At 32.8% G+C, this 234,882-nt stretch overlaps 1 protein-coding gene across 2 annotated transcripts; it reads right to left on the bottom strand.

Annotated features, from left to right (window-relative positions):
• Positions 1-16,730: 16,730 nt before the first annotated feature.
• On the bottom strand, positions 16,731-222,610 carry LOC114329556 (QRFP-like peptide receptor). Of its 2 annotated transcripts, none has more exons than XM_028278701.2 (7): positions 222,504-222,610; positions 127,242-127,526; positions 58,373-58,494; positions 43,784-43,907; positions 31,259-31,461; positions 25,174-25,452; positions 16,731-19,927 (listed from the first exon to the last, which is right to left on the bottom strand). In XM_028278701.2, the coding sequence occupies exons 2-7, from the start codon at positions 127,500-127,502 to the stop codon at positions 19,744-19,746; spliced, it is 1,173 nt and encodes a 390-aa protein (XP_028134502.1). In that variant the 5' UTR covers positions 127,503-127,526; positions 222,504-222,610; the 3' UTR covers positions 16,731-19,743. The 2 variants fall into 2 exon arrangements, with proteins under 2 accessions (XP_028134502.1, XP_028134504.1); XM_028278703.2 differs by lacking the exon at positions 222,504-222,610 and adding an exon at positions 197,485-197,690.
• Positions 222,611-234,882: the final 12,272 nt, after the last annotated feature.

The following is a 234,882-nucleotide window of genomic DNA, read 5'->3' as shown; positions in this document are numbered from 1 at the left end:
ATTATGGACAAAAAGGTCTCTTCCGATTTTTCTCTCAAATTGATTGTATAAAATTGATTTAAAATTTGAAAAGTGGCCATATTCAACGCTTAATAACTCGGTTAAAAATTTTTATTATGAAAGTCAGAAACTGACCAAATCAAAGTTTAAAGCCCCCCTACAAGATCCTGAAGAAATTTTTGTCAATGTTTTTTTACAAAGCTGTTATTTTTAATTACTAACAATGAGCGATAAGCGCTATTGAGACGGCCATCTATTATGGTGTGTCTCTCTCGGGAGGAGAGAGATGCACCATTATGTATCATGTCTCATAATATGACCGAGGTATTGAAGTTTCCGTTTCTTAATTATGAAAGAGATTTCTTTTTGTTTTCCCATTCGGTGCAATAGCTCTACTTGGTGGTGTGGATCGTCCAGGATATTTTGAGGATACGTCGGTACCCCCATATTTCGAATGCCTCTAGCTTCTTCATTAATGTTTCCGTTGTTGTCCAGGCCTCTACGCCGTACAGCAAGACTGGAAATACATAGTATCTTAGCAGCCGTAGTTTTAATGGGAGAGATAACGAGCGATCCACAATTATTGGGATCAAAGCTAGCCGTGCAAAAAATTACGTGTCTTGTTTTAATCTGAATTTATATCATTGGTTTATCAATTAATTTTGATTAACATTATTAAACATAAAAAATCAGTCAAAACCTTTAACACAGAACTTTAATCAAAAATAAAAAGAATTAACAAAATTATAAGTAACAATAATACAACGGCGGATCCAGCAACCTTGCAAGGAGGGGGCAATGAAATAAAAATTTTCTCGTCACTCGCGTACGCAGGATTCTTCTTCGGTATAGGCTGTTACTTTATTTTTCTTCATGCACCATGTCCTTTCAGAACGTTGGTTACTATCATAGCTATCTTAATTTTATTCACTGCCACCCTAAATCAGCCACGAAGTGCTTTTTCGTCCTGGACTGCGTTTTCCTTCTATTTTCACTTGCATAATATTTTGTAGCAACCTATATCTGAAACTTCTCATTACATGTCCAAAATACTCCACTTTTCTCTTGTTGATGCTTTCTATAATCTCAGTAGTCTTGCTGAGACGTTCTAGTATTGTGGAGTTTCGAATCTTTTCGAACCCAAGATACTTTTAAAATTCTTCTATAGAACCACATTTCGAAAGCCTCAAGGAGATTTAGGTAAGTAGATCGATTTTATTCACAGTCCAAGACTCGATACCATACAGTAAGACCGAGAACACGTACTTTGGAGAAGGAATTCTGTTTTATGTTTCATTCCGTTATTCAGTTATCAACAAGACACAAAACCCACTATTTATTTTCAATTGTAATTTTCTCTTTCTTAAAAAAAGGCGACACCAGACGAAGTCTCAAGGAGGGGGCAATTGACCCCATTGACCCCCCTTGGATCCGCGCCTGCAATAATAAATAAAATCAAACAAGATGCCACCACCAACATCTCCACATAACCTAACTTTTCTTGTTAAGTTGACGTACACTGCAAAGTTGACGTAAACTGGAAAGTATATCTGAATTAAGAATAGACATGCACTGCATAGCTATCTCTGTCGTTCAGAGCCACCTATGGTGACAATAATTTTGGATCACACGTTATGTCGCAATGGTTGAAAATATTTCTCATGTTGTTAAATGTTGCTCTGGTTTTTTAACTCTAAATCGTATTTCGGTTTGATCCCATTTCGAGTTGACGACTGTTTTTAAGTATACATATGAGTCAACGTGTTGAATTAATTGTTTTTTTATTTTCAATTGTCTGACAGGTTTTTGAGTTTTGGTCACCGGCATCCATTTTGTTTTATTATGTTGAGGTTAAGACCTCTTTCTTCACTCGCTCTTTGTACCCTGTCCGTAAGATGTTGCAGTTCAACAATACTGCTGGCAAGTACGACTGTATCGTCCGCATATCAGATATTATTTGTCAATTTTCCATTGATTTGTATGCCTCCGTTTACTTTATCCAGTGCTTTTTTTTTAAATTGTTGGGAGTAAATATTGAAAAGGAGAGGGGAGAGAACACATCCCTGTCGCGCACCTTTTCTGATCTCAATGCTCTCTGTGAACTAATTGCCAACTTTTACCCTAGTTGCCTGATTCCAGTAGAGAATGTTTCCAGTCACAATTCGGATGTTCTTATCATAAATTGTCTTATCATAAAAAAAATGTTTTTGAGAATTTCAATTAGTTGGTCATGTCTTACATTGTCAGAGGCCTTCGAGTAATCTAAAAACAACATGTAGACATCCTTGGTCATATCTCTACACCTCTGCACTAATTCTTGCAGGCAAAACACTGCCCCCCTTATACAGGATGGTTCATCTTATTCGCCCCGGTCTCTGTACGGAAAACCACTTGATATTTTAAAAAAATTTCTTCACCGAAATATACAGGGCCTTTAATACTACAATCTAAAAATAATGTGAATTATACAGGTTGCTCCAAAAAAGATGGTATATCAAAGTTATATTTTTTCTTATGGAATGCTCTATATCTGATAACATTATTGAATTGTCCTTAAAAAATAAGCTATACTTTCATAAGGTTCCCTATACCTAAATACAGGATGTTTTGATTTATTTGGATTTTTATAAAAATGTAAGGTTCTAGAAAAAATTAATATCTACGAATCTAAGAATCAGTAACACATTCTTTCTTGGATCATAATAATAGACTATTTACCATACCTAAACAGATGCTTATTGCAACCAAATTTCTTACAGGGTGGTCAAAATATGAGATTGTTCTTTCAACAAATTCAAGCTGTAATAACTTACTTATTTTAAATGGAACACCCTGTATATTACTAGTCCATCGCTTAGAAAATTTACTTAGCTTTCAATTTGTATTAGGGTTTCCTATACCTATCTTATTACAGGGTGGTCAAAATATTAGATTGTTCTATTAACAAATTCAAGCTGTAATAACTTACTTATTTTAAATGGAACACCCTGTATCTTACTAGGCTATCGCGTAGAAAATGTTCTTAGCTTTCAATTCTTATTAGGGTTTCCTATACCTATCTCCCTCCATTTTTTAAATATTTAAAGATTTCCTAATTTGTAAGCTTTAAAAATTAGAATTGAAGATATTGTCAACAAGGCATCGTACAATGTCGGAGGACGTTTTGAACCCGAATTTATAATATATAAAAATTAGAATTAAGTACCTATGTCATGCTTATGTACAACACATCACCAACACCGGCAACATAGATACTTCATTTCAACATTCACATTTTTATGTTTAATCACAAAGAGTGTTCTTATTTTAAATGACATACTCGATATTCTATTCTTTATAATGGAAGATATTTAAAATCTCTTTAATTCCATTTAAACATTCTCAATACACATGTTATTCTGTAAATATAAATTCCCATGTTATTCTGTAAATACCCTTTTTTAGGTTCAATAGGCTCGTTTTCGACAAAGTAGCCATTGCATTTAATTGTTTGTAATTGCGATTCAAAGATTCAAACAAAAAGTGGTGTTCTTAAATTTACTTAATAACCGTTGGGTAAGATATGGAAAATACTTATACGTAATGAAATATAATTTAAATATCTTCCAGAATACGGCATCTAATATAGGGTACCTATGCAGTTTAAAATAAACATATTATTCAATGTCACATGTAGGCCAAGTTCAACTAAAATAATACAACACTCTGTGTGATTACATGATAACAATGAAAATTTTATTAATGACAGTATCTTGTCTAAGTATATTGCCGGTGTTGATGATGTGTTGTACATAACCACGACATAGGTACTTATGTAATTCTAATTTTTAAAGCTTACAAATTAGGAAATCTTTAAATATTTAAAAAATGAAGGGAGATAGGTATAGGAAACACTAATAAGAACTGAAAGCTAAGTAAATTTTCTAAGCGATAGACTAGTAAGATATAGGGTGTTCCATTTAAAATAAGTAAGTTATTACAGCTTGAATTTGTTAATAGAACAATCTAATATTTTGACCACCCTGTAAAAAGATAAGTATAGGAAACCCTAATACAAATTGAAAGCTAAGTAAATCTTCTACGCGATAGACTAGTAAGATACAGGGTGTTCCATTTAAAATAAGTAACTTATTACAGCTTGAATTTGTTAATAGAACAATCTCATATTTTGACCACCCTGTAAGAAATTGTCGTGCAATAGGCATCTGTTAAGGTATGATAAATAGTCTATTATTAAGATCTAAGAAAGAATTTGTTACTGATTCTTAGATTCGTAGATATTTATTTTTTTTCTAAAACCTTACATTTTTATAAAAATCGAAATATATCAAAACACCCTGTATTTAGGTATAGGGAACCCTTATGAAAGTATAGCTTATTTTTTAAGGTCAATTCAATAATGTCATCAGATATAGGGCATTCCATAAGAAAAAATATAACTTTGATATACCACTCTTTTTTGGAGCACCCTGTGTAATTCACATTATTTTTAGATTGTAGTATTAAAGGCCCTGTATATTTCTGTGAAGAAATTTTTTTAAAATATCAAGTAGTTTTCCGTACAGAGACCGAGGCGAATAGGATGAACCACCCTGTATATACCAAATTTTTGTAGATTCTGTTATACATTCTGTTATATGATTTTGGTGATATGATTAATTAGACTCATGCAGTCTATGTTGGTCACACAATTTACTGTTTGGTTTGTTAGGTATGGCTACGAAGGTTGATTGTAACCAATTTTTGCGGAATTCTGCCGTCGTATATGTTATTAAAAAGAATGGTTAACGTTTCTAGGAATGAATTGTCCGTTTCGCATAAGAGTTTTAGCACTTCAGCATAAATATTGCCAGATCCTGGAGATTTGTTGTTTTTGAGGGCCCGTACCTATTGCTTTTCTACCTCTGAATTAAGACTGGAAGGACTGTTTTCTGTCATTTCAATTGAGTATTCATTAGGGCGGTCTGAAGCAAAGAGGCTTTCAACATATTGCTGCCATGTTTCTAGAATCTTTGTTGGTTCTGAGATCAAAATTTCTTTTATCTTGTTGTGTTTGTATAAGTAAGCAATACGACACTAAAAGACATAAGGATTCAAACGAAGAAGACTTATTTTAAAAAATATTTGGTTGGTGTTTTTTATTCTTGCTACAAATAAAACAGACCATTGTGTGGTAGATTTATATATTATAACAATTTTTATAAAAATATGTCCGACATATATTACGAATAAGTTTTCCACAAATATTTAGTGGACACAAACACACATTGAAATAATAAATATACATATATCACAGTTAACACTTGTAGGAAACATTTATAACAGGCGGTGATCAAATTATTAAAGCTCTCAGACAAAATTAACATTCTAAATATTCTGCCGTTGCTCTACTAAATTTTAAACTTTTTTTCATCAAGAGCATGTCTTTACAATTATTGCAGTACTTTCTTATGTATATAAAAAATGTTTATTTAATAAATAAACATTGCTTTTCGCTTAAATTATATGTCAAACAGCCACGAACCTGCCTTTTGGCAGATTGAACATTTAATTTAAGAGATAAGCAATGTTTATTTGTTAAATAAACATTTTTTTTCTGTTTTCCTTTCCAACAGCAGTAAAATGTAGTTTGAGTTAAATTCATTACATAAATTCTTCTTTTTGCGCCAATAAATTTAATTCAAAAAATATTTTTTGGTTACCCTGTATAAACAATGATCTTAATGTTTATATTACTGAATAGGGAATTGAATAACCTTTCAAATGACATACCACACGACCCCTATTCCCATTAAAAAGATCAGATCACAATCACGCCCAAATGTATAACGCCAGTATATGGCATACCTATACATAATTTAAAAATAAAAATCGACCTGTCTCGGGATTTTTCTCCAAAGTGTCTTACTCTCGAAAAAATTAATTCATTTCATAATTTTGAACCTCTCTGTATAATAAATAAAGGTATGAACCTCTATAACAAAAATTTGAAACATATTTATCTAAGAATAAGAAACTAGAAAGTCATATAAAGACCTTCAAAACGGCGTTTTAAAATGTTTCTATCATTATTTTTGGCTTAGAAAATTATAAAATAAGTCAGAAATTTTCAGTTTTTCATAAAATGTTTAATAACTTTTTTTAAAATGAACCTAGAACCTCCGTATCGCATAAAATTTTTGGTCTTGTGGTGCTCAAAATATGCTCAAACTTCAAAGCGATCGGTCAGATAGTTTAGAAGGTATTTTATTTATTCCAAATTAATTTTTTTTGCATCAATAAAGTAAGAAAATAATGAAGTTACCGTAATTCTACAAGTAACTTATGAAAGGTATATTCTATCAATACTGTTAAAAAAATGAAGGAAACCAATTTTAAATATTGCAAAATTATTTTGTAAAACATGTCGATTTTTAGCTTATAAAAATTTAGAATAACTTTTTAACCATTGCCCGCAAGACAAATATTTTTTCCACCTACCTGTACTGAAAGTATACTTTTTCGGACCTGATTGTAGGGAGCAAAGTTGTACTTTTCCTCCCTAGGGAGGAAAATATTTTTCCTCCCTAGGGAGGAAAAGTAAAAGTGACGTCATGGTATTCCATTCATGAAATATAACTTATTGACGCCCTGTACAATACCTATTTTCTATTACGTAAGTATCTACACATTTTAACCTTTATTTAAAAACACTCTGTGTTTTGCAGAATGGTAAAAAACAGTAAATTGTTATGTTTACATTAATAATTTGACTTATATTTGACAGTTGACAGTTATATTGTAACTACTTGTTAGTTTTAGTTCTAATAAATTTTGTTGGTTAGTTACATAAATAAATTAAGTAAAAATGAAAAAATGACTTGTTATTTGAGGAAGGTGGAAAAACCATATGTATAACATGGGAGTAAAGAGCCTTTTCCTCCCTTGAATGATTACTGCCCTCCGCTACGCGTCGGGCAATAAACTTCATTCTCGGGAGGAAAAGTAGCACCTTCCTCCCTTGTTATACAAATAGCTATTTCATACATATTTGGAAAGCTTACATTTTTTCACAAACGTTCTCTGCCACGTTGGTCCCAGGGGACCAACACCATTATTGCCTTAATGGGCCACGTTGAAGCCACGTTAATAGAAGTACATACATATAACTTATTGCATGCGTACAAAGTACATACACATTCTTTTTATATACAGAGATATATAATTTTTTACAGGGTTTGAAAATTTAAGTTTAATACGATTTTGTATTACATTTATCATCTATAAAAATTTAGATATAAAACATATCAAATATTATTTAGTTATTAAAATATTCAAGGTTTCAAGGTTAATAATTGTTTGCTGTTGTTTCTCAACTTCATAGCTTTTTTCATATTCTTTAAATGCGGTGTTCTTTAAATTTATGCCAATGAAAAATATTAGAACCTACGAGTATAAACTTCTTTTTGGAATATATCATATAAAGCCTGTATACTTACTTATACATAATTTACAAAAAATCGCTATTTAACATAGAGTAACGACAGATTTTTAAAAATCTTTCCCCAAAATTTTGGTATGTACCTAGAAAATGATTCATTAACGAAGTAGCTAAAGAATTGTTCATCTAATGAAATCATCGTTTTATAGTATTTACTTCTGCTCTTTCAGTTTATTGTTGTTCTGAAGCTATTTTCTTGTGGCATTTTTATAATCAAGTATATTCAAATGGGAAATAAGCCACAATTTTACCTAAAAATTATTTTATTAACGTTTCGACGCCCAAATCGGGTGTCGTTGTCAAAATACAAAATAATACTAAATAAATAAAAATGTTGTTGCTTAGTAAAAAATTCTTCTAATAATTTATTTAATCTGACTCATTTATATCGGCAATTCAGACACGTATTATACATTTTAAAGTAGACCACTTTAAAATGATATTGCCAATATTGATGAGTTGCATTCCTGGGACGACTTTACTAAAAGATAGTTCATTCGATTACATGAAATCAATCCCAACTCAAGAATATCCGCCACAAAAAATCATAGCATGTGATCTGTCTTTAAAAAGACAACCAAATGCAACGGTGGCACTGAAATTCTCGCGTTAGAGATTCCATAGTAAATCACGAGGGAAAACCAGGAAAAACTTCGTGATACTATCCCGACATCGTAAGTATTTGGGTTTACATTTAGTTTACTCTCAAAACTAATACCAAATTCTGACTTGATATTTTAAATTTTAAATATGTACTAACTCGATATGTTACTGATTTACTAATTGTGGTATTTTCTTTCTATTGACTTCCTCCTTTAACATGGGTAACCACATCCTACTGCATTCTACCGAGGAATTTGCGACACAATTGGTTTCATTTAGCATAATTAGAGCCGCTTCTTTGATTTTTCTCTTTTTACTATCTGCTTCTTTTAGGACTATACTTGAATCTCTCCACTGAACTCTATGTTCATTATCCCATGCGTGTTGACATATTTGAGATCTATCAAATTCTCTATTTTTTATATAAGACTGATGTTCATTTATTCTAACGTCTAATGGTCTTGACGTTTCACCTATATAAAATTGCTCGCATTCACAAGGTATTTTATAAATACAATTCTTTGTTCTTTCTTGTTCACTGTTAGGTTTAGTTTTAGATAGAATAGATCTCAATGTGTTTGTTGTTTTGAATGATGTTGATATGCTGAATTTATTTCCTATTGTTTTAAGTTTCTCGGATAGTCCTTTTACATATGGTATTGATATTTTCCTCGTATTATTTCTTGTAAATGTTGTAGGATCCCGTTCTAAGTTGTTCTGTTCCATTCGATCCAATCTTGACAATTCCTTATTTATAAACGATATGGGATAATCATTTTTTAATAAAACAGATGTTAACAATCGTTTTTCTTCTAAAAATGAATTTTCGTTAGAACAAGTAATTTTGGCTCTATCATATAAGGATTTAATGATTCCCTTTTTAACGTTGATGTTATGATTTGATTTGTAATTGAGATATCTGTTGGTGTGTGTTGGTTTTCTATACACTTGAGTCTCATATCCAGTATCCTTCTTTGAGACCAAAACATCGAGGAAAGGTAGGGTGTTATTGTATTCCTTTTCCATTGTAAACTTTATTGTCTCTTCTTGATCGTTTATAATATTCAGGAACGTATCCAACAATTCCGATCTATGAGGCCATATGGAAAACACATCATCTACATATCTCCACCATACTGTGGGTTTTAAATTTTGTTTAGAAATGATATTAGTTTCGAAATCCTCCATAAATATATTAGCCAATAATGGAGATAAAGAAGAGCCCATTGCGAGACCAAAATTTTGTTTATAGAATTCATTATTTAGTTGAAAATAGGTATTATTAGTACATAATGTCAATAACTCCATTATAGCTGATACATTTAGTCTTGTCCTAGTTGCTAATGTATTATCATTTTCTAATTTCGTTTTGATTATGTTTAAAGTTTTATCTAATGGCACATTTGTAAATAAACTGTTTATGTCAAAACTTACTAAAATATTATTTGGATTAAATTCAATATTTGATAATTTGTTTAAAAAATGTTGTGTATTTTTTATAAATGTGTCATTATTATTTGCAAATGGTTTTATAATATTTAATAAAAATTTTGATAGTTCACTACAAGGAGAATTGATGGTACTACAAATAGGTCTAAGTGGAATATTTACTTTGTGAATTTTCGGTACTCCATAAAAATGTGGTGTCTTACTGTAATGAGGTGTCATTAATTTTCTTTGATAGTACGTTAGGTCATTTTTAAATTTGAATAAAGTTCTATAGATTTTGTTTTCCAGTGTCTTCGTTGGATCCTTCGTTAATTTGGTATAAGGTCCATTTGTAATTAGATCTGTAATTTTGTCCTCATATTGTACTTTATCCATTATTACAGTTGCATTTCCTTTATCCGCTGGTAGAATTGTTATGGAGTCATCATTTTTTAAAGTTTTAAAGCTTTCATTTCCTCTTTGCTGATGTTCTGTTCAATTTTATTAGATTTTTCCAATTCAAGTTTGCATAGTACCCTATATTGTTCTTTTTCATGAGTTGGTAAACACTGGGATATTTTTTCCACTGCGCTAATTATGTCTAATTTTGGAATAGATGGATGAGTGACAGCATAGTTTAAACCTTTTGACAATACCAAATTTTCCGTTGCATTTAAATGTCTATTTGATAGATTGACAACTGTCGCTAATATGTCATTATTTCTATTTAGGTTATCAAAAGTATGTATACCGTAAAACGGGGTTACTTTGCACTGAGCAGGGTAACTTTGCACCGAACGTGTAAAAGTATATTTTTTGTAAATATACGCTCAATTTTCTTTAGATGTTTGTACTACCTTTAGAACACATAGGCAACATCGCAATACATCAGTAAGACGCGCGCGATTGTCCCTGCGGTCGTTAGTTATTCATCAGTAACGATTCGAATATCAACCTTAAAAATTTATTATTTTCTGGCTTTGCAAAATCATACAGTACAGACAGTCACAGCGGTCAAAAATTGGTAAGTACACATCTAATGATATATACCATAACCGATTGCGATTTTTAGTTGTTAAAATAACGGTTTTAAACGAGGATAGCAATAACAAAAAAAACATTGTTAACATGTGCACTTAAGACGTGAAATTGGGTATACTTTGCACCGCCAACTTGCAAGTGGTGCAAAGTATCCCCAGGAGTAAAAGTTAAATAGAAAAATTGTTTTAGGAAATGCCCAGACATTATAAAAGGAAACTGGGATCTCGCAAATATGCAGACTACACAGAAGAAGATCTGAAGGCATGTTTGTCAGCCATAAAAGATGGCATGAGCACAAGAGTTGCAGCTGAAACCTTTAAAATCCCAAGGAGAACTATATTTTATAAATTAAAAGGAGTACACGCTGGAAAACCAGGATACCCAACAATATTCTCGTACGAAGAGGAAAAGTGCTTCGTACAATGTATTCAGCGCCTTAGTGATGTTGGTTTTCCTGTTACTGGGATGGAATTGCGGCAAATAATAAAGAGGTATTTAAATTGCCAAGGAAAAAATATTACTCGCTTTAAGGATAATACTCCAGGTATCGATTGGGTCAAATCATTTTTAAGTCGCCATAAGGACCTTACTGCAAGGATAGCCTCAAACATTAAACGAAGCAGAGCAGCACTCAATGCAGACCAAATGACTGAATACATTGAAAATTTAAGACAAACTATAACTGGTGTGGAGCCAGATGCTATTTTTAATTATGATGAGACTAACTTAACAGATGATACCGGAAAAAAAAGGTATTAACTAAACGTGGGGTTAAATATCCTGAACGAATTTGTAACTCTTCAAAAAGTAGCATTTCTCTTATGATGTGTGGAAATGCAGCTGGTGAGCTACTACCTCCTTATGTGGTGTACAAATCCAAGAATTTGTGGGACACCGGGACTGAAAATGGCCCCTCTGGTAAACGTTATGCAAATACTGCCTCTGGTTGGTTCGAATCACAGACATTTGCAAATTGGTTTAACACCATTCTATTGCCTAGGCTTAAAAAAATTCAGGGAAAGAAGGTCCTTTTTATTAGACAATTTGTCTTCTCATATTAATGTCCTGGATTTGTGTCGAAAACACAACATTCATTTTATATATTTGCCTCCGAATAGGACCCCCGTTACACAACCGTTAGATGTTGCATTATTTGCTCCAATGAAAAAGGCCTGGAGGGAAATTTTATCTCAATATAAGGAAACTCATGTAGGCAGTAGATCAAATGTACTTGAGAAACAGCATTTTCCAACGCTTTACGGTCATTAATCGAAAAAATACAAAAGAATGGCGATCAGATATTAAAGTCCGGTTAAGAAATGCGGTATCGTTCCTTGTGATGCAACACCACTCTTGGAGCGGTTAAAAACAACTAAGCGATCTAATGTGATAACTGATAGTGATTCAACAAATAATAAATCAAGTTCGTCGGATATCGAAAACACTTTCATTCAGTATTTAGAAGATAAAAGAAAGGAAGCCACAAAGTTTAAGACACAAGGGAAGAAAAAGAAAATAACTGTTCCGGCAGGACAAAGTATTGCCCATTCTGAAATTAGTTTAAAAGATCTAACTGAAGCATCTACTTCCACACCTCATAAAGCTGTTGAGCCAGAAATCGTAGATGATTCAGAGGAGAACAATGTTTTGGACGACCACTTTCCAGTAGGCAGGGATTCATCAGACGATGAAATAAATGAGGTGCAAGAGATGGAAGAAGAAAGCGAATTTAATGAAAAACTCGCCATTGGTGCCATAAAACCTCCCAAAAAAATTTCCAGACGAGGATTGTACATTGTTCCAGAATGCGACAAATTGTGGTGGGATTAGTTTCAAACTTCGTATTTTCACTATTGCCGTTATAATAAAGTTTATTCATTTAAAATGTAGCAATGTTTTTCCTTTTATGCTTCTTTCATAAATGTAGGTAGATTTAAATTTAAAAAATTGGCCACTGAATATTTTTTTGCATTTAATTGGTGCAAAGTTTAAAATCCGGTAGGATTACTATGCACCAGTAAGCATATTGTAGCCAAATATTATTAAAATATCGAGTGGTGCAAAGTATGACTCTTCTAGGGTATACTTTGCACCACTAATAAAACTAGGTTTTTCTTTTAATTATGCAATATACCTAAAAAATAGCTAAATTAAAAGCTATATTACGACCTGTTCAATAGATGTATATAATAAAAAGTTCAGATCTTCTTTCAAGTAACTTTATATCCACTCTAAGAAAAAAAAATAATAATAAATGGTGCAAAGTAACCCCGTTTTACGGTACTATTTTGTTCTAAAAGAATATTAAATTTATTTAAATGTATATTTCTTTGTTTCTGATATGAATTTTGATAAATTATGTGTAAACTAAAAATAATTCGATCAAAATCAGAATTTGATATCATTCCGTAAAGCAAATCTTCAATACTTACGATGTCTTGTTCAATAAAAAATAAATTTGATCTATGAAATTGTAACCTTTCCCGGATCATTGACACACTGGCTCTATGTAAAATATTTTGGAGTCTTCTGCTTGAGTATGCTGGTCGTAACCTCAAGCCTTTTGGTATTAAATTGTTGTCTCTACATCGTCTTAAAAATTTAATTGAATTTTGACAGTGTGCCAATTTCTCGTACAAAGTTTCCAATCTCCTAAAATTTTGACAAACGCTAGGCCCATACCGGTTTCTTAATGTTGTTCTGAAGCTATTTTCTTGTGGCATTTTTATCGGAATGGGACGTTTCATCGCCGCCGGTTCATCGCCGCCGTTTCGATGCCGCCGGTTCATCGCCAGTCCATTTCATCGCCGGCCGTTTCATCGCCGGCCGTTTCATCGCCAGTTAGTCAGTTGATCTTGTATTATGGGAGATGATACGAAACGACGTTAAATTAGTTCAAAACTTATGACAAATAAATAGATAAAAAATATTATTATATTAATTTACTGTTCTATTTCTACTTCCCCTAAATTTGATACTAAACAATATTTAATTTGTAGTGTTAAATTATATTTTATATTATAAAAGTTTAAAAGTGTATTAAAAGATTAAGTATGGCAACGGGAATGGTCGTATCTCGCATTTCATAAAATTCCTAATTAATACTAAAAATAAATAATAAATGTAACTGTCGAAAATTGGTCGAAAATTCGGAAATATATCAGTTAGCGATTAACTGACTGGCGATGAACCGGCGGCATCGAAACGGCCGGCGATGAATCGGCCGGCGATGAACTGGCGGCATCGAAACGGCGGAGATGAACTGGCGGCGATGAAACGTCCTAGACCCCATTTTTATAATCAAGTATATTCAAATGGGAAATAAGCCACAATTTTACCTAAAAATGATTTTATTAACGTTTCGACGCCCAAGTCGGGTGTCGTCAAAATACAAAATAATACTAAATAAACAAAAATGTTGTTGCTTAGTAAAAAATTCTTCTAATAATTTATTTAATCTGACTCAGTTATATCGGCAATTCAGACACGTATTATACATTTTAAAGTAGACGACTTTAAAATGATATTGCCAATATTGATGAGTTGCGTTCCTGGGACGACTTTACTAAAAGATAGTTCATTCGATTACATGAAATCAATCCCAACTCAAGAATATCCGCCACAAAAAATCATAGCATGTGATCTGTCTTTAAAAAGACAACCAAATGCAACGGTGGCACTGAAATTCTCGCGTTAGAGATTCCATAGTAAATCACGAGGGAAAAAAAAACATAAACTTTCAGTTTATGTTTCACCTTTGTCGGTTAAGGTGGAACCGAAGTACCTATTTATACGGAATATTTTTTGTGAGTTTTTGTTTTACTCAATTAAAGTGTACTGATATAAAATATGTATTAGAGCCTTCTTTAGTGGGTTGTTATGTGCGATTTAATGTACGGTTTAATGTGCGGTAGTATGTAATAAATAGTAACAAATGCCGATCAACTGCAGAACATGGTACTGCTACAAGTTCGTCCGTGTTCTACACTTCGTAGGGAAGAGATTCTACAAGCGATTTGGTAACTTGCTTTGGTTTATTAATTTTTAATTAATTACCACTGTTTCCTATATAGATTATGCTATTCCCTAAGCGTCTATTGATTGGTTGTACATTGTATAGTACCTACAGGGCCCAGACTAATATATCCACGATATATCTTTTAAACGAATAGAGATTTTCAAATGGGACAAAAACTGATCTATTCCATTTCTCATATATTGTAATATGGCGTTGAAAAATGATCCCCTAAATATTCACCCCTTTTTTTTATAATTTTGGATGTGGGCTTCCATCGTCTATTCAACAAATTAAAAATAAATTGCGTTCGTAAGTAATCAAGAAAATATCAGTTAACTTTTTATTTTTATTAAATTAATCAAGACAGTCATAAAGCTTAAACGAACAATAAAATTAAATGTAATAAAAACAATTGAATCAAAAAAACAAAAAAAAATACCAATTGACTAATTAATATTATGTAAATTAGATGTTCGAATTGAAGTCGCCCTGCTGGGACACACATTTTGAATCGTGCCTGAAGATTTCGAAGATTTTCGGCTTTTCTCATTTTCACAAAAATGTTTTGATTGAAGAAAAAACTTCAGTTAGAAAAATGTCTCTATTATACTATGATACGTGCTTCTACGAACTCCGTTTTGTTAAATTTTTGGTACCAATTTCATTTTTTGAAAAGACTTTTTTCTTTTCAAAATTTGGGCTTCTTATGGGCATATATTATTATCTACCAAATGAAGATCTTCTCCATAAATCAGTATCATATCAAAATTATCAATAAAGCGTATCGAAATGTTATACACAATTATAACACGTAGGTATAATAATTATCACTGGTCTAATACTTTTATTCCAAACGTCAAGAATAATAATAATTGTTGATCTGACAGGTCAAATCATGGTAATCTGGATTAAGGGCAATATCCAAGACGTAAAATAACCGCAAAAAGTTTTCAAATATTGTGACTTTAATACAATAAGCATCAAAATTAACACACCACCTTAAAAATGGGAAATATTTGATGTCTCGTATTTCCTAAACCTGTTGTCCGATTTGAGTGATTTTTAAGGATCGTTTAAACACAGCGATAAATCAAACAACTTATCAAGGTCAATCGAGTTGTTGCAACTTATCATTGTGTGTAAACGGTGCATCGCACAACTTATCAAAGTTGGAGTTGGGTTGAAGCTGGTATCGCATTGAATCGCAGCGTCTAAACAGCGTTTCAACTTGTCATCACAACTAGTTGCTGTGACTTGTCGTTGTGTTTAAACGACGCTTTATACATAGTATATTATAGCTTTATTCTTCAAGAATATCGATGTAATAATATAATTGCTAAGCAGGTAAGTGTCATTGTATACCGGGTGTAACAATGATAGTGTGTTTTTTCCTCAAAGTTTGGAACACTTTGTGGAATATTCTAGCGTATATAAAATATTGAAATTGAAACTCAACTGTAGCCTTAGTCTTTCTTAACATTTTGATCTTTGATTAATTCGCTTATGTTAGATAATAAAAAAGTTAGGTACTTTAACAACTAGCAATGTTATTCATCAATACAGGGTGTTCCTAAATAAGTGCGACAAACTTTAAGGAGTAATTTTGCATGAAAAAATAATGACCGTTTGCTTTATAAACATATGTCCGCAAATGCTTTGTTTCCGAGATACGGAATTTTTTCTTACAAACTGACGATTTTTTTATTGCTCTAAAACTGGTTGAGATATGCAAATGAAGTTTGGTAGGTTTTAAGAGGTAGTTATTGCGCATTTTTTGACATACAATTAAGAATTTTATATTCACCATTGGCGTGCATACGGGATGTATCTAAAATGTTTATACCCGTATGCACACCAATGGTGAATATAAAATTCTTAATTGTACGTCAAAAAATGCGCAATAACTACCTCTTAACATCTACCAAATTTCATTTGCATGTCTCAACCAGTTTTAGAGCAATAAAAAAATCGTCAGTTTGTAAGAAAAAATTTAACATCCCGTATCTCGGAAACAAAGCATTTGTGGACATATGTTTATAAAGCAAACGGTCTTTATTTTTTCATGCAGAATTACTCCTTAAAGTTTGTCGCACTTATTTAGAAACACCCTGTATTAATGATCAACATGGCTATTTGTTAAAGTACCTAACTTTTTTATTATCTAACATAAGCGAATTAATCAAACAGCAAAATGTTAAGAAAGCCTAAGGCTACAGTTAATTGACGCAAAAAGAAGAATGTACGTAATTTATTTAATCCAAAATACATTTTACTGCTGTCGGAAAGCATAAAAAATGTATATTTGAGAAATAAACATTGCTTTTCGCCTAAATTCAATATTCAGGCTACCACCCACCTACCTCTTGGAAGTTTGAACATTGAATTTAAGCGAAAAGAAATGATTATTTGTGAAATAGCCATTTTTTTCTGTTTTCTGACAGCAGTAAAATGTATTTTGAATTAAATTAATTACATACATTCTTCTTTTTGTCTCAATGAATTTAATTAAAAACAATTTTTTTCAACACCTGGTATAAATAATTATATTAGTGTTTATATTGTTGAATTTAGAGTTGAATAACCTTTCAAATGAGCCCATACGGCCCCTATTCTCATTAAAAATAAATCATCGAATACTTCATCACGCCTAAATGGATGACGTCACTAATAAGATATATATTATGTCAAAAAATCATAATTTAAAATTAAAAATCGACTTGTTTCAGGATTTTTCCTTAAAGTCGCCGGCTTACGAAATAACGAATTTATTCCTTTCATTTGTACCATACTGTACCTACCTATTAATCATAAATATTAACGTTTTACAATAAAAATTACTAAATTTAATTAATAAATATTGTTGTAAAAAAAATTTAATTTGGGATAAATAAATAAAATAACGATTAAGCTATTTGACCGATCGCTTTGACATTTTGAGCGTATGTATTTTAAACACCATAATAAGATCTAAAATTACATGCAATATGAAGGTTCTAATTTTGTTTTTAAAAAAGTTATTAACATTTATGGTAAACCGAAATATCTGACATAAGTTTCTTACTTTCTAATTTTGTTTCAAATGTTTCACTTTTTTCTGATAATCGAAAAAAGCAAAAATTTACGGTTTTTGACCTTAATTTGTTAATAACTAATTAAAACAAAACATCGACTGCAGAAAACATATGTTTTTGTTATAGGCAAAATAACGCAAAAGATGGAAAACATAATAAGTTGTGAGATAAAAAGAGATGAAACAGTAGAGGTGGGAAATTTAGCGATAGAAACCTATAAATTTACTTTATATTGGAACAGATTTATATTGATTGACTCCTATAAATTGACCTATAAATTTACTTTATATTGATTGTTCCCCACCTTTAGATGTATCGGACGAGTTTGGCAACTACCACTCTGATAGTGACAGTTTTAGTTGACATACTCCTCTGATACGTCTAAAGATAGGAAACAATCAATATAATGTAAATTTATATTTCTCTATCGCTAAATTTCCTACCTCTACTAGTTTCATCTCTTTTTATCTCACAACTTAATATGTTTTCCATCTTTTGCGTTATTTTGCCAGTTATTAGCGCGCTCATCACTGTATATTAACACATTGAGTGCCACGCTTTAACTGGGGTACTACTCTCAGAGGCCATTGACATCCACGGCCATGAAAGTTAGTCATACGTGTATATCAAAAATGAGCGACGTGGCCCCTGGCAAAATACCTGTGTCTCTCATATATGAGCGACGTGGCACACAATGTGTTAAATATCAAGGTATATCACCTTGGAATTGTCCTGTTATCTGATCTAGCACCTACTAATACTATCGGTTTACAGCGTTCTCCGACGCCTTCCGACTCCTAACTGCCATTCTTCTTTATTTAACCATAGACCTGGAGGGATTTCTCTTTCCTCTAATTCTTTTTCAATTCCCTCCCTCCAGCTTCTTCTCAGACTTCCTTTTTTCCTTCTCCCTTGTGGTGTCCACACCAGAATCTGTTTAGGGATTCTCTGTACATGGCCGTACCATATTAGTTATTTTGTTTTTATGTCATCAATTATTATATGTGTGTCTCCCATTATTCCTTGTATTCTCTCATTTGGTATCCGATCTCATCTTGATTTGCCTGCTGCTCTTCTCTAGAAGTCCATTTCTGTTACTAGTAACATATTCTCTGTTCTTTGTTTTGATGGCCAAACTTCACTGCCATATGTGATTACACTTTTAAGTATGGTATTGTATATGAGCTGTTTGCTCGTTTTAGATATTGTTCGATCCCACAGAATGCCATTCATCATGGATATGGCTTTCCTCTCTTGTCTGTTTCTGTCTTTTATAGCAGCATCGAGTGTTCCATCTTGAGTTACCTTCATGCCCGGTACTTGTATTCATCACAGTGTTTAATTTCTATCTCATCGTCTAATGTAATGGGACTGCTTTGTCCCTCCAATGCACATGGCTTCAGTTTTCTTAATGTTGACTTCGAGGCCCCATTTGTTATATTCTTCTATTAGTTTCCTCATCATGTAATTTAAGTCAGTGTCATGATCCTGAGCAATCAGAATTAGGTTTTCAGCGAAACATAAAGTGTATAGTGTTGTCTCGTCATTGAGAGGGATTTCCATGTCATTACATTTTTTTCCACAGCTTCAGTGCTTGTTCCAGATAAATTTTGAAAAGGGTAGGCGAAATACAGCAACCCTGCTTCAATCCTTTCGTGACCTTAAATCCCTCAGACATCCTTGATCCAGTTTTAATTTTTGCACTCGTTCCATTATATACAGACTTTGGACTGCTTTGATAAGACCATGTTTAATGTTGGATTGCTGTAGGGTTGACCATAATTTGCTGAGGGGAACATTGTCATATGTTTTAGCACCAAAGATAATAAATTAATAAGAAATAAGCACCGAGCTCTGATGAAATTCTACTTATACATGAAATTCATCAGTCTTCTATTCCTATCTAATTGAAAAGAGTTTGATCAGCAATACGTATTTCATTCAAGACAACGAAAATCACATTTAAAAAAACATAAACTTTAGAAATTGTGACTTCTCATTTGTATCATTTTATCAATATCTAATAATTTGATCACCTACTGTACAATTTAATATTTGGTACTGCTGGAACATATAGCATGTTAAACAGTAGTCCCTATTAGTCACTTCAGCGAAGTAGTTCGTGTAACAACACTTTTCATTGATCCTCTGGCCGACATGTGCCGAAGGCTGTAGCTGCTGGTTCTTTCGTGCATTCTTCTTCTTTCATACTTTAAGCACAAGGCTTGGACAAAACTTTCTCTGAAACTCTTCGACATGAATCCGTAAATAATGGGATTGATGCAACTGTAACAAAAAACAGAGGCAGTAAGAGAGAAAGTAGGAAACCACAATAGGGAACTTGCATAAATTTTTAAATATTAAAATAATATTAAAAAACATAAGGTAAGATGATCTTAAAACGCTTGCATGCAAAAAAACAAATATTTTTAACCCATACGTTTATTACGAGGCTTTGAAAATGCTATGAAATTCAAATTTCTTAGTAGGCGCTTGAACGTCCATCTATTGGTCTGACGTCATGGACCACAAGTAAGCGGGCTACGCTACACTCGACAAAAACGCGATTACAAAAACACCTTACAAAGGCACACAAACACCATCCTAAAAGTGCAGTAGAAAGAACGACATTACCACGGAATCTAGGAGGAAGAGGACTTATGGATATAGGTGAGCAATTAGATAAACAAATTGCTAATTTAAGAACTTATTTTCAGATGTAAGCTGAGATATCTACTCTACATCACGCTATTTGCGCAGTAGATGTCACAACACCGACTAAACTGAGGGAACCAGAAATGCGTATAAACCACCTCACTAAAGACGAAAAAATGCGCACCTGGATGGGTAAACCTCTGCACGGGCGACATCCTAATGAGGTCAGCCAAAACTATGTCGACAATACAGCGTCGAACTATTGGTTGACATCAAGAAATATGTTCAGGATCAGGTTATACCAACCAGAAATTACCTGAAAAATATCATCAAAGACCCTCAAGTTCAAAACCACAGATGCCGATATGGATGTCAAGCCCAAGAAACCATCCAACACCTTACAGGGGGCTGCCAGGCATTTGCTGCAACTGAATACAAGGAACAGCATGACGCAGTGGGAAAAATCCTTCATCAAGAGATAGCCATCAAGCTGGAACTTCTCCAAACGGACCATCTCCTGTATTATCAATACGTCCCTGAGAGTATGCTTGAGGATGGCAACTACAAGCTATACTGGGACCGCATTGTGCTCACAGACCAAACAGTCGCACATAATAGACCAGATCTCGTACTAGTTAATAAATTAACAAGACAAACAACACTAATTGATGTGGCGATACCTAACAATAATAATCTACGTAGTAAATTTACTGAAAAGATCGCCAAGTACAGAGATCTGGAAATTCAAATACGAAGACAATGGAGAATGCAAAGTACCCAGACGATACCGATTATTATGTCTACTACTGGAGTCATTCCGAAGACCCTCCTTGAAAGCATAAAAAAGCTGGGTCTGGTATATATATATATATATATATATATATATATATATATATATTATACATTATATATATTATACATACATATTATACATATATATATATATATATATATATATATATATATAATGGATTTCTACGGCTGTCGCCGCCTCTCCATACCCAGCTTCCAATTTTTTCTATCGTAACATATATCTTCATCTAATTGCCTCGAATCCATTGCCTCCTGAATATTGTCCCTCCAGCTTCTCCGTGGTCGTCCTCTTCTTCTTCCCTCCGGTGGGACCCACTCTAATATTTTTCTCGGCCAGCGAGTCTCATTCATTCTTTGAACGTGACCGAACCATGTCAGCTGTCTCTTTCAATATCGTCTATTATAGTTTTTTCCACCTTCATACGTTCTCTAATTGTTTCATTTCTTACATGTTGTAATTTCGAAACCTGACAACTTCTCCTCAAAAAGTCCATTTCTGTACTAAGTAGCTTCCTTTTATTTCTTGCACTTATGTCCCAAACTTCTGCACCGTAGATTGTAGCGCTCTTCATTATACTTTCATATATTCTTCTCTTTGTTTCCTTCCTGATATCTTTGTCCCATAAAATTGAATTGAGGGAACTAGTGATGCTTCTACCTTTATTGATCCTGTGTTGTATTTCATCTTCACTATTTCCTCTTTGTTAAATATAGCTCCCAAATATTTGCATTGTTTCACACCAACAATATGTCCTTGTTCCAATGGTAGGTTTTCAATGTCTTCGTTTCCCACTATGAGGTATTCTGACATCCATATTTATTACTAATCCTGCCTGTTGGTAATGCTCATTTAGCTTCCGTATCATATAGCTTAAGTCATCTTGATCTTAGGCTATAACAACTTGGTCGTCCGCAAAGTATAATGTAAATAGGGAGTCGTCCCCCACTTTCAGTCCATCGGTTTTACTGCTTTTGTCCACCTCTGTAAGGATTGGTCAAGGTATATTTTAAAGAGAGTGGGAGATAGCCAACATCCTTGTCGGAGGCCTTTTGAAGTATTAAATGCCTCAGTGAAATTTTTGCCGTTTTTGATTCTGGTGTTAGTGGTCTCATACAACATTCTAGTTGCTTGTATGAGTTTTCCATCGATACCGATGTCTTTCATTGAATTCCATAGTTCTATTATGGGGACACTATCATAGGCTTTTTCTAGGTCGATAAGAGCGATGTGGGTTTCCTGATTTCTTTGTATTCTTTTTTCTAGTGCTATTTTTAAAGTGAAGAGATTGTCTACCGTTGAACGTCCCGCACGAAAACCAGCTTGTTCTTCATCTTGCTTTCCTTGAATTTCTTGTTCTATTTCATTTCTTAATAGCCTGGAGTACAATCTTCCAATGGTGCTGATGACTGCGATTCCCCTATAATTTTTGGGGTTATTTTTAGGTTCTTTCTTATGTATGGGAGTAATATGTGATGTTAGCCATTCATCTGGTACTTTTTCTCCATTCAGGCATCTTTCGAAAAGATTTTTAAGCATATCCCATAGTTTGGGTGGTCCATATTTTATTAATTCAGAATTAATCCCTCCAGCTCCGGGTGCTTTCCGGGAATTCATAGTTTTAATAGCTTCTTCCACTTTGGTTTTATCTAGTTCTATTTCGAGTTCACTCTGTATGTCATTCTCTTTTTCTTGTATTCTTGTTATGTATTGTGGTCGTTTTTCTACCAATAATTCCTTAAAATGTTGTTCCCACTCGGCATCAGATATACTCTTACTTGTGTGCCCACCTTTATGTGATATTCTGACATTCTTTATCATCTTCCATGCTTCTGAACTCCTAGTTCCTCCTAATTGCTGATCTATGTATTCACATTTTTTGATCCAGGTTGCGTTTTTCTTTTAATCACTTCTCTTTTTACTTCTCTATTTAGGTCCCTGTATTGTTGTTGAATCTCAACGTTTTCCTGATTTTGTAGACGTTGTAGGTGAAGTTGTTTTTTCTTCTCTATTTTCTTCTCGATATCTTTATCCCACCATTCAGGTTTTTTCCGTTTTCTAAGTTTCCTAATGCTTCTTGTGCTGCTTGTTTTATGCATGTTTTTATGTGATTATATTCTTCTTCGGTTGTTCTTTGTTCTTGATTTAGTTTCTGTTCAAGTCTGTTACGGTACAGATATTGTGTACTTTCATGTTGTAAGCTGTTAATATTATATTTTTCTCAGTGGCGTAACAAACTCCGTCGGGGCCCCCATGCAGAATTGGAAATGGGGGCCCCTTTAAAAAATTACTAAATGCGACATGTGTTACAAATACCTATATGTCGTTACAGCCCAGTAAATGAACGTAAAATATAGCAATACCGTGTAATTTTTCAGTGTAACCACCGAAGTGGTCAACTCAAGACTTTTCGAGTTATTTATGAGTAAAAATGTTTATTGTTCAACAAACAAAACACGTTTTTAGGCCATTTTTCGCAAATAGTTCAAAGAGTAAGTATTTGATCGAAAAGAATATTGTTAGCAAAAATGTAGCTTATAAAAAATTGCAACAAAAATGAAGTTTATCGACCCAGTGAAAGAAAAATTGTAGCTAATGAAAAGTTTTTCTTATACGTCAAATTCCAAGTCGAATATTTTAACGTGAAATAACCAAAATATGAAATACTTTTCGTGGAAAACTCATTACAACTTTTTTAAAGTGTTTAAAAGAAAACTTTATTTTTATTTTGTTACAAAAGTTTCTAGCATCAAACCTAAGCCAGTTACCCTCAAAATACTGTTAATCCCATTTTTTGGTAAAAGAATTGTGAAAATCTCCCCCTAATTTAGCACCCCAAATGAAACTATTCATTATCGCTTTACAAATTACTTAACTTTTTTATATAATCTGTAAATTTCACAGGTTCAAAGTGCTTATTTTTGAAAGGGTTCTAGTTTTTTAACAAATTCAAAACATCACGTTTTTTGCCCCCGAAAATATGTTTTTAGCATTTTTTGGCCATCTTAAACAAAAAAGATCTTTTTTCTCAAAAGTTTTCGAGTTTTAAGCGATTTAAAATTATTATTTTTGAGGTTGTCAAGTGCCCAAATTGAAGTTGAAACATTCAATTTCAAGATTCTGATGAGTAATCGGGTCATATTTTAATTTAGACCGTTGTTTTAATTGCTAATTATGCGCGTCCTCTCGACCCTTAATTCCCACGGCGGCGCGTCGCACTATGTGGTGCGTATCGCGTTATATTTATGATTGGCGTATTTAATCAGCACATTGGCAATAATTAATTGAATAAATAAATAAATTATTTAAGAAAACTATGTTCATAATATATAAAATTTTAATAAATCTCAAGTATTTGTTGGGAATTTTTCGCGCATTATAATTATAAGTTCGTATAATATGCATACATGCGACAGAGACGCATCATAAAGTTACGACGCCCGACGATTAACAATTAAAAACAACGGTGTATATTGACATAAGCTGCGATTAATCGTTAGAATCTTTTCAACACTCATAATAATTTACACATGAGCCTTTTGAAGCCTAGAAAATGCGTATGCGTATTTTCGCATTTTTCACATTTTAAATCGCCTATAACTCGATACCCGAAAACTATTAACTTTTGAGAGACGAGAGACCTTTTTTTGTTTTTTTGTTTAAAATCACCCAAAAAAACCTAAATCATACATTTTTTTGGGGCAAAAAGATAATTTTGAATTTATTTAAAAAAATATGTTTCCTATTTAAAAAAATGTACAACCTGTCAGCAGTCTGGAATGGGTGTAGTGCAACTTATTTTCATTAGGGAGTTGAGATTCATCTATTAGCTGAGATATGTACCGATTTTTAATAAAGCACACTTGAAAAAGCGGCTCGCACATATTTATAAGTTGAGCCAAACATAGTACCTACACAATTGCAAAACACTATATTCTGAATTTAATCGCGGTCCGCACAAAACTAGCCTACGGTCCGGATGCGGACCGCGGTCTGCTAATTGGTGACCCCTGATATAGAGCATGAGCAGTAATTTAAAAGAGCTAATGTAAATTATATATCGCACCTGTTAAAGTATGCCATTAAGGAGAAAGCATTTGACATATATTTTAAAGTTCCAAACTTCATAAACGGTAGGACTCCATAGGCTGTCAGAACATTATCGATCAACATGGGAGTCCAGCAGATTGCAAAAAGCACTACCACTGTTACCAACATGCAGATTACTTGTTTCACCATAGTAGTGTCATCTCTGGCGTTTTTGGCTCGTTTGACTGAGTTCATGTGGAGAGTTTCGATCAATTTGGCGTTTTGGCATATATGTTTTTCGGACGTACGGTTTAATCTGAAAGATATACATAAAAATATACAGGGTGGGCCAGTGAAAACAGTTCACCTCGATATTTGGCAGTATTTATTAGATTTTAAGAAAATGAGGAGATAGGTCGATGTTTGTTCTAAAGGGGATACATTTTTACGATACATACATCTGTCATTTGTCAACTCCCTTCCTTCTACTTCCCCACCCCTTGTTTTTAAATAGGGAATATACCATGTGCGGCACATCATTAGAAAGGCATTTACGTGGAGTATTCAGACATAATGATTGTTCACGAGTTTTTTTTTCGATATTTGCACCGTTTTTGCAAAAATAATCTTAATTCATTTAAAGTAGGAGACCGAGGTTGGTTGTTACAAATTTGGCTAAAAGAATAATATAACAAAAACTATTTTTAAGAAATGTATTTCAAATAAATCAAACAAAAGTTTAACACTTCTTTTACTTATTAAAGAACTGAAATAAAACTTAAACACTATTGAGTTAGACAAAAAGTGTAAAATATATGCTGACGACAAACGTAACAACCAACCCCAAAAGCATGGTTTGTAAAAAATGCTGAATAATTTTAACAAAACTATATTTATTGAGCAACTATATAATAAAAAAGAAACATAATATACTGATGCATTTACACGTCACAAGAATATTTAATATCATTATGTATTACCAAAGATATTAATACTTACTTTGGCACATTAAATTTTATTCGGAGGCATGAAAACACATAACCACACTCTACGGGATTATACGATGGACTGGCGCTGTATCGTTTGGATATATTATAGGTAACAGACATGCGCGAAATTCTTCAGACTTGTTATGGAGTCAACGACTATTCGTAAGTAATAAAAGCGTCTGTAACAACCTTCCCCTGTAACAACCTTCCCCTGTAACAACCAACCCCGGTCTGCCCTACAACACCTCTTAAAAATGAAACGTAACGCCTATGGTTTCCTAATATGTCATTTTTTCTGTCATATCAAAAAATGGATTAAAACAATTACTGCAAAAACAATAAATTAATTGTAATGTAAAGAAACTTAAATAAATTAGAAGTTATGATACATTAAACAATTTACTTAAATTAATATTGAATTAATTAATTAGATGTTCAAAATGGTGTCCATGACAGAAAAATTATATATTAGCAAACCATAGGCGTTACGTTATATTTGTAAGAGGTGTTGTATTTAAATGAACTAAGACTTTTTTTGCGCAGATGGTGCAAATATCGAAAAAAATCGTGGACAATCGTAATGTTTGAATACTCCATGTAAATGTGTTTCTAATGATGTGCTACACATGGTATATTCTCTATTTAAAAACAAGGGGTTGGGGAAGTGGAAGGGAAGGCGTTGACAAATGATAGATGTACCTATGTATCGTAAAAATGTGCCCCCCGCTAGAACAAAAATCGACATGTTTCCTTATTTCCTTAAAATCTAATAAATACTACCAAATATCGAAGTCGACTGTTTTCATTGGCCCACCAAATTAGATGGTTGTAGGATAACTATGATAACTCTTATATGTATATATTCTTTAGTGAGGTCTCTTTTTTGCCTTGCTCTATTCATTTGTTCATTCCACTGTAATCTAGGAGGTCCTATTTTCCTCCTTCGCACATGTCCATACCAGAGTAATATTCGTTTTCCTATTTCATCATGTAGTTTCTCCTTCACATTCATTAGTTCTCCAATTCGTTCATTTCTCACTTTGTCCATTTGTGTTAATCTGAAGCTTCTTATAGCCCGATCAAGGAATCCAAAATTTTACGAAAACCTCCAAATAATAAAGGAAGGATGAAAATTTGGGAATAGGTAGTTGAAATTGTCTATTATTATATAAGAAAAAGTTTACAATTCTACATCCCCTCCATTTTACAAAAATTGGAAAATACGGGGTGAAAAATTTTTTCTCTGGGGTGAAAAAATATACGTTCAAAATAAGTCTGGAATTGGATAAAATGACTAATTCTAAGTAACTTTTGCTCTATAGAGTTTTTTTACTTCGAGTATAAGTCAATACTTTTCGAGTTATTTGCGAGTGAATGTGATCATTTTAAACCAAAAAAAAAAAAATGTTTGTGGACGGTTTTTCGGAGATAACTCAAAAAGTAAGTATTTTAGCGAAAAAAATATTCTTAGTAAAAATATATAGCTTATAAAAAAAATTGAAAAAAAAAAAAACGGTGTACGCGTGAGGTCTGCAGACCCAGTATAAGCAGAGTTGTAGCTAATGAAAAGTAGGTTCTTCTTCGTCAAATGCCAAATCGAATATTTCAATGTGAAATAACCAAAAAAACGGAGCACATTTCGGGGAAAATTCATTACAACTTTTTTAAAGTGTTTAAAAAAAGGTTTATTTTTGTTTTTTTTTAAACTTCTAAGATTAAAAGTAAGTGAGTTATGCTCAAAATATTTTTGGTCCTTTTATTTTTTGGTAAAAAAATGGCGAAAATCATCCCTTAATTAGCTTCTCAAATAAAATTAATCGTTACGGCTTTACAAGTTACTTTACTTATGTATTGTTTATAAATATTATCTATAAGTTTCATTGGTTCAAAGTGCTCAGTTTTGAAAAAAATCGTAATTGTTTATGGAATTCACTTAAAAACAATTAGGAATACCAAAAATCTCAAAAAGTAATAAAATGTACGTTTTGCTTTTCTGAATATTTTTGATTTTTTGTTTTCTTGTTAGACAAAAATTGGTCATACTATGGCTGTTCAAAATTTGCCTAAACTCGTGATTAGTTACTCGTTTAAGCCATTTTAACTACAACTTTTTCAAAACGAAGCACTTTGAACTGATGAAACTTACAGATCATATAAATAATACATAGACAAAGTAACTTGTGAAGTGGTAATGTTAAAATTTATATGTGATGCTAATTAGAGGGTGATTTTCGCGATTTTTTTACCAAAAAATAAAAGGGACCAACAATATTTTGAGCATAACCCACTTACTTTTAATGTTAGAAGTTTTTTTTAAACAAAAATAAACCTTTTTTTAAACACTTTAAAAAAGTGTTTAAAAAGTTTTTCGCTAAAATACTTTCTTTTTGAGTTATCTTCGAAAAACCGTCCAAAAACATGTTTTATTTTGTTAAACATGAACATATTCACTCGCAAATAACTCGAAAAGTATTGACTTAGTGAAAAAACTCTATAGAAGAAAAGTTGTTTAGAATTAGTCATTTTATCCAATTCAGGTCTTATTTTGAATGTATTTTTTTCATCTTCGAGAGGGGGGTTTTCCCCTCCATTTTTGTAAAATGGAGGGCATGTAAAATTGTAAACTTTTTCTTATATAATAATAGACAATTTCAACTACATATTCCCAAATTTTCATCCTTCCTTTATTTTTTTTGGGGTCAGATTGTTCTTTGATCGGGCTAATATCCAAAACATCATTTCCATTGCATTTATTTTGTATTCCATTCTTTCATTTGTTACCCACCTCTCTGAGCCATACAGTGAGCAGCTTTCTCCTATGGTCTTAAAGATTTTATGTTTAGTTTTTCTTGTAATGTCTTCTCCAAGTCGTCTGCGATGTTTACAATGACCATTTATTGCGTTTTATCATAATTCATTTTCAAACCCCAGCTCCTAAACGCTTCTTCTAGCTTTTTTATCATGTAGACGATGTTGTCTTTGTCTTCTGCTAAAATTATTTGATCACTGGCAAAAAAAGGCTATGGATATATTTGCCATTAATTTTTACTCTCCTCTGTTCTCATTTCTTGTTCCAGTTTTTTAGTGTTTCATCTATATAAAATTTAAATAAGGTTGGTGACAGGTGACAGGCAGCATCCTTGTCGAAATCTTTTATCGAATTTAAACGGTTCCGAGTAGTATTCATCGTGTTCGTAAAGTGATTTGATTGCATTTATGTAGGTCTTATCTACTCCGTGATTTTCCATTGCTTTTCACAGGTTGTTAAGTGTGACACTATCATAGGCCTTTTGGAGGTCCACGAATACAATGTGCAATTCAGCGTTGAATACTAGTGTTTTTAAGATATTTTATAGAAAATATATTATCCATTTATTTACTTAAGCACATTTCTTATTTAAGTTGGGAGAGTATATGTAGATATCTTTTTTTCTTTTAATGACTCTGAGTAATATTTTACCTATTCGTTCATTTGTATTGCTTCTATCTTTATCCTTTCAGGGGTACCTATTCTCTCTGAAGTTTCTCAACGTTTTCTATGGCTCCTTTGTTTTTGAGCTTCCCATTAAGCTATCTATATCTTTGCCAAAATTCAATTTTTATTTCATAAGCCTGCCTTCTGCATTATCTTCTGTTTTCTTGATCTCCTGTGGTCAGCCACTTTAGTTAAGCTTTCTTTTTTACCTTATATGGTTGTCTATGTTTGCTTTCCACCAATATGGTTTTTTGTTTTTATAATAATTTATCTGGTCATTTTAACTTTCAGTGGCTTCTTTTATTGCTACATAGCTGAATTTGGGTTTCATATTGTTATTTCGTTCTTCATTTGTTGTTCCTTGTATGTCTTTCATTTTTGACGGCAGATTGAATCTATAAAGAATCGAGCTCGACCCGTAGTTTAGTTTTACCTGTAGAGGCCCTTTTTGATTTTATGTTTTCACCCTCATTCAATTTTCTTTTTATTAAACTATTGTGATCGTTATTTCTTATGTGTATTCTTGATCTCAACAAATGATGGTCTCATCCACAGGTGGCTCCTCTATATACCCTCGTTTTTTCGACGTAAATCATTGACTTGTCTAACAATTACACAGTCTATCATTGATTTTTGATTGATAACTGGATTTGTATATGTGGACTTATGTATCTCTTTATATTATGTAAAGAAACCATTACGTATTCTTAACGAATATGGGTCACATTATGTTAATCAATCTCGTTCCATTCTCATTAAAGATACTTTCTTTATGGGGCCTGCTATTTTGTTATTATCCTTTTTTCCAGTTCTTGCATAAAAGTTTGCTTTTAAAATAAAAATAAATAATAAATAAAAAAACTATCTTCAAGTATTCACCAATTGTCTCACCGATGATGGTTGTTTTCTCTGAAGTATAGGGTGTTTTTCTTGAACATATATAATCCGCATACAATGAGGCTTCTATTTTTACTGGCTGTAATCTTTGATATCCTATTATTGTCCGTATTTAGTTGGTTCTTTCTGTAGTATTTATAATCAATTCGTTCATGACTGTTATGAATAGTAGCTGGCTAAGACTGTCTCCTTGTTTGATACTTCTATCCCAATTGAATTCTTCACATCTTTTTACTGCTATCTGCACGTCCTTTTACTACTCTGTAAATACTTTCAATTATTTCTATTAGTGTAATTGGTACTTCCATTTTCTCAAGCATTGCCATATAATTTTGTTTTCCACAGAGTCGATCTTAGAGCACTTAGATCTATGTATGCCAGAATGAGCTTTTCCCCCTAGTTAATACTTCTTTCTGTCTGGTCTAAACGCTGTTTGTTCTTCTTCCACATCTTTTTTACCTCTTGTCTTAGCCTCTTCTCTACTATTTTCAAGTATATTTTAAAACATACCGAACACAAAAATATTGATCTATAATTTTCGCAGTTGATGTGTTCTCCCTTTTTATATCTTTTCCCCTACAGCTTTAACTGTTTTTATGTTTGATACTTCTTGTATTATTTTTTTCTCTACTTATTTGCTCTATTTCTTTGTTCTCATCTAAACCCTTTTGAAGTGAGCCCTCTTTCTACTTTTGCCAACAAATAGTCAATATGGACTCACACCAACAACTCTTTTATCAGTTCAACAATGTTTTACTTACTCTCCAGTCATAGCAGACCTCCTTTCCATTACTTTGGAAATTTCCCAACAAATAAGTCCATATGAGAAGGCCATTATGAAAAACGGGACCACCAGTATGAGGACGAACATGTATAATTCGTGGAACTTATGCATTTCCGGGTTGTCGTTCCATCCTCTAACACAGTAATTGGACTCATTTCGTTTCCCAACTGGTAAATGGTTCTAAAATAAATTAATCTGTTAGTTAAAACCTGCAAAAGAAAAATGGATAAAAGATCAATGTAAAGAGATCGAACACTTAAATTAAAAACACGATAACTTCCATTTTCGTTCCAAACTCAAGGAATTCACAGGAACTATTTTATGACATCAAATAACCTCCTACATTAAATAAAGAAAACGACGAAGGTCCTCCAATAAGGAAGTCCAAACTGGAATATGCTCTACGTCAAGTAAAAAGCAACAACAAATCTGCAGGAAGAGATGAAATACCAGCTGAGCTACTGAAATTAATCAACGAGGAAAACTTAGACCTTTTCCTTGGCCTATATAATAATATTTACAGTACAGAAGTGATCCCTAAAAGATGGCTGGAACCCGTTTTCATATTACTGTCAAAAAAGAAGAACGCCAAATTATGCCAGGACTTCCGCCTTATAAGTCACTAAATTAATTCTGAAGCTTTTCTTGCGAATCATACAGAGCATTATATATACAGGGTGGTGAATCGGAAAACGGGCCATAGGAAACTCAATGTAAAATTTTAATATGTTGAATTCCTGCTTCCCTAATTATGTTACATGAAAAGTCATGAGAAGTTATTTGTAGAGGATTGAAATCTGTATTAAAAACAGAAGTTACAATTGTTCTACGATTTAAACACATTCCAAAATTTTGAAAAATATAATGTATTTACTGCAGTAGGTATGTGTGGGCATGTTAGGCCACACGTTACTATTTAACTGACAGTGAGCACACTATTGACTGAAGAAAATATTTTTATTATTAATACTTTCTCCTTAACTGAGGGTATCTGATCAACTTTATCGTGTTTTAAACAATAAATGATAAAATAAATAAAGAAATTGACAGTTCAAATTGTTAATATAATAAATTCATTGTCACCGAATGCAATCTTATACACATTATTGCACTGTGTGTGGCGTAACTTTGGCGTATTTCTCTGAAAATTGTATTATATTTTTACAAAATTTTGAATAATTATTGTTCGTAGAACAATATTAACAGTTGTTTTCAATACAGATTTCAATTCTCTACAAATAGTTTCTTATGACTTTTGATGTAAAATAATTAGGGAAGCAGGAATCCAACAGTTTAGAATTTTACGTTGAGTTTCCTATGGTCCGTGTTCCTATTCACCACCCGGTATAGAAGATGTGACGAGGTCACAGGTCAAGAACAATTTGCCGTCAGGAAAGTTATGGGGACACAAGAAGCAATATTCTGTCTTCAAACTCTGGTACAAAGGTGCAAAGATCAACAATCAGATCTTTGTGTCTTTATAGTTTTTTAAAAGGCGTTCGCCCGGATACAGCACAGCATCTTTATAGAAAGATTAAACGACACCGCAATCGACAAAAGAGATTCTAAAATTATAGAAGCTATTTATGTTGTAGATCGTTAAAAACCTCCTTCCTGTCCTTTTTCTAGTAAGAAGAAGAGAACTGTAGATGAATTTGTATTTTTGTAGTAATCTAATATAATCGTAGGAAATAAAGGATAAATATGAAAGCAGCCTCTTTTATTAATTAGACTAGTTGATGATTGAAGTAAACAAAAATTTATTGGAATCACACAGAAATCATAAAGACCAATGGTAACACGTCAAGGCCAATTGAAATACAACGAGATTTTAGACAAGGTTTTATTCTATCACCGATACTGTTTATTATCTACGCGGAGGTAATATTTGTGAACGCTTTATCGCACTCTTCAGAAAGTATCAGTATAAATGAAGAAAGAGTAATAATATCCGTTATCTAGATGACAGTATTTTAGTAGCTAACTCGGACCATAGTCTCCAGATACAGTATAGGGTCACTGAGAGTTGTGAAAAATGGGACTGAAGATCAATACTGCGAAAATCAAAGTTATGAAAATATCGAAGAACAAAAATTTACCCTTTCCAATATATGTAAATCACCAACAGGTTGAATACGTAGACCAATACCAATATCCTAGCTGCTGGTTCAAAAATCAATTTGATTATTGAAAAGCTTATTTTGTACCAGTAGCATTAAAATCAGTCTTAGGTGTCGTTTTCTGCATTGCTATATATGGTCAATACGATATGGAACAGAGTCCACGGAATATTTGTACAGAAAAAGAATATAAGAGAAGATTGCTACGAATGGAATATTAGAAAACGATAACATCGAGGAAACTGGGAGAAACTCAAAGGTAACATAATTAACGCAGCAACAGAATCACTTGGAGAAAGGAAAGTAACGAATACTAACATATTAAAAAAGAAAACCACATAGTTTGTAGAGGAAGTGAAGATAAAATGTGAAGAAAAGAAGAAGACCAATACAGAACAAAACAAACACAATAGGCATAATAAAGCCCTCAACTGAACCTTGGTGTGAGATAGACCTAAATCGCCAGCTGTTTGTGAAGCTAAATCGTTTACGCATAGGGCATAGCAGACTTACTCACAGCTACCTAATCTCCAAGTCAAATCGCCCTATTTGTGACCTGTGTAATTGCGACATCAATGTAACACATATATTAATAGAGTGTCCTAAATATCTTAATGAAAGACAAAAACACTCCATACCTCTCAATATAAAAGCAGTCTTAGGATCACACTGTAAGCTTACACATTTGTTTAATTATTTGAAAGACATTAATGTTTTAAGCAAACTATAACCACTGTTAACATTTTATAATTCTTAATTTGTAAATTATATTGTTACCTAAATGTGAACTTATGTAATAGTCAAAATGTTATTAGATTTAAGTAACCATGTATTAATGACAGTACAGCTAATAACCCAAAGTGGTTGATGCTGATAATAAAATAAAAAAAAAAAAGAAAAGATTGCTAAGAATGGAATATTAGAAAACGATAATATCGAGGAAACTGGGAAGGACTCAAAGGTAACATAATTAACGCAGCAACAGAATCACTTGGAGAGAGGAAAGTAACATACTAACATATTAAAAAAGAAAACCACATAGTTTGTAGAGGAAGTGAAGATAAAATGTGAAGAAAAGAAGAAGACCAATACAGAACAAAACAAACACAATAGGCATGCAACCACTATAAAGCAATAAGAAACGAAACAAATATTTTCGTCAGATAAATAAAAAGGGAAGACTGGGAGAGCTTCTTAAAACAAATGGAACACGCAGAGGCGTAGCTACCGCTGTATCAATTAAACGGGGCCCCCGACATTCAGGGGCCCCAGCACGGCATGTCGAAACAAAATTCCATTAAAAAAATTGAACAAAATATTCTACAATTATTTCACTATTAAAACGTTTTGAAACAGTGTATATTGTTTGGATATCGACATTTTCGTGTAATGGATTCTTTATCTATATATTATAAACTATATTTATGTACAGGTACCTATCTATTTTCTGCCTCTAGCCGTTCTATAACAACAAAGCTTTTTTGTTTTCAAGCTACTTTATATTGTCTATTCACCGTTGGCTGTGTGTGAGACATTGTATAATGTATAATGCCAAATTGCAATATTTATAATCGCTTTACCAATATTTAAAACATTGAAACACTGTATTGTTTGCGTATATTTTGGTGTAATCTGTTCTTTATCTATAAATTGTATTTAGGTATATCTATTTGCCGGTCGCTCGCCGTTAACGAACAGAGCTTCTTTTTTTACGCTCATTTTGTCATTTTCAATGTGGATTCACCCTTGGCTTGAAAAAACTGAATCTGTTTTAAAACAATGAGTCTCAACAATTCAAACCTATTTTTCGACTTTGGTTTATTAGAGTTTATTAGGTTTATTATTATTGTCTATCTTTGGGTGTTGTACGGAAAACTTATTAGTTCACAAGGTTGTATTAGTGGAGCCCAAGCAGGGATTTTTACAGTTACTCGAGCGCGTAAGATTATCATATGGAGAGAAACCTTGTACCCTGTAAATGTACCCCTACCATATATTAGATCTTAACACAGGGGAGTTTGTTAAGGGGGCCCGAAAAAAAAAATCTATACTTAAAAAAAGTCGAAATCGTCAGATTAAGGTAAGGTAAGTTAAGTACCGGGTGTCCCAATAAGAATGGCTCTCGGCCATATCTCAGGAACCGTTTATAGTAGAGCTTTGAAATAAAAATTTTTATAACAAAAGTTGCCTCAGGAAAAGCCTGGAAATTATTTTCATAATTGTGGGACCACCGCTAGAGGGCGTAATTGAATATCAAAAATTAAAAAATCTAAATTTTACAAAATTTTTCTAATGAAGGGGCACTGGAAATCCGATCGTCGTATTCTTCATAAAATTCTACGCATATTTGATTTGACAAGTTTAGGTCTACCTTTGAAAATAAGAGGTGGGGGTGAGTGGGAACCTTGTTATGAAAAACTGGCTGTGAGTCCGGTTCTGCTTAATCAAATTTTGCAAACTTGGTCTTGTTGAAGACAGATCTTTTTCGTCAATGTAAAAGTTATGATTTCGAACCAACTTACTGAGTAATATGCCAGCTAGAAGGCGTTATTTATTTTTTTTCAGAAATCAAGTGTTCCTTGGAAAATATTAAATATAAACATGCATTTTTAATACCATATTACAAAATTAAACAAAATTAGCAACAGAATAGCGACAACCGCATGTTAATACCTTTTTTCTATCTCGAGATATCTTACAAAACGTATAAATTTAAAAACATAACTGTTACTGTCACCGGTAAACGAAATTCATTAAAAGTAGTGTGCTATGGAAACAACAAAGAAACATTTTCCAGCTGTCAACGTATATTAGGTCTTTTCAACGCTTCTCATTTGTTTCGAGCCTCGTTCATATCTCGTATATTAATATTATACACGGATTATACGGCATATGACAGAGGCTCGAAACAAATGAGAAGCGTTGAAAAGCCCTATTACAAAGAAATAAAAACAACTATTTAGTGATGACATAAACGTTCAAATTTTTGCCCATCATTTTCGTTGCAAACATTTACTCTTTCAAGAGTAGATTGAACAGCAGTCTCAATTTCTGCTCTCGATATGCTTTGAATGGCGTTTAGTATTCTCTGGATAATGTATTCTAGAGTAGTGTATGATGGGCAACAATTTGAATATTTAGGTCGTCACTAAGTAGTTCTTTTTGTTCTTTGTTATATTTAATTTTAATAGTATTGTTTCTCTTTATATTATTGTTTTAATTAATTATATTTTTATACGTTGACATCTGGAAAATGTTATTTTGTTTTTTCCACAGCACACTACTTTTCATTAACTTAGTTTACCGGTGATAGTAACAGTTATGTATAAAATTTACACGTTTCTCGAGATATCTTGATATAGAAAAAAGATATCGACATGCGGTTTTCGCTATTCTATTGCTAATTTAATCTTATTTTATAAAGTATGATTAAAAATGCATACTTGTATTTAATATTTTCCAAAGAAAACTAGATTTCTGAAAAAAATTAAATAACGCCTCCCAGCTGGCTTATTACTTATTAGGATGATTCAAAATTATCACGCTTACATTGAAGAAAAAGATCTGTCTTCAAAAAGACTCAGTTTTCAAAATTTGATTTAGCAGAACCGGACTTACAGCCATTTTTTCATAACAAGGTTCCCACTCACCCCCACCTCTTATTTGCAAAGGTAGAGTTAAACTTGTTAAATCAATGTTGTTCTGAAGCTATTTCCTTGTGGCATTTTTATAATTACGTATTTTTTATGGGAAATAAGCCACAATTTTACTAAAAAATGAATTTATTAACGTTTCGAAGCCCAAATCGGGTTTCGTTGTCAAAATACAAAATACTATTAAAATAAAACAAACATGTTGTTGCTAAGTAAAAAAATTCTTCTAATAATTTATTTAATCTGACTCATTTATATTGGCAATTCAGACGTATTATATACAAATATAAATGTAAGACCAAATACTTACGATGTCGGGATAGTATCACGAGGTTTTTTCCTGGTTTTCCCTCGTGATTTACTATGGAATCTCTAACGCGAGAATTTTACTGTCATCGTTGCATTTGGTTGTCTTTTTAAAGACAGATCACATGCTATGATTTTTTTTTGCGACGGATATTCTTGAGTTGGGATTAATTTCATGTAATCGAATGAACTATCTTTTAGTAAAGTCGTCCCAGGAACGCAACTCATAAATATTGGCGATATCATTTTAAAGTCTTCTACTTTAAAATGTATAATATACGTCTGAATTGCCAATATAAATGAGTCAGATTAAATAAATTATTAGAAGAATTTTTTTACTTAGCAACAACATGTTTGTTTTATTTTAATAGTATTTTGTATTTTGACAACGAAACCCGATTTGGGCTTCGAAACGTTAATAAATTCATTTTTTAGTAAAATTGTGGCTTATTTCCCATAAAAAATACGTAATTGTTAAATCAAATATGCGCATAATTTGATGAAGAATACAATAATCGGATTTCCAGTGCCCCTTCATTAGGAAAATTTTGTAAAATTTAGATTTTTTTATTTTTGATATTCAATTACGCCCTCTAGCGGTGGACCCACAATTATGAAAATAATTTCCAGGCTTTTCCTGAGGCAAGTTTTGTTATAAAATTTTTTATTTCAAAGCTCTACTATAAACGGTTCCTGAGATATGGCCTAGAGCCATTCTTATTGGGACACCCGGTACATGCAGAACAGTGTATATTTAAAAAATCTGACGGTTTGAGCGGGGTGCAAGAAAATGGGGTGAGTCACAAAGTTTCACAAGAAACAAGCGAATACTGTTTAATATTTTTCAAAAATCCATCGAATGATACTAAACACGACCCGCCACGGAGAAGGGTGGGAGGTACATTTAAAATTTTAAATAGGAACCCCGCGATATTTCGCGAAATGAGCATCAGATCAAAAAACTGCAAAATACTAGTATTTCATATTTTTGAAAAATCTATCGAATGACACCAAATACGACTCCCCACAGAGTTGGGGTGAGGGATTACTTTAAAATCTTATATAGAAGCCCCCATTTTTTTATTGCAGATTTGAATTCTTTACGTAAAAATAAGAAACTTTTATTCGAGACATGTTTTTGAATTATGGATAGATGGCGCTATAATCGGAAAAAATTGTTGGAAATGGAAAATTAAATTAACAAATAGAAAGTCCCCACTTAAATGAAAAATTTTACTTAATTTTCTTTGGTTTTAGGACCTAATCTTCACAACCCAATAGGTCGCCATAACGCTCGAGTAACTGCAAATTTAGCATACTTTCCTCCCCTATATTATGCAATTTGTAATTTATTTAAATTTTGCAATATACAGGGTGTTTCATTAATACTTGGAAATAATTAAACTGTAGATTCCTGGGCTCAAAATATTGAGATTTAACCCAAATCACCTAGTTCGAAAATGTTTCCTAAAGGAGCTAGAGCTCTTTGAAAAAGGCATCTTGTAATTAGTTTTTTTTAAATACCTCCAGAACGCTTCTATTTAGAGAGCGAAAACTGGTACACCTATTTATCTTCCAGAGATAAATCGACTCCATAAATTGCGAATTTCTAGTACCTGTTCTACCAATTCTATTCTATACAAGCGTTTTTGCTTCTTTTGTTGAACATTTTTTTAACACTATGCCATATCAGTGGTGGAAAAGGGCCCCCACGACAAACTTTGATATGGGGCCCCTGTGGGGCTAGCTACGCCACTGGAACACGACATACCAAACACAAAAAAATATAGAAAATGATTAGAGGACAAAGAAAAGGAATGAACATACTAATAAAAACCTACCTCATTCAGAATAAAACATGGACCGACTACTTTAGATCTGGGTAAGAAACAGAAGAGAAGAATGGAACGACCACATAAGCGGAATGACAACAAAAATACAGTAGTAAACACGGCGAGAGACGGTTCCCCAATAGAAAGGCGATCAGTGGGAAGACCACGAAAACGATGGAATGACAAGTTACTGGAGGCACAATGAAAAAATAGAGCCATATAAAAATAAACATTTCTTTTCGCTTAAATTAAATCACAAACAGCCTCCCACCTACATCTTGGCAGTTTAAACATTAAATTTAAGCGAAAAGCAATGTGTATTTGCCAAATAAACATTTTTTTCAATTTTCTGACAGCAATAGAATGTATTTTGAGTTAAATAAATTATATACATTCTTCTTTTTACGTCAATTAATTTAACTCAAAAATTATTTTTTGGCCACCCTGTATAAATAATGTTATTAATGTTTATATTACTGAATAGAGAATTGAACACCCTTTCAAATGAGTTACCACATGACCCCTATTTCCATTTAAAAAATCATCGATTACGTCATCACGCCTAGATGGATCACGTCACGAGTACGAAATATATTAAAAAAATTGTAATTTAAAAATAAAAATCAACCTGTTTCGGCATTTCCTTAAACTCTAATAACTACTGCCAAATATCGAGGTGGACTCTTTTCTTTGGCCCATCCTGTATAAATCCCTATATGTACCTATACATATATAAATTATTTATTTAAATTAAAATATGAAACGACTTATTTTTTAAGCTCTCTGAATAAATGGTTTTAAAATAAATTTGGAAACAAATTTTTTTATACTTTACAAGAAAAATTATTAATAATTATTATCCACATATTTATATATACCGGGTGTCCACTTATATTTTCCCCCATTTGAACGGCCTATAACTTCTAAACTGCTCAAGATAGAAATATGCGGTTTTCGCTGATATCTTTAATTTTAGTAAAAGTTTTGCTTGAATGGATTGAATTTTTTATATCGCTTTCAAATACGAAAAAAAAATGGCGGCTTTTTGATAAAAAACGTTGTTGACTTTTTTTTAATGGAACATCCAATATATTTTTTTGTAAATTGAAAAAAAGGTCATTCACCTGTCCAGCGATATAATGTTTTTCAAAATCGGTGGTCAACTCACTGAGTAATTAATTTTTAAAATGAGAGGTGCAACGTGGATATCACATACCTAAATAACATAACTAAGCAAATTGATATTATGTTATGTGATTTCCACATTGCATCTCTCATTTTAAAAATTAATTGCTCACTCATTTGACAACCGATTTTAAAAATTTTTATATCACTGGATAGGTAAATGACCGTTTTTTCAAGTTACAAAAAAATATACTGGGTGTTTTATTAATAAAAAAAGTCAACAACGTTTTTTTTTTCAAAAATCCGCCATTTTTTATTTAAAAGCGATACAAAAAAATGATCATTTACCTAAAAACTTGAAAAAACGGTCATTTACCTATCCAGCGATATAAATTTTTTTAAAATCGGTTGGCAAATTAGTGAGCAATTAATTTTTAAAATGAGAGATGCAATGTGGAAATCACATAACAATAGGTTTGTTCTAGCATCAGTTTCAAACGGTTTGAAACCATCAGCGAATAGTAGACCAGCGCGTGTAGAGGGGATAGCACTGGTGACTGTATTACGTTCTCTCACTGACCAACTGTTTGCTGACGGTTTCTGACTAGTGTGACTGTTTGCTAGAACAAACCTATTATCAATTTGCTTAGTTATGTTTTTTAGGTATGTGATATCCACGTTGCTAACGCGGCACGTCTAATTTTAAAAATTAATTACTCAGTGATTTGACAACCGATTTTGTAAAACTTTATATCGCTGGATAGGTGAATGACCTTTCTTTCAATTTACAAAAAATATACTGGGTGTTCCATTAAAAAAAAGTCAACAATATTTTTTCAAAAATCCGCCATTTTTTTTCGTATTTGAAAGCGATATAAAAAATTCAATCCATTCAGGTAAAACTTTTACTAAAATAAAACATTTCAGCGAAAACCGCATATTTCTGTCTTGGGCCGTTTAGAAGTTATAGGCAGTTAAAATGGGGGAAAATATAAGTGGACACTCAGTATAATATACATTCATCAATAATATTTAAATTACGAAAAAATAATGAAATTCAACTTTTTTATGGAAAATTTAATGTAATTGATTTTTCCGGGATTTTTTCAATTTGAAGTTTTATTCTAAAAAAAAACGAAGCTAGGACAGTCGTCGGTATTTTACTAGTACCATCACTTTAACGGGTTATTAAATAATGGAAATATGATTTTAAGAAAAAAATTGCCATCACTTATTTATTAAGCGCATATTAAGATTAACACACATATTCAATACAACAGCTGAGAAATACAATATGAAAATATCAGCAGAAAAAACCAATTGTATGACAACATCTAAATACCCACTACGATGTAAAATCGAAATTGATGGGAAAATAATAAAGCAGGAAGCAAGGTTTCGATAATAATATCTGGGAATATATATAACCAGTTACGGAGATGTTGAAGAGGAAGTACGACAACAAAGCTTAAAAGAAAGTAAAGCGGCAGGATCTCTTAATGACACAATCTGGAAGAACACACACCTAAGACAAGACACAAAAGCAAGAATCTATAAAGCAGCAATTATACCTATATTGACATACATGGCGGAGACAAGACCTGACACTTCTAAAACGAGACGACTACTAGAAACAACAGAGATGAAAATACTTCGACGAATATTAGGGAAAAGTCTGTTGGATAGGGAGAGAAACGAAAACATAAAAAGATCATGCAATGTAGGAGACATAAATGGATGGGTGACAAAACGGAAACAGGAGTGGAACGAATACATTAGTAGAATGACAGAGGATAGTACGAGTAGCACGAGATAAGTCACCAAATGGACGAAGAAGTATTGGCAGACTAAGAAAAAGATGGTGCGATAATTTAAACAATTTAGAAGGCTAATATTGAAGAAGAAACAGGCTTTAAAGCCTACATACAAGAAGGAAGAAGAAGCAAATTAAAGAACTTTTTGAGATTTACAACTATTATAGGACCGTTTTTCTCTAAAATGTATACGAATCTTTCTGTAAGGGGCCGTCCATTAATCACGTGATGTTTTTTTTGGCATTTTTTAACCCCCCTCTCCCTTGGTGATACATGGTGAGGTTTAAAACTAACCCCCCACCCCCTATATCACGTGTATTTTTTAGTATCTACAAAAATTCTTCCTTTGTATATTTTTGTTTCCCGTTAAGCGTTAACCCACAATTCATTAAATTCTTTTTGAGCGATACCAGGATTTTTTCCTTTCTTATACTCTGTAAATAGTTCTTTATACATATCACCTAGCTTAGACATTGTGATGAAAAAAGTACGAAGTTAAAAACAGTTTAAACGAATGTATTCAGTGACAAAACAACGGAATAAAACTGACAGGATTTTGAGAATTTCCAATTCATCAGATAGTAGGTAAAACACATGTAAAGACTAAAGGCTCATAAATAAAAAGTCGGAGAGGGCGACAGAGTCCCGGTCAGTATTCGTTTTTAGTGGAAACATATGCTACATTCACAACAAAACGATTTGAAATGGGTCGCTTCTTATCATAACATTCAACATAATTTGGGTGGAACCAATTTGCTGGGTTGTGTATATTATGAAAGAGAAATGGATTTTTTAAATATTAGTCACAGCAATGCCGATTTCGATTTTTGTACGCATTTGACGAAAAAATAAATACACGTGATATATTACTACACCCCCCCTACCTCCTTGTGATGTTTCGTGATTTTTTATGGACCCCTCCCCCCTTTCGAGCATCACGTGATTAATGGTCTAAGCAAAAATATTTTTTTCACTTTTTATGATTGTTCAAAAAATATAAAGTAAAATCAGCTATACGTATTTAAGGATATGTCATCAGTCATCAGCTATCCTTCTTATAGCTCTTAGAACTTTCAAAAACCTGTACCATACAATTTTTTCAGCTGTTTTTTCTTTCTGACCTAATGGTGACATCATGCCTCTTTCGCTGGTGTCGTGGTTCTCCATCCTTTTCGTTCTTGAGCCAGAAACTTTGTGTAAAGTGTAAACTATGGCTAATAAGTAAGAGGCTTTCATCTTCTTCGTGGCCATTTCTCAATGATTTTACTCTCAAGGATAAATTTTTCTAGGCTCCTCTATTCTCCTTACAGTGTACCCAAAATAACTGAGGTAGGATCGATTTACTAAAGGAACTAAACAAATACAAAATTAAAACCGAAAGGAAGAATAGGCAACTAATGCTCAAAACATGGAATTAAGAAGCAGATACAGAGAAGAGGTGTGGTATGTCACTCATTCATGTTAAAATGGGAGAGCACATATTTTATATTTTAGGACACATTTTACCATTGTGAGCGTCTAAGTCATAGGAGGAAAAGCCAAAGAAGACAAGGTAGTAAGGTAGTACCCGGTTATGGGATTGATATTGGTAGGACTCTCATCCAAAAAATAAAATCACTAAGAATAATGCTAATTCCTGATCTATAACTTACCTGTGCCTTCAGCGTAGGTGCTCCGAGAAATATGGCCAAAATCCAGATTACTAAGATAATTTTTTTCGCTTGACTAATAGTGCAAACGTACTTGGCTTTCATGGGATGTACAATTGCATAATACCTACAAGAAATAAAAAGAAAAATTCTTTAAAAATATACACATGTTCCCGTTTATGCGAAATTGCAATTCTGCAATATCGGTTGTGACCTGATAACCTTTAAGGTTCAAATTCTTCTGGTAAAGTATGAATGAAAATATCTGCAGTTGTTGCTAACTAGCTAATCAGTTGTTTGTTTTTACGGATTTTTTTTTTATTTAGTAAAACTCTAGCTGAAATCTTATGATTATTACTATCTGATCATTACTACGATCAATAACCAAGTTAGTTTTATCTTAATTTAATACTGCAGGAAACTTATCTAAGGGCATATTCATTAATAATAGTTTAGGCTATAGTATACAGGGTGTAACAAAAATACAGGTCATAAATTTAATTACATATTCTGAGACCAAAAATAGTTTGATTCAACCTAACTTACCTTAGTACAAATGTGCATATAAAAAAAGTTACAACCCTTTGAAGTTACAAAATGAAAATCGATTTTTTACTATATATCGAAAACTATTACAGATTTTCTATTGAAAATGGACATGTGGTATTCTTATGGCAGTAGCATCTTAAGAAAAAATTATAGTGAAATTTGGACACCCATAAAAATTTTATGGGGGTTTTGTTCCTTTAAACCCCCCAAACTTTTGTGTACGTTCCAATTAAATTATTATTGTAGTACCATTAATTAAACAAATGTTTTTAAAACTTTTTTGGCTCTTAGTACTTTTTCGAAAAGTCAGTTTTTATCGAGATATTTTGAATATTTGTCATATCCACCAAATTTTTGTATATGGTTAAGTACGATTATGGAGACTTGGTAATAATATGAAAATTTACATATTATGTATGATTTACACTTTTAGGTATATTTTGAACCATATTAAAAAAGAAGCCACATCTCGATAAAAGGTGCCTTCTGGAAAAAATACAAAGAGGCAAAAAAGTTTTAAAAACACTGTGTTTAACTAATGGTACCGCAGTAATATTTTAATGGGAACGTACACAAACATTTGGGGGGTTTAAAAGAACAAAACCCCCATAAAATTTTTATGTAAACATATTAAAAATAAGCCTCAACTCGTAAAAAACTACCTTATCGAAAAAATACTAAGAGGCAAAAAGTTTTAAGAATATTGAATTTAACTAATGGTACCACAAAAATAATTTAATTGGGACGTACACAAAAGTTATAAAATTTTTATGGGGTGCATAAATTTCACTATAATTTTTCTTTAAGATGTTCCTGCCATAAGAATGCCACGTGTCCACCTGCCATAAGAATGCCACGTGTCCATTTTCATTAAAAAATCTCTAACAGTTTTTGATATATTCGAAAAAATCGATTTTTATTTTGTAACTTCAAAGGGCTGTAACTTTTTTTATGTGCATATTTGTACTAAGGTAAGTTAGGTCCATTCGAACTATTTTTGGTCCCAGAATATGTGATTTAATTTATGACCTGTATTTTTGTTACACCCTGTATAATCACACTATAATACTAATAACGTGTATACTTTAGCCGCACTGCTCTGCTTTTCTCACTTACCGCACTTTATCACTATACCGCACTTATTTAAGGACTTGTCCATATGCGGGCGGTTTGCCAACGTCGACTGCGCGGTTTATCTGTCCTCCCCCCTGTTTTTTTTTGGTATTAGGGTGAAACTTCAAAGGCGGCATTAGGGTGCCTCCCGCATATGGACAAGCCCTAGGTCTTCTTGTCTGATTAGCGTTGTTTAGAAGTTTGATGGCCTCGACTCGACATTCGTATGGTTGAAGAGCCTTTGTTTATGACTCTCGGCAATAACTTACTTATTGTCTGGCTAACCTTATACATCTGAAGGTTTCGATGAAGATCACAGTTTCTGAAGTACCAGGAAGCATGGACAATGCTTATTAACACTTTATTCTATCGTTGCATAATTTGGACGTTGCTTTCTTTTGTACAGACCCATAGCTGTATCCCATATGTCCATATCGGTTTAAGGACTTGCTTATACAGGGTGTCCCGAAAAGATTGGTCATAAATTATACCACACATTCTGGGGTCAAAAACAGTTCGATTGAACCTATCTTACCTTAGTACAAATGTGCTGATAAAAAAAGTTACAGCCTTTGAAGCAACAAAATGAAAATCGATTTTTTTCAATATATCGAAAAATATTAGAGATTTTTTATTGAAAATGGACATGTGGCATTCTTATGGCAGGAATATCTTAAAACAAAATTATAGTGAAATTTGTCCAGCCCATAAAAATTTTATGGGGGTTTTGTTCCCTTAACCCCCCAAACTTGAACCCTCAATGAATTCATTATTGTGGTACCATTAGTTAGACACAACGTTTTTAAAACTTTTTTGTCTCTTATTATTTTTCGATAAGCCAGTTTTTATCGAGATGCGGCTTGTTTTTTAATATGTTTACATAAATATTTTATGGGGGTTTTGTTCCTTTAAACCCCCCAAATGTTTGTGTACGTTCCAACTAAACTATTATTGTGGTACCATTAGTTAAACACAGTGTTTTTAAAACTTTTTTGCCTCTTAGGCTTTTTTTGATAAGTCACCTTTTATCGAGATGTGACTTCTTTTTCAAAATATACCTAAAAATGTAAATTATAAATAAATTTTCAGATTATTAACAGGTCTCCATAATCGTACTTAACCATAACAAATATGTGGTGGATTCGACAAATAATATTCAAAATATCTCGATAAACACTGGCTTATCGAAAAAGTACTAAGAGGCAAAAAAAGTTTTAAAAATATTGTGTTTAACTAATGGTGCCACAATACAATTTAATTGGAATGTACACAAAAGTTTCGGGGATTTAAGGGAACAAAACCCCCAAAAAATTTTTATGGGGTACACAAATTTCACTTTAATTTTTTTTACGATGTTACTGCCATAAGAATTCCACATGTCCATTTTCAATAAAAACCTCTAAGAGTTTTCGATATATGAAAAAAAAATCGATTTTCATTTTGTAACTTCAAAGGGCTGTAACTTTTTTTGTGTGCACTATTGTATATAGGTAAGTGAGGTTCAATCAACCTATTTTTGATCCCAGAAGCTGTGGTATAATTTATGACCAATCTTTTCGGGACACCCTGTATAATAAAAATTTGTTGTAAGTAGACAAAGTTGATTTTTTTCATTAACCAGTACATCTTTCTGAACTTTATTTCTAATTCTTCTTTTTTTTTCTTAATATGCGCTTTCCAACGTAGCTTGGAATCTAACGTCATACCCAAATATTTTACCATATTTGCATAAGGTAAGTATTTGGTTTCTATAGTCGGTTCGCTAAACTCAGACACAACTGGCTAGTGATTTTAGTACGTATTTTTTTTTGCTTTTGGCCAATTTTGACAAAATTGGCAAAATTACTAACTATTTAGTAATTATTAACTATTTATTAATTATTTTTTTGGCCAATTTTACCAAATTGACAAAATTACTTACTAAAATCACTAGCCAGTCGCGTCTAAGTTTAACGAACCGACTTTATTTATACTGACTAAAATATGTTGTTCTCTTTTGTTAGTAAAAGTGACATGAACAGGTTTTGTTTCGTTCAATTTGATATGCCATCGCCTGGCCCAAATGTTAATTTGTTCTCAATCAATTCACAACTGGCAGCGATCATCGTCTTTTAAGAGCAAAGATTGTTTTTAAACTGACCAAAACCCGTAGAAACAGGCCACAAAATTTTAATCAGGTAGATCAAACTAAAACCCGACAGAAGGGAGATGAGTACAGAGAAGTCTTATGAGAAGAATTTGTAGAATATTATCAACAAGAAAATACCGACATGAACACAATTAATAGAGAAAGGCAACGAAAGCTCTTCAAAGCAGGCCTGACTGTGGCAAAGAAAACGAAAAATAAAGAAGACAAAATTGGAACAAAACGGTTGATGGAAAAGAGACGCCTATTTTTAAGCGAAGGAAAGCGAAACACCGACGGTTTCAAAGAATTGAATAAACAAATAAAGAAGGGAGTAAAGGAAGCCTTAAGGATCTACAATGAAAACAAGGTAGAAAAAAATATAGAAAAGAACCGAGGCCTAAAATGCTTAAGACCAAACATAGGAAGGAAAGCCTCTAATAATCTCATTAAAAGATAAAGATGGAAAAGAAACAAGAGAAAAGAACAAAATCCTAAAAGTTACACAAACATTTTTCCGTGATTTATATTCCTCAAACAAAGACGCAGATAACACTGCAAAGGAAAATCTTAAGAAAAAGATAATAAATGTCAACTCAGAAGTACTCCCTAATATAGAATCCTTTGAAATAAAACAAGCTATGGCACAACTAAAGAACAATAAGGCTCCTGGCCCAGATTGAATACTTGCCGATACATTGGTTTCGTTGATTATGAAAAGACATTCGACTCCATAGAACTTTGGACAATAGAAAGAGCTATGAACAACTGCAGGATAGATTCTCGATACAGAATGCTCATACATAATATTTATAAGAAAGCTAAAATGAAAATACAAATAGATGAGAAAACCAAAGCTATACCAATCAACAGAGGAGTTCGCCAGGGAGACGTTAGTCAGTGTTCAAAGACATTAACTGGGTAGATAAAGGAATAAATGTTAATGGAAGAAAACTGAGTCATTTCAGATATGCTGACGACATTGTAATATTCGCTACAAGTTTCAAAGAATTACAGACCATGATGACGCAACTATTTCAAGCTTCAGAAAAAGTAGGTCTTAAGATGAACTTGGAAAAAACAAAAGTAATGACGAATACACCGAACATTACAAAAATAACGTCGAACGACATAGATTTAGAAACAGTAAGCGAATACATCTACCTGTGACAGATAATGAAAGTTAACAAAGAAAATCAAACTGCCGAAATTAGGTACTAACTAGAAGAATAAGGTTAGCGTGGTCAGGATTTGGAAAACTGAGTTGGATCTTGAAAAACACTAAAATAGAACAATATTTGAGAACCAGAGTTTACGATCCGTGTATCCTCCCTATACTTACGTATGGTTCACAGACGTGGACACTCACCAAGGCCAATATGGATAAAATAGTAAAGGCACAGAGAGCGATGGAAAGATCAATGCTCGGGGTGAGGCTCATAGACAAAAAAACAAGTGCATGGATTAGAAGTAAAACCAAAGTAAAAGACGCAGGATAACATGCTGCCAAATTAAAATGGAGCTTCGCAGGACACAATGCCCGACTGAGGGATAAAAGATGGAATCACGAACTACAACAATGGAGACCGTGGTTAGGAAGAAGAAGTAGAGGAAGGCCACAAATGAGATGGGTCGATGACATAAAGAAGTTTGGAGGACACAACTGGAAACAGGTGGCGCAAAATAGACAACAGTGGATTGAATTGGGGGAGGCCTATGTCCAAAGTTGGATTACTGAGGGCTGAAGAAGAAAATGCATGTGTGGTCTGCAAATGTCGCAATTGTGTTAGGTTCTAATGTTGGATATAGTTGGTATAGACCAGATATAACACTGGTCTCAGGACACTTCCTTATGAAACTCCAGTTTTAACTTGTCGTAATTCTGAGTATGCTTCCTCATTTTTAACTCGAAAGAATCTATCTGAAATACGTGATTCTAGTAGTTGAGAATATTGTTTTGGTAAGTAGCATCTCATTTTATGATTTACTCCGTCATGCCACACTTTGTCAAAAGCCTTTACATCGCTTTGTCACTTTGCATCAAGAAAACTTGCAGTACAAATTTTTCTTTTTCTAGAACTTTTTCTATTATTCTATGCAACTGATCTATGGTTGAGTGGCTTTCACTAAACCCAAACTGATGTTTAGGAATTAGATTTTTTCCTCTATAATCGGTTTTAGTCTCTTCAAGAGTAATTTTTCATATAATTTCGACATGGCAAGCAACAGTGAAATATCCCTATATGAAGAAGCTTTTTGTGGAGGTTTTCCTGGTTTTAATGATATTATGATTTCTGTCACCTTCCATATCTTTGGTACGTACCTCAGTCTAAAGGAAATATTTGTACCTAAGTACACTCACCGGCAAATTAACTGCCCATATTGTATTTCTTTCAATTTGCTGAAATTGTCAATCGTGGACTACATGCTATAAAAGATACGGTGAATATTACCTTTGAGGAAGAGGAAACAATAAAATTATCGAAAAAAGTCGTTTATTAAGGAATGCTTAGCAAAAATCCAATGTTTCAAAAACTTCGAAGAAAATTCAAACAAACATAATTCTGAAAATCATGGTCTAATTAAAAAAAAATGAGTATTAATAATGGGTGTTGCCACCTCTGGACCCTTAGGACTTCTTGAAACCGGTTCGGCAATCCATTTATGATTTCCTGAATATCCGATTGGAGAATATTGTACCATTCTCTACCCGAGCTGTCTTGAGCTCTACGAAGGATGTGGGGGTGAACTACAGTACGGGGGTGCTATCAGAAGATTTCGGGAGACAGGTTCATACACCCGCAGGCCTGATCAAGTCCGACATCAATGGACTACAATTTGAGATGGCCGCTTCATTGTCAGCAACGTGTTGAGAAATCGCTTTTGTACCGCTCCTGAAGCTCGTACGTGTCTTTTTGAGGTGAGAAATGATAGCGTGAGTGAAAGTACCATTGGAAGAAGACCAGCAGAAAGAAATTTTGGGTTTCCGTCTAGTTCGCGCCCCCACAGCTGTTCCCACAACACCGTAGAGCTATACTTGGTTTTCTGCGAGAATATGCTGAGTAGACTGTGATGGAATGGAATAACATAGTGTTCTCAGATGATAGCGGAATAGCCCTAAGAGCTCCAATTAGGGTTGAAAACTTTACCTTTCAGTTGCCAGATGACGCTAGTCACCTACTACATACACGTCAGTTGCAATGTGGGGATAAACTTTCATGGTTGGGTCACTTCGAGCAGAGAGCAGCAGGCCTACGCCTCTCCGATGATGACTCCAATAAGAGTCGAAAATCGTCGATTCAGAGTGCTGGACTGCGCTCCCTGTTCTAAGTGAAAAATATTATTGTTTTGCCTTCGCATTGCAACTAAATAAAAATGGTATACTTATTTATTTTATATTAGTATTACTCCTATAGAGTAACTAGGTCCATTTTCCGTTGGAACTTTACTAAACTGCAGACGGGGGTTGTGAATTGCAACTTTTTAGAATTCCCTCTCGTCTTCACTGTCTGCAGGAGCCATCTGGCTTGCAAATTTTAGAAGCTATGGAGGTGTTACCAGGCAAATGGACCAATAAGTTTTCAATTTAAAAATCTTTTAGTAATATTTTTAATATTTTTCAATATTATTAATGTTGCTGTTAGGATTGAAAACTTTACCTTTTAAAAAAATAGAATTGCATAATACCTACAAGAAACAAAAAAGAAAAATATTATAAAAATATACACGAGGCTCACATTTGTGCGAAATTGCCATTTGCAGTTCTAAATATGTGATGTATGTGACTTGATAACCTTTAAGGTTCATTTTTTTCTGGTAAAGTATGAATGAAAATATCTGAAATTGTTGCTAACTAGGTAATCAATGGTTTGTTTTTACGTTAAATATGATGACTTTAATTGAATTAAGATATGCGTTAGAATGTTTGTCAATATTAAATCTATTTTTGCCGATTTCGAATAATAAGTGTGCTATTTATGAAAGTTCGTTTAACCTTTGATAACGAGCGATCCATAATTATTATTTTCATCAAAGCTATCCCAGCAAAAAATTACATGTCTTGTTTTAATCTGAATTTGTATCATTGGTTTATAAATTAATTTTGATTAACATTGTAAAAAACTATTTTTAATGGGAAATAAGCCACAATTTAACTAAAAAATGATTTTATTAACGTTTCGACGTCCAAATCGGATGCCGTTGTCAAAACACAAAAAATATTAATAAATTAAACAAAAATGTTGTTGCTTAGTAAAACATTCTTCTAATAATTTATTTAATCTGACTCATTTATATCGGCAATTCAGACATATATTATACATTTTAAAGTAGAAGATTTTAAAATGATATTGCCAATATTTATGAGTTGCATTCCTGGGACGACTTTACTGAAAGATAGTTCATTCGATTACATGAAATCAACCCCAACTCAAGAATATCCGTCACAAAAAGAGGATTTTTGTAATTGCCCTTTTTTCGAGCAGGGGAATCTTTGTTCCTTTAAAGTGAATCCTTTAGCATCGACCTAGTGTCATATTACTTTTAAAATTTATTATTATCAACATGTAACTTAAAGGTTTTATTAACCAATATGTGGGCTTGTTTCAACCACTAATAGAATGTTTCACCACTGGAACTGGATCGAAAACGTTCTGAAGGATTGTAATCCATTTGGATGCATTTTAAGTTTTTTAAATAAATCATACCATCATACTTTCGAAGTTTCTTACTTCTTTGTAAGTTTTTTTGTTTTTTTTTTTAAATTATAATTTTATTGGTTTGTATTTTGTATTTTTTTCGTTTATTGACGATCTTTTTGACTTTATCCATGATTAAATTCAATAACATAGGGTTTCTCTGTCTTATTCCATTCCTGTAGCTATAGTCTATAGGTTCTGTAAGTTGACCTTGGATTCTGACTTCCATGTTATTATTTTGACATCATCATTCTCTTTTCCTTATCCCTATGCGGAGTCGGCTTCCCTAATTGAATTTCTACACACAATTCTATCTTGGGTCATATCAATATTAATCCCCTTTACCAACATGTCCTGCCTAATCGTCTCCCCCCAGGTCTTCTTTGGTGTTCCTCTCATACTCCTTCCAGGAACCTGCACTTCAGCAATTCTTCGTATTGGGTGATTAACGTCTCGACGTTGACCATGGCCAAACCATCTCAACTTATGCTCTTTCATTTTGGCATCAATTGGTGCCACACCTAGACTTCCCCTAATATACTCATTTTTAATTTTATTCTTTCTTGTCACTCCACTCATCCATATAAGCATTCTCATTTCCGCCACATGCATTCGTTGTTCCTCTTTCTTTTTTACTGCCCAGTTCCGTACATCATAGCCGGTCTTATGGCTGTTTTATAGAATTTTCCTTCAGCTTCATTGAAAATTTTCGGTCACACAACACACCACTCGCTCACTTCCACTTCATCTTATTATTATTTTATTAATTATTATTTATTATCTTATTATTTTGATAAATATTTAATAATAATAGTCTCCCGTTTTATACCGCTGACGCGGCTTTGGGATTATAGCAGGGTAGTCTGCTATATCTAGGGCCTACGGTATACAAGGAAGGTAACAGGGCCAGTGCTACGCTTCAACCGCCTATTATTACCCCTGGTTTTACTCAAGGTACTCATTTTATTCAGGCTAAGTGGACCTGGGGCCTATAGACATTTTAAAAATGTCTAGTTTTTCTTGCCGGCGCTAGGATTTGAACCCTGGTCTACCAGAACGCGAACTAAGCATACTACCGCCTGAGCTACGCCGGCCCTCGGCGTAAATAAATAAATATTTAGGAAATTGTTTTAATATCCAGCGGGGTCTATTTATTATACCAGAGGTGTATTACATATTACATATTTAAGTCTCACTCAACCAAATGCCGTCTTCAAGTCGAGCACACATAGGAATGCGGGTCTATCTCCATTCTTCTGGTATTTTTTTGTGTCAATATTGTTATTTAATGTTATCAGTTGATCCGTTTTTGCCACTCCACCATATCTCCGTCCTCGATACAGAAGCCGTCCTAGATACAGAAGAAGTTGATTTTTGTCTCATATCTGATACACATTTCACGAAACAATCTTTTATAAAGTTTAGAGGATACGGGGTATACCACACTATACATCCTGACAATGCAGCAAAAGAAGGCAGCGCACTAATAATAAAAGATAACATTGAACATTATGAGGAGCTAAAATATGAAACAGAACACATACAACCAACTACGGTATGTGTCAAACTCAAAACTAATTGCGAAGTTAATGTAAGCTCAATTTATAGCGACCCCAGACATTCCATTAAAAAAGAACAATATTTATGTAGAATATTTGAAAAGTTTGCGAAAAAGATATATCATTTGAGGTGAGTTTAATGTAATGCAAAGCACACCCAATGGGGATCAAGATTAACAACAACTAAAGGAAAAGAGTTACTGGCAGCCATAAAAGAACAGAAATGTGAAGTAATACCAACAGGTAGACCGACTTATTGGCCAACAGATACAAACAAAATACCGGACTTAATTGATTTATTTGTTATTCAAAATATTTCATCCAATTATGTAGATATTAATGAAGGTTGGGATATGAATTCAGATCATTCACCCATAATACTTACTGTGAGTGACACGATTATCAGAAAGGATTGTAACCCAATACTAAAAAATAAACTAACAGACTGGGAAAGTTTTAGATCAATCCTTGAAGATAGAATTGAATTAACAGTACCATTAAAAAAACCTGAACAACTAGATGAGGAAGTTGAGTTGCTTGTACAAAATATACAAAAATCAACATGGGAAAGTACTCCTACTATAAGATCAAACGTCAAAGGAAACAACTATCCGAAAGAAATGAAAAAGTTAATTAAAGAGAAAAGAAAACTTAGAAGGAAGTGGCAACAAACCAGAGCACCCCAAGATAAAACAAATTTAAACAATGCTAGTCAAAAACTTAAAAGAGAGATTCAAAATATAAAAAATGAGTCAATCAGTTATTACCTGAGAGAGTTGACGGATGATAGCAGCACGGAGTACTCTCTATGGAAAGTAACAAAAAGCCTAAAAAAACCAGTAACCCATTCTCCACCCATTAAACTAGAAGACGGCAGCTGGGCTAAAAGTAATGAGGAAAAGGCAGAGAGATTTGCCACATATTTAGAAAATACATTAAAATCGCATGATGACCAAAATAATGATCAAATATCGATAGAGCCTAATCAGACAGAGGAGAGAATCAGACCAACATCCCCGAAGGAAGTAGCTAATGAAATAAAAGACAATATAAATCCTAAGAAGGCACCAGGATATGATCTAATTACTGGAGAATTACTAAAAAACCTGCCTCTTAAAGCCATAGTCAAATTGACCAACATCATCAATGTTGCATTTAGATTGAGATATGTTCCGAATTTATGGAAAATAGCTGAGGTTATAATGATATCAAAACCAAAAAAATCACCAAATGAAGTGGCTTCATATAGACCATTATCACTTTTACCAGTGATGTCGAAGCTTTTTGAGAAACTTCTGCTAAAAAGAATGAAACCAATAATAGAAGAGAAAAAAAAATGATTTCAAACCACCAATTTGGCTTCAGAAATAAGCATTCTAATATACGATTGATCAGGTACACAGAATTACTAACATAATTGAGAAATCATTAGAAGAAAAGAAAGTCTGTTCTACAATCTTTTAGACGTAGCTCAGGCCTTCGACAAAGTATGGCATGAAGGTTTAGTCTACAAACTCAAAATTCTTATGCCTAAACAATATTCAGAAATTTTACAATTATATATATCTGACAGATATTTCAGAATTAAGCAAGAAGACGTGTACACTGATCTAAAAGAAATCAGAGCAGGAGTCCCTCAAGGAAGCGTATTAGGTCCTGTTCTCTACCTGTTATACACATTCGATATACGGATATACCTGAAATGGAAAATGATACTATAGCCACATTTGCAGATGACACCGCTATCTTAGCAGTAGGTGATACCAGCGAAGAAGCAGCAGAAAAATTACAGTTGGCAATAAATAAAATACACAACTGGACTAAAAAATGGAAAATCAAATTAAATGAATCTAAATCTATTCATGTCAATTTTACAAATAAAAAAGTCGAAAACATTCCAATTAGAATAAATGATGCCCAAATACCATATACATCTTCTGCAAAATATTTAGGTATCACACTTGATGCAAGGCTTCGCTGGAAAGTCCACATTAAAAAGAAAAGGGAAGAATTAGGTATCCGTTACAAAAAAATGTATTGGCTGATGGGAAGAAACTCTGCATTGTCCACATATAACAACATACTTCTATACAAACAAATACTTAGACCAGTATGGATGTATGGTTGCCAACTCTGGGGCTGTGCCAATTCAAGTAATATCCAGATTATCCAGAGATTCCAGAATAAAGTATTAAGGAACATAGTTGATGCTCCTTGGTATATCCGAAATGTCGACCTCCACAAGGATCTTGAGATGGAAGATGTAGACAAAGTTATCAAGAAGATGGCAGGTAGTCACGAACAACGGCTCCATAGTCATGTAAACATCGAGGCCATCCAGCTCCTCGATAATACTGGGTTAGAAAGAAGACTCAAACAAAGAAAACCATTTGAGTTAGTGTAAAGTGTTAGTGTAAAAGCAGAGCATAATGTTGTATTGTGTGTTAGTTTTAGTTAAAAAATGCATACTTGTTAAAAAAATAAGAGGACACCATAGGGTTAAGATCTTAATATTTTGTATCATTTAGCAATTTAAGTTAAAGAAGAACTGATAATTGGTCAACTGATGACCAGATTTCAGTAGTCTAAACACACCTTGTGTTTAATAAAAAAATTTAGTATCCTAAATATTCCTAGAACAAATATTAAAACCATGGAAAAGGAAATATGAAGGGATGGGAATACCAATCCGGGACAACTTCTTGTACATATTAAATTTTGCCGCTATCTTAGCAGACAGAAAAGATCGAATACTTAATAACAGAACTAGAACCAGTGAGAAAATTGGAAATGGACGATGATAAGAAAATTAACAGCACTGAAAAATTAAATACTTAGGATTCATATTCACAAAAAATGGAACCACCGAGCAAGAAATATCCAACATATTAGCACAGACAAGAACATGTATTAAACAAATAAACGAGGTACTGTGGGATAGACAGATTACCAGAAATATAAAGAAGAGAATATAATATAACACCTTGGTACGTAGTGTAATGACCTATGGAGCAAAGAATTGGTAATAAACAAACGAAACAGGTCCAAAATTACAGCAATTGAAATGGAGTTCATGAGAAGAAGCTGCAGAGTGACAAGAATAGATCGCATTACAAATAAGGAGATAAAACGAATAATGGCAGTAGAACAAGACATCCTCAGCTACATCGAAGAAAAACGTTTAATTTGGTATGGACATGTGAGAAGAGCAGATCGTACAAGGTGGATATCAAAGATTTCGGATTGGAGCCCAATAGGAAAGAGAAGAAGAGGTAGACCCCGATGATCATGGAAGGATAAAGTGGACGAGGCTATTGAAAGACGAGACCTTAGAGACGGAGAATGGCCGAACAGAAACGACTTGAGACGTTGGCTGAAAGAAGGAAGCTCAAGCTTGTCAAGCTCGGCTCGAGTCCATCCATAAGAGGCATGTACTGCCTTATGTACATGTAGGCTATAGAGAACTTTTCTGGAAGATTTATTTTGTTCAAATGTTGAATGGGTTGCATATGTGAGTTAATTTCAAATGAAGTAAAGAAACACAGACTTACTCACAATCATTTAATTTACTTCGACGACCGGTTTCGATCTCTACAATATACAGATCATCTTCAGGTCGGCGTTACAAGTGATTAAATGCTACAATTAAAGAAAGCCAGAGTAAGAAATTGTCTGGTTGTATCAAAATGCAAATATAAACCAAAAATTTTGAAAAGTATGTAACTGTTGACATTTCAGAAAAACAAACTGATACATACGTATACACACATATGAGAAACAGGTACTCATAGGCACGCATACGCATATGATGTATGTGGTTTATGACTATTTGTAAAATTAAGTTATATTTTTAAAATTTTCAAAAAATTTCTAAAAAATTCTTAAAAACCCTTATAATTTTGATCTACTTACATGTTGTTACAAGGGATGCTTTGTAAGTTCATCGATGACATGTTTAAACGTCCAGATTATGCTAATAGGATAGCTAGGTGAGGGACTGGGTAAACGGACATGCTTCGCAGGTCAAAACACAGTAAATTGAAAAATTTTCAAAAAATTTCTAAAAAATTCTTAAAAACCCTTATAATTTTGATCTACTTACATGTTGTTACAAGGGATGCTTTGTAAGTTCATCGATGACATGTTTAAACGTCCAGATTATGCTAATAGGATAGCTAGGTGAGGGACTGGGTAAACGGACATGCTTCGCAGGTCAAAACACAGTGAATTGGAATGTATAATGAAGGCAGATGTGTGATGTGAAACAGAGACAGATGTATTAGTAATGAGAAAGACGACGTTCGGTTGGGAATGTTAATAAATGCAGCTAAGGTGTAAATTGACTTATTGTTAGCACTTGTACGATTGTAAAGGTCTTTGCTCTTAGGTGTTTTTTGAGCTATGGGCAAATGTCGAAGTAAGGAAAAAGACAAATACAAACAAGACAAATTTGTCTGTGTTTCTTTACTTCATTTATTTTGTTATTTTTTTTTTCGTAATTAATTACTTAATTTTAATTAACTTAAAAAGCTTTATTCTAATTGCTTACCTTTCTATACTAATTGCGGTTAATGTCAATACAGAACATATGGCAGAAACATACTGCATGTAGTGAATGCCTTTACATACAACTGCTCCCATTTCCCACGTGTACGAAAACAATTTGGCAACCTAAACAAAAGAAATGTTAATATAAAAAAGCTATAAATCAACTGCTAATAGTGATACAATAGGTTACATAGATTATAGTCTGCTTCAGAGTTCTTGATGTCTATAAAGCATCATATCATACGAAATAAACATCATACGAACACCGGAATAAATATAATTTTAAATACAGCACCTAGAGCCCTGCAACTTTTTGCATTATGTTCAGGATGATGTCAGGAAAAAAGTCTACTGTAGAAAAATGGGTGGAAATGCATAATTGCATTTTAAAGAGCATAACATGTATCCAAAAGTGCATAAACACGTCAAAATAAGTATATTAAGGCAGTGCCGGTTTATCCACTGGGCGCTTGGCCCGGGCCCCAGAGGGGCCCGGAGGGGCCCGTTCCTTTTAGTTATAAAAAATAAAGTCGCTAAATAATTTACATTCCGAAAAAAAAATCTCATACGCAGATACGCCAATACACTGCAAACGCATTTGTTCTATTGTTACATCTTTTCACGCCTATACACACACAGTGCCGTAGCCTAGCCCCACAGGGGCCCCGTGTCAGTGTTTGTGGCACTTTTCCAAAAACTACAGAAAGTTGTCAGATTTCGCCATGTCATGAATTAAAACTACCCAGGTAGTGGGTAAAAACTGTGTAGGTTATTAATCAATGGCCATGTCCAAACAAACAAACAGCCATTTTTTGAGGTTGAAGTTATCTGACAAATTTTAAGATTTGGCAGTGACAGTGACAGTATGTAAATAATAAGTATTTATCCTTCAAAATATAATAAATTAAATATAATTAAACTCATATTCATTCTATCACACCTCATCAAAAGCTTTTTACAAGAACATAGTCAGCGATTTTGACATGGCTTAGAGCCAGACTACATCAAGATCCCCTATAAATCGTGCTGGTAATTGCCTTGCAGCGAGACCAAAAACAAAAAGAAGAAGAAGAAGAAAGTACATTGCTCAATTTTCTACAAAATACTCTTTAAGATTCGTATCAGTTTTTTTTGGAACCAGCTGTACATATTAAGGTCAGAATTTGGTATTAGTTTTGAGAGTTTACTGAAGTAAGACCTAATACTTACGATGTAGGAATAGTATCACGAGGTTTTTTCCTGGTTTTCCCTCGTGATTTACTATGGAATCTCTAGAGCGAGAATTTTACTGTCACCATTGCATGTGGTTGTCTTTTTAAAAACATTTCACATTTATGATTTTTTTGTGACGGATATTCTTGAGTTGCGGTTGATTTCATGTAATCGAATGAACTATCTTTCAATAAAGTCGTCCCAGGAACGTAACTCATAAATATTTATGAGTTGTATGATCTTGATATTGATATTGCCAATATATATCTGAATTGCCGATATAAATGAGTCAGATTAAATAAATTATTAGAAGAATTTTTTTTTACTAGGCAACAACATTTTTGTTTAATTCATTAATATTATTCTGCATGCTGACACCGTAGACTTCAGATGGTACGGTTTTTTGACCTTACCATGATCAAATATTCGTTTTATATAATGTAATTTTTCGTGTGAAAGTCCTTTGTGCTTGTAATAGTTATTTTTAACTTTTCCGACCTCAGAAACAACAGCAAAATTTAGCATTTTTCAACAGTCAGACAAGGTTTTTTTTCCATCAATTTAAAAAACTGCATAAGAAAATAGAAGTATTTTATATCGTACATAGGATCCATCTCTTTTCATAGTGGTATTTTGAACCATTTGACCATAGCTCTGAAGATGGCTTTATAAGCCGAAAGCGCTCAGCTAGGAATTATTTAATTTACACACTTCAAAAGTACACTTCTTCCTATTTACCTGTCTTATCATATTTACTTTGTATTAGGACATGATCTACCTGATTTTTTAGTTTTTCCATAGGAGAAGTCCATGTTATCTTATGAATGTCTGTATGATCAAAACTTGTGCTAGCTATTTTCATTTTCTTCTCTGTATAGCAAATTCGATTAACTTTTTCCCATTTTCATTTAACTCGTATTATGTAAACTTCATCCCCATGTTATTCTTCTATACATTTCTTAATGAATAACTCGTAATTTTTCAAAAAGTACCTTATTGGTTTCAACTACATCCGTACGGCAATGGTTTATAGTTTATAGCCTTGACGGTAACCCTTAGCCTCTATTTGAAGATTTGCATTTGTAATGAGCTGTCAGTTGCAAACAAATAGACTTTAATGATTTTTTTTATTATATCGCAAATTATCGAGGCGAATTTAGAATTGTAAACCATAATTAATTATTTAATTTCCGATACGACTCTTTCTTGAGTTGCTTATCTCGCTAAAATTGTAATTAACTTTTGTACATGGCGTATAATTTTAATAAAAATATATTTACAGAATTAATCATACATTTTATCTCTCACTACGGTTCCAGTCGAATTCTGTTGAGTTATGTTCAATTAGCAGCTGAAGCAATTAAATGATGTGTATCCAGTGATAAGTAATACTGTCATCAACTAAATAAAACCAGAAAGAACAATAATTATATTTATCTAAGTGGCAGTTTACATCAAATTTACCTTTATTCCTTTATTCTCCATGTTTCGGATCCGTATACCAATGTGCTCTTAATCATGGTGTTGTATATTCGCATTTTTCTTCTGTTTCCCTATCTCGGTACTCCACAAAACTCCGTTCAATGATTTAATTATCGTTCTTGCTTTATTTATTCTGCTCTTAATTTCTGCATCGTCAGTACCTTCCTTGTTGAAATTAATGCCCAAATACTTATATTTATCACAGCTAGTTATTTTCTGATTATTGTCCAATATCATATCAGTTGAATCCTCACCTAGGCATAAATATTGTGTTTTTTCTACATTCATCTGCAATCCCCATTTTTCGTATTCTTCCTTTAATTTGCGAGTCATATATTCCAAATCTTCTTTATCGTTTGTACATATTATCTGATCGTCTGCAAACTGAAGGGTGTACAGGCAGGTGTTGTCGTCGATTTGGATGCCCATTCCACTGCATTTGCTTTTCCATATTGCAAGGGATTTGGCGATATAAATCTTAAACAGACTCGGTGATATGCAACATCCTTGTCGTAGACCTTTGTTGACTGTAAACAAATCTGTTATTTTGTTTCCTAATTTAACTGCAGATTTCATGTCACTGTATAAATTTTGGACAGCTTTTATGAGAGTAAAGTTAATGTTGGAGTTTTGCAGTACTTCCCATAGTTTCAGTATCGGTATATTGTCATATGCTTTTTGTAAATCTATAAAAACTAGGTGTATTGGCCTATTCCGTTCTAATTTTTTTTCGATGATTTGTTTTAACGAAAATACATTATCCGTACAGGACCTTACAGCTCTAAACCCGCATTGCTCTTCTTCTTCGTATCCTGAGTATTCTTGTTCAATCAGTTCTCTTAAAATTGTTGTATATACTCTGCTTATTGTATTTGTTACTGATATTCCGCGATAATTGCTACATTTTAGTTTATTGCCCTTTTTATGAATCGATGATATATAAGCTATTTTCCAGTCACTGGGTACATTTTCGCCAGTGATGTACTTTGTAAATACATATGCCAGAGATTCGAAAAGTTTTTTAGTTCCATTTTTCAGTAGTTCGGCATTGATTCCACCTGGACCAGGAGATCTTCCATTTTTTAGTTGGTTAATTGCATTTTTAACTGCTACACTGTTTATGTTTATTTCTTCCCCTACAATTTGTATTTCCATCTCTGTTGGTTGTGAGTATTCGGGCCTTTGTTCAGTTAATAAGTCCTTATAATGCTGAACCCATTTATCTGTTGGTATTAATTGTAGTTTGTCGTTGCGTGTTTCGTTATTCTTGATCTTGTTCAGAAATTTCCATGATTCACTGCATTTTCGTCCTCCTATGTGTGCTTCGATTTCTTGGCACTTTCGATCCCAGGTCTCTCTCTTACTTTGAATGATTTTATGTCTTGATTCTCTTTTCTTTTCTCTATATCTGTTGTAGTCTTCATCATTTTTTGTGTTAAGCCATTTTTGGTATAGTATCTTTTTTTCCTTGACTAGTCTCTCTGTCTCTGAATTCCACCAGTATTTGTTACTTTTTCTAATTTCTCTGATACCAAGGGCTTCCTTTGCAGCTGCTTTTATGCTGTATACTATATTATTATAAACCTCTTCTGTTGTTAGATTATTCGGGCTTAGTATGTAATTGTCGAGTCTCGTTTGATAGAGATATTTAACACTTTCATGTAATAGGCTCTCTAAGTTATATTTCTCGTCTGTTATATTTGATGTATTTTTGTCTGCATCCGGGATTGTTTTCGTCTTCGTTATTGTGTGTCTTATCGGGAAGAATATTTTAGCTTTTAGGAAATGATGATCTGATATGTTACATATTCCTCTGCATACTCGTATATCTTCAACTTTCAATAAGGTTTGTTGTTTTAGTATTGCGTAGTCAATAATTATTGATCTTAAATTTCTTGTCGGCTGTGTCCATGTATACTTATGTACCTCTTTGTGGTTAAAATAGCCGTTGTTAATTCTTAACTGAAGTTGGTCGCATAAGTCTATAAGTCTTTCGCCATTGTCGTTGACTATTTCTTCACGAAAAGGTCCTATTATGTTGTTGTTTTCCATTTTTCCCGTTCGACTATTGATGTCTCCTAATATAATTATTTCTCTAGTGTCACCAATTTTCGATATCTCTTGATGTAACGTTTGAAAGAATATTTCTTTTTCACTGACGACACTATCATTTGACATACCGTATACTGCAAAAACAGTGAGTATATGATGCAAGATGTTTATGTTTACTCGTATGATATTTTCATTTATTGCATCCCAATCTGTTATTTGATTCTTTAATGTCTTTCTAATTAATACCGATACACCTCTACTTGCATGTTTATCTTTTGTGACACCACTGTAAAGATGAAGGTAACTGCCAATTATTTCGATACCGTTTCCTTTCTTCTTTGTTTCAGTTAGTGACACTATTTCTAACTTGTGTTTATCAATTTCGTGTACTATTTCTGTTAGTTTTCCTCTGCAACCTTGCGTATTGATAGTTCCAAAATTCATCATCCTTTTTCTATGCCGTTGTCTTAAGTATATAAGAAGTATTATCTGCCTTAATTCATGGCTTATCAATTCCGATTTAAAAATTTATGTTACATTTACATGATTTACATTTTGTAAATCGTTTTAGCAAAAAAAGTGTTCAATACATTAAAATACGTTATTTTATGTTAAAATATGTTATCTTTTTCACAAATTAATACCTAGTCAAGATATTTCAAGATTTCTTGATTTCTTGACAAGAAATCTTGGTATTGACAAATAATTTCTTGTCTTGTCTTGAAATCAAGACAAGATCAAGACAAGATCTTGAAATTTTCAAGAACTTGGCGACCACTACCCTGGACTAATAATACTTAAATTAGATTTGCCACAAGAAAACAGTTTCAGAACCTTGCAGAAAGAAGTAATCTTCATATTTATAGGTACTTTTGAACGACGCATTGTATATGGTTATTCGATATATCCCATGTAAATGTAGAATAAATCGAACTACCGAAGAAAATCCTAATGGTATCAAGGGCGGATCCAGGACCGATTTTCGGGAGGGGCCATGAACTGTTTTTGGAAAGAGGTACCGGAGGTACGGGGGTAATTTTTTTAAATTAGGGTTACAATGGTAAGTATTAAGGCACTTTTCACACACTTTTACCGTGTGTGAGAAGTGCCTCAAAATTCACCATTCCTGCCGTAGTACCGATTCCTACACATTTCTTCGGATCCAAGTGCAGTTCTTTCACCAAATTTAATACTGTTTTTTCCAATGCTTCTTCTGTCTGGCATTGTTCTTTCCCTCTTTCTTGATTTTCACTAATTATTATTTTTAGATTCTCATATAAGCGTCAATGAACTTGACAAAGTCTTCACGAATGTTGTTATTGTGCATGTATCTCAAATTTAGAGAAAGCTATTCCACGTGGGATACGTCGGTCGTTTCGTCAAATATGACAGACAGAGTAATAATTTGCACTTTGAACCTGATTCATTATTTGCTCAATTATTTCTTCACCACAACATTAATTGATTTTTGACTGGTGCTACTAAGGTATGTTGCTCAGGAAGATGCTGTGGATAGGTGTTATTTAAGAGTCTTATCTCCTGATGCGATTTCAAACCTTAAAATTCCCCTTATTGCTAGGTCCAGCATCTTCGTCCAGAAGCAGCATCACGATGGTCTCTTAGAGGAATACTTTGTCGACCTAAGATAAGAACACTATAGACCCTACTATTGGTAGTACTTAGTCTTTCTTTATTTTTTTTTGTATCTGTTTAGACCTCTGAGAGTCTATCTGGTTAATGACTGACTTTTGAGGGTTGCGATAACTTTGTAGAAAATCCAGCTGAACCTGAACGCACTCCTTGGGGTATGATGTTTTTTCGTGGGTTTGTATTTGCTCATGAGTTTGGTGAAAGATGTTAAAGGTTTCGTGAAAAGGGTTTGGGCTGTCATCCCTTTATTGTGACCATATTTTTCATTTGAAAAATAAAATGAAATACTTGTAAAACAATTCCTTTTGACTGTGCGAAAATACTAACCAACTCCTTTGTTCTAAGAGCTAGTGACCCAAGTAACGCTTCATTTCTTTTTTATTCTTTGTGTATATAGAATATTGAAATTGATACGATTTTGATGGCTATCAAAGTCGTTCGAACAATTGGCACTTTGTAAAATTATCAACATTTTGATTTATAAAACATCCTATGTCATTCGTGAAGCTTCTGTTACTGTCTTTGTTCAATTCTAGTCCAGAAAACATATTTATCCCCTGTTTTGTACATATATATGTGTTTGAAATTAAAAACATTTGAACTGCAAATATTTAAATTTATATTTTTTTTAATTCTCGGAGGGGGCCATGGCCCCCATGGCCCCCTCCCTGGATCCGCTCTTGAATGGTATTAGGTTTTCATAGTTTTTGAATAACCTACAAATGTTCCTATAAATCTCTTAACGTCTAATACATATCGAACACAGCCATTTTCAATACGTTACCTTGAAACTAAAGTGTTCTCCGTAGTGCTGATACATTTCAATATAATATATTTTATCTTGAAATAAATTTTTCAGAAAAGCTCGCAATGTAAATATCAACAAAGGAAATATTTACTTTCGTTTCGAAGCGTTGCGTTGCAACGAAATATGGAAATTTATTATACAAAGTCTTGAGAAAACCTAGAAAATTTACTTGATCAAAAAAGTCAACCCCGGACAATTTTATATTCAACAAAAACGCCTTGAATTTTTTGTTTAATTTGATTATCTGCAATAGGCAGAACAATTACCAAATAGCCGAATAAAATAAAATAAAATCAACATGTAATTCCGTACAGGTTGGAATAAATTTTTTATTAAAGTTCAGGTCAAGACAAAAGATATTTTCAAGAAAGTATATGATTCACATGAGGGGATCATTGTTTAAATAATTAAAAATTTGTAATTTTTGCACAAAATTTACTTTTTTAACTATTACGGCCATTCTTGTTTTTATCAAGGATATTACAATTTTTTTCTGCAAAGACGAATAAACAGTCTTTTATATGAGACTTACTAAACTAAATTTGACCCGTAATTTATTTAAATAATTTTAAATCAAAATTGAACAACAAATTTCCAAAAAAATATTATTTGCAATATAAATAAGCACTATAAAATATTTTGTTTGGCAGAAAAAGTTGCGCTATGATATCACTAAAAATTGACAAAAAAATTGGTTGATAAATATTAAGTAGTTTATGAGAGATATGATTTGTTTATAAAAATTTACCATTTTTTCAATTGCAAAAACGAGGTTGTTGCCGATAGAGTATACAAGTTTTTAAGGTCTCATCTTTTTTTGCTTTAGTGTATGTTTTAGATAAATGTATTGACAAATTAAAATTTTAATTAAACACCCCTTCAAAATGGCGTTTGAAAATTGGTGTAATTTGTTTAAAACTTGTTTTTTTTAATAACATCACCGGGATTAAAAATTTTGAAATTTTTTTTCGATATTCGTGTTTCTGGTAGTTTTTGACTCACTTACAAAAGAAAAAAACATCTAGATCCATTTTTTGCCGAGATAGCTTTTCCAAGTTTAAAAATTCATAATTTGTTTATTTATTAATATTAACAATTTAAAGTTCGTGAGTACATCTATCAACCCTACTACTTAACAATGTCATTTATACATAGAATTAAAATTTTAGAATATTTAAAAAAAATAATGATTTTCGTAGCGACCTTAACTGAAAACTTTTTGCATGAACAGTGGTGCAGTAGTACTTTGCAATATCTTGTGTTAATAATGGACCAATTTCAATGTTTTTTTTTTAGTTTATGGTAACTTATAAAAATAGTAACATCTAAATGACATTTTTAACAATAAATATTCGTCAATTTGTTATAAACATTTTTTTTCATTTTTTTTTCTCTAGATGTGATAAATAAAAATTGACACAAAAGATTTTTTTTAAAAAAGATAACAAAATAATACTGAATTAGCATTAAAAATTTGTTAAAGACTTTTGCTTTGTACAATATTATAGTATACAGTGAGCACGTAATGGTTGGAATAAATTCATTTTCTCGAGAATGAACGATTTTGGAAAAAAATCCCGAATTAGATCAATTTTTCTCTTTAAATTGCGACTTTTTGGCATATATATCATACTAGTGACGTCACCCATCTGTGCGTGATGACGTCATCGATGATTTTTTAAATGAGAATAGGTGTCGTGTGATAGCTCATTTGAAAGGTAATTTACATCTCTATTCAGTAGTATAAAAATTACCATAATTATTTATATACGGGTTTCAAAAAAATTAAATTAAATTAATTTATTGACATAAAAAGAGGAATATATGTAATTTATTTAATTCGAAATACATTTTACTGCTCTCAGAAAACAGAAAAAATGTTTATTTAACAAATAAATATTGTTTTTTGCTTAAATTCAATACTAATGCAGCCACCAACCTACCTCTTGACAGTTTGAACATTTAATTTAAGCGAAAAGCGATGATTATTTTTCAAATAAATATTTTTTTCTGTTTTCTGAGAGCAGTAAAATGTATTTTGAATTAAATAAATTACATACATTCTTCTTTTTATGTCAATAAATTTAATGCAAAATTTTTTTTTGGACACTCTGTATAAATATTTATGTTAATGGTTATACTACTGAATAGAGGATTGAATTACCTTTCAAATGAGCTATCACACGAACCCCATTCTCATTTAAAAAAATCATCGATGACGTCATCACGCCCATATGGGTGACGTCACTAGTATGATATATATGCCAAAAAGTCGTAGTTTAAAAATAAAAATTGACCTGTTTCGGGATTTTTTTTCCAAAATTGTCCATTCTCGAGAAAATGAATTAATTCCAACGTTTACGTGCTCACTGTATATGTATTTTACATTTAATTTTATAATCTTTTTTTATTCACTTATATGCATATATTTATATAGAGGTTGTCCTCCATTTCTTTATATATTATATTTTGTATTCACATTATCTTTGCGAGATTTTGCCAATGATTTGTACAAAGAAAAAAGTTTTTATGATTCTTTAAGAAAAATTTACTATTTTGTTAAATTTTTAAAATAAAAATTTGTTTTAATACTCTTTTGTGATTATCTTTGGTGCCAAGTTTTGTTTCACATATAACAAAATCTAGAGAAAATATCACGATCACAATACTAGAGAAAAATATTGTTTATAACTAATTATTGATTATTTATGGTAAAAAGGGTGATGCAGATGCTATTATTTTTATATGCTACCCCAAATTAAAAGAAAACATTGAAATTGGCCCATTATTAACAGAGATATTGGAAACTACTCCCCCGCCAATTTTCAGACAAAAAGTTTTCATTTAATGTGCTACGAAAATCATCATTTTTCAAAATATTCTACAAGTTTGATTATGTGTATAAATGACATTGTTAAATAGTAAGGTTAATAGATGTAGTCACGTACATACTTTTAAATATTCAATATTGATAAATCAACAAATTATGAAAATTAAACTGGGAAAAGCTATCCCGGCCAAAAATGCTTCCAGAAAATTTTTATGCTTTTGTGGATATGTCAAAAATTACCAAGAATACAAATATCGAAAAATAATTTCAAGATTTTTAATCCCGGCGATGTTATTAAAAAAAATATGTTTTAAACAAATTACACCAATTTTCAAACGCCATTTTGGAAGGGTGTCTAATTGAAACTTTGATTTGTCAATACATTTATCGAAAATATACATAAAAGCAAAACAAATGAGACCTTAAAAACTTGTATACTCTATCGGCAACAACCGCGTTTTTGCAATTGAAAAAATGGTAATTTTTTATAAACAAATTAAATATCTCATAAACTACTCAATATTTATCGACCAATTTTTTGTCAATTTATAGTGATATTATAGCTCAACTCTTTCTGTGAAGCCAAATATTTTATAGTGCTTATTTATATTGCAAATAATATTTTTTTGGAAATTTGTTTTTCAATTTTGATTTAAAATTATTTAAATAAATTACGGGTCAAATTTAATTTAGTAAGTCTCATATAAAAGACTATTTATTCATCTTTGCAGAAAAAAATTGTAAAATCCTTAATAAAAACACGAATTACCGCAGCAGGTAAAAAAGTAAATTTTGTGCAAAAATTACCCATTTTTAATTATTTAAACAATGATCCCCTCATAAGAATCATATACTTTCTTGAAAATATCTTTTGTCAAGACCTAAACTTTGATAAAAAATGTATTCCAACCTGTACGGAATTACATTTTGATTTACATGTAGTGTAATTTTATTTGATCGGTCTAAAAAGAATGGTCGTAAACTAGAGTCAATTAATATCTGCTCAAACGCAGTGTCAGTGCGGTTGTCGGCTAAATCTTTACCGACATGATCAAGCATCTTGACAACTTCCAAAATTTTAATAATATCGCTCGTTTAAAGTTTTGCTGATTATATTAACCATTAACCTTTTCTAAAATACTGTACCATGTCACGACAGAACAGATAAACTTCTTTATGACAAAATTAAAGAACAAAAGTTCTTTAATTTTGTCATGAATGAGCTTGCAACGTTTCTTGTGTCATTGTCGTATTTGTTGTCAAAAATTGAGTATAATACATCGTAAATTTTCCCCATATTAAAACGAATAAACCCCATATTAAGCGATTCTCCCATCGCGTATTTGAAAGCGGTTTTAATGTAAAGGTGGGTGTCTTAGTACCCTTTCAGACTAAGACACTGATGTCTGACACCGGTACTTATTCATTATGACATTCCACCGTATTGTTGAAAATTACAAATAATCCGAAAAGGAATAATTTTTAGAAAAATTACCAAGAGAGAAACTACCAAAAGGGCTAAGCGTAATTGTTAGCAAAATCTATGCATAGCTCTAGAAAATGATGTATGGGGAGGAGCATACAGAATCACCATAAAAACTTTGAGGTCAGAAACCCCGTACAGCCTCTGTTCACAAAAAAGGAATGAAATAACGAACATACTTTTTCCCACAAAGCCCCGTCAAACATTGGCCCAAGTCAACGTTACTATTCGACCCGACGACTTCTCGGCAGAAGAAATAGCAGTAGCAGCAAGTAATATAAAAGTAGGTCAAGCAGCTTGTCCAGATGGTGTGCCCCCAGATGCGATTAAGATCATCATAGGAAAATATCCGGAAATGATCAGGAGGATTTTCAACAATCTCCTCCACAGGCAAGACTTTCCCGACTAGATTAAACAGGTCAGATATAGCCAACTCATATAGGCCAATCTGCCTGTTGGATTGCCTGATAAAATTCTATGAATATCTAATAAAGAATCGCGTGGTGGAGGATCTGCAAAGAAACATAAGTATTTCTGATAGACAGTAAGGATTTAGAAGATCCAGATCCACAATAGATGCGGTAAAGGCAACAACTGACACCGTCAAAGAGACGAGGAAAAGATGGGCCGTCCTCGTGATGTTCGATGTGAAAAATGCATTTAATTCAGCCAATTGGGGTCACATCATCAAAGTTTTGGAAAAGTCAAGAGTGTAAGAGTATTTAGTAAATATAATTAAGAACTACCTTAATGAAAGGTATGTCCAGGTGGCGAAGCCTAAAGACCTGCAAACCACAGCAGGAGTACGGCAAGGATCCGTACTGGGACCAATATTATGGAATGTTCTGTATATATGAAAATTACCTATGGAAGTAAAGTCAAAGCTATTGCGTATGCAGATGTTCTAGCGCTGCTGATTCAGACTGAAATGAACTGGGACTTAGAAGACTTAGTGAATAAAAGTTGTAGGGAAGTATATGAGAACAAGATCTCGAATTGGCTACACATAAAACAGAAATTGTGATTTTAAAAGGCCCAAGAAAACGACCCAATCTAACTTTCATGGTAGGTAATACAAGAATAGAGCCGACAAATTGTGCTAAATACTTCCCACATAACAATGATGTTCGTATCATGTTCTAAGCATATCCTACCAACATTCGTCGAAGTATATCCTTTTTAGTATATGCGTAGTACAAGCATAGCATGTACCATTAAAAACATTCTAAATTTCATGTTCTTTGCATGTGCTTCAAAGAATATTCTTGCACCGAATATACTGAGCACATTCGTGTACGTAGTATCTCGGAATGTTCGTAAAAGTTTATTCTTAGAATATACCTTAATCGAATATTCTTAGTATATGCAAAAGTATATGCTTATAGTCTGTTCGCTAAACTCAGACGCAACTTTCTTGATGTTTTAGTCGGTAATTTTGCTAATTTTTAATAAAATTGGCAAAAAATAATTACTAAATAGTTAATACTCATTAAATAGTTAGTAATTTCGCCAATTTTTGCAAAATTGGCAAAAAACAAAAAAATTATCGACTAAAATATGTAGCCAGTTGCGTCTGAGTTTAGCGAACAGACTATAACACATACTTGTATATACTTTTAAAATATCTTAAAAATAATATACTGTATGTACCTATAGGAAGAAGAATAATGTTAGCCTATAGGTTATCAACTTCATTAAGAATAATTAATAAAGTTTACTTATTTTGGTAGGTACTACTGAACTATCTAATTCATTTTTTAAACCGTTTTAATAGTATGGTAAAAAAGTTTAAAACTTAATTCTATTGAAGAAAAATGAGAAATTCTCGTTTCGTTTTCAACTGAAATGAATATAATATACCATGAGTATTTTTAGGTATAATTTTATTTTTAACTACATTACATTCAGGTAAATGTCCACAACCAAACAACGTGAAACGGGAATCCGGAAACGGCCATTCATTGTCATTCTGACCCTTGCATTTTGCATTGCATATTATACCTGCACAGCGGAAGGGGGTAAGTAACAAATAACAAGGGCAAAATATGAAAATAGTGTCCAGTACAGTTAGTTAGGCATTTGTGTCTACGCTGTTAGGACGAATCGAAGACGAAGTATTTCTAGCTACAAGGATTAAAACATTTTTAAGAAAATACATAAATAACTTTTTTATTTTGTTTGCCGGCAGCGTGAAGATAATAAATTCATATTGGTACTTCAATATTTCCTAAATACCTAGTAAGTAAAAGTATGTATATAGATGCCTATAAATTTTAGTAATTTACATACATATTATATATATTTGGCTATTATATATTATATAAGCAGCATTTTTATTTTGATGTGCACATAATAACTAAATATATTACTTATATTTTATATATACCTATACTTACCCATATAATATTTATTATACATAGGTATTTTATACTTACTTTTTACGTAATATTGTAGAATATGTTAATATAATATACTAGTAGAACCTAGGATGAGATTGGGTGATGTTGAAAACATACTTCTGAGAAATATAATATTCTTCCCATATACTAAAAATATGTGCGATAGTACATTCTAAGTATATACATAGAAGGTATATAGCACTTCCTTGGAATATTCTTCCCATATACTAAAAATAAGTGCGATAGTACATTCTAAGTATATAACTAGAAGGTATATAGCACTTACTTGGAATATTCTTCCCATATACTAAAAATATGTGCGATAGTACATTCTAAGCATATAAATAGAAGGTTTATAGCACCTCCTTAGAACCTTCTAAAAAGTATGTCCTTGGTATATACTGAAAAGAAGTGCGGTAGTACATTCTAAGTATATACATAGAACGTTTAAGTACTGTAATGTAGTATATACTCAGTATCTACTTTGCACATTCGCAATTGTAATTACGCATATTCTAAGTATATACTTTTTCTGAAAAGTATGTTTTATGAATCTACTAAGAACATGAAATTGTTATGTGGGTTGGGCATACACCTGGATACAGGTCTTAGATAGACCAAACATCTGAGTAAAATAGTCCAGAAAGCAGAAGGAAGGACTAATGCATTATCAAAGATCATACCAAACATCGGCGGACCAAGCAGTCATAAAAGAAGAATGTACCTCCAGGTAGTGCATTCTACTCTTCTGTATGGTGCCCCCATATGGTACGAAGTTTTGAGAATGACAAAGTATAAAAACATGTTAGAAAAATCGTAAAGAAAACCCCTCTTAAGACTAACAAGTGCGTACCTGACTACCTCGGCGATTGCCCTTCAGGCCATATCAGGTACGCTTGATCCTGGCAATATGCAAATTTGTTAAAAGGAGTCCTTTTTGAGTAAGATTGTGCAAAACATCCGAATCAGAATATTTTTGCGCAGTATTTTTCCTAGCGGATGCGCAGTGGCTTTCTGGACTATAGGGGGAAATGCATGAGGGTAAATTCTTCCTCTCTGAATCCAACACACGCCTTAATTGGACACGGCTAGGTACGTAGAATATTAACCACCTGCTCAAAAAAAAAAATGTAAAGGTGGGTGTCTAGTAGCCTTTCAGATTAAGACACTGGTGTCTGACACCGGTACTTATTCATTATGACATTCCACCGTAATGTTAGAAAATTGCAAATAACTCGAAAAGGAAGCATTTTTAGAAAAATTACCAAGAGAGAAAAAGTATTATTTCAATGAGATACGCCTAAAATATTCATTTGAGGCGATTTAGGAAATTCTTTTTGGTGTATTAGTTATTTGTTAACTTTTAAAAAAAATACATTTGAACTTTGATAAATATATAAAATCGAATAAAAAAGTTTGGTGCGGTAGAAATAAAAAAATTAGTCGGTTTATGCTCTGTTTAAGGGGCAAACAGCTCGTCTACAATGTTTGTGAGGCGAACAAAAGAATGAACTGGACTTTGTGTAGTTTATCTGTTTTTACCATTTAAGCATGGGTTAATTTAATTGCTAAAGATTTGCTCAATGTGCATCAAAGAGTAATGAACACGATGAAATCACGATTCGTCGTGTTCATTCAAACGGGTACACAATAAAAATAATATTTTTAGCGTTTAATATTTCCTACATTAATTTAATTAATATTGAATTTAATTAATATTGAATGATTTAAGCAGTAATTAAAAAAAATGCAAAATGTTAAATAAATCAAATAGGGCTAACTGAGACAAAAAAAAAGAGAATGGTTAATTTATAATTTCAAATAAACTCAGTTTTTTGCTTTGTCTTCTGTCAAATATTAGGAAAATACAGCCGACTTCAAGACAAATTAAGCAGTTATCTTCAAAGCCATGTTTATATTCCATGTTCTAATCATTCTCTCAATTTAGTAATCAATTTTGAAAGCAAATTTTGCTTAGAAGCTGATACTTATTTTGGTATGGTACGTTTTTTAAAATTCTACCCACCGATGGGCCTTATAGTTCATTCACTCACGGTAAAATATTGCACAACCTCCGGATTTTAAAGAACCTTTGGAATTGAAAGAAGAGCTTGGATTGACATGAAATTTGGCATACGCATAGCTAACATGTCAAAGAAAAAAGTGATATTGTGCCGATGTGTGTTTTTGCTCCAAGGTTGAGTCCACCTTCTCGGGGGTGAAAAAATATACTGTCAAAATACGTCCGGAAGTGGATAAATACACTAATGCTAATCAACTTTTGTTCAATAGAGTTTTTCATCAAGTCAATACATTTCGAGTTATTTGCAAGTGAATATGTTCATTTTTCAACAAAAAAAAACACGTTTTTAGACGGTTTTTCGCAAATAACTCAAAATGTAAGTAAGTATTTTATCGAAAAAAATATTCTTAGCAAAAAAATAGATTTTAAAAAATTGAAAAAATGGTGTATGTGTGCAGTCTGTAGATCCAGTAGAAGCAGAGTTGTAGCTTATGAAAAGTAGGTTCTTATTCGTCAAATTCCAAATCGAATATTTCAACGTAAAATAATCAAAAAATGAAGCACTTTTCATGGAAAACTCACCATAACTTTTTTAAATGTTTAATTATTATTCTTGTTTTTTAAAGAAGTTTCTAGCATAAAAAGTAAGCAAGATATGCTCAGAATAAAATTGATCCCTTTTTTGGGTAAAAAAACTGGTGAAAATAACTTCCTAATTAGCATCCCAAATGAAATTAATCCTTACACCGCTTCACAAGCTACTTTACTTATGTATTGATTATTGCTCTGAAAGTTTTATCGGTATAAAGTGCTTATTTATAAAAGGGCTGTAGTAGAAAGGTCTTGAACAAGTCACTAATCATGAGTGTATGTATTTTTCTTTATTTAGCTTAATGCGTCGACAACTAATGGTCATTGGCATGGTACAGTGGATTTTTCCAATCAGGTACCTAGTGTAGTGTTTAGTGTGTGTGTTTAGTAAATGTCTTATTACTTAGCAAAGTCGACGTCATTGTTTTTGCAAAGAGACGGTAATTGTGTCCGTACGTCTGCGGTCCCTCTGGTAAGTACCGATCCCACAAGGATAGAGACTATTTTCATTTATTAATTTTTAATAAATGAAAAATTCTCTACTCAGGGTATGCAAATTTTGATCATTCATATCTTAATTAATTTTTATCTTCCAAAAAAAGCAAACATCTGAAATATTCAGAAAAGCAAAACCTACATTTTTTTACTCTTTAAGATTTTTGATATCACTAATAATTTTTAAGTTATTTTGAAAAGAAAGACATTTTTTCAAAATTTCAAAAAATTTGTTTTACTTCAAGTAATTCAAATTAAGTAAGTCAAATTCAAGTATTTTGAAATATAACTACTGTTATATAAGTACCGGTGAAACTTAAAGATCATATAAATAATATATAAGTAAAATCTAGGGTGTGATTTTCAAGATTTTTTTGCCAAAAAAAGAAATAAACATTATTTTGAGCTTTACTTCCTTAATTTTGATACTAGAAACTAAAAAAAACAAAAATAAAGCTTTTTTAACACTTTAAAAAAGTTGTGATGAGTTTTCACCGAAAAGTGCTTCATTTTTTGGTTATTTACGTTGAAATATTTGATTTGGAATTTGTCGAATAAGAATCTACTTTTTATTAACTCCAGCTCTGCTTATACTGGGTCTACATACTTCATACATACCTACACCATTTTTTTTTACTTTTATATGCGCTATATTTTTCCTAAGAATATTTTTCGATAAAATACTTAATTTTGGAGTTATTTGCCAAAAACTGTCTAGAAACGTGTTTTTTTTTGTTGAAAAATGAACATATTCACTCGCAAATAACTCAAAAAGTATAACTCTATAGAACAAAAGTTACTTAGAATTAATCAGTTTATCCATTTCCGCACTTATTTTGAATGTATGTTTTTTCACCCCGAAGTCGGAGGGGTGGCACTCATACCCAGGGCAAAATCAGATATCGGCACAATATCAACAATATCCCTTTTTTTCTTTGGCATATTAGCTATGGACTATTAGTGAGAAATTGTTGCGAAATGTCGGTTAAAAGACTTGTATACTAGATGGTCAGCTAGATTTGATGCTGTTAAAGCAGTACAAATGTTATATAGGAAAATGAATAAGTAAAATAGCTCTTTTAATCATTATGTGGTACAACACTTTAGTTAGTGCTGCTAGTAAACATTAAAAGATCCGACTATAAATTTATCAGATACAGTTATTTTACTTAAATCCTTAGCAAAGTAATAGAAGTAAAAAAAGAAAAATGAGCTTTTTTACATTGTCGTAATTTGTTTTTGGAGTAACTAATTCCAAAACAACATAGATATCTGTAAATTTGTCTTAAGTAAATGGTCGCTATAAAGGGGCCTACTTCTTATGGCCACCTAGGGCCTCATGATGTCTTAAACCAGGGGTCGGCAAACTGCGGCCCGCGGGCCGCATGCGGCCATTTGCGACTTTTTGTGCGACCCGCTGTGCGGGCTGTGTCTTGTCGCCATTACTGTTTAATGCATACTCAGAAGAAATATTCAAAAAAGCATTAGAAGATGAAGTAGCAGGCATAAAAATAAATGGCCTACCCATATGTGAAATTAGATACGCCGATGACACAATACTAATAGCAGAAACTATTACAGATCTACAAAGGATTTTAAATAAGGTTGTTGCAACAAGTGAAGAATTTGGTTTGTCACTAAACATAAAGAAAACGAAATACATGGTTATATCAAAGAAAAATATTAGAAACATCAATCTACACGTAAATAATAACACGATAGAACGAGTTCAGAATTATAACTATATAGGGACGAACATTAGTGAAACAAACGATTATACCAAAGAAATCCGAATTAGAATAGAAAAGGCTAGAAGTGCATTCACTAATATGAAACAAATATTGTGTAGTAGAGACCTCAGCATAGATCTTAGAAAGCGAGTACTAAAATGTTATGTATTTTCTGTTCTTTTGTATGGTGTGGAGACATGGACTCCCAATAAACAATGCCTCAATAGATTGGAGGCATTTAAGATGTGGACGTATCGAAGAATGCTGAGAATCTCCTGGACAGACAGAATAACCAATGAGGAAGTACTAAGGAGAATACAGAACAGCAGGGAGATACTGGATTCCATCAAAATAAGAAAACTTCAATACTTGGGTCATATAACACGTGGTGACAGATATGAACTCCTAAAATTAATTATGCAGGGAAAGATTCAAGGAAGGCGCAGCATAGGTAGAAGAAAAATGTCCTGGCTGAGAAATCTCAGAGAATGGTTTGGATGCAGCTCAACTGAACTCTTTCGGGCTGTAGTGTCGAAAGTAAGAATAGCAATGATGATTGCCAACCTTCGTCGCGGAGATTGCACGTAAAGAAGAAGTGCGACCCGCCAAAGCACTAATACAATTTTAGGAAAAATCAACAAATTTATGAAAAATAATAAATTAGAAATAGAACAAAACAGAAACACAACAGACGATTAAGGACAGAAGTTGCATGGACCGAAATTCACCAGAATATAAGAAACTTAATAAGGCAATAAGAAAAAGACAAGACATCAGGGACAACAACACCGAACAAATCGAAAATATTATAGAGAAAAACAAGAGCTTGAAAGTGTTAAAAACTCTAAATAGTAGTAAAGACCGACAACAAATACACCAGAAAAAAGATAAAATTGGAATCACTAAAACGACAAAAATAAGATAATAAAAAATATTGTTGAAGATTACTATTTATACATAATTATACTCAGTCAGCGTAGCAAAACCAGAAAACCACGGTTTGGAAATATTAAATGTAGGATCTGAAATACTACCAAAATTACTAACGAGGAAGTTATAAATGTCTTCTTAAAACAGATGAAAAATTAATATACAGAGTGAGTTTTATGTATGTAACGTCTCAATTATCTTAGAAACTTTGGTGTGTAAAGGACTTGTGATACGGGCGATATTATGGTGCTATTAACATTATTGTCAGATCTTCCGTTTTTCTGAAAATCTAATGAATTTTTTTATTTCAAATGGGACACCCTGTATATTTTTTGCGTTTTGAAGTTCTTAAAAAAGACTGATTATTTTTTATGGAATATTCCCTATACCTAAATGTGTCAAATTCGGAGTTATTGCTACATTTATTTAACAAAAATTTTCTTTAAAATTCTTCTATAAAGTTATAAACAATTTAATACTGAAAACAACGATAAATGCCGATTTTCATTGCTCAAAAACATAAATAAAAAACATTTTTGAAATCACGAAGACCCTAAATTAAATTTGAAGCCTTCTTCTATCAGCTCCCCCCCCCCCCATGAGAATTTTTGACATGTTTTATTCTAAAATATTATTTTTTAAGAAGAGTGTAAATGAACTGCTTATGAGAGAACGGGCGGTCATGCTGCATTAACAATTAAAAAACAATCTTTTAAAATGAAATACGACCAAACTGCGTATAAGGTTTTAACTTGAATTTAGGTTGTAATTACAAAAGTAAATACTATTTTTTACTTGGGATTTTGAGCCTTGATAACCGTCATTTTTCGTTTTTTCAGTATAAAATTGTTTATAACTAAAATACATAGCTTTAGGTATAACTAAAATACATTTATAACAAAGAACCTAAAATAATGTTTTATCGGGCCGAGAAAATTGATTTTTATAACTTGTTTTAAATTTTTTGTTAAAAAAATATAGCAATAACGACGAAATTATGGCATTTAGGTATATGGAATATTACATAAAAATAATCAGCATTTCTTAAGGACATCAAAAAAAAGAGAATTGGGTAAAAAAGAGAAAGATAGAAAGGAATGGATATCAGATGAAACTTGGAATCTTATCGAGGAAAGAAAACAACGAAAAAAGATATCTTGCAAGCAAGAACTGTAGAAGACAGAACGAACCGACAACAAGAATATAAAACACTAAATAAAGCAGTTAAAAGAAATGCAAGAAGAGACAAAAGAAGGTGGGCTGAAGAGCTGGCAAAACAAGCAGAAACAGCTGCACAACACAACAGGACTAGAGAGCTTACCAAATTACTAGACGATTAACAAAAAATGGGCCCAACTGTTCGAACATTGTAAGATCCAAGACAGGTGAATTACTTACTACAACGGATTACCAAGTAGAGAGATGGAAAGAGCACTTTCAGGAGATGCTAGGCACGCCCAGGGATAACGCAGATGAAATTGTTGAACACCCTCAGAATATAGACTTGCATATATCTTGCGAGTCCCCTTCCAAAACGGAGATAATAACAGCTATCAAATCTCTGAGAAATAACAGGTCCCCGGGAATCGATAACATTGCTGCCGAACTTCTTAAAACTGACCCGCATCTAACCGCTGAACTTTTGCTCCCCATAGTCCGAGAGGTGTGGGAAACAAACCGCATTCCAGCGGGCTCGAAAAAAGGTAGCATTATTAAGCTTCCAAAAAAGGGCAACCTCACACTGTGCAAAAATTGGAGAGGAATAACCTTGCTTACCGTCATAAATAAAATTTTTACAACCATCGTACATAAAAGATTAACAAACAAGGTTGAATTTCGAGCAAATCAAGCAGGTTTTAGACCAGAATCTTCCTGCACAGATCACATTAATACTGTGAGGGTAATAATGGAACAATCGGTTGAATGGAACACACCTCTATACATGGTTTTTGTTGATTTCGAACGTGCCTTTGACAGCCTATCTCATGCTGCTATATGGAAAATTTTAGAGCTAAGAAACATTCCACATAAAATAATTTCGATTATAAAGTCACTGTACACTGAGGCGACGTGCACCGTGACACACAATGGGATCAACAGTGACGAATTTGACGTACTTACTGGAGTCAGACAGGGATGTGTGCTTTCTCCGTTTCTGTTTAACATAGCTCTAGACTATGTTCTCTCCAAACTAGACTTCGACACAAAAGGGATACAATGGACGTTAACCACACGCCTAAGTGATCTGGAAAACGCCGACGATATCTGCCTGTTAGGACAAAGGTTCCAGGATGTGGTCGACCAATTGGAAACACTATCCACTGAGGCCAATAAAATAGGTTTAAAAATCAATATTAGTAAAACCAAATCCATGAGAATAAACGCAAGGAACAACACGCTATTTAATATTGCCAACATGCAGATTGAAAATGTGGAAAACTTCACGTACCTTGGAAGTGTCACAACAGAAAGCGGAGGTACAGAAAACGATATTCGTATGAGGATACGAAAAGCTCAACAAGCATTCAGCATGCTTAACCCTGTTTGGAGGTCTGGGGAATATACTACAAGGACAAAGATCCGAATATTCCAGTCAAATGTTATATCTGTTCTACTCTATGGATGTGAAACCTGGAAAGTGACAAAATCCCTTACAGACAAATTGCAGGTCTTTGTTAACAAATGTCTACGAAGAATTGTCCGTATTTTCTGTCCAAACACCATCAGAAACGAAGATCTGCTACACCTGACCCAACAAAAGAGGGTAGAAAATGAAATAAAATCCAGAAAGTGGGGGTGGATAGGTCACACACTCCGAAAAGATAGTTCCAGTATTGCAAAAACTGCCCTAGAGTGGAATCTCCAAGGAAAAAGAAAAAGAGGTCGCCCAGCACAAACTTGGAGAAGATCCATCATGGACGAGATAAGAAGTCAAGGAAAGTCTTGGAATGAGGTGAAAGCCCTAGCGCAAAATAGAACCCGATGGCGCGTTTTCACTGAAGCTGTATGCTCCACTTAGGAGTTCAAGAATATATATATATATATATATATATATATATATATAAGGATATATATATTGTTATATTTCTATTTGATATAAAAATTAAAATTTGATAATTATAAACAAAATTCACTTTAATATAAAATATTTTTAATTTTCTCAACCTCGGGCATATAAATTTAGAACAACCTGTATACAACAAATTGTTATATTTAATTTTAAGAAGTGATTAGAATAAGCGTACGAAACTCGGAACAATGTGCTTAGATAAACAAAGTGAATGACGCGTACCATTATCGTTCTTCTCGGAAGGTCGATCATTAGCCTATGCTAAATAAAACTCAGTGAAATAGATGATAGTTCATTATCGTTTTTCGCGGAAGGTTTCGATCATTAGCCTATGCTAAATAAGACTCATTTGAAAGAGAGAATAGGTCATTAAAATTTGTAAATAGTTAGAAAGTATTTTAGAATGGGAATTAAATATTTTCTTTGGAAATCCATTAAGCATATTTAGAAAGTTTAAAAATTGGTTTTGAGGAATACTGCGAATGAGAGTTGGTGGTGGAAGGTTGATTTGTGAATCTGGAAGGGATATTTAGAAAGTAGGGGAATGAATGAAAAATAGAAGGCAGAATGTTTTGAGCTGTCGAGAAGTGAAGTCGAGTAGTAGACGGTAGTGTACGGAGAGTGAGAAAGCCGGTGTAGTTCCGTGAGTGTGGAGTATCTATCGTGGAACGAGAAGTAGGCCAGGTCGAGAGTAAAAGAACCTCCTTGAGCCAAGAGTGTCCCGGTAGCTGATAGCAGTTTCGAAAAAGGTAGAACACAGCATCACAACAGAAGCAGGAACGAGAACTATTCGAGCTAGTTTTACAAAGGAGAACATTACTGGAAGCCAGGACGAGGTTTGATCGCAGCCAAGGATAGCAGGAAACGGGTCTTGTGTAAGGACATTTTCAGTTCACCAGGAAAAGGTCAGTCTCATTTGTTTGGACATGAATGTATGGGTTTTTCGTATTAAATTCCACATAAAAAATTGAATAACATAATCAATAATATCAGAAAAGCTTCATCAAACTTAAATAGAGTTGTGCTAATAACTCCTAATAGTTAAATGTTAATAAAAACTTTCAATTGAAAACTAAAAGGAAATAAGATTCCCATTTGTAAATGTTATGTTTAAGAATAATAAGAAATAGCAAATATTAAGCATTGATTGCCTTTTAAATAAAATAAAAAATATTTTGATTATAATTGTAACCCATATATGTGTATTTTTTTTACTCTTTTCTTTTCTATCCCGATTAGGAACCATTAAGAAATATTTGAAGCCACGAAAGTAAGTAATTAATTTATAATTCGCCCTGAGATTGAAAACATATTGATATGTGATCTGGTTAATTAATTAGATTAGTATTAATCATCACATCATCCAGCCTCAAAAGTCCACTGCTGAACATAGGCCTCCTCCCCTCGTTTCCAACCCCATCTATCCTGCGCCGCCCTCATCCAGTTTTTATTTACCTTTCTTAAGTCGTCAGTCCATCTTGTAGGCGGTCGACCGACGCTTCTCTTGTCTTCTCTTGGCCTCCATTCCAATAACCTCTTCGTCCATCGCCCATCTGTCATTCTGGCTACGTGTCCTGCCCATCTCCACTTCAACCTGGCTATCCTCTCGATGACGTCAGTCACCTTTGTTCTTCTCCTGATTTCTTCGTTTCTGATTTTGTCTCGCAGAGTTATTCCTAACATTGACCGCTCCATTCTTCTCTGCGTGACTCTTAGTTTGGTAGCCGAGGCTTTAGTTAAGGTAAGTGTTTCTGATCCGTACGTCAAGACTGGGAGGACGCACTGATCGAATACCTTTCTCTTTAGACATGTGGGTAACTCACTTTTAAAAGTTTCTCTCAGTTTTCCAAATGCTGCCCACCCAAGACCGATTCTTCTCTTCAGCTCATGAGTCTGGTTATCCCTGCCAATCGTAATTTCATGTCCCAGGTATTTATATCTATCTACGAGTTCTATTTCCTTCCCACCAATACTGATGTTCTGGTTGGGTACCAAATTTGTCATTATTTTTGTTTTTGAGATGTTTATATTTAAACCAACATTTTCTGTAGTATTTCTTAGTATTAATACATTGATTAAATTAAGTGACATATAAGAATATTATCTCATATCAATAATCAAGATCACATCAACTGTCGTCCAACGTGGAAAGCATTGTAAAGTATTTCTAGTGGCAAATTTGAAGGATAGAAAGAGTAAAGCCGGTATTTGAAAATTTATATGCCTGTGGTAAAAAGTGAGATACTTACATTTGATAACATAAAATTTTAGCTCTCTTTAGGTACAAATTTTACATAACTGATTTAATATTTTATTTTTACGATATTTACATTTGATATATTTATTGACAATTTATAATATTTGGGTAAAAAAAAAGTCGTATTGGTAACATACTAGTAAAATTTCATATTTGGCGGGGATAATACTTCTTGAAAACAAATGTCTGTGACAAGAAGCCAAAGCAAGGACAACAAAAAACAAAAAGAACATTCAGACCAAGAAGATATTTTAGACACGACAATCATGGCATCAGAACAGCAAGAATTATCAGGAATAGATAAACTATTACAACTGATGCAACTCCAGTCACAAAAACTGGATGACAATCAAAGAGAAACAAAACAAGCAATGGATGAAGCAAAAAGGACAATGGATAAAAATCAGGAAGAAACATCAAAGAAAATGGAAGAAACACAACAAGTAATGAAAGAAAATCAGGAGGAAACAAAACAAGCCATAGAAGAAAACAACAGAAATATAGAGAGTATTAAGAAGGAAATGGTTAAAAAAATAGAAGAGATTGCAGAAAAGAGCGAGAAACAGGAGTTAGAGATTAAAGAAATCAAAATCAAAATAAAGGAGATAACGAATTGCCAGCAAAAGGAACTAGAAAATTTGGAAAATAAGTTGGAAAATGCTATCCAAGTAGACAGAGAAGAAGTGGAAAAAAGAATCACAGAAATAGAAAAACAAGTCACCGAAAATAGGACGCAACAGAATGTCGGAGAAAGAAGAGAAATGGTTATACATAGCACAGATGACGTGAAGATAAGGTTTGGCGGGGATGTAAGAAGATTATACCCAGTGCCGTTCATAAAGAGCCTGAAAAAGAAAATACAGCACATCGGAAATTTCGAAACAGCAAAAGAAACTATCAGAAACCATCTCAAATATGAAGCAAGCCTATGGTTCGATAGTAAAGAAGAAGAATTCGGCAATTGGCAACAATTTGAACAAAAATTTTTGAATTATTTCTGGGGAAAAGTCCAACAATTGGAAATTAACAAGGAATTGCAAAATGGGAAATACAATGATAGGATGGGTGTATCAGAAAGGACATATGCATTACAAATTTACTATAACGCAAAACATTTACAATATAATTACTCATCGGAACAATTAGTCGAACTGATTGCAAGACATTTCGAAGAAACGCTGGAAGACCATATCACATTGCAAAACTACAAAGACATAGATAGTTTATGCCAATTCCTACAAATAAGAGAATTACGTGTAAGAGAAAGAAAATCAAGAAGGTCGCGAGAAGATTACAGGCCCCGAGAAACACAAGATTACAGAGGTAGAAATCAAAATAGGAGGGACTATACAAGACGAGATTTTAATCCCAGAAGGGAAAACGAAAATAGAGACAACGGAAGAGGAAATTATGAACAAAGAAATAGGCAATGGAATGAGGACAGAAATCGAGAATACCAGAATAGAAACACCACACGCTCAAATCAAGAAAACAGAAATAATGGTATACAAAATGAACAGGGATATCGAGAAAACCGAAACAGATCCGACAGACCAAGAGAAAATAGAAGAGAAGTAAATAATACCCAGACAGATGGATATGACGGAGAGAGACATTATGACGAAAATATAAACAACGATGAGCAACCGGCGTTTTTTCACGACGGCGCTCACTAAAAACCAAAAATCAAACAGGAATCTTTTGTAACCCCAAGGAGTTTATTAAATTGGCAAGAAACAACGAAAAGAAAAATGGAGTTAATTTAAAATTTGTGGATGGATTTATCAACGAGAAACCAATTAAAATTATGATAGACACTGGATCTGAAATAACATTGGTCAACAGAAAACTAATAGAAGAAGTTAACTTAACAAATTTAATTTACAAAATACCTAGGGTAAATTTAGTGGGCGCAAACAAACGGACATTGGCAACTATAAATGAAGGCATACGAGTAATGGTACGACTGGGTAAGAAGATGTATGCACTACAATGTGTAATAATGCCAAACATGTCACATGACATGATAGTAGGAGTTGACGAATTGGCAGAAAAACATGTAGTGATAGATTTTAAAAATAATACGATGAATCTAACAGAAGAAAAAGAAGAAGAACAGGACAAGGAACAGGAGAAACAAAATACGGACGAATCAGGTAAAGAACAAACAGTGGAAATGAATTTGGCAACGAAGCAAGGACAAAGAAGAAAAGGGAGAAAAAGTCAGAAAAAGACAAAAGAAAATGAAACCTGTGGCTCCTCAAAAGAAGAGTTGAGCCCAGAAGAAGAAAATTTGAGAGTATCAGAAACAAAGGAAACCTGGGATTCCTCAAAAGAAGAGACGAGCTCAGGAGAAGAAGAAATAAAGCAAAAAAATGAAAGCGAAAAAGATATGATCGAAACAGTGGCATTTGAAGAGGAGGCATATGAAAACAAGGATGCAGAATACACGATAAAAGTATGTGAAAAATCTGAGGAAAAAGACAGAAGATTAATATGGGAAAAAGGGAAAGACAACATAATAGCCGACACTCTAACACAGGATGAGGACACTGAAAATAAGGAAACAATTACTCTACAGGTGGGACTAATTAGAGTAATACAAGAAGAAGGGCTATAAGACGTAGATTAAAGTAAGGAAATATACAGGGAGTTGGTTTTGCCTCGAGAAAATTTATTTAAAAATGCAGATAAATTTTATCGAATACAAGGCGGGGATTTGTTATATTTCTATTTGATATAAAAATTAAAATTTGATAATTATAAACAAAATTCACTTTAATATAAAATATTTTTAATTTTCTCAACCTCGGGCATATAAATTTAGAACAACCTGTATACAACAAATTGTTATATTTAATTTTAAGAAGTGATTAGAATAAGCGTACGAAACTCGGAACAATGTGCTTAGATAAACAAAGTGAATGACGCGTACCATTATCGTTCTTCTCGGAAGGTCGATCATTAGCCTATGCTAAATAAAACTCAGTGAAATAGATGATAGTTCATTATCGTTTTTCGCGGAAGGTTTCGATCATTAGCCTATGCTAAATAAGACTCATTTGAAAGAGAGAATAGGTCATTAAAATTTGTAAATAGTTAGAAAGTATTTTAGAATGGGAATTAAATATTTTCTTTGGAAATCCATTAAGCATATTTAGAAAGTTTAAAAATTGGTTTTGAGGAATACTGCGAATGAGAGTTGGTGGTGGAAGGTTGATTTGTGAATCTGGAAGGGATATTTAGAAAGTAGGGGAATGAATGAAAAATAGAAGGCAGAATGTTTTGAGCTGTCGAGAAGTGAAGTCGAGTAGTAGACGGTAGTGTACGGAGAGTGAGAAAGCCGGTGTAGTTCCGTGAGTGTGGAGTATCTATCGTGGAACGAGAAGTAGGCCAGGTCGAGAGTAAAAGAACCTCCTTGAGCCAAGAGTGTCCCGGTAGCTGATAGCAGTTTCGAAAAAGGTAGAACACAGCATCACAACAGAAGCAGGAACGAGAACTATTCGAGCTAGTTTTACAAAGGAGAACATTACTGGAAGCCAGGACGAGGTTTGATCGCAGCCAAGGATAGCAGGAAACGGGTCTTGTGTGAGGACATTTTCAGTTCACCAGGAAAAGGTCAGTCTCATTTGTTTGGACATGAATGTATGGGTTTTTCGTATTAAATTCCACATAAAAAATTGAATAACATAATCAATAATATCAGAAAAGCTTCATCAAACTTAAATAGAGTTGTGCTAATAACTCCTAATAGTTAAATGTTAATAAAAACTTTCGATTGAAAACTAAAAGGAAATAAGATTCCCATTTGTAAATGTTATGTTTAAGAATAATAAGAAATAGCAAATATTAAGCATTGATTGCCTTTTAAATAAAATAAAAAATATTTTGATTATAATTGTAACCCATATATGTGTATTTTTTTTACTCTTTTCTTTTCTATCCCGATTAGGAACCATTAAGAAATATTTGAAGCCACGAAAGTAAGTAATTAATTTATAATTCGCCCTGAGATTGAAAACATATTGATATGTGATCTGGTTAATTAATTAGATTAGTATTAATACATTGATTAAATTAAGTGACATATAAGAATATTATCTCATATCAATAATCAAGATCACATCAATATATATATATATATATATTAATTAAACGAAAAGATTTCTCTGGTATACAGAAGAAATCTTTTCCGTAGCGGACGCGAAAATGTAAATTTCAAAGTCTTCATAAAAGACGATGAACGACAAAAGACACCTCTTTGTGTCACAGATTTGTCTACAAAGCCACGTTATTCGCTACACATTCGTCAATAACGGAGAAGAACCGTGATATGAAAGGAAACGGCAATTGCATTTTATTTCACTTCGACCACCACCGATATTCTACACGACGTGTTTCGAGCTCATGTCAAGCTCTCGTCAGGAATATCTAGGTGGATGGTCGAGGTGTAAGAAAATGCTTTTGGCCTTTCTGGTAATAATAAAATAACCAGACTTCAGTACACTTGGTACGACATCTATATTAATTAAACGAAAAGATTTCTCTGGTATACAGAAGAAATCTTTTCCGTAGCGGACGCGAAAATGTAAATTTCAAAGTCTTCATAAAAGACGATGAACGACAAAAGACACCTCTTTGTGTCACAGATTTGTCTACAAAGCCACGTTATTCGCTACACATTCGTCAATAACGGAGAAGAACCGTGATATGAAAGGAAACGGCAATTGCATTTTATTTCACTTCGACCACCACCGATATTCTACACGACGTGTTTCGAGCTCATGTCAAGCTCTCGTCAGGAATATCTAGGTGGATGGTCGAGGTGTAAGAAAATGCTTTTGGCCTTTCTGGTAATAATAAAATAACCAGACTTCAGTACACTTGGTACGACATCTATATTAATTAAACGAAAAGATTTCTCTGGTATACAGAAGAAATCTTTTCCGTAGCGGACGCGAAAATGTAAATTTCAAAGTCTTCATAAAAGACGATGAACGACAAAAGACACCTCTTTGTGTCACAGATTTGTCTACAAAGCCACGTTATTCGCTACACATTCGTCAATAACGGAGAAGAACCGTGATATGAAAGGAAACGGCAATTGCATTTTATTTCACTTCGACCACCACCGATATTCTACACGACGTGTTTCGAGCTCATGTCAAGCTCTCGTCAGGAATATCTAGGTGGATGGTCGAGGTGTAAGAAAATGCTTTTGGCCTTTCTGGTAATAATAAAATAACCAGACTTCAGTACACTTGGTACGACATCTATATTAATTAAACGAAAAGATTTCTCTGGTATACAGAAGAAATCTTTTCCGTAGCGGACGCGAAAATGTAAATTTCAAAGTCTTCATAAAAGACGATGAACGACAAAAGACACCTCTTTGTGTCACAGATTTGTCTACAAAGCCACGTTATTCGCTACACATTCGTCAATAACGGAGAAGAACCGTGATATGAAAGGAAACGGCAATTGCATTTTATTTCACTTCGACCACCACCGATATTCTACACGACGTGTTTCGAGCTCATGTCAAGCTCTCGTCAGGAATATCTAGGTGGATGGTCGAGGTGTAAGAAAATGCTTTTGGCCTTTCTGGTAATAATAAAATAACCAGACTTCAGTACACTTGGTACGACATCTATATTAATTAAACGAAAAGATTTCTCTGGTATACAGAAGAAATCTTTTCCGTAGCGGACGCGAAAATGTAAATTTCAAAGTCTTCATAAAAGACGATGAACGACAAAAGACACCTCTTTGTGTCACAGATTTGTCTACAAAGCCACGTTATTCGCTACACATTCGTCAATAACGGAGAAGAACCGTGATATGAAAGGAAACGGCAATTGCATTTTATTTCACTTCGACCACCACCGATATTCTACACGACGTGTTTCGAGCTCATGTCAAGCTCTCGTCAGGAATATCTAGGTGGATGGTCGAGGTGTAAGAAAATGCTTTTGGCCTTTCTGGTAATAATAAAATAACCAGACTTCAGTACACTTGGTACGACATCTATATTAATTAAACGAAAAGATTTCTCTGGTATACAGAAGAAATCTTTTCCGTAGCGGACGCGAAAATGTAAATTTCAAAGTCTTCATAAAAGACGATGAACGACAAAAGACACCTCTTTGTGTCACAGATTTGTCTACAAAGCCACGTTATTCGCTACACATTCGTCAATAACGGAGAAGAACCGTGATATGAAAGGAAACGGCAATTGCATTTTATTTCACTTCGACCACCACCGATATTCTACACGACGTGTTTCGAGCTCATGTCAAGCTCTCGTCAGGAATATCTAGGTGGATGGTCGAGGTGTAAGAAAATGCTTTTGGCCTTTCTGGTAATAATAAAATAACCAGACTTCAGTACACTTGGTACGACATCTATATTAATTAAACGAAAAGATTTCTCTGGTATACAGAAGAAATCTTTTCCGTAGCGGACGCGAAAATGTAAATTTCAAAGTCTTCATAAAAGACGATGAACGACAAAAGACACCTCTTTGTGTCACAGATTTGTCTACAAAGCCACGTTATTCGCTACACATTCGTCAATAACGGAGAAGAACCGTGATATGAAAGGAAACGGCAATTGCATTTTATTTCACTTCGACCACCACCGATATTCTACACGACGTGTTTCGAGCTCATGTCAAGCTCTCGTCAGGAATATCTAGGTGGATGGTCGAGGTGTAAGAAAATGCTTTTGGCCTTTCTGGTAATAATAAAATAACCAGACTTCAGTACACTTGGTACGACATCTATATTAATTAAACGAAAAGATTTCTCTGGTATACAGAAGAAATCTTTTCCGTAGCGGACGCGAAAATGTAAATTTCAAAGTCTTCATAAAAGACGATGAACGACAAAAGACACCTCTTTGTGTCACAGATTTGTCTACAAAGCCACGTTATTCGCTACACATTCGTCAATAACGGAGAAGAACCGTGATATGAAAGGAAACGGCAATTGCATTTTATTTCACTTCGACCACCACCGATATTCTACACGACGTGTTTCGAGCTCATGTCAAGCTCTCGTCAGGAATATCTAGGTGGATGGTCGAGGTGTAAGAAAATGCTTTTGGCCTTTCTGGTAATAATAAAATAACCAGACTTCAGTACACTTGGTACGACATCTATATTAATTAAACGAAAAGATTTCTCTGGTATACAGAAGAAATCTTTTCCGTAGCGGACGCGAAAATGTAAATTTCAAAGTCTTCATAAAAGACGATGAACGACAAAAGACACCTCTTTGTGTCACAGATTTGTCTACAAAGCCACGTTATTCGCTACACATTCGTCAATAACGGAGAAGAACCGTGATATGAAAGGAAACGGCAATTGCATTTTATTTCACTTCGACCACCACCGATATTCTACACGACGTGTTTCGAGCTCATGTCAAGCTCTCGTCAGGAATATCTAGGTGGATGGTCGAGGTGTAAGAAAATGCTTTTGGCCTTTCTGGTAATAATAAAATAACCAGACTTCAGTACACTTGGTACGACATCTATATTAATTAAACGAAAAGATTTCTCTGGTATACAGAAGAAATCTTTTCCGTAGCGGACGCGAAAATGTAAATTTCAAAGTCTTCATAAAAGACGATGAACGACAAAAGACACCTCTTTGTGTCACAGATTTGTCTACAAAGCCACGTTATTCGCTACACATTCGTCAATAACGGAGAAGAACCGTGATATGAAAGGAAACGGCAATTGCATTTTATTTCACTTCGACCACCACCGATATTCTACACGACGTGTTTCGAGCTCATGTCAAGCTCTCGTCAGGAATATCTAGGTGGATGGTCGAGGTGTAAGAAAATGCTTTTGGCCTTTCTGGTAATAATAAAATAACCAGACTTCAGTACACTTGGTACGACATCTATATTAATTAAACGAAAAGATTTCTCTGGTATACAGAAGAAATCTTTTCCGTAGCGGACGCGAAAATGTAAATTTCAAAGTCTTCATAAAAGACGATGAACGACAAAAGACACCTCTTTGTGTCACAGATTTGTCTACAAAGCCACGTTATTCGCTACACATTCGTCAATAACGGAGAAGAACCGTGATATGAAAGGAAACGGCAATTGCATTTTATTTCACTTCGACCACCACCGATATTCTACACGACGTGTTTCGAGCTCATGTCAAGCTCTCGTCAGGAATATCTAGGTGGATGGTCGAGGTGTAAGAAAATGCTTTTGGCCTTTCTGGTAATAATAAAATAACCAGACTTCAGTACACTTGGTACGACATCTATATTAATTAAACGAAAAGATTTCTCTGGTATACAGAAGAAATCTTTTCCGTAGCGGACGCGAAAATGTAAATTTCAAAGTCTTCATAAATCGTCTTTTATGAAGACTTTGAAATTTACATTTTCGCGTCCGCTACGGAAAAGATTTCTTCTGTATACCAGAGAAATCTTTTCGTTTAATTAATATAGATGTCGTACCAAGTGTACTGAAGTCTGGTTATTTTATTATTACCAGAAAGGCCAAAAGCATTTTCTTACACCTCGACCATCCACCTAGATATTCCTGACGAGAGCTTGACATGAGCTCGAAACACGTCGTGTAGAATATCGGTGGTGGTCGAAGTGAAATAAAATGCAATTGCCGTTTCCTTTCATATCACGGTTCTTCTCCGTTATTGACGAATGTGTAGCGAATAACGTGGCTTTGTAGACAAATCTGTGACACAAAGAGGTGTCTTTTGTCGTTCATCGTCTTTTATGAAGACTTTGAAATTTACATTTTCGCGTCCGCTACGGAAAAGATTTCTTCTGTATACCAGAGAAATCTTTTCGTTTAATTAATATAGATGTCGTACCAAGTGTACTGAAGTCTGGTTATTTTATTATTACCAGAAAGGCCAAAAGCATTTTCTTACACCTCGACCATCCACCTAGATATTCCTGACGAGAGCTTGACATGAGCTCGAAACACGTCGTGTAGAATATCGGTGGTGGTCGAAGTGAAATAAAATGCAATTGCCGTTTCCTTTCATATATATATATATATATATATATATATATATATATATATATATATATATATATATATATATATATATATATATATATATATTCAACCTCTCATCTTTACCGATGAGCCCACGGAGGTTGAAGAGGGCGAAACACATTTCTAAGAACTGGTGTTTGGATCTTTGATTCTATTCGAAAAATTTTTCCCAGCCAGAAATAGTGGATGTGTGAGTTATTCGTAAGGGGATTTTTCCACATTCTCTATTTCATTTGTTTGATTTCGTACGAGTGGTCATTAAACCAGTACCTGTGGATCTTTTGATCACTGAGTGTGTTTCAAAGATCTACATCTTTTGTTTTTTCATAAACATTATCTTACTTACTCTAAAGTAATTAGGGAATTAAAACTTGAGACTGTCATTTTCAGGTTGGGCGTAGATTTACGCTCCTGTTATGTCTATGTCTCGGATGTTGTTTTTTGATGGAATGTGTCTAAAGATATTCAACCTCTCATCTTTACCGATGAGCCCACGGAGGTTGAAGAGGGCGAAACACATTTCTAAGAACTGGTGTTTGGATCTTTGATTCTATTCGAAAAATTTTTCCCAGCCAGAAATAGTGGATGTGTGAGTTATTCGTAAGGGGATTTTTCCACATTCTCTATTTCATTTGTTTGATTTCGTACGAGTGGTCATTAAACCAGTACCTGTGGATCTTTTGATCACTGAGTGTGTTTCAAAGATCTACATCTTTTGTTTTTTCATATATATATATATATATATATATATATATATATATAAGGACATCAAAACGCAAAAAATATACAGGGTGTCCCATTTCAAATAAGAAAGTTCATTAGATTTTCCGAAAAACGAAAGATCCGAAAACAATGTAAATACCACCATAATATCGGCCGTATCACAAGACCCTTGCATACCAAAATTTATAAAAATCGTGCAAGCCGTTTTCGAGATACTTGAGGCGTTACATACATAAAACTCACTCTGTATAGATTAAGAAAATCACAGGTCCATCGAATGAGCTATGAGCTAGGTAGGACACGTGACTTGACAAAATAACGAAATGTGGACGAGAAACATTATACATCGGAGACCAGACGAGCACAGCCTTAGTAGTGGAAGACCACAAAAACGATGGCTAGACGATATCAGCACAAGTGGGGAGTAACTGGCACTAAATAACACAAAACAGAGAGAAGTGAAGAACTCATTGGAGGCCTTTGTCCAGGTCCAGGAGAGGATGCAAACAGACTGAAGAATAAGACTATTTAAGTTACATTTGAATATGCGGCCCACATAAAAGGTTTTATTTTGAATATGGCCCGCCATCCGAAAAAGGTTGCCGACCCCTACCTTAAACCGTCACTGATCACAATTATAAACGATTAAATTGAATGGCTACTTCGACGAAAACGAGGGGTTTGTACAAAAATATGTAACGATAGGTATTTACATAATCAACACGGTAATTGGTATATCCAGAATACCATGGGTATTGAGAACATTTACACGGAATTTAAATGTATTCTATTATAAAGAATATAATACCTAGTATGCCATTTAAAATAAGAACACTGTGTGATTAAATGATAAAAATGTAAATTTTATTAATGACAGCATCTTGTCTAAGGATAAGAACATAACAAGTAAGTCGAGGTGGAGGTGGATGTGGAGGTCGCGGTCGATGTCAACATCCATGTAAAACAAACACATTGTAGTGAATGGAAGAGAACAGAGCAGGTAAGTCGCGGTGGAGGTTTAGCGCGATGCCATCTAGGAGGTTTACATCGATGCTTTTGAAAATAAAATGAGTTTGTTTTACATGGATGTCTACTGCGCGGCCTACAAGGATGCTTCCCTGTGATTGGTCCGTTCGAAGCCAAGTTGACATTACCGGCGCTATCTGAGTTGATACTTTTTATAATATAATCCCTTTTTTGTACTTAGTTTATTTTTGAATTTCTAAAGTAATTAAATTCAGTAAATTTTTGAAATATGAAGGAGGATCTGATTATTTACAGCTGACATTTCATCACTATCATCACTTGACTGATACAATATCGCAAAAGCACAGTCTTTTTGTCATTCAAATTTCATTAAACTACTTCACTTGATAGTGGCTCTAGCTCGACTGACAGCGCAGGTGACCTCCTTGTTATGTGCTGTCGACATCGACCGCGACTTAACTAGTGGCATCTACCGCGACCTACACATCCACCTCGACTTACTTGTTATGTTCTTACCCTAAGATATTTATTAAGTATATCGCTGGTGTTTAATGATGTGTTGTAGGTACATAACCACGACACACTTGATTGTAATAATAGTTATAGCTTACAAATTAGGAAATCTTAAAATATTTCAAAAACGAAGGGAGATAGGTATAGAATACTTTAATAGAAGTTGAAAGCTAAGTAAATTTTACACACGATAGACTAATAAAATATACGGTGTTTCATTTAAAATAAATACGTTATTACAGCTTGAATTTGTTAATAGAACAATCTAATATTTTGACCACCCTATACAAAATTTTGTTACAATAAACATAAATATGTTTAAATATGCTGAATAGTCTATTATCAAGATCCAAGAAAAAATTGTCACCGATTCTTAGATTCGTAGATATTTATTTTTTTCTACAACCTTACATTTTTATAAAATCGAACTAAATCAAAACGTTCATTTTCAATTTCGTTGCAACACGATACTACCGCCGCATCATTATTCCAGTTCAATCAGAGAGTGCAGCAAGCACCTCTACCGGTTTCGAAACCTATTAGTCTTTCATCAGGAGGCACATATGCTGCTCTCTCTGAGCCAACTAGAACAAACCCCGGCGTGCAGTCACGGATTGCAGCGAACGAAATGGCAGGGATGCCCTAGCGGCAACTGCTAGCAAAAAAGTTTTCAATCTAATAGCACATAAAACAACATTCAAAAATGTTATTCCACATCGTTTTATTCTACATCGATTAATTATACGTTTTTCATGAATTCATTTGAAAACATGATTTGTGTATTTGTCTTTTCGATTTAGTATAACTATTATAAACCCTACAGCTTTGTTTATAGTCGAAGCGTTTACTGCAGTCCTTCAATAGAAATATAAATAGAATTTATTGGTAATTAATAACCCCCTAGGAACTGTTAATGCACAGAACTACAAGCGTGATCGTAAAGTCTGATGCATCATAATATAGTTATACGGGTCTAAACAACACACCGATTATTTGTTAATAACATAAATTTCCTCTTGAGATAATTGAAAACAGTTTTAGTGAAATTTTTTACAACTTAAAACTTTTGTACTTGGTTAGGATATATCAGTGAATTTATAAAATTCCAAATTTCATGGAATGCGTAATTCATTAGAACACACAGATCAACCTATATGTATATGTTTGAGTAACTCTGGACCGGTCCCTCACCTACAGACAACATTGCATAAAAAAAGAGGGAAAGTAACAACTAGGAACAGCATACTTAAAAAGCTAGCGGGAAGTAAATGGGGTGCATGTCCTGGTGTCTTAAGAACAACGGCACATGCACTGTGTTTTCAACTGCTGAGTACGCGTGTCCCATTTGGGGTAGATGTGCCCATACCATGCGCTAAATGAGACATTCATTTGATACTGCGTTAAATGAGACATCTCTCTCTCTCTCTCTCTCTCTCTCTCTCTCTCTCTCTCTCTCTCTCTCTCTCTCTCTTGTCGTTTCCCCATTACTGAGGATCGTGATTTCTTCCAATATTCCTAACAATGTTTCTCCATTGGTCTCTATCTTCAGCTGCTCTAAGAGCTTCGCAGAATGAGTTTCCAGCTGAATGCTTTATTTGGTCAGACCATCTAGTTGGTGATCGTCCTCTTGATCTTCTCGCCGGAACGTTTTCAGAAACAATTAATCTCTCCAAACTGTCGTCACCTCTGTGGACCACGTGACCAAAGAATTGCAGAATTCGTTGCAGACATATTGTGGATAGTTTTTTTTTAATCTTGAGTTGGTTTAGAATGGAAACGTTTGTCCTATGAGCTGTCCAAGGTATGTGCAGCATTCTTCTCCAGCACCACATCTCAAAGGCATCAGTTTTTTGGCGCTCGTATGCGCGAAGAGTCAAAGTCTCTACTCCTTATAGAAATATTGAGAATACAAGGGCATTTACCAGTCTCATCTTTATATTTTGAGAGATAGATCTGCCTTTCCAAACTTTAGTTAGGCGACTCATCGCATTTTTTGCCATAACAATACTTCTCCGAACTTCTGCTTCACAGTTACCATCGTTAGTTATACTAGACCCGAGATAGACAAAGGTGTTTACTATCTGGTATTCCTGTAATATGTTAGTTAGTTGAATAGTGTCGAATCTGTCGACCACCATTATTTTTGTTAAGCTTTATTGATTTTCAGACCAAATTTATTGCTTTCGTACTCAACTCTTCGCAGGAGATCAAACATTTCTTGCTCATTTGCTGGTATAAGTGTAGTGTCATAAGCAAATCTTAAATTGGAGATTTTCCTACCAGCTACTGTTACTCCACCGGCCCATCCTTCTAAAACCATCCTCATGACATGTTCACCATAAATGTTAAATAAGTCAAGTGACAACACGCATTCTTGTCTAACACCTCTCTCGGTCTTGAATTGGTTTGAGAACTTCTGATCTAATCGTACTGTCGCTATATTGGACTGGTACAGAATTTTAATACGTGTCACCAGGTGCATTAGTGCGCCCATTTCTATTAAAATATACCACAGATTTATCCAGCTTACACAATCAAATGCCTTTTGGTAGTCAACGAAGCATATAATCATAGATACTTGAGATTCTCTAGACTTTTCAATGAGTTGTCTCAGGTTCAGGATTTGTTCTCTTGTACCTTTACCCTTTACAAACCCCGCTTGTTCCTGAGGTATTTGGTAATGTAGGTAGGTTTTTAATCTGTTTTTAATGATATGCAATAAGATTTTACTAGCATGCAGATATTATTAGTGACAGTGTGCGGTAGTTTTCACATCTGGTAGTAGTTCTTTTTTTGTGTAGCGGGATATAAATTGAGGTACACCAATCAGATGGCCATTTTCCTGAATTCCAAACAGCGACACAGATAGAATGAATGATATGTAGTCCTTTGTTACCTAGTAACTGTAATATTTCACATGGTATTGAATCAATACCTGGGGATTTATTTCTCTTTAGTGATTTAATTGCATATTTGACTTCAGCGAGTAAGACAGTAGGTTCTCTAGGGTAGTCAGAGGGCCACTGATTTTCTGCTGATGCCTCGTTATTTTTATATAGCTCGCCATAGTAGTTTCGCCATGTTTCCAATATTTCGTCAGTATCGGTCTTTAGATTCATTTCAACAGCCATGTTCCTCTATCTCTCTGCATATTTGAGAGATATAATCAGCTTTGTCTTTGCGGCACTGTTTTCTGTTTTCTTGACAGACATGCAGGATAGTAACAGGGTGCATGGAACCAACGTCACTCTCAAATCTATATAAAGCAACGGGTTTTGCAGAACCGTCAACACGCAGAGATCTTGCAGAGCACATAGAGAAAATAGCGGCATTCCCTATACAAAACTCGAACACCCCAAAAGCGACTAAAATCCAAGAAAAGTTTCCTTGGAACACTGCAGGATGAACCGCGCGAGTATTTTCCTCTTCCACAGGTGCAATGGACCGGCCAATCTCTGAACGTGGAAAACTATAAATAGTATAAGAACGGTTGTCGCTCCAGTAAAATCAAACATGGTAAAATGGTGACTGTGGAGAAATACAGAATATGGAACATCTTCTTACATGCAGAAGCTGTCCTCATCGGTGGGCATCACCGGGCGAACTAAATGGAGACCTGGTAATAATATTATGAAAATGATATTCTATAATCTTACTTAACTATTTACAAATATATGGTGGATTTTAAAAATGTTCAAAATATGGAGATAAAAAAACTGACATCAAAAAAGTGCTGAGAGGCAAAAAAGTTTTAAAAACATTGTGTTTAACTAATGGTATCACAATAATCATTTAATTGAAACGTACACAAATATTTGGGGGGAGGGGTTTAAGGGAACAAAACCCTCATAAATCTTACTTAACTAGTTACAAATAGTTACCATTCCTTTATTCATATTATTGTACATGTGCGGCAATTTCCATCTCTGGTGACGTCACGAATACCATTCTTAGTCACGTAAAAAGCTTAAGTCAAAGTGACAGTAGAAGAATTAATATATCTCCCGTCAAAGAAGTTTGAAAATTAACTCGTTGAAGAAATTAGGAAAATAACACCAAAAGAGACAAGTATTTGTGTCTCATTTCTCGTATACCATAGTGGATAGTCATATCAGAAGACACAAATACTCACGAGTGTCTCTTTCGTTAAGTATTTTAATCATCATAAATTTTAGTCATCTCGATTCGTAGCAAATTTGAGTGAAAGATTGCGGCATATCGAGGCAAGAGATATCCAGCTGGTGAGGTAAGGATATACTATGAGCTCATAATACACTGCCGAGCAAAAAAATCGGGTCACTCGATGAATTATACACGATTGATGTCTCGAATTTCCTAAACCTGTTGTCCGATTTTAGTGATTTTTTAGTATGTTATAGCCTATTATTTAAAAATATCAATGTAATAATATTGTTGCTGGACAGGTAAGTGTCATTTTATACCAGGTGTAACAATCATACTGTGTTTTTTTCTTAACACTCTGTGGAATATTATAGCATAGATAAAATATTGAAATTAAAACTCAATTGTAGCCTTAGGCTTTCTTAACATATTCATTTTTGATGCATTTGCTTATGTTGGATAATAAAAAGTTAGGTACTTTACCAACTAGCCATGTTCTTCATCAATACAGTGGGTTTCTAAATAAGTGCGACAAATTTTAAGGGATAATTCTGCATGAAAAAATAATCACCGTTTGCTTTATATACACATGCTTCATTTCCGAGATACGGGATGTTGAATTTTTTCTTATAAGCTGACGATTTATTTCTTGCTCTAAAACCGGTTGGGATAGCAGGTAGCAAAATGAAGGAATAGCAGGTTTTAAGAGGTAGTGAATATAAAATTCTTAATTGTATGTCAAAAAATGCGCAATAACTACCTCTTAAAACCTACGAAATTTCATTTGCGTATCTCAACCGGTTTTACAGCAACAAATAAATTGTCAGTGTGTAAGAAAAAATTCAACATCCCATATCTCGGAAACGAAGCATTTGCAGACATATGTTTATAGAGCAAACGGTCATTATTTTTCATGCAGAATTACCCCTTAAAAGTTTGTCGCACTTATTTAGAAACACCCTGTATTCATGATCAACATGGCTACTTGTTAAAGTACCTAACTTTTTTACTATTCAATATAAGCAAATGAATCAAAAAAGAAAATGTTAAGAAAGCCTAAGGCTACAATTGAGTTTTAATTTCAATATTTTATCTATACTATAATAGTCCACAGAGTGTTCCGAACTTTAATAAAAAAACACAGTATTGATATGACAGTGTAATATGATTGTTACACTCGGTATAAAATGACATTTACCTGCCTAGCAACAATATTATTACATTGATATTCTTATATAACATACTAAAAAAATCACTCAAATTAGACAACAGGTTTAGAAAATTCGAGACATCAAACGTGTATAATTCATCGAGTGACCTGATTTTTTGCTCGGCAGTGTATAACCACCAATAAAAAAATCAGACTAAAAACTACTACTTCAGATGTCAACAAAAGTCAAATCGAAAATGATGTAAAATTTCCCTTTTTTCCCTTAGTAATGTTATGGAGTGAATTTAAACCCAAAACCATATTTTACAACTTAGGTAATCAAAATTATATTCCATACATAATGTATTTTTAATCTTATTTAAAAGTAAATTTTATAAAAAATTTGTATGTTGTTCGTCGATGTCGGTGCGTGTTAAATCTGATCCCCTTGTGCCAATTTTCATTAATCTAACGCCTCTGTTATATATCGATTAATTGTACAATGATGATATAAAATATTTAAAGCCAAACCAATGGCAAATTCATAACATTGCATTACATGCACCAATGTAGTCCAGGAAAATAAGATTTTTCTCATGACACTGAATTATCCAGGTAGGTGATATGATAACTTCTTGTAGTTATTGTAGACCTATAGAAAGAAAACCTACCTGTTTCCTGCCTAGAGTTCGCGTCTGCTTTTTAATTATTAACAATTTAGTGCAAAAATGGGATTTTTTCGATTCTGTGCACTACATTAAAAAGCTAAATAGTTGACATTCAATTACAAAATTTGATTTATTAAAACATTCAAAATGCTTCAAAATACCGATTTTTGAAAGTTAAAAAGTCAATTTCTTGCTCCGCAAACTGCAAAATTAGAGATATTCGTTATTTGTTAATAACTTTTATTAAAACTAACGTAGAACTTTGATGTTTCACCCAAAGTTGTGTATTGGGCTACTTAACAAACCCTCAAAATTTAAGATCTATCCATTAATAAGTTTAAAAGTTAGTATATTTGTTTATCCCAGGGACCTATTTTTAGTATTATCAATATGTATTTAAAAAAAAGAATGTGTGTGTACTTTGTACGTACGTAAGAAGTTATACTTCTATTATATTTTATAATTTCAACGAAATAAATATACTTAACAGTTACAATACCAAAAATTAACAATAATTACCAAAAATTAACCAAAACTTAACAATACCAAAAAAAATGAATATGAATATGAATCATCCGGGATTCGAACCCGCGATCTCTCGATCTCTGGTCCAATGCTATACCAACCGAGCTATGAAGCCCCGTGCTATTGACGTGTCGGATATAATTACACATCACGGTGACAAATAGATCAAAGTGAAGTATAAAAATAGATATTTTATTATCTTACGCCCGAGGAAGACAAATCTAAAGACACAAGAATTATAATAAATAATACATTTACTAAGAACACTATACTAAGAACATTTACTAAGAATCTATAAAGCAACAATTAGACCTATACTGACATACACGGCGGAGACAAGACCTGATACATCTCAAACGAGACGACTACTAGAAACAACAGATATGAAAATACTTCGACGAATATCAGGGAAAGTCTGTTGGATAGAGAGAGAAACGAAAACATAAGAAGATCATGCAATGTAGAAGACATAAATGGATGGGCGACAAAACGGAAACAGGAGTGGATCGAACACATTAGTAGAATGGCAGAGGATAGGATATTACGAATAGCACGAGATAAGTTACCAAATGGACGAATAAGTATTGGCACACCAAGAAAAAGATGGTGCGATAACTTAAACAATTTAGGAGGCTAATATTGAAGAAGAAACAGGCTTTAAAGCCTACATAAAAGGAGGAAGAAGAAGAAAAAGATTAATAACACTAATATATTCTTTTAATGACTTATTTGCGCTGATACATACATAATTTGAAAGATTAGCAACGCCTCTGTCCCTGTCCCTGACCCTGTGTGTCTGCGCATGCGCCAGGGAATTAAAAAATTTCACCCTCGATCGTAAAGAAGTATAACTTTAAAAAAATAAAAAAAAATAAAAGTTTCCATTGGGGTTCAAACCCGCTTATCAGCGCAGTTAATATTGAAATTCATTCACCTTAAACTTTTACCCACGGAGACCATGTGTCATCATGTGCGAAGGTCAACTAACTAAACGGATTAAACTTTTAACGGTTCTGAATTTAACCAAATTATTTTGATTTTTAATTGAAATTATTTAGAATTGAAAGAAATATTAGAATACAACAAAACATAGAGTAAGAAAACAATATATTAGGTGAATATTAATAGAAATTTTGATGGTAATCAAATTATGTAAATCAAAGCATTACATACTATTTTAGTAGGTCCTTTTTAAATTTTCTAAATAGGTAGGTCCTACCTATGAAATTTTTTATTAGGATACTGAAACATTTACAATTATTACGTACCTGTCGCTTTTAAAAACTATTTAAAAAGTCACTATGCTTTTTCTCATGAGGATCTTTCAATGCGTCACAGTTTTTCGATTTCTTTCTAACGCATTAAATTGTATGTGACAGAAAAACGCACGTCGGTGATTACATTTCGTCGGTGACATTTATAACATTTATTCTAGTTGTCAATAGATGGCGCCATAATCGAAAATAAAATAATTTGCGAATTATATAATATATCTACGAATATAAATCTGAACAATTTAAAAGTCTATACAAATCAAAGAAAATACCATTTTATAAATGCAATAAAGACAATTGACTTGTTTTTATGCCAAATTGCAAATAAAATTTGACAACTGTCAGATTTAACTAAAATGTCATGTCACTAAAATGTATATTATGGACTTAGCTTTTTTTTCTATCATTTGTGATGCACTGAAAAATGCTCATGAAAAGAAGCATACAATATTATAAACTTGCATTTTTCTCTGCCATCACAACAGTAAAAACTAATATACACAACATTAATTTGTTTATCCAAAATCTCCATATTGAACAATTATTGACAGATGATTTTAACACCCAATCAGATCCCGTATAACGTTTATACCACACTGTCTGTGTGCGCATGCGCGCAGAATTATGAAATTTTACTCTCAATCGCGGCTAAAGAAGTATAACTTCAAAAAGAAAAAAATTACTTATTATAGTCAAAAATCCAACGCCATATTTTTAAAATTTTGTAGTTTATAAACACTTTTAGAATAACTTTAAAAATATTATCCACAGAAAAAATCTTTTTACATATTCGCAAAGCTGGCATAACAATTAAGGAACCTAATTAATGCCATTTTAAGAATAGGATTTGCATTTTTTGTCACAAACAGGCCAAACTACTACAATTTTCAATAGATTTTGATCTTTCTTTCTTTAAGTTTTATTTAATAGGTACGTACATTACAACAAATATGCAATTTGTGTACAAATTTATTAATTAATAAACAGTCTAATTTGTTTAAACAATTTAAAAAAAATATTTTTTTTTTCAAAAATCTAGTTTTTTAATCATAATCATAGAAATAAATAAATTATTTTTAATACATAATTATTTATTGAAGATAATTTATTTATTAAAACGTACTTGAACTTTTTTTATGATTTAATATAATTATAGTATGATTAAAAACATAGGATTTTGGGAAAAAATTATTTTTCCAAAAATTGTTTAAACAAATTAGACTGTTTATTAATTAATAAATGTCTAGGCAAACTGCATATTTGTACATATACAAAAAGTACATACGAATTAAAAACAATAAAGATAAAAACCCCAAGTAGATCTCGAGATACAGAAAATAATAGTAGTTTTAAGTTGCTTTTTTAGTTTTTGCATTCGTGGAATTGTAGGCTTCCGGCTCCCCCTTCACTTACCACGAATAGTCACCATGTGAACTGCATTTTTAAAAATTCGTGTAAAATATCAGCTTTTTGAATATGTAAAAAGATTTTTTCTAGGGACAATATTTTTAAAGTTATTCTAAATGTTTATAAACTACATAATTTTAAAAATTTGACATCAAAATTTTTGACTATAATAACTACATAATTTTTTTATCTTTTTATAATACATTTTTCTAGTATGACAGAATATAACATTTCATTTGGCATACGCAGAATTTTCTTATCTCCATTATTGTCTGCCTTATGATATTGCAGAACGAAGGTCTCTGGTAGGGATGGCGGTTTTTGACAAAACACCGGTTTTCGGTTATACCGGTTTTTTTGCTTACGGTTATAACCGGCCAAAAAAAACCGGTTTTTCCAAAAACCGGTTTTCGGTTTTTTAATCCAATAGGTTACAATGTTACATTTACAATGCACTTTAGTTTGCGATACTCGCCACTCGACTCGATACTCGATATCAATAATATGATCAAAATTAGTACTATCGAAAGAACATCAATATCAATATAAATAAAACACAATTTTTAATAAAACCATGTTATTCTATTAATTATTATATTTATTTATTATTTTATTATTATTATATATTTATTGATTATTATTAAATATAATATAGCGTAAGATTAATATATACATATTGCAATAATATACAATTTAACCCAACCATTTCAACTTATACAAAATTTCCCAGACTCTTTCAAATGGAATTTAAAAAAAATAATATCAACATAAATATTTCACTTAAAAATAAATTGGATAATGCAATTTATCTTTTATTTTTACTACCATCAAAAAAAATGTATCATGTATTTTTTTAACACGTTTGTATATTTTTGTATAATAGGTACATTTTAACTCATTTAATACTTCCTGTATCGGTGTATCATTTTGAAAACGTAGGGAAATCCTTGGAGATTCGTATTCGTAATCGGTAATTCGATATTCATAGTCAGACATTATTTTTGGTAATCAGAAAAAGTCATTCACCTACTTTCAATGTCAAGAGTCAAGTGTGAAAAATAGATGATGTTTGCGTCTACTTCACCAGATCACTTCATATGTAAATATTATGATTACAAATACATTTTCAACGAAATATTATAATAAAACTAAATTGTTTCTGGCTGATGTGAGTTTGCACTTTCAGTTTGCTTCTGTATTTATAAAATAAAATTTGAATTATGGTTTTGTTTGGAATAATTACTTGAGAATAATAATTATGATTGGGATCCAAAATAATACCTAACCTAATCCTAATCACCGTAAGAACCTAATAACCGGTTTTTACTTTAAAACGAAAAAACCGATTATAACCGGGACAAAAAACAACCGGTAAAACCGGTTATTGCGAAGTAAAAAAACCGGTTTTCGGTTAAAACCGGCAGCTTTTCCCATCCCTAGTCTCTGGAACATACAAATAGAATAACTTTTAAACTAATTAATGGATGCGTCTCTTTTGAGGGTTTCTTAAGTACCCCAATACCCAACTTTGGATGAAACACCAAAGTTGTACGCACAGGCGCCCATATAAAAAATTTCAGGGGGGAAGGCCAGACGTGAAGATGTTGCACATTATATTTTGTATACTTTGGATAACCATAAATATATAGTTTACAGCACCCGAAAAGCTAGGGGGGGGGGGCGCATGGTTGTACGTTAGTTTTAATAAAGGTTGTTAAAAAATAATGATTTTCACTTATTTTACAGTTTGCGGAGCAACAACTTGACTTTTTAACTTTAAAAAATCAGCATTTTGAAGCTTTTTCAATGCTCTGAAAAATCAGATTTATGTCAACTATCTTTAGCTTTTTAATGAAGCGCAAAAAATTGAAAAAATCGCGTTTATACACTACCTTGTTAATAATTAAAAAACAGTCCCGAATTCTAGGCAGGAAACAGGTAGTAGTCCAGGGCGGATCTGTTTTGAGATGGACGTTGAGATGTGACTATTTTTTTTGCAGAAATTAGTTGGAATTAACCCATATAATAATAATTGAGTTATTCTCCCACTCAAAAAGGTCCGGAACATTGTTTAAATAATCAAAATATCAAAAAATGAAGGAAAAATTAGATTTTTTTCTGTGTATTTTGATTATAACTTTAAAAGTATTTACTTCCGAGAAAAGTTGCACAAAAATAAAAGTTGCGTAATTAAATTTCCTACAATATAAGATTGGTTAAAAATTTTTTAAAATTGTTACCCTTGTTATAAAATGAATACTTTTAAAATGAAATGAAAATGAATACTTTTAAAGTTATAAGTAAAAAACCAAGAAAAAAATCGAATTTTTCCTTAATTTTTTGACATTTTGAGTATTTAAACAATGCTCCGGACCTTTTTGAGTGGGACGATAACTCAAATATTATTATATGAGTTATTTTCAAGCAATTTCTGCAAAAAAATATGAGTCACCTCTCAACATCCAAATGTACTAATATTTTTACAGATGCGCCCTGGTCTATAGGTTTTCTTCCTATATAAGTCTATAATAATTAAAAAAAATATCAGACACCTGGATAATTCGGTGTCCCGAACATGGTCTATTTTTTGCTTATTTCCCTGGAGTAATGTACAGGATGTACGATTAATGATCAGCTTGTTTATATCCCAGGTTGGGTAATTGATTTGATTATAATTTTGAACGCATTAAAATAATCTAAAGTCAGGTAATACAGTGGTTACAAATTATTTCACCGACATCTGAAATTGATGAGGATAATACTTTAAAACTTTTCGAGACTTTACTAAAAATACTAATACTCCAGGGAAATAAGCAAGAAATAGACCATGTTGGGGACACTCAAATATCCAGGTAGTTGACTATTTTTTTAGTTATTGTAGACCTATAGGAAGAAAACCTACCTGTTTCCTGTCTAGAGTTCGCGTCCGTTTTTTAATTATTAACAATTTAGTGCAAAAAACGCGATCTTTAGATTTTTTGCACCCCATTAAAGAACTGAATAGTTACCATAAAATTACAAAATTTAATTTTTTAGAACATTGAAAATTGTTCGCAAACTGCAACATAAGTGAAAATCGTTATTTGTTAATAACTTTTACTAAAACTACCTTAGAACTTTAGTGTTTCACCCAAAATTGGGTATTGCGATGGTTAAAAAGCTCTTAAAAATTGGAGACCGATCCATTAATTAGTTTAAAAGTTATTCATATTTGTTTATCCCAGAGACCTTTATTTTGCAATAACATAAGACAGAAAATAATGAAGATAGGGCAATTCTGCGTATACCAAATGAAAGTAAAGAAGTGATACTATCAAACTGTACTAAAAAAGATAAAAAAATTGTCTTATATTCAAAAATCCTAATGCCAAATTTTTGAAATTTTGTAGTTTATAAACATTTAGACTAACTTTAAAAATATTGTCCGTAGAAAAAATCTTTTTACATGTTCGAAAAGCTCGTATTTTACACTAATGTTTAAAAATGTAGTTCAAATGGTGACTAGTCGTTGTTCCGGTAGTCGACAAATGCACGAGTTCAAAAAGGTCCGTGAAGTTAGCCCGAAAAAGTCGGAGAAAAAAATGTGACCAATGCCATTCGATTGTCCATTGATTGTCCACGTTTGTCCACAGTTTTATTTCGTTAGTCCACCCATCAATTTTTTTTTATAAACAAAAATTTTTTTTCGGGCTAACTTCACAAATCCACAAATTTTCGAAAATTCAAAAACTCTCTTGCTATATTGTTTGTCCATCGTTTGTCCACGTTTGTTCACCGCATAATTTTGTTTGTTCACCCACTGATATTTTTAAAATAAAAAAATATATATATTGCTTACGGGTAATAGGACAGTACTGCTGAAAAAGTACTTCAGACTCTATTAGAATCAATGTTTCTGCGGGGCCAGAATCAGAACTACCCGTTTGTCTACCCCTTCACAACGTTTGTCCAACCCCTTAAAGTGCAAAACGACCCCCCTGGAGATTGTAACTATTTTTTGTAAAGTAGTAGTATTAATTCAGACAAAAAACTCAAATTAAGTTATACAAATTCTTTCTTGTTTTTATTTTTAAATTTATTGTTTTTATTTCATCATTTTATACTTTTACTGCTGGTCCTTGGTAGTTGTATACAATTACCGGTAAAAGTAGATAATTAAAAATAATTTCCTACATTTACCGTCGACTAATGGACATCCTAAGTCTTGACGTCACAAAATAAGGAGGAGCTTATATTTGGCTCCAAACACTTTTGTTTGTAATGTTAAACACTCATAAGGAATTTTTCATTTATTGTTTACGTGGTTTGTGTGACAAAATAAGACTTTTCACTTGGGTATTTAGTTAAAGAAGCGTGTCAGTTAAGAGATTTTTATTCGTTTTTGTCCAGGTGAGTTAGTTTAATGCAATGATAAGAACGTAAACAGTTTTGAGGTTATGTTTATTTTCAACCACTAAGGAATAAAAACCACCTGAGCAAAAACGAATAAAAATCTCTTAATTGACACGTTTCTTTGACGAAATGCCTAAATGAGGTCTTATTTTGCCACACAAAGCACATAAATGAAAAATTCCTTATGACAATTTAACCTTGCAAACGGGGTTGTTTGGAGCCAATATAGGCTCCTCCCAATTTTGTGACAGTTGTGACGTCAGACTTAGGCTGTCCAACCAATTATCTACTTTTACCGTAACATATACCTACAATAGAATATTCCGAAAATATAATTGGTGATTAACAAAATGGACTCAGACCAAATAGAGCAACTTCTTCTTTCTTCTTCTAATGGCGCTACAACCCTTTGTGAGTCTTGCCTGCTGGTCTTTCATTCGGCCCTGTCGGATACTTTCCTTCGCTACTGCTTTAATGTTCATGGGTTTTAGATCTTCCTCTACGTCGACTATCCATCTTTTGCGAGGTCTTCCTCTTGTTCTATTTCCTTGGGGCTTCCATCTCTGGATTACTTTTACAGCTCGATTATCTGGCATTCTTTTTAAGTGACAAAACCAGTTTAGTCTCGCGGCCACAAACAAAGTGCGGATCCTTAGGTACCCTCTCAAAATGGGTGATCGTAAATCGGCGTTATCGAAGTGCCTCCCACTTTTTCAGGTAAAGATTTTCATACATGAAATGCCTCCCAGGTACAATCGAAATGCCTCCGTTTCGTTAATCATTTAGGCTGATATTTTGTCTATTTAATCTCTGTATAATGACACAATGTTGTCAAATCATAATTTAAATAGGTACTATCTATCTATTTTGATTTTTCTAATTCTTAATGCAGTGTACATAAAATATGTTAACATAAATATTGCACGTATGACACATTTCTTTTTAGAAAAGAAAGTTGTTACCCGACAATCTAATAGCCAACTTTTCTGGGTAATTCCAGTTCCAATTATAATCTCTTCTTAATGATTCCATGAATAGCTTTTTTAATTTTTGACTCAAATTTTGCGCCCCTTTTGTGCGGCGCACGACGCTCTAAGCCCGGCCGCACATCAAAGAAACATGAAACGTAAATTACGTTTCATGGAAATAAACCACTGCTAAACAAATATATATCCGGCCATTTATGAGACTCTCCGAAAATAAAAATGTGTCATGAGCATGAATCACACTCGTTTCATTAGTAGGCGGACTTTGAGATGTTTTTAGCAGTGTTTTCTTTTCATGAAACATGTTTTTCGTTTCATGTTTCATGTTTTTCGTTTCATGTTTCTTTGGTGTGCGGCTTGGCTTAGAGGTCCCTTACTTTGCTGACACCTAGAGCGGCTCCTGGTAAAATTTTCAGTGTGCATACTAAAAAAGAAACACTAGAAAACTATATTCAAATTATTATTATGTTCTTAGACAAATAAACTATTAAGCTTACTCACAATATGATAATAAATTTTGGAAAAAGCAAATCCCTTTCATTTTCAAACCTCACTTCATTGCTACTTGTACTCACGTCCAAAATAAAAATAAGTTGAGGATCCAATATATCTACAGTCTACAGGTACAGGCATATTGGAGTTAAGAAATAAATAAATAAATAATAAATAAGCAAGCATGCACACTTTAAGGTCCGGCAAACAACAATAAAAGTGAATATTATAGACTTTTTGAGGCAACAAAAAGCTTTTTCGGTTAAAATTTAAATTCAGAATTAGTAGCCAAGGATCTGACACACTCTTAAATTATGTATATTGTTCTCGATATTAGAAATCAAAATCTGTTAAAAATTTACTTTCTCCACTTGCCGATTTTGGCAATCAACGCATGACCTAGTCTCTAGTGTATTCATTATTAATTATTACACACGTTGGTTTTTTATTGTTTCTTGTTTATATTATTGTATTTGCAATTTTTTCTATTAGAATATTTCAAGGGGGCCCCAGGGCCATAAGGAGTGCCCCACTGGCTACGCCAATGTAAATGTTGGTATTAAAAACAAAAACGAATCCTTCTCAAATAAAAAAATCATCATCCTTGTTTCACTGGATTAAATTTAGAATCAAAGCATTGATTTATATCATAAACTCAATCCTGATTCATTAATTAAAGTAAAACGAAACAGTGGCAAAACTATCTTCCAATTCCAAAAGCACTTAGCTCTTTTTATCTAGGCTTTTTAATAGGTAAACATCAATTTGTTTACGTTACTGCATTATTCCTCGCGACGATTTGTTAGAAGTTTTCTTAAACAAAATACTTACAACAAATTCGTCCTTCATACTATTTTAAAGCAAAAAATTGAAGTGTTTATTGCTTGTATAAAATTTTCAATAAAATCGAAGATACAGCGTAAAACTTCGAGATGAAAACATCTATCTAGGTTAGTGGGTAATATTTTAGTTAAATCAATAAGGCAGATCACGTTAGTTAAACAGCATATAATTTTTTTAAAGATAATAAATATTTTTAAGCTGTTTTTTTTACATATAAATAGCTTATTTTTTAAGTATTTAACGATAGTAAGAGTATTTATGTAATATACTCCAGGGAAATCAGCAAAAAATAGACCGTGTTCGGGACACTAAATTATCCAGGACCCTGATAACTTTTTTAGTTATTATTATAGACCTATAGGAAAAAAACCTACCTGTTTACTTCCTAAAGTTCGGGGCCGTTGTCTCATTATTAACAATTTAGTGCAAAAACGCAATTTTTTCGATTTTTGGCACCTTCTTCTTCTTCTTCTTCTTCTTCTTCTTCTTCTTCTTCTTCTTCTTCTTCTTCTTCTTCTTAACTCAGGCGAGACTCGTTAGTCTCTGGCACTTGGTCATAAGACCTTTGTACCAAATCCTGTTCTTCTCCTTAAACTTTAATAAGTCTTGTGGCCTCAACGAAGGCCAACAGTTTTCTTATTGGTAGTTTTAGGATCTCATCCGGTTCAAACCTCATTTGACCAGTGAAGTCCTGCCTTACATCACCTAGCCCACTGCAATGGCATAGTATGTGCATGGCAGTTTCTTCTTCCATTTCGCACTTTCTGCACCATGGTTCATTCACCTTACCTAGTTTGTATAGGTGATTTCTTAAACGGCAATGTCCAGTCACCATTTCAGTGACAGTTTTGATCTCTCGTTTATTGAGGTTCATCAAACTGTTCGAGAGTATTTTTATCAATATTCTTGATTATTTTTTTAGTCTGGATTTGCCCCTGAGTGGTTCTCCATTTATTTTTATGATTCTTTATCAGCCATTTCTGAACCTCGTTTTTCATAGCATCTTTAGTGATGCCACAGAAAGGTTCTGGGCCTTCAAAAGTTTCTCTCGAGCCTTGTTTCGCTAACATATCTGCTCTTTCGTTCCCATGCACCCCTTCATGACCCGGCACCCACATTAAAGACACTTTATTGTCTTTTGCCAGGTTATTAAGGAGATCTTTGCAGTTTCTCACCAGTTTTGATTTGGTGAGAGTGTTCTTTACAGCCAGAATAGCCGATTGGCTATCTGTGTAAATGTTGATTCTCTTAGCTTTAGGGTCTTCATCAATGATTTCATCAATGCAGGCCACCAAAGCAAAAACTTCAGCCTGGAACACCGTTGTATTTTGACCTAGGCTGTAAGATTTATTATAGTTACATGTTTGCCCAAGGACTCCTGATCCAGTACCATGGGCAGTTTTAGATCCACCAGTGAACCATATTAAGTCCCCATTAATATTTGGGACTTTTTGTTCTCTAGATGGTATAATTGTGTTAATCTTCTCAGTGAAGATTAGTTCTGGTGTCATCATATCTGAGTTCATCATAAAGATGGATTCCTCAAGTATAGTCCCAGTAATGTTTGTGTGGCTATTCAATACATAATTTGGCCTCCAAGTATTGTTTGCTTTCAGTCTCAGGATGGTCATAAAGGCTACCGCCGAAATATATAATTCCAGCGGAGGGAGACCTGTAATAGCCTCTAATGAAGCCGTTCCTGTACTATTCAAGGCTCCTGTTATATTTAGAAGCGCTTGTCTTTGTAGGGTGGTGTGAGTGGTCACACAAGATTGCAAAGCCGTCTTTCTCAACCAGAGTACTGGACTCTCAGTCGTATCACTGATGTGTACATCCAACGTATCACCTTTGGTTTCAATTCCCAGGTTTTACCTACAACTCATCTACAGTTCCAGAAGAGTCGCTTAGCCCTATTGGTTTTAACACCTTATTAAAAAGCTAAATTATTGGCATAAAATTACGAAATTTTTTTTTTTAAATATTGAAAATACTTTAAAATGGTGATTTTTGAAAATTAAAAAGTCTATTTGTTGCTTCGCAAACCGCAAAATAAGTGAAATTTGTTATTTGTTAATAACTGTTATTAAAACTAACATAGAACTTCGGTGTTTCACCCAAAGTTGGCTATTGGGGTACTTAACAAACCCTCAAAATTTGAGACTCATCCATTAATTAGTTTAAATTTATTCTATTTGTTTTTCCCAGAGACTTTTGTTTTGTAATAACATAAGACAGAAAATAATAAAGATAAGGCAATTCTGCTTATGTCAAATGAAAGTAGAAAAGTGATACTATCAAAATGTATTAAAAAAAGATAAAAAATATTTAGTATACTCAAATATCCTAATGCCAAATTTTTGAAATTTTGTAGTTTATAAACATTTAGAATAACTTTAAAAATATTGTCCGTAAAAAACCTTTTTACATAACAAAGGTGGTATTTTCAGACGAATTTTCAAAAATGTAGTTCAAATGGCTACTAGTCCTGGTAAGTGAAGGGGGAGCTGGGAGCCTACAAATCCACGAGTTCAAAAACTAAAAAGCAACTTAAAACTACTATCAATTTTTATATCTCGGGATCTACTCAATAAATTTTATCTTTCGTTTTTTTAATTTGTATGTACTTTTTGTATTACAAATATACAATTTGTCTAGACTTTTATTAATTAATCAACAGTCTAATTTGTTTAAGCAATTTTTGAAAAAATCATTATTCCCAAAAATCTATTTTTTTTAACATACTATCATTATTAATCATAGAAAAATTAAGGTACATTTTAATAAATAAATTGTCTTCAAAAAATAATTATTTAACAAAAATAATTTATTTATTAAAGTGTACTTATTCTATGATTATTAATGATAGTATGATTAAAAAAATAGATTTTTGGAAGAAAATTATTTTTTCAAAAAATCACAGGCCTCTTATTGAGCTCATTGACTCATTTATTGTGGTGAGTCACTCCACATTTTTCTCTCCAGTTAACTAGTCTAATCTAGGGTTCCTCTTAGCGTCCTCTGTTATTTTCCTCCATATATCCCGGTCCTGTATTTTCTGTCTCCATCTTGGCACTTTCAATCTTTTCATGTCCTCCAATACCTGTTCTTTCCACCTACTTTTTGGTCTTCCTTTCGGCCTTGTTATATTTGGGTTCCACATTGTCACTTTCCTTACGTCTTTCTCTTCTCCCATTCTTCTTAAGTGTCCATACCACCGTAGTCGCTGGGTTTTTATATAGCTTTCACTATATTCAACTGTGAATTAATAAATTTATAAACAAATTGCATATTTGTAATGTACCTACGTAGAAATTACATAAAAATTAAAATAAGAAAGGTCAAAATCCATTGTGTATGTGAATGCGGAGATATAGAAGATTTTAGTAGTTTGAAATTGCTTGTTTGGTATTTGAACTCAGTGGATTTGTAGGTTCCTCCTAGTCACCATTTGAACTACATTTTTGACAATGGGTAGAGGGTCCTGTGAAGGTAGAATGTTTTTGCAAATTTTTTGACAAAAAATACAAATCCGATTCTTTAAAATGCCATTAATTAGGTTCCTTACTTATTAACAACAAATTAGCTGTGAATTCAAAAAATATATGTAACTTTGGCCCAAATTAACCTAGGCTTATTTTTTTTGTTTTGTTGACCAAAAAAGCCCTTGTAATTATTGACAAAGAACCTTTACAGCCATTTGAAATTGACCTTTTTTTTTAATGGGATAAACAAATATAATTGTTTAAATACTACTATTTTATACATGTGGTAACTGTATAAAAACTTATATTGTGAAATATGGTTTAAATATTTTTATTGTTAATTTTAATAATCATAAACAATTATTAAGAAATGCTTACTTTTGGGTTTAATTTGCAATAAATTTTTTGTTTATATACAGGGTGGTTCATCTTATTCACCTCGGTGTCTGTACGGAAAACCACTTAATATTTAAAAAAAATTCTTCACAGAAATATACACGACCATACTACAATCCAAAAATAATGTGAATTGTACAGGGTGCTCCAAAAAAGAGTGGTATCAAAGTTATATTTTTTCTTATGGAATGCCCTATATCTGATGACATTATTGAATTTACCTTAAAAAATAAACTATACTTTCATAAGGGTTCCCTATACCTAAATACAGGGTGTTTTGATTTATTTCGATTTTTATAAAAATGTAAGGTTTTAGAAAAAAATAAATATCTACGAATCTAAGAATCAGTAACAAATTCTTTCTTGGATCTTAATAATAGACTATTTAGCATACTTAAACAGATGTTTATTGCAACAAAGTTTCTTACAGGGTGGTCAAAATATGAGATTGTTTTATTAACAAATTCAAGCTGTAATAACTTACTTATTTTAAATGGAACACCCTGTATTTTACTAGTCTATCGCGTAGAAAATTTATTTAGCTTTCAATTTGTATTAGGGTTTCCTATACCTATCTTTTTACAGGGTGGTCAAAATATTAGATTGTTCTATTAACAAATTCAAGCTGTAATAACTTACTTATTTTAAATGGTACACCCTGTATCTTACCAGTACATCGCGTAGAAAATTTATTTAGCTTTCAATTCTTATTAGGGTTTCCTATACCTATCTTCCTTCATTTCTTAAATATTTAAAGATTTCCTAATTTGTAAGCTTTAAAAATTAGAATTAAGTACCTATAATATCATGGTTATGTACAACACATCACCAACACCGGCAATATACTTAGACAAGATGCTGTCATTAATAAAATTTTCATTGTTATCGTGTAATCATACAGAGTGTTGTATTATTTTAGTTGATTTTGGCCTACATGTAACATTGAACAATATGTTTATATTTATATTAAACTGCATACCCTATATTAGATGCTGTATTCTGGAAGATATTTAAATTAATACCAATATTTCATTTCGTATAAGTATTTTCCATATCTTAAACCGACGGTTATTAAGTAAATTTAAGAACACCACTTTTTGTTTGAATCTTTGAATCGCAATTACAAAGAATTAAATGCAATGGCTACTATGACGAAAACGAGCCTATTGTACAAAAATATGTAAAAATGGGTATTTACAGAATATCATGGGAATTTATATTTACAGAATAATATGTGTATTGAGAATGTTTACATGGAATTGAATAGATTTTAAATATCTTCCACTATAAAGAATAGAATATCGAGTAGGTCATTTAAAATAAGAACACTCTGTGTGATTAAATGATAAAAATGTGAATTTTATTAACGAAAGTATCTTGACTAAGATATCTAAGTATATTCCCGGTGTTGGTGATGTGTTTTACATAACCACGACATAGGTACCTAATTCTGATTTTTAAAGCTTACAAATTAGGAAATCTTTAAATATTTGAAAAATGAAGGGAGATAGGTATAGGAAACCCTAATAAGAATTAAAAGCTAAGTAAATTTTCTACGCGATAGACTAATAAGATATAGGGTATTCCATTTAAAATAAGTAAGTTACTACAGCTTGAATTTGTTAATAGAACAATCTCATATTTTCACCACCCTGTAAGAAAATTTGTTGCAGTAAGCATCTGTTTAAGTATGCTAAATAGTTTTTTATTAAGATCAAAGAAAGAATCTGTTACTGATTCTTAGATTCGTAGATATTTATTTTTTTCTAAAACCTTACATTTTCATAAAAATCGAAATAAATCAAAACACCCTGTATTTAGGTATAGGGAAACATTATGAAAGTATAGCTTATTTTTTAAGGCCAATTCAGTAATGTCATCAGATATAGGGCATTCTATAAGAAAAAATATAACTTTGATATACCACTCTTTTTTGGAACACCCTGTATAATTCACATTATTTTTAGATTGTAGTATTAAAGGCCCTGTATATTTCTGTGATGAAATTTTTTTTAAATATCGAGTGGTTTTCCGTACAGGGACCGAGGCGGATAAGATGAACCACCCTGTATTTTTTTTAATTTAGAAAGTTTTGTTTTAAAGACAAGTATTTTCAAGAAAGTCGTTTCTTGAACATTTTTATTTACCACGCGTAATTTTTTCACAATATTAAAATGAATGAAAAATGTCGCTTTGTTTGCGAATGTTAATAAAAAACTATGACGCAGTAAAAATTTCGATAACCACGAGATGGCACGTCTTTTCTATTGACTTTTCCAAATATTCCAGTTAAACAATTAGACCAGGGCGCATCTGTAAAAATATTAGTACATTTGGACGTTGAGAGATGACTCAAATTTTTTTGCAGAAATTGCTTGAAAATAACTCAAATAATAATATTTGAGTTATCCTCCCTCTCAAAAAGGTCCGGAACATTGTTTAAATAATCAAAATGTCAAAAAATTAAGGAAAAATTCGATTTTTTTCTTGGTTTTTTGATTATAACTTTAAAAGTATTCATTTTCGAGGAAAGTTGTATTGACGTAAAAGTTGCGTAATTAAATTTCCTACAATATAGAATTGGTTAAAAATTTAAAAAATAGTTACCCTTGTTGCAAAATAGCAATAATTGCGAAAAAACTATACAAAAACAAGTATTCGCCTTTTACGTTTTTCAGCCATTTATGCTACACTTAGGACCTTCATATTTCACCCAGAAAAACTTTATGATACAGTAAAACAACACAGTAACTTTCATTAAGATCGGTTCAATAGATTTTGCAAAATAAATTTTGCAATCCAGCTTTCATTACTGCAACATTAATTATTGGTGCTACGCGCAGGACAGCGGATAGTTTGCTCTGATTGGGCATTCCAATGACCTTTGATAATGATTGATAGATTTTAATTTTTATTACATTTCGATATAAATAAATAAATTTGTTTATTGCAAAATAAAAACACATACTCTATCCTTTGAAATAACACTTTTTTTAGCAAAAACTTTCTTTGTTCATATATTTTAACTTAGAAAATAAAAGTTTATTATTTTTAAACATAAAAAAAATTTTTAAACAATATTTCATAAACAAGAATAAAATTAGTTTGATTTTTGTGGAATTAAAATATTAAAATACAACAAAATATAGAGTAAGAAAATAATATATTAGATAAAGATTGGAAGAAATTTTGGTGGATATCAACTTGTGTGAATCTAACACCGCTGTCCTGCGCGTAGCACCAAAAATTAATGTTAATTTAAAAAATTTCCTGACGCCGTGGCAATTAACCGATTTTAATTTTGCAAATTGCATATGAAAGGTACAGTACATTTCTATAAGCAAAAAAAAATTCAACTTGCTAACTGCTTTATTTTCAGTCCTGCAACATTAAAAAAAAAAGATTTTTTTTGCGAAAGCTGGATTGCAAAATTTATTTTGCAAAATCTATTAAACCGATCTTAATGAAATTTACAGTGTTGTTTTACTATATCATAAAGTTTTTCTGGGTAAAATATGAAGGTCCTACGTGTAGCATAAATGCTTGAAAAACGTAAAATGCGAATACTTGTTTTTGTATGGTTTTTTTCGCAATTATTGCTATTTTGTAACAAGGGTGACTATTTTGTAAATTTTTAACCAATTCTGTATTATAGGAAATTTAATTACGCAACTTTTATGTCAGTACAACTTTTCTCAGAAGTGAATAGTTTTAAAGTTATAATCAAAAAACCAAAAAAAAAATCGAATTTTTCCTTCATATTTTGACATTTTGATTATTTAAACAATGTTCCGGACCATTTTGACTGGGAGGATAACTCAAATATTATTATTTGAGTTATTTTCAAGAAATTTCTGCAAAAAAATTTGAGTCACCTCTCAACGTCCATCTCAAAACAGATGCGCCCTGGACTAAATAGCGGCCAGTAATTTTTCAAGTGTTCTTTCGGCTTCGTTTTGTGGGGTAACAATAATTAATTGGTTAAGTCTCAAGCTTAATTTCTATAATCCAATCAACACATTGCAAAGTAGTTATAATCCCCTAAATTAATCGTTGCATTATTAATGGCAACATTTTGCTTCAAATGATAACTTTCAAATTGATAACAGTGTTATATGGGTCATTAAAAAGGTGAACCTTCCTAATTGATACTTTATTGATAAGATATCAATGTGTTAGGATGCAGATTCTGGCTTTTGATCATTGTATCTGTTTGCCGACTTAAGTATTATGGCAAACTTAAAACATGTGTTCGATATTTGCTTACTATAGAGGTGATAATGAACTCTAAATGTTAATGTAAAGATAATGATAAACATTTTTCCCTGGCATCCACCTAAATGTTTACGTCATACTGTTACGTACGTATCGAATACTTTTTGCCTGTTGACATCGCCATGTACCTATTTGCCACAGATAAATTATATTTTTAAGTTTAAAAAATTATCTATTCATTATAATTTCTTATTAAGTCAAAACTAATGGTTATTGACAGATCCCTTCCAAATAACTAAAAGGCTAAAACAGGGATTTGGGCTGCCTCCGACTCTGTTTAATATATGTATGAAATATGTCGTAAGAAAAATGTCCGTAGACCCAAAAAATATTGTTTAATAAGTGTAAGCAGATTTTGATGTATACTCCAGGGAAATAAGGTTTTTGTCTGGACACTTGAGCAGCCAGGTTGCAAATGGGTTTTTTGAGTACTATATACCTAATACATTATACATACAAAAATGCCCGTCACAGTTCGGACGAGAATTTTAGTTATTAACAAATAAGGGTCAAAAATGGCAGTTTTTTCGTTTAAATCGCTACAGGTAAAAATAGGATAATTAAATATCTTATTTATAGAATTCTTCTTTTAGTAGATGAGCCAATGTTTAAAAAGGAAGTTTTTTAATTTTGGTCCGATCATTTGTTGCTTCGAAAATTGCAAAATAAAACTAAAATTTCGAAAATAAAAAATTTGCTATAACTTTCGCGAAAGTGACCTTACAACTTTTATATTTCACAAAAAGTTAAGTCAAAGAGTCCATATACTGCACAAAAAATTATAAGACGGTTCGTCAATTAGTTTAAATTTTATTCAATTTGTTTATCCCAAAGAGCTTTTTTTTGTAATGGTTCAGAAAATAATAATTATACAGGGTGTCCCGAAAAGAATGGTCATAAATTATACCACAGATTCTGGGGTCAAAAATATGTTGATTGAACCTCACTTACCTATGTACAATAGTGCACACAAAAAAAGTTACAGCCCTTTGAAGTTATAAAATGAAAATCGATTTTTTTTTCATATATCGAAAATCCTTCGAGATTTTTCATTGAAAATGGACATGTGGCATTCTTATGGCAGCAACATTTTATAAAAAAATTAAAGTGAAATTTGTGCACCCCATAAAAATTTTAAGGGGGTTTTGTTCCTTTAACCCCCCCCCCAAACTTTTGTGTACGTTCCAATTAAATTATTATTGTGACACCATTGGTTAAACAAAATGTTTTTAAAACTTTTTTGACTCCTAGTACTTTTTTGATAAGCCACTGTTTATCGAGCTATTTTGAATATTTGTCGAATCCACCATATATTTGTATATGGTAAAGTACGATTATAGAGACCTGTTAATAATCTGAAAATGTATTTATAATTTACATTTTTAGGTATATTTTGAAAAAGAAGCCATATCTCGATAAAAGGTGATTTGTCAAAAAAAGACTAAGAGGCAAAAAAGTTTTAAAAACAGCGTGTTTAACTAATGGTATCACAATAATAGTGTAATTGGAACGTACACAAACATTTGGGGGGTTTAAAGGAACAAAACCCCCATAAAATTTTTATGTAAATATATTAAAAAATAAGCCGCATCTCGATAAAAACTGGCTTATTGAAAAAATACTAAGAGGCAAAAAAGTTTTAAAAATGTTGTGTTTAACTAATAATACCACAATAATGAATCAATTGGAACGTATACAAAAGTATGGGGGGGTTTAACGGAACAAAACCCCCATAAAATTTTTATGGGTGGACAAACTTCACTATAATTTTGTTTTAAGATATTACTGCCATAAGAATGATACGTGTCAATTTTCAATAAAAAATCTGTAATAGTTTTCGATATATTGAAAAAAATCGATTTTCACTTTGTAACTTCAAAGGGCTGTAACTTTTTTTATGAGCACGTTTGTACTAAGGTAAGTTAGGTTTAATCGAACTATTTTTGACTCCAGAATGTGTGGTATAATTTATGACCAATCTTTTCGGGACACCCTGTATAGAAATTCTGTGAAAACCACATGAAAGAACAATAGTCTTTTTTTTAAATTATTCAAGAAAATTATTAAAAAGTAATTTTTGTCACTACGAAAACATTTTACTAAAGTAGAGTCATTTTTGGCTTGAAAACAATTTTGAATAGCTTTTCGAAATTTTCAAAAAAAAAACTTTTCGCCTATGTTAATTACGGTCAAAGTTAGCCACTTTTATTATTTAATTCACAGTTACTTCAATATACATAAAATTCTCCTGTAACAGTGTTAGTTACCATACTACTCCGAAACGGCTTGGCCGATTTTTATGAAATTTTACAAGTGTATCTTATGGGACTGAGAATAGGTTTTAATCTATTTTTCATATCCATAAGTTATAAGGGGGGTTGCCTCCCTCACATTTTTTTTTATTTTTTTGGACAAAATTGTCTATCTTAATTTTATATGATGTAGGATTAAAAAATACATACAACCCTTATTTTACACTTTTCTATCACCAACCCCTATTTGTTAATACCCATCTATATATGTAAATCTATAAAATTATCCTGTCACAGTGTTAGTTGTCATACTCCTCCGAGACCGCTTGACCGATTTTTATGAAATTATATATGTATATTTGGTAGGTCTTAGAATCGGTCGTAATCTATTTTTCATATCCCTGAGTGATAAGGGGAACTCCCCCTAACATTTTGAAATGTTAGGTGGGGATTTACGTACATAACGTACTCTACAAGACTACGAGTACATACAATTTAAAAAAATTATGATCAAAATCCATCAACAAGTTCTGGAGATATTAATCGCAGCATATGTTTGAAGAATCAGTTTCATTTTTTGAGTGCACGGATTTTAATAGTTCATTTCCACCGACCACAAATCGATTTCGTTAGAACGTTATTTTTAAAGCTTTATTAACAACTCTGTTGACGTTTAAAGTTTACTCAAACTTTCACACATAAACTATATACCTTCAACTTCGAAATGGCTCTAGTTGGGTTGATTAATTGTTATAAACAAAGTAGCTGTCAATTAAATAAAAAAAGTGGCTAACTTTGACTCTAATTAACCTAGGCAAAAAGTGTTTTATTGAAAATTCGTATAAAAATACGAGCTTTTCAAATCCCAAATCCATCTACAGTTTTAATCTACAGTCAATATTAACAAAGTTATTCAAATTGATTATGAACTAAAAATGACCCTACTTTGGTAAAATGTTTTCGGAATGATAAAAATGACTTTTTAATGATTTTTTTAAATACTTTGAAATCATGACTTTTCTTCTTTCATGTGGTTTTCACAGAATTGCTATTACATTACTATTTTCTGAACAATATTATTGCGAAAAAAAAGCTCATTGGACTGTTTGTCTCAACTTTTCTTGCAATATGAAAGTCTTAAGGTCATTTTCACAAAAGTTATAGCAATTTTTTTATTTTCGAAATTTTAGTCTTATTTTGCAATTTCTGAAGCAACAAATGATCGAACTGAAATTCAAAAACTGCCATTTTAAACCTTGGCTCATCTACTACGAGAATAACAGTATAAATAAGATAGTTAATTACCCTATTTTTACCCGTAGCGATTTAAACGAAAAAACTGCCATTTTTGACACTTATTTGTTAATAATTAAATTTCTCGTCCGAACTGTGACGGGCATTTTTGTATGTATAATGTATTAGGTATATAGTACCCAAAAAACCCATTTGCAACCTGGCTGCTCAAGTGTCCCGAGCATGGTATATTTTTGCCTTATTTCCCTGGAGTAGTACACAGACGAAGTAAACTTGATGAGACCGCAAGAGACATCATAAAACTTTATGCGGAGTTTGAAGAAAATGCGAAAGGAATAGCGCTAGCCGTGAACGTAGACAAAATTAAAGCACTTTTACAAACAAGGAAACAACGAAACTTGTAGTAGAAAGTAGTAAAAACAGCTCACATACCTGGGCGTAACTATGTTTCAACAATTATTTCGCCAACAAATATATGCATATTTTTTGCGTCTTTTTAAGAAACCCCTAATTCCCACAGTAAAATAAATATAAAATGGTTTGATATGTGTAAGGCTTACCTTTACTGGAATGCAAACAATGATCAAAATAAGATCAGGCGATGCCAAATTGGAAAGAATAACGTTGGTCACATTTTTCATCCGTCGATATCGAAACGTCGTGAAAATGATAAGGATATTGCCGGTAAGGCCTAAAATAAAAATGACTCCATAGATAAATTAATGTTGGCAGCAGTTCGTTCCAGTTGAGATTGAGATTGTTGATATCCAATTAAACTAGACAATGTGAATGATCTTAGTACAATAAAATTAAACCAACATCGAACTACTGGTTTTACATTCTGAGTCACATCCCATCGCTTAACCAGGAAAAAGTAATTCTTTTCTCAGAGAATATAGAAAAATCCAGGCTATCCTGGATCCCAGAAAACTATCAACTACCCATCCACCAATACCCCAGGCTGTGGGTGAAAAAAACGTGATATAATTCAGGAAGTTTTGAAACCTATCAGGTGTTGTAAAGGACGATGCCAGGAATAAGTTATACTAAAATGTGACCAAAAATATTGTGAGCTTTTTTTTATTGTGATTTTCATTTGTTAAATTTGCAATTTTTAAAGATTTTTAATTTTGCAGCTTAGGATATTGATTCTAGAGAAAAGCTTTTTAATAGAAAGTTGTAGTAAATTAAAAAACCTACAATTTGAGCTATAGTAAGTTTAATTTCGTTTATTGGTTATTGCAAAACAGCCTGCGAAATGTCCAAAATGGCCGTTTTTTACAATTGCGTTATTTATTGTACAAATATTTTTTTTATTTCTTAAAGATTTAAAATGAAGATCTTTCAATTCCAAACATAAAAAAATTGTAAGGCCGGATTAACGAATTTGTTGCTTAGATATTATAAATTGTTTATCCCAAGAGGTCAAATGTCGAAGGCTATAAATTTTTGAAAACAAAATCGTAGAGAGTTGGTGAAACATCCAATCTTCTTCTAAATAGTTATATTTTCGTAAAACATTTTTAAACCTCTAATTTTTGGGGTTTGAAAATAAGGAGGCATATTTCGTTAAAAATATTTAGAGCTGAAGCGGCCCTGTACATCCTATGAGTTTCTAACTTACAGATTATTGTTGCTGAAGACGAAACGAAGATTTATAAAAAAATAAAAATTTTCTACAACCAACTGAAGCCGAGATAATTGTTTCTTTTTTCTGAAATCGTAGTGCCTTTGTTTATAACAATTAAGAAATTATTTTACAGTCATTGACTAAAGAAATACTTATATTATCTTAAAATAGAAATTAATATAAAATATAGTAACATTTAATTATTAAAAACTATTTTTAAAATCGGTGCTTTTGCTAGCGGCCAAATTTTGCAAATCGCCCGGCTCGCTTCAAATCCGCGAGCTCGGAAAATTTTTACGTAACTTGTACTAAATTTTGACCGAAAACAATTTAATAATATTACCATTATAATATACAATCTATTTGCCATTGTATTTGTTTTTCTTGATAAACTTTTATAGGTGATATCTCATTTCTGAAGAAATAATATTACAAAAATGATACATACAGTGAGCACGTAAAGGTTGGAATAAATTCATTTTCTCGAGAATGGATGACTTTGGAAAAAAATCCCGAAATAGGTCAATTTTTATTTTCAAATTGTGACTTTTTGGCATATGTATCATACTAGTGACATCACCCATCTGGACGTGATGACGTCATCTATAATTTTTTTAAATGGGAATAGGGGTCCTGTGATAGCTCATTTGAAAGGTAATTCAATTCTCTATTCAGTAATATAAACATTAACATAATTATTTATACAGGGTGTCCAAAAAAATTTTTTTTGGATTAAATTTATTTAAAGATATGGTAAAAAGAAGAATGTGTGTAATTTATTTAACTCAAAATATATTTTACGGCTATCCGAAAACAGGAAATAATGTTTATTTGACAAAAAATATTGCTTTTTGCATAAATTCAATATTAAACCGCCACCAACCTCCCTCTTGACAGTTTGAACATTTAATTTAAGCGAAAATCAATGATTATTTTTAAAATACATATTTGTTTCTGTTTTCTAAGAGCAGTAAAATGTATTTTGAACTAAATAAATTACATTCATTCTTCTTTTTATGTCAATAAATTTAATTCTAAATAATTTTTTTGGGCACCCTGCATAAATAATTATGTAAATGTTTATACTACTGAATAAAGAAATAAATTGCCTTTTAAATGAGCTATCACACGACCCCTATTCCTATTTAAAAAAATCATCGATGCCGTCATCACGCCTAGATGGGTGACGTCACTAGTACGATTTATATACCAAAAAGTCGTAATTTAAAAATAAAAATTGACCTGTTTCGGGATTTTTTTCCAAAATCGTCCATTCTCGCGAAAATGAATTTATTCCAACCTTTACGTGCTCACTGTATATATGAAATATATAACTGTATTTTTAATTTTTTCATTGTTATGTAAATATAATAATAATAATGTTACTTCTTATTATACAATATAAAACTTTTTCTTCTTGTAGTGACTATCCGTTTTGGATGTTGGCGACCATCATGGCAATTTGGCAAACCTCATTTGGAAACTGAGAACCAGGAAGGCGAAGGATTACCTTGCTAGAAAATTTACGTACGTCGTTCAACACAACAACTACAAATCTTTTTAGAGCAGCAGTACCGATTTAGTGTGCAAGTACAAATTGTTTTTATCGTTTTAATTTGGTCAATACAGTCCCTTAATCAAAAAATATATTTTTCAGGTGTCTGTAGATCTTTTTGTATGCAAAAATTTGTAATAATTATTTGAAATCAATTTGAGGATTATAAGAGTATGGAAATATATGTGAGAACACATACTATTATAGTTTTGTTCTATTTTTTATCATTCAATCGTCCTCCTTAAAATTTATAAATATAAAGCAGATAGTTTTCATTGAAATTCATAATATTGGGTATTATTTGTATGTATGTATTCATTTCTGACTAAAGGTACGATTCCGACAACGACTGCAGACGGCAACTGCAAACATCAGAGTTGCAGTTCTCGGCGTTATGGACGTTACTACTTTGCACTATTTATCTGTATGAGACTGATTCCGACATCTGACTGCAACTGCTGTCCGGCAGAACGTCAGTTGCTAATAATTATGCAAATTAATAGTGAAAAATATTGACGTCTGTCATGGTGACAACTGTAACTGCCGTTTGCAGTCGTTGTCGGAATCGTACCTTTTAAGTGTGTGGTATAATTATAATAATTATATAACTTAAATGGTTTAAACTTAAGTTTGTTATTAAATTGTGACTCAAGACTTAAATGTTTAATTTGTTAATAAATGATTTATTAGTTTATATGTTGTTTCACTTTTGACACAGTAAATACTTATAATTTAAAAAGTGAAAATTATATGCATGTTATATATGTTGCATTGAGGATATTGTAATTCTATGCATTTTAACGAGTTTTCCATTTGGTTTTACTTAAATGGAAAAATTGCAATACTAACAATGCCCATACGAATAATTGAATGGGTCTGCCGAATAACGCTGTAAGCGCCACATGGTTTGTTTTTGAGAAGTCAAAGAAAAAGTTTTAATATTGTGATAATGGTGAGTTTATACATTTTAAGGGTTAGTAATACAGTTTTTAAATACAAAATACAAACTGTATTACTCACCTTTAAAATGTATAAACTCACCATTATCACAATATTAAAACTTTTTCTTTGACTTCTCAAAAACAAACCATGTGGCGCTTACAACGTTATTCGGCGGACCCATTCAATTATTGTGTATTTCTAAAACCATAAAATAAAAAAGAAATCTAAAAAACGACGCAAAATCGACGTAAAAATTACGTTTTTCATATCCCGTATTTAAAACGTGAATTATGGTGGAACAAATCGACGTAAAAACTACGTTTTTCATATCACGTATTTAAAACGTGATAAAAATGACGCATGACGTGAATTATGGTGGGACATATTCACGTGATTTTCGACGTCGAAAAAACGTGATAAACTGACGTCGTTTGGTGATAATTATGACGTTTTTTCAACGTTTTGTAAACGTTATTTGGTTGCCTGGGAGGTCGCTACCATTTGTTGATGTTTATACCCGCAGTTTAAATACCAGTAAATAAAGTTTAATTTTATCAGATTGAAGTCGTATTTATTGTAATTAATTAAATAAGAGGATTAAATAAGAAAGAGGACAGGGAAGAAGACGCATTTCCTGGCTTTAAAATTTACGAAAGTGGGATAACACGACTACCACTGAACTGTTCCGCGCTGCGGTAAACAAAGTCAAGATAACCATGATGATCGCCAACATCCGGAACGGATAGGCACTTTAAGAAGAAGAAGAATTAAATAAGGACCTAAGGAGCTGTTGAGTACCTACCAACCCTTCAGCTACTTCGTTACACATTGTTGAATAATGTCCCCGAAGGCGGTTCACTAATAAGGGAAGAAATCCCTAATTTCTACAGTAAAACAAATATAAAATGGTTTGCTAGGTGTACCTAAGCCTTACCTTTACTGGAATGCAAACAATGATCAGAATAAGATCAGATGATGCCAAACTGGAAAGAAAAACGTTGGTCACGCTTTTCATCCGTCGATATCGAAACGTCGTGAAAATTATAAGGATATTGCCAGTAAGACCTAAAATAAAAGTGACTCCATACACAATTAAAGTTGGCAGGAGTTCGTTCCAGTTGAAATTGAGATTGTTTGTGTCGTAAGTAACGTTTGAGCCATTTCCTAGATCGTAGTCGTAGTCGTTATTTATCATAACTTCTTGTTAGCTGAATGACTCCTGTAATTGAAAGAAACAAGATATTAGAGATAAAAATTGATTGTATGTGACGTATAATGATGATTAAATGTCATATCCTCCTATTTGTTTGTAAATTATAATTCTAAATTAATAAATGGGGGAAATATTGCAGTTGTTGTTTTCTAATAGAACAAAGTAGTCCAGGTACTGTGGACAGTTGATAGAAAATTACTCAAAAAATATAAGCGTAGAAATATAGTGAAACCTCGCATCTCGCCATCTTTTTAATCTTTTTAAAAAATTCTGCATGGTCTAAAACCTAAAATACAACTATCTTATATCAAATTTTATACGAGGTATGTCAAAAAGATAAATTTCGATCAAGAGTAAAGTACCTTTATAGTTCAGAATATTATAATTAGAAGGATGTAGAAGAATATTTTTTTTTTCGTAAAAAAATGGAACTTTTCAACAACTTTTTCATAATATGGAAAATTTGCTATTATGAAAAGTTGTTCAGAATTAAAAATTATGTTTTAATGTGCAATTATATCATTCTAATTTAAATGTTGTGAATTATAAAGGTACTTTACTCTTGATCGAAATTCATATTTTTTATATACCTCGTATAAAATTAATAAAATTTGATATATGATGATTGCATCATAAATCTTAGACCATGAAGAGCTTTTTATGAAGAATAACTTTTCTTCGTCAAATTAAAAGAGTTATAAATGAAAATGTTCTTGGTATCCATATAATGTAGAAACTCTGGAAACTCGGGACATAGACTAAACACCGTTTTTTCTCCTTAAAGAACAAAATTTATTAATTTTGAATACAATTATGACAAAATATTTACATACCTTAAAGAAAATCGGTTTTATAAGTCTTTAACATTCTAATCTTTAAATTAACAATAACAAATAATACATTAACAAGTTTAAACGAAAAAAATTAACAAATATGTAAGAAAATATTAAATTAGATTTTAAAATTGACGGAACAAGATTTATGTCAATTTTGTGTCAGAATATTTATTATTCTTCTATTTCTTTATAAATAGCCTTTTAGACTTTTACATACCAGGTTTTCATTATTACATCTCCCCCCCTTGAAAAGGCAAGAGCTTACTGCTATGGACAAAATTTTTCTGATTCCGACGATAGCCTCCATTTATTTCATAAATTGATGACGAAAACCTGTTTAAAATTTTGAATGGCCCCTTTCTTATCGGATCAAGTTTGTTTCTGTTAAGACGGTTACCCATTTCGACATCGACTAAGTCTCCGACTTTAAATTCATAGTTTTGCTTCTTCTGGTCAACTCTAATTTTATTGTTATTGTGAGCTCTTTGTGAATTTTGGAATGCCAGAGTTCTGTTCTGAGCCAAATCTTGGGGCTGATTAAGATCTAAGGGCAAAATTGAAGATTGTTCACCCGTGAGTAAATAAAGTGGAGAGAATTTTGTTACGCTGTGTGTTGTCCGGTTGTATTCTTCTGTACATTCAATTGCGATATTGGACCATGGATGTCGTGGTTTCTCGTTAACCTTGCAGCGGATACGATTTACCAGTGTTTGGTTGAGACGCTCATTTAATCCGTTTGAAAAAGGACAGTCAACAGCCGTAAAAATTAAAGTTATGCCACAGTTTCGTATGAAGGATTTGAACTCATTTGAATTAATCGCTGCATAACGATCAGCCAGGAGAACTTTCACCTTATTCTTCTCAAAAATAGGACGTAAGAACCTGATTAGATCCTTATAGCTTGTTGGCCTTTAGAAGGGAATGTATAAGCAAACCTACTAAAATGATCTACCAAAAGATGAAGATAACTTTAAGGTGAATGGTTGCCTGCAAACCCACCAATAGTGTCAAGTGACATGATTTCATATGGTTCCTTGGCTGGCCCTAACTGTGATAAGCGACCAATGTCTCGGCTTCTTCTTGACTTGTTTTTCTTGCAAATATCACATTGGTTACAAAATTCTACTATAACTGCATCCATATGTTTAAAATAATAAAAAGGTCGTATCTTTGCTATCATATGACCAGTTCCAATGTGGCCATAGTGAGAATGAATTTTTTTTACCAACTGTAAACCGAAGTTCTTAGATATAAAGATACGTTCTTTGTTTCTTAGTTTTTTATAAAGAAGTTCGCCTTTTTTAACTATACGTTTGTCTAAAGAGAGCTCAGTGCTATTATTTTGTTGATCTTCTTTTAGGTCTTCGATGGTTATCAAATTAACCACTTGTAGTATATCATCAGTATTCTCAAATGATTCCAAAACAGGGTTTCTCGAAAGAGCATCTGCTTCTTGGTTCGTTTTGCCTGGAGAATATGTAATGGTAAAATCATATTGAGACATATAGTACACTAGGTCTCCAAGTTCTTCATCAGTTCGTGCTTTTATTTTAAGATTTTCTAATGGTTTATGATCTGTGATTACCTGAAACTTAAGCCCTATTAACCAATGCTGCCAATAACGTAGTGCTTCTCTTATTGCGAGACACTCCAAATAGATCGCTTTTTTCTTTGCTTGTGATGGCGTGAACTTCTTTGAAAAATATGCTACTGGGTGCAACTCACCATTGTCTTGTAACTGTTTCAAAACTGCCCCAACTCCTAAAGCACTAGCATCTGTAAATAAAAAAGTTCTTTTCTCTGGGTCAAAAATTGACAAGATGAGACTCTGGCAGAGATCTTCTTTGATTCGAATAAATGTTGCCTCGCATTCATCTGTCCATTTAAACTCTGTTTTATTACGTAGAAGATTATGGATGGGCTCAAGAAACCTAGTATGATCTGGAATGTATTTATGGTAAAAATTTATTTTTCCTAGGAACTGACGAATATTTTTCTTATTTTGAGGTCTGGGAAAGTGCTTAATAGATTTTAAGTTATCATTATGTGGTCTAACAGAATTGTAAGAGAGAACATGGCCTAAATACTTCACAGAAAATTGAGCAAATTTACATTTTGATAGTTTCAGCAGGAACCCTTCTTGTCTAAGTGCATGAAGTAATTGTTCTATGTGATGTATGTGTTCTTCGAAATCAGAAGAAAAGATTAGAATATCATCAATATAATTTATGCAAAAGCCCTGAAGTCCGTTACGTCGAATAGTAGTGGCTAGTATTCGTTGAAAAATCGCTGGAGATATTTTTAAACCAAAAGGTAATTTCTTCCATTGATAATGACCGGACTGTGTAACAAATGCCGTCTTATAACGATCTTTTTGCCTTACTGGTATTGTCCAAAATGCTGAATTAATATCCAAAACTGTATACCATTTGCAGTTTCGAGCCTTTACTATAATGTCTTCGATTCGTGGGAATGGTTGTGATTCCGGTACCAAAATTTTATTCAGTTCACGAAAATCAACACAGAGTCTCGATCGTCTTCCTTCATCTTTCTTATATGCCAAGGTCACTGGTGCAGCAAAAGGAGATTCAGATTCCTCTATCAATCCTACTTCAAGTAACTTGGTTATCTGACTTTCAATTTCACGTTCATCAGGAATGGAACATCTATAAGGTTTCTTTGAAATATATTTATTTTCTAAGAGTTTAATGTGAGCTTCCTGATTTTTTACTTCTCCTACATCGTACTTGTGTTTTGCAAATATCGATAAGTTTTCATCCAAAATTTTAGAAATTTGTTTTATTTTAATGTTGTCTAGATGTTTTACTTTATCTAAATAGTCATAGGAGTTTTCTTCGAAATGTCTTACCTGAACTTTTTTGTTATCTAAAGTCTCGGTTGTACTATTATGACTATATCTTAAATTTTCCTCTAATATCTTAATATCTTCTATCTTATTTTCATCCACTCTTTGGAGAATATTCAAATTTTCATCTTGCAGCAAACGGAACTGTTTAATGGCATCTAATCCTAGCAATACGTCATAAGAAAAATTATCATTTTTAATCACAAAAGCATCTATTTCTTGTTTTATTTTATGGATTTTCATAGGTAACTTTATTTTATTATAACTTTTTTCCACACCACTAATTGTTCTAAATGTCTGTTCATTTTCCAACATATTATGTTTAACATCTTCAATAATCTTTGAATTTATCAGTGTTATATTAGATCCACTGTCATAAACTCCAGTAACTTTATTATTGTTTATTGTAACAGTTAATTTAATTAGTGGTGTATAATCTAGTTTTTTTGTTGTTCTTCCTCTTGAGCATTAACAGCAACTTCACCCACATCCGCTAGATTTACCCTTCTCGCCTCAGCGCTACGGGTTTTGTATCTGCAAATTTCAACTGGATGAAAACGTCGTGGGTACCCACGAGCCTCGCAGTTATTGCATGGTCGTTTTTCTATCGATTTTTGATTTCTACTTTCATTCAAACGAATATCAGTCTCATTAGTAACACTTAAAAATCTTCCTTGTCTTTTTTTGAATCTAGGAAATATTGATGTGTATCTACGTAGCTGATTCATAAGCTGTTCAGTAGTATTAATGGTCTCTTTGTCCAAGCGATCTTGAATGTCCAATGGCAGACCCACCACAATGTGATTTATGCGCGATTGATCTGACATAGATGGCTCAGTCTCTAACAACATCCTTTCTTTTTTTAGCGCATAGTCTAGAAAAGAACCGTTTATATACTTATAAGTATATGCTAGATAAACTATTCGCCAACTTTTATCGCCGTAAGTTTCTAAAAAAGAATTTTGCCATTCCAACCATGCTCCATGCATTGTTAATTTACATAAAGTTGAGCTATACCATTCTATAGCATTATGTTCCAGAAATAGACGTAATATTTGTATTTTAGCTTCATCTATTACTATTTCATGTTTTTCGCACTCATTTTCAAAATTACTCATCCACTGTCTAGCATTTTCTTTACCTTGAAATTTATTTAAAACAAACTGACTTTGAATTTGGGAGATATCCAGCCCCCTGTTTACTTTTGTCTCGAGTTTATTACTTAATTTATCAATTAGTCTAATTAAATCTACTTTAGTTTTATCTGTTGCTTCTAATGAAACCGGAGTATTTATCAGCGTGCTATTCTCTACTAATTCCTCTAAATAACAATTTTTAAAAACAAAATTACAATCTTCATCTAAATACAAAGTAACAATCTCAGGATTTAATGTAATCGTGATGTTCCTATACTGACCTACTTTTGTCAAAGCTTTACTTGCCATTTTGACAGTACTACTTGTGTCAAATAAATCTTTATGATGTTTTAAATTTTGTAAATTTGTTGGAAAGAAATAAGTGATATCATCTGATAATAATCTAATTGTTGTTAATTTAACTACCTCTAAGCTATTTTCTTCACCAAGTTCCAAATGGATTCGTACCTTCTTTGTTGACATCTTCCTGTTTTCAAGGTGACCAAAAACCGATTTATAATGAAGAAACTCTGGAAACTCGGGACATAGACTAAACACCGTTTTTTCTCCTTAAAGAACAAAATTTATTAATTTTGAATACAATTATGACAAAATATTTACATACCTTAAAGAAAATCGGTTTTATAAGTCTTTAACATTCTAATCTTTAAATTAACAATAACAAATAATACATTAACAAGTTTAAACGAAAAAAATTAACAAATATGTAAGAAAATATTAAATTAGATTTTAAAATTGACGGAACAAGATTTATGTCAATTTTGTGTCAGAATATTTATTATTCTTCTATTTCTTTATAAATAGCCTTTTAGACCTTTACATACCAGGTTTTCATTATTACATCCATAATTTGAGAAAAATCTTTAAATATTTTTTTCCATTAGAAGGATGTAATTGCACATATTATAAGACCATAATTTTTTATTCCAAACAACATTTCATATATTCGGTTCGCTAAACTCAGACACAACTGGTTAGTGATTTTAGTCAGTAATTTTGCCAATTCGACAAAAAAATAATTACTAAATAGTTAATAATTACTAAATAATTAGTAATTTTGCCAATTTCGGCAAAATTGGCAAAAAACAAAAAAAAATACCTACTAAAATCACTAGCCAGTTGTGTCTGAGTTTAGCGAACCGACTATAATAACAATTTTCATTTCATAACAAATGGAACAGTCCATTTATCATTACGTAGTCCCATTAAAGGGGAGGCCGTATACTCGTATAAACCTTTTTAAAGTTAATAAATTATTGCTTTCAAAATATACTCAAATTGTATTTTTGAACATCTTATTTATTTTATATAATAATTAAATTCACTATCAAATGTCATTGATATTTTATTAATACTTAATTTAAAATTTAGTTTGACATTCACGAAATGTCAAACTCAAATGTAAATAACCTATGTATGCTTTGCTTAACAAATTCAGATTAAAAAACTAGCCTACTTACTATAAACGATTTCAGCTGACGTTTAGTGTGTCGGCGGAAAATAAAAGGCTTGTGACGTCACATTTTAGATTTATTTAGTGACATTTAGACAGGTCGATTATCTCGAAGACGGTTAGAGATATCGAAATGCCGTTTTCAGATTTGGATTCAGAAGACAAAACTACATAAGGATCCATCGATAAAAATCTACTCTACGTATTGCAGGAGCGGCGACGCAATAACACACACACTTTGCGAATTTATAAACGAAAAGTTTTCGTTGAAAAGTTTTCCATATGGTTTCAACTTACAGGGACATACTGTATATTAAAAATAAAAACAATTGGCTAAATTGTATTTCAACTTTATTGCAGTTTTAATCTATACATATAAAATTTAATATAATATAATATTTAATATAATACAGTTTTAATCTATACATATAAAAAATACGACTTTTTCGAAACTAACAGGAAGGTATTTTAGATTATTATTAGGTATTATAGACGGGGGCATTTGGCACAAAATAAATTGATTTTTAAATAGAGCACCTATAGAAACTTACAACTTTTTGCATTATGTTCAGGAGGAGGTCAAGACAAAAATCTACTATAGAAAAATGGGTGGAAATGTATAGTTGCATTTTAAAGGTGCATCAAATTTATCCAAAAGTGCATAAACATGTAGGATTCCTTTAAAGACAATCGTAATAAAAGTCCGTTTGATGTTTAACAGTTTTAATTAATAAAATAGATGACTAAATTATTGCTACCATTATATTAACGAAATGTAAAAGTGTAAAAGTGTGTAATTGCGACCAAAATCTTACGTGTTCTTATTCTTACAAAAACGAAATGTATTTATAGATAATTTGCGTCTAATCAATATAATACTCGTCTTAATTCGTCTTTTTACGTCGAAATTTCTTAAGAGCACGTCCGTCGCGTATATGATGGTAAAATCGACTGAATGTATTCGTTCTCTTTCCCTACGCTAAAACAAACCGTCTTAGGCTAATCTCCTTTTTCCTGTGAAACAACCCAATTAAAATTGGTTCAAAGCATATACCGTCATCTTCCAATAACCCAAAACTACAAAAATTAAAAGTAGTCCGCTACCGTCGCCGTAATCCCCAATTCGTTCTGCACATCTGTGCCAACGTCCATATGTGAGACCCTTATCTCGTTCTCGTACTAATAATTAAGAAAAATGATATACAGGGGAATTTAAAATATAAGGTAAACTATTTACAATCCTACAAACATGTCAAAGAGGTGTATTAAGGGCCAGATTTCGTTACTGGCCCTTACTAGCCACGAGGGTTTTGGGGTCGCTGAAGACGACTGCGCTATCAGACCCGACCATCAGAGCACCTGGTGCCCAGGTTCACTGCTAAGGCACGTCATCTGGAGTTTCGAGAGTTTTCGGCACTAAATTGATGCAAAATTGATGGTTTTTGGGGTTTTTGAACAAGAATACGTCATCAGAACCGATCCCCGTTGCACCTGGTGCCCATAAACCCTCCAAACTCCAGAAGATAACACGCCTTAGCAGTGACCTTGGGCACCAGGTGGTCTTGGGTTCAATTTTATTGGCGTATTTCAAAACTCCAGAAGCTGACGTCCTTAGCAGTGATCGTGGGCACCAAGTGCTCCAGGAGTCGGTTATGATGGAGTATTCGTGTGCAGCAACCACAAAACTCCCCTGTAATCTGTTTTCATCAATTTAGTGCCGAACTCACTCGAAACTCCAGTAGATGACCGGACGCTAGACACCAGGTGCACCTGGTGTCGATCTGATGGCATATTTGTTTCAGCAACCCCAAAAACTCCCCGAGAAATCTGTTTGCATCAATTTAATGACGAAAACTCTCGAAACTCCAGAAGATGACGTACCTTGGTAGTTAAACTGGGCACTAGGTGTTCCGGAGGTAGGTCGCGTATTCGTGTTCAGCGACTCCAAAAACCCTAAAATAATCTTTTTGCATCCATTTAATGCCGATAACCCTAGAACCTCTAGATGACGTGCTTTAGCAATGACCCTGGGCACCAGGTGTTCTGTAGGTCGATTCTGATTACGTAGTCGTGTTCAGTAGGGATGGGAAAAACCTACCGGTTTAAACCTAAAACCGGTTTTTTTACTTCGCAATAACCGGTTTTATCGGTTGTTTTTTGTCCCGGTTATAACCGGTTTTTTCTTTTTAAAGTAAAAACCGGTTATTAGGTTTTTACGGTGATTAGGATAAGGTTAGGTATTATTTTGGATCCCAATCATAATTATTATTCTCAAGTAATTATTCCAAACAAAACCATAAGTCAAATTTTATTTTATAAAATACAGAAGCAACCTGAAAGTGCTATCTCACATCAGCCAGAAACAATTATTAAGTTTTATTATAATATTTCCTTGAAAAGGTATGTGTAATCATAATATTTACATAAGAAGTGATCTTTTTGAATTAGACGCAAACATCATCTATTTTTCACAATTAACTCTTGACATTGAAAGTGGGAGAATGACTTTTTCTGATTACCAAAAATAATGCTCTGACTATGAATATCGAATTACTGACTAGGAATATGAATCTCCAAGAATTTCGCTACGTTTTCAAAACGATACACTTTTACAGGAAGTATTAAATGAGTTAAAATTCTACAAATATACAAACGTGTTAAAAGTAATACATGTTCTTTCGACTTTCGATAGTACTAATTAGGACCATATTGATATCGACTCTAATGGAGTATCGCTAAATAACTAAAGTGTATTGTAAATGTAACTTTGTAACCTATTGGATTAAAAAAACCGAAAACCGGTTTTTCCAAAAACCGGTGTTTTGTCAAAAACCGCCATCCCTAGTGTTCAGTGACCCTGAAAGCCCCCTAGTAAAAAAATCAGGCCCTTAATATGCTTATTTTGACATGTTTATGCACTTTCGGTTGCATTTTATGCACTTTAAAATGCAATTATGCATTTCCACCCATTTTTCTATAGTAGACTTAGTATCCTAACATCATCCTCAACAAAACGCAAAAAGTTGCAAGTCTATAGGTCCTGTATTTAAAAATAGATTTATTCTGGTGTTTTTAGTGCTAAATGCCCTGGACTATATGTGTATGAATTGGAACTTAAATAGGTACATACATGAACAGGAGGATATTAACGTCTGCATATTTGCGCCCAATTTTGTGTATATATGCGCATATTTCGTCTGTTTTCTGTTGCATATCATGTATTCCGGGTCTCTACTTATCACTGAGACTCAAAACTCAAAACCATTTGATGATTATTTACGCATTTCTCTCGTTTATTTCTCTGTATAATACCTAGGCTACATAGTAGTTATAACATTGCTGGTTAGGGTTGCGCCGTAGGGCTTATATAATTAAGCTGGTAATTAACAAGTAAACATTGAATAAATATGTTGTTAGCTATTTTAATTAATAATAGGGTATACGAGAGGAGTTCTTTTATAATGAGTGTCTTCTTTGAATCATTATAATATTCGTACAATGCTGTACCTAATAAAAAAAAAAAATAAAATAAAAAATATTGCTGCATTAAAAGAGTTCGGTAGTGTAAGTTGATGTTATTTATTAGTAACAAAAATTATTAAACAAAACATTTAGTAAATTCAACACAATCACATTTAACAACAGGAAAATGCTCATTAGATTTAAATTGTTTTAATATATGATAAAAGAATAAAATTTTAACATACAAAGTAACAATTTTACGTTAAAATTAAAAACAAAAAACAACAAAATCCTTTATAAAAGGCATATATTTAAAATCCCTAAAAAGGGCTACATCACAGAACTAGTTTTCGATTGGTTGACCAATCCTCATCAGTGCTTATCTAAAATGAATATAACCTGGTAAAATAATGCAAAGATTTTGAAATTTTGACTACGATTACGAAAAGTTGTAGGTTATACTCACGTGAAATTTACATGCTAACCACCAAGATATATTTTTAAAAAAATATGTGGGTCATAGCAGTGGCGGCTCGTACCACTTTAAGAAGGTAGTGCCAGAATTCGGACAGCCGCCAAAATTTTTAGTGACGGATTCAGGATATTGCCAAAAAAGGTATATGTACTTAAAACAAAAATTAAAAAATAGGCGCAGATACTTTTACCTTATGTATCTTACATGTACCTATATTTATCTGAGATGCCAAGAAATTGTCCAAAATTTATCAAAACAGTTCCGTAAATTAATTAATAATAAAAAACCCTCAACATGCCACCAGTACTTACTGCTGATAGTACTTGAAGTTTGTTATTATGATCTAGTCTCTATTTACAAAATTATGAAAATAATACTATTTCATTATTCATAAGTACACATGCACAAATTTGTGTAATATCACTTTTAAAGTTTACGATATATGAAACCCGATTACGATTCTTTTTTTTTTGGTTGCAAAGTTTTCAATGGCTTTATTATTAAAATTATCAATACAATTTACAAAATGCTTTTCTGCAGATAGCATACCTAAAGCACTAATTCGTTCTTCTTTCGTTGTATTTAATTCAAATTCAAAATATTTAAAAGTTTAATAGTTTCTTCAAATGTGCTTTTTAAACCTTCCTCATTTAATAAAACCGATAGCAGAACAGCCCCAGAGGTAGTACCTAATTCATCTCGCTTATACAGTACTTCTAATTGAGTTTTAAACCGAGTTTTGCTTAAAAATTAAAACTGTCTCCATGTTTCATTAAGAAATAATTCGGGGAACTGATGCTTATAGGCAGAAAATTTCTCCGACATAAATAAATTCGAAGCAACTTAATGTCCGGAGAAGGTAGACCTTTGAAAGATCTGGAACTTTGAATATGAACCTTTAAGTCGTTGTCTAATTAGGCGCTAGAATTGACCAGCTTCTTAAATATGCCTCTATTTTCTGAATTGTCTTTTTCGTCGTGACCTCTTAAAGCTAACTCGAAAGCTCCACAAAACCTTACAAAATTTGTATTTTTTTTTCTAACGAAAAACCACCAAAAAAGTTTTTTTAAGATGCTAATCTGATTAATTGTCAATTATTAATAAATTAAACCTAAGAAATAATTAAAATATTATTTATAATACAACCACGATCATGATGCACTAAAAGTTTAATTATAAATACAAAAACTTTTTAACAGAAAATAGACATAATAAAAGTGACAAGCCAGCACGTAAAGAAACTCGAAATAAATAGATACCCTCGTGCCCGGCACACAGATTCTCATTTGCAGGTATACTAATAGTCCAATCTAGCTCTTTCTCTGTCACATAGAACGCTCGTGAAATCTTTCTCTTTTCAGACATGCCAGTACTGATTTCGGCACAACATTCTCCTGCCGAATAATCTCCCCTGTTAGTGGCAGGGATTGTACTACGCACAATGTTGCCAGATTTTATATAATTTATGGAGATAATAAGCAATACAAACAAAAAAATTAACAAGCATTAAAAGGTTTTGAAGATAAAAAATATGTTTCTGCATAGTTAGCAAGGTAGTGCCATGGCTCTATGGCACTACCTCACGGGCCGCCACTGGGTCATAGCCCTTTACAAGTGATCCGTCAAGGAAACATCGGTTAAAAATGCTAACTTAAGCATGGATGTTGGAAATATTTCGTTAATACGCCCCAGGTAACATCTGAGCTATGGTTGGACTTGTTCACATAGTGACAGTATGGCAGCAAGTGACAATGAAATAGATGGAGACTCCTGAACGATGACATGACAGAAGTGACAGTTCCACAGGAAGTTGAAAAATGAACCTGTCATATTTAAAGACTATGATGCACAGCTAGTTAAAATAAGAAATGATGTAACAACACTCACTCCATTGTGAAAAATAATCATTTAAAATATAATAAACTAGATGTTGTAGTTAAAAATGTATTCACGTATATTGTCAGTGGGAGTGGTCAGTCAAACCACATTACACAAATGTTTGTATTCGAAAACTAAAGTCAGTAAACAAATCTTGTTGTCAAAAGACCTAAGATTTAAAAAAGCAATTTTGTGTTGATTTAAAGTTTTAGAATTTATTTAACTTATTGGTGGCTGTTGGAATTTGTGTAAGTTTAAAAAGAGGTCACAATAGAGGTGACTGAGGTGTAAAAAAGTCTTAAATAATCTAGAGGGATGTATCATTAAGAAAGCACAAGCTCAAACTTAAAATTAAAAATTTTACTCATAGAATAATAAATTATAAACTTAAAATATTACTCTAGGGTCTAGAGTAAAAATTTAACATTATAATTTTATTTATTTATTTCAAAAGCTCAACAGGCCTTGAAGGCCTAGGGCTAAAATCATAATTGATATAATATAATAATATGATACTATATATTACAACACTTGTATCAAGTGGGGTGGCTTCTTGTCCAGTCATGCTCCTTGCCTACTAAATCGACTTACAGTTCTCCTCAATTCGTCCCTGTTTGTTACTCTTTCTTTCCAACCCATAACTCCCTCATTTCTGAGATCTTTCTGTACACTATCAAACCGCCTTTGTCTGAGCCTTCCTTTCCTCCTTTTCTTGATTGGGCCCTGTTTTAGTATCATCTTTAGCATCCTCTTCTTTCCATTCTCATCACGTGTCCCATCCATCTCACTCTCTGTGCTTTTATGAAGCGATTGATGCTTGGTTCGTTATACAGTTCTTCTAATTCCTTTTGTTTGTCGTACCCAACCTTCCACCGTGTTTTTGCCTCCATATATAGCTCTGAGCATTTTCCTTTCCCATCTTTCCAATTTCTCCGTATTTGCTTTTTTCATTGTCCAAAGTTCGCTACCATACGCCACTGTGGGTCTTATTACCGTTTATTACCTTAGCTTTGTTCTTCTCGATACATATTTGGATTTTATCAGTGGTCTTAGGCTTCAGATCTTTTTATTTCTCTTCGTTAATCTGGCAGTCAGCCATTCTTCCTGACCGTTCTCATCTATAATAACCCCCAGATACAATGAAATGGACATGAAAGTCAACTGTCCCTCGTCGTTTTGCTCTGTATTTCCGAGTATCATGTATTTTGACTTTTCCTGGTTTATTTCTAGATCAAAATATTTTGCCTCCTTTTCTAATCTTCTCATGACGTTTTTTAAATCGTTTCTTGTTTTCGCTAGAACAGTAAGATCATCAGCGAAGGCCAGACATTGATGCTCGTTGTTGAAGATGGATCAGGTCGTTTTAACTCGGCTGTTTCTGATTATTGTTTCCAATACTAAGTTAAAATGCACCATGGATAACGGATCTCCTTGTCTAAGACCTAATTTTACTCTAGAGTGAAAGCACTGGCTCGAAAAAAGACCAGAAGTGCACCCTTAGAACCAGAGAAAAAAATTACCGGAAAATAATCAATCATTGACAGAACGTGGCAACAGCAATAAGCAGTGGTGTAGCTGAAGATTGGAGGGCCCGCCGCGACAATTTCTGTGGGCCCTCCCGCGAAAATTTTTGTGGGTCCCCGTATTATAAACATAAGGGCAACTAAATACTGTATAATTACTTAAATCTGTGTAAATTACAATATTTGGCCTTTCTTTAATAAGTCTTCATCAGTTAGTGTTAATAGATTTTTTGGGAATAGACATGAAAACCTATTATACATGTATCTTAATGCGACAAACCTATTAGTAAGTTGTTGCAATATTGTATCTAAATTTACATTGAATACCTTAACTTCAAAACTTTTTTTGCTAGTTTTTGAAGTTATTTTTTCGTCGCCGCTGAGCTTATAGTAAAATTTTTTTATACGTTTTATCCGTTTATTTTTAAATTCCGGTATAATATTCCCATTAGTCTGCTATTCCTGCTGCTTTTGCTAAAGTTTCGGAAAACGAATTTCTCATTTCTCGAAGATTATCACGAGCTTTTTGAAAAAGTTGAAGGGCGACCGTTTACTCTGCCGTTTCAGATTGTAAAAGTTTTGATATTAGATTAATAAAGTTAAGTGTTTTAGATTAAATAGTAATGTTAACGGCAAATTCAAAATTATTCAGATGCTTTAATAATGCATTAGCTTCTAATTTTTCACCGTTTTTTAGATAGCAATGAAATTTTCGTTAAAGATTTTATTACTTGTCGGAAAGCTCGACGGAAAGCTTTAACAGCATCATGCTTGGATGGCACCGGGTTTCACACACACTTTTTAGTGTTGGCAAATGCGATGAATCCAAAGTCGTAATAGTACATAGTACATCCCATCTTTTAACACTTGCACTAAAAAAACATAATCTTTTAAATATATCCAAAAAAAAACAACTCTTGTACACCAGCAACGGCATTTTTCAACACTAGGTTAAGATTATGGGATGCAGAATGAACATAGGAAGCTGTTTTTTTCAATATCAGTTATGCGCCTTTGTATGCCTGAATATACACCACTCATAACGCTTGCCCCATCATATCCCTTTCTTCTGCAGTTGTGTACGGAAAGATGCTTTGATTGTATAAATTTTATAATTTCATTTACAAGACTTTCTGCACTTTGGTCTAATATGCGAATAAATCCCAAAAGACTTTCAACAACTTCTGCTTTGGAAGGTAAATTATTTTTCCACCTACCTCTACCGAAAGTATACTTTTCCGGACCTGATTTTAGGGACCAAAGTTGTACTTTTCCTCCCTAGGGAGGAAAAGTTAAAGTGACGTCATGGTATTTAATTCATGAAATTTAACTTATTGACGCCCTCTACAATATCTATTTTCTATTACGTAAGTATCTATACATTTTAACGTTTATTTATAAAACACCCTGTATTTTTCAGAATGGTAAAAAACAGTAAATTGTTATTTTGATTTAACAATGTTTACATTAATAATTTGACAGTTGACAGTTATATTGTACCTGCTTGTTAGTTTTAGTTTTAATAAATTTTGTTGGTTAGTTACATAAATAAATTAAAAATGAAAAAATGACTTGTTATTAATTTGAGGAAGGTGGAAAAACCATATGCATAACATGGGAATAAAGTGCCTTTTCCTCCCTTGAATGATTACTGTTTGTACACCAAACTAATTTGTCCTGAAATCGTGTTTGGTCGGTAACATATACACTGTTTTATACAGTGCTAGTCAAAAGTCCGTACCCCCCTCGTATCTTTTGAACGGTTATACCTATAATAGTGAAATTTGGAGATAGGAAATAAACGGACGTAAGCTTCTTAACTAGTCATGACAGGTGACGTAATAGTGACAGATGACTTTACAGCGCCACTGTGACAGATAATTTTAAATGGGACCTTATGGCAAGTGACACCTCGTTTGAAAGGTATTGAAAATACCTATTCACTCATACTAATATTGTTTAAGTTTAAGCTAATTTTGACGAATTAATGAAATAAATATAAAATTGTAGTTTCATTTAATTAATTCAAAATTCAAAATTCCGCCTATGATTACTTGTCAAAAAGGTTGACGTTGACGTAAAAACTACTAGAGAATCGAAAAACGTCAACTTTTTTGACAAAAAAACCATAGGCGTACATTTGAATTTTTATTAATTAAATGCGAAGCTACAATATTATATTTATTTAATTTATTCACCAAAATCAAAATCAACTAAAACACAAAAAAATTAGTATGGCTGAGTAAGTATTTTGAATACCTTTCAAACGAGGTATCACTTGCCATAAGGTCCCATTTAAAATTATCGGTCACAGTGGCTCTGTAACGTCATCTGTCACTATTACGTCACCTGTCATAACTAGTTAAGAAGCTTACGTCAGTTAATTTACTCCATCCAAATTTCACTATTATAGGTAAAACCGTTCAAAAGATAAGAGGGGGGGTACGGACTTTTGACTAGCACTGTATAAAAAGTATCGTTTTGCATTTTAGTATTTCAGAGCTTAAATTAAACAAATCTATCATACGAGGTAATTGATTTGCATGCATGGAAAGTCGGACTATACCATTTGACGATAATTAGTTAAGCGATGAGGAACATGGAAAATTAAATTCTTACGCACTGAACGGGAAGTAATATGAAAACAAATTAGCTGAAGGTATACAGGAGATTGGATTATTTCATTGACAGACATTTATATACATAAAAATATAGTCAAAGTTAACTCTTCTGGTGAAAAGAGAATCCAAATTCAAGAAATTGATCATACCATAATAAGAATATGGTTTATTCTTCTATGGTCTAATATGTAACAATTTAAAAGAACAGTACATCAAAAATCTTCTTTGCGATCCCTGTTAGTAAAGGAAAATCAGACGCAGTTGAATTTTCAAGTTGGGAGCGGACAAGAGCAAAGTATAGAGTTTTCAGGGATGCAATCCTATGAAAATCTCTGGTATGCCTCATAATGAAACCAGGCTGATTCATAGCTTTATTGCATATAAAATCTATATGCAGATTGCAGGAGAAATTTCTCTAATAAACCACAACTACATTTGTGATATTATGGACCCTCTCGGTTATTATTTAATTATAATTAAATATAAGAGACTCCAGAGATCTATAAAACTGAATCATCGGACATTTTTCACGATTAATAATTAATTGGTTTTTTGAATACACCAGTTCGCAAAACTTTCCAATGCTTTCTATAACCCATTACAATCAGAATAGTCTCCAATAATACGAAATAATTTTATGTCATCTGCATATGGTAAGACTTCACAATAATTAGTCAGGCATCATTAACCAAAATTACAAATAGAAGAGGTCCCAGATGTGCACCTTGGGGTACTCCAGAGCTAGGAAATTATTTAGTTGAAGTCAATCCCTTCAGTTTGACACACAAAGATCGGTCTTGCATATAACTTTTCAACCAATAAAGAAGTTCGCCAGAAACTCAAAAAAATTTCCAGTTTATTCACAAAAGACAATGATCTACCCTGTCACATGCTTTAGACAGGTCAATATAAATGTAATTAATTTATATTGTAATCAGTGTAAACCACTAGATCAGTAGAAGTTGAACGACCAGGAAACTATGCTGACCAGTATGAAGCTTATTCTTTAAATTACCTGTCAGCAAAAAGAGAATGCACAATTTCTTAAAACAAGTTATATTATATCTGGATCAAGACATGATCTGGATCTTTATTGGCATGAAGACACTGTAAGCATGCTAGAGTGTCACAAATTTTAATAGCTAATGAGTGCTTACGGCTGAATATGATTAAATCTGACATTCCATTATAAATATTCAGTATTGTGTCTAACTAATAGAAATTGTAAAGGGAATAGATAACATCAGCAATAACAATAACATCAGCTGATGGTCCTCCTCCAATAGCGACCAAGCCGTCGATCTCGTTTGTCCATGAAATGCCAGAAATATTAGTCTTTAACAAGATAGTCACCAACAGAGTAAACAATGTTATCAGGAAATAGGTTACATAAAATATGTACTCTAAAGCTGAGCAATAACCTTCATATAATTCATACCTTGAACTTCAAACCTTGGTGTATTAGCCTTCGAAGCTAATACACTAATTAATTTTGCTTAATTTTCCGTAAATATAGTAAAATTCCACACTACATTATTCTACAATGATTCTGCATTGTTTTAACGTAACGGTATTGTATATTATTTTAAACCCCACTTTTTAATAATACTTACATTGTGAAACAAAATATAGAATTTTCTATTTTCAAAAGCTGTAACATTTTTAATTTATTTGAAATAAAGGTAAATAAATTCGTTGGGGACATGTATGTAAATATGTGCAAAATAATTGTTATTTAAATTTGTAAATATTGTTTTGGCAGTATAACAATGGCACAATGGCACGTGTAAATATGTAAAATAAATTCGGCAAAAACGCATCCATTCTTATCAGTAATATTTTAAAATTGTTAGAAAAGAACAACGGTACAAATAAATGAAAAAATACTAAATATTTATAAAAAAAAATAAAGCTTTAGAAGAGTTAAAGAGAAAGTGCGAAGCAAAAGTTCGGAGACGCATTGGTATGTCTAAAACGCGATGGGTCGCCTAACTCAAGTTATGAAAGACGTATCCCACCTTTTAAAAAATCAAGATGAGATTGGTTTTTTTTGTTTATTAGGCAATCTGTTATAACATATAACAATAGGCACATTTTATCTGAGAAATAATGACATGAAGAGATTGTGACCAGCGCACATCTTTATAGAGATAATATTAAATTACTGTATTACATATATTAACTTAGCTACTGTAACAATATTAATGTCTGTGCGGTAAATCTAATGGTGTCTGTCTCTTTAACCGTTTTGTTTCCTGACTGTTATCTAACAAATTAATTGCAAGCACATTCGCGTGGCTTTCAAGACGTACGATGTATTTTGCACTTAACTCCACTATCACTTCACTGACGGTTTTCGTTTCCAGATCATTGTAAATATCCCTGTTAGTAACAAACCACGGAGCATCGATTATTGAACGTAACACCTTGGACTGGAATCTCTCAATTATGGATACATTCGACTGGGATGCTGTTCCCCAGAGCTGCAGACCATATGCCCAGACTGATTTGAATATTGTGTTGTAGACTAGCAGTTTATTTCTTGTCGTGAGCTTAGACTTACGCCCTAGAAGCCAATAATGCTTACTAAATTTTATACCCAGTTGTTTCCGTTTGTTCCATATAAGGGTTCTCCAGGTTAATCCCCTGTCCCAGTGCATGCCCAGATATTTTACAAAGGTAACTGAGGGAATTACCTTATTATTTATTGTTACTGTAGGTGATTCACCGTGACATTTTGTAAAAACAATATGGTTTGATTTTTGTTCATTCAATTTAATTCTCCAATTTTGTGCCCATGTATTTATTTGATTTAATACTCTCTGGAGTTTTGCAGCAGCTTCGACGGGATTTTTGTGTACTGGTAGGATTGCAGTATCGTCTGCAAAGGTGGTGGTCGTTGTATCACGATTTGTGGGTAAGTCTGCTGTGTAAATCAGATACAGTTGTGGTCCCAGAACGCTTCCTTGCGGTACCCCTGATCTGATGGGATATAGTTTTGTAAAGGCTGACTCAAACTTCACTCGAAAGTATCTTTCTGATAAATACGACTTAAGGAGTGTATATAGTTCCTCTGGTAAGTTCTTTTTCAGTTTATATAACAGTCCTTGATGCCAAACTTTATCAAAAGCCTGGCTAACATCGAGGAATGCTGCTGAACAGTAACTTTTTTCTTCAAATGTTTTATTTATAACGTTGACCACTCTGTGAACTTGTTCGACGGTACCATGCCCTTTCCTAAAGCCAAATTGGTGGTCGGGTATCATATTTCTGTCTGTTAGTATTTGTAAAAGTCTTTTTTCTATTATTTTTTCATGATATTAGACATTACTGGCATTAAACTAATTGGTCGATATGAAGTGGGCTCATTTGAAGACACTTGGGAGGATAAGGATTGTTAGTATTAAAAACTTTTACATAATAAATTATGTAATAACATAGTTTTTGAATTAACCTCGTAAACAATGAAACCAGCTTAATGTATACAATACAGATACAGACACACTTTGGAGTAGTTACGTCATCTATATTGTTATTTTTTGGCAACTGATTAGCGTATCAGCTGTAAAATAATAAAACCTAATTGATATTAATTATGACAACAGATCAACTTTTATTTGGAAGCTGTGTCAGGAGTTTAAAAATGAATGTAATTTATACCATTTTTAATTAGTATAATTCATATAAAACGCTCATAATTTTATTTTTAACCTACTTTTATTCATGACTTTTATTCAAATAAAAGAAGACCCAGAAAGTATTCGAATGTGTGGATCATTTTCTCACAAAAAACAATAAGCCAAGTCAAAAAATATGTCTCATATGTAAATCAACGATAAAAATACAGAGTAAAAAAATAAACATGTAATTTGTTTCTTTTACTGGTTTGTAGATATTTTCAATGTGTTCGTTCATAAAAAAGGGTTTGAATAAAACATTTATGACAGAAGACATTTTTGATAAGGTTACATAAAAAAAACATAATGATTTATTAAAAAAGCAAAAATATAAGTCATGATAAGAGAATTTTATTTAATCTATATTTGTCCAGGGCTCTGTTTTGAGGTGGACGTTGAGAGGTGACTCATATTTTTTTTGCAGAAATTGCATGGAATTAACTAATATAATAATAATTGAGGTATCCTCCCACTCAAAGAGGTCCGGAACATTGTTTAAATAATGAAAATTACAAAAAATGAAGGAAAAGTTCGATTTTTTTCTTCGTTTTTTTATTATAACTTTAAAAGTAAAAGTAAACTTCTTCCGAGAAAAGTTGTGCTAACAAAAAAGTTGTGTAATTAAATTTTCTGCAATATAGGATTGGTTAAAAATTTAAAAAATTGTCACCCTTGTTGCAAAATAGCAATAATTGCGAAAAAAACATAAAAACAAGTATTAGAATTTTACGTTTTTCAACCATTTAAGCTACACTTTGGACCTTCATATTTTACCCAGAAAAACTTTATGATATAGTAAAACAATACTATAAATTTCATTAATATCGGTTCAATATATATATATATATATATATATATATATATATATATATATATATATATATATATATATATATATATATATAATGTTCTTAAACTCCTAAGTGGAGCATAGAGCTTCAGTGAAAACGCGCCATCGGGTTCTATTTTGCGCTAGGGCCTTCACCTCATTCCAAGACTTTCCTTGACTTCTTATCTCGTCCATGATGAATCTTCTCCAAGTTTGTGCTGGGCGACCTCTTTTTCTTTTTCCTTGGGGATTCCACTCTAGGGCAGTTTTTGCAATACTGGAACTATCTTTTCGGAGTGTGTGACCTATCCACCCCCCCTTTCTGTATTTTATTTCATTTTCTACCCTCTTTTGTTGGGTCAGGTGTAGCAGATCTTCGTTTCTGATGGTGTTTGGCCAGAAAATACGAACAATTCTTCGTAGACATTTGTTAACAAAGACCTGCAATTTGTCTGTAAGGTATTTTGTCACTTTCCAGGTTTCACATCCATAGATAAGAACAGACATAACATTTGAATGGAATATTCGGATCTTTGTACTTGTAGTATATTCTCCAGACCTCCAAACAGGGTTAAGCATGCTGAAAACTTGTTGAGCTTTTCGTATCCTCATACGAATATCGTCTTCTGTACCTCCGCTTTCTGTTATGACACTTCCAAGGTACGTGAAGTTCTCCACATTTTCAATCTGCTTATTGTCGATATTAAATAGCGTGTTGTTCCTTGCCTTTATTCTCATGGATTTGGTTCAATAGATTTTACAAAATAAATTTTGCAATCCAGTTTTCGCAAAAAAAATCAATTTTTCAAAATGTTGCAGGACTTAAAATAAAGCGGATGGCAAGTTGAAATTTTTTTTACATATAGAAGAAAACTGTAGCTTTCATTTGCAATTTGCAAAATTAAAATCGATTAATTACCACGGCGTTAGGAATTTTTTAAATAAACATTAATTTTTGGTGCTAGGCGCAGGACAGCGGTGTTTGATTCACACAAGTTGATTTCCACCAAAATTTCTTTCAATCTTTATCTTAATTATTTTCTTACTCTATATTTTCTTGTATGTTCATATTTTAATTCCACAAAGTCAAACTTATTTGATTATTGTTTGTGAAATATTGTTTAAATAATTGCATATGTTTAAAAATAAACTTTTATTCTCTAAGTTAAAATATATAAGCAAAGAAAGTTTTTGCTAAAAAAAGTGTTATTTCAAAGGACAGATTATGTGTGTTTATTTTCAATAAACAAATTTATTTATTTATATCGAAATGTTCTAAAAATGAAAATTTATCAATCATTATCAAAGGTCATTGGAATGCCCAATCAGAGCAAACGTATCCGCTGTCCTGTGCGTATCACCAAAAATTATTATTTATTAAAAAAATTCCTGACGCCGTGCTAGTTAACCGATTTTAATTTTGCAAATTGCAAATGAAAGGTACAGTATTCTTCTACATGTAAAAAACTTGCTGTCTGCTTTATTTTCAGTCCTGCAAATCTTAATTAAATTTACAGTATTGTTTTACTATATCATAAAGTTTTTCTGGGTGAAATATGAAGGTCCTAAGTGTAGCATAAATGGTTGACAAACGTAAAATGCGAATACTTGTGTTTTTTATGGTTTCTTCGCAATAATTGATATTTTGCAACAAGGGTGACAATTTTTAAAATTTGTAACTAATTCTTTATTATAGAAAATTTACTTTTCGCAACTTTTGTGCCAGTGCAACTTTTCTCGGAAATGAATACTTTTAAAGTTATAATCAAAAAACCAAGAAAAAAATCGAATTTTTCCTTCATTTTTTGACATTTTGATTATTTAAACAATATTCCGGACTTTTGAGTGGGAGGATAACTCAAATATTATTATATGAGTTATTTTCAAGCAATTTCTGCAAAAAAATATGAGTCACCTCTCAACATCCAAATATACCAGTGTTGCCAATCTGCGGATAATTATCCGATTTGCGTACCTTTTTGAGAGTTGTCGTATCTTCTTCGTATCTTTAAATAAATCGGATATTTGCGGATATTTTTCAGTGTATCTACAATCTACTAAAACTTTCTCATCCATATATTCCCAACACCAACAACACATTAATTTTGGTTCCACCCAAATTTTTATACCGGATGAATGTTAGTGACATCCGATACTTTTCATCTTTTGACAAAAGGGACATGTGCCAATTCTTTTGTTTAGAATTTAAATGCACAAGTACGTCCACTTGAGGCATACTAATCCAATTCAAATTTCAAAACCGTCTGCCATCCGATGTTATTTATGAGTTTTTAGTCTTTAAACTTATCAAAGCTAATTCACGCACGATTTAGTTTTATTTTCATTTTATGTAGTGCAGTCTAGGGATGGGAAAACCTACCGATTATAACCTAAAACCGGTTTTTTTTCTCTGATATAATCGGTTTTTCCGGTTGTTTTTTTCCCGGTTATAACCGGTTTTCTCTTTTTAAAGTAACAACCGGTGAAAACCCGGATAAGTGGAAAAATACTGAATTCAGAGAAAAAATAGAAAATTTTTTCGCCCCACGCCCGTAAATGAGAAATTTTAAGCTGACTGGAACCTATTGTACATAGGCTATATCCATAAAAACCGAACACCGGTTTTTTTGACCGGTTGTAACCGCCAGGTTAAACCGTAGGTATTGATTTATTTATTATTTATTTTTCTAGTACCTAGTTTTAGGTAGTTATTACGTTTTAATAAAATAATCTTTAAAAATGTTTTTTTTTTACTTAATAATTATAATAAAAATAACGATCCAAATAATGAAATATTTAGATTTATTTATTTATTTAGAATTTAACACTTACGATAATACAAAATACGAATAATATAATAATAGTAAGTAAATAGTATTTTCCCCCTACCTCTACCGAAAGTATACTTTTCCGGACCTGATTTTAAAAGTTGCAAAGTTGTACTTTTGCTCCCTAGGGAGGAAAAGTACAAGTGACGTCATGGTATTTCATTCATGAAATTTAACTTATTAACCAATATCTATTTTCTATGACGTAAGTATCTATACATTTTAACGTTTATTTATAAAACACCCTGTATTTTGCAGAATGGTAAAAACAGTAAATTTTTATTTTGATTTAACAATGTTTACATTAATAAGACTTATATTTGACAGTTGACAGTTATATTGTACCTACTTGTTAAGTTTTAGTTTTAATAAATTTTGTTGGTTAGTTACATAAATAAATTAAGTAAAAATGAAAAATTACTTGTTATTAATTTGACGAAGGTGGAAAAACCATATGTATAACATGGGAGTAAAGTGTCTTTTTCTCCCTTGAATGATTACTGGCCTCCGCTACGCGTCGGGCAGTAAACTTCATTCTCGGGAGGAAAAGTAGCCCTCCATTGTTATACAAATAGCTATTACATACATGAATTAGGTAATCATCTAGGATACGAGATTTTCATCTATAAAGGAAAATTTTTAAACTGTGAAACAGACAATCCAGTAGATTAAAGGGCCGGTTGTTCGAACGCTAATCAGAAATGGAATTAACTGATCATTATCAAATATTTAATTAGTGTCAATATCAACTTCGATTGGGTTGCTGAAAACATAATTGATTACAATTATGAGATTCATTAATTAATTAATCAATTATGTTAATAATTTTTACGTTAATTGATAATTAATAATTAATCAATCAATTAATTATGTTAATTATCATAATGATAATTGATTACAATCAACTGATTGGCGTACGAACAACGGATTTTGTTATTTGATGGTTGTTAAGGGGAGTAAAAGAATAACATTGGCAACATCGATTTTAATAACAGAATAATTTTTGACCTAGCGTACCTTTTCGTGACAAATCGGATATTTTTCGAGCGATCATCGGATAATCTAGAGAAATGCGATTGGCAACACTGAAATATACTAATATTTTTATAGATGCGCTCTGGTCTATATGGGATATGGAAATCAAACTGATCAAAGAGTTGACAACCTGAACACCCGAGATTTGAAAATACAGAGAGGAATTCACCAGGGTTGCGTACTATCTCCACTACTTTTCAATATCTACGGTGCAGCGGTATTTGAAGAAGCGATCTCAGATTCTATAGATGGTATATCTATCAATGAAAATTTTTTGAATAACTTATGGTTTGCAGGCGATACAGTAATAATCACGGATAACAACAATGATTTACAGAATGTAATACAACGCCCTAACGATTGCTGTGATAAATATGGGCTGAAGATGAAATTGAAGAAAACTAAATTCATGATCTTGACTAAATTAGCAGATGCAAACATCAAATTCGTCCAATCAACAAATCGAAAGAGTTAAAACGTACACCTACCTTTTTAATTTGCAAAATAATTTTATTAAGAATACAAAAAGAAAAAGGGCTAACCACAATGAAAACAGCCAAAATCGAATACCTCGGTCACATCATGAAGAACAGCGAAAGATATGGACTGCTGCAACTAATTTTACAAGGAAAAGTAGAAGAAAAATGGGGACTACGTGGTTCAACACAACAACCACAAATCTTTTCAGGGCAGCAGTATGCAAAGTACAGATTGCCATGATGGTCGCCAACATCCGAAGCAGAAAGGCACTACAAGAAGAAGAAGAAACATCCAATTGATTATTGAAGATACTGTAACTGAAAGTGTGGTTACGTAAAAATGCTGGTACTGGACAGGGATAACATCTAATGTAGACTAAACCAAAAAATTAAGACACTTTTTGAGTGGTTAAAAGTGGCTTAGTCAAATACTAAACAGAGGAAAAGAATACTTCGAAGAGCTTTGAAATGAAATGCCTACAACAGAATATGAAAAATAAAAAGAAAAACTGAAGGAAAATACCGATCAAGAACGAATAGAGGAAAAACCGAAATATACAATGCACTATGTGAAATGGGAACTAGTGAAAAATTGGTAAAAATGATAAAAGTGAAACTCAGAAAAACAGTGAATATGATTAAAATAAATGTAAAAGAAGCAGATAAGTTTGACGTCAGTGGGAGGGTGCGACAAGTCTGTCATCAATGTTGTGCAATATCCTTCTTGAAATTAATATCATCATCATCATCAATGGCGCTACAACTCTTCGTGAGTCCTTGCCGCGTTTACTATTGCCTTCCATGTTTGTCGGTCTTGTGCCACTAATTCCCATCTTTCCACCTTTTTCTAGGCCGTCCTACATACCTTCCATCTGGCCTTTCCCAGAACACATTGTTTATAAGGCGATTGTCGTTACTGCGTATCACATGCCCTGCCCATCTGAGTCTATTAGCCTTTATATATCTGACTATATTTTCTTTTCCGAATAGAGACTCTAGCTCGTTATTGTATCTGCGCCTCCATTCGTTTGTAACGCTGTCCCTGCAAGGGCCATATATCATTCGAAGGATTTTACGTTCCCACACCAGCAATTTATTGACTTCTATTTTTGTTAGCGTCCATGTTTTTCTTCCATATGCGACTGCTGGCCGTATTATGGTCTTATATATCTGGATTTTTGCACCTCGTGAAAGAAGTTTTGACTTCATTAGATGTTTCATTGCAAAGAAAGACTGTTTCTTGCCATTATTCGCGTTTCAACTTCTCGCTCTAATTTGTTGTCATTTGTGATGTTGCTCCTAGATATTTAAATTCTTTAACCACTTCGAAGTTATGATCGTTTATAGTAATATTTTGCCTTATTCGCCGTCGTTCTTGTTTTGAGACGACCATGTATTTTGTTTTGTCTTTATTTATTTTTAGACCGATGTTTAATGCAGCTTCTTCAAAGCTCAAGAAAATATCCTTAATTTCTAACGTTGATTGTGCTACTGCGTCTACGTCATCGGCAAAGGCGAGTATGATTTTTGCTCCCCTAGCAGTTATGTCTGGTTTGAGTTTTGGATACATTTTTCGCATGACATATTCTAAGGCCAGGTTAAACAACAATGGGGACAACGGATCTCCCTGTCTTAGTCCAGAATTTACGCAGAAAGCATTTGATATTTTCCCCTCTATTCTAACTTGTGCAAAAGAGTTACTTACACACATTTGTGTTACCGCAGCTAGTTTCTTTGGTACGCCGAGCTCGATCATTGCCTTCCATAATGTTGCACGATTCATTGAATCATAAACCTGTTTGAAGTCTATAAAGATCTGATGAACGTCCTGATTATATTCCCAATACTTCTCAAGCATTTGTCTTATTGTAAATATTTGATCAACAGTCGATCTGCCCGGCCTGAAACCACACTGGCAGTCACCAACTATTTCTTCGGAGTATGGTACTAATCTTTTTAATAATATCGAAGCCAATATTTTATACGTAGTGTTGATTAGTGAGATTCCTCTATAATTCATGCATGATTCCTTTTTTCCTTTCTTGTGTATTGGTACAATAATACTACCACACCATTCTTTCGGCATCATTTCTTGTTCCCAGGCCTTTTCTATTAATTGATGGATTTTACTTATGAGTTCATGACCGCCTGTTTTAATTAGCTCGGCATCAATATTGTCCAGACCAGGAGATTTATCGTTTTTAAGCGTTTTTATGGCATGCGTAATTTCTTCCATGCTTGGTGGGGTTATTTCTAATTCGGCCGTTTGATACTCATGTTCTCCGTTGTTTCCACCATTTTCATTGTTTTCATCAGTGAAATTTTGGATATTCAGGAGCTCTTCAAAATATTCAGCCCATCTTTCTATTATCTTGTTTTCGGCAGCCAGCATTTCTCCATTTTTATCTCTCACGAAGTTGGTTGTCCTTATATACGAGCCTCTCTTATGTTGTCTTACCTCTCTGTAGAAATTTTTACTTTGGTTGCGTCTGTGTTCTCCTTCTACTTTTTCAATTTGTTGTTGTAGATATTGTCTCTTTTTTTGCCTAAGTGTTCTTCTAGCTACGGCTCTCTCTCTGTGGAATCGTGTACGTTTTTCTTCTGATGGGTTAGACAGATAATCAATTCTTCTTTTGTTTGTTTCTGTTAGTGTTCTTTCACATTCCTCGTCGAACCATTTTTTCTTTTTTGTTTTTTTCCTTCTTAAGATAGATTTCTCTGCTGCTTGTGTAATAGTTGCTTTTATGGAGTTCCATCGCTGATCTACATCTTCCGTTTCATTTTCACTTATTTCCAAAACCTGAAACCTATTTCTTAATTCTACTTGGTACTGTCTTTGGTTATTTTCTTCTTTCAACTTCGACACATTCCATCTTTCGACCTTTGTGTGTTTATCTATTGTTTGTGTTGAAATTCTTGTTCTGAGCTTGGCCTATCTGGCCCTCTCATAGTTCTTACACTTATTATGCTGCTAGAATGTCTCCCATCAATAAATACGTGATCTATTTGATTATTTGTTCTTCCATCGTTTGATCTCCATGTTGCCTTGTGGATCTTTTTCCTAGCGAACTGGGTACTTTTTAATGGCTAAGTTGCAGCCTGTCGCAAAATCGACCAAACGTGATCCATTATCGTTTTTAACTTCATGTAGACTATATCTTCCTGCCACCGGTATTACGTAATATTCTGTGCCTACCTTTGCGTTTAGATCACCTAGTATTATTTTAATATCGTGGTTAGGAGCTTCTGTGTATAGTTGATTTAAAGAGTCGTAGAATTCATTTTTATCGTCCTCTGATGCGTCTTCGGTTGGTGCATACACTGAGAATATAGTTAAATTGGACCATTTGCCTCTTAATCTTATGATGCAGATTCTTTCGTTTATTGGTTTAAAGTCTAATAACTCTAATTGTAGTATTTCATGTATTACAAAGCCACATGCTCTTTCATGTCGAGTTTCATGTCCAGACCACAGTACTAATGACTTCTCCATGTGTATTGTTCCAGACCCTGTCCATCTCATTTCCTGAATGGCTACTACATCATATCTCAAGTCTTCTAGTTGTTTTATCGCTGTAGTGGCAATTCCAGGTCGGTACCAACTTAGTACATTCCATGTTCCTAATATCATATCCTTTGTCCGTAGCTTTCGTCGTTTATTTTTATAATCTGTCCTATTCCTAGGCAATAATATTCGTTTCGTAGCAATATTTTTTTCCATGTATGGATCGCTGGTCCGTAGCAAAACCCCCTTTTCGGAGGACCATGTTCTCCCTTCCTCGTTCGCCCTGACCCTGCCTTCCATTGGGGTTGGTTACCCAATCTCCAACAAGGTTGCTCAGGTTTCCGGGGTCCACCCGCGTGGTCAAGACCACACTTCGTGGAGGTGAGGATAGGAATTGAGTAGGAGAGGCTAGAGATGCTAACTGGAAACAGCATCTTATAATGCGCATCACCACTCCGTTGAACCCTTGAAATTAATATCAAAGAATCCGAAATCAACAGAACAGAACAGAATGAAAACAACAATGATGACATATTACTGATAGACAGAAGTAAACACAGTAAACAGGAATTAAAAGAAATACTAAAAATACTAGAAGCTTAAGCTAGACACAAAGGGACATACGTTAACTAAAAAAAGACCAAATATATGGAATGAACCGAACAAGAATACATAAAAGGAAAATACCTGACAATAATCACAGAAGGAGAAATATATCTAAATTCAAAGAAGTAGAAAGATTCCAGTACCTAGGAGCAACATTCACCAGGAGACCAAACATGAAGGAAGAAATCCCAGCCAGGGTTATTGCTGGTAATCGTTGTATCTTTGCTCTAAACAAGTTATTAAGAAGTAAAAACATATCTAGAAGGGCTAAGATAAGAATATATAACACAGTAATAAGACCTGTAACATGCATTATATGCCAGTGAAACATGGACGATGAACAAGTCCGAACAAGTCATGCTCCAAGTGTGGGAAAGAAAAATATTTGGAGGAAAGATATGGAATGGAATGTAGATAGAAAGACCAAATATAGAACTAGAGAAGATGTATGGAGAACCAAATATTGTAGGCAAGATAAAATCATGTTGAAAAAGACAGAACAACTTAAAATATCCAATTGGAAAAATAATGCAGCGAACAGGAAATAATGAAAACGAATAGTAAACCAAGCAAATCTAGCCCTGGAAAGCTTACTTATATATTATAAACTAGATCCCTACTATATCAAGTCACAGAGACTCAGATGGATGGCATATAGAAAGGAGGAATCCAGAAGCCGTTATCAAGAAAATTTCCAAATGGAGACCTGTATCAGGCAGACCACGAGGAAGACCCAAAACTAGATGGGCGAACCAGATAGTGGAGGACCTTGAGAAGATGGGAGTCAGAGAATGGGTAACCAGAAGCAAAAACAGGAACGAATGGAGGAAAATTGTAGAAGATGCCAAGTCACACAACCAATTGTAAAACCAAAATGTTAATGCGGATTGATTCACCGCGACAAACGAATCGGAAGAGCCCAAAGAGGGCGGCAATCACTCCGCTAGGAGTGTAGATGTAGGCCCGGCCCCAGGGGTGGGCGAACTGGGCGGCTGCCCAGGGCGGCAAATTTAGGGGCGGCAAACTTTAAAGGACAGCCAATTTTTGAAATTGAAGAAATAATTAATTATGTTTTTAATATTATTAAAAATCAATATTATTAATAAGAACGGCAAATATACAACTAGGTCAAAAAATAACAATTGCAAGGTTCATTCGACGGGAAATCGACAAAACCGCCTTCTTCTTCATCGCATAAGGATAGTGGGATGAGAAACTCGTCATTGGAAAAATGTAATAGAACTCAATCAATAATACAGTTATTAACACAAAAGTGTCTTCCACTGAGGGGCGACCCTGATAAACTTTTTTATCACAACAATGGTAATCTTTTAAGCTTGTTGAGCTCTTTGGCAAATTTGATTCGGTTTTACAAGCGAACATTAGGAGAACAACGAATAGTAGTAACAAGCAGCATCACTACGTGGGAAAATGTATTCAAAATGAAATTATTTAGCTCCTCTATGACCGAATCAAAAATAAAATTTTAAACTTTTTGAAATCAGCAAAGTATTATACCATAATTTTAGATAGTACACCTGATATTTCTGGGGTGGAACAAATGACTATTAAGTATTGTGCATTTTGTCGATTTAGGTTCCTCTTCACAAAGTGTTAAAATTGCAGAACATTTTCTTGGATTTGTGCCTGTACTGGAAACCACAGGCTTGGGACTTACAGAAATTATATGGCAACAACTGAATGAACTGGGAACACCTTTGGAAGATATGAGAGAATAATGGTATGATAATGGGGCAAACATGAAAGGGAAGAACTTGGGAGTTCAAAACAGAATTTTGAAAATGAATCCTAGAGCACTTTTTGTCCCATGTTTTAGCCATTCACTCAACTTAGTCGGAACGATGCTGCTAAGCCTCACAGTTTGCATTTTCTTACTTTTCCTTAGTGACAAAAATTTACAACTTTTTCTCAGCATCTATTCATCGTTGGGCTATACTGAAAAATCATATTTCTAGCCAACATTGAAACCTTTGTCCGAAACTAGATGGGAAAGTAGAATTGATGCAATTACTCTCATCCGATACCAAATTGCAGAAATCTACGATGCTCTTGTAGAAATCACTGTCAATAAAAACAACGATAAATTGGTTGCTCATGAGGTAAGCTGTTTGGCAAATCAAATCCGTGATTTTACTTTTCTTTGTTCTGGGGTAATATGGCATGGCATTTTACTTCACATCAACGTAGTCAGAAAATCACTGCAGAGTATTGATATGGGAGTTTATCAAGCTTTCGGTTTATTAGAAAAAAGAAATCCATTTTAAGCAGGGCTGACGATAACGGGTCTGCAAGGGATGCACTGCAGGCGGGCGCCCCTGTTTGGGGGGCGCCAAATTTAGCTTTTTTCTGCTGGTGTTATACAAAATGCTAATTTAAAAGAAACCGAAGGACGCCTATGCTACTTTTGCAGGCGGGCGCCTTATACCCTAGCGCCGGTACTGATTTTAAGTATCTCAGAAGTGATTTAAGATTCCAGGGCTATTTGACAGACGCAAAAGAGAAAGAGAAAGACTAGCATCAAAATTAAAAATTGAGAACCCGAAAATGGGAGGCACACTAATAGCAAGAAAGAGAAAAAATGAGGTTGAAGATGAAAGTATGGACCTAGATCCAAAGATACGATATAAAGTTGACTTCTATTTAAAAATTATAGACACAACCGTTAATGCATTAAGTGATAAATTTCAGCGCAAATCAAGAGCCATTGTGAAATTTTTGAGTTTTTGTACGACATAAACCAGATTAAGGATATGACTGCTACGGATTTATCAGATAAATGCTTTAAGCTATGTGATGCTTTAACTATTGATGAGTCAAAAGATCTAAATTCTGCAGATCTAAAAGATTAACTAAACATATTTTCCACGATTGTGAAGCCCAAGAGTACACCTCTACATACACTGAAAATGATTAGAGAGTATGATTTTGATTTCGGACCCACCGTTAGTGTTGCTTTGAGGATTTTATTAACCCTACCAGTAACAGTGGCCTCTGGAGAGAGAAGATTTTCAAAGCTAAAACTAATAAAAAAATACTTAGGTCAACTATGTCCCAGGAACGTTTTAGTGCTAAAGCGACAATCTCTATTGAACACGAAATAGCTGAGTCCCTGGATCTTGGAGAATTTTTTTGGAGGAGTTTTAAAAAATTACTCAGATATGATTAGTGAGCAATGAATGTATTAATATATACTACATAGTAATGTAGTAAAATTTCATGAAAATTTTGGAAATACATATAGGTATGTGGTTTTAAGCGTGTATCGTTCAACTAAAGTGGAAAATGGAGTTCTAAATAATTTAGCACAAAGCACACATCAATAAAAATACAATCGTGGTTTAAGTTGGCAATCGCTTAAGGAAGGTGGTGAGTCAAGGGTCACCAAGGGGGGGGCGGCGGTTGCCGATCTTACCCAGGGCGGCAAAATCCCTAGGGCCGGGCCTGTGTAGATGCCATGATGATGATGATGATATGGAATGAAATGTAGATAGAAAGACCAAATATAGAACTAGAGAAGATATATCGAGAACCAAATATTGTAGGCAAGATAAAAGCATGTTGAAAAAGACAGAAGAACTTAAAATATCAAATTGTAAAAATAATGTAGCAAACAAGAAAGAATGGAAACGAATAGTAAACCAAGCAAATCTATGCCTGGAAAGCTAACATAATATATTATCAACTAGATCCCTACTATAAGAAGAAGTCTCACCAAAGCTCATAATAGACTTTCTTAAAAATGCTAGGCTGAAGGGACAACTTTAACCTAGACATGAACCACAATAGACCTTTTAGGTCGACTGGAAGGGTGGTTAAGTGCCGACTCATATTAAACCTAACTTAACTAAAAACTGACAGATTGTACAAGTTGTCTTGATGAAATAATCAACCTTGTAGTCCTGATAAAAAAAAAGAAAAAAACTCTGAAATACAGTAGACCAGCAAACCTACGCTTTTTAGAGCTGAAAATGCTTTCAAGCCTGACAAAGTCAAACTTTCAGATATTATAATACACCAGGGAAATAAGGCAAAAATATACCATGTTCGGGACACTTGAGCAGCCAGGTTGCAAATGGGTTTTTTGGGTTCTATATATCTTACTTACTTACTTAGTCCTAAACCTTTCTACCTTTAGGTGTGAGGCTGGTGGAGTTGAGTTTGGCATTGTAGTCTCCATGCTTTCCGATCTTGCGCTAGGTTTCTTGCACTTTCCAATGTCAATCCCTTCTTCTCGACTTCTTTCCTGATTTCATCTACCCACATAACTCTTGGTCTCCCTCTTTTGTTTTTCCCCTGCACTCTCGTTTCGAACACTCGTTTTGTTAGCCTCTCGTTCGACATTCTACACACGTGCCCGAACCATCTAAGTTGTCCTTCTACTATTTTTTCATTGATTGGTTCTAGTTTTAGGTTTTGTCTAATTGTTTCGTTTCGTATTTTGTCTGTCCTTTTTCTGTTTGCTATTTTCCTCAGGAACCTCATTTCCATAGCATTGACTCTGGATTTTTGTCTCCCCGTCAATGTCCATGTCTCGCTGCTATACATGATTGTTGGTCTAACTACTGATTTAACGACTGCCGTTTTTACTTTTTCCGGTATCCCTTTTTTCCCAAAAAATGTTGTTTTCATAGTGTTAAATAAGCTTCCTGTTCGTCCCATTCTCTCGTTTATTTCCATGTCTTGTTTACCATTTGATTCGATTATTACTCCTAGGTATTTAAAATATTCCACTTGCTCTAGTTGTTTCCCGTCTAATTCTATTGCGTGTGTCTTCCTCGTATTTGAAATTATCATTGTTTTTGTTTTCTCTGTATTAATTTTCATATTTATGTTTGATAGTTCTTCTTCTAGGATTTCAAGATTGTTCTGTAAGTCTTCTCTGTTTTCTGCTATCAATACCATGTCGTCTGCAAATAGTAGCTCCGATAGTTGAGTCTGTTTCATTTGCCAGTATCCTAATGTTAGTTTTCTCATTCTTCTCTTGGCTTTCTTTATCGCTTCATCCAGTACCACTGAGAATAGCAGTGGACTCAGCACGCATCCCTGTTTGACGCCTTGACTTGTAGAAAATTCTCTGGATTCCTCGTTATTGGTTCTTACTGTATTTGTATTATTTTTGTACATATCCTTTATTACTTCTATTATGTGTCTGTCGACTCCCCTTTCTGTTAGTGTCTTCCAAACGTCCTTTCTTCGGATTCTGTCAAACGCCTTTTCCAGGTCAATGAAGCACATATGTATCTCTCTATTTTTCTTGATTACCTTCTCACTTACTTGTCTTAATGTGAATATTAGGTCTTGCGTGCTTCTGTCCTTCCTGAATCCACACTGTGTGTCTTCCATAGTTGTTTCTATTTGTGTTTTTATTCTTGTCTCTAGTATTCTTGCTAATACCTTCCCAGGGATACTTGATATGGTGATACCTCGGTAATTATTACAGTTTCTCTTGTCTCCCTTTTTGTGTATTGGTAATATAATGTCTTTCTTCCAGTCCTTTGGTAATTCTGCTCTATTTATGATATCATTCATTAGTTCTTTCATGCTATCCATTCCCTCTGTCCCCATGAATTTTATCATTTCCGGGGTGATATGATCCTTGCCTGGTGCTTTGCCCAGTTTTACTCTTTCTATTGCTTTCTCTAATTCCTCTCTTGTTATGGATTCCACTTGTTGTTCTTCATTCCTTTCTTGTATCTCCCCTATGTTGTCCTTGTCTACATGAGTTAGCTCTTTGAAATGTTCTCTCCATCTTTCCATTATTTGTTTTTCTTCTGTTAGTACGTTTCCATTCTTGTCTTTTATATTCGGCATCGTGTGCTCTTTCTTTTGTCTGAGTTGTTTTAATGCGCCGTAGAAGAGTTTTTGGTTTTCCCTATAATTTTTTGTCATTTTTTGTCCAAATATCTCCCATGACCTTTCCTTTCCTGCTTTCACCGCTATTTTAACCTCTTTCCTTTTTTCTTTATATGCTTCGTAATCTTCCGGGTGTTTTGTGCTTAGGTATCTTTTCCATTTGTCTTTTTTGTTCTTTATTTTCTCTCGTATTTCTTCCGTCCACCATTCTGTTCTCCTCATGTTAGTGTTTGCTATTTTTGCTTTCCCGCAAGTTTCCTCAGCTGCTTTGATTATGCTGGTTTTTAGATATTCCCATTTTTTTTCTATATTTGTATTTTTTGCCCTACCTTTCAAAGTATTATCTAATTTTTCTTGGAATTTCTTCTTATATATTTCCTCTTTTAATTTGTAACTTTTTATTTTTTCATTTACTACCTTTCTTCTCTTTTCTTCTTTTTCCTCTGTTGTTCTCATTCTCATTATTACTAGATGGTGGTCACTGCCAATCTCCGAGCCTCTTTTCACTTTCGTATCCTGTACTCTTTTCCATTTGTTGCTGCTTACCAAAAAGTAATCTATGATTTATTTTTCGTTTCTGCTGTCTTGTACTCTCGTGTATTTGTGTACTTCTTTATGTTTAAATTTTGTATTTGTTATAACTAGTTTATTCTCCATACATATTTCTATTATTTTTTCACCATTTCTGTTTAGCATTTCTTCTCCTTCTTTTCCCATGCACTCCTCTATTCCGCTGTTGTTGTTTCCGACTCTACCGTTTAGATCTCCCATTACAATTATGTTTTCTTCCCCATTATCAATTTGCATTTGGAGCTCCTCGAAAAATTTATCTTTCTCTTCCTTTCTTGAATCTTCATTTACTCCGTAGGCTGTTATTATTGTCCATATTTCTTCGTCCATCAGTTTAATTTTCACCGATAATATTCTCTGGTTAACATATGTTTCTTCTATAACGTGTTGTAGTCTATTCGGTGCAATTATTATCCCGACTCCTTCTTTTGCTCTCTCTTTTGTATCCGCTCCTACCCAAAGTAACCAATATCCTTTGTGTATTTTCTTAAGACCTTTTCCTTTCATCTTCGTTTCTGTTATTCCTAGTATTTCTATTTTTTGTCTTATCATATCTTCTACCAGTTCTTCCTCTTTTCCATTGATGCTTCTCACATTCCATGTTCCCATTTTTATCTCTCCTTTTTTCTGCAATCTAGCTTTCCCCTTTTTCCTATTTTCATCCTTGTTTACCTTTGCATCATCTTTTTCCCTATCGCTTTTTCCATTCATTGCCTTGGTTGTCATTGTTGTGGGTCCGGTCTCATTATTTTCTTTTAGTTTTTTGAAGTCCCTTCCTCGATATTTCTGTGAGTTAGTATAAGTTTCTCTTTATTATGGTCCCATTTCCACTCCTTTCCATTAATCTCCAGTTTCATATATCCTATCTTCGTAGTATTACCTTTGTCTTTTTCTTCTTTTGCCATTTTCCTAATTTTTGCTTGTATTTCCCTTTCCTTTCTTGTTAAATCTGATTCTATATACACCTTTTGTCCCTGTAGATTTTTCAGTTTTCCTTTGTTTTTTAGTACACTCATCTTATCCGTTAGGTTTTCCATTTCTGCTACAAAGATTTGGTCGCCGATCTTCACCGCTCCTCTCAGTCTGACCTCTAATTTCAGATATTCTATATATCTAATACATTATAAATACAAAAATGCCCGTTACAGTTTGGACGGGAAATTTAATTATTAACAAATAAGGGTCAAAAATGAAAGTCTTTTCGTTTAAATCTCTACAGGTAAAAATATGGCAATTAAATATCTTATTTATAATATTTTTCTTTTAGTAGATGAGCCAAGGTTTAAAATAGCGCTTTCTGAATTTTGGTCCGATCATTTGTTGCTTCGGATATTGCAAAATAAAACTAAAATTTCAAAAATAAAAAATTTGCTATAACTTTTGCGAAAATGAATTTAAGACTTTCATATTGGATGAAAAGAGTCAAATAGTCTACACAATGCACAAAAAATTTTAGGACGATTCGTCAATTATTTTAAATTTTATTCAATTTGTTTATCGCAAAGAGATTTTTTTCGCAATGTTATTGTTCAGAAAATAATAATGATATAGCAATTCTGTGAAAACAGCGTGAAAGTAAAATAGTCATATTTTCAAAGTATTTAAAAAAAATCATTAAAAAGTCATTTTTATCACTCTGAAAACATTTTACTAAAATAGAGTCATTTTTGGCTTAAAAACAATTTGAATAACTTTGTTAATATTGACTGTAGGCTAAAACTACAATGGGATTTGAAAAACTGGTATTTTTATATGAATTTTCAAATAAAAAATTTTCAATCAATTTTAAAAATTGATATACTACATTTTTTATTTCCTCTAAAAATTTTTCGCCTAGGTTAATTACGGTTAAAGTTAGCTACTTTTTTTTATTTAATTGACGGCTACTTTGTTTATAACAATTAAGCAACCTAACTAGAGCTATTTTGAAGTTGAATATATATAGTTTATATGTAAAAGTTTGAGTAAACTTTGAACCACAACAGAGTGGTTAATAAAGTTTTAAAAATGGCGTCCGAACGGAATTAATTCGTGGTCGGTGGATAGGAACTATTAAAATCCGTGAACTGAAAAAATGAAACTAATTCTGCAAACATATGCTGCGATTTTTATCGCCGGAGCTTGTTGATGGATTTTGATCATAATTGTTTTAATTTGTATGTACTCGTAGTCTTATAAAGTACGTTATGTACACACATCCCCACCTAACATTACAAAATGTTAGGGGGAACTCCCCTTATCACTCAGGGATATGGAAAGTAGATTACGACCGATTCTAAGACCTACCGAATATACATATATAATTACATAAAAATCGGTCAAGCGGTCTCGGAGGAGTATGGAAAGTAACACTATGACAGGAGAATTTTATAGATATAAATATATAGATGGCTGTTAACAAATAGGGGTTGGTGATAAAAGAGGGAAAATTAAGGGTTGTATATATTTTTTATTTCTACATCATATAAAATTAAGGTAGATAATTTTGTCCAAAAAAATAAAAAAAATGTCAGGGGTGCAACCCTCCTTATAACTTATGGGTATAAAAAATAGATTAAAACCTCTTCTCCTCCTATAGGATATACGTGTAAAATTTCATAAAAATCGGCCAAGCCGTTTTGGAGTAGTATGGTAACTAACACTGTTACAGGCGAATTTGATGTATATAAAAGTAACTGCGAATTAAATAATAAAAGTGGCTAACTTGGAGCCGAATTAACCTAGGAAAAAAGTTTTTTTCTGAAAAGTGGTGTAAAAATACTAGCTTTTAAATCCTAAAGTATATTTACTCTGTAGTCAATATTAACAAAGCTATTCAAATTGTTTATAAGCCAAAAATGACTCTATTTTACTAAACTTTGTTCGGGGTGATAAAAACGACTTTTTAATGATTTTTTCAACACTTTGAAAACATAACTATTGTTTTTGCATGTGATTTCCACATAATTGCTATGTCATTATTATTTTCTGAACAATAACATTGCGAAAAAAAGCTCATTGCGATAAACAAATTGAATAAAATTTAAACTAATTGATGAATCGTCTTAAAATTTTTTGTGCGTTATATGGAATGTTTGACTCAACTTTTATTGCAATATGAAAGTCTTAAGCCCATTTTCGCAAAAGTTATAGCACATTTTTTATTTTTTAAATTTTAGTCTTATATTGCCATTTTACGAAGCAAAAAATGATCGGACTAAAATTCAAAAAGTGCCATTTTAAACCTTGGCTGATCTACTAAAATACGATTACTCTAAATAATATATATAATTTCCCTATTTTTACCTGTAGCGATTTAAATGAAAAAACTGCCATTTTTGACCCTTATTTGTTAATAACTAAGTTTCTCGTCCGAACTGTGACGGGCATTTTTGTATTTATAATGTATTAGGTATATAGTACCCAAAAAATCCATTTGCAACCTGGCTGCTCAAGTGTCCCGACAAAAACCTTATTTCCCTGGAGTATAAGTAAGAAACATACTAAACATAATCCAACCAAACGAATGAAAACATGCATCAAAACAGTAGAATATTTTTGTTCTTCTTCATAATTTTAATAATAGGAAAATTGCCTGTTTAAAAACAAATCACAAAAAACAAGTGCTATTTTATTTGCGCTGATAAAACCATAAACAAACTTTGATTGTCTAAAAACCATGCATTTATTTTTTTTAATGTGTGAAAGGTTTCAAACTATGATCTTACCTAACTTCCGAAAGTATTAGCTTATATGAAACTCCTAAGTATATATGAAACTCACAAAAACATGATTCTTAAAAAAACTTTCAACTAGATTTTTGAGCAAAAAGTGTACCATCGTCGAAACATCTTAAATCTCGAGTAATGCAGTATTGATTATTATTTTGTATACATGTTGTGGCTCCCCACACAACTTGGCTATTTTGGGGTCTATTTGTAAAGTAGTTTGATAGATCAACAACCTTCCATTTTTAAATCCCAAGAAGTTAATTAAAAAGTGTGTATTATAGACTAAGAGCCGGATATGTAAAATTTGCTAATCATTTTAGTAGAGATGTTGAAAAAGTATCTATTCGTTACAAAGTACTCGTTACTTACGAATACCGAAAGTAACGATTACTACAGTTTGAATGAACCTAACTTACCTTAGTACAAATATGCACATAAAAAAAGTTACAGCCCTTTGAAGTTACAAAATGAAAATCGATTTTCTCGAATATATCGAAAACTATTAGAGATTTTTTATTGAAAATGGACATGTGGCATTCTTATGGTAGGAATATCATACAGCAAAATGATGGTGAAATTTGAGTACCCCCTTAAAATTTTATGGGGTTTTGTTCCCTTAAACCTCCCCAAACTTTTGTGTACGTGTCAATTAAATTACTATTGTGGTACTATTCGTTAAATTCAATATTTTTAAAACTTTTTGTATTTTAGTATTTTTTCGATAATACAGTTTTTAACGAGATGCGGCTACTTTTTTAGTATGTTTACATAAAAAAATCTATGGGGGTTTTGTGCCTTTAAACCCCCCAAATATTTTTGTACGTTCCAAATAAACTATTACTGCAGTACCATTAGTTAAACACAGTATTTGTAAAATTTTCTGCCTCTCTGTATTTTTTCGATAAGGCACCTTTTATCGAGATGTGGCTTCTTTTGTAATATGGTTCAAAATATACCTAACAATGTAAATCATAAATAAATTTTCATATTATTACCAAGTCTCCATATAATAATCGTACTTAACCATATACAAATATGTGGTGGATTTGAAAATTATTCAAAATATCTCGATAAAAACTGACTTTTCGAAAAAGTACTAAGAGGCAAAAAAGTTTTTAAAACATTGTATTTAACTAATTGTACTACAATAATAATTAAATTGGAACGTATCCAAAAGTTTGGGGGGGTTTAAAGAAACAAAACCCCCATAAAATTTTTAATGGGTGTCCAAATTTCACTATAATTTTTTTTTAAGACACTACTGACATAGGAATGCCACACGTCCATTTTCAATAAAAGATCTCTAATAGTTCTCGATATATTGGAAAAAATCGATTTTCATTTTGTAACTTCAAAGGGCTGTAACTTTTTTTATGTGCTTATTTGTACTAAGGTAAGTTAGGTTCAATCGAACTATTTTTGGTCCCAGAATATGTGATTAAATTTATGACCTGTATTTTTGTTACACCCTGTATATAGAGATGAAAATCGTTACTTTGATTACTTCGATTACTTCGTGCCAATCGTATCAGAGCGAGTAACGACTATTGTATCTACAACCAGTACACTTGATTACTTTCTACCAATCGTATCCCAGTGAGTAAAAACAGATCGGTGAAGGTCGTTGTTATATCGGAATATCTATACAGTATACAAAATACCTACCTACTGAGAAATATAATTCTCGATATGATTACCGGTACTCAAATACAAAAGTAACGAAAGTAATCATAGTAATCAAAGTAACGAATACTGTAAATGATTACTTTATACAAAAGTAACGATTTGTAACGAATACTCGAAAGTAACTATAATCAACATCACTACATTTTAGGCACCGTAAGAGTCTTCTTCTTCAATTGCCCTGTCCGTTGCGAACGTTGGCTATTAGCATGGCAATTATAATCTTGCTTACGGTACTTCTGAATAGTTCGACCCCTGTGAGCCCGAACTACTTCAGCAGATTTTGGAGCCACGAGCGTCTTCTCCTTCCTGGACCTCGCTTACTGTCTATTTTCCTCTGCATAATTAATTGCAATAGACGGTACTTATCATGTCTCAATATGTGACCTAGATATTTAAGTGTTTTTTGTTTAATTGTGCTCACTATTTCTTTTTCTTTTCGGATTCTGCGGATCAGTGGCGTACTGAGCATGGTTCCGTGGGTTCCGCGGAACCAGGCCCCCCCTAACGCGGTCTTAGCTTTTTTTATGGGGACATTTTGCACTACACAAGTACACAATAGGAAATGTAACTTCTTCATAAAATTTTATTTTTGTTTAGGTACTTATATGTAAATAAAAACGAAGAATCTCTATTTGTCAAAAAATTTGGAAACAAAATTTATTAATAGATAAATTGAAAATTTTTGTAAGGTTCTGTACTTGTTTTACTAGCTACCTGCTAAAACCGAAGCCCTGGTTTTAGCACATGTAAAGACTTACCGCCTGTAAATACTTTCTAACTCAAAAACTTAAATTTATATCAGCACGTTTCATACATTAGTTGTAAACTAGCAAGTTGCAAAAATGTGAAAATTGACTGTTATAAAAATAATCCCAAGACAATAAACTCACGACCGACGTTATACGGTAACCACTTTGGATTTGAACACCTTGATAGTAAAATTATAATACCAATATTTATTTAAACTTTACTCTGATCATTGATATAATGTTCAATGTTTTAGACGTTTGCTTCTGACCAGAGATATTATTTATAGCAATCCACATTTTTTTGTGTTTGCATCAGCTTCATGGATTTTATTTTGATATGTCTTTTTTTTTTTAACAAACTATTAAGCTTATTTCTATAGTTTTTGTAATCAACATTAAGAGCGTAGGCGCAAGAAGGCGCAAATATTTCACGAATATCCCTACTTTTTCTTTCTTTACGCAGCAAATTACGTGTAGTAAAATTCTCGCTGGTATGGAGACGTAAACATTGGTTGACAATGACATTGTCATGATTAACTTAGAGATGGCTTTTGAATGTTCTTGGATAACCGTTACTAGTATCCCTTGTATTACCGCTTAAATTATTAATTCAGTTAATTAATATCATATTTTTTTTAGTAACTAAGTATTCAGTGGTTACAATAATTTATATACTATACAATAAAAACTACTTTAACATCTTTGACAGCAAAATACTTGGATCACTGAATATATCCTGGTGTATTCTCTGATTAGATCGTCCATAAATAATAAACAGTAAATAACTTTTTATTAATTTCAAGTCTTAAATCAGTTATGTATCAACTACACTTAATATTGTTTAATAAACAACTCAAAATATTCCTAAAGCCGTATCAGTGTCAAATATTTAGTAACCTTGTTTGTCACTATCTTGTCACCACATTCTGTTCAACTGAATGCGTTGTATGACAAAGCTAGCGAATGTTCGATTTGGAAAATATTACCACAGACATGGTGTCCATTTATTTAGAATCCTGAAAAAACTAATAAATGTTTTTGAAAAATTTAAACGCAGAATGAAAGACTATATTATTACCGAGGACCGAAAGTCCCTTAGAATAAATAAAAATTTTCTCTTGAATGAGATATTTGAAACTAAATATCACACTAAATTTTCTCTTTTTCTTCACCCCTGTAACTTTTTAAAATATATATTATAGAAGTTTTCAGGGCTTTCGGCTCTCGGCAATAACGTAATCTTTCATTCTGCGTTTAAATTTTTTGCAAATACTTATTAGTTTTCTCAAGATTCGAAAAAAATGAATGCCTTTAAAATGCATTGGATCCCAAATTTGCGCCTATCCATTTAAGTGTTGGCAAAAGCTGGTTTATTATTTTTTTTTTAAAGAAAATCTCGTCGTTTGATTAGATATAAACCCCACAGTTATCCAAGGTTTTATTTTTGCTATTTTTTTATTTAAGCGTTTTATCTCCCTAGAGGTTTGTATGTAATTAATGTTAACTTATTTATAAATATATGCAATGTAAATATATGCAATTTGAGAATATATTTTGTTGATCTAATTTGCATTCTAATATTCATTTTTTAAAACAAAAGCTTTTTTAATTTTTCAATATTAAGGTTTTTAATTATGATTGGAGATTTAGATGTAGAAAATTTTTGATTTTCATTATTTATAAAAACGGCTGGAGTAAAGTGATCAATTATGTCAGTATGAAAAACGATAGGATTAATATTAATTTACTGTTTTAAATTAGCTTGAGTTTTTATAAATACAGGGTGTTAGTAAATAAGTATGAAAAATTTTAAGGGCTCATTCTACATGCAAAATTAATGCCGGTTTGCTTTATAAACATATGTCCGCAAATGCTTAGTTTACGAGATACGGGGTGTTGAAATTTTTATTTCAAACTACCAATTTATTTATTGCTCTAAGACCAGTTGAGCTATGAAAATGAAATTTGGTGAGTTTTAGGAGGTAGTTATTACGCATTTTTTGACATACAATTTAGTACTTTGTATTCATCATTGGCGCGCCTACGGGTAATGGTCTTAGTTTTTTTAAAGAAAAAAATAGTACGCCACTGAGATATTTCGAATTAAAAATTATTTTTAAATTACACGTCTAATTTATAATAAAAAACCTTTCCTGACTTTTTTTCATATGGTGCACCGTTTTTATGCAGAAAAATAAAACATCTTGACGCGTATTTTTCATTTTTTGAATACATTATCAAGAAATATCCAATAATAATACTAAACTGGAACAATAACAGAAAATATTTCTAATAAGATTTTAACTAGGTGCAGAGCTACAACAAATCTTAAAAAGACTTCCTTTAGAGGTTATAGAAGAATTTTATATTCATCATTGGCGCGCGTACGGGTAATGGTCTAAATTTTTTTAAGTGAAAAATAGTACGCCACTGAGATATGTCAAATTAAAAATTATTTTTAAATTGCTGGTTCAATTTACGACAAAAAATTTCTCTTGCCTTTTTTCATATTCGGCGTCGTTTTTATGTAAAAAAATAAAACATCTTAACGTTTTCAAAGTATTTGAACTAAGTTTCTATGCATATGGAAACTACCTCGAATACTTTGTAAGCGTTAACATGTTATATTTTTTTGTATAAAAACGGCGCCTCGTATGAAGAAAAGGTAAGAAAGATGTTTTGTCGCAAATTGAACGATGAATTCAAAAATGATTTTTAGTTTGACATATCTCAGTGGCGTACTATTTCTTTCTTCAAAAAATTCAGACCATTACCCGTACGCGCACCAATGATGAATATAAAATTCTTCTGTTACCTGCAAAGGAGATCATTTTAAACATTTTTGCAGCTTTGCACCTAGTTGAAATCTTATTAGTAATATTTTTTGTTATAGTTGTAGTTTATTATTATTGTATTGGATAGTTCTTGATGATGTATTAAGAAATGAAAAACACGCGCCAAGATGTTTTATTTTTCTGCATAAAAACGGTGCATTATATGAAAAAAGGCAAGAAAGGTTTTTTATCAAAAATTAAACGTGGAATTTAAAAATAATTTTTAATTTGAAATATCTCAGTGGCGTACTATTTTTTTTCTTTAAAAAAATTCAGGCTATTACCCGTATGCGCGCCAATGATGAATACAAAATTCTTAATTGTATGTCAAAAAATGCGCAATAGCTACCTCCTAAAACTCACCAAATTTTATTTTCATACCTCAACTGCTTTTAGAGCAATAAATAAATTGGCAGTTTGAAATAAAAATTTCAACACCCCGTATCTCGCAAACGAAGCATTTGCGGACATATGTTTATAGAACAAACCGGCATTATTTTTTTATGTAGAATTAGCCCTTAAAATGTTTCATACTTATTTACTAACACCCTGTATATGATGATTTATATGTAATGTTTATTAAAAACTTTTAATATACAATGTGTGTTTTTATAAGGGGGGGGGGGGTCCCGCATCCCAGCTGGAACCAGGGCACGCGGATCTATCAGTACGCTACTGTTGTGGATTACCTCTATGTTGGTGACATATTCTGTCCAGGATATACGAAGAATGCGTCGGCACACCCACATTTCTAATGCTTCTAGTTTTTTCGTGAGCGTCTCTGTCAGCGTCCTAGCCTCCACACCATATAGTAAGATCGGAAAAATGTAGCATTTAACTAGACGCAGTTTTAGAGGAAGAGACAAATTCCTGCTTAAATGCTATTCTAGCTCGTTATATTCTCACCTTAATTTCTGTCTCTACTCCCATTTTGCATTTATGTTGGTAAGGTATACCTACATAAGATTCTATATGGTCAAATTCTATATGTTAAAATAAAATAAAATTTTTATTTTTAATTCAGTTGTAATGCGAAGGCAAAACAATCTTACTTTTCAATTAGAATACGGAGCGCAGTCCAGTCCCTTGAATCGCGATTTTCGGCGCTTATTGGAGCCTCATCGGAAAGAACGTAGGCTTGTTCTCCATATCCCAATTGATCCGTACTGAGAGGTTTTCCCACCCATTGCAACTGAAGTGAAAATATTAGGTGACTAGCGTCATCTGGCAATTAAAAGATGAAGTTTTCGATCTTAATAGCATTATTAATAATATTTAGAAAATATTAAAATATTACTAAAATATTTTTAAATCGAAAACTTATTGGTCCATTTCCTTGGTAACACCTCCAAGGCTTCTAAAATTTGCAAGCCAAATGGATGCTGAAGCGAAGAAGACAAGAGGGTATTCAAAAAACTTACAATTCACGACCCCGTCTGTTCAGCTGGTAAATTCCAACAGAAAATGGACCTAGTTACTCGAAGGAGTAAAGACCAATATAAAATAAAATAAAAATTTTATTTTTAATTCAGTTGCAATGCGAAGGCAAACAATCTTACTTTTCAATTAGAATACGGAGCGCAGTCCAGTCCCTTGAATCGCGATTTTTGGCTCTTATTGGAGCCTCATCTGAAAGAACGTAGGCTTGTTCTCCATATCCCAATTGATCCGTACTGAGAGGTTTTCCCACCCATTGCAACTGAAGTGAAAATATTAGGTGACTAGCGTCATCTGGCAATTAAAAGATGAAGTTTTCGATCCTAATAGCATTATTAATAATATTTAGAAAATATTAAATTATTACTAAAAGATTTAGATTACTTAGATTACTAGAAGCCATGGAGGTGTTACCAAGGAAATGGACCAATAAGTTTTCGATTTAAAAATCTTTTGACGAAGAAGAAGAAGAAGAAGAAGAAGAAGAAAAAGAAGAAGAAGAAGAAGAAGAAGAAGAAGAAGAAGAAGAAGAAGAAGTATTCAGTACATGGATCTGTCCTGTTTAGCCTTAAAATATTAAATAATCTATTTTATTGATTTATACACTATAATAATATTGTTGTTAATTATTAACATATTTCTGTGAGTAAACAAAAGGAAAGAAAATGCACTAATCACGAAAAGTATCGCATAATTTTTGAAACAGAAAAAAAAGTTAAAAATAATTTTTATTTTTTAGCAGAATGTTATAATACTCTAATACTTAAGTGTCTGCAAACCCATAATATTACAAGTTGAAGCGTGTTTTTGCCGAAAAAAAAAGCAGTAAACAAAACCTTATTAAAGGAGAATTGGACATTTGTATTCGAGAATTTGATCTGTGCACTATGTTTGCATGATTCTTTAATGAGGAGGTGCGTTCTTACAAAAAATGAGTAATATAACGTCAAAACAAATTGTAGGTTTAATTGGAGATGGTCGATCGCAGCAATATCTTGCTGATGTTATGGGAATCCACCAATCCAGCGTTTCAAGTGTTTTAAGAAGGTATAGAGAAAGTGGAGGATACACAAGAAGACCTGTTCCAGGACGTCCCGGGTACACGAACCCCGCAAATGAACGTTATTTACATCAGGTGCTGCCCAAAATCCCGACAGGACGGCCAAAACACCGACACGCCAGAATCCCGACAGGTCAAAATCCCGACATGCAACAATCCTCGCATAAGTAAAAATTCCGACTTTTGTTTAATACTTTTAATACAAAATACTTTTGTTTAATAACAAAAAATAAAAAACAGATGGCCATAAACAAAAAACAAGAAATAAATGCAAGTATATGTTAATAAGAAACTTATCAAACCTGTCGGGATTCTGGCGTGTCGGGATTTTGGCCGTCGGGATTGTGGCTCTCGGGATTTTGGCTGTCGGGATTTTGGGGTAGACCCATTTACATCTGCAGACTTTGCGTACACATCATGTTACAGCTAAACAAATGCGAAATGATCTTTTCGCAGTCCGTAATGTTCGAATAAGTGGATGGGTGCATTTCCACACCAGCAAGATATTGCTGCGATCGTCCATCTCCAATTAAACCTACAATTTGGGCGTTACTAATCATTAACATCACTAATGACGTTAAATTACTATTTTTTGTAAGAACGCACCTCCTCATTGAAAAATCAAGCAGACATAGTGTACATATCGTCTAGTGAGAACAATGGTGGCGAAACACGAAAATCAAGGTTTTTGAGTTAAGTCCATCAACTGACATCTAAATATGCCCTCTTTGATGTGCAATATCGGCTAACAATTATTTAATTTCCTTGTTACTAGAGGGCGCCTACAAGTCTTTATGGTATTGTGAATTTGTCAAATATTTTAATGCATTAACGACGAAAGCACACCAAACTTTATATCAACACTGGCGAATCTGTAATTACGTTGTGCTTGCATGTATTTGAAATATTAGATATCTTATTAAAGATAGTAGTGCAATGTGCAATAGTGGCGAATGAGCACTTTTGTCTGTGTGGTAGTTTTTGCTTTTTTGTTTTTTTTTATAAAACTTCTTACAGAGTACAGAGAAACTCAGTTTCAATCAGTCTTAGGTACTTTGAACTAGCAAATCATGAAAGCGACTATCCACTTTGGATCAGTATTGTTTAATTCCACACTATCGAGAATATTCATTTCTAAAAAGAAGTCTTACAAAATAAATCAATTCCTTCTACCCATAATCATTTCTTTACTAGTTCGAAATACGAAACATAGGTACAGAAGTGAAATGATGAATTTAATTTTACTATTCATAGTTTTTTTGATTACTTTTTATCTTTTATCATGTTAATCGTTTTCTTGTTAACAGACATAATGTAATTATTACTTAAGATCTTATAATATTGTTATTTTTCTATTGTACCTACTTTAGTTTTATTTTCTGAATAACTGTTTAGTATGTAAAATAAAATATTTTATTTGATGCGTTTAATTTATTTCTAAAAGTAAATTTTTTAATTATTATTATTAACAGAAAATAAACTGTTGTAGTACAGTAGAAGTAAATTATAGTGGCGAAAAATCCAATTAAACATCCTCGATAATGCAATAATGGCGTAACGCAGAAAAAAAAATCAAAAATAAATACAATATCCATCTTTTCTTTAAATAAAATTACTTCTACTAATTGGTTTAAATGACTAGAAGCATATTATTAGCAAAATTCTGCAAAATGATTACCTATTAGTCAGTTATACTGTTTAGCAGTTTCATCAAAACTTCAAATAAGATTATCTCTAAATGTTCATTTTGAATTTTCGCCACTATTGTTCTCACCAGGCGATATTATCAAATTCTAAATTCTCGAACGCAAATATCCAAAATAAATATTCTCTTTCAACAACGTTTTGTTGAACTGCTTTTTTCTCTGCAAAGACACACTTCAACTTGAAATGTTATGGGCTTGTAGACACCTAAAGAAGACGATAGATGAATATTATAACATTCTGCTAACAAGTAAAAATTATTTTTAAACTTTTTTTCTGTTTCAAAAATTATGCGATACTTTTTATGATTAGTGTATCTCTGATAAGTAATGTTGCCTATCTTCTCACTGTACAATAAACGTGGTCATGATAGACCGGTCCAGTTAGACTCAAAAATAGGAGTGAGGCTACAATAATTACCATCAAGCTGAAAATTGGCAGGATTGTTCAAAATACCATCATAAATGAAATCTAAAAAGTCCCCATAAATCCGACCCGAGCTAAAAAATTTACGCGGGGTCAAAGCGTCAAAGGTCACCAAATATGGTTTTTAGCGATTTTCAGCGAAACGGTAAGTTTTATCGTAAAATTAGTTCTTAGTATCTAAAAAAAAATTAGTAAAATTACACCAGGTATATACATCACTGAAGCTGTAATACAAGTAAACATAATATTCTATCGGTCAACTTAACTTATATTACACATAATAATATAAGATTATAAATATGATAATGTTTATCCTATACAGCTTGCGGTCTACCGAGGGATGCAATGTATAAGATGTATTATATTTACAGTGCCAACAAAAAAATCTTTACAAAGTGAATGTGACGCGAAAATAATAAGAATTATTTGAATTTTACGGCTTAATCCCAACAAAAATAGTAAATTGATATGACAAAGTATTAACTTATAATAATTATTTTTATTTATGCGCCTTAATTCAATTTGTAAAGATGGGTTTTGTCGGAATAAACACGTTCGTTTGCTAATCTAATCACCCTACCTATTCTTTTCTCAGAAGGGTTTGAACATAATAATGAAAGACAACTTTCTAGGCAAAATGTTTATTGCTAAGTACTAACAAATATTTCAATATATGTACAATAAATTTTATGCAAGTTTAGTTTGTTTATGTTAACACCAATCGGAAATATATTCATCGAAAAGTTTATCTACTTTTGCAAAGTGTCAAAATCATATACCGTAAACATGGCCTACTTTGCCCAGTGGGTTCAACTTTGCCCACTGTAAGGGTTATAATATTTGTAAAAAAAAATACTTGGCAACATAACAAACTACCACAGACGTTTACGCGCGCACTAAGAAACATGCATAAATCAAGACAGTGTAATCTAACCTGTGTAAGTGAAGTGTAATGCTTGTAGTAAGGTAAGAAATTTGAACACGTGTTTGTAGTTTTTTTAGGGTAAAAGCTAAGCACTGCTGGGTATACACCAGTAGGAATATTAACTAAATATTTGTTTATACGTCTTATTTAGTATTGTTTTAACTGAATTTGAGATGAAACGTTTATCAGGGATTACATGTTTCTTCTTTATAAAATAAAATCTAAGTGGGCAATGTTGTCCTGTCATTTGTCTTTAATTTTTACTTTTTATTTTTTTATATAAAATGTTTTAGAGGCATTTAAAAGGAAACGGAAGCGTGCTTTTGAGTTTACGCCACAAAGTATTAATTTTTACGTAAAACAGCATGTCAGTATTTACCTAATTGTTTTTTTTTTTCGTTTAAGGACCAATCAAAATGCCAAGAAAAAGCAGAAAAAAATTGGGAGCAAGGCAGTATGTAAACTACTCTGAAACCATGCTTGAACGAGCTGTGGAAGCAGTGAGAGGAGGTTTAAGTTCCCGTCAGGCAGAAGAACGTTTTAAGGTGCCACGCCGAACTATTCTGAATAAAATTAAACGAACGCATGTTTCCTCCATTGGCCATCCTCTTACACTCACTAAAATAGAAGAACGTCATTTAGTGGATGTTGCAAGTGCAGAATATGGTGCTCCTTGATGCATCAACTTTCCAAAACTGGTTTTTTAAAGTTGTTTTACCTTGGTCAAAACGGGATAACAACACAAAGGTTTTGATTGGGGACAACTTGTCCTCACATTTGAATATTGAGATAATAAGGGCTTGTCAAAGGGCAAATATGAGGTTTGTATTTTTGCCACCTAATTCTACAGGGCTTACACAACCACTTGATGTTGGATTTTTCCGGCCTTTAAAAAGAGCCTGGAAAAAGATCCTTACTGATTTAAAAACTAGTCAACCTAACTTAAATTCAGTTGAAAAAACCATCTTTTCTCAATTGCTAACTAAACTAATAGACGTGATTGAACCAAATTTTCAAAAAAATCTTCAAAGTTCATTTCGTGCAACTAGAATTTGTCCCTTTGGCCCACATGAAGTGCTAAAAAAGATGCCAAATGAGAGATTTGCCAAAAAAATAAGTTCTGAAATTGGTAATGCATTATTAAATTTTTTTACAACAAAAAAAGAAAGGGACAAACAAAAATAAACAAAAATAAAAGTTGCTTAATACTGAACCCGGTCAATCAGTTCAATTTGAAGAAATTGGTCAGAGGGAAGTGGGAACGAGGATTTAGAAGAATAAATAGAGATGGAGACGAGTGACAACGAAAATTTAGCAGAAGAAATGGAGATGACTAACAGTGACGATGATATTGGTGGGGAGGCAGATGAATTACATCAAGAAGAGCAGGATGAAATGGTTGAAAATATCGAGTCTGATGAAAATATCGAAGTAGATGGAAATAATCTAAAAATTGGTACTTTTGTGGTGGTCCAATTTCTTACAAAAAAAAAACCGTTAAACATTTCATCGGAATTATAGTAGTAATAAACGACGACAATACATACTGCACCGTAAAATTTTTAAGAAAAAATATAAATGGTTTTTTTTATCCAAACATATTAGACATATCGGACGTCAATTTTGAAGACATTATAAAAATATTAAAGGAACCTTCCAAAAGTAGAAGAGGATATTTTTCTTTTAAAGAAAATTTAAGTTTTTTTCAGTTATAGTTTGTCGTGTTTTTTTTAATAAAAGTGTAATATTTTTTGTTTATTTTTATAATGAAAGTGTAATAATTTTTTTTCCAATTTTTTAATAGAAGTTTCTCCGAAATTAAAGAAAACTCTGAAAAATAGAGCTTTTTGTTCTAGTTTTTATTAAAAAATAAATTTAAAAACGTATATCGTGGGAATAGTAGACAAATTAAAACGTATGCCATGGGCAAAGTAGTCCTATTACGTTTTAATTTTGCCCTACAATGAATTTAAAATAGGTGGGCAATGTTGAACTTTTCCGGGGCAACTTTGCCCACCTTGTATTTATTTTTTTTTCTCGGCTGTGTTACAGATTTTTATAAAAAATGATAAGAACATTCTCGGTTAAAATTTCGAGAGTTCTCAAAATAATTTTTGTAATTATTTATATGTGCTAAGAAAAGAAATATTTAAATAAAACTGAAATTTGCTGGGCAAAGTAGGCCATGTGTACGGTACTATTTTTACACGCAATAACTGGCTGTGATACGACATCTGCATTTTTCAGGAGGGGTAAAACAACTGGTTTTAAAATGTTTGAATGTGCTGAAGATTTTAAAAAACTAATTTAACTCCACAAGAAGTTATTTCCAACGGAATTAGCTTTCTTCTCTCTATGTATGGAGCGCCTAAGAAAACTACGTACTTAGATAAGTTTCGATATGCATGTTTCTTTAAAAGTACTCGAAATAAAAAACAAGTGCAGTTATCTTGTCTTCCTCCAACCTCAACGGCTGCTCATCAACATCTTTTTCGGGTATATTACCAAGTTCAAGTGTGGCTTGGTTATCAGCTAGATCCAAAAGACTGGGGATGGAAATTAGTCGACAGTTCATTAGAACCAGTTCAAACTTCACTCCCACCTGCGCAGGAAAAACTCCTGAACACAATTTTTTGCAACTGTAAAAAGGGATGTAGCGCTAAATGTGGTTGCAAAAAAGTTGGACTGTTTTGTTCGGTAGCATGCACTAATTGTCAAAACCGGTCGTGCTCCAATGTTGAATCACAAACAATTGAGGATTCATTTGATTCTATCGAGGAGCCATGCGGTGTCATTATTGGGGCAATTTACTTTCACCCAGGATGAACAAGAAGAAGAAGAAGAAGAACAAGAAGAAGAATAAGAAAAGGAACTAGAAGGTAAAGAAGAGGAATAATAACAAGGAGAAGAAGAACAAGGGAAGCAGAAGTATTAGAAAATTATGAACCAGTTTGATAAATTTCCCTTTTTTTAATTTATACCGCTTTATATAACTTTTATCATTTTTAACCCTTGCCAATATTATTTATTCAATAGCTTCAAATTAAGCAGAATAATAACAGATCCGTCGAATAAGCCTACTGGGAAAACCATTTTAAAAAACGCGCTAAGTACACTTACTACCTCAAAGGTGGTGTGGAAAAGTGTACGCATATTATGACGATTACCACTTTTTGAATCGTTATATCTCAAAAACGGTGGCTCTCAGGAAAAGAAGTAATAAGACATTTTTTATAGATAATTATCTAATCTACATTTTTTGTTAGAACTAATTTTATGATAAAACTTACCGTTTCGCTGAAAATCGATAAAAACTATATTTGGTGACTTTTGACCCCGCGTAAATTTTTTAGCTCGGGTCGGATTTATGAGGACTTTTTAGATTTCGTTTATGATGGTATTTTGAACAATCCTGCCAATTTTCAGCTTGATGGTAATTTTTGTAGCCTCGGATGTGTAAGTTGACCGGAGTATGATGAAAAGTCATATTTTAAAGTTTTGGAAGTGGTCTGACGCCAGAAACCTTGAATGACGTAGCTGTGTTTTTGTAGTAAAAAGGATATAGGGGAGAGTTGGATAAAACGGGATAGTCGGATAAAACGGGATACCTAGCCTAGAGACCCAACTAGTGGTGCTATCAATCGGACAACAACGGAAACTTGTTATCAGTCGTCATTTTAACATTCTGTATTCGTTTTACCTCGATGCCACTATCTGATGAAAAGTTGTTGTGTTTAGAATTGTTTGACTCTATTTTTTTGATACTTTGTACTTTTAAGTGCGTTGTTTTCTACATTATACTGCCTACATATATAAAAATATAATACCGGTGACTATTACATTTAATTAAGCAGTCATTAACGAATATTCTCATGTGTATTCTACCTAATTTTACTTTCACATTTAGGCAGCAGCCACTTTTGTTTTGAAAAATGTCTGAGTTGGACAAAACGGGACACTTATAAGTTGGATAAAACGGGATACAGTTTCTTGTGTCCCGTTTTATCTACACCTATTTATTTGTTGGCCTATTAATTTTTTAAATAGAGATATGAAGCGTTTTATCATACCGCAGAGAAAAACAAAATATTTTTATGTGACTTTTGTTCTGATATACGTACCTAGTCCTAAATAAAAGCCTAAATGAAAGGTCTTATTTCCCATCTGGCCACAAAATATAAAAAACGCCTATTTTTAAGTTTCTGACTACTGAAGATATTATTCTTTCAAGAGTAAATTTTACTATACAGTTTAATGTCTACTTAATTTACACATAAATTAAGTTTTACATAATTTTATACAAAAAATTAAATATTATAAACCTATCCCGTTTTATCCAACCGTGGTTGGATAAAACGGGATGTGTAGGACTTTAACAAATATTTTTTTTTTACCATTTTCCAGTTATTAAAAATATCTAAAGATATGTGTTTTGTGTGCTGCAATAAATGGTATACCTATAAAAAATAATATTATGATAATTTCTTTAACATATTTTCCGTAGTAAAAGTAAACAAGAATGGTATCCCGTTTTGTCCAACTCTCCCCTACGTTTTCTTTAGGTTCTACTATTTAAGTTATGGACTCTTACGGTGCCTAAAGTGACTAGCAAATTTTTCCTATACGGCTCTTAGTCTATAAACGTACGAATAAAAAGTAGTATAGTGCAGTTGTGCAGTTAATAACAATTAATGATGAGCTCTATTTCAAGTTGTTATTTCAAGCCCAACTGTAATTAATATTTATAGAAGTGCGTCTATTTTTGACTAATTAATCACCAGTTAGTTAAATGTAGGTACAAAACACCTTGCACTAAAATCCACACGTGACAATTCACTGCTAACAATCTTTACCCAAAATAAATGATTCTAAGAATTTTTGAGAAAAATTTTTCAGAAGATTCTACACTCACCCGCACGAAAAACGGGCACCCCAAAAAATGGGCAATTTTTAATGTCTCGTATCTCCTAAACCTGTTGTCCGATTTAAGTAATTTTTTCAACACGTTATAGCCCTATTATTTAACAAGATCGCTGTAATAATATTGTTGTTAGACAGGTAAATTTTAATTGTATACCGGGTGTACCAATCAAACTGAGGAGTTTTTTTCTCAATTTTCACAACACTCTGTGGAATAGTCTAGCCTTTATAAAATATTGAAATTAAAACCCAACTATAGCCCCAGATTTTCTTAACATTCCGTTTTTTTATTTATTCGCTTATGTTGGCTAATAAAAAAGTTAGGACTTTAACAACTAGCCATGTTCTTTATCAATACAAGGTGTTTCTAAATAAGTGCGACAAACTTTAAGGGGTAATTCTGAATGAACAAATAATGACCATTTGCTTGATAAACCTATGTTCGCAAATAATTCGTTTCCGAGATACGGGATGTTGAATTTTTTCTTACAAACTAACGATTTATTTATTGCTCTAAAACCTGTTGAAGTATGCAAATGAAATGTGGTGGGTTTTAAGAAGTAGTTATTGAGCATTTTTTGACATACAATTAAAAAATTTATATTCACCATTGCCGTGCATGCGGGTAATATGATCAGTTAATATGACTTGTATGCACGCCAATGATGAATATAAAATTTTTAGTTGTATGTCAAAAAAAGAATGTGTGTGTACTTTGTACGCACGTAAGAAGATATTCTTCTATTATATAATAGGTAATTTAAACGAAGTAAATATACTTAAAAGGTTATTTGTATTTTATTTAAAAATCAAACTAACTTTCTTATCTACCACTTTCAAAAAATTTTTATTAAAACAACCAAAAATAAAAAAAATATGAATCGCCCAGGAATTGAACCCGCAACCTTCCAATCTCAGTGCTAACGCATTTCCCACTACTCCAGCGAGGCCCTAGAAATAGACATATAAGTTTCGGATATAATTATACAACACCGCGACATATAGTGTAAAAATGTTATGCTTACATAATATTTTATTATTTTACTACATCATCATCATCATCATCATTTGGCTCTACAACTCTATGTGAGTCTTGGCCGCGTTTACTATTTCCCTCCATTGTTGTCGGTCCTGAGCAGCTATTTCCCATTGCTGTACTCCCATTTTGCGTAGATCGCTGGCTACTGCGTCCTTCCATCTCTTTCTTGGGCGACCAACTGACCTTTTTCCATCGGGCCTTTCCCAGAATGTGGCGTTTAGAAGTCTTTCGTCACTCGATCTTAGTACGTGACCCGCCCATCGTATTCTGTTTGATTTAATGTAGCGTACTATGTTTTCATCTCCGTATATTGTCTGGAGTTCATCATTGTGTCTTCTTCTCCATTCTCCTGTTGTCTCTTCTCTGCAAGGCCCATAGATAGTCCGCAGTATCTTTCTTTCAAGTACCAGTAATTTTGTTGTTTCCCGCTGATTCAGAGTCCAGGTTTCGCTTCCGTACGTTATTGTGGGACGAATTATTGTCTTATATACTCTTATTTTTGCTGGTCTTGAGAGTATTTTTGATTTAAGTAGGGTCCTTAACGAGTAATATGCCCTGTTTCCTGCAATAATCCTGGCTGCCACGTCTTTTTCATAGTGATTTCCAGATGTTATGATCGCTCCCAAGTACTTAAATTCTTTGACGACTTCAAAATTGTATTCATTGTTACGTTTTGTCTAACCCTTGGTCTTGGGTTCTTCGTAACCACCATGCACTTGGTCTTGTCCTCGTTGACCTTAAGACCAACTTCCTTGGCTCCGTTCTCGAATAGGGTGAAAACTTCTTTTGCATCTCTGGTGGATTGTGCAATTGTGTCCACGTCATCCGCAAAGGCTAATAGTATTTTTGATCCTTGGGCGGCAAATCCGTTTGTCAGTTGTGGCTGAGCTTTCCTTACTGCATGTTCCAGTGCGAAGTTAAACAGCAGGGGGGCGAGAGGATCTCCTTGTCTAAGTCCTGTGTCAATGAGGAATTCCTCCGACGTGTTGCTGCCAACTCTGATTCGTGCGGAAGCGTTCTCCGTGCTCACCTTTGCTAATCGTACCAGTTTTCCAGGTACTCCCATTTCTACCATAGTCTCCCACAATGCTTCTCTGCTAACAGAATCGTAAGCTTGTTTGAAGTCCACGAAGATTTGGTGTACATCGCGGTTGAATTCCCAGTTTTTTTCCAACAATTCCAATTCCAATTATTTTACTACAGGGAAACCTAAATCCAAAAACACAAGAATTATAATAAATAATACATTTCCTAAAACCACTAATATATTCTTTTAATGACTTATTTGCACGGTTACAGATACATACATACCTATCTTGAAAGATTAGCAATGAACTACATACTGTCAGAACTACATACTGTCAGTGTGCGCAGGCGCGCGGATCATGTACAATTTTACCCTCAATCGCTTCGCCGCTAAAGAAGAATATCTTCAAAAATGCGCAATAACTACCTCTTAAAATCCAGCAAATTTCATTTGCACTTCTCAACAGGTTTTAGAGCAATAGAGCAAAAAATTCAACATCCCGTATCTCGGAAACGAAGTATTTGCGGACATAGGTTTATAAATCAAACGGCCATTATTTTTTCATGCAGAATTACCCCTTAAAAGTTTGTCGCACTTATTTAGAAACACCCTGTATTCATGATCAACATGGCTAGTTGTTAAAATCCCTAACTTTTTTATTATCCAAAATAAGTGAATAAATAAAAAAACAGAATGTTAAGAAAACCTGTCGTTATAGTTTTTTAATTTCAATATTTTATAAAGGCTAGAATATTCCACAGGGTGTTGTGAAAATTGAGAAAAAACCCAGTTTGATTTGTACACCCGGTATACAATGAAAATTTACCTGTGTAGGAACAATATTATTACAGCGATATTGTAAGAATAAGGCTATAACGTGTTGAAAAAATTACTTAAATCGAAGAACAGGTTTAGGAGATATGAGACATCAAAAATGACCCATTTTTTGGGGTGCCCGTTTTTCATGCCGGTGAGTATATATCTATAGTCTATTGAGTAACCCCTGTTGAGCTGCCCCCCCTTGCAAAAATTAAAAAACAAATAGCGCTGATTTATAAGCATTTATATTCTGTAAATTAAAAATTTTGAGCTTGTTACACCAGGCAGGAATTTAATATTTCAGTGGGGGAGGGGGCACTACTTAAAAATAGGGATATTGAATCGATCTTTGCGGCAGATTACGAACTATTTATGAGCTCTCGAAGTGATATAGTTTCGATTTTTGAGCTCATCCCCTTCACCCCCAAACAACTCTTTAATTGATTTAAGAAAAAAATGCTGAGAAAAATAGTTATAGCTTATATATTCTAAGAATAAACTCTTAAATCACGCGCATTTCGATTATTGAGCTACAACCCCTTTGCTAGAAAACCACCCCATCTTCCCGGCTTAAGTGAGAGTTATATTTAAAATGAATTACATTAATTATTTGGCGTTATATCGTTTAATAACTTATGAGCTTGCAAAATATGCGCAACATATGCGTTGGAAAATGTTTGCTTTTAAGTCCACACTATGTACTGTATTTAAGGGGAACTAACCATAATTCCATAAAAGAAGAGTGGAATGAACACATAAGCAGGATGTCTGAATCAAGGATAGTAAGAATAGCCAGGGACAAGTCACCGTTAGGCAGGAAAAGTATAGGACGCCCAAGGAAAAGATGGAATGACAACTTAGGGGCAGAATGAAAAGCACCGTTGAAGAAAAACAGGCAGAAAAACTGCATATATAAAAGAAGAAGAAGATGATGAAGAAGAAGATTATTTACTGTTAATTCATCAGTGCCAGTGGCCTGACACATTTATTACGATTTTGCCGAAACTACTAGCAACATTGTAATTAAATTTGGCAGTTTTTAAGAGGTAGGTAGTTATTGTGCATTTTTTGACATACAATTAAGAATTTTATTTTCATCATTGGCGCGCATACGGGTAATGGTCTGAACTTTTTAAAGAAAAAAAGATAGTACGCCACTGACATTTCAAATTAACAATCATTTTTGAATTTTTCGTTCCATTTGTGACAAAAAATATATCTTCCCTTTTTTTAGACGACACGCCGTTTTCATGCAAAAAGTAAAATATCTTAATACTTCTAAAGTATCTAAAGTATTGGAATTAAGTTTTTATGGATGTACGAGTTACGAGTATTTATAATGTAGATTTTGTAGATGTATAGAAAACTTAAGATGTTAATAGTAGTTCGAATACTTTGTAAGGGTCAATATATTTTATTTCTTGCATAAAAATGGCGCGTCGTATGAAAAAATGGGAAGATAGATTTTTTGTCACAAATGGAACGAGGAATTCAAAAATGATTGTTAATTTGAAATATGTCAGTGGCGTATTATCTTTTTTTCTGTAAAAAGTTCAGATCATTACCCGTATGCGCGCCAATGATGAATATAAAAATTCCAATTGCCAATCGTAAAAAATGTGTAAAATTTTGTTTTCTTCAACGCCCTGTATCTTGAAAATGGATGGCATTACAAAAAAATTTTATTAGGCAAACCTTAATTGTTTTTCAGTTTTTTACCTATCCTAGTGACGGTTTTACCTTTTTTTTTAATACCATGGATAAAATTGTATCAAAAAGCGAAAAAAAAAAACAAAAAATGTGGTTTCTTATTTTTAAAAGTACGTTTCACCAATTTTAAAAATCTGAAAAAATTCAGGGTGGAATATTATGCAAAAATACACGCTATAATTTTTTTTCGTGAAAACAAATATCTTAGTTATTTTTTTATACTCATTTAAAATTTTAAAATCGTCCTAAAATTTAAGTTTCTCGCCAAAAATAAAAAAAAATTTTTCGGACAGAACTTTTTGAAACTTATAATTTCTTTATTTAAATTTTTTCGCTAGCTCTCGATGCGGCTGAGATGAAAAATAAAAGCATTAAAAGCCTAATTAGGCTCTAGGTGGGTCACGTAACCACCTATAGGAGGCTAAAAATTTCAGAAAGTGAGCTTCTCTATATCGTCGGTGATGTGACAATACCTCCTATCTGCTTTTTCATGAATTTTGTAAGAGATATTCGAACTTTTTTCGATTTCGAATTCGATTTCGATTCGATTTTCGCTGTTTTCGCAGTCCACGACTCAACTCCCTACAATAATATATGATAGATATAACATCGTAGTGACCCGATTTTCATGGGTATTGATAAATCATGACATTTGAATAACTTTTGCATATGAATAACATGAGCCACTTTTTGAAATGCAGATCTTGCTATCTCTATCCTACATTTGATTTCTATGGAATGGTCACAATTTTCATTGACGTTTGTACCAAGGAAGGTGTATGCCTACCTTAATATAATTAATATGTTCTACGCCTAATTTTAAATACCCTTATTATTGTTTTTTACCCGTATTAACGTTACCGAGTAAGTCAAGACAGTAAGTAAACACGACATTGAACTATACGTGTTGTTGTTATAGTTTGATGGGTATAAATATAGAATAGGCGCAAAAACACGGGGATTCGTGTTGTGTTGTTAGACGCGATTATGGCGTAACATTATTGGTATAGGTCTTGGTATACAGTGATGAGCACGGTAATAACCGGCAAAATAACGCAAAAGATGGAAAACATAATACATTGCGAAACAAAAAGAGATGAAACTAGTGGAGGTGGAAATTATCGTTATAAACGTATGAATTAACATTACATGGTTTCCCACCTTTAGACGTCTGTGACAAGAGTATTTTATACAATTCTACTGTCACAATGACAGTTGTCATACTCATCTGATACATCTAAAGGTGGGAAACTATATAATGTAATGTTCATTTTTACGTTTATAACGATAATTTCCACCTCCACTAGTTTCATCTCTTTTTGTTACGCAATGTATTATGTTTTCCATCTTTTGCGTTATTTTGCCGGTTATTAGCGCGCTCATCCTGTATATTATTGTAAACAAGTTGTCATGGTTTAGTCACCGATTGTGAATTGTAAATATAATGTATCTGAACCGAAATACAGTTTTTATTCAATAAGTACCAAAGAAGCAGTTTAAAGACTATGCTTCATCAGGATGATGATTGTTCGCTATAAACCTTTCCTTAGTTCTGATTATTTTTAAAAAATTTAATCATACTTTTAATAGGTTATCATTTTCTAGGTACAGTCGAACCCGCTTATTGGAATAGCCTTGGTGCCAAGCAAAAGTATTCGTATAACCGGGTTATTCTAATAACAGACCATTGGTTGCTAGTGGAAACATTTGGGACCTCAAATTTATATTCCTTAAACCGGGATATTCCTATAACATGTATTCTAATAAGCGGGTTCGACTGTATTTGTAGTTCATTATCAGTATATAATATGTTTCAAGGAATATAAAAACATTATCCCAGGCATCTCTGATTGGCCTCTCAGGAATGATTTTCACAAAACGAAAATAAACTGCAACTAATTGTTTTCTTTAGACTTTAGACCAGGGGTCGGCAACCTTTCTCGGATGGCGGGCCATGTTCAAAATAAAATTTTTTATGCGGGCTGCATATTCAAATGTAACTTAAATAGTCTTCTTCTTCAGTCTGTTTGCATCCATCCCTGGACAAAGGTCTCCCCATGAGTTCTCCACTTCTCTCTGTTTTGTGCTATGTAGTGCCAGTATCTACCCATTTTTGCTTTGACGTCGTCTAGCCATTGTTTTTTACTCCAGGCTGTGGGTGAAAAAACGTGATATAATTCAGGAATTTTTGAAACCTATCAGGTGTTGTAAAGGACGATGCCAGGAATAACTTCTACTAAAATGTAACCAAAAATATTGTGCGCTTTTTTTTTTAATTCCGATTTTCATTTGTTAAATTTGCAATTTTTAATGATTTTTAATGATTTTTAATTTTGTAGCTTAGGATATTGATTTTAGAGAAAAACTTTTTAATAGAAAGTTGTAGTAAATTAAAAAACCTACAATTTGAGCTATCGTAAGTTTAATTTCGTTAATTGGTTATTGCAAAACAGCCTGCGAAAGGTCCAAAATGGCCGTTTATTACAATTGCATTATTTATTGTACAAATATTTTTTTTTATTTTTTAAGGCTTTAAATTTAAGATCTTTCAATTCCTAACATAAAAAAAATTGTAAAACCAGATTAACGAATTTGTTGCTTAGATATTATAAATTGTTTATCCCAAGAGGTCAAATGTCGAAGCCTATAACTTTTTGAAAAAAAATCGTAGAGAGTTGGTGAAACATCCAATCTCCTTCTAAAGAGTTATGTTTTCATATTCTGATGTAAATAAATGCGTAAAACATTTTTAAACCTCTAATTTTTGGGTTTGAAAATAAGGGGGCAAATTTCGTTATAAACATTTAGAGCTGAAGCGGCCCTGTACATCCTATGAGTTTTTAACTTACAGATTATTGTTGCTGAAGATGAAACGAAGATTTATAAAAAAATAAAAAATTTCTACGACCAACTGAAGCCGAGATAATTTTTGGGTTTGAAAATAAGGGGGCAAATTTCGTTATAAACATTTACAGCTGAAGCGGCCCTGTATATCCTATGAGTTTCTAACTTACAGATGATTGTTGCTGAAGACGAAACGAAGATTTATAAAGAAATTAAAATTTTCTACAACCAACTGAAGCCGAGATAATTGTTTTTTTTTTTCTTAAATCGTAGTGCCTCTATTTATAATAATTAAGAAATTATTTTACAGTCATTGACTAAAGAAAGACTTATATTATCTTAAAATAACAATTATTATAAAATATAATTACATTTAATTATTAAAAATTATTTTTTAAATAGGTGCTTTTGAAAGCCGGCGAATTTTGCAAATCGCTTGGCTGGATTCAAATCCGCGCGCTCGGAAAATTTTTACGTAACTTGTATTAAATTTTGACAGAAAACAATTTAATAATATTACCATTATAATATACAGTCTATTTACCACTGTTATAATATACAGTCTATTTGTTTTTCTTGATAAACTTTTATATGTGAAATCCAAAAAGAATAGTCACTACAAGAAGAAAAAGTTTTATATTGTATATTATAGTAAGAAGTAACATTATTATTATTATATTTATATAACAATGAAAAAATTAAAAATATATTTCATATATATGTATCATTTTTGTAATATTATTTCTTTAGAAATGAAATTTCACATATAAAAGTTTATCAAGAAAAACAAATACAGTGGTAAATAGACTGTATATTATAATGGTAATATTATTTAATTGTTTTCTGTCAAAATTTAATACAAGTTACGTAAAAATTTTCCGACGGCGCGGATTTCAAGCCAGCTGGGCGATTTGCAAAATTCGGCCGCTCGCAAAAGCACCGTTTTAAAAATAATTTTTAAGAATTAAATGTAATTAAATTTTATAATAATTTTTATTTGAAGATAACATAAGTCTTTCTTTAGTCAATGATTGTAAAATAATTTCTTAATTGTTATAAATAAAAGCACTACGACTTAAGACAAAAAAAACAATTATATCGGCTTCGGTTGGTTGTAGAAAATTTTTATTTTTTTATAAATCTTCATTTTGTCTTTAGCAACAATAATCTGTAAGTTAGAAACTCATAGGATGTACAGGGCCGCTTCAGCTCTAAATGTTTATAACAAAATTTGCCCCCTTATTTTCAAACCCAAAAATTATCTCGGCTTCAGTTGGTCATAGAAATTTTTTATTTTTTTATAAATCTTCGTTTCATCTTCAGCAACAGTAATCTGTAAGTTAAAAACTCATAAGATGTACAGGGCCGCTTCAGCTCTAAATGTTTATAACGAAATTTGCCCCCTTATTTTCAAACCCAAAAATTAGAGGTTTAAAAATGTTTTACGCATTTATTTACATCAGAATATGAAAACATAACTCTTTAGAAGGAGATTGAATGTTTCATCAACTCTCTACGATTTTTTTTCAAAAAATTATAACCTTCGACATTTGACCTCTTGGGATAAACAATTTATAATATCTAAGCAACGAATTCGATAATCTGGCTTTACAATTTTTTTTTATGTTTGGAATTGAAAGATCTTCATTTTAAAGCTTTAAAAAATAAAAAAAAATTTGTACAATAAATAATGCAATTGTAAAAAACGGCCATTTTGGACTTTTCGCAGGCTGTTTTGCAATAACCAATTAACCAAATTAAACTTACTGTACCTCAAATTGTAGGTTTTTTTAATTTACTACAACTTTCTATTAAAAAGTTTTTCTCTAAAATCAATATCCTAAGCTGCAAAATTAAATATCAATAAAAATTGCAAATTTAACAAATGAAAATTGCAATATAAAAAAAAGCGCACAATATTTTTGGTTACATTTTAGTATAAGTTATTCCTGGCATCGTCCTTTACAACACCTGATAGGTTTCAAAAATTCCTGAATTATATCCTGAAATCGACCTATTTTTCACCCACAGCCTGGGGTATTTGTGGTTTTGCTTTAGTATGACCGGGCTCGTGTGGTCTCCAATGTGTAATGTTTCGCGTCCACATTTCATTACTTTGTCATGGCCAGCTCCATTTTATTTGCGCAATTTTTCCAATTGCATCTTCCACCTTCGTTCTGCGTCACACATCCTTATTTTCGTTTATGTCCTTTCAGCTTAGTCCTAACATAGCTTGGTCGATGGACCTCTGTGTTGATCTTAATCTATATTCATCTTTCATCTATTTTAAGGCATTTACAACGTCCTCGTTAGTAATTTTGGTAGTTCAGATTTTACATTTAATATTTCCATACCGCGGTTTTCTAGTTTTTCTATGTTGAACGAGTATAATTCTGTATACTTAGGAATATTCAATAATATTTATTAAATTATTTTTGTCATTTATAGTGATTCCATTTATATCTGTTATCAGGTAGGTGTATTTGTTGTCGGTCTTTCCTATTTAGAGTTTTTAACACTTTCATACTCTTGATTTTCCCTGTAATATTTTCGATTTTTTCGGTATTTTAGTCCCTTATGTCTTGTCTTATCCTTTTTTATTGCCTTATTAAGTTCCTTATATTTTAGTGAATTTCAGTCCATGCAACTGTTGTCCTTAAGCGTCTGTTGTCTTTCTGTCTTTAATTTATTATTTTTCATAAGTTTGTTGATTTTTCCTAAAATTACATTAGTGCATTGACGGGCCGCGCAAAAAGTTTCAAAGGCCCGCATGCGGCCCACGGGCCGCATGTTGCCGACCCCTGCTTTAGACCATTAGTACTGGATACCATAGTAAAAGCTTTGTTTAATAATTTGTCGATAATTTTCAGGCGTGGTAGATGTAACTACATCGTATAAAATTTCATTATCTTGCATTAAAAACGCTTAAATCATGTTATTTTATGTCCCACTAATTGCTGGATCGATCGTTCATAAGAATTTCCTTTGAAAATGCATACTAGTCAAGTGAAATCCCACTAGGGAATTGTGGATATTATTAAGTAAAAATAATATGTATATCAATAATAATATAGAATAAAAAATATGAAAAAAAAATTTTAAGAAACGTTTTTCTTTAGTTACGATTTACTAAAATTAAAAATTAAAAAAAATCAACTAAAAGCAAAAAATAAAAAACTGTTAGACAGACTAAATATACAAAAATCTCACATATTCGTTAAAAAATTGAAAAAAATCTAACAAATTCGTTAAAGAAAAGCGTGAGGCGCGAAAAGTAAAAAAAATTATATCCTGAAAACGTTTATTCGATCAAGACGCGCCCCACGCTTTTCTTTAACGAATGTGTTCGATTTTTTCAATTTTTTAACGAATGTGTGAGATTTTTGTATATTTAGTCTGTCTAACAGTTTTTCATATTTTTTTATTTTTTACTTTTTAGTCTTACATTTTTCAAACATTAAAATATATCGTCATGTAAAAAAAGGATGAATGGGATAGACATATTTTTGCATTTATTTCAACATTTGATACATACATTGTACATTTTCTGTAATTTCTTCATTCATTACGTAAATCAAAATCATTATTTACTCCTATTACAGTTTTCGCAGTCTTTCCATTTCTTTTAATGCTTTACTATTGCACAGTGTAGACCCTGTTAATTTCCACTCCATCCATTAATCTTTAAGTACATGCGCTGGCGTATTTTGTACGCCAGATATAAGAATTTTACTGCAAATATATTTAAAAATTTAATTCTTAACCTTGTTTATCTCTCTAATCTATCACTGGAATGTGCTTTGCAATTTGGTTTTGGTTTCGTTATAATCGGCGCTCTGGGAAGATCGTAATTTACAGTTTATTATTTGTTGTTTCCGGTGGTGGACAATATACGTCACGATTATATTAATATAAGTCGTAATATAAGTACATATTTCAATTTTTTTAGTCATTATGGCACAAAATATATTTTTCTTTATAAACAATACTTTTTCTCCTGTAAAAAATCACATTTCAAAAAATTTTTTATTAGTAATTTTATTTATCATGGAATCCAGTTATTCCATGATTCCAGTTATAAATCCCAATTGGCTTACTGAGAAGGAACTCCAAGTATTCACTGATGCCGAATAAGGTTTATAACAAACAACTAAGTGTATTTTTCAAAAAAAAAAGCAAATCCGCTGCTTTTAAGTGTATTTTCTTGTGGCGTATAAAGTACGCCACGCGTGTAGTTATGTTATAACTTGATGCGCGGGTAGTTAAAGGTTAAAGGTTCGTAACAAACTTTGAATTAATACGCAAAAAGGAATTCTAATGTTAATTGCCGCACGTAACGTCTCTACCGGTGGTTTTTCTAAGACTACGTTAAAAACATGATTTTTTTGAATTCGAGTTTTGGTTGAATTTTTGTTTCGTATTGTATTGAAATTTGACACGAATAAGCGCCGATGTTAATATAGAAAAATATATGAGGTTCAAAATAGTCGCCGCTTAGGATGTTTATAAACATGATATACAAACAAGAAAAGTAGTCGGAATCGGCAAAAATTTGAAACTTTATTGTTTATTTATGAAGCATAGCGTAAAGAATTAACGTAAAAAGTGAAATTATGTATAGTTTATATAATTAGCTACAATCTGTAAAAGTTTCAAGTTTCTACATTGTAAAAAACAAGAGAATTTAAGCATTTTCCATTAAAATAATTTTTTTATTTAAACAATAATTTAAACAATAATTGTATTAATAAACATAAACTTTTTTATTGATTATTCGTGTATTGGTCCCGCGAATGCATATATCTGCAAATTTTCGTTCATTTGCATTGAAGAAAAGGCAATCAAATTAACGTCTTAAGATTGGACACAAACGATTGAACTAAAGAAAAGCGTTTAACCCGGCACCTGCCACGTGGGGTGCTACCAGCACCCCATAACACATTTTTATCAAATATTTGGTATTTCAAGTTTGGTTACCGAGCTGTGCGTCATAGTAGCTTTCTATAATATTATATAGCATAGATGTGTTAGTATTTGAAGTGGTTATTTAGTGTCATTCTGAACTTATAGCTCTAAAATCTAATTGGGGTGTCATCATCTGGCACTTTAAGTTTTATTTTTTTTTGTATTTTTGATTTGAACAGGTCAAATTTACATTTTTTATTGAAATAACTGATTTAAATTATTAATATAGACTCGATACTCACTAAATCTTAATTGTTTTAGATATTTTACTTGACTTCATTTATTATGGCTTGGTACTTGCTAATTTGCTTATAACATCTTTTTCATTTTATTTTTTAACTTTTATAACATATTAGTGGCTAAGTTAATAAAACATATCTTTTTATATTCTTGTGTTACTCAACGCATTATTTTGTTTTTTAAACAAGTAGATCACAGAAAATTTTTAAGGGGTGCTGTGAGCACCCCACGTGGCAGTTGGTGCCTTGCAAAGCCATGTGGCAGGTGCCGGGTTAATAAAAAAAAATAAAATTGTGTCTTATTGCAGTCTGAAATTGTTTAGGTAGGTAATTCCCGTTGACTTTCGCTCTTTCAGGATTTTAATATGGGCCGTATTTTTATGCTGCCAAAATAAAAGGAAGCTTCGCAGGACACAATGACCGACTGAAGGATAAAATATGGAACCACGGAATACAACAATGGAGACCATGGTTAGGAGGGAGAAGCAGAGGAAAGCCACAGATGAGATGGGCTGATGACATCAAGAAGATTGGACGATACAACAGGAAACAAGTGGCGCAAAATAGAAAACACTGGATGTAATTGGGGGAGGCCTATGTTTAGAGTTGGATTACTTTAGGCTGAAGAAGAAGTTACATTGGGGTTTTGTAGAGGAAAAAGCGGGTGTTATGCCACAAATTTTCTCGTTGGGCGTCAAACCCTAATGAAGACCTGTCGAATTTGAGAGTATTGTAGGTACTTACAGCTTACAGGATTTTGGGTGTAGATGACTGTACGCCAGGGAAATAAGGCAAAAATATACCATGTTCGGGACACTTGAGCAGCCAGGTTGCAAATGGGTTTTTGCGTACTATATATCTAATACATTATAAATACAAAAATGCCCGTCACAGTTCGGACGAGAATTTTAGTTATTAACAAATAAGTGCCAAAAATGGCAGTTTTTCCGTTTAAATCGCCACAGGTAAAAATAGGGTAATTAAATATCTTATTTATAGTATCCTTCTTTTAGTAGATGAGAATAGGTTTAAAATGGCTGTTTTTGAATTTTAGTCCCATCATTAGTTGGTTCGGAAATTTTACAATAAAACTAAAATTTTGAAAGTAAAAAATTTGCTATAACTTTTGCAAAAATCACCTTAAGACTTTCATATTGCATGAAAAGTTGAGTCAAACAGTCCATATATGTAATGCACAAAAATTTTTAAGACGATTCGTCGATTATTTAGTTTAAATTTTATTTAATTTGTTTATCCTAAAGAGCTTTTTTGCAATGATATTGTTCAGAAAATAACAATGATATAGCAATTCTGTGAAAACCACGTGAAAGAAGAATAGTCATATTTTTAAAGTATTTAAAAAAATCATTAAAAATTCATCTTTATCATTCCAAAAACATTTTTCTAAAGTATTTCATATTACAAAAATGCCGTGACCAAAGAAAATATGTATTTGCATGCTTCGTAGACTTCGAAAAGGCATTCGAATAGCAATGACTAAAACTACTTTTATGAAAATGAAGTAATTTCTTCGCAATAATCATCTCAGTTTAGAACTAAGACAAAAAATGGTGCTATGTTTGTCAGTAATGTTGTATGGTGCAAAAGTGTGGATGCGAAAAGTATCGGCCATGAACAGAATTGAAGCATTGGAAATGTGGATTCATAGACGGATGTTGAAGATATCTTGGACAGCAAGAAAAACTAATGAAGAAGTACTAAAGAGGGTCAACAAAGATAGAGAACTGCTAAACACTGTTAAACACCAGAAAATATCTTATCTCTAAGACATATATAGTGAGGGGAAATCGATATAGAATATTACAACTGATCCTTAAAAGCAAAATAGAGGGCCGTAGAGGTGTCGAAAGAAAACAATTTTATTGGTTAAGAAACATTGGGGAATGGACTCGGATACCAAATTCAGGAATTCAAGTACATATTCCATATTTCAGAAGAAGGATAATTCTGATATGGCACGTGAAGAAGAAGAAGAAGGGATATTTTGTACGGATAAATCTACTTTTGACCATTTATTTTGTGCCTCACTAATGTTAAATTTTGTACTAGTAAATTTTGTTCAACTCTAAGCTTCCCTAAGTTCTATAATAGTCCTCATAACTTAAGATAATGATTTATAGAAGCTAAAATTAAATTTAGAGATGATTATAAAATTGATTACTTAGCCATACTTACTTTATCAAAAACTATTAGCGATTTTCTTGTTTTGTATTGCTTCGATGATATGAAATATATTGTTGAGGTCAGAAGTCAGATATACCACACACCATCCATCTTTCTTACCATTTTTCTTAAACAAAGTGTGACACGCGCGGTATAAACAAACACATTTTTTAAAATAGTCTACTGTATTACATACGAATTTTTTAAATTGTCTAACATTACTTGCGAACTGTGGAAAGATAACTAAGTTGTTAATTGGTGATTAGTTTAACTTAATTATGTAACAATTAAAAGATCTGTATATATGTTACGTACATATATTTAGATCTAGGAATCGTTTCAATCGCTGTTAGAAAATTTTTATTGTCTGTTGAAATTCTTATACGATTAGAAAAAAACCAAAAATAACTCTTTGTTTAATTTGAATTTGAATTTATAATATATAAGAGGTCCAAAATTATGGAATAAATTAATTTTTTCGAAAATAGGCCACTTTGGAGAAAAATCTCGAGACAGGTCGATTTTAATTTTTAAATTATGATTTTTTTACATATATTCCTTAATAGTGACGTCATCCATTTGGGCGTGACGACGTAATCGATGATTGTTTTAAATGGGAATAGGAGTCGCGTGGTAGCTCATTTGAAATGCTAAAATCAATTCCCTATTCAGTAATATAAATAAACTGCATATATAAACTACAACTGAAACGAGCAGTAAAAGTTGATTTGAAAAATTTAAATAAACTTTTACTAGTTGAAGTTGACTCTTCCTAACCCTTGTTAGTAAAAGTAGATTATACAATTTATGAGTATAATCTCATTTTTGCGTGCATTTTTGATGAGTGTGCGTCTCTTTGTTTTGACCGTTTCAACTACTTATTAGTCCAGGCTGTAACGTCGCCCCCGTTAGGTAAATTATTCTGATTCGATTTGTTTGCACAAACTTACTCAAACAAATACATCCTTATAACAAATACACAGTGTCAGGCGGTACCGCGGTCGAAAATTTTTGTTAACCAAATTCACAAAAATAATTCTTATCTTCTCTACCTCATATGATGTATAAGTTTTTATTGTGTGAAAATTGTAAATATAGATAGCAGTACATGAAGGGTTTAAAGTGTACTTGAAGTAATAATGTATTTTAAATGGGATTTACTTTTTCGCACTGTTTTTAGCACACTTTCATATACCTAATCAAATATCCTTAACTTTCGCCTTGTCATGGTGATGACATGTGAGCAATAAATTACAAAAACAGTTTTGACAGTTTTGTGGTTTGACAGAAGTTTGAATTTTTAAATGTCAAAGTTCTAAAAAATTGTAAAATACGAGTGTATTCCAGTGACGAAAAGTTGCAGTTTTTTTATTTGTTTTTTGGTAGATAAAATATTGTATGAAACTGTGCGTGAAGTACTTTTTGCGCACTTAGGCGATGTATAGCACTCGGCACGCTCGTGCTCTAAACATCGCGTGCGTGCGCAAAAAGCATACTGCACGAACTGTTTTATAAATAACTAAGTATTTCACTCCGGACAAATTTTTTTGATTATTTTGGTCATTCGGAGCAAAAAAGGTCTCTTGTGATTTTTCTCTAAAATTGATAGTTTTCGAGTTATACGCGATTTAAAATTTGAAAAATGCGAAATGACCATTTTTAAGGCTTAATAACTCGATTAAAAACTATTATTATAAAAGTTAGAAAATCACCTAATCAAAGTTTAAAGCCCCCCCCCCTACAAGATCCTGAAGAAATTTTTGTCATTATTTTATTACTAAGCTGTTATTTCTAATTATCAGCAATGAGCGCTAAAAGCGTTTTGAGTCGGCCGTCAATGTGAGTGCGAGTAAGATCCTTCATTCCGACCGTCCAATGGTGCATCTCAGTCGCACTCACATTGACAGCCGCCTCAATACGCTCCTAGCGCTCATTGTTAATAATTAAAAATAACAGCTTAGTAATACAATAGTGACAAATATTTCTTCAGTACCTTGTAGGAGGGTCGTTAAAATTTGATTTGGTGACTTTCTGACTTTCATAATAATAATTTTTAACTGAGTTATTAAGCCTTGAAAATGGTCATTTTCGCATTTTTCAAATTTTACAGAAAAATCACAAAAGACCTCTTTTGCTCCGAATAACCCAAATGATGTAAAAAAATGTCCGAAGTGAATTTTTTTTGTGAATTTGTTTAAAAAAAAATGTTTAAACAATTTTTCGATTACGGTACCACCTGACACCCTGTGGATTCGTTATAAGGACCTCTTTTTGAGTAAGTGTGCAAAAGAATCGAACTGGAATAATTTACCTAACGGGGGCAACGATACAGCCTGGACTATAAATATCACGATTTGAACATAGTATACAATAACATTTAATTTCTAGAATCGGTTGTTTGTGTGAATCAACTTTTACTAAATGGCATTGGGAAGAGTATACTTTAACTAGTTGGAGTCTACTTTTACTAGTAAATGTTGAATAAAAATCTTCATTTTATATTTTATAATCAACTTTTACTAAAACCAGCTCGATTACGAACATAAAGACAAACCGATTTTGGGTCCTAAAATGTCATATTTCTATTCACATTATTTTATTTTCTTTTATTTAACGAAACGATTTTTAAAAAATTGCCTATTTTTTGGGAGCCATTAAATGTTTTGCACACAGGCGCTACCACGTGCTGGCGCTGCACTGCAGAAAGAATTAATGATGTAACGAATGTGAATGTCATTTTTTAACATTCGCGAATACGAATGCGAATGCGAATATCTGCTACTGACATTCGCGAATGCGGATGCGAATGCGAATGTCCAGTTTTTTTAAATTTGTTTCTATTTTTGTAATGTTTCCTAAATCTTTAATGAAAAGTTAATTGATATTTAGTGTAAATCCATCTGAATCTTAAGCTTTATTACATAATACCAAATAATAAAAAAAAGTGAAGGCTGATAATGTGATTATACAAGGTTAAGTTCTATCTATTGCCCTTCATTTGTCCAAAGTTGAACGTAGGCCTCCCCCTTACTTTTCCACTCTTCTCGGTTCAGTGCTAATGCTGTCGATCTGGTTGCTGCGTATCTCTTTAGGTCATTCGACCATCTCGTCTGTGGTCTGCCCCTTCCTCTTTTGTAGTCCCAAGGTCTCCAGTGAGTTATCGCTTCATTCCATCTTCCGTCTCTTTGTCTGCTGTTGTGTCCTGCATATTTCCATTTGAGAGTAGCTGCATGTTTGAGGTTAAGTTACCTTTTCTTAATAAAAAAAGATGAGAAGTGAATAGATTTTGATTTTATTAACCTAGTATTATCTTAAAATTATTTTTTCTGGTTTTCATATTCGCAAAACATTCGCACAAATTTCGCGAATGCAGATGCGAATGCGAATATGCAAAAACATGCGAATATTCGCGAATGCGAATGCGAATACGAATATTCGTTACATCACTAGAAAGAATATTTGAAAGTAAATGTCTTTACTATGCTTCAAGAAATGAGTAAGTAAAAATGTTGAGCAAAGGAGTGTGGGCGGGTGGAATTCGCTGTGCAGCTACCTCATCGAGATGAGTTCTGGGTTAAATGAACATACGACATAATGTTAATTATGTGCATAATGGTTCAATGTAAAAACCTTTCGTGCCAAATATTGATTCAAGCAAACAGCTTCACAGTTCACAGCGCAAAAATAGTAAATAAATATACATTGTTTACTCCTCTTTTATACACTGCGCGTCATAGAAAACGGGCACCCTAAAAAATGGGTCATTTTTGATGTCGCGTATCTCCTAAACCTGTTGTCCGATTTAAGTGATTTTTTTGAATATGTTATAGCCCTATTCTTTGTCAATATCACTGTAATAATATTTTTGCAAGACAGGTAAATTTTCATTGTATACCGGGTGTACGAATCAAACTGTGTTTTTTTCTCAAAGTTCGCAACACCCTGCGGAATATTCTAGCATTTATAAAAAACTGAAATTAAAACCCAACTATAGCCTCAGGTTTTCTTAACATTCTGTTTTTTATTCATTCGCTTATGTTGGATAATACAAAAGTTATGTACTTTAACAACTAGGCATGCTCTTTATCAGTACAGGGTGTTTCTAAAGAAGGACGACAAACTTTAAGGGGTAATTCTGCATGAAAACATAATGACCGGTTGCTTTATAAACATATGTCCGCAAATGCTTTGTTTTCGACATACAGGATGTTGTTTTCTTACAAACTGACGATTTATTTATTGCCCTAAAACCGGTTGAGATATGCAAATGAAATTTGGTGGGTTTTAAGTGAACATTTTTTGAAATATAATTAAGAATTTTTTATTCACCATTGGCGTGCATACGAATAATATGATCGGTCATATTACCCGTATGCACTCCAATAGTGAATATAAAATTCTTAGTTGAATGTCAAAAAATGCGAAATAACCATCTCTTAAAACCTATCCAATTTCATTTGCATATCTCAACCGGTTTTAAAGCAATAAATAAATCATCAGTTTGTAAGAAAAAATTTAACATCCCGTATCTCGGAAACGAAGCTTTTGCGAATATATGATTATAAAGCAAACTGTCATTATTTTTAATGCAGAATTACCCCTTAAAGTTTGTCGAACTTATTTAGTCCCTAAAACCCTTTAGACTTATAACACCCTGCACTGATGAAGAACATAGCTAGTTGTTAAAGTACATAACTTTTGTATTATCCAACATAAGCGAATGAATCAAAAAACAGAATGTTAAGAAAACCTGAGGTTATAGTTGGGTTTTAATTTCAGTTTTTTATAAATGCTAGAATATTCCACAGGGCGTTGCGAACTTTGAGAAAAAAACACAGTTTGATTCGTACACCCGGTATACAATGAAAATTCACCTGTTTAGCAAAAATGTTACTACAGGGATATTGACAAAGAATAGGGCTATAACATATTCAAAAAATCATTTAAATCGGACAACAGGTTTAGGAGATACGCGACATAAAAAATGACCCATTTTTTAGGGTGCCCGTTTTCTATGACGCGCAGTTTATTTTTAGTCCTGGGCGCCGGTTAAATTTTTTTAGATCATCGTGAACATTTTTTAACGAGATAGTAGCATCGATATTAATATTTTAACCACTAGCCCGCCCCAAAAATAAAGCAAAAAAAATAATTTTTTTAGACCCTCGGGGGCCCGGTCAAAAATAATTTAATTCGGCCTATGTTTGGTACAGAGTATTAGGACTACCATACACAACTTTTTTACTAGCCCGTTTAAAATTTCGCAAAAAAATTTTTTTTGCCCTTTTTCGGCCCGGCCTAGTGTACAGATAACTGGGGACGTTAGCGAGAAGGAGGAAATACTGAAACGGATAATGCTTGCTAAGATAGCATACTTCTCTCTATTGTAGGTGTTTTGATCCAAAGACATTCATATAGTCCAGAAAGCCACTGCGCATCCGCTAGGAAAAATATTCTAATTCGGATTTTTTGCACAATCTTACTAAAAAAGGACTCCTTTTAACAAATTTACATGTTGCCAGGGCCAAAAGGTGGTCAAAAATTTGTTAAACGTTTTTTTTTGTTTTTTTCTTAAAATTATTTTTTTTTGCATGGAACAAAGTTTTTTTAGATTTTTTGGATCATTCCAAACAGAAAAGGTCTTTAGTGACTTTTCTCTAAAAATGATAGTTTTTGACATATATCATCATTCTCTTTGCCTTATCCCTATGCGGGGTCGGCTTCCCTAATTGCATTTCTCCACACAATTCTGTCTTGGGTCATATCAATGTTAATCCCCTTTACCAACATGTCCTGCTTTATCGCCTCCCCCCAGGTCTTCTTTGGTCTTCCTCTCCTACTCCTTCCAGGAATCTGCACTTCAGCTATTCTTCGTATTGGGTGATTAACGTCTCGACGTTGAACATGACCAAACCATCTTAACCTATGCTCTCTCATTTTGGCATCAATTGGTGCCACACCTAGACTTCCCCTAATATACTCATTTCTAATTTTATCCTTCTTTGTCACTCCACTCATCCATCTAAGCATTCTCATTTCCGCCACATGCATTCGTTGTTCCTCTTTCTTTTTCACTGCCCAACATTCAGTTCCGTACATCATAGCCGGTCTTATGGCTGTTTTATAGAATTTTCCCTTCAGCTTCATTGGAATTTTTCTGTCACACAACACACCACTCGCTTCTCTCCACTTCATCCATCCAGCCCTAATTCTACTGCATGCATCTCCATCTATTTCTCCATTACTCTGTAATACCGATCCTAGGTACTTAAAACTATTGCTTTTCACAATCATTTCACCATCCAAAGATACCATTTTATTTGTAGTAGCTCCATCTTTAAATGAACATTCCAAATACTCTGTTTTTGTCCTACTAAGTTTTAAACCTTTTTCCTCCAGAGCTTGTCTCCACTGTTCCAGTTTTTGTTCTAGGTCTCTTTCACTATTTCCTACTAACACGACATCATCAGCATACATTAAGCACCATGGAATGTTACCCTGTAGTTTCGTTGTTATCTGGTCCACAACTAATGAGAATAAATACGGACTAAGCACAGAACCTTGGTGCAATCCTACTTTCACATGAAATTTATCAGTCTCTCCCACACCTGTCCTAACACTAGTCGTTACTCCCTCATACATATCCCTCACAATCTTTACATATTCACCAGGGACTCCTTTCTTATTGAGTGCCCACCACAGAATCTCTCGAGGAACTCTATCATATGCTTTCTCAAGGTCAATGAATACCATATGAGCGTTTGTTTCTTTACTCCTGTATTTTTCCATCAATTGCCTTATAATGAAAATTGCATCTGTTGTTGATCTACCCTGCATAAAGCCAAATTGATTCTCGGATATTTCGGTCTCTTCACGTATCCGTCTGTCAATTACTCTTTCCCATATTTTCATGGTGTGGCTAAGCAGTTTTATAGCCCTGTAGTTTGTACATTGTTGTATATCTCCCTTGTTTTTGTAAACAGGTACCAGTATACTGCTTCTCCATTCGTCTGGCATTTGTCCGACTTCCATAATTCTATTAAATAGACCTGCTAGCCACCTTGTTCCTGTCTCTTCCAATGCTCTCCATACTTCCCCAGGAATATCATCTGGTCCTACCGCTTTTCCTTTCTTTATTTTTTGAAGCGCTTGAGCCACTTCCTCGTTGGTTATTTTGGTGACCATTGCTGCTACTGTCTCCGTTGACTCTACAGGCTGTCTGTCAAATTCTTCATTTAATAAGCTGTCAAAGTACTTCCTCCATCTCTTTTTGACTCCCCTTTCGTGAACTAGTATTTTATTATTTTCATCTCGGATACATCTAATCTGATTAAAATCTTTTGCTTTCTTTGCTCTCTGTTTGGCTATTTTATATATCTTCGTTTCGCCTTCCCTGGTATCAAGTTGATCGTATAGGTTTGAATACGCTTCTGCTTTGGCTTTTGCTACTGCTACTTTCGCTTCCTTTTTCGCCACCATATAGTTTTGAAGATCTATGTCGGATCTAGTTTCTTGCCACTTTTTATATAATATTCTCTTCTCTTTTATTTTTCCTTGTACTTCGTTTGACCACCACCAAGTCTCTTTATCCTCAAACTTTTAGTTTTTGACATATAAGCGATTAAAAATTGAAAAATTGCGAAATCGGCCATTTTTAACCCTCAAAAACAATGTGAAAAAGTTAAAATGTGAATGTTGCCAAAGTAAGTAGATATTCTTTAAACATCGATTCATGAATTCCCGAAGAGTTTTTTGCAATACAATATTCAAAACTCCTTTGTTTTTTAATTGATATTCAAGCGTGCGCGACACTATTTTCCACCGACAGTATGGGGCAAATAAAAGGAATAAATTCGTTATTTCGTAAACCGGCGACTTTAAGGAAAAATCCCGAAACAGGTCGATTTGTATTTTTAAGTTAAGATATTATGGCATATATGGTATACTAGTGACGTCATCCATCTGGCCGTGATGACGTAATCGATGATTTTTTTTAATGAGAATAGGGGTCGTGTGCTAGCTCTTTTGAAAGGTTCTTCAATTCTCTATTTAGTAATATAAACATTTATATAATTATTTATACAGGGTGTCCTTCTAATTCTTTTTTGTCAAATAATTTAATTTAATAAAAAATTTTTGGACACCCTGTATAAATAATTATGTAAATGTTTACATTACTGAATAGAGAATTGAAGAACCTTTCAAATGAGCTACCACACGACCCCTATTCTGTTTAAAAAAAATCGATTACGTCATCACGCCCAGACGGATGACGTCACTAGTATACCATACCTGCCACAATATCATAACTTAAAAATAAAAATCGACCTGTTTCGGGTTTTTTTCTTAAAGTAGCCGGTTTACGAAATAACGAATTTATTACTTTCATTTGCACCATACTGTATACACATGCAACGGTGGAAAATAGTGTCGCGCACGCGTGATTAGAAATTAAAAACAAAGGAGTTTTGAATATTATATTGCAAAAAACTCTTCGGGATTTCATCAATCGATGTTTAAAAAATATCTACCTACCTTGGGAACATTCAAATTTTCAGTTTTTCACATAGTTTTTGAGCGTTAAAAATGGCCGATTTCGCAATTTTTCAATTTTTAATCGCTTATATGTCAAAAACTATCATTTTTAGAGAAAAATCTCTAAAGACCTTTTCTGTTTGGAATAATCCAAAAAACCTAAAACAACTTTGTTCCATGCAAAGAAAATGATTTTAGGAAAAAAACAAGAAAAAACGTTTAAAAAATTTTTGACCACCTTTTGGTCCTGGCAACATGCAAATTTGTTAAAAGGGGTCCTTTTTGAGTAAGATTGTGCAAAAAATCCGAATTAGAATATTTTTCCTAGCGGATGCGCAGTGGCTTTCTGGACTAATAGGGAAATAAAGTTTAAAATATATAAAACCATTATACGACCAATAGCAACATATGACGTAAAAACATGGATCATGACAGAAAAGACAACAAACCTTATTAATATTTTTAAAAGAAAGATATTAAGGAGGATAGTGGGACCCATTTGCGACAGTGGTATATGAAGAATAAGGTTCAAGCACGAGTTATACCAATATTAAAGATAACCCTCTATAGCAAGTTATGTAAAAATACAAAGATTGTGCTGGGCTGGTCACCTCATAAGAATGGCTATGATACAACACCTAGTAGAACGCTTAGCGGAACTATGGTGGAACGTTGACCAGTAGGAAAACCAAGGAAGAGGGAAGAGTTGGATATGCGAAGTGAGAACCGATGCTAAAAGATATCTATTGAGAGTGGATAATAACTCTCATAATACTTGGAAAAGGATGCTGGGATGCATATTTAGATTCCTCTCATAATCAGTATAATTATTTTTATTTCGATGTCGTATACAGGGTGATCTACAAAAGAAAATTATGATTTTCTAATATTTTTAAATGAGCAACCCTATATTTTCTTCTTCTTAGGGTACCTGTCCGTTCTGAACGTTGGCGATCATTCTGGCTATGATGACTTACTTTGGTTACTATACCTATATTTTATTTTTGCAAAATATTTATGATACTCTGTAATTTTGATAAATCATTTCCTATATCTAAACTGATTACTTTGCCTACATTTTTTCTAAATAAGTTTTTTGGATATTCTATACCATATATAGAACCATACGCAGCAATAGACACCGGAAGAGAGAGAACAGAAATAATAAAAATAAAAAATGGATTAAGACAAGGAGATGCGCTCTCAACGATACTATTTATTCTATTATTAGACAAGACAACATAATTAAAAAGTTGTCACACACACGAACTATAAATAAGAATGCAGTACAAATAATTGGATATGCGGCCGATATAACCATAGACCATAGTAGCAACAGATAAAAGATAAAAGGGCATTAAAGAAAACCTTCCAAGAAATAGAAAACGAATCCAAACTGAGAGGACAGGAAATAAATGAAAATAAAACAAAATACATTAGTGTAAGCAAGAAAAAGAAGACAAAACTGACAGAAATGACAATAGACGCACACAGCTTCGAAGAGGTTAAAACGTTCAAATATTTGAAAGTATTAGCATTGATTATAAACACACATGTATTAGTCAACAGAAGAAATGAAAGTGTAGATATGAAAAGAAGAATTCAAGCAGGAAAGCATTCTACAGAAATCAAAAAATTCTCAGCGATAAGAAGATAAGCCGAAACACAAAAATGAAAATCTACAAAATGACCATAAGACTTGGGTGTAATTTTTGACACAAAACTCACTTTTGTGAAACACATATGTGTTAAAGTTTCTGAAGCGTTGATGGGTTTTTAATTCGCAATTGTAAGTCATTTAATAATATAAAGTCATTACCATTGCTATAGTATACTTATGTCCGCTCTAAACTTGAATATGCCAGTATTATATGGAGTCCTTTCTATGATTGTCATAACATTGCAATTGAAAGCGTTCAGAGAAAATTTCTAAAATTTTTAATGTTTAAAGTAAATGGTCTTTATCCGGCTAGAGGTGTAGATAATAATTACTTGTGTGATCGTTTTAGTATGTGTAGTTTAGAATTAAGAAGAAAAGTTGCATCTTTAAATTTTTGTACAAACTTGTTAATAATGCAATTGATTGTATTTCAATATTAGAAAACATTACTTTTAATATTCCAAGGTCTACTTAAAAAAAAAAAACGTATTATTTAGGTGTACAAGAGCTCGTACAAATATTCTATGTAAGGCTCCTATTAATGTAATGTGTAGAAATTTTAATGTTATTGGTAAGCATTGTGACATTTTTTCGTGTTCTCAAAGGAACTTTATAAAAGTAGCTATTGACTATCTGAAATAAGCACTAATTTTTTTTTATTAATTTATTCTCTTTTTCTGTTTGACTAATTTATATTAATTTTTGTCTAACTTGTATTATTAATGTTATTTTTTTTTGTACTACTGCTTAAATCTTTATCTTGCATATAGGTGTTATAAATTATGTAATATTTTTATCATTGTCCTGTAAATGGGAAACTGTTGGGCAATAAAGCTTTATTATTATTATTATTATAAGACCAACAGTGCTATATGCTTTAAAGACATTCACATTAACAGCAAGAGAAGAAGAGCAGCTGAAAGTTTTTGAGAGAAAAATTCTGGGACCAAAGAGGGAAAACGAAGAAGATGCAAGACAATGGATGAACCACGAAATACAAGAATGGATGGATCAAGAGAACATAGTGAGAGCAATAAAAGCACAGAGAATTAGATGGTATGGACACATAATGAGAAGAGAGAAAAACAATCCGTTAAGAGTTATAACCGAATGGATACCACCAGGTACAAGAACCAGAGGCAGACCTAAACTCAGATGGAGACAACAAGTGGAAGAAGACTTAAGAAGTATGGAAATTAGAAATATAGGAAGGAAAATCAATGAGAGAGAAGAATGGAGAAAGGTAGTGGAAACAGCGAAGTCACACCAGCAACTGTAAAACCTAACTCAGAATGGGATGATCCCCCACAAAAAGGATCTTCAAGTGAAAACAGCTTCAGCTTCCTCGGGAGCGTAAAGCTTGTATATATATATATATATATATATATATATATATATATATATATACACTCACCGGCACGAAAAACGGGCACCTCAAAAATGGGTCATTTTTGATGTCTCGTATCTCCTAAACCTGTTGTTCGATTTAAGTAATTTTTTCAACACGTTATAGCATTATTCTTTAACAATCTCGCTGTAATAATATTGTTCCTAGACAGGTAAATTTTCATTGTATACCGGGTGTAAAAATCAAACTGGATTTTTCTTAATTTTCACAACACACTGTGGAATATTCTAGCCTTTATAAAATATTGAAATTAAAACCCAACTATAGCCACAGGTTTTCTTAACATTCTCTTTTTTTTATTTATTCGCTTATGTTGGATAATAAAGAAGTTACATTTTAACACATTTTAACAATGTTCTTTATCAATACAGGGTGTTTCTAAATAAGTGCGACATACTTTAAAAAGGGCAATTCTGCATGAAAAACTAATGCCCGTTTGCTTGATAAACCTACGTCCGCAAATGCTTCGTTTCCGAGATACGGGATGTTGAATTTTTTCTTACAAACTAACAATTGATGTATTGCTCTAAAACCGGTTAAGATTTGCAAATGATATTTGGTGGGTTTTAAGAGGTAGTTATTGCCCATTTTTTGACATACAACTAAAAATTTTATATTCATCATTGGCGTGCATACGGGTCATATTACCCGGTCATATTACCCGCATGCACGCCAATGGTGAATATAAAATTTTTAATTGTTAGTCAAAAAATGCTCAATCACTACCTCTTAAAACCCACCAAATTTAATTTGCATGTCTCAACAGGTTTTAGAGCAATAAATAAATCGTTAGTTTGTAAGAAAAACTTCAACATCCCGTATCTCGGAAACGAAGCATTTGCGGACATAGGTTTATCAAGCAAACGGTCATTATTTTTTCATGCAGAATTACCCCTTAAAGTTTGTCGCAATTATTTAAAAACACCTTGAAATGATAAAGAACATGGCTAGTTGTTAAAATCCCTAACTTTTTTATTATTCAACATAAGGAATAAATAAAAAAAACGTAATGTTAAGAAAACCTGGGGCTATAGTTGGGTTTTAATTTCAACATTTTATAAAGGCTAGACTATTCAACAGAGTATTGTGAAAATTGAGAAAAAACTCAGTTTGATTGGTACACCCGGTATACAATTAAAATTTACCTGTCTAACAACAATATTACTACAACGATATTGTTAAAGAATAGGGCTATAACGTGTTGAAAAAATTACTTAAATCGGACAACAGGTTTAGGAGATACGAGACATCAAAAATGACCCATTTTTTGGGGTGCCCGTTTTTCGTGCCGGTGAGTGTATATATACCATAATGGAATTATCGACAAATGTCGCACTGAAAACTCACCCTGTATATATTATATATACCACTTAGGGACTGTCTCAATGGGTTCACTTCAAAACTATGACCGTTTGGACCGTTTACATTACCTACGCCACACACTGAGATCGAAATATTTGCTAATGTTTGTAACTGAATAAATATTACAGGCTCAAATTGATTATCTTTTACAGTTTTATCTGTCGTGTCCGATGACTGATTCAACCGCTACCAAAATTTTATATAGAAAAGATATTTTTAACTTTAATATTTATTTACTAGCGGAACAGCAGTTGTACATTGAGCATTATCTTCTTTGGATTGAATTACATGGAGTGTAATTTAAAATGGAATCAGGATAAATATATTAGGAAAAAGGTTGATTCGATTTAATTTACTATGAAGGTCTACATACAAATTAGGGCCATTTTGACCTGGTAGTGTAAGGGATGTGGGGCACCTGGACGCTATGTACGTCCACCCAGTAGACACATATAGTTTTTATAATTAAAGAAAAAAACAAGTTTCTTATTTTCGTTTTTCTTGTATTCAATAAAAAAGCATCACTTGGTAACATTTTGGAATCACATTTATTCCATTATTGAATTTTCTCTCCGATGGATTTTGATGTGCGTGGAAGGCTCCGAAGGCGCAGAGTGTATCTCACAGAGACTCAAATTGCTAGGGAAATAGCTTTAGGCCGTCCGCACATGGGTCGATCGAAGACACGTCTCGAAGTTCGCGCGTCTTGCTCGTCTTGTACGAACCCTGCGACACAAGCGATTGCCCTCCGCACACTAGTCGATTATGTTTTTATAAATTAACGCATTTTTTATATAGTAACCAAAACGACTATTTCGATCTGTGAAAAGTATGATATTATTACATTTTTATACAGTTGCATTATACAGTTGAGGGTATTTTTCTACTTCCTCAAAGAGGAAGTTCAATGTTTTCCCTATAATAAACACCTAGAAACAGAAGTTCAATGTTTTCAGAATTTTACTTTACAAACAATATATTTCCACAAAGCTAATAGTAGTAGTTTCCTACTACAATCAACGAAAATCCGATTCACCGATCTTTAAAATATTAAAATTTAATTTAGGGCAAAAATCAACAAAAACGAAGCAAACAAATAAAATAATGACTGGGAACGTGCGTCTCACTCGAACTTTCTCGTGCGCTTCAGATCGCACGGAACGAGAGTCGTACAAGACGAGGAGATTTGCAATCATAAACGCTCCGTGTACGGAGCTCAATGCCACAACGAAGGAACTTGACTGGCGGGGAGAGATCTACGCGATTAGAATAGAGTCGATTACTTCGAGCGTCGCTCCATGTGCGGACGGCCTTAATTCAAGAAGGTCACTCAAGATGCCGTACATCAGAAATGTTAAATGTTAGTCGTGCTGCGATAAGTAGAGCTTGGACCAGACATGAAATGTATGAAATTATTAGAAGATATACGCATCGTGCAAGGGCGACTACAACTATAGAGGATCGACTTTTGCAACTATGGGCCGCCATAGATCGTCAAAGTACTGCTCGAACGCTACAAAATCAGTTGGTAGAAGCTACGGTTACAAGAGTAAATGCTCAAACGATAAGTAGTCGGCTTCAAGAACATGTACTGGATCCAAGAAAACCAGCTATAGTACTTCCTTTGACCCCTGCACATCGTAGAGCCAGACGTTTTTTTGCAGAAGAACACATGAATTGATCCCGTGGCGCAATGAAGTAACGTGATGTTTACTAACGAGTCCACATTTCTTTTAAATCATGTTGATGGAACTGTTAGAGTCTGGAGAAGACCAGGCAAGTGCTTTTTGAATTCCATAATTTCAAGTAATTACCCCGGGTTTTTGGCGGATGTTCAAATATAGTTTGATGTGGGATAACAGCACTCTGGTCAAGTAGTTAATCGGTGAAGGGCGCTGACGGCAGAGCGGGACATTAACGAAGTTCTTGAACCACATGTTCCATTTGCTAAAAAAATTTTTTGACTACCCACAATATTCAAGTTATGGAATGTCCAGCGACGAGTCCAGATTTAAATGCCATTGAACACATTTGGGATAGACTCGTGAGGCGCTTGAAGGATCGTATGATTCTAAGAAATCTACAAAATGTCGAGGAAGTTCTCCTGTAAGAATGAAAACAACTACACTCCGGGCCAAAAAATCGGGACACCTTAAAAATGGGTCATTTTTGATGTGTCGAATCTTCTACACCTGTTGTCCAATTTTAGTGATTTCTTCAGTATGTTATAGCCTTATTCTCTAAGAATATGGATGTAGTAATAGTGTTGTTGAACAGGTAAATGTAATTGTATACCGGGTATAACAATAATACTGTGATTTTCCTGAAAGTTCGTAACACCCTGTGGAATATTCTAGCATTAAAAAAATGATCAAATTAAAACTCAATTGTAGCCTTAGCCTTTCTTAACATTCTGATTTTTGAATCATTCACTTATGTTGGATAATGAAAAAGTTAGGTACTTTGACAACTAGCCATGTTCTTCATCAATACAGGGTGTTTCTAAATAAGTGGGACAAACTTTAAGGGTTAATTCTGCATGAAAAAAATGACAGTTTGCTTTATAAACATATGTCCGCAAATGCTTCGTTTCCGAGATACGGGATGTTGAATTTTTTCTTACAAACTGACGATTTATTTGTTGCTCTAAAACCGGTTGAGATATGCAAATCGAATTTGATAGGTTTTAAGAGGTAGTGATTACGCATTTTTTCGCATACAAGTAAGAATTTTATATTCACCATTGGCGTGCATACGGGTAATATGACCCGTATGCACGCCAATGGTGAATATAAAATACATAATTGTATGTCAAAAAATGCACAATAACTGACTCTTACAACCCACCAAATTTCATTTGCATATCTCAACCGGTTTTAGAGCAATAAATAAATTGTCAGTGTGTAAAAAAATTCAACATCCGGTATCTCGCAAACGAAACATTTGCAGACATATGTATATAAATCAAACTGTCATTATTTTTCATGCAGAATTACCCCTTAGAATTTGTCGCACTTATTTAGAAACACCCTGTATTGATGAAGAACATGGCTAGTTGTCAAAGTACCTAACTTTTTCATTATAAAACATAAGTAAATGAGTCAAAAAGCAGAATGTTAAGAAAGGCTCAAAGCGCATAATGAATATGTTGATAGTTTGGCTAAGAAAGCTATTGAGTATGGTACTTCAAATAATCGTAAGTTTTACATATCTGATTTAGTTAACACTATTAAGCATCGAGTTAAAAATCAGTGGAGTCAATCATGGCGAGATCTTTGTAAACAATCCAAATCTCAGTATTCACTGATTCAACCTTCTGTTCCAAATATATATTGGTTTAAAAATTATGTAGTACCTCGAAGATATATAACAACATTAATTAGAATGAAGTTTGGACATGCTTGTTTCCCTCTACATCTATCAAGAATTAAAGTTTTTGATTCAAATCTTTGTACTGAATGTCAGAAGGTGGGTGATTTGAATCACACTTTCTTTGAGTGCAAAAAATACATTCCATACACCTATAATTTAATCGAAGATTTAATAAAATGTAATGTTTTTCCACCTTTCAATGTATCCCATCTATTGTCTCTGAATAGCAAAAATATATATGATTGTTTAATGAAATTTATCTGTGAAACTAAAATTAACCTCTAAACTTTTAATCCTGATAATTTGATATATTATGTACATATGAAAAAAGAAGAAGAAGATGTATAATGGAAAAATGTGGTGAGCAACTTGGACAGTCCATAGCGGCCAGCTGTAGCTTTTGAACTGAGTAGAGAGCTGTGGAAGAGTTTGCTATGGAACTCGAAGGACTTCATTGCCTTCTTTATGTATGAATAGAAAACAAAAAGTTGTGACTGGCTAATTGACAGCCAAGTCTATGCCATAAAACAAAAAAAAAGAAAGGCTAAGGCTACAATTGAGTTTTAATTTCAATATTTTTTAAATGCTAGAATATTCCACAGGGTGTTACGATCTTTCAGGAAAAAACACAGTATTATTGTTACACTCGGTATACAATGACATTTACCTGTTCAGCATCACTATTACTACATACATATTCTTAGAGAATAAGGCTATAACCTATTAGAAAAATCACTAAAATCGGACAACAGGTTTAGGAGATTCAAGACATCAAAAATGACCAATTTTCAAGGTGTCCCGATTTTTTTGGCCAAAAGTGTAGATTAAGAAACTATTCGAAATATTACTGAAAGCCTGGACGTTTTTCAAAAATGATTTGTATCAAACAATAAAACACTGAAAACCTTTGTTTTCTATACTTCCACAAAATTTATTACAACTATGTGACTACAGCTGTTTCGGCAGAGTGCCTTTCTCAAGTGATTTAGTTTATTATGTGTTTGCTTTTTAAAGTCTTTAACTGAAGAGGTTGAGGAGTGGGGAGCTGTTTGTCTCGAGTTGATCATTCAGAACTATTTCTTTATTTTTTAATTTATTAATTTCCATAAATTCTAACAAAGAGAGCTTAAGGCCTTTATTTTGAATATGCAGAATTTGAAACTGTTCATTAAAAGAATGATTATGATCTAGAAGGTGAAGTGCGTATGTAGAAGTGTCTGTTTTTCTATTGTTGAAAGCCCTTTTGTGTTCTGCTATCCGTTCGTCAAAGGTTCTGCCAGTTTGACCGATGTAAGTTTTCGGACAGTCGCCACAAGTTAGTTTGTAAACACCACTCTGTAGTTGTTTTCTCTTTCGGCTCTTATTGTTCTTAATATATTTGCTTAAGTTGTTGTTAGTGCTGAAAGCTGATGTTATTGCTTTCTTTTTTATGTATCTGGCTATTTTTGTTGTTATCTTGCCAGTATATGTGATAGAGCAGAAGGTACTGGGTTCTTTCTGTGGTGGTGGATAAACTAATTTCAGGGCTTTCTTATGGAGTTTTTGGAGTTTTTATTCAAATTATTCCAATTGTAATTTTACGAGACTTTAGAGGAGATGCTTGACAATCATTGAAAATTAGCTAAAGAGGCCTAAATCAGGGAAAGAAATAGGGAGATATCAAAATAAAAAAAAATGTTGAGTGTACTGTAGTGTTAACCGTTATTTTGAAATTATATGTAACATTGTGGGGAACACAAACAATAAACATTTCTGTACATCTGTTTTCTACGGATAATTTATTATATTATTCGAATTCGTAAATTCTAAAACACATTTTCTAATTTAAAAGTAAGGATTAATCCTTATGTTATGATTACAACATGGAGTTTCTGTTAGCACCGTTTAAAAATAGGAAATGTAACTTTTAAAAAGTCATAATAGTTTTGACAGATTAATTTATGGCACTCCTTGTTTAAAAAGTGGAGCTAGTTTATTATTGTAGTATTTTTGTAGAACTATTTTAGAAACTTTATTAGGAGAAAAGTAAAAGCATTTTTTCCTAAACGAGATCTTACTCCATAGTTATGTCAATGTTATTATGAGAAGGCAACTACATACGTATGTTATAATTAACAGAACTATTTAAGATTATTAAAATAAACGGCGAATCAGATAAGGAGGTATAGACGAAGCACATTAAAAAATTTAGTTGAAGATCACCAGATGGGCAAACACGAGTATTTTAAAGGTGAATGAATTTTCTGCATCGTTGTTTTGACAACAAGACAATCGATTAAGGCTTAGGTGTTATAGTCTGCTGATGTTTACACTGATTTAATAATTACCGAAAAAAGCTCAATAATACTCAATTTTAAATTTTGAAAGTAAATAAAAACAACGTTTAAAATTTAAATAAAATATGTTCACTCACGTGCAAAAAAATCGATCTACTTAAAAATTTGGTCAATTTGATGTCACGAATTTCCTAAACCCGTTGTCCGATTTAAGTGATTTTTTTACCATGATATAGCCTTATTCATTAACAATATCGCTGTAATAATACTGTTGTTAGACCGGTAAACTGTCGTTGTATACTGGGTGTACGAATCAAACTATGTCTTTTTCTCAAAGTTCGCATCACCCTGTGGACCATTATAGCATTTATAAAATACTGAAATTAAAACCCAACTATAGCCTCAGGTCTTCTTAACATTCTGTTTTTAGATTCATTCGCTTATGTTGGATAATAAAAAAGTTAGGTCCTTTAACAACTGGCCATGTTCGTCATCATAAATAAGTGCGTTGTTTCTAAATAAGTGCGACAAAAAGGTATTATGACCGATCATATTACCCGTATTCACGCCAACGGTGAATATTAAATTCTTAATTGTATGTCAAAAAATGTGCAATAACTACGTCTTAAAACTCACCAAATTTGATTTGCTGGTTTTAAATTAACTGGTTTTAAAGCAATAAATAAATCGTCAGTTTGTAAAAAATAATTAAACATCCCGTATCTCGAAAACGAAAGCGCTTGCAGACATATGATTATAAAGCAAACTGTCATTATTTTCTCATGTAAAATTACCCCTTAAAGTTTGTCGCACTTATTTAGAAACACCCTGTACTGGTGACGAACATGGCCAGTTGTTATAGTATCTAACTTTTTTATTACCCAACATAAGCCAATGAATAAAGAAAAACAGAATGTTCAGAAGACCTGAGACTATAGTTGGGTTTTAATTTTAGTACTTTATAAATGTTAGAATAGTCCACAGGGTGATGCGAACTTTAAGAAAAAAACACAGTTTGATTCGTACACCCAGTATACAATGACAGTTTACCTGTCTAACAACAATATTATTACAGCGATATTGTTAATGAATAATGCTATAACATGGTAAAAAAATCACTTAAATCGGACAACAGGTTTAGGAAATTCGAGCATCAAAAATGAACAAATTTGTAAGTGGATAGATTTTTTTGCACTCGAGTGTATTTGATTTTTCAATTTCCATGTCAGAAATCGGTCTACAAAATATTTTTAATCAAAAATAGGGTTTATTCCTATTAAATGTCATCATCATCATTCTCTTTGCCTTATCCCTATGCGGGGTCGGCTTCCCTAATTGCATTTCTCCACACAATTCTATCCTGGGTCATATCAATATTAATCCCCTTTACCAACATGTCCTGCCTAATCGTCTTCCCCAGGTCTTCTTTGGTCTTCCTCTCCTACTCCTTCCAGTAATCTGCACTTCAGCTACTCTTCGTATTGGATGATTAACGTCTCGACGTTGAACATGACCAAACCATCTCAACCTATGCTCTCTCATTTTGGCATCAATTGGTACCACACCTAGACTTCCCCTAATATACTCATTTTTAATTTTATCCTTTCTTGTCACTCCACTCATCCATCTAAGCATTCTCATCTCCGCCACATGCATTCGTTGTTCCTCTTTCTTTTTCACTGACCAACATTCAGTTCCGTACATCATAGCCGGTCTTATGGCTGTTTTATAGAATTTTCCTTTCAGCTTCATTGGAACTTTTCTGTCACACAACACACCACTTGCTTCCTTCCACTTCATCCATCCAGCCCTAATTCTACTGCATGCATCTCCATCTATTTCTCCATTACTCTGTAATACTGATCCCAGGTACTTAAAACTATTGCTTTTTACAATCAGTTCACCATCCAAAGATACCATTTTATTTGTAGTAACTCCATCTTTAAATGAACATTCCAAATTTTATTCCTATTAAATGTAGTAGGAGAAATAAAAATATCGGAAAAGAAATGAAAGGCAGAATTTACAAAACAGCCATTAGACCAATATAGATATATGCGGCAGAAACACGATCAAAACTATACACAAACACAGAGAGGACAAAAATATTGCTAGAAACAGCAGAGTTCGGAAAAATAGTTCACGGCAGCTCTAGAATCAATATTTAAGAACACTCAATGGCAAGATATGGTCATCAATATAGATGGAGATATATTAAATCATCTGAGGGTAAGCAGATGACGTTGTATTAATCGCAGACAACAAGATATATAGTCTCTATACATTCGATTAAAACTCTGTCTGAGAGAGCAGGATTAAAAATAATCTTTGAGAAAACTAAACTTACGACAAATCTCGTAATGAGAGGAAATATAACTTAGGCAATGATCACTACCAGTAAGTACTGATCATTGCCTAATTCATAGCTTCTTCTCACCCTTACGTTTCTTATCAAGCTCCTCTCTGTTTTTTGCACTATAGTATAGTCAATCATTGATTGTTTGTTTCTTGATATGACTTCTTTTGTAATCATAATATATCTTTTTGTGTTGGAAATGTGTATTAATGATCACTACATTATCGTCTTAACATAATTCAAGTAATAGTTTTCCATTATTGTTGATTTGGTCCTCTCGGTATGGTCCGATAACATCGTTCAATTTTTGTACTTCTTTTCCTTCTAGCATTAATATCTCCCGTGATTACTACTTTCGCTGTAATATCATTTATTACTTCTTGCAGTTTGTCCCAGAACTCATCCTTTTCGTTTTCTGTAGCATCTTCACCAGGTCCATAACATATAATAAGGTTTTGTAATTGCTTCCTTTGTGTCCATATCTACCATAAACATACGCTCATTCAAATATATCCAATTCTTTACTTTATTGATGATATTTTTCTTTACCACGCATGCTACCCTTGCCTGACCTCTATTTTTCTGTTCTACTCTACTGTATATTAATAAGTTTCCATTTTCCAATATAGTGGTTCCTCTTCCTTTTCTTTGTATGTCTGTTATATCTACTACTTTAATCTTTTTATCTCCTATTTCTTTCACCAGTTCTTTCCCGTTTACGCCTCTTAACATTTCCAACACAAAAAGATATATTATGATTACAAGAGAAGTCATATCAAGAAACAAACAATCAATGATTGCCTATACTATAGTGCAAAAAACAGAGAGGAGCTTGATAAGAAACGTAAGGGTGAGAAGAAGCTATGAATTAGGCAATGATCACTATTTACTGGTAGTGATCATTGCCTAAGTGCAAACTGGACGAGGAAACCTACTGACCAACCGAACGGTTCAACTGGCCGCTTATGCCGATGATATTAATATTATGAGTAGAACATCAACAAGAGCACAGGAAACATACGCAGAGCAAAAACGCAAACAAAAAAGCTAGGTCTGGAAATTAACACAGAAAAAAAAACAAAAATAATGATACAGGCAAGAAGAAATATAGTCCCACAAAACATTATAATTGAAACGGTTGGAAAGTGTACATACTTGGAGTAGAAATATATGCCTACGGATCAGAAGATGGAGAAATACGTAAGATAATAACGCAGGCAAATATAGCTTATTTTGCCCTCTCTCATATATGTATTTCGGTCTAAAAGTGTCCACCGAAATACAAAGATGAGAATATAATATAAAAGCTTAATTCGACCAATAGCATGCTATGGCAGTGAAGCATGGGTCCTGAAAGAAACATCCAAAAACAAACTCGACACATTCGAAAGGAAAGTAATGAGACCCTGTCAGACTTCATTAGAATACAAATATTGCAATAGGCAGGACATGTGATAAGAATGGGAGAGGATAGGCTACCAAAGAGAGCCCTGAACGCTAGAATACAGAGAAAGAGACCGGTTGGAAAGCCAAGAAAGCGCTGGGAAGACACAGTAAACAGCGACGCACAAGCCCTTTTAGGAGACCGTGTATGTAGAAGAGCTGCCACAGACAAACAAGGGTGGAGGCAAAAAATAAAGGAGGCCAAGGCTCAATTTGAGCTGTAGTGCCGTAGAAGAAGAAGAAGAAGAGAACAACCTACGGGAAACTACATTTAACAATAAAGGAAAAGAAATAAAAAGCACAAAAGACAAGAATATAATATGAAATACAAGAAAATCATTAAAATATATAAGCCAAGGAAGAATCAACAAAAATCAGATATAAAAACAATAGGAAAGTGAAACGTACACCATGATAGAATGAGGAGGTAAAAACTTAAATAAACCAAAAAAAAAAAAATTTTGGAAAGAATAATTACAAGAGAAAACGCAACCAAAATATGAAAGATACAAAATACAGAGAATAAAAGTCAACGAAATGGTCAAAACTGAGGAAAAAAAAAGGCTGGGATAAATTCGGAGAAAAAATGGAAGAAAACGGCAAAGAAAATTTAAAATTGATATAAATATAGAACACTGAAAAACCTATGAAGCAACAAAGAAATAAAACTAAAACAAATAATGACTAAAAACGGAACAATATTAACCGACAACAAAGATATAATGGAAAGATGGAGGGAGAACATTTCGAACAAACTGTGGAACGGAGAACAAGTAAACGCAAAGGAAAATAAAAACAACGGAATTGGCGGATCAGAAGATAACACGGAGGAAACAGAAGCTATATAGGAAGAAGAACTAGAGGAGGCAATATGAAAAGTTAGTCCAGAGATGTTGAAATATATAGGAGAAAAGGCAAAGAAACGATACATCCTTAATTTAATATGGAAAAAATATTGCCTAGAGAATGGTCAAATGCAATAATTGTACCAGTACACAAGAAAGGACATACAAGATAATGTCAGAACTATAGAGGCATATCCCTATTATGAGTAGCAGCAATACTATACAAAATAATAATAGAAACAAAAATCAGGGTAGAAAAAATAGAAGATAAAATAGAGAAAGAACAAAGCGGATTCAGAAAAGGACATAACACACAAGACCATATTTTCACTATGTATTACTATATAACAGGTAATAGAGAGGGCTTTAAAGAATAATAAAGAAGTAGGTATACAAGTTTTATAGACATGGAAAAAGCATTTGATTCAAGCGAAAGGAAAACTATATGGGAGAGCCTGAAAAAGAAACAAGTAAACGAAGACCTGATAGATGCACCAAAAAGAATATACATATATATGAAAATAATAAATACAATAAGAAGACAAAATATGCAATCGCAACCATTTAAACAATATAAGCTGTTAGACAAGGAGGTAGTTTAAGCCCAATATTTTTATAAATGTAATCAATGAGATAGTGAAAGAATGTAAGAAAACTTTAAAAAAATACTGTATAGTCTGGAATAGAATGCAAATAATAAATGCAAAGATATGCGTATTTGCAGATGACCTAGGTATTATTCGCCGAAACAGCAGGAAAACTGAAGCAAAATTTAGAAAAATGAAACTTGGATGCAATAAAGCCAACCTAAATGTAAATAAAGACACAGGTAATGAAAATATCAAGGAAAAAAAACACGGATGACCATATAGAAGTGGAGATAGATCAACAGAAAAAAAGCAAACAAACATATACAAATACCTAGGAAGAGTAATAAAAAATAACAGAGGAAGCATAGAAGATGATCTCAATAATAGACTAGAGAGTACAGGAAAGCTATTCCAGGAGTTAATAGAGAATTCCTCAACAACATAGACAAATCAAGGAAAACGAAGATGACAATATATCAAACAAAATATAGGCCAACATTGACATACGGAGCAGAAAACGGGATCTTAAACAGAAGACACCAGTGTAAGATACAAGCGGCAGATATGAAATACCTCAGAAGAACGATAGGAGCGATAAAGACAGAATCAGAAATGAAGAAATAAGAAACATACTTAAAATCACACCGTTACTTGACACGATAAAGGAGAAAAAATTAGCATGGTCAGGTCATTTAACACGAATGGACCGTAACAAGCAAGTGAAAAGAGTGTGACAAGCTAAAACAATAGGGAAATACAGAAGAGGCAGACCAATAAAAGAGTAAAATAGTGACATAGCAGATATACTACAAAATAAGGGCCAATATTGGCAGGAAGAACACAAATGGCGAATAACAGGAAAGAATGGAGAAAATTAATCAAAGGTTAGAAGTACCTTCCTCGACATCGTACAGTAGAAGAGGAGTGATTATTATATATGTATGTAATAAAGAAAAATATGCAATAAATTAAAAAGTAGGCACGACGTAGTCAAGCCATATCTACTGTATCTAATATTCTAAATATTTTAAATTAATTTTCCTGTTTAAATAGTAACATTTTAACCGTCCTGTATATTTTTAACGTACACAAAAATTATTAATTTTATTGTGTGTTCAATGTTGTTACTTTTTTTATTGTTGTTGTTCTTTAATATAACAAAAGCAATTTTTTACACAACTTACCTTTTTGAAACCTTATAGCGTCAAGTGAGATGACTTGAGTGCGCGAATAACTAGAAAACCGCTCACTTTTTCGCTCTGAATGTATCTCATTTCATGCCAGAATTCTGGAGGATAACTGGACGCATGACGTCGCGATGCTGCTATATATCACCGGCGGTAAAGTGAGTTTTAGTCGCTTTTTTATACGTTTGGGAGTTCGGGATACGTTTGGCAGAAGGTTATCTTTGATGCCTGTTTCGACAATGAACTATTCACACTTTCTATTAGCATTTTAATAATATTTTGGATGGATATATATGACATACCTTTAATATTTTTCAACTAAAATGTACAAGGCTTGTTCAATAATTGAAACACATCTTTGTCCAGAAAAACATTATTGGCAAATATACACTTCTCCAAGAAATTAACGCACCACCTTAAAAATGGGTCTTTTTAATGTCTCGAATTTCCTAAACCTCTTATCCGATTAAAGTGATTTTTTAATATGTTATTGGACCGGTCTAGTTAGACTCAAAAAGAGGAGTGAGGCTACAATAATTACCATCAAGCTGAAAATTGTCAGGATTGTTCAAAATACCATCATAAATGAAATCTAAAAGTCCTCATAAATCCGACCCGAGCTAAAAAATTTACGCGGTGTCAAAGCGTCAAAGGTTACCAAATATGGTTTTTGGCGATTTTCAGCGAAACGATAAGTTTTATCATAAAATTAGTTCTAACCAAAAATGTAGATTAGATAATTATCTATAAAAAATATCTTAATACTTTTTTTCCTAAGAGCCACCGTTTTTGAGATACAACGATTCAAAAAGTTGAAAGACTTCTAATCGTCATAATATAATATTATGTATTAGTACACCAGGTATTTACATCACTGAAGCTGTAATACAAGTAAACATAATATTCTATCGGTCAACTTAACTTATATTACACATAATAATAATATAAGATTATAAATATGATAATATTTCTGCTATACAGCTTGCGGTCTACCGAGGGATGCAATGTATAAGCTGTATTATATTAGAGTGCCAACAAAAAAATCTTTACACAGTGAATGTAACGCAAATATAATAAGAATTATTTGGATTTTACGGCTTAATCCCAACAAAAATAGTAAATTGATATGACAAAGTATTAACTTATAATAATTCTTTTTATTTGTGCGCCTTAATTAAATTTGTAAAGATGGGTTTTGTCGGAATAAACACGTTCGTTGGCTAATCTAATCACCCTACCTATTCTTTTCTCAGAAGGGTTTGAACATAATAATGAAAGACAACTTTCTAGGCAAAATGTTTATTGCTAAGTACTGATAAATATTTCAATATACAATAAACTTTATGCAAGTTTAATTTGTTTACTATTATGCAAATTACACCGTAATCTTCCTGGGTGGTGAATTCCTTCAGGTAGATGACACCCTCGAGGTATTAATTAGTCTTAAGTACTACTCCGGAGTGAAAATACGTGTTAAACCTATATTTTTAACCTATTTTGTGTTATTTTCATTGTTATAACAAAAATGTCAGAATATTGTTTTGTTTGCGCTAAAATTTTAACTGAAGGTGAAATTGTTACCGTTGAACGTGGTATAAAAATATTAACCAATGCAAGTACTGAAAGAGCTGATGAATTTTTAGAATTTCTTAAAGAGCAGAAATCTGTGACCATACATGTGGAGTGTCGTAAAAGTTATACTCGAAAGTGTTCTATTGCTGTAGCTATTAAAAGACAACATGAAAAACAAGAAGCCAGTACATCGACCAAAAGTCCTCCTCTTACTAGAGCACGTGTAAGTGAACCATCTATTTGTTTTAAACAACAATGCTTAATGCTTATTTTGCGGCCAGGAATGTAATGAAGAGCGTTAAAAAAGCCATTGTTAAAACACCACGTTAAAAAAACGCGATAAGTACACTACCTCAAAGGTGGTGTGGAAACGTGTGTGCATATTATAACGATTACCACTTTTTCAATCGTTATATCTCAAAAACGGTGGCTCTCAGGAAAAAAAAGTAATATGGAATTTTTTATAGATAATTATCTAATCTACATTTTCTGTTAGAACTAATTTTATAATAAAACTTACCTTTTCGCTGAAAATCGCTAAAAATTATATTTGGTGACCTTTGACCCCGCGTAAATTTTTTAGCTCGGGTCGGATTTATGAGGACTTTTTAGATTTCATTTATGATGGTATTTTGAACAATCCTGCCAATTTTCAGCTTGATGGTAATTTTTGTAGCCTCGGATGTGTAAGTTGACCGGAGTATTATAGCATTATTCTTTAACAATATCGCTATAAGAATATTGTTGATAGACAGGTAAATTGTCATTGTATACCGGGTGTACCAATCAAACTATGTTTTTTTCTCAAAGTTCACCACACCCTGTGGAATATTCTAGCATTTATAAAATACTTAAATTAAAACTCAACTAGAGCTCAGGTTCTTTTAACATTCTGTTTTTTTATTCAATCGCTTATGTTGGATAATAAAAAAGTTAGGTACTTTAACAACTAGCCATATTTTTCATCAGTACAGAGTGTGCGACAAACTTTAAAGGGTAATTCGGTATGAAAAAGAAATGACAGTTTGCTTTATGAACGTATGTCTGCAAATGCTTCGTTTCCGAGATACGGGGTGTTGAAATTTTTCGTACAAACTGACGATTTATTTATTGTTCTAAAATCGATTGAGATATGCAAATGAAATTTGGTAGGTTTTAAGAGGTAGTTATTGCCCATTTTTTGACATACCTACAATTAAGAATTTTATATTCACCATTGGCATGCATATGGGTAATATGACCCATATGCGCGCCAATGGAGAATATAAAATTCTTAATTGTATGTCAAAAAATAAATGCGCAATATCTTAAAACCTATATGAACATAATACCTGTATATAAACTAATGAAATTGTATGAAGCCATGGATGAATTCCACATCCCTGATAAATTGATAATATTGGTTAAGGCTACAATGCGTAAAGTTGTTTGCAAAGTCGAAATACAGGGCGTACAATCACAAGCGTTTGAATTGCATATTGGGCTGCGACAGTGAGATGCGCTGGCTGTCTCGTTTTCAACATAGCTCTGGAAAAGGCGGTCAGAGATGTCCGAATAAACAACAGAGGAAATATTTTTAATAAATCATCCCAAAATTTTGGCATATGCAGGTGATGTGGACCTAATTGCCCGTACAACACGCAAGCTAGAAGAACTGTATACCACCTTCTTAAATGCCTCAAAAAATATGGGCCTGCAAGTAAATGAGCAGAAAATTAAGATAATGACATTAACACCCAACAATAGAGCCAGAAACATCGGTCACCAATTCACGGTTGATAACTCTACCTTTGAAGTGGTGGACGAATTCACATACTTGGGCTCCCTGATCGCCAAGGAGAATGTCATGACGGAAGAAATCAAGCGAATGATAATCCTAGCAAATAAATGCTATTTTGGACTGTGAACTATAAAAATAACCATATACAAAACCCTTATACAACCAGTGTTGACATATGGATCGGAGACATGGACCATCTCCAAGGCAGATGAAAACCTTCTGCTTATATTTGAACGAAGGATCCTGAGAGGCATATTCGGTGGCATCTGTGAAAATGGTATTTGGAGGAGGAGGTACAACTACGAGGTATACCACAGATATAAACATATATTTGGTGGTAAAGACGTAGTATCTCTTATAAAAATAGGAAGACTAAGATGGGCAGGACATCTAGCAAGATCACAGCAGAACAACCAACCTGTGGGAAGTAGAAATAGGGGTAGGCCGAAACTCAGATGGAAGGATGGTGTAGATGAGGATGGTAGAAAAATAGGCGCAGCAAACTGGCAACAGTTGGCAATGCACTTGGGAACTTCTGTCTGAACTTCCCCAAAGTTTTCCTTGCCTCCTTTGCTTTGAAGCTTTCCATTAAGCTACAGTACGTTTAGTTTTGGATTAGATACAGGCCACTAAAGGAAGCACCAAAATCGACAACATTGCATATTCCACTATCGTTGTGACGAATCACAAATGACGGCGGAGTTAGAATCGATGAGAATCATGTGCATTAGCATGGAAAGAGGGGACCGTCTCATACACGACGGCGCGCAGTGTTGCCATGTATAAGCTGTGTATCTAGTTTAAAACTAAATATGCTGTATCTATATCTACAAGGTGGTCCTTAAGTAATTGTACAAAAAGGAACAGTAGATTCTACACTCTAAAATATTACGATTTAACCCAACTTACTTTAATAAAATGTTGATATTAAGAAAGATACAGGGTGGTAAAGTTGAAATTTAAAAGTTAATTTTTCGCCATAACTTTCATGTTTATGGAGATTTATTTACAAAACTTTATAAGTAGAGGTTTTGAGTTTGGGAAATTACAATTTGATGAATAATTTTGATGTATCTCATAGAGGACGCCACATATGCCACATATTTGACATAAATTTGCGCTTAACTTTTTTGATCTTCGAGTTAACACTATTTTTCTGATAAAATATTAAAGTTACGATATTTCAACAAAAAAAAAGGTATACTTGTTAATAGCTTCAAAACTGAACAGTTTTCGAGATAATCTCATTTTACAAATCAGCTGCATAACTCTGTTTAACGCAATTATTCCAGGCAACGAAGGAAACATAGAAAAAAACATCAATACTTATAAATTTTGGTATGTAATACCTTCAACTAAAGTTGATAGTTTCCAAAACATTAAAGAAAAAATAGTATACGCTATTATTTTTTTACATACATCATTAAGATAATATTAATAATCTGTTATTGGAATCAGCTACATAATAATTCTTAGTTGTGATATTTGTGCGTTAAAGCACTGAATACCTAATAAATGCTTCATTTAGAGCCAGTTTGGATGTCATCATTAGACAACCCCATTCTTTTTGAATTCATTACGGCAAATTTTAACATAGTAGGCTGATATCACGAATGATTTTGACAACTTAAAATAAGTATTGTTTCATTAACATAGTAGGCTGGTGTCACTAATGATGTTGACAACTTCAAATAATTATTGTGTCAATAAATGAGTGACTTTTGAAATATTTAGTTTATTTTGGTTTATTAAACAAAAGCAGAAAATGCCGAAGCATAATAATTTTTCAAATATCGATATGAGAGGTATGATTGCTATTTATTGTCAGCAATATTTTAACGGGCGTGCAGCGAAAAGGGAATATTTAAGACGATACCCAGACAGGCTTCAACCAAATCACCAAACATTTCAACATCTATTTCGGAATTTAGGCGAAAGTGGTTCATTTTGTCCTAAACGTGACAATTTAGGCTGACCGAAAATGATTACGCCTGATCAAGAAGATGAAGTAATGGTTCGGGTTGACGATGATTCTCAAGTAAGTACATATACGACGTTTATCTTCAGCGTTAGGAATCAGCAAAACTTCAATTTTAAAAATCCTACACCACGAGAATTTTGACCCTTACCACTTTACACCTGTACCCCTGTACAAAATATATTGCCAACAGATTTACCTTTAAGATGCAGATTTGCAAATGATATCCGAAACAGGCAAAATCTTGACCACTCCGTCGATAGAATATTATTTACGGACGAAGCTACATTCACACGCCGTGGGGTTTTTAATTTAAGGAACAATCATTCCTGGGATATTGAAAATCGTCATGTTAAAAGACAAAGGCATTTTTAACATGAATTCAAAATAAACGTATGGTGTGGAATCATTGGAAATCATTTTTTAGGGCCATGCGAGTTACCTCGTAATTTGAATGGTGATAACTATTTACATTTTTTACAAAATTATTTTATTGATTTGCTGGAAGAATTGCCATTAAACTTAAGGCAAAATATGTGGTTCATGCAAGATGGTGCACCACCACATTATACGAGAGCAGTGAGAACATACCTAGATAACAACTTTCCTGAACGCTGGATTGGTCGTGGTAGTCATTTTCCTTGGCCACCACGTAGCCCAGAATTAAATCCGCTCGATTTTGGTGTATGGGGAGCAATGAAACAACATGTCTACAAGAATGTCATAAACACACACAACCAACTTTGGGAAGAAATAAATGCTGCAGCTGTTTCTTTTCAACCAATGATGCTATTTAATATGAGACGATCTTTTATGGAACGCATTGATAAATGCATTGAAGAAAATGGTGGACATATCGAACACTTACTTTGATAAAAAGTTTTATGTTATTCAGTTTAACTATTTCTTAATTTCAATTGAAAACAAAATATGATATTATTATGACTTTAATTTAATATGAAATGTAAAATGTTTGATGTCAAATCCAATAACAGATTATTAATTATCTTAATGATGTATGTAAAAAAATAATAGCGTATACTGTTTTTTCTTTAATATTTTGGAAACTATCAACTTTAGTTGAAGGTATTACATACCAAAATTTATAAGTATTGATGTTTTTTTCTATTTTTCATTCGTTGCCTGGAATAATTGCGTTAAACAGAGTTATGCAGCTGATTTGTAAACTGCGATTATCTCGAAAACTGTTCAGTTTTGAAGCTATAACAAGTATACCTTTTTTTTGTTGAATATCGTATCTTTAATATTTTATCAGAAAAATAGTGTTAACTCGAAGATCAAAAAAGTTAAGCGCAAATTTATGTCAAATATGTGGCATATGTGGCGTCCTACATCAAAATTATGATCAAATTATAATTCCTCATACTCAAAACCTCTAGTTATAAATTTTTGTAAATAAATCTCCATAAACATGAAAGTTATGGCGAAAAATAAAATTTTTTATTTCAACTTTACCACTCTGTATCTGTCTTAATATCAACATTTTATTAAAGTAAGTTGGGTTAAATCGTAATATTTTAGAGTGTAGAATCTACTGTTTCTTTTATATAGATTTGTATTTTTATCTTTACAATATACCTATATTTAGTCTAAATATTCTTAAGATGCTACTATGTATAACAGTATCGATATCAACATAAAAACGTGTTTTCCACCTACCTCTACCGAAAGTATACTTTTCCCGACCTGATTGTAGGGAGCAAAGTTGTACTTTTCCTCCCTAGGGAGGAAAAGTAAAAGTGACGTCATGATATTTCATTCATGAAATATATATCTTATTGACGCCCTGTACAATGTCTATTTTCTATTACGTAAGTATCTATACATTTTAACGTTTATTTATAAAACACCCTGTACTTTGCAGAATGGTAAAAAACAGAAAATTGTTATTTTTATTTAACAATGTTCACATTAATAGTTTGACTTATATTTGACAGTTGACAGTTATATTGTACCTACTTGTTAGTTTTATTTTTAATAAATTTTGTTGGTTAGTTACATAAATAAATTAAGTAAAAATGAAAAATGACTTGTTATTAATTTGAGGAAGGTGGAAAAACCATATGTATAACATGGGAGTAAAGTGCCTTTTCCTCCCTTGAATGATTACTGCCCTCCGCTACGCGTCGGGCAGTAAACTTCATTCTCGGGAGGAAAAGTAGCACTTTCCTCCCTTGTTATACAAATAACTATTTTCTACTTTACAGGGTACGAAAAGGCTTTTGATCGATTGATACATGCGGAAATGTTCGAAACCCCAACATAGCATGGTGTAGGTAGACTATAAAAATATGGCCCATATTAAGATCCTGAAAGAATGAAAGTCAACGGAAATCGTCTAAACAATTTAAGATTAGAGAGTAAAGACACAGTTTTTTTATATTATCATTAATATATACTTGATACTATCCACAACTTCCCTAGTGGGATTTCATTAGACTAGTCTATGCATTTTAAAAGGAAATTCTTATGAAAAGGATCGATTCAGCAATTAGTGGGACATAAACATGATTTAAGCGTTTGTAATTCAAGATAATGAAATTTTATAGGATGTAGGTACATCTACCACGCCTGAAAGCTATCGACAAATTATTAAACAAAGCTATTACTTCGGTATCCAGTACTAATGGTCTAAGCAATTATTTGCAGTTTTTTTTTCGTTTTTTTTTATGAAAAGCATTCCTGAGAGGCCAATCAGGAATGCCTTGGAGAATCTTTTATATTACTTGAAGTATATATAGAGTGAGTTTTATATATGGAAAGCCTGAATTATTTCGAAAACGGCTTGCACGATTAATAAAAATTTTGGTATATGAGGGGCTCGTGATGCGGCCGATATTATGGTGGTATTTAAATTGTTGCCAGATCTTCCGTTTTTCTGGAAATCTAATGAACTTTCTTATTTCAAATGAAACACCCTGTACATTTTCGTTACAAAGCCGTTAAGAAATACTGATTATTTTTCATGTAATATTCTCTATACCTAAATGCCATAATTTCGGAGGTATTACAGTCAAACCCGCTTATTAGAATACCTCTTAAAGGAATATCCCGGTTTAAGGAAAAAAAAATTGAGGTCCCGAAACGTTTCTACTAGCGACCAATGATCGGTTATTAGAATATACCGGTTATAGGAATAGTTGTGTTTGGCACGAAGGCTATTCCAATAAGCGGGTTCGACTGTACCACATTTCTTTAAATAATTATTTTTAAACAAATTACAAAAATCAATTTTTTAAAAATTAAACATCTCTATAAACAAAAAAGGTCTCTAGTACCTAATCTTTCTCTAAAGTTAATCGTTCTCTAGTTATAAACAAATTAAAACTGAAAAAAAAAAGAAAAACGACGATTCTTAAGGCTCAAAAACACAAGTAAAAAATATTCTTCTATCGGCTACCGATAAGAATTTTTGGAATGTTTAGTCTAAATTCTAAAACATTGATTTTAAAATGTTCATGAAGCGCTTATGAGAGCGCGATCGGAGTACATTAACAACTAAAAAATATAGTCCAGGGCTCATCTGTTTTGAGATGGACGTTGAGAGGTGACTCAAATTTTTTGCAGAAATTGCTTGAAAATACATCAAATAATAATACTTGAGTTATCCTCCCTCTCAAAAAGGTCCGGAACATTGTTTAAATAATCAAAATGTTAAAAATTGAAGGAAAAATTCGATTTTTTTATTGATTTTTTGAATATAACTTTAAAACTGTTGATTTCTGAGAAAAGTTGTACTGACATAAAAGTTGCGTAATTAAATTTACTATAATATAGAATTGGTTAAAAATTTAAAAAATAGTCACCCTTGTTGCATAATAGCAATACTTGCGAAAAAAACCATACAAAAAGAAGTATTCGCATTTTACGTTTTTCAACCATTTATGCTACACTTAGGACCTTCATATTTTACCCAGAAAAACTTTATGATATAGTAAAACAACACTGTAAATTTCATTAAGATCGGTTTAATAGATTTTGCAAAATAAATTTTGCAATCCAGCTTTCGCAAAAAAAATTCATTTTTTAAAAATGTTGCAGGACTGAAAATAAAGCAGATAAAAAGTTCAATTTTTTTTTGCTTATAGAAGTGTACTGTACCTTTCATTTGCAATTTGCAAAATTAAAATCGAATAATTACCACGGCGTCAGGAAATTTTTTAAATAAACAATAATTTTTGGTGCTGCGTGCAGAACAGCGGTGTTCGATTCACACAAGTTGATTTCCATCAAAATTTCTTCTAATCTTTATTTAATATATTATTTTCTTACTCTGTATTTTGTTGTATTTTAATATTTTAATTCCACAAAAATCAAACTAATTTTATTATTGTTTGTGAAATATTGTTTAAACAATTTCATATGTTTAAAAATAATAAACTTTTATTCTCCAAGTTAAAATATATGAACAAAGAAAGTTTTTACTAAAAAAAGTGTTATTTCAAAGGATAGAGTATGTGTTTTTATTTTGCAATAAACAAATTTATTTATTTATATCGAAATGTAATAAAAATTAAAATGTATCAATCATTATCAAAGGTCATTGAAATGCCCAATCAGAGCAAACTATCCGCTGTCCTGCGCGTAGCACCAATAATTAATGTTTATTTAAAAAAATTCCTGACGCCGTGACAGTTAATCGATTTTAATTTTGCAAATTGCAAATAAAAGGTACAGTACACTTCTATACGGAAAAAAATTTCAACTTGCTATCTGCTTTATTTTCAGTCCTGTAACAATTAAAAAAACGATTTTTTTTGCGAAAGCTGGATTGCAAAATTTTTTTGCAAAATCTATTGAACCGATCTTAATGAAATTTACAGTATTGTTTTACTGTATCATAAAGTTTTTCTGGGTGAAATATGAAGGTCCTAAGTGTAGCATAAATGGTTGAAAAAACGTAAAATGCGAATACTTGTTTTTGTACAGTTTTTTCGCAATTATTGCTATTTTGCAACAAGGGTGACTATTTTTTAAATTTTTAACCAATTCTAGATTGTAGGCAATTTAATTATGCAACTTTTATGTCAGTACAACTTTTCTCGAAAATTAATACTTTTAAAGTTATAATCAAAAAACGAAGAAAAAATCGAATTTCTCCTTCATTTTTTGACATTTTGATTATTTAAACAATGTTCCGGACCTTTTTGAGAGGGAGGATAACTCAAATATTATTATTTGAGTTATTTTTAAGCAATTTCTGTAAAAAAATTTGAGTCACCTCTCAACGTCCAAATGTACTAATATTTTTACAGATCCGCCCTGGTCTAATAATGAACAAAGTAAGTCATCAATCGAAGTAGCACAGAAACGACAATAAGATTTATTGAACGATATTTAATATCGTTCCCATACCACCAGATTGACAACAGGTGGAATACTTTCTTTGGTTATAACCTCCCGAGATTTTCAAAAATTATAAATCATACAGGATGCCGAGGAAATTAAGATGAGAGAATTTTAAATAATTCCCAACCCATCTGCTCAGCGTGGTAAAAGTTCCAACAAGAAAGATTCCTTAGTACTCAACAAAAGAGTAAATGAATCAAAATGTATAAGCATTTTCAATTTCTTTGCAACACGAAAATGCAGCAGCTGCATAATACTCTGGTTAAATCGGAGAGTGCAGGAAGAGTCTATACCGGTTTCGGAGGTTTTTTCCTCCTCATCAGTAGTCCCATATCCTCCTCCCTCCGATTTCCCCAGGCATCACACTTTGGGTCTTTCCGGCTCAAAGAGGATATGGGACTACTGATGAGGAGGAAAAAACCTCGGAAGCCGGTATAGACTCTTCCTGCACTCTCCGATTTAACCAGAGTATTATGCAGCTGCTCCATTTTCGTGTTGCAAAGAAATTGAAAATGTTTATAAATTTTAATTCATTTACTTTTTTGTTGAGTACTAAAGAATCTTTCTTGTCGGAACTTTTACCACGCTGAGCAGATGGGTTGTGAATTATTTAAAATTCGCTCATGTTAATTTCCTCGGCATCCTGTATAGTACTCAACAAAAGAGTAAATGAATTAAAATGTATAAACATTTTCAGTTTCTTTGCAACACGAAAATGCAGCAGCTGCATAATACTCTGGTTAAAGCAGAGAGTGCAGGAAGAGTCTATACCGGTTTCGGAGGCTTTTTCCTCCTCATCAGTAGTCCCATATCCTTTTCTCTCCGATTTCCCCAGGCATCACACTTTCGGCCTTTCCGGCTCAAAGAGGATATGGGACTACTGATGAGGAGGAAAAAACCTCGGAAGCCGGTATAGACTCTTCCTGCACTCTCCAATTTAACCAGAGTATTATGCAGCTACTCCATTTTTGTGTTGCAAAGAAATTGAAAATGTTTATACATTTTATTTCATTTACTTTTTTGTTGAGTACTAAGGAATCTTTCTTGTTGGAACTTTTACCACGCTGAGCAGATGGGTTGTTAATTATTTAAAATTCTCTCATCTTAATTTCCTCGGCATCCTGTATGATTTATAATTTTTGAAAATCTCGGGAGGTTGTAACCAAAGAAAGTATTCCACCTGTTGTCAATCTGGTAGTATGGGAACGATATTTATTGTCGTTTTCTGTGCTACTTCGATTGACGACTTACTTTGTTTTTCAGTAAATGGCTCTAGTACAACCGTGACATTTCGTTCTTTGCAATTCGGAAAGGCGAAAAGTATGATGCGTGGGGAAATCCGAGAGAAGAGGATATGGGACTACTGATGAGGAGGAAAAAACCTCCGAAACCGGTATAGACTCTTCCTGCACTCTCCGATTTAACCAGAGTATTATGCAGCTGCTGCATTTTCGTGTTGCAAACAAATTGAAAATGTTTATACATTTTAAAAAATAATGTTTTAAAATGAAATAAGTCCAAAATAGTTATCGGGGACTGGTAGAATAAGTTTTGGACCTCATTTTAGGCACTTCCTAATTCCAAAAATAATATGTTTTACTTTTGCTTGTGAGCCGTCATTTTTCAATTTTAAATTGTTTATAACTTGAAAACGATCAACTTAAATTACAATAGAC

Source organism: Diabrotica virgifera, chromosome 10 (assembly GCF_917563875.1).
Source record: "Diabrotica virgifera virgifera chromosome 10, PGI_DIABVI_V3a".
Classification (NCBI taxonomy): Eukaryota; Metazoa; Arthropoda; class Insecta; order Coleoptera; family Chrysomelidae; genus Diabrotica; species Diabrotica virgifera.
The sequence above is the reverse complement of the archived record's forward strand: the minus strand, read 5'-3'. Positions and strand labels throughout refer to the sequence as shown.

What these genes read in the sequence shown, in the direction of transcription:
- LOC114329556 (XM_028278701.2), bottom strand. Translation starts at nt 127,502, where the DNA reads ATGATAAATAACGACTACGACTACGATCTAGGAAATGGCTCAAACGTT. An exon ending in ACCGCAATTAGTATAGAAAG is followed by an intron (nt 43,908 to 58,372) that starts GTAAGCAATTAG and finishes TATTTCTTGTAG; the next exon opens with GTATTATGCAATTGTACATC. An exon ending in CACCTACGCTGAAGGCACAG is followed by an intron (nt 31,462 to 43,783) that starts GTAAGTTATAGA and finishes AATTTATTTTAG; the next exon opens with AACCATTTACCAGTTGGGAA.